This window comes from Bombina bombina, chromosome 4, assembly GCF_027579735.1.
Source record: "Bombina bombina isolate aBomBom1 chromosome 4, aBomBom1.pri, whole genome shotgun sequence".
Classification (NCBI taxonomy): domain Eukaryota; kingdom Metazoa; phylum Chordata; class Amphibia; order Anura; family Bombinatoridae; genus Bombina; species Bombina bombina.
In genome coordinates, this window is record NC_069502.1 from 677,913,767 (window position 1) to 678,202,124 (window position 288,358).

The window sequence follows — 288,358 nt, forward strand, 5'->3', positions numbered from 1 at the left end:
AACTCAGTGCTCACTTTGTGCCCAAAAGAAATGTGATTCATGAGAGAGCTTGTTTTCACAAACGTGTTCAGCGTGTGGGAGAATCTGTGGAGTCATTTGTGCGCAGCCTGTATGAACTAGCTGAATTCTGTGAGTTTGGTCTTGCTAAAGAGGCAGAGACAGAATAGTCATAGGAATTGCAAATGCTGAAGTCTCACTGAAGCTACAGTTGGAGGCTGATTTAACATTGAATGGGGCTATTAGAATGGCCCCCCAGAGTGAACTGGTGAAAAAGCAAATTGCTGATGTGAGGTCTTAGAGTATTGTGGATGAAGTGCAACAGTTCAGGAGAGCTGCTAGTGAAAGGCACAGTGTGAGCGGTAAACCAAGGGCAACAGATAGGCACAGAAGCAGATGGGCGCAGCATGCTCGCTGCACACGGTGTAACCGTACCCATGATCAGAGTGTCGTATGCCCTGCTAAAGACAAAAGATGTAGAAAATGTAACCGAATGGGCAATTTTGAAGTGGCGTGTAAAACTGATAACATTAAGGAGATGCAGGTGGTTAGTGACCAGGAGGGTCAAGAAGTGTCCTTTGTAGGGTCTGTTGTTGAACGGTCAGGTTCAGATGAAGATTGACGGTTACTCTTACTGTAATGGGAGCCAAAGTTGCCTTTAAGATTGACACAAAAGCAGAAATCACTGTTATGTCCCTTGCAGCATTCATAAAACTGCCTCAACAGCCTCAGCTGGCGAAAGTTACAACAAAAGTTCATAGTCCTGGTGGCCGCATCGATTGTGCGGGGAAATTTCTTGCCAGCTGTGAGTACAAGTTGCGAGAACAAGTAGAGGAAATTCACCATGTGGGTACATGTGATTAGAGGTCAGTGTGTTAACAACCTATTGAGCAGAAAAGCAGCCTGTGGTTTGGGCCTGGTCGCCAGAGTGAATGAGATTTCAGAAGACATGTTTGGTGAATTGGGCCTACTGAATTGCAACCCAGTCTGAATATCACTTAAAGATGACGCAGTCCCATACAGCATTACCACTCCTCGTAGAATTCCCGCTCATGCCTCAAGTGGAGAATGAACTTCTGCGTATGAAGAATATGGGAGTTATTGAAGAGGTTTTTAAAGCAACTGACTGGTGTGCCCCCATTGTGCCTGTTGCGAAGAAAAACAGGAAGGTATGCATCTTCGTAGACTTGAAAAGGCTGAATGAGGCGGTAAAGAGAGAGAGATTTGTGCTTCCGACATTTGAAAACATAGCTCCGAAATTGGCTGGGGCGAAGTTCTTCTCTACACTGGATGTTTCCAGCAGCTTCTGGCAGATACCTCTAGATCCAAAGTGCTGCAAACTGATTACCTTCATTACACCGGTAGGTCGGTTTTGCTTCTGCAGACTCCCCTTTGGGATATCCTCTGCTCCTGAAATCTTTCAAAGAGAGATGAGTTCTCTCCTAAGGGACCACAAGGGCACGGCAGTCGTCATGGATGACATTTTTGTGTATGGGTCTACATTGGATGAACATGATCAGCGATTGAGCTGTGTGCTGCAGACCATTAGAGAGTCCGGGCTGAGAAATGCCATTTAAGAAAGGCTGAGTTATGTTACTTTGGGCATATTATCAATGGGGATGGCATCAAGCCGGACTCTGATAAAATCCTTGCTATTGAACAGATGAAAAGTCCTTCTGATGTACATGAGCTGAGACAAATATTGGGCCTTGTGAATTATGTGGGCAGGTTCCTTCCAGATTTATCCACAATACTACACCCTATCACAGAGTGGCTAAAGAAAGATGTTGCCTGGGTCTGGGGACCTTCACAGGAAGAATCTTTTGTGCAGGTCAAGTCCCTGCTGGAGTCTTCCCCAGTGTTGGGATTCTACGACCCTTCCAAAAAGACTGTGGTTAGTGCTGATGCAAGCAGTTATGAATTAGGGGCCACCCTCCTGCAGTTGAATGAGAACAAACTACAGCCCATTGCCTACTGTTCCCATACACTGATGGCTGCTGAGTCAAAATACGCCCAAATTGAGAAAGAGTGCCTGGCTGCAGTTTGGGCCTGTGAGTGCTTCCAGCGTTACCTAGTGGGTTTAGAGAAATTTAGTCTGGAGACTAACCATAAACCACTAGTCCCTCTAATCAACTCCTATGATATTGACAAAGCACCCCTAAGATGCCAGAGACTTCTGATGAGGCTGCACAGGTTCAACAATCAGGCAGTGCATGTGCCGGGAAAACAACTGGTAGTTGCAGATACACTTTCCAGGCTCCCGCTGGCTGTTGCTGAAGAATCATCAATGGAATCAGATGTGAAAGTGTTTGTAGATTCAATTCTGGCATCCAAATCCATTTCGTCAGGGAAGCTAGAGCAAATAAGAAAGGAGACATATTTAGATACTGACCTTCAAGAAGTTATTAAGTACATAAAAGAAGGTTGGCCCGAGATCCGGACAGCCTGGATTTCTTTAAGTTCTTACCAGTCAGAAAGGTCGCAGATCACAGAGCTGGATGGGTTGGTGCTGTTCCAGGACCGCATTGTTATTCCTGTTAGCATGCAGCAGGAGATGTTAAGCAGGATTCATGATGGCCACTTGTGCATTACAAAGTGCAGAGAAAGGGCAGCTATGGCAGTATGGTGGCCTAGGATCAGTTCTGACATCGCAAGCCATGTGTCAAAATGTGCCTTTTGCCAGGAACGCTGGCCTACTCAGAGAAGGGAGCCCTTGATTTCTACTCCGCTGCCTGCAGGCCCGTGGCAGAATATAGCTGCTGATTTGTGCTAACTGCATGGGAAAAAGTACCTAGTCATGATTGACTACTATTCTAGGTATTTGGAGATTGCACCCTTGAATTAGATCACAAGTCAAGCCGTTATCACTCATATCAAGAGCTTGTTCGCCTGGTGGGGCATACCAATGGAGTTAGTGAGTGATAATGGAATGCAGTTTGCTTCCACAGAGTTCAGTTCTTTCAGCAGTGAATATGATTTCATCCATTCTATGTTGAGTCCACATTACCCGCAGGCCAATGGAATGGCTGAAAGGGCAGTTCAAACAACAAAGTTCATTTTGAAGCATTCTGAGCTGTACCTAAGCCCTCTTGGTCTATAGGGCGACTCCCATTCAAGCCACAGGTTTTAGCCCAGCACAGCTGATGCTAGGACATCAGATTTGCACCACTTTACCCTCTGTGGGTGTCTTCCAGCCAACTAGTTCTGTTCCTCAGGACAAGGTCATTATGAGGGATGAAGAGGCTAAAAGGGGCTATTGTTTCTTCTACGACAGGAAACACTCTGTGAGGCCCTTGCAGGAGCTGAATGTGGGGCAAAGTGTCATAATTAAACTGGATGATGAGAAGAAATGGAAGACGCCTGCTACGGTAATTGGACACTCTCCAGAACCAAGGTCTTATGTAGTCCTTACTGATGGAGGGACAGTCACACGTCGAAATCAAAAACATCTTCAGCCAGTACCTGAGAGTTTAGGACTGGATGCCTCAGTACCACTGCCGGTGGGATCCCCTGTTTTAAGAGGGGTGCCTTCTCCTCAGCAAGATCACAGCTGGGATATTTCTTTGCTTCCAGCAGACTCTCAATCACCTTCTTCTGTATCAGAGGACAGTTCATGTAAAATGACATAAAGTGGAAGAGTGGTGAAACTTCCAGCCCGATATCGGGATTAGCACTATTTAGAGCAGTGACTGGAAGTATGGGCAGAATAATCCCATGGTCACTGTGGACTTGGGTAGTCTACCCCAATGTTCAAGTCAGGATTGTTTTTCATGTTGTTTATATATATATATATATATTCTCTTTAACTTGTTATTTGTTGTATACTAAAAAAAACTATTTCTGTATGCTTCTTGTATACCTTGTTATTTGATGTATTCAAAAAGAAAAATGTATGCTTTGTCCTTTGAAAAGGGTGAAGATGTGATGAGAGTGGGAAGTGACGTCACCGGATGGTGGCATGGTTTAGGGCCGTTATTGTCTATGTCGCAGTTACCAAGTTAGATGTGTTGTACATGCTGTATACTTCTATGCTCTGGAATAAAATAGCATTGTACCTTCTATGCTGTGTCCTGGCTGCATCCCATGACAGTTATCATTATTGATTACTCTGGATTCAAACTTCAATTTATATATTGCCCATAACCAGTTGCTCCCCAGCCAATTTAGCCAGACTCGATTTTGACCTACATCATTCTTTAAATTGACCTTTTCTGAGATTTTGATTCTGTGGATGTCACTCTAGATGCTGTTTTAGATAAGATGGAAAGGATATCTTTTAGGACAGACTGAGTTGCAGAAAATACTGTGTAATTGAGGCATTTACCATCCAACTGGCTTAACAGTGTGGATTGTTGATGCCCTAATGGTTTTATCCATGTTCTAGCTGTCAGAGAGCTGCATGGCAAGAGATTGGTCAGATATAAAATGTTATGTTCAATGTTTTGAGTTTGAAGGTATCATGCCTACTTTTGGTATTAAGGTGTAAGAATGCAGTCTTCTGGTAAAAACACTCTTTCTTCTATAGGCAACAAGTTATCTAAATAATGGAGAACAATGATGCCCTTCTTCTGAAAATAAGTAATTAGCAGCACTAATACCATGTCAAATGTTCTTGCCATATGTAGATATTTTATATTCCTACTGTAAACTTCACGTATTAAACATAATTGTTCACCACCACAACATAAACATATGTGTCCTAGAGAGATTTATATAAATGAGATATCCATTTAGAGAGCTCAGTTTAATGACAACAAATATTCCAGAAGCTGAATATAGAAGTATTGTCTAATCTTTTACAGTTGGAAGTTCTTAATCACATTTGACCTCAAGAGCTGGTCTATGTAACATAGTTCTTAATATGTACTTTTTTTTGGATCTGCTGGGAGTGGTAAATCTTCATAGCATAACATTTAAGTTGACCTCTTTAATTGGTATCTCAAATGCTCCCTCTTGTAAAAAGCCTTCCTTAGATTTTGCTCTATAATCTTTTACATAACATCACTAAAAAAACAGACATCCAGATTACGAGTTTTGCATTATGAGTGGCTCGCTAATAATTTGCAAGTTATTTCCACCGCTCACCTTTAATAGTGCTGCAAATATAATCCTATCAGCCAATCGGAATTCGAGGGACGCCATCTTGGATGACGTCATTTAAAGGAACCGTCATTCGTCGAGTAGTCGTCGTGCTGGAAGGATGCTCCTTGCCGAATGCCTTCAAGATGGAGTCGCTCCTCATCGGACGGAAGAAGATAGAAGATGCCGCTTGGATGAAGCCTTCTGCCGGTCCGGATGTCCTCTTCTGCCCGGATAGGATGAAGCCTTCTGCCGGTCTGGATGTCCTCTTCTGTCCCATCGGATGAAGACTTCTGCCCGGATCGGATGACCACTTGTGCCCGGCTGGGTGAAGATGGCTCAAGGTAGGGTGATCTTCAATGGGGTAGTGTTAGGTTTTTTTTAAGAGAGGATTGGGTGGGTTTTAGAGTAGGGGTGTGTGGGTGGTGGGTTGTAATGTTGGGGGGTATTGTAATTTTTTTTTACAGGTAAAAGAGCTGATTACTTTGGGGAAGTGCCCCGCAAAAGGCCCTTTTAAGGGCTATTTGTAATTTAGTATAGGGTAGGGCATTTTATTATTTTGGGGGGCTTTTTTATTTTATTAGGGGGCTTAGATTAGGTGCAATTAGTTTAAACTTCTTGTAAAAAAAAATTCTGTAATTTAGTGGGGTTTTTTTTGTACTTTAGTTTATTTTAGTTAATTGTATTTAATTTTAGCTAATTGTAGTTAATTTATTTAATTAATTGAATGATAGTGTAGTGTTAGGTGTAATTGTAACTTAGGTTAGGTTTTATTTTACAGGTATATTTGTAATTATTTTAACTAGATAGCTATTAAATAGTTATTACCTATTTAATAGCTATTGTACCTAGTTAAAATAAATACAAAGTTGCCTGTAAAATAAAAATAAATCCTAAAATAGCTACAATGTAATTATTAATTCAATTGTAGCTATCTTAGGGTTTATTTTATAAGTAAGTATTTAGTTTTAAATAGGAATACTTTAGTTAATAATAGTAATATTATTTAGATTTATTTAAATAATAATTAAGTTAGGGGGGTTTTAGGGTTAGACTTAGGTTTAGGGGTTAATAACTTTATTATAGTGGCGGCGACGTTGGCGGCGGCAGATTAGGGGTTAATAGATTTAATAGGCTTTGTGGGCTATGGCGGTTTAGGGGTTAATAATAGAATAGGTTTATTGCGGTGTGGGTTATGGCGGTTTAGGGGTTAATACACTTTATTAGTTATTGCGGTGGGGGATTGCGGTTGACAGGTAGATAGACATTGCGCATGCGTTAGGTTTTAGTTTTTTTTTTGCAGGCATTTTAGGGAGTTACGATGCTCCCATACTCAGCACAAGGCCTGCTACGGCTGCTTTTTATGGTGAGGTGAAAATGGAGTAAGATTTCTCCATTTTAGCCACGTAAGGCCTTGCGCTGGATATTGGATACCGACTTACGACGTGGTCCCATGTTAGCCTATGGGAGTAAAATTTGCGAGCGACGGGTGAAATATACGCCCGTAACTTGTATGCTACGCCGTATATGTAATACAGAAAACGTGCAAAAACCGGCGTCGCCGGCTTTTGCGGGCGATGCTGCATATCGGATCGGGCCCCAGATATAAATAATGCAATTTAATACAGTTTTAGACCTTGTTTTGTATTAATGTATACATTTGCAAGTTATATTTTTAAATATTTTACAACATTTAACTGATAAATATATATTTTCATAACTTTATAGAGAAGTGACTTATGAAAGGTTAAATGTTTTTCTGTGTTTTAAGGATCTACGATCTGCTGTGCTGAAAATCTGCAAATTTGTGGAGATAGAACTTGATGAGGAAGCAGTGAATATTGTAGTGGAAAAAGCAACATTCAGAAACATGAAACGTGACCCACTTGCTAATTATACATTTCTAGCAGATGATCTCTTAGACCACACCAAAGGCGATTTTGTTCGCAAAGGTACGTTTATTAATTCACATGTGATTTTAATTTTACAAGCCACATCATTGCAGGCGAATTTGACAACATTTAAAAGAGAAACATGTAATTGTAGAGGGGGGCCTACATTGTAAATTAATTGTCAAAATAGTAATCACATCAGTCATTGCTTAAGAAAGCCAGGTAGCCATTATTTGTTTATTGCTATGGCTGCAAAGGTTAAACACATAGTGAAAATGCCATTTGTTTGAACATTTTTCTTTCTCAGATAGAGCATGAGATTTTAAACAACTTTCCAATTTACTTCTATTATCAATTTTTCTTTGTTCCCTTGGTATCTTTTGACGAAAAGCAGGGATGCAAGCTTAGGAACACTATATGGCAGCAGTTTTGCAAGAATGTTATCCATTTGCAAGACCACTAGATGGCAGCACTATTTCCTGTCAGGTAGTGAACCAGATGCCTACCTAGGTATCTGTTCAACACAGAATATCATGGGAACTAAGCAAATTTGATAATACAAGTAAATTGGAAACCTTTTTTTTAATTTATGCTCTGTCTGAACCACAAAAGAACTCATGTGAGAGTACTACTGTGAGTATATTGCAAGCATGTGTGTATAACAAGTTTAAAGTAAAGCTTTTCCACTCAAACTTACCAGAGCTAAAAGTAGACTATAAACCTCATAGTAAAGTTACCAGAAACTGACCAGTTACACCTTATTCAAATTCAAATAACTAATACAATGACCATTAGACATGAATATCCCTTACAATACAAGTGTATACATCAATACCATTTTACAGTATGGAAGGACAATAGCAATTTGCATGAGTGAAATGCAAAACAATAGCACAACTTGTAAATGAATTAGTCATAGATTTGAGCTGGGGCATTATAGCATTACAGTACATGTATCTATGACGAGTAATTTCTATGTGTTATGCTGTAAAAATCTTCATTATACCTTTTTTACCGGAAAAAATTGAATAGTTTTTTATGTTTTTGGTTTAGAAACAAGATTAATAGTACCAGATATTATTATCTCACACAAAACAATAGCACCGGCTTATCCTGGTCATGTGGTCATGAACCTGCATTTATGTAATCTCACTCTACGAAGCAGGATAACATAATCACGGTTGGTACAGTAAGATGGCACAAACACAGTTGGTACAGTAAGATTGCACAATCACGGTTGGTACAGTAAGATGGCACAAACACAGTTGGTACAGTAAGATTGCACAAACATGGTTGGTACAGTAAGAGTGCACAAACACGGTTGGTACAGTGAGATTGCATAAACACAGTTGGTACAGTGAGATTGCACAAACATGGTTGGTACAGTAAGAGTGCACAAACATGGTTGGAACAGTGAGATTGCATAAACACAGTTGGTACAGTGAGATTGCACAAACATGGTTGGTACAGTAAGAGTGCACAAACACGGTTGGAACAGTAAGATTGCATAAACACAGTTGGTACAGTGAGATTGCACAAACATGGTTGGTACAGTAAGAGTGCACAAACACGGTTGGTACAGTAAAATTGTATAAACACGGTTGGTACAATAAAATTGTATAAACATGGTTGGTATAATAAGATTGTATAAACACGGTTGGTATAGTAAGATTGTATAAACACGGTTGGTATAGAAAGATTGCACAAACACTGTTGGTACAGTAAGATTACATAAACATAATTAGTACAGTGAGATTGCACAAACACGGTTGGTACAGTGAGATTGTATAAACACAGTTGGTACAGTGAGAGTGCACAGACATGGTTAGTACAGTGAGAGTGCACAAACATGGTTGGTACAGTGAGATTGCATAAACATGGTTGGTACAGTGAGATTGCACAAACATGGTTGGTACAGTGAGATTGCACAAACACGGTTGGTACAGTGAGATTGCACAAACACGGTTGGTACAGTGAGATTACATAAACACAGTTAGTACAGTGAGATTGCACAACCATGGTTGGTACAGTAAGATTGCATAAACATGGTTGGTACAGTAAGATTGCACAAACATAGTTGGTACAATAAGATTGTATAAACACGGTTGGTACAGTAAGATTGCACAAACACGGTTGGTACAGTAAGATTGCACAAACATAGTTGGTACAGTAAGATGGCACAAACACAGTTGGTACAGTAAGATTGCACAAACACGGTTGGTACAGTAAGATTGCACAAGCATTGTTGGTACAGTAAGATTGTATAAACACAGTTGGTACAGTAAGATTGCACAAACACGTTTGGTACAGTAAGATTGCACAAACACGGTTGGTACAGTAAGATTGCACAAACATAGTTGGTACAGTAAGATTGTATAAACACTGTTGGTACAGTAAGATTGCACAAACACGGTGTGTACAGTCAGATTGCATAAACACGGTTGGTACAGTGAGATTGCACAAACATGGTTGGTACAGTAAGATTGCACAAACATGGTTGGTACAGTGAGATTGCATAAACACGGTTGGTACAGTGAGATTGCACAAACATGGTTGGTACAGTGAGATTGCATAAACACGGTTGGTACAGTGAGATTGCACAAACACGGTTGGTACAGTGAGATTGCATAAACACGGTTGGAACAGTAAGATTGCACAAACACGGTTGGTACAGTGAGATTGCATAAACACGGTTGGTACAGTGAGATTGCACAAACACGGTTGGTACAGTAAGATTGCATAAACACAATTAGTACAGTGAGATTGCACAAACACGGTTGGTACAGTGAGATTGTATAAACACGGTTGGTACAGTGAGATTGCACAAACACGGTTGGTACAGTAAGATTGCATAAACACAATTAGTACAGTAAGATTGCACAAACACGGTTGGTACAGTGAGATTGCACAAACATGGTTTGTACAGTAAGATTACACAAACACGGTTGGTACAGTGAGATTGCACAAACAGAGTTGGTGCAGTAAGATTGCACAAACATGGTTGGTACAGTAAGATTACACAAACAGAGTTGGTGCAGTAAGATTGCACAAACACAGTTGGTACAGTAAGATTGCACAAATACTGTTGGTACAGTGAGATTGCACAAACATGGTTGGTGCAGTAAGATTGCACAAACATGGTTGGTGTAGTAAGATTGCACAAACACGGTTGGTACAGTAAGATTGCACAAACACGGTTGGTACAGTAAGATTGCACAAACACGGTTGGTACAGTAAGATTGCATAAACACGGTTGGTACAGTGAGATTGCACAAACATGGTTGGTACAGTAAGATTGCACAAACATGGTTGGTACAGTGAGATTGCATAAACACGGTTGGCACAGTGAGATTGCACAAACATGGTTGGTACAGTGAGATTGCATAAACACGGTTGGTACAGTGAGATTGCACAAACACGGTTGGTACAGTGAGATTGCATAAACACGGTTGGTACAGTGAGATTGCATAAACACGGTTGGTACAGTGAGATTGCACAAACACGGTTGGTACAGTAAGATTGCATAAACACAATTAGTACAGTGAGATTGCACAAACACGGTTGGTACAGTGAGATTGTATAAACACGGTTGGTACAGTGAGATTGCACTAACACGGTTGGTACAGTAAGATTGCATAAACACAATTAGTACAGTGAGATTGCACAAACACGGTTGGTACAGAGAGATTGTATAAACACAGTTGGTACAGTGAGAGTGCACAGACATTGTTGGTACAGTGAAAGTGCACAAACATGGTTGGTACAGTGAGATTGCACAAACATGGTTGATACAGTGAGATTGCACAAACACGGTTGGTACAGTGAGATTGCACAAACACGGTTGGTACAGTGAGATTGCACAAACACGGTTGGTACAGTGAGATTGCATAAACACAGTTGGTACAGTAAGATTGCATAAACACAGTTGGTACAGTGAGATTCCACAAACATGGTTGGTACAGTAAGATTGCACAAACATAGTTGGTACAATAAGATTGTATAAACACGGTTGGTAGAGTAAGATTGCACAAACACGGTTGGTACATTAAGATTGCACAAGCATAGTTGGTACAGTAAGATTGTATAAACACGGTTGGTATAGTAAGATTGCACAAACACGGTTGGTACAGTGAGATTGCATAAACACGGTTGGTACAGTGAGATTGCACAAACATGGTTGGTACAGTAAGATTGCACAAACATGGTTGGTACAGTGAGATTGCATAAACACGGTTGGCACAGTGAGATTGCACAAACATGGTTGGTACAGTGAGATTGCATAAACACGGTTGGTACAGTGAGATTGCACAAACACGGTTGGTACAGTGAGATTGCATAAACACGGTTGGTACAGTAAGATTGCACAAGCACGGTTGGTACAGTGAGATTGCATAAACACGGTTGGTACAGTGAGATTGCACAAACACGGTTGGTACAGTAAGATTGCATAAACACAATTAGTACAGTGAGATTGCACAAACACGGTTGGTACAGTGAGATTGTATAAACACGGTTGGTACAGTGAGATTGCACTAACACGGTTGGTACAGTAAGATTGCATAAACACAATTAGTACAGTGAGATTGCACAAACACGGTTGGTACAGAGAGATTGTATAAACACAGTTGGTACAGTGAGAGTGCACAGACATTGTTGGTACAGTGAAAGTGCACAAACATGGTTGGTACAGTGAGATTGCACAAACATGGTTGATACAGTGAGATTGCACAAACACGGTTGGTACAGTGAGATTGCACAAACACGGTTGGTACAGTGAGATTGCACAAACACGGTTGGTACAGTGAGATTGCATAAACACAGTTGGTACAGTAAGATTGCATAAACACAGTTGGTACAGTGAGATTCCACAAACATGGTTGGTACAGTAAGATTGCACAAACATAGTTGGTACAATAAGATTGTATAAACACGGTTGGTAGAGTAAGATTGCACAAACACGGTTGGTACATTAAGATTGCACAAGCATAGTTGGTACAGTAAGATTGTATAAACACGGTTGGTATAGTAAGATTGCACAAACACGGTTGGTACAGTGAGATTGCATAAACACGGTTGGTACAGTGAGATTGCACAAACATGGTTGGTACAGTAAGATTGCACAAACATGGTTGGTACAGTAAGATTGCACAAACACGGTTGGTACAGTGAGATTGCACAAACATGGTTGGTACAGTGAGATTGCATAAACATGGTTGGTACAGTAAGATTGCACAAACACGGTTGGTACAGGGAGATTGCATAAACACGGTTGGTACAGTGAGATTGCACAAACATGGTTGGTACAGAAAGATTGCACAAACACGGTTGGTACAGTGAGATTGCACAAACATGGTTGATACAATAAGATTTCACAAACATAGTTTTCACTGTAAGATTGTAAAAACACGGTTGGTACAGTATTATTGCACAAACACGGTTGGTACAGTAAGATTGCACAAACATATGGCTAGATTACGAGTTTTGTCGGTAATGGTGTATTACGGGTTTTTACAAACCCGGCGTTACCCGGAGAAAAGTGAGCGGGGAGCAAAATTTTGCTCCACATCTCACCTCAATACCAGTGCTGCTTACGTTAGCGATGAGCTGGTAAAACTCGCTCGTGCATGATTTCCCCATAGGAATCAATGGGGGAGAGCCGGCTGAAAAAAACCTAACACCTGCAAAAAAGCAGCATTAAGCTCCTAACGCAGCCCCATTGATTCCTATGGGGAAATACATTTATGTCTACACCTAACACCCTAACATGAACCCCGAGTCTAAACACCCCTAATCTTACACTTATTAACCCCTAATTTGACGTGTCCAACATCGCCGACACCTGCATTATATTATTAACCCCTAATCTGCCACTCCGGACACCGCCGCCACCTACATTATACTTATGAACCCCTAATCTGCTGCCCCCAACATCACCGACACCTACATTATATTTATTAACCCCTAATCTGCCGCCCCCAACGTCGCCGCCACTTTATTAAAGTTATTAACCCCTAAACCTAGGTCTAACCCTAACCCCTCCTAACTTAAATATAATTTAAATAAATCTAAATAAAATATCTACAATTAACTAAATTATTCCTATTTAAAACTAAATACCTATAAAATAAACCCTAAGCTAGCTACAATATAACTAATAGTTACATTGTATCTAGCTTAGGATTTATTTTTATTTTACAGGCAACTTTGTATTTATTTTAACTAGGTAGAATAGTTATTAAATAGTTATTAACTATTTAATAGCTACCTAGTTAAAAATAAAGACAAATTTACCTGTAAAATAAAACCTAACCTAAGTTAGAAATACACCTAACACTACACTATAATTAACTACAATTAAATACAATTAAATAAAATGATCTAAAGTACGGAAAAAAACAAACACTAAATTACAGAAAATAATAAAATAATTACAAGCTTTTTAAACTAATTACACCTAATCTAATCCCAGTAATAAAATAAAAAAGCCCCCCAAAATAATAAAAAGCCCTACCCTATACTAAATTACAAAGAGAACTTAAAAGGGCCTTTTGCGGGGCATTGCCCGAAAGTAATCGGCTCTTTTACCTGTAAAAAAAAAGTACAATACCCCCCCAACATTAAAACCCACCACCCACACACCCAGCCCTACTCTAAAACCCACCCAATCCCCCCTTAATAAAACCTAACACTAACCCCTTGAAGATCACCCTACCTTGAGAAGTCTGACTCTTCACCCAACCGGGCCGATGTCCTCAACGAAGCCAGGCGAAGTGGTCCTCCAGACGGGCAGAAGTCTTCATCCAATCCGGGAAGAAGAGGTCCTCCAGACGGGCAGAAGTCTTCATCCAGACAGCATCTTCTATCTTCATCCATCCGGCACGGAGCGGGTCCATCTTCAAGACATCTGACGCAGAGCATCCTCTTCTTTCGACGTCTTCTTACTAAATGATGGTTCCTTTAAGTGACATCATCCAAGATGGCGTCCCTTCAATTCCAATTGGCTGATATAATTCTATCAGCCAATTGGAATTAAGGTAGAAAAAATCTTATTGGCTGATGCTATTGGCAAACAGCCAATAGAATGTAAGCTCAATCCTATTGGCTGATTGCATCAGCCAATAGGATTTTTTAGATAATTTTATTTAATTGTATTTTTTTTTGTTTTGAGTTTTAAAATTTTTATTAAGGGAAAAGCAAAATACAAAAAGAAAAGATAACAATATTACAAAAGTAAACAATTTAGCAAAGAAGCAACACAGATTACAATATTTTCCATGTGTTACAGGATGGTGATATAAACAGAACAAAACATTTTTTTTTTCCCAATGATCAGAAAGGCATCCCTCTGTTTATGGTAAGTAGTTAACTGTCGACCACTAAGGCTATTTGCCTTTTAGTTCCCCATGTTATGGCACATTATCTTATTTAATTAGAACCTAGCCACCAAATACACAGGATCTCAAAGGTTGTCAATACGTAACTTATCATTCTGTCTAGCTTAAAGTATGTTCATTGTGCTTTATACCATTGCAATATTCTTCCCATATGAAATTTATGTTTAAAAAATCATCCAGCCTTCTTGTTATAGCATAGTGAGATTTTTCCATAGCCAAAGTATGAGTGACTAAAGAGTGCCATTCTGAGATGGAGGGAATTTCTGATGTTTTCCATTTCCTAGGAATCAGTCTCCTCGCACAATTAAGCATATAAATTAGAAGTCTTTGTCTTAGCTTACATTTAATTTTAGGAATATTGTTGAATAGAAATATGGTGGGGTCAAAGGGAATTACAATGTTAATGACTTGTTCTATCGTTAACTGTATGTCTTTCCAAAAGAGGCTAATGTCTGGACACGTCCACCATATGTGTTTGTAGTCTCCTACTCCTCCGTATGCCCTCCAACATTTATTATCTCTAAGATTATACATCGCTGCTAGTTTAGTTGGAGTGTAGTACCATCTGTACAATAGTTTCAAATTTGATTCTAGTTGTGCAATCGATGAGGTATGTGTGCTCAAATTGTTAAAAATTTTTGCCCAATGGTCTGTGGTTAAAGTGATTTGGAAATCGTCTGCCCATTTGGTAGTATAAGAAGGAGTATTTCTGGAATGGTAATCCATTAATAGTTTATATATCAAAGAGAGTGAGCCTTTGGAATATGAGTCCGCTTTGCATAGAGATTCAAAGGGGGTAAGAGGTCTATGGAAATGTGTATGTCTGATATGAGTAGTAAGGTAATGATTTATTTGAAAGTATCTGAACCATGGATTAAAAAACTTCCAAATTTTTCTTGCAAGTCATCTTTAGGTTTAAGGGATTTATTATCCATGGCTAAGCAGCATGGCACAGCATCTAGCAGGGATATATCCCGTACATAGCGGGTGGAAGACGGTATTAGTGTTTCTGGGTTATAATTCAATGGCGTTAGTGGGGACGGAATAACATAATTTATGTAAGAACTTACCTGATAAATTCATTTCTTTCATATTAGCAAGAGTCCATGAGCTAGTGACGTATGGGATATACATTCCTACCAGGAGGGGCAAAGTTTCCCAAACCTTAAAATGCCTATAAATACACCCCTCACCACACCCACAATTCAGTTTAACGAATAGCCAAGAAGTGGGGTGATAAGGAAAAAAGTGCGAAAGCATATAAAATAAGGAATTGGAATAATTGTGCTTTATATAAAAAAATCAAAACCACCACAAAAAAGGGCGGGCCTCATGGACTCTTGCTAATATGAAAGAAATGAATTTATCAGGTAAGTTCTTACATAAATTATGTTTTCTTTCATGTAATTAGCAAGAGTCCATGAGCTAGTGACGTATGGGATAATGATTACCCAAGATGTGGATCTTTCCACACAAGAGTCACTAGAGAGGGAGGGATAAAATAAAGACAGCCAATTCCTGCTGAAAATAATCCACACCCAGAATAAAATTTTAATGAAAAAACATAAGCAGAAGATTCAAACTGAAACCACTACCTGAAGTACGTTTCTACCAAAAACTGCTTCAGAAGAAGAAAACACATCAAATGGTAGAATTTAGTAAAAGTATGCAAAGAGGACCAAGTTGCTGTTTTGCAAATCTGATCAACCGAAGCTTCATTCTTAAACGCCCAGGAAGTAGAAACTGACCTAGTAGAATGAGCTGTAATCCTTTGAGGCGGAGTGTTACCCGACTCAACATAGGCATGATGAATTAAAGATTTCAACCAAGATGCCAAAGAAATGGCAGAAGCTTTCTGGTCTTTTCTAGAACCGGAAAAGATGACAAATAGACTAGAAGTCTTTCGGAAAGACTTAGTAGCTTCAACATAATATTACAAAGCTCTAACAGCATCCAAAGAATGCAATGATTTCTCCTTAGAATTCATAGGATTAGGACATAATGAAGGAACCACAATTTCTCTACTAATGTTGTTAGAATTCACAACCTTAGGTAAAAAATTCAAAAGAAGTTCGCAGCACCGCCTTATCCTGATGCAAAATCAGAAAAGGAGACTCACAAAAAAGAGTAGAACCATTATCAGTATCAGAATGATGATGTTCATTTAAAAATTCATCTGAAAAAAGAGAAGTTTTAAAAGACTTTTATGTAAACTAGAAGGAGAAATAACAGACATAGCCTTCTTAATGGATTTAAAAAATAAAATCTCTTATGTTTATCAGGAACACTCTGAAAATTAGATGTTGGCGGAACAGCAACAGGTAATGTAACAGTACTAAAGGAAATTTTATCTGCATTAATAAGTTTGTCATGACATGCAATACAAACAACAGCTGGAGAAACAGATACCAAAAATTAAAGCAGATACACTTAGCTTGGTAGCTCCAGCACTAGACAGCGATTTTCCTGTAGTATCTTCTGACTCAGATGCAACGTGAGACATCTTGCAATATGTAAGAGAAAAAACAACATATAAAGCAAAATTGATCAAATTCCTTAAATGACAGTTTCAGGAATGGGAAAAAATGCCAAAGAACAAGCTTCTAGCAACCAGAAGCAATGAAAAAATAAGACTTAAATAATGTGGAGACAAAAGCGACGCCCTTATTTTTTAGCGCCAAATAAGACGCCCACATTATTTGGCGCCTAAATGCTTTTGGCGCCAAAAATGACGCCACATCCGGAATGCCGACATCTTTGGCGCAAAATAACGTCAAAAAATGACGCAACTTCCGGCGACACGTATGACGCCGGAAACGGAAAATAATTTTTGCGCCAAAAAAGTCCGCGCCAAGAATGACGCAATAAAATGAAGCATTTTCAGCCCCCGCGAGCCTAACAGCCCACAGGGAAAAAAGAGTCAAATTTTTGAAGGTAAGAAAAAATGATTAATTCAAATGCATTATCCCAAATATGAAACTGACTGTCTGAAAAATAAGGAAAGTTGAACATTCTGAGTCAAGGCAAATAAATGTTTGAATACATATATTTAGAACTTTATAAACAAAGTGCCCAACCATAGCTTAGAGTGTCACAGAAAATAAGATTTACTTACCCCAGGACACTCATCTACATGTTTGTAGAAAGCCAAACCAGTACTGAAACGAGAATCAGCAGAGGTAATGGTATATATAAGAGTATATCGTCGATCTGAAAAGGGAGGTAAGAGATGAATCTCTACGACCGATAACAGAGAACCTATGAAATAGACCCCTTAGAAGGAGATCACTGCATTCAAATAGGCAATACTCTCCTCACATCCCTCTGACATTCACTGCACGCTGAGAGGAAAACCGGGCTCCAACTTGCTGCGGAGCGCATATCAACGTAGAATCTAGCACAAACTTACTTCACCACCTCCATCGGAGGCAAAGTTTGTAAAACCGAATTGTGGGTGTGGTGAGGGGTGTATTTATAGGCATTTTAAGGTTTGGGAAACTTTGCCCCTCCTGGTAGGAATGTATATCCCATACGTCACTAGCTCATGGACTCTTGCTAATTACATGAAAGAAATTAGAAATCGTTGGACAACTATCAAGACATTCGTCCAAAATTTTAATTCATTTCAGAGGTGGAATCATGTAGTGATCTGTGGAAGTGTGGTATCCAGCAGCTTACTCCTAGTTGTGTATTTTGTGCTAAGTCATGATCGAGCCTTACCCATTCTTTATGAATGCCATGTTTGCACCAATCTATGATCCTGGTAAGAGTGCTCGCTAAAAAGTAATAATAGAGATTTGGCATTCCCATCCCTCCCTTCAGTTTAGATCTGTATATGGTTGCTTTGGCAAGCCTAGGGCGTTTGTTGTTCCACAGATAATTATTTAATACGGTTTGAATTTTATTAAAGAATGAGTTAGGTAGCTTAATGGGAATGGTTTGAAATATATATAAAATTTTTGGTAAAATAGACATTTTTATGGCATGTAGTTTGCCCATCCATAATAACGTTTTATTGTGCCAGGATTATAGGTCCTGCTGAATATTTTTTTAACAAGGGGAGGTAATTGGCATTATACATTTGCTGGGGGTCTTTTGTAACTTGAATACCCAGATATCTTAAGGAGCTTTTCTGGAGTTTATAATGATATATTGATTGTATATTTCTAAGTGGGGCGTCTGGGATCTCTATTCCCATAAAGTCTGACTTTGAAGCATTGATCTTAAAATTAGACAGCTTACCATAAGTTTGGAGTTCAGAGTGTAGCTCAGGTAGTGAGGTGGATGGGTTGGTTATGGTCAGAAAAACGTCATCCGCATATAGTGAAACTTTGTAATTTCTCTCAAGTATTGTTAAACCGGTTATTTTTTGGTTATTTCTGATTTTAGCTGCCAAAGCTTCCATAGCTAGGGCAAAGAGTAAGGGGGGTAGTGGGCATCCTTGCCTAGTGCCATTGTATATAGAAAAAGTCTGGGATAAAGAGTTATTTAGTCTAATTTATGCATTAGGGGCGCTATATAGGGACATTATTTTAAGTATAAAAGTGTCTGGGAAACCAAATTTAATCAAGAAAGCTCCAGCTTAAATGATCAAAAGCTTTCTCCGCGTCCATAGACGCGAAGATTGTTGGGGTTTTTGTCTTAACAGCATAGTCTATCAGAGTTTGAATCTTTATGGTATTGTCCCTAGCTTCTCTATAGGGGGTAAAGTCGACCTGATTGTAGTGTACTAGTTGGGGGAGTAGCTTATTCAGATGGCTCGCTAATATTTTCGCGTAGATTTTTGTATCAACATTTAATAATGAAATAGGGCGAAAGTGAGCTGGCGTATCTGGCGTTTTCCCCGGCTTAGGTAGCACAGTAATGTATGCTGTTAGCATCGAGGAAGGAAAATGTGTAGTGGGGGATATACTGTTGAATAGATTGTGTAAGGTAGTGTCAGGGATTCATCTCTTTTCATGCTGTACCTTTAAGAAAGTGAACTCACTAGCCCTATTTAAGGCACCTCCCAACAGAACTCATTGCTTGGTAATTTGTTGCTCAGTGACAAGCTGCTTCTGAAGAAACCTAGCCGTTTATACAACATTGTATTTAATACATTACTCTCTAAACTCACCTTGAGTTTCTACTTGCTTGAATCTACCTGCTTATGCTCTTGTGTGGTTAGAGCCTTTCACCGTTTATTTCAGTCAGTGATCTCTCTGTCTCTCCTGTATTGAAGTTACTCCCTGCAGCGTGTGACGTCACGCCCGACATTCTCCCACCGCGGCTGAGTCTCCGGCTCTCTCTGGTACCGCTGGGACTGTTTGCTGTCTGGTAACAGTATTACTCTGCTCATTGCCACCTCCTGTAATACTGGTCTGTATATTTTTCATTATACGAACTGCATGTACTACTACAACTTAATTTATCTACAAGCTTGCCATATTAACTGTGTAACTAACGCTCACACTTGCTGGGGAATTATATCTGCTTTTGCTGACAAATAGGTTTAGTATGCCTCAAACTATTTACTCTGCTTACTGACTTGAATACTAATAACTTTGACAAAGATACATATTGCTACAATTTGTTCATAACGGACTTCCTAAGCATACTCTAGTAATTATCAAACTTACCTTTAATTCTGCTTGCAAATGACTGTTTGTATAAATTCAATTACACCTGCTTCATAAGATCAACACAGCTACTTATGTATACATTGGACAAGTTTGGATATAACTAAATATTCATTCTCAAAATCTGGATTATACTATATTCTCAGCTTGGTTAGTTATATTCATATAACTAAGTGCTGTGTGATTGCTGGTGTGTTTGTTAAAGCCTTTTGTATATATTTTATGTTTGACTGCTTGTGTGTCTGAATCAAGGCAGCTGCAGTATTTAACTCTTTCACTACTATTGAGTTTCTATTCTCTATCAATACTCTCCTTACTGCTGCCAGCAGTCTTTGTTGCGTGAAGGTTCCGTATTCACTCAGCTACCCTGCTGTAGTGACCCTCAGATCAATGAGCATATCAGGGTTCCCTTAAGTTCAATCTGTGGGAATCCGAGGTAAGGTGTGAGACTGAGTGGTCCTACATTGGCAGTAAGCTGTTTTAGTAGTGTTATTTAAAAAAACTTAGCAAATCCTAACAGGTAGGGATAAGTAGCGGAGCAAATACTTGATAATATTTGGCAGATAAGCCATCTGGGCCTGGGCTTTTGTCTGGGGACAGATCTTTTATCGCTGCCAAAATTTCGTTTGTAGTTATTGAGGCTTCAAGTGCCTCCTTTTGCTCAGGAGAAATGGAAGGGAGATCACATGAGTCTAAATAGCTTTGTGTTGCATTTTTAGAAGCTGAGTCTATTGGTGAGGTTTTATCATGTATGTTGTATAATTTGGAGTAGTAGTCATAAAACTGATCAATAATCTCTGGAGTTGTGCAAACTCTGTGTGGTTTTGAGATTGTAAATAAACGATTTTAATCTGGCTCTTTTAAGGGTTCTAGCCAGCATCTTCCCTGCTTTATTGCTTTCATGATAATATTTTTGTCTAAACTTCATAGACATTTTCTGGTGTTCAAGCACTAGGAATGTTTCTTTTTTTTTTTTAAATATTTATTTTAGTCCAGCACAGTGTACAATCAAATAACACAAACCTTTTATGCCTCACAGGGCAAGGTAAAGCATGATACAAAGCATATGCGTAACATAATAACATAACCTATGTACTTTTCTAACAATTGGTTAATCATCTCAGTGAGGGCAATATTTGTGCACCGAGCTGGGTTTTTTCTGTTTTCATTACATCAAAAGGACAAACAGGAACACTCACATCTCAATTGTTCCTTAACAGAATTGAAAGTAGGTTATTGAACAATCATTTACTCCTATCCCTTTTCTTCTATATCTAAGGTATGTTGGACGTTCTAACTTATAATAACCACTGAGCTTATGACGGGGTCTACAAACGACATCTAGCTCTATTAGGATAGATAAAAGTAAAAAGTTCTAAACCTGAATGTATGGCCAATTCCAGTTTATATGAATCCTGAGATCGGCTTATAAGGAAGAGGACAACCAAAAAAAAGAAGAAAAAAAAGAAAAAAAGAAGAGAGAGAGAAAAAAAAAAAAAAAAAGGGGGAGGGAAAAGTGGAAGGTATAGAAGGGGGAGGGGAAAAGCTCCCTCTGGAAGAGAGTAACGCCCTTCTCTCTCGCTAGTTGGTTATTTCTGATAGCCATGACCTTGGGAATATTCCAGTGTCAATCTGTTGTATAAACCACTCAGATTTCCTAAAAGCGGCTATTAATTGTAATTGGGAGTCTATAGGTAGCGCCAGAATCAGAGGATTCCATTTGGCAAAAAATCGATATAGTTGTTTATTGCTAAGACTTTTCATGTTATATTGTTCCATTATTATTTGATGCTGTACTTTACTCAAGAATTCCGAGAATCTTAAACTTCCCTTGCTTTTCCAATTCGAAAATATTACATTTCTAGCTGTCAATATTACTGTATTTAAGAATCTATAATTGATTGTTGGTGAATCAGAATTAAAGAGGAAAAGTATCTCCTTTTGTGTAATCTGTATCTGGATATCTAAGAGTTTGTTGCACCAAAAATTCACTTTGTTCCAAAATTGAACTACCTTAGGGCAATTGCAGATACAGTGTATTAAGTCTGCCATTGCCTGTCTACATTTATAGCATTCTCCTCGTTCTGTAGAGCCAGACCACTTTGATATTCTAGCAGGTGACAAGTATGCCATATTCATCAGCTTGAGATGCGATTCTTGCCAGTTAACTGTAACTGTGGCCTTGGATATTAACCTCAGTCTAGTCGTGACCCACTCCCTTTCCACCCGAGGAAATGCTTTCTTCCATTTCACTGTTATTCTATCAATATATTGATCCCCTTGTGCGCTAATCAGCGTTTTGTATAAGTGGGTGGTTCTACTACTCCCTTCCTGATATAACTTTATTATTCTCCCTAATTCTCCAGCCTCCAGGTCTGGTCCTGTTTCCATTCTCAAATTCCCTATCCAGTGATTTATCTGTAGATAAGCAAAAAAGGATGAGTTTGTTAAATTGTATTTGGTTTTCAGCTCCTCGAAGGACCTTATTACCAACTTATTATCTAGACATAATTGACCAAGTGACTTCAGACCTTTTAGGGCCCATTCTAGAAATACAGATGGCTTCAGACCTGGTAAGAAGGTGGGGTTACCCATTATAGGAAGGAATTGTGATTTGCAAAAATTGCTCTGAAGTACTTTGCTAATCTTCTGCCAAGCGATCACAACGTCTTTCAAAATAAAGAATTGAGAAATGTTAGATGGGAGTTTTGGCGCTGGAATGTGAAGTATCGCTTTTAAGTCAAAAGGAGCTATTAGGCATGACTCCAAGTCGTACCAAGTAACTTGTTCTCTTTGGGTAATCCAATCAAGTGCAAACTTACCCACAGATACATAGTTATATAGTCTAATATTTGGGCACGCCAGGCCCCCGTGCTCTTTAGGAAGAGTTAATGTCGAGAAAGCTATGCGTGGTTTCTTCCCGCGCCAGATAAAGTTGTTAAAAATCCTCTGAATTTGAGCGATATCTTTATTGTATAGTAAGAGTGGAAAATTCTGTAAAAAATAAAAAAGCTTGGGAAACATAATAGTTTTGATAAGCATGATTCTGGCCGAAATACTTAATAATAGATTGGACCAATTTTGTAGTTTATCTTGTATGTCAATAATACATTTAGAAATATTCATTTCATACCATGACCTAGGGTTATTGCTCAGGAATACTCCTAGGTAACGTATACATGTAGTTTCCTGAAAGGGGTGAATCACTTCTATACTTGGTTTGTATATCCATAAAAGTTCTGATTTTTCATTATTAATCCTGTAGCCAGAAAAGGATCCAAACAAACTAAATATCTGGAGAACTTGAGGTATAGCCTGCGCAGTATTACTAAGAAACAGGAGCAGATCGTCTGCAAAGAGCGAGAGTACGATTTTTTGGGTACCTATTCTAATTCCTTTTACTTCCTGTCGCAAATATATTGCCAGGGGCTCTAAGGATAGATTAAATAATAGAGGGGATAACGGGCAACCCTGCCGTGTCCCTCTCCCCAATGGAAATCTGTTCGATGTTTCTCCATTGATAATAATTGCTGACAACGGGTTACTATAGAGCCTCTGTATAAACTTGTGGAAACAGCCCGACAGACCAAAACCTTCCAGTGACCTGAAGAGGTGGTCCCATCCGATTGAGTCGAATGCCTTTTCGGCATCGACTGTTAAGATTGCTAGATCAGGTCTAGTATGGGATTTCTGAAATGTTTTATTTGCAAAAAAGTCTAATACCAATTGTGCTTTCCGAATATTTTTGACAGGATTACGACCTCGCATAAACCCCATTTGATCAGGATGTATTATATAATCTAGACAACTTTTAAGCCTATTCGCGATAATAGCTGTCAGCAGTTTGTAATCCTGATTAAGGAGTGAGATAGGTCTGTAGGATGCTGGTGCTTCAGGGTCTTTTCCTTTTTTCAGGATCAGAACCACGTGTGAAGCAGAAAATAAGGAAGACTGAACTTTATTATTAATAAAATACTCATTAAATAGAGACTGGAGAAGAGGGAGAATTTGCTCGCGTAGGAGTTTATAGTATTCGGCCGGAAGATCGTCCGGACCAGGCGCTTTGCCTGATTTTAAGTTATTTATCGCATCTGAAATCTCTTGGATCGTAATAGGTTCATTAAGTATTTGTATATCCTGAGATGAAGCCTGTGGTAACTTAATCTGTCCCCCAAAATAATCTTTATTGACTACATCTATTGATGTGGAGGAGTATACTTTTTGGAAGTAGTCTAGGAAGGCTTCTCTTATCTCTGAGCTCTTGATCAGTCTTTTACCTTGGTATTTAATAGCTGGAATATAGTTTTTTTGTTGTCTGGCCTTTACCATTCTAGCTAGTGTTTTAGCCGATATACCTTGGCTACCTGCAAAAAAAGCTTTTTGCTTCAAGTCATCTACAGTCATTAATTGTTTAAAGAAGAGGTCTCGTTCCAATTTAGCCTTTTTGTATTTGTTCCAATTTCCTGCAGAAGGGTTCCGAATATATTGAGCGTATTTATTCCTAAGCGTGTTAGCTAGCTGTTCCTCTCGCTGTTTTCTTTTGGCCTTCTCCCTGATCAAGTATGCTTTTATTTCGCCCCTCATAACAGCCTTTGCCGTTTCCCAAAGAATTTCAGGCTTACTCAAATAGTTCTTATTGAAATCAAAGAACTCTTTCCACCTCTGTTGCAGCCACGTAGAAAATTTAATATTATGAGAAAGATATTGAGGGAAGAACAAGCGCGCGTTACTAGCCCGAAGTGATATTCTATTCTGGATTTCTAGTGAGATTATTGCGTGGTCAGATAATTTGATTTCTTTAATGTCCGATTTAATATCTGACCGCAACATTTGACTAGAGATTAGAAAGAAATCTATTCTCGAGAAGGATCTAAAGGATTTAGATTCGCATGTATATTCCCTCTGATCTGGGTGTTGGATTCGCCAAATATCCTTTAGGGACAGCTTCTGGCAGAGTTTAGCAAGTAGCTTTGCTTCCCTGACCTTTTTGTCAGTGGATTTACTATTAAATCTATCTAAAGTGTGTGAGAATGTCATATTATAATCACCAACCATAACTATATTCTCCCCAATAAAATTATGTAGCTTATTACCTAAAAGTTCCCAAAATCCTCTCTCTGTTTTGTTGGGTCCGTATAAGTTGCAGAATACATATGGGTTTTGATTAATCTGAATTTTAACGATTTGATATCTTCCTTCTAGGTCATTTTCTGCTGAGACTACCTGGTACTCTAGCTGTTTATTTAACAAGATGGCCAGACCTCTTTTCTTTTGGGTATAAGGTGTAAATAACACCTCACCAACCCATTTGCTTTTAAGTTTCAATGCTTCTACCGGGGGGAGATGGGTCTCTTGAATAAAAGCTATATCGGGTTTATAAACCCCGAGGTGTTTTATCATTAATTTCCGTTTGATTGGTGAGGAGATTCCCCCAATATTCCAAGATAACAACTTTAATTTATGCATCTTTATTACTTAGCTGGTAATGAAGTGAGGGGAAGGGGAAGATACGGGAAAAAAGGGAGAGGGGGAAAGAGAAGGAGAGAAAAAAAAAAAAAAAAAAGAAAAACCTCCTGGCTGCGGCGGAGTAACCTTTCCTCCAACCGCAGAACCCCGCCATAACAAAAACCTTATAACTTTATAGGATCCCACTGTCTGAACAAAAAGCTTGGATTTCCTCTGGTTTGGTAAACGCGAGTGTGGCACCATCCTTCTCCAGCAAGATCTTGGCTGGGTACACAAGCCTCGCCTTAATATTGGCTTTAATAAGTCTGGAGCAGTATGGTGCCATCACCTTCCGTTTAGCTTGTGTTTCCATTGAAAAGTCTTGAAACAAGAGAAGCCTTGTTTGGCCTAACATGATTCCATTGTTTTTACGATAAAGCCTGAGCAAATGAAACTTATCCTGAAAGTTTAAAAACTTTATAATTACAGGTCTGGGTTTTAGGGACCCATCTAGTTGTTTACGTAGTGCTCCTATTCTATGGGCCCTTTCCACTGGGATTACCAAATTCTCTATACAGCTACCAACTAACTGTGGGAGTGTCGAGGAGGCAAATTTCAAGAGGTCTGAAAATTCTACAGTTTCAGGTAGCCCAATAACTCTTAGGTTATTGCGGCGTGATCTATCTTCTAGATCTTCTAATCTTGCCTGTAGTATGTGCAAGGTTTTTTCTTGCGCGGTAGTAGTCTGTTCTATCGTGTGTATTTTGTCTTCAGCATCTGAAACTCTGGTTTCTAATTCTAGAAGTCTAGGTGCAATCTGTTTAACCTCTGTTGATAGATTGGAAATTTCTTGTTTCAGCCCTTCAAACTGCGGTGTAAAGAGTAGAGATATTTGGTGTAGGAGTGCTGCTGTGTCAATGTTACTTATGTTGGAGTCATTATGGACCTCCTGTTCCGTGGATTTAGCCTTTTTGTCTTTCTGCCTAGGTGGCATCGCTGGAGAATTGGGTTTAGATTGTGACATATATTTGTCCATGAGAAAGTAGGGCAGAAAAATCTCTGTCCCAATAGTGAGGTGCACGTGATTGGTGGCAAAGAAAAAACAAAGAGAAGAAAAAAAAAAAAAAAAAAAGGACTAGATACTAACGCCCTGATGGGCCAAAAAAAAGTGAGAGGTAGTGGGTGTGTAAAGTGAGGGATTAGTAGTGAAAAAAAATAAACCAGTCAGAAATAAGCCGACTGGACAGTGGTCTGTTAGTGTGAGTGAGAGTTTAAGGGGGTGTTGTACACAATATCACCTAAGAGTTATTATATCTATATTCTAGGCTAATAAACTCAACAAGCAATTGCTTTGCACAGCTGGTTAAATTGAGAGGTGTAAGAATTTGTTGTTCCTAGAATTGTACCCCTAGACAGGTATTGCTTTAAGATATAACCAATTACCCAGATTAATTCACAAATTCAGAAACTGCGTACTCTTGCACACAATAGATCCAGGAGTCTAATAACCAGCTTTCTATAACATAGGTAATCCTGGAAAAGAGCCTTAAGATACAGCCAATAGCTACCCTGCCCCTTTTCCTCCCTGCTCCTAGCTAAGGAGGTTACGCAAACTATACACCTTCGGTTGAGAGAGCAATCAAACAGGTAAACAACAAAACTTGAAAGGAAATACAAGCCAATATACTTCTATGCAATACATAAAAAAAAAAAAAAAAAACGAATAAAAAAAAAAAAAAAAAAAAAAAAGAATTTTTTCCCAACACAGAAGTTTACCCTATTGTAATCAGACCCTCACAATGACTATTCCCTGGTTTGATAGAGGTTGCAGATACGGGAGATATTTTTGAATTTTTAAGAATAGGAAAAAGAGTGAGAAGGAGCGAGCAAATGACACAGGCCAACCAGAAGAAGCAAGAGAGAAAGAAATAAAGAGAAGGAGAAAAGACAATTGAAACCATTAAAGTTAGGGTGCCCCAATCACATTTGTAGTTTCATTGCTATAGTGTTAGATAAAAGAAAAAGATAGCGAAAAAAGAGGAAGAAAGAAAAATGCAAAAGGAGAGAAAGAGAAAAGAAAAAAAACAAAAAATAAGGGAACAAGAGACACAGATTAAATAATCAGCCAAGTCCCCCCGTGTCCCTTAGGACCAAAAACTGTCCCAGTCAATTGTAGGGTTTCCTTTGTATATCAGAGTCTGTGTTCCTTATATAGATTAGAGTCCAGCAGGAGCCACAGATATATAACGATTCTTTAATAGTGGCTTTCACATTCTCTTTATCTCTTGTGAACCTCCAAAACCAAAATGCCCGACTGTCACTTCCAGGTATGAGATAATCTTTACAGCTAAATTTTTCTGGCTGGTGCCTTGGCGCTACTGTAGAAACAGAGTGGGCTGTGCAGGGCTTATGATAGGGCCGCCTGACTGAAAAAGGATCCTTCTTGTCCTGAACGGGCTAATTGCCCACTTGCAGTATGTCCAGAGGCCCTATAGCTTCCGCCAGTCTTTTAAGGGGTGCTTTGCACACTGTATAGCCCAGAAAACAGCAAGAGGCTTTTTAAATGTAATTATACACAGTGGTGAAGTGGTGAAGAGAACTTGTAGCCCAGCAGGTCTCAGTTCTATCTTTGTAGTTAGGATCTCAATGAGCAAGTCAGAAAGCTCTTTAGTGCGTTAGGATACAGACCAGTCTGAAGCGTTATTGTGTTAGTAGTAAGGCCACATGCAGAGCTTGTTAAATGCAGGCAAGCAGCGTGTTAAATGCGATTGCTAACACAGTCCCCACACTTCCATTAACCCTCTTGCAGCCTGTCAGCCCACTTATGTCAGCAGAAAATAGCGCTTAAGCACATATAGTAGTAATAATAAAGTTACTCACATATCTGCAGGAGTATCTTGCCTATACCTCAGGATTGAAGCGAGGGCCGAACCTGATAGTTGTGGGGATTGGCGCTGTTTGCCGTTTCTCCTCTTGTGCTACCGCCTTCATCAGCCACTCCAGCTTTCTGGCCGCCGGGAGACAGCGTCTGGCCTCCTCCCCTCTCTTCCGTTGTTATGTGGCTCTATGTCAGGAGGACCCGGCTACATTCCGTAAGCAGCTGCCTTTGTGCTCCTGTGTGTATTGAAGCTGCTACTTCTTCCTCTGGTTTACCACCCGTTCGTAAGCAAAGCAGCTGGGTCCGCAGGTCGCCTTGGCTTTCCGTGGGGCCGGTAACAGAGAGTTGCCAGTATTACCCTCTTGCAGCTTACCGCGTCTACCACTTTAGCGCCTGCTTGGAAAAACAGTGAGAATTTTGGTCACCTTCGCTGAGCCCTAGCCGACAGGGCCGGCGGCGTCTGTATAGGACTTCCTAGCGCTGTCTAGGCCTTCCAGGCCCCTAGTCGAATAGGGCCAAGGAAGCTGTGCGCTGTGGGATGTGTGGAAGTTAGCTCTTTCCCTGCTAGCTCCGCCCCCCACCGGAAGTCCACCATCTCCTAAAATGCAGTCACTAGGAATGTTTCTAATTGGTCTCTAATATTATTAATTTCTTTTAGGATGGTAGTGTTTTTAGGGTCTTTCTTATGTAAGAAGTCTAGTTTTGCTAAGTCCGAGGTCAGATTAGAGTAGTGTTGCATAGACGTTTTCTGAAGCTGAGCTTTATATTTTATAAATTCCCCTTGAAGGGTACATTTATGAGCTTCCCAGACAAGGAAGGGATCATCCACCGAGTTGTTATTAAACTGAAAGTATTCTTCTATTGCTTTAGATATATGTTCCATAAAAGGTTGGTGCGTTACTAGTGTGTTATCAAGTCTCCATTGGTAAGGTTCTGTAGGGGTGTTTGGCCATGCTACTTGTACTGAGACTGCAGTGCTGAATGATCAGACCATAATGTAGGTATGATGGTGGAATTAATTACTAGGGATAGCCCTGCTTGATTGGTTAACACATAATCTTTTCTGCTGTAGGATTGTGATGGGTGTGAGTAAAAAGTGTAATCCTTTGTGGTAGGATGAGCAAATCTCCATATGTCATACAAATTACAATCTCTCATTGTCTTCCATAGATATGACAGGGTGCGTTTTGAGGTCCTAAGTGCTGGTTCGAGAGGGAAATTGAAATCTCCTCCAACAAAATACTGGACCTTTAGAGATATCCAATAGTTTCCGAAACATGGATTTGAAGAAAGGCAAATGTTGAATGTTAGGGGCATAAATATTGATCAAAGTAATTGGTTTACCATACAGTAAGCCCGCAATTCCCAAAAATCTGCCTTCTCCATCTTTAGCTGTTTGTAAGACTGTAAAAGGGAGATGTTTACGGAGTAGGATACTAACTCCGCAATGCTTAGATGGCGCTGTATTATGAAAATGTTGGGTATAGTGTACTGAAATATCTGTGATTTTTTGAAATGTGTTTCTTGCAGAAACAAGATATCTGCTTTTTTCTTATATAGGTCTGACAGTGCTTTTGACCTTTTGCAAGGTGAGAGAAAACCTTTAACATTTTGGGTGAAAATCGTAATAGGAAATATTTTTTTTTTTAGTAGCCATTACATCAATTTATAGAAAGTATCAATTTTGGGTACAATGTCAAAGGATTTGCATTTATATCATACATATATATTAGGCCCAAATACCATAATGCATCATTAAACATTTGTAGTAACCTGTGTTTAGTAACATAACAAAAATAACTGTAATAAAAACTAAATTTTAAATTTCCTGACTTATATAGCCAGGGGTCTCCATGTAAGAACAATATGTGAACCATTAGTGCAGGTAAATGTGTCAACCTTTACACCAATGTACGTACAAGATATATCAACAAAGAAGAGGGGAAAATAAGTGTAAGCCTGTCTATTATACTATCATGGCTTTGGTTAAAGAGAACATTGAATATATAAACTGTTAACAATATATGAATATATAAACAATTGAACAACAATTGAACAATCATAACATAACATAACTAAAATGTTCATAAAGGTCCATAATTCCAATATAGAAAGTTATTCTGTCCGTAAAGTTAACACAATGTCCTAACGGACAACACTTTATTTCTCTTTAATGTACATTTACCAAAATCATACTCACATGTCAGAGGCGTAAGGTAGCTTTTATTGCCGACAAGCAAATGTACTAGTGTCTATGAAAAATGGTAATGTCCTTCCAACAACGGACAACAGTCCTAGAGGCTATAAAACCTAGAGGAAATGGAAAGTGAAAAGGCCCTAATTGTATATCTAGTTATAGGCCAGCCTCCAAATTTCGTGCTGATGAGGGGCGTTTTTGCGGTTTAGCCGGTGTGAGTGACCAAGTATTCCAGTTGCGCTGTGAAGCGGTTGAAGTAGGCCTTGTGGAGGGGGGATTGCTCACATCTGGCGGGTCTAGATTCAAGATTTTGCAGAACCTCGCTGCTTCTGTGATATTGTCCTCTTCTTTCTTCGTGAATAACCACTAGATGCGTAGGGAATCCCCATCTATATGGTATGTGTTTGTTACGTAGCAGTTGTGTTAAAGGTGAAAATTCCTTGCGCTTTTGTAGTGTTCTTTGTGATAGATCTGCATAAAAGTGTATCACTGTTCCCCAAAATCTTATTGGCTGATTGTTCCGAGAAAGATTGAGGAGCTCTTCTTTATCTCTATAATTCTTAAACTTAATAATGATATCCCTGGGGGGGGGGGGGGGGCTGAATCGGGAGGTCTAGCTCTAAGGGCTCTATGTGCCCTATCCCAAGGAATCTCCTCTTTTGAAGTGTTCCCTCTGAGATGATTAAATAAGGCAGGTAGATATGTAGGTAAATCCTTAGAGAGAACTGATTCGGGTACCCCCCTAATCCTTAGGTTCTTCCTCCTGCTCCTATTCTCTAGATCTTCAATTTTGAAATGGAATGTCTCGATGGTGGAGGTGAACACATCTGCTTGGGATTGCAATCCTTTAATATCTTCTCTAATGGCGTCATTGCCCTCCTCCAGGGCCTCTACTCTAAATCCAATTGCATTGATGTCTTGTTTTAAGTCCGCTATTTCTTCGCGAACACAAGCTTGCACAATATCCGCCATATCCTGCTTGGATGGTAAAGTAGACAGGATTGTTGAGGGTATTTGTATCATATTTGGTGAATTTGAGACCGTATGTGTAATTTGAGATTGCGGCGATGCCATTTCCGTTGAAGGTGTTTGGGATGTCCACTAGTACCCTCAGCCGGGTTAAAATATGAGGCCACTGAAGAGTTTTTGCTTGTTAGTGGTTTGGGTACTCTGTCAGTTCTAGCATTTCTCTTGGAGGCCATTTGCAACAAGATAGTATTTGTTGGAATGCTTCTCTTTATCTGAGTCACTGTAAATACTGCAGTGGGGTGCTAATGTTTTAATTTCTTTTTTTTTAGCTGGGATTGGACCCAATTTATACCAGTCTATACCACCCGGTGTGTATGAACCTCACACTTTGTAGTTAATTTGTAGGCAGATCCTTAGTTGGTAGGAAAATTGCAAATAAAAAAAAATATATATTTTTTTCGGCTGCTAAGGGCCTGTTGTTCTATCTGCAATGTCTCTTTAAGGAGCGTGTGAGAGAGATAAATAACTTTTGAGGCCTAAGTGGTTGTCAGTATATGCCACGAGTAGAGCCCGCACTGTGTGTAGTTACTTCTCTTTCACTGTAATAATAAATTCGCCCCTTGTGTACTATTTCTTAGTACTGTTATTTGGAAGATCGGTATCACATTAAATATGATCAGTGTCCTGCTCACGTTACCTCTGATCTGGTGCCGGAGTGTTCCCCTTACATCTGGTTACACGGCCTGTTAATCGCCCTCTCACAAGCCGCTGTATGTTCCGATAGTGGATAAAGTTTCCTGCTCACGGAGCAGTCAGGGCTATGTCAGGGATGTGAAGGAGTTATTTATTGCTCCATCATTATGGCCGTGCTCCTCCTCAATCTAATTTGGCTGATTGGTGGCGAATAACAGGCTCAAAAGTTCCGGGTTCCCGGTATCTCTAGTCTGGAACGATGGGTCTTTCTTCCGATGCGTGGATCTTTGATAAAAGCCCAAGTTTGATGGCACTAATGCCTCTATTTTATATAGGCTTACACGGAGCTCAGAGTTTATGCGGCCATCTTAACCGCTACCGGCTCCGCCCCTTCCTTTATTTAATTGTATTTAATTGTAGTTAATTTAGGGATTTAATTTAATTGTGGTGTAATTGTAACTTAGGTTAGGTTTTATTTTACAGGTAAATTTGTCTTTATTTTAACTAGGTAGCTATTAAATAGTTAATAACTATTTAATAACTATTCTACCTAGTTAAAATAAATACAAAGTTGCCTGTAAAATAAAAATAAACCCTAAGATAGCTACAATGTAATTATTAGTTATATTGTAGCTATCTTAGGGTTTATTTTATAGGTAAGTATTTAGTTTTAAATAGGAATAATTTAGTTAATTGTAGTTAATTTATTTAGATTTATTTAAATTATTTTTAAGTTGGGGGGTTAGGGTTAGATTTAGATTTAGGGGTTAATAACTTTAATATAGTGGCGGCGACGTTGGGGGAGGCAGATTAGGGGTTAATAAATGTAGGTAGGTGTCAGCGATGTTAGGGATGGCAGATTAGGGGTTAATAAAATGTAACTACTGTTTGCGAGGTGGGAATGCGGCGGTTTAGGGTTTAATATATTTATTATAGTGGCGGCGATGTCCGGTTCGGCAGATTAGGGGTTAATATTTTATTTTAGTGTTTGTGATGTGGAGGGGCCTCGGTTTAGGGGTTAATAGGTAGTTTATGGGTGTTAGTGTACTTTTTAGCACTTTAGTTAAGAGTTTTATGCTACAGCGTTAGACCATAAAACTCTTAACTACTGACTTTAAAATGCGGTACCAGTCTTGACAGGTGAGGGTCTACCGCTTACTTTTTGGAAGACTCGTAATACCGGCTATGCAAGTCCCATTGAAAAAAGAGGATACGCAATTAATGCAAGTGGATTTGTGGTATTTTCGAGTCTGGCTGAAAAAGTGAGTGGTGAGCCTGTCATTTCAAGACTCGTAATACCAGCGGGCGTTAAAAAGCTGCGTTGGGACCTCTCAACACTGCTTTTTAAGGCTAACGCAAGACTCATAATCTAGGCCAGTGGTTGCCAACCGCGGTCCTCAAGGACCCCCAACAGTCCTGGTTTTCATTATAGCTAAACCAGTGCACAGGTGAAGTAATCAGCTGATCTGTAACCAACCTGCTCTCATCCATCAGCTGATTATTTCACCTGTGCACTGGTTCAGCTATAATGAAAACCAGGACTGTTGGGGGTCATTGAAGACCGCAGTTGGCAACCACTGATCTAGGCGATAGTTGGTACAGTAAGATTGTATAAACACGGTTGGTACAGTAAGATTGCACAAACACGGTTGGTACAGTGAGATTGCACAAACATGGTTTGTACAGTAAGATTGCACAAACACGGTTGGTACAGTGAGATTGCACAAACAGAGTTGGTGCAGTAAGATTGCACAAACATGGTTGGTACAGTAAGATTGCACAAACAGAGTTGGTGCAGTAAGATTGCACAAACACAGTTGGTACAGTAAGATTGCACAAATACTGTTGGTACAGTGAGATTGCACAAACACGGTTGGTGCAGTAAGATTGCACAAACACGGTTGGTGCAGTAAGATTGCACAAACACGGTTGGTACAGTAAGATTGCACAAACACGGTTGGTACAGTAAGATTGCACAAACACGGTTGGTACAGTAAGATTGCACAAACACGGTTGGTACAGTAAGATTGCACAAACAGAGTTGGTACAGTAAGATTGCACAAACACGGTTGGTACAGTGAGATTGCACAAACATGGTTTGTACAGTAAGATTGCTCAAACACGGTTGGTACAGTGAGATTGCACAGAGTTGGTGCTGTAAGATTGCACAAACATGGTTGGTACAGTAAGATTGCACAAACAGAGTTGGTGCAGTAAGATTGCACAAACACGGTTGGTACAGTAAGATTGCACAAATACTCTTGGTACAGTGAGATTGCACAAACACGGTTGGTGCAGTAAGATTGCACAAACACGGTTGGTACAGTAAGATTGCACAAACACGGTTGGTACAGTAAGATTGCACAAACACGGTTGGTACAGTAAGATTGCACAAACAGAGTTGGTACAGTAAGATTGCACAAACAGAGTTGGTGCAGTAAGATTGCACAAACACGGTTGGTACAGTGAGATTGCACAAACATGGTTTGTACAGTAAGATTGCTCAAACACTGTTGGTACAGTGAGATTGCACAGAGTTGGTGCTGTAAGATTGCACAAACATGGTTGGTGCAGTAAGATTGCACAAACACGGTTGGTACAGTAAGATTGCACAAATACTCTTGGTACAGTGAGATTGCACAAACATGGTTGGTGCAGTAAGATTGCACAAACACGGTTGGTACAGTAAGATTGCACAAACACGGTTGGTACAGTAAGATTGCACAAACACGGTTGGTACAGTAAGATTGCACAAACAGAGTTGGTACAGTAAGATTGCACAAACAGAGTTGGTGCAGTAAGATTGCACAAACACGGTTGGTACAGTGAGATTGCACAAACATGGTTTGTACAGTAAGATTGCTCAAACACGGTTGGTACAGTGAGATTGCACAGAGTTGGTGCTGTAAGATTGCACAAACATGGTTGGTACAGTAAGATTGCACAAACAGAGTTGGTGCAGTAAGATTGCACAAACACGGTTGGTACAGTAAGATTGCACAAATACTCTTGGTACAGTGAGATTGCACAAACACGGTTGGTACAGTAATATTGCACAAACACGGTTGGTGCAGTAAGATTGCACAAACACGGTTGGTGCAATAAGATTGCACAAACAGAGTTGGTACAGTAAGATTGCACAAATACTGTTGGTACAGTGAGATTGCACAAATACGGTTGGTACAGTAAGATTGCACAAACATGGTTTGTACAGTGAGATTGCACAAAAACGGTTGGTACTGGTTTTGAAGCTCATTAGTTTCAATGATAGACATTGTGCCTTTGTACAAAACATGTTTTACATTATGAGAAATTTTTTTTAAATGCGCTATCGTGACCTGGAAAAGCTGTGGCCATTTTGTTTGTGAGATATTAAAGGGACAGTAAAGTCAAAAGTAAACTTTTATGATTCAGACAAAGCATACAATTTAAATCAATTTTTTTTATTTACTTCTATTATCAGATATGTATTGTTCTCTTGGTTTCTTTTGTTGAACAGTGCACCTAGGTAGGCTTATAGGAACTTAGGAGCATGCAAGTGTCTTTAGCTCTCTATAGCAGCAGTGTTTGCAACTATATATGCCATTGCTTTAAACATTGTTGCAAACACTGCTGCCAGATGGCTAAAGATACATGCACACTCCTGAGCTCACAAAACATTTCACTTTAAGAAAGGATACTAAGAGAACTAAACCAAATTGGTGCACAAAGTAAAATGGAAAGTTTCTTAAAATCTAACTCATGATTTTTTAATTTTGACTTTACTACCCCTTTCATATCTTGTACTGATAATCTTCTTTCTAAACCAAAAACACACCAAAATAAAAAACACTTATTTTTTATTAACAATCGATTAACTTAGAATTTTTTTTAATGAACATTATTACAGTATAATGCTTATAAAGTACACATTATACACACATGTACTGTATACCCATAATACCCCAGTTCAAGTGGATAAAATAAAATGTTTGTTTTTAAAAAACTACCATTGATTTCACAGCCTATACATATACATAAGTTATTGTCACCATATCACGGCAAAAAATACTGTTCCTTCAAATAGGTATAATGAATCTAGACCATGTTATCTGACGGAGTGTATTACAATGTTTTAATTTATTTTGTCATTTAAAATATCTGCTTTGCGATAGGCGGAGCGAGCTCTGTATCTGAGTGGTCGCAACTCAGAATAGCTCCGGTTCTATCCAGATAATTTACACATTAATGAACGCTCACTACAGTTATATTTGCTTATGAGCCTTGGAGTATGACCCAGGGAGACTATACAAGTACCCTAAAACCAGATTACAGCAGATCTACATAAGACATTACCGCGATTAATGTAGCTACAATCATCAGGGAACGGCCATCTTGCTAACCACGTGGAGCTCTGGTTATACCCTGCAGTGCAATATGGAAGAATTCAACACTGCCATACTAACGGCCCTGGAAGCTTTTGACAACTTGATGTCTCTTAGATTTGCGGATCTGAGGCCAGTACTTAGGGACTGCTCTACACTGTCAGCACCCCTGTCAGAATTGAGGATAGCACCAAAGTCTCCAAAGACCCACTTCCCAAGCTCGCCACAGTTTGAGTCAGATTGTATGGGGACCCTAGAGGAGCTGGGCAATCAGCCTGATCTGATGGTGTTGGAGCCAGCAACGGAAACCTCTCCAGAAATGCCAGATACAGCCGGAGCGACCCTATCCCAGAATGTTATGGAGGGGGATGTGACCTACCTCCCTGGTGAAGTTGAGGACTTAAACTTTCTGCCTGATGCGACAAAGCCTCACCTGCAGGGTCATGAGAGATCAGAGTAAATCATGCGGCTCGCAACCATGCCCGGCTATGCAGCCGGGGTCTCACCGAACACTGCAGTTCACCAGCCAGTCTCACCAGGTCTAGGGAAAAGGGTTCCAGGTGACCTGCATAGCGGAAGGGGACAGACAGTAGGCCGGAGTCTATCTGCAGCAACTACGCCGCAGCAATATCACCTATTCGGGAGACCCACTACACTGCAGGCCTGCATAACAAGGGTCCTTCCAGCGATGCTCACTCTCAAGACTGGTGTGGGGTAATAGATTGATATAAAACTCGATACTTTAACCACTTGGTTCCTAGAACAATATACCGGACTGTCTTTTTGGGATAATCATTTTGAGACACTTTAACAAGCATAACTCTACCAGAGGAATGTCTCTAGTTCATAGTTACTGTCTTATGTTTATTATATATTCTGTTAGCCCTGTAGTCTCCTTTCACCCAGTTACTACATTTTTTCATATGTTCCACCTAAGATGTTAGATCTTACATGTTTATTTATATAACATCCATGCATCCTCCGATGTATATATTTATTGCATACCTTTAACTCTGCTGGGGATTTCTATAGAAAATGGTTAGTTAGAACAGCGTGGAGCAGCAAAGTCTATTAGAAGTCTTTTTAAATATGAAAGATATGGAACACTGTTATTATTACACTGCTATATCTTGTTTTTTTTTCTCTTTTATAATCTGGCTGTAACATCTGCTGCAACTGTTCCCCTTTATAATAATGTTTAATAGGGGGTCCTTTAGGTTAGCATTAACAAGTTCATACGTTGTATCTTGTGAAACCTAATTTTATCCTCTATATATATGTAAAGGGAAACATACTCTGTCCCATACATTTAACAAACTTTCCCATCTTATATTTATTTTGATTACCTCTAATTTAGGGCCGCTAGTTCCTAGAATGGGTCTCCCCTCATCATACCGCCCCATACATCTCCATTAACGAATCTAGCTAGAATTATTTCTACTTACACATAACTAGCTTTCATTAAGGAGCCATTTTTGGGTGAATTAGTACTAAGCATGCATGTTTGTGGCGGTACCTGATATCAGATCTTTACGTCAAACAAATTTCCTCATGTTTTGCATATTATTTTTAGCCTCAGTCTAATGTCTCTTATCACTAGAGTATGCTCATTCTTGTTTTATAATCCCCTTTTGCTGAGTTAAAAAGCTTAGCTAGAACTGCTTACATCCACCCCTATGCATAGCCACATTTGCTTAGCTAAACTACCCCTTTGACAGCACACTGATAACGTATTTTAGTGTACATATCAGGGTGCCAAAAATTTTCTGCCCCAGCTTCATGGGCCTATAACTCCTATTAAGTCACTACTGCCCTATACGATTGTTTGGGGTCATATATAATAGTATTAAAGGTGACTAATTACATTGAATTAACTAAATCTATAGATATGTATAGGTATTATGCTTACACTTATGTACTTGTATTAGGCGATACATCTTCTTCATTTCACTACACTAGTTACTGCCTTGATTGAGTGTTTGTCTGGATAATGTAGTATGTGGCCCTAGCCTAATCAATAAATAGTTTTTATTCATGACCGCGGACACCTAATAATAAAAATGTCTACCCCTCTACTTGCATTATATACCCTCCATCGTGGATACTCTACCCTCTGCTGTAGATAGCTCCGCCCCTCATTTTCTTTTTTCCCCCTTTAATACGAGCGGCTCTGGCCCGCTGCTTTCCCTCCTCCTCTGTTACCTAAACTAACCCCCCCACATCTTAATATAATTTTAACAGAAACGTATAGAATACTCTTATTTTAGATGTTGGGATCATATACGAGTTAATATAATAAAAAATAAAGTTTCATGTACTATAGCCCATAACCTCTCTCTCACATCTTCAGGACATGAAATGCAATTTTATTCACATATGTTTACCCTACATTGTTGCTCTCCTCTTCACTCAAGCACACTAAACTTAGATATTTTGTTGTTTTATATCCCTAGAGGGCAACCTTTATCTCTCTCTAGTCCAAAACCTTTTTCCCAGCACAGACTTGGGGCGCGATCCGATATAGATCGCAGTTTGCGGCGCAAGCGAGGGAACCGGCGTCGCCCGCAGTTTCAGCTCGCAACTCGAGCTATCCCATATAGGTCGCCGTCAGATGCTAACGTGCCGTAAGTCTGACAAACCAGCGATGTCCAGAAATCTGCGTAAGTACAAATTTCTGGCGTCGCCAGTGACTTGCGCCACGTTAGAAACTGCCGGCGCCTATAAAACCTGACTAAAGTCTAAAACACCTGCACTGTCTAACACGCCTCCCTAACATAGCCCGCACTGTCTAACACGCCTCCCTAACATAGCCCGCACTGTCTAACACGCCTCCCTAACATAGCCTGCACTGTCTAACACGCCTCCCTAACATAGCCCGCACTGTCTAACACGCCTCCCTAACATAGCCCGCACTGTCTAACACGCCTCCCTAACATAGCCCGCACTGTCTAACACGCCTCCCTAACATAGCCCGCACTGTCTAACACGCCTCCCTAACATAGCCCGCACTGTCTAACACGCCTCCCTAACATAGCCCGCACTGTCTAACACGCCTCCCTAACATAGCCCGCACTGTCTAACACGCCTCCCTAACATAGCCCGCACTGTCTAACACGCCTCCCTAACATAGCCCGCACTGTCTAACACGCCTCCCTAACATAGCCCGCACTGTCTAACACGCCTCCCTAACATAGCCCGCACTGTCTAACCCTCTATCCGCTATCCCCCCTCACTATCCTAACAATAAAAAAGCTATTAACCCCTAAACCGCCGCTCCCGTACCCCGCCGCCAGCTATATTATATCTATAACCCCCTAAAGTGAGCCCCTAACACCGCCGCCATCTATATTAAAATTATTAACCCCTAATGTAAGCCCCTTACACCGCCGCCATCTCTATTAAAATGATTAACCCCTAATTGAATCTACCTACCCCGCCGCCAGCTATATTATCTATATTATATATTATCTATATTATGTATTGGCTGATCGGAACAGCCAATAGAATGCGAGCTCAATCTGATTGGCTGATTGGATCAGCCAATCGGATTGAACTTGAATCTGATTGGCTGATTTAATCAGCCAATCAGATTTTTCTAACTTAATTCCGATTGGCTGATAGAATCCTATCAGCCAATCGGAATTCGGCGGACGCCATCTTGGATGACGTCATTTAAAGGTACCTCATTCCAAGTACAGCAGTCGGCCAGGATGGATGCTCCGCGGCGGCGGAGCGAAGAAAGAAGATTGAAGATGCCGCCGGAAGAATGAAGACTTTGCTGCCGCTTGGAGGAAGACGTCGCCGGAGGAAGAATTCTTCTTTGCCGCTTGGAGGAAGACGTCGCCGGAGGAAGAATTCTTCTTTGCCGCTTGGAGGAAGACATCGCCCGGATCGGATCAGGAGTTCGGCCCGGTGTGGTGAAGACAAGGTAGGGAGATCTTCAGGAGGGTAGTGTTAGGCTTTTTTAAGGGGGGTTTGGGTGGTTTTAGAATAGGGGTATGTGGGTGGTGGGTTGTAATGGGGGGGGGGGATTGTATTTGTTGTATGCAAAAGAGCTGAAATCTTTGGGGCATGCCCCACAAAAGGCCCTTTTAAGGGCTGGTAAGGTAAAGAGCTTTGAAATTTGTTTAATTTAGAATAGGGCAGGGAATTTTTTTTATTTTGGGGGTTTATTATTTTATTAGGGGGCTTAGAATAGGTGTAATTAGCTTAAATATCTTGTAATCTTTTTTTTATTTTTTGTAATTTAGTGTTTGTTTTTTTTTGTAATTTAGTTTAGTTAATTTAATTGTATTTTTAGATAGATGTTTGTAGTTTATTAAATTTATTGATAGTGTAGGTGTATTTGTAACTTAGGTTAGGATTTATTTTACAGGTAATTGGGTAATTATTTTAACTAGGTAGATATTAAATAGTTAATAACTATTTAATATCTATTATACCTAGTTAAAATAATTAACAATTTACCTGTAAAATAAATATTAACCCTAACATAGCTACAATGTAATTATTAATTATATTGTAGCTATCTTAGGGTTTGTTTTATAGGTAAGTATTTAGATTTAAATAGGAATATTTTAGTTTATAAATGAATTAGATTAATTTAATATAAATTTAGTTAGGGTTAGATAGAGTTAATATAAATACTATAGTAACTATATTAACTATATTAACCCTAATATAATTAGGGTTAATATAGTTAATATATATAATGTAATACCTATATTAACTATAATATACTTAGGGTTAATATAGATAATATAGCTGGCGGCGGGGTAGGTAGATTCAATTAGGGGTTAATCATTTTAATAGAGATGGCGGCGGTGTAAGGGGCTTACATTAGGGGTTAATAATATTAATATAGCTGGCGGCGGTATAGGGGGATTAGATTAGGGGTTAATAATTTTTATATAGGTGGCGGCGGTGTAAGGGGTCAGATTAGGGGATAGATAAGGTAGATGGCGGCGGTTTTAGGGGCTCACAGTAGGGGGTTAGTTTATGTAGATGGCGGCGGGGTCCGGGAGCGGCGGTTTAGGGGTTAATAACTTTATTAGGGATTTCGGGGGGGGGATCGCGGTTGACAGGTAGATAGACATTGCGCATGCGTTAGGTGTTAGGTTTATTTTAGAAGTTCGCGGTTGACAGGGAGATAGACATTGCGCATGCGTTAGGTGTTAGGTTTATTTTCTAGTTAGTTTAGGGAGTTACGGGGCTCCAATAGTCAGCGTAAGGCTTCTTACGGCTGCTTTTTGTGGCGAGGTGAAAATGGAGTAAGTTTTCTCCATTTTCGCCACGTAAGTCCTTACGCTGCATATTGGATACCAAACTGCGCTGGTTTGGTATACCTGCCTATGGCCCAAAAAACTACGGGCGACGGCAGAAATATACGCGCGTAACTTCTAGGTTACGCCGTATATAGGATACCAAATCAGCGTAAATATTGGCGTCGCCGGCTTTTGCGGGCGACGATTTATATCGGATCGACCCCTTGAGAAGCAATGATGTATTCTTTGTCCTGCCTTATAGAATGACCTTCATGTTACAACAATGTATATAATGCTCTACTATATTTATCGCAGATGGGCGAACTATGTATAATACTTTCCTTGGAAACTTCAATAAAAAAACTGTTTTTAAAAAATAAAATAAAAAAAAAATAGCTGCTTTGCATTTTGTATCCACATCTATACTGTAAATTTCAGTATTTAAGTACTGATTATAGAAAAGATGTGTAAACAAGAAAGTTTAAAAGTAATTAAGTTCCCAGTGGGGGACAGAAAAGATAGAAGAATTTTTTGGTAAATATAATGATAGGCTAATGTTATTCATTGTCCCTGCAAACGTACCCAATTTCAATAGTCTGTGGTTTAAATTAAAAGATAAAGCTATTTCATAAACAAAATCTACCTAAATGAGCAATTTCCAATATATATTAAACACTGCAGCTGGTATGGGGCTAGATTAGGAGTGGAGCGGAATTTATCTCTAGAGCGCTAATTGCGCTAGAATTAAGATTTTTGCACTAGTTGGGTTGCGTACCTATTAGGAGTTAAAAATAAATTGTTTTCACTGTAGCTGTAACCCGCTTAGTGCAAAAATATCATGTGTGGGTTCACAAATTCCCCCTTAGAAGTTAATGGAGAGAAAAAACTCTCGCGCAAACACAAACGCATATTCATATTTGCGCTAGACCGACATGAAAATATGGATATTTCATTTTCGAATGTTTTTTACATAACTGAATATGTTCTATTTATTCATATACATATTTCTACATATATCTGATGGTATTTTGGTACAATATATATTTATACCTATATATATATATATATATATATATATACACACACACATATAAATACATAAATACATATGTACACATATATATACATATACAGTATATATACATCTTTATACATGTATATATTAAATATGTATCTCTTTGTTAAAGTCCTTTGCCGAAATTACTTTTATAACACCCGAGATTTCCTATCTTTGAGCCCTTATAACTTTTTTCTGCAATATTTTTTTCAAATAATTTTATTAGCACGTTTATTATGAGGGTAACTGTACTTTGTAATGTATGTTTGATGTGTTTTGTACAACTTTTTAATTTTGCGAAACAGCTCTGAGATTGTGGTAATGATTCTAGCGTAAATCACAATTTTGAGTTTAACTGAGTTTAATTTGTCTCTCTGTTGTAAAATACATTGTGTGTCATTTAATCTGTGACCTTTTTTCCTATCTAGGCATTGTAGGTGACTGGAAAAATACCCTGACAGTAGCACAAAATGAAATGTTTGATAAGCTTTATAAGGAGAAAATGAAAGATTTTCCAATCTCCTTTGTTTGGGATTTGGAACAACACTGATGTTCTTCACGCAAACTAAGCAATGCAAACCTGGAATGTGCATTTGAAGACCCTGCTGTGAATGTTAGCAGTTAAGAATGATTTGGAGAAACATTATATCTGAGAGTTCTTTTAAATTTCAAAAAGAGTTAAAAAAAATTACATTACTTTTTCCTATTATGACTATTTTGAGAATGGCAAAAATATATATTTTATTTAGATTACTTTAAAAATTACATATATAATGCATTTAACTGAATTTGTATAAATATAATTATACTAGGTAGGACAATAAAGAGCCAATACAAAGAAAAAAACGTTCCTCATCTTCAGCTGTCAACAGTATATGGGTGGGCATCTGCATCACACAAGAACTTCAGTTCTAATGAAAGCAATATTGGTTAAGGCTGTATAGTTTTCATCTTTCTAACAGGATATTCTGTTTACCTGTCCATCAGCCATCAAGGGTGGGGTCTAATTGTCTAACTCCCAAAAACAGGTTGAAAACATCTTTCCCACCACTGCACTTACTCATAGTACACCATATTTCTCTAACGGTTGGACTCGTGTAGCACTCATAGACTGCCCCTACACAGCCCATCTTATGGTGAAATCCCCTCAAAACCAATGGGCCCTGCAAAATTACTTCTCTGAGCACTCAAGGACCAAATCCACTCCCAAATTTTGGTTTTCCTACTTTATTTTATTTTTTGTCCAGCATTTATCTTTATTACCTTCCGTGCCATGGTAACATAAACACAACATATGGCTAGACCTTGTTTGTACTTCCTTTTCAAAGCAAATATTTAATTACACCTGATTAATAGAAACATAGAATTTGAAGGTAGATAAAAACCAAAAGGCCCATTAAGTCTACCGATTTTATATGTTACTGTCTTCGTAGTATAGCCGTATTCATGTCCCTAGAATTTTTTAATTCTTTTACAGTCCCTGTGGTTACCACCTCTTATGGAAGTTTATTCCATGAATCCACTACCCTTTCGGAAAAAAATAGCTTCCTCTCATTTTTACCCAAATCTTCTACCCTCTAACTTAAGTTTGTGACCCCTTGTTTTGGTATTTATTTTTTTTTGGGAAAAAGTTTTCAGCTTCCACTTTATAAATATTTGAAGGTTTCTATCATGTCACCTCTTTCCCTTCTCTCCTCTAAACTATACATAATTAGATCAAAGAGTCTTTCTTTGTATGTTTTATATTTTAGACCTTGTACCATTTTAGCAGCCCTTCTTTTGACAGTTATTAGTTTATTTATATCTTTCTGGAGATGTGGTCTCCAGAACTCTACACAATATTCCAGATGAGGCCTTCCTAGTGATCTGTAAATTGGCATAAGAACCCTGCTATTTCTGCTATGAATACCTTTTCCAATGCAACCAAGTATTTGACTGGCCTTACTGGCTGCACTGCTACATTGTCTACCAAATTTGAAATCATCTAAAATAATAATTCCCAAGTTCAGTTCCTCTTTAGTCACAGTAAGTAATATACCATTGAAACTCTAATTGGCCTTTGGGTTTTTGGATCCTATATGCATAATTTTGATTTTGGTAATATTACATTTTAGATCATATTTATTTGCCCTGTCCTCAAGTTTTTTTTTATTATTATCACTGCTTATTTGATCCACTCCCCCACTCCCCCTGGAACATCAACACTGTTTTTTGTATCAACAGAAAACAAGCAGACCCTTCCCTGGAGCCCACGTCCAATATCACTAATGAACAAAACAGGCCCAAGAACTGACCGTTGGGGAACACCACTAGTAACTAACCCCTCATTTAAATATATACCATCATAAATAACAATACATTTAAATAATCACTTATAACAAGATTTAAACACTAATGCATAAAAATAAAGTAAAAAAAAAAAGGTAATATACAAGCACTGTGAATAAGGATATAGTCCTTGGGGTGTAAATATTAATTCCAAATCTTCAGGAATTTTGCCATACTCACATACTAGAGAGCTAATGACTGAGCTCTCAGTTAAAAACGCCCAAATCAATCCCACTCCTCCACTGGCAAAACAATGGAGATTGCAGGATCCAAGAATGTAATTTATTAAAACATTAAAACCATGTTCTGGACAACATCTTACACACAAGAAACGCTGAAGACAAGCAACATTACATGTATGATCTACAGCTAGTGAGTTCCATGAGGATTCAGCATTCACAGCTGATCTTGGATCAAAATAGTTCAGTTACTTAACAAAGACCCTCCACTGGTGCTGTGCAGTGTCTAAACCAGTGCTTTCCAAACTGTGTGTCGGGACACACTAGTGTGTCGGCAGCAGTGTGTAGGTGTGTCCCTGCTTCAGCACAAATTTTTTTAAATTTTAATTTTTTTTAATGTTTTTTTTTTGGTTTCTGACTTTCCGCCTGCCTGCTACGCATATCACATGGTTGACACGTGATTGATACCTAGGGGGTCACAGATCATCTTAACCTATTGGCGCAGCTCAGTGGGAACTGAAACTATTCCCATTGGTGGCTTTGGGGGCACATTGGCACCTGACTGCACGTGTAGTCTCCTCAATTGGCTGGTGGCTGCATGTGTAGTCAGTGAGTGGCACAGCAGTGTGTTTGCAGCGTGGGCAGTACTCAATCGGACTCACCGAGCTCTGAGGACGGCAGCTTAAACGCTGAGCTGAAGTCAGTGGGGTTTTTTTTGCAGTAGTGCATTGCTGTTCCTGCTCTTGATATATGGATAGGAAGGGGAAGCTTAAAAATGCGAGTGTCTAATATCCCACCAAATATTCAGAAACTGTGTTCATCCCATCAACCTCATACATCCCATTAAAATAGTAAGTAACTATTGGTGTTATTAAACTTTTTTTTAATTCTTGCACATACTTACTGTTACTTGTAAATACATTTCGTTATTATATCATTTACTGTATGTGTCCGTATCTCTTAAAACAAGTTAGTTTAACCTCCTGTTTGCTAGTACAACTTAATCACTGTGTCGCGAAATGATGTAGATCTAAAAAGTGTGTCACCGACATAAAAAGTTTGGAAAGCTCTGGTCTAAACAATAGGTAGCTTCAATGTATGTTTCCCCCAAAAGGGCTTTTTCAAGGAGTGATTTGCCTAACATCGCGGTTGCGGACCTGAATACGTTCTCCATATTTATATAAAAAGCTGCCAAAAAGCCACGCACCAAGTACAGGGCGATGACCAGCGGACTGTTGTTAACTAAACAGTCATCGATCTTGCTGCTCTTCGTTTTTTCCCAGCTTTATTTGTATACTGTCACTAAGCACCGCCACTATACTAAACTGTTTAACCCCTATCCCGCCACTCACGGACCCCGCCGCAACTAAGTAAAGTTATTAACCCCTATCCTGCCGCTCCCGGAGCCCACCGCAACTCTAATAAAGTTATTAACCCCTAAACCGCCGCTCCCGGACCCCATTGCAACTCTAATAAAGTTATTAACCCCTAAACTGCCGCTCCCAGACCCCACCGCAACTCCAATAAAGTTATTAACCCCTATCCCGCTGCTCCCGGACCCCGCCACAACAAACTAAAGGTATTAACCCCTAAACCCCTGGCCTCCCACATCACTAACTAAACCTATTAACCCCTAAACCGCCAGCCCCCCACATCGCCATAAACTAAATTAAACTATTAAACTCTAAACCTAACAACCCGCTAACTTTATATTAAATATTAACTCATCCCTATCTTATAATACATTTAAACTTATTATTATCATTATTATCAGGTATTTGTAGAGCGCCAACAGATTCCGCAGCGCTGTAAACATAGTCGGTGTACAGGATAGCTTTTGTAGGGGTCAAGTGGGTAGAGGGCCCTGCCGAGAGTTTCACTGTTGTAATCGGCTCTTATGAAGCGATCTGTAAACAGCTGGGCCCATAGGCTTACATTCTAAGGGGTTCAAGGGGAAAGCAATGGAGTTAGGAAAGGTTATTGTTGGTTGTATGCATCCCTGAATAGTAGAGTTTTTAGGGAGTGCGTGAAGCTGTTAATACTAGGGGAGAGTCTTATGGAGCGAGGCAGGGAATTACACAAGTTGGGGGCCAGTCTGGAGAAGTCCTGTAAACAGGAATGTGAGGAAGTAACAAGAGAGGAGGAGAGGAGGAGATCCTGAGCTGATCGAAGGGGACGGGAGGGAGAGTATCTAGAGACAAGTTCTGAGATGTAGGGGGGAGTAGTGCAGTTGAGAGCTTTATATGTCAGGGTGAGGATTTTATGTTTCATCCTAGAGGCAAGAGGAAGCCAGTGAAGGGATTGGCAGAGAGGTGCAGCAGATGAAGAGCGACGAGTAAGGAAGATGAGCCTGGCAGAGGCATTCATAATGGATTGTAAAGGAGCTATGCGGCAGCTAGGTAGACCAGAGAGGACGGAGTTGCAGTAGTCAAGGCGGGAAAGGATGAGAGAGTGGATTAAAATCTTGGTTGTATCTTGTGTAAGGAAATGTCTAATTTTAGCGATGTGTTTAAGGTGGAAGCGGCAGACTTTAGCCAAGGACTGAATGTGAGGAGTGAAGGAAAGATCTGAGTCAAGTGTGACCCCAAGACATCGGGCGTGTGGGGTAGGGGTAATCATGGAATTATCAACAGTTATAGAAATTTTGGGGGTGGAGACATTGGAAGAAGGGGGAAAGATAAGAAGTTCAGTTTTAGAGAGATTTTAGCTTAAGGTAGTGAGAGGAAATCCAAGATGAGATGTGAGAAAGACAGTTAGTGACACGGGTTAGTAAGGAAGGAGGTAGATCTGTTGCAGAGAGGTAGATTTGGGTGTCATCGGCATACAAATGGTATTGAAACCCATGGGACTTTATTAAGGAACCTAGTGACGACGTGTAGATTAAAAAGAGAAGGGGACCAAGGACAGAGCCTTGAGGTACCCCAACAGAAAGTGGTAACGGGGCAGAGGATGCTCCAGAGAAGGCTACACTAAATGTATGGTTAGTCAGATAGGAAGAGAACCACGAGAGCTGTGTCACAGATGCCAAAGGATTGGAGGGTTTGGAGCAGAAGAGGGTGGTCAACAGTGTCAAAGGCTGCAGACAGGTCAAGGAGGATAAGCAGAGAGAAGTGGCCTTTGGATTTTGCTGTAAGTAGGTCATTGGTAACCTTGACAATTGCTGTCTCTGTAGAGTGATGGGAATGAAATCCAAATCTAAACTTACCTTTAGAATTAAATTAAACTATATTAAACTATTAATTAGCCTACCCTAACTATTATACTAAAATTACATTAAACTATGTTAAACTAATAATTAATCTACCCTAACTGTTATACTAACATTACATTAAACTATATTAAACTAATAATTAACCTACCCTAACTGTTAAACTAAAATTACATTAAACTATATTAAACTAATAATTAATCTACCCTAACTATTATACTAAAATTACATTAAACTACGAATTAAATTAACTATATTATATATTTAAACACCTAACCCTACTCAAATGATTTAAATCTACAATAAAAAAATTACAAAGTTACAAAAAAATAACAACTAAGTTACAAAAAATAACAAACACTAAGTTACAGAAAAAAAAATAAACACTAAGTTACACAAAATAAAAAAGAAATTATCAAATATTTAAACTAATTACACCTAATCTAACAGCCCTATGAAAATAAAAAAAGTCCCCCCAAAATAAAAAAAAAAAACCTAAATTACAATAAACTACAAATAGCCCTTAAAAGGGCCTTTTGCGGGGCATTGCCCCAAATAAATCAGCTCTTTTACCTGTAAATAAAAAATACAAATACCCCCCAACAGTAAAACCCACTACCCATGCAACCAACCCCCCCAAATAACAACCTAACTAAAAAAAACTAAGCTCCCCATTTGGTTGGGCATTGCCCTTAAAAGGGCATTTAGCTCAATTGCTGCCCAAACCCTAATCTAAAACTAAAACCCACCCAATAAACCCTTAAAAAAAAAACTAACACTAACCCCTGAATTGATCTGGCATTGCAAAGGATTGCTCTGATAGGACAGTCTTTGGATTCTGAGTTTTTGCTCTGTACTTTGGAGACAGCATGTCTTCTAATGAGGATCACACAAAGAGATTTTCTTGATTTGATAGTGTGGTTTTTGTGGCTTTTAGGTTGGATCACTTCAATTGGGCTTGCGGGTGGACAGGGTGCTGGGACAGCTGTGATAGTGTCAGGATATAGAACTTTAAATTTTGATTTTCCTCCACGACAGCCCCTGTCGGTCCCTTTGAAAATGCTGAGTGATTTTAGGGTAGCCACTAGTGAGGGACTGAGTGCCGCAACTGCTTATTGGGGTCTTAGGGAGGGCAGATGTGAGGGCGTATAGGTTGTCATTCCCTCTGCAGTTAAGGGGTTAAAATAGCTTCTAGTATTTGTAGGGATGTTAGCAGTGGGGGCTGGTTTCATTGCCCTGCTCTATAGGATTCAGGCAAGATCTCAAAAATCTCAGATTTTGCACTTCAGGCTGCATTGTAGATTATAGATAAGAAAGTAAGCAGGGGTTTTAAAACCAATGTTTTTTAGTAAAATAGATTTAATTGATTAGCTGTTCTTGTGTTTAGAAATTAAATCTAAGCATGGCTAAATGGATGATAAAATCCAAACCCTAATTTGTGCTTGGGTTGAGTCTGTTTTTTTTTTTGTTTTTTTTTTTTTAGTTTAAGTGTACCTTGTTTGTGGTGTTTAACTGAATGTATCTCTTTCTGGTTATAAGATGGTCCGGTGGGAGTATATTTCCATCCGTTGAGTATCTCACTTTAGTAATGCGATTGTTCAATTTTGATGAGTCTAGTCATGCGTTATGTGGAGTCGATATTGGTCCTTGAAATAATTGTGATGAATTTTGAATGTAAGGAGGTTAAAATTAATATAAATCCTGGAGAGGTCAGGAGCCTGAGGGAAGTGTGGCAGCCAGCAGCGGTGCCTCCCCTTCTATTCTATTTATTTGTATTATGTTTATTTAACTTATTTTTATAGCGGGGGTGGCGGTAGTGAGGGCAGAGAGCAGGAAATGAAGCCCGCACAGAGCAAATGGTTACAGCCTGCACACGGGCTTCTGTAGAGAGGGGTGGGCGGTAGTTAGCAGACGTGTAAGATACACATAAAAAGCTGATTGCATACACAATGTTTTTAGGATGACGGTGCAGAACCATGGGCTCTTTTGTGTTGATACTTAGCGGATCCTCCAGTGCTCAGAGTCTCAGAGAGTTAATGTAAATCTCACAAAAAGTTTTGTGCTTACCCAGGCTGTGTCTGTGCAGCGGGTAATTTGTGAGCACTTCTACCAGCCAATTAGCACAAGAGAGCTTGTTTGGTAGTTGTTAATCCATTATTTTCTGGGCTGCAACAGATTGAAGGAAAATGGAACAGGTGTGAAGAGCCCAAAATCAGCAAACGCCTGAATATTGCACCATGATATGCGCAACAAAAACTGAAACACACACTTCATAAATCCAAATAAATGCCTGTGGTGCTCAGTAAGAGTTTGCCATTGCTATACATATTGTTATAACTCCTTCTATCACTTCACACTATATAGCCACTCTCTATAACACAACTGACTACTGATGAATCTGGAAATCAATCTGTATCATCAATGTGACCATTCTGATTTCAAGCCGCCTCACTGTTAAGCAAGTTAGTTGTGACCCCCGGCTCAGACAAAAACTTGTGCACTGGATCAAGATAGGGGCAGCATTTCTGTTTAATGTAAAATGAGTTTATCTTTATGTTTATCTAGCTCCTCAAAATTCACAGTGTTCTTAACTAAGTCTCCTGCAGTTTGCAGGAGATGTTTGCTATTAATAACTTTGACAGGTCTGCCCGGATACTTTATGCAGGCTGAATAAGACGGCAGTGACAGTGGTTACGTTAGATTAATGATCTCATGCACCTCCTCTAAGTTTAACTGAAAGGAGACACGAGATTGTTAATCAGTTATCTGAGTCTGACCCAACTTATGAACTCTGTTTTTTGTTTTATTGACTTGTTGACCACTTCATGTGCCGTTACTAGTTCCACCATCCATAAAAGCTAATATAATAATATTGTATTTATTGTCTTAGTGATATTTACACATGTGTAAAACCTATCTAACACACAACCCCATAGTCAATAAATATATTTATTAATGGAAGCAATAATTTATAGTCACAATGCAAATCACACTGAAAGGAACAGTGAGACAAGAGAATAAAATGCTTCTATATTTAGTGAGTTTATTTGTGTGAGCGTATATATGTGTATGTACAGTATGTGTGGGTATATGATTTTGTTAAAGGGCCATAATACCCAAATGATTAAACACTTGAAAGTGATGCAGCATAGCTGTAAAAAGCTGACTAGAAAATATCTCCTGAACATCTCTATGTAAAAAAGAAAGATATTTTACATCAAAAGTTCCTCAGTAGCCACCTCCCATTGTAAAGGATTTCTAAGCAGCATTTTAGTGTGTCTGTCCTGGGACATCTGAAGGGATGAGCATCGTGCACTCTCATCTTATTTCACCAATCAGGTAAAGGAAGTTTACAATGAAATCTCATGAGAGTCAAGTCAAATCTCATGAGATCACAGTAAAAGTTCATGACCTCAGCACTGCTGATGCTGATTGGCTGCTGTTTATTTCTTCATTTTTTTAAATTTTTTTACCTGCAGCTGGGAGCAGTTGAGTATAACTTTTTACACAGAACTTACTCTGCTGAGCTGAGGAGATTGTGAGGTAAAATATCTTCCTTTTTTACATAGAGATGCTCAGGTGATATTTTCCTGTCAGCTTTTTACAGTTATACTGCATCAGTTTCAAGTGATTTAGCATATGAGTATTATGTCCCTTTAATGTATGTGTGTGTTTTTATATGTGTGTCTGTATGTGTAAGTTTATATCTGTAAGTGTGTAACTATGTGTGTGTATATATATATATCTGTATGTGTGTATATATGTGCATGTCTGTGTTTAAATAGTAAGGGCAAAAAAGCAGGTCTCAGGCAAAGAAGCTTTGCAAAACAAAATAGCACATTTATTGTTGTCAGCACATGGAAAGGTTACATTAATAATAAAAACAAGCTACATGTAGACAGGGAATGGTCAGACGCGTTTCGGCTTACGCCTTCATCCGTGACCTCTGTCTGTGTCTGTGTTTATATATGTGTGTGGTGTGTATATATATCTATATTTGTGTGTATGTATATATACAGCTTATATATATATCTGTATATGTATGTATATATCTGTATGTGTGTGTATGTGTACATATATATATATATATATATATATATGCCAAAGTGAAAAACAGCACTCACTGGATTTTGCATAAAATGTATATCTTTATTCAAAACAAGTTAAAAGATGGCATAACGTTTTGAGGTCCTTACAAACCCTTTGTCAAATGCCCCAACATGGCCCACCTCAGTGAACCTAAAAACATATGCCTACACAAGCCCCTCACTGTATTTAAATACACCTGAATCGACACGAACTCCACACATGCTATCCCGTGGCAATCACTAAGTGCAAGTGGGAAGGACGGTCATCATGGTGATCATATATACAAACATTGTATAGAAGCATGAGTGTGATGCCTGCATACTGCAAACACAGCGGCCACACCCCTACTGACGTTACCACCCTCTCACTAAGCATCAAAAGTCATGCCGCTCCAGGTGCCAGAACTCAGCATCGGGTAGGTCGCTATGGAAATACTGTATACAGTCCGCCCATAGCAACATGTATTTTTAACATATAGCAAAAGTGCACATGTAACAATTATTTTGTGAATCATCCAAAATGAGCCATAGCTTAACACACATCAATAGTCTATAAATTATGTACAATCTATCTTTAAAAATAATAGCAAATTCATTGTTATCATAAAGATATATCTAGTGTCAAAACTCCTGGAAAGTGTGGATAATTATATAAAGAAAAAAGTGGGTGTAGTAAGGGCACTATTTTGCTAAAGATACCAAAAGAAGGGTTATAAGTGGTATTAATACAGTATATATAAAAATTAATAGAGGCTTTATAGTAAAGACATAAAATAATTTAATAAAATTAAAAATGTGTTTCACATAAAAATACCATCAAATATCAAAATTACATTTAGTAGAGACGTCTGTAATTCAAACTCACAGACTTCAGTTGTTCAAATGTTCAAAATATACTTATTTAATTATTTTAGAGGAGACAGAGAATATAGATACTTTGTATCTAGTTACAAACTGAAAAAATGTTTCTAGTTTGTGTAACAGATGTTTTCTGTGTTCTCTAAATAATGGGTTAATTTTCTCCCGTGAAATACATATTAAAGATCATACAGCGCAATAATTTTCTTATTACTGAGTATAAAAGATTAAAAGAATGTTCATGATAGAGCTCGTTTATTTCTATATCTATCAGAGTCCGTTATTTTGATAGTATAGATTGAGCAAGTAGTGAGGCAGTACAATATTGGTTAAGAGTAAAAAAGCCTGTTAAGGATTATACCTTTAAACTTATTCAACAATGACTGCAGGGTATCCAATGCGTCCTGCGTCTACATCAAACATGTGTCACAGTTGGCTCTTTCTTAACAGTTATCGTACATTAGTTTTGTAGATCTAAGACAGCAGGGTATCCAATGCATCTTGCAGCGTGTCTCGACTGGCAGATTTCTCATGTTGTCGGCGTCTTACATCACACCCGGTACTTTGGGGGCTCGACTCACGCCTGCCAATCAGTTCTTTTAGAGATCGTCTTAATTTTGTTTATTTTCTTGCAGACTTATATTTGCATAAATATCATAGAAAATATAAAATATGGTTTAGGGAAAAGATTCCTTGTAGTGTAGATTTTTTACCTGCCCTTAGTGCTGGTGCACGCAGGTTTTTGCAGTTGTAGTTGGTATATAGTGGTATATAGTCAACCCGGGTTGTTAAAGAATTTTAGGTTTAGTCAACAAGGTGCACAGTCCCACAATTCAATGCGTTTCGCTCTCTCCTAGAGTTTTATCAAGAATCATTCTTTGTAGGTTGTAGCCATGTACTCTTCTGATAACAAGCCTTTGGATCTGCTTTACTAAAAAATCTCTCAGATTTTTAGCTTGTCGATACACTATCCTTGGTGCCCTCATGTTGCGAAATGGTAAGGATGAATCAGTTTCAACCAGTTCCCAGTTCTTGTGTACTGAATGAGTTAGTCTCTGATGTGATGGTCCATAGGTGGTAACAAAATTGATAGAAGTCTGTTGTATACCCAATTCCCTTTCATCATTAGGTGGTCGATTGCTGGGCATTTTCAACAAACCCTCCTTTATGTCAGATACCAACCGGGTGTCATAGCCCCTTGCTAAGAGTTTGTTAGCCATTTCTTCAAGCTAGATCATCATGGTAGAATACTCACTATTATTGTGTATCACGCGAGTGAGTTGAGAGGTGACTATACCTTTTTTCTGATGATAAGGATGGACATTGGTGGTTAACAGCAGTGAATTGCGGTCTGGGACCTTACTATATAGTTAAGTACCAAATCTGCATAGATCACCCTCCATTATCTTAAAGATATTCAGGTCTAAAAAAATGTATATTCATATAATCGTGTTCCAGCTTAAAGCGTATAGGGCTCATAAAACCATTTAAGTCTCTAACCCATTCAATGAGTTCAATTGTAGAACCTCTCCAAATCAAAAATACATCATCTATATATCTAGTATTAAACATGATGTGTCTGTTAGTCAAAGGTTTCATGATAAACTGCTCGTACCATGCCATATAAAGATTTGCACAGCTAGGGGCCATATTTGAGCCCATAGCCGTGCCGGAAACTTGCAGATAATAATCTTTTTCAAATTTAAAATAGTTCATTTCTAGTCACAGTTGGAGCAGCTCACACAAAAAATAAATTGGAGGACCTAGATATGTATCACTGTTAGATAACATGAGCCTGACAGCCTCCACACCCCTCTCATGAGGAATGGAGGTGTAAAGACTGTCTACATCCATGGTTACAAGTATATCCTCATTACATAAACCAGAGAATTCATTCAAGATGTGTATTAGACTAGAGGAGTCCTTTAAGTAGGAAGGGGTAGCCTTAACTATCGGTTGTAGGTAATGATCAATATATTTGGCCGTGTTAGATAAAAGAGAGTCCCTGGCAGAAACAATCGGCCACCCCGGTGGTTTTACCATACTCTTATGTATTTTAGGTAATAGGTATAGAACAGTAATCCAAGGTGTATCACACGTTAGGAAAGTTAATTCATTGTCACTCAAGATACCCACTTCATGGCCTCTTAGTAAATATAGGTCAACTTGTTTTTTAAAAACAGTAGTGGGATTCTTTTTAAGTTTATTGTATATATTCAAATTTGAAAGTTGTCTAAAAGCCTCCTCACGGTAATCCACATAATCCTAAACGACAATAGCATCGCCCTTGTCCGCTGGGCGGACAATGATGGTGTTGTCTTTTGTAAGGTTAGTGAGGGCTAGGCTTTCAGATTAAGTCAGATTAGAATATGTCATAGTATCTTGTGCAGCATTATAATCATTGCACAACATACGAGTAAATTGTTTAAAAGAAGCGTTTGTTGTGTTTGGTTCAAATGTAGAGGCTTTTTTAAAAGGTGTTGTTAACTCACCAGTGGCATCTTTAAAATGATCCCTCAGATTTAAATAATGTTGTAATTTGTGTATATCCACAATTGTATTAAAAGTGTCCTCTTTTGGTGTAGGCACAAATGTTAACTCCTTATTAATTAAGGACATTTCATCAGTACTAAGGTTTCTACTACTAAGGTTATAGACTATGTTCACTTCTTCTTGGTGAATTTTTTGCATTTTGTGTCTACCTCTTCTGTTATGTGGGCATCTACGCCTCTTATATTTGGGGGTATAGGCGGAGGTTTCGCTGTGGATCTAGTGTTAACCCAGAAAAAGACTGGGACTGAGAGGAACCTTGATTTTTTAGAGGTGGTATCATTATTGGGATCAGATGTATCAGGTTCAGAGGAATCACCTCCACTGCTATCTACAACACTTAGCTCTCACATATTTTTTCTTCCTAAAAGATTCATCATCCTTACCATGGAGCCACATATATACCTATATTTCCCTATAATCATTTTCCACTGTAGTGAGTTTCTTATTTTTAAAACTAATCAAATCATTTCTATATTTAACAACCAAGTTGTCTAGTTTAGAAATCCAATCTTGAGCAGTGTCATTAACCAGAACATGCATACTCTTGTCTTTTACGCTATCGATCTCCTGTTTGATTTTCTTTTCCAAACTATTAACCTCCTGTATAACCAATAGCATTAAATCATATGAACATTTGTTCAAAATAGAACACCATGTCCTGCAAATATCAATATTTTCCCTGCCTAGTGTGTGTATGTTTTTCACCCTTAATCCCCTAGGGATATATCTATTGCGATGGTGGCCAGATAGATATACTGCGTGTAGGTGGAAATCTATTTCTCTCTTGCATAGGTTTAACAACTTATGGTAAATATTTATGGGGTTGTCACCCCTCAACTCACTCAGATCATCCGTGACACGTATAGTCTCTGTATCCTCATCTGTGAATACAAATGGATCTGTATTGAAGTCTTCATCCTTTTAAAGATTGTCCATAGGGGTATATTTTCCCGAGGTTTCATCTGTATATTCAAGGCAAACCATATGAATGTATGACAAAATGAATGACAAGCAATAAAATGTCTGTTAAATCCAGATAAAATCAATGCAGGCAGAAAAGTTTCACAGATTCACTGTGTCAAATTTATTTTCCAAACTTTATCACAATTTTAATTCAAATAAAGTGGAGTGCTATATCCTAAACATAATAGAAATCAGCGTCCATGGAGGATAAGCACAGACCTTCAATATCCACAACTGCCAGGGTGCACATTCAAATGTAGTAGCATGCCAAAGTGAAAAACGGCACTCACTGGACATTGCATAAAAAGTATATCTTTATTCAAAATAGGTTAAAAGATGGCATAACATTTTGAGGTCCTTACAACCCCTTTTGTCAAATGCCCCAGCATGGCCCACCTTAGTGAACCTAAAAACATATGCCTACACAAGCCCCTCACCGTGTTTAAATACACCTGAATCAACGCAAACTCCACACACACCATCCCGTGGGAATGACGTCATTACGCCATGCCAATCACTAAGTGCATGTGGGGAGTACGGTCATCATGGTGATCATATATACAAACATTGTATAGAAGTATGAGTGTGATGCCTGCATACTGCAAACACAGCTGCCACACCCTCACTGACGTTACCACCCTCTCACTAAGCATCACAGGTCATGACGCTCCAGGGGCCAGAACTCAGCATCGGGTAGGTCGCTATGGAAATACTGTATACAGTCCACCCATAGCAACATGTATTTTTAACACATAACAAAAGTGCACATGTAACAATTATTTTGCGAATCATCCAAAATGAGCCATAGCTTAACACACATCAATAGTCTATAAATTATGTACAATCTATCTTTAAAAATAATAGCAAATTCATTGTTATCATAAATATATATCGTAGTGTCAAAACTCCTGGAAAGTGTGGATAATCATATAATTATGGATATACATAGTTTAATTTACTCTCTGTGAAAATATTTTCCCTGCCTAGTGTGGGTATGTTATTTACCCTTAATCCCCTAGGGATATATATATTGCGATGGTAGCCAGATAGATATACTGAGTGTAGGTGTAAATCTATTTCTCTCTTGCATAGGTTTATCAACTTATGGTAAATATTTATGGGGTTGTCACCCCTCAACTCACTCAGATCATCTGTGACACGTATAGTCTCTGTATCCTCACCTGTGAATACAAATGGATCTGTATTGAAGTCTTCATCCTTATAAAGATTGTCCATAGGGGGTATATTTTCCAGAGGTTTCATCTGTATATTCAAGGCAAACCATATGAATGTATGACAAAATGAATGACAAGCAATAAAATGTCTGTTAAATCCAGATAAAATCAATGCAGGCAGAAAAGTTTCACAGATTCACTGTGTCAAAAAAAAATTCCAACTTTATCACAATTTTAATTCAAATAAAGTGGAGTGCTATATCCTAAACATAATAGAAATCAGCGTCCATGGAGGATAAGCACAGACCTTCAATATCCACAACTGCCAGGGTGCACATTCAAATGTAGTAGCATGCCAAAGTGAAAATCGGCACTCACTGGACATTGCATTAAAAAGTATATCTTTATTCAAAATAGGTTAAAAGATGGCATAACGTTTTGAGGTCCTTGCTACCCCTTTTGTCAAATGCCCCAAAATGGCCCAACTTAGTGAACCTACAAACATATGCCTACACAAGCCCCTCACCGTGTTTAAATACACTTGAATCGACGCAAACTCCACACACACCATCCAGTGGGAATGACGTCATTAAGCCATGCCAATCACTAAGTGCATGTGGGGAGGACGGTCATCATGGTGATCATATATACAAACATTGTATAGAAGCATGAGTGTGATGCCTGCATACTGCAAACACAGCGGCCACACCCCCACTGACATTACCACCCTCTCACTAAGCATCACAGGTCATTATGCTCCAGGGGCCGGAACTCAGCATCGTGTAGGTCGCTATGGAAATACTGTATACAGTCCGTTCATAGCAACATGTATTTTTAACATATAGCAAAAGTGCACATGTAACAATTATTTTGCGAATCATCAAAAATGAGCCATAGCTTAACACACATCAATAGTCTATAAATTATGTACAATCTATCTTTAAAAATAATAGCAAATTCATTGTTATCATAAATATATATCGTAGTGTCAAAACTCCTGGAAAGTGTGGATAAACATATAATTATGGATATACATAGTTTAATATACTCTCTGTGAAAATAGACCTCATTCAAATAACACAACTATGATATGTTATATACAATTTAAGTAAATTCTATTAGATAAACCTATTCAAAACATATAGTGTGACAAATCTATACACAACCTATCCAGCTTCTTTCGATTAGAGTTGAGGAATGGTAGAAACCAGTAAAATTCTACTAGATCGAGCAATCATGTAAAGTCCCGCTGGTGCATCTTTAATGGGATTGGCTCATCAACCATAAAAAGGACTGAAGTCCATGAACGTATTCAATCCTTTGGGTATCACTATGTCTAGATCATGGATCCATCTTCTTTCTCGGCGTAGTAGTATGATTACCCCTGTTACCACCACGTACTGGAGGTAGCACATGATCAATAATCATAGTGCGCAGGCTCGATATGCTATGCTTTTTATACACCTTGCGAATGGCAGAATGATGATTAGCCATTATTTCTCTGAAGGTGGTGACCGTCATCCCAACATATACCAAAGAGCATGGGCATATAATGATATATTTTATATGGTCACTAGTGCAAGTCATCCTTAAATCCCAGACCAATATCAGTCCACAAAACCCAATCTTTTTAATGCATAGCTGCCAGCCTCTCAAAAGAGAGAGGATTCTGAATACTGCTAATATACAGACCCCCAGGAGATGGGAAGAGATTTCTCTGTTGTAGGGTGCTGAAAAGATGCAGCCCTCAACATACTGTTACATGTTATGCAGCTGCCGCATGGAAAACATCTTTTCTTTGTAGGTTGTAGCCATGTACTCTTCTGGTAACAAGCCGTTGGATCTGCTTTACTAACAAATCTCTCAGATTTTTAGCTCGTCGATACACTATCCTCGGTGCCCTCATGTTGCGAAATGGTAAGGATGAATCAGTTTAAACCAGTTCCCAGTTCTTGCGTACTGAATGAGTCAGTCTCTGATGTGATGGTCCATAGGTGGTAAAATTTATAGAAGTCTGTTGTATACCCAATTCCCTTTCATCATTCGGTGGTCGATTCCTGGGCATTTTCAACAAACCCTCCTTTATGTCGGATACCAACCGGGTGTCATAGCCCCTTGCTATGAGTTTGTTAGCCATTTCTTCAAGCTAGATCATCATGGTAGAATACTCACTATTATTGGGTATCATGCTAGTGAGTTGAGAGGTGACTATACATTTTTTCTGATGATAAGGATGGAAACTGGTGGTTAACAGCAGTGAATTACGGTCTGTGACCTTACTATATAGTGAAGTACCAAATCTGCATAGATCACACTCCATTATCTTAGAGATATTCAGGTCTAAAAAAAATGTATATTCATATTATCGTGTTCCAGCTTAAAGCGTATGGGGCTCATAAAACCATTTAAGCCTCTAACCCATTCTATGAGTTCAATTGTAGAACCTCCCCAAACCAAAAATACATCATCTATATATCTAGTATAATACATGATGTGTCTGTTAGTCAAAGGTTTCATGATGAACTGCTCGTACCATGCCATATAAAGATTTGCACAGCTAGGGGCCATATTTGAGCCCATAGCCGTGCCGGAAATTTGCAGATAATAATCTTTTTCAAATTTAAAATTTTTCTTTTCTAGGCACAGTTGGAGCAGCTCACACAAAAATTCAATTGGAGGACCTAGATATGTATCACTGTTAGATAACATGAGCCTGACAGCCTCCACACCCCCCTCATGAGGAATGGAGGTGTAAAGACTGTCTACATCCATGGTTACAAGTATATCCTCATTACATAAACCAGAGAATTCATTCAAGATGTGTATTAGACTAGAGGAGTCCTTTAAGTAGGAAGGGGTAGCCTTAACTACTGGTTGTAGGTAATGATCAATATATTTGGCCGTTTTAGATAAAAGAGAGTCCCTGGCAGAAACAATCGGCCACCCCGGTGGTTTTACCATACTCTTATGTATTTTAGGTAATAGGTATAGAACAGGAATCCTAGGTGTATCACACGTTAGGAAAGTTAATTCATTGTCACTCAAGATACCTGTTTTTTAAAAACAGTAGTGGGATTCTTTTTAAGTTTATTGTATATATTCAAATTTGAAAGTTGTCTAAAAGCCTCCTCACGGTAATCCACATAATCCTAAACGACAATAGCACCGTCCCTTGTCCGCTTGGCGGACAATGATGGTGTTGTCTTTTGTAAGGTTAGTGAGGGCTAGGCTTTCAGATTTAGTCAGATTAGAATATGTCATAGTATCTTGTGCAGCATTATAATCATTGCACAACATACAAGTAAATTGTTTAAAAGAAGCGTTTGTTGTGTTTGGTTCAAATGTAGAGGCTTTTTTAAAAGGTGTTGTTAACTCACTAGTGACATCTTTAAAATGATGTTATTAGGAAGAAGGACAGAGAAAGTGAAGCATATTGGGCACACTTTGTTAGGGGTCAAAACCAATGCTGTGAGTAGTGTGGTGTGTCGTGTATTGATTTAAAACTTAACTTTTACTTCAAATTTATTTTGTAAAAAAAGGAGTGGAGTTATCCACCAGTGAGAATAAAATGACAAACAAAATAAAAGATGTGTCCGAGTGATACTCGGTACACAGGAGCTCCTCTCAGGTGTGATACAGTGATCAGTCTGTATCACAGAGTCCGGTGTATAGCTGGACAATAATTATCAATGTCCTCACCTATATGATTAAACTTGTATTTAGAGTACCATTATCATCAGTGGTATTAATAAATATATTACTCCATTCTTGGTTAGTTGATTTTCTATACGATTAATAGAGTGTTATGTCTGTTGGTTCATTTGTATGTGGATATATGCCATACAATATAATATAGATATATGTTCAGGATGTTGGAGGTAAAGAAGGATATATTTATCTTTATACTGTTCCACTTAGAGTTCCCCAATAGCCCAAATTTACCATTAATTATGTTGTAGGGTGTTCCCTTAAATTAAAGAAATAAGTGTAGGACTGAGGGAATATGTGACTCTAGTAATGTTAGGTTTGCATTAGGTCTGAATTTATGAAGGAATATAAGCAACGGTAATCCTGCCTGTTGTATTCCACTATCATAAGACTATCCGTAGTTTAAATCATTCAAGCAATATTATGCTAACATTCGCTTTTTCAGACATACACTGATAATATTGTAATGGAATAGTTTCCAGATTAAGTGGTACCACGAGAGTTTTAACTATAATAATAGCCTAAGTCTGAGCATATCGCTCCAACAAAGTAAGGCTGAAAACAGCCTAAGTAAGAAATTTTCTAGGCTAAAATTATTTAGTTTTTAACAATAGTTTAAGTTTCTAAGTTTTTTAAGTTTTGAAGGTGTAGGATAAGGTGCCTAAAAGAGGCCAACAATTAAAGCTATAAACAACCGGACTTGTGAGAGAGGAGCAGTGCAAACGCCTGACGCGCGTTTCGCAACTGCTTTTTCAGAGGCGTCCGGTCCGACCGCCACACACGGCTTATAAAGGATCATCAGCCAATCACATGGCCGATTCCATTTTTCCAAGTTCTGTCAACCTATCAGCAGTCATCTTACACTTTTCAGTGTAAGAATGACTAGAGGGCGTCATAATCAGCTGTGGCCTATTGGGTACGGAGGTGTGTCTGCTCAGTAGCCAGTAGATTTCCTGTGTAGTGTTTACATTTTCGTGTCGTTCCTTTCTATCTTGTATTTTTGACGATCATATTCGGTTACTTTTGATCTTATATATTGTGCAAAACTGTATCTAAATTAAATCACAAAGGATTCCATATATGATTCTGTGTTAATATTTGTGCTTTGTTTTGCACTATAGTCAAATAAATGATCATTGTGTGCTTGTTTCCGCAGATGGTATTATGCGGTTGTGCTTATTCTAGTTGCGGTTTACATTTTAGTTCTGATAAGAATTTGCAGCTGGTTATTTAATATTTGCGAACAGGGTGTATCTGCTCACTTAGGCCAATGGATTCATTGTGTGCTGTTTCAACTACTATGTTGATCATTTATATCTTGTATATTCAGTATTTGACATGGTTATGTTTATCACACATATACTGCATAAGGCTTCTGTATTACGTAACCAGTAATTCCTATGTATGAATGTTTTTACTTTGTTTCCCATTATCTGAGGTTTATTATTTTATCACAATCATTGTTTAGCACTTTTGAAAGGAATTTTCATGGGTTTAGGTCTAGTATTATTAAACCACTTGATTTATTATTTGAAAATTATATAAACAGATAATTGGAGAAACATAGGGTGATTACTCATAGTGCTAATGCCATTGATATCCCTTAGATACTTCTGACTGAAGTGTAGATTATTTTGGATTAAGTTTTTTATTACACATATATAGTGGTGGACTTCAATTACGTTTTCTAAATACTTATATATGTTGCATAGGACTGGAATACATGACTTTTTAAGTTCTTGTCTAATGAGAAAACCTCTAGTTCATGGTATTTTTAATTCTTGGTGGGACACCCAATGAATACTGGGTATCGGTAAATTATTCCATTGGTCAGTTATTCTCTTATGTGTTGGGAGAGTGAAAAAGAATGTAATCAATAGGATTTATCTCTTGTCAGTTCAGAAAGGCACTATATTGTATCATTTCGTTTAGTCCGTTAGGTGCTATACTCTGTAACCAGAAAATCCATTTTGATTCTGCCTTTAAAAGGGTATTTTCCATATTACCTCCTCTAATACCCAGGTTGAGTTTTTGTAGGACCCAACATTTCAAATCTGGTTTACTATTATGGCAGTCTAGAAAGTGTTTTGCAACTGATGTCAGTTTTTTTCCTTTCTCCAGATCTTTTTTGGCGTTTTTTATATTTCCCAGGTGTTCACCTAGTCTTCTCCTGAGTTCCCTAGTGGACATTCCCACATATTTTTTGTTGCAGCTGCATTCCAAGCAGTATATTATGTTGCATGTCTTGCAATTGAATAGACCATTAATTCTTTTCACCCCTTCTGGGAAAATAGATATTTCTTTGATATTCTTCATATAGATACAGAATTTGCAGGTACCACATGGATATGTGCCATTTAGACCATCTTTTCTGACATTAGGTCTTCTTGAAAAGTGACTCTTCATGACTTTATCTCTGATTGTTGGAGCCCTTTTCCAGCTAATTGCAACTTTGTTTCCCACATTTTTGGCTAGGTCTCTATCAGTATGTAGTATATGAACATGTTTGTTCAGAATGCTAGTTATTTCTTTGTGTGCTATGTTGTATGTGCCCACAAAACGGATTCTAGTATCCTTAGTCTGTTTTTGTTTTGGGAAGAGCAGATCATTTCTGTTCATATGAAGTGCTTTGTGGTATGCCTTTTTGAGAATTCTGTTGGGATATCCTCTACTTTTTAGTCTGATTTTTAATTCCTTTGATTCTTTTTTAAAATTATCAATCTCTGAGCAATTTCTGCGTATTCTTAAGAATTCGCCATATGGAATGGCTTTTTTAGTGGAGGGGTGATGTGCGCTGTCGAAAGATAGTATAGAATTTGTAGCTGTTTTCTTTCTATGTATGCTGGATTGTACCTGTCCAAACATGTCCTTTGATATTGTTAGGTCAAGGAAGGTTACTGTTGAGTTACTGATTTCATAGGTTAGTTTCAGATTGAGATCATTGCAGTTAAGTTCCTGTATGAACTGTTTAAATCTCAATTCGTCCCCTTTCCATAGAATGAAGATATCATCTATGTACCTGAGCCATAACAGTATGTTGTCCATATATTGTTCGAAGAGACCGAGGTGGTGAAGACCACAGACCTACAAATTATAAATCTATCTAATAAAGTACTATCCCAAGAACATATCGATGTCCTGAAAAAAGGCCTTTCCTTTTCCCCAACAAACAATATAGACTACTTTGAAATCATAAAAGATATACATCTTTTCACTAGAAAAATGGCATTAAACAAAATATTTGCCAAACATGAAGACACTGATTGTGACACACAAGCAATTATGGATTTGATATCCCTGTTGGAAGATAATGAAAATGAAGACACTAACAGCAATGATTGGAGAAAGGAACTGGTAAAAAAACCGACTTATATGCCTCAAATCTGTCAGTTCTCTGAAATCGACACCTATCAAAAAGTAGTGATCAGAGATATCCTGAAACTTCGAGAGGGCAAATCAAGTAATATAAGTGAGAGGGAATCACGAGCTTTAAAAGAAATCCAGAAGTGGGAGGATGTGGTAATTAAATCCTCTGACAAGGGAGGAAATATTGTGATCTGGCCTACTGAACTATACCTAATAGAAGCAAAAAAACAACTAGGAGACAAAAACTGTTACAAACCACTCTGGGGAAACCCTACTCAAGAATTCCTAACCAATTACAATACTCTTATTGAAACAGCAAAAAAGGATGAACTGATAGATACAAGAGAATACAAATTTCTAAGTGTTAACAATCCTAAAGTAGCTACACTTTATCTGTTACCAAAAGTGCACAAAAACCAAAAAATACCACCTGGCAGACCAATTGTGTCAGGCATTGGAAGTCTATGCGAACAGGCATCACGATATATTGATCTAAGACTAAGAGATATAGTTCTTTCCCTCCCCTCATATATCAGGGACACTATGGACGTCTTAAACAAAATTGAGGGTATGACCCTAGACTCAAACACCTGGCTGGCAACATGCGATGTCGAGTCCCTATACACATCAATAGAACACAAGTGGGGATGTCATGCCGTGGGTTATTTCCTAGATATGGAACCAAGTGCAAATACACTTAAAAACGAATTCATACTGAAGCTTCTAAAATTCGTCCTGAGCCATAATTACTTTGTGTTCAATGACAAATTCTTTCTCCAGGTATGTGGCACCGCCATGGACACAGCATGTGCCCCTACATATGCAAATATCTATCTTGGATGGTGGGAACGTGAACACGTATTTGGGGAGAGAATGGAACAATATATGGACAACATACTGTTATGGCTCAGGTACATAGATGATATCTTCATTCTATGGAAAGGGGACGAATTGAGATTTAAACAGTTCATACAGGAACTTAACTGCAATGATCTCAATCTGAAACTAACCTATGAAATCAGTAACTCAACAGTAACCTTCCTTGACCTAACAATATCAAAGGACATGTTTGGACAGGTACAATCCAGCATACATAGAAAGAAAACAGCTACAAATTCTATACTATCTTTCGACAGCGCACATCACCCCTCCACTAAAAAAGCCATTCCATATGGCGAATTCTTAAGAATACGCAGAAATTGCTCAGAGATTGATAATTTTAAAAAAGAATCAAAGGAATTAAAAATCAGACTAAAAAGTAGAGGATATCCCAACAGCATTCTCAAAAAGGCATACCACAAAGCACTTCATATGAACAGAAATGATCTGCTCTTCCCAAAACAAAAACAGACTAAGGATACTATCCGTTTTGTGGGCACATACAACATAGCACACAAAGAAATAACTAGCATTCTGAACAAACATGTTCATATACTACATACTGATAGAGACCTAGCCAAAAATGTGGGAAACAAAGTTGCAATTAGCTGGAAAAGGGCTCCAACAATCAGAGATAAAGTCATGAAGAGTCACTTTTCAAGAAGACCTAATGTCAGAAAAGATGGTCTAAATGGCACATATCCATGTGGTACCTGCAAATTCTGTATCTATATGAAGAATATCAAAGAAATATCTATTTTCCCAGAAGGGGTGAAAAGAATTAATGGTCTATTCAATTGCAAGACGTGCAACATAATATACTGCTTGGAATGCAGCTGCAACAAAAAATATGTGGGAATGTCCACTAGGGAACTCAGGAGAAGACTAGGTGAACACCTGGGAAATATAAAAAACGCCAAAAAAGATCTGGAGAAAGGAAAAAAACTGACATCAGTTGCAAAACACTTTCTAGACTGCCATAATAGTAAACCAGATTTGAAATGTTGGGTCCTACAAAAACTCAACCTGGGTATTAGAGGAGGTAATATGGAAAATACCCTTTAAAAGGCAGAATCAAAATGGATTTTCTGGTTACAGAGTATAGCACCTAACGGACTAAACGAAATGATACAATATAGTGCCTTTCTGAACTGACAAGAGATAAATCCTATTGATTACATTCTTTTTCACTCTCCCAACACATAAGAGAATAACTGACCAATGGAATAATTTACCGATACCCAGTATTCATTGGGTGTCCCACCAAGAATTAAAAATACCATGAACTAGAGGTTTTCTCATTAGACAAGAACTTAAAAAGTCATGTATTCCAGTCCTATGCAACATATATAAGTATTTAGAAAACGTAATTGAAGTCCACCACTATATATGTGTAATAAAAAACTTAATCCAAAATAATCTACACTTCAGTCAGAAGTATCTAAGGGATATCAATGGCATTAGCACTATGAGTAATCACCCTATGTTTCTCCAATTATCTGTTTATATAATTTTCAAATAATAAATCAAGTGGTTTAATAATACTAGACCTAAACCCATGAAAATTCCTTTCAAAAGTGCTAAACAATGATTGTGATAAAATAATAAACCTCAGATAATGGGAAACAAAGTAAAAACATTCATACATAGGAATTACTGGTTACGTAATACAGAAGCCTTATGCAGTATATGTGTGATAAACATAACCATGTCAAATACTGAATATACAAGATATAAATGATCAACATAGTAGTTGAAACAGCACACAATGAATCCATTGGCCTAAGTGAGCAGATACACCCTGTTCGCAAATATTAAATAACCAGCTGCAAATTCTTATCAGAACTAAAATGTAAACCGCAACTAGAATAAGCACAACCGCATAATACCATCTGCGGAAACAAGCACACAATGATCATTTATTTGACTATAGTGCAAAACAAAGCACAAATATTAACACAGAATCATATATGGAATCCTTTGTGATTTAATTTAGATACAGTTTTGCACAATATATAAGATCAAAAGTAACCGAATATGATCGTCAAAAATACAAGATAGAAAGGAACGACACGAAAATGTAAACACTACACAGGAAATCTACTGGCTACTGAGCAGACACACCTCCGTACCCAATAGGCCACAGCTGATTATGACGCCCTCTAGTCATTCTTACACTGAAAAGTGTAAGATGACTGCTGATAGGTTGACAGAACTTGGAAAAATGGAATCGGCCATGTGATTGGCTGATGATCCTTTATAAGCCGTGTGTGGCGGTCGGACCGGACGCCTCTGAAAAAGCAGTTGCGAAACGCGCGTCAGGCGTTTGCACTGCTCCTCTCTCACAAGTCCGGTTGTTTATAGCTTTAATTGTTGGCCTCTTTTAGGCACCTTATCCTACACCTTCAAAACTTAAAAAACTTAGAAACTTAAACTATTGTTAAAAACTAAATAATTTTAGCCTAGAAATTTCTTACTTAGGCTGTTTTCAGCCTTACTTTGTTGGAGCGATATGCTCAGACTTAGGCTATTATTATAGTTAAAACTCTCGTGGTACCACTTAATCTGGAAACTATTCCATTACAATATTATCAGTGTATGTCTGAAAAAGCGAATGTTAGCATAATATTGCTTGAATGATTTAAACTACGGATAGTCTTATGATAGTGGAATACAACAGGCAGGATTACCGTTGCTTATATTCCTTCATAAATTCAGACCTAATGCAAACCTAACATTACTAGAGTCACATATTCCCTCAGTCCTACACTTATTTCTTTAATTTAAGGGAACACCCTACAACATAATTAATGGTAAATTTGGGCTATTGGGGAACTCTAAGTGGAACAGTATAAAGATAAATATATCCTTCTTTACCTCCAACATCCTGAACATATATCTATATTATATTGTATGGCATATATCCACATACAAATGAACCAACAGACATAACACTCTATTAATCGTATAGAAAATCAACTAACCAAGAATGGAGTAATATATTTATTAATACCACTGATGATAATGGTACTCTAAATACAAGTTTAATCATATAGGTGAGGACATTGATAATTATTGTCCAGCTATACACCGGACTCTGTGATACAGACTGATCACTGTATCACACCTGAGAGGAGCTCCTGTGTACCGAGTATCACTCGGACACATCTTTTATTTTGTTTGTCATTTTATTCTCACTGGTGGATAACTCCACTCCTTTTTTTACAAAATAAATTTGAAGTAAAAGTTAAGTTTTAAATCAATACACGACACACCACACTACTCACAGCATTGGTTTTGACCCCTAACAAAGTGTGCCCAATATGCTTCACTTTCTCTGTCCTTCTTCCTAATAACATTTTGCACTATTTGGCATAAGGCACTACCTATTGTTAACACCCAGGTTTGTATCAATAGGTTATTTAGGGTCAATCCCATTTTCCCCCCCTCTCTCCCTAGAGGCCATAGGGAATCAACTAATAATCTTTAAAATGATCCCTCAGTTTTAATTGACGTTGTAATTTGTGTATATCCACAATTGTATTCAAAGTATCCTCTTTTGGTGTAGGCACAAATGTTAACCCCTTATTAATTAAGGGCATTTCATCAGTACTAAGGTGTCTACTACTAAGGTTATAGACTATGTTCACTTCCTCTTGGTGATTTTTTTGCATTTTGTGTCTACCTCTTCTTTTATGTGGGCATCTACGCCTCTTATGTTTGGGGGTATAGGCGGAGGTTTTGCTGTGGATCTGGTGGTTAACCAAGAAAAAGACTGGGACTTAGATGAACCTTGATTTTTAGAGGCGGTGTCATTATTGGGATCAGATGTATCAGGTTCAAAGGAATCACCTCCACTGCTATCTACAAAACTTAATTGATTTTTGGCTCTCACATATTTTTTCTTCCTAAAAGATTCATCATCCTTACCATGGAGCCACATATATACCTGTCTTTCCCTATAATCATTTTTCCACTGTAGTGAGTTTCTTATTTTTAAAACTAATCAAATCATTTCTATATTTAACAACCAAGTTGTCTAGTTTAGAATTCCAATCTTGAGCAGTGTCATTAACCAGAACATGCATACTCTTGTCTTTTACGCTATCGATCTCCTGTTTGATTTTCTTTTCCAAACTATTAACTTCCTGTATAACCAATAGCATTAAATCATATGAACATTTGTTCAAAATAGAACACCATGTCCTGCAAATATCAATATTTTCTCTGCCTAGTTTGGGTATGTTTTCTACCCTTAATCCCCTAGGGATATATCTATTGCGATGGTAGCGAGATAGATATACTGTGTGCAGATGGAAATCTATTTCTCTCTTGCGTTGGTTTAACAACTTATGGTAAATATTTATGGGGTTGTCACCCCTCAACTCAGATCATCAATGACACGTATAGTCTCTGTATCCTCATCTGTGAATACAAATGGATCTGTATTGAAGTCTTCATCCTTTTAAAGATTGTCCATAGGGGATATATTTTCCAGAGGTTTCATCTGTATATTCAAGGCAAACCATATGAATATATGATAAAATGAATGACAAGCAATAAAATGTCCGTTAAATCCGGATAAAAGCAATTCTGGCAGAAAAGTTTCATAGATTCACTGTGTCAATTTTTTTTTCCAAACTTTAGCACAATTTTAATTCAAATAAAGTGAAGTGCTATATCCTAAACATAATAGAAATCAGCGTCCATGGAGGATAAGCACAGACCTTCAATATCCACAACTGCCAGAGTGCACATTCAAATGTAGTAGCATGCCAAAGTGAAAAACGGCACTCACTGGAAATTGCATAAAAAGTATATCTTTATTCAAAATAGGTTAAAAGATGGCATAACGTTTTAAGGTCCTTACAACCCCTTTTGTCAAATGCCCCAACATGGCCCACCTTAGTGAACCTAAAAACATATGCCTACACAAGCCCCTCACCGTGTTTAAATACACCTGACTCAACGCAAACCCACACACACCATCCCGTGTGAATGACATCATCACGCCACGCCAATCACTAAGTGCATGTGGGGAGGACGGTCGTCATGGTGATCATATATACAAACATTGTATAGAAGCATGAATGTGATGCCTGCATACTGCAATCACAGCGGCCACACCCCCACTGACGTTACCACCCTCCCACTAAGCATCACAGGTCATGACGCTCCAGGGGCCGGAACTCAGTATCAGGTAGGTCACTATGGAAATACTGTATACAGTCCGCCCATAGCAACATGTATTTTCAACATATAGCAAAAGTGCACCAATAACAATTATTTTGCAAATCATCTAAATACTTTTATGCAAAGTCCAGTGAGTGCCGTTTTTTACTTTGGCATGCTACTACATTGGAATGTGCACCCTGGCAGTTGTGGATATTAAAGGTCTGTGCTTATCCTCCATGGACGCTGATTTCAATTATGTTTAGGATATACTAAACTTTTTTTGGATTAAAATTGTGATAAAGTTTGGAAAAAATGTTTGACACAGTGACTCTGTGAAACCTTTCTGCCTGCATTGCTTTTATGCTTTATATATATATATATATATATATATATATATATATTGCTTTTATGCTTTTATATATATATATATATATATATATATATATGTGTGTGTGTGTGTATATACATATATATATTTATATATATATATATATATATATATATACACACACAGTATATGTGTATATATATATATATATATGTGTGTGTATGTGTATATATATATATATATATATATATATATATATAAAGGTAACAAAGGCAGAGTGCAGCAGACGAAATTGATTAAAAGTCCAAACTTTAATACAAATAGGTTAAAAGTCCACAACATCCATGGGAACAGTGAGTGAGACACAGTCACTTGTGCAAAACGGCTGACATGTTTCGACCCTCAGGTCGTAATCATATATATATGTGTGTGTGTATACCTGTGCAACTGTGAGGTTCCAGTCTGCTTCCTTGCACTTTTTGGTGCTATTCATTTGTGAGTATTAGTCTTACATATTTTGCTTGTCCCTTGGTATTGTGTTATTAGGCCATTGGGCATCTCTGTGTTTCTTTTTTCAGACATTCTTAATATACAAGTATTCCTAATATCAGCATATTTCTCACAACATAATAAGCTGCTATAATAAACTATAATAAACCATTCTTGACAAAATGGATGCCTAAAGACAAAATGGCATCAGTAATGCTAAATATATTCTAACATACAACCCTTTTATTCTACCAGAATAATATACTATGAGAATTGAATAACTATATAAAAGGCATATGGCCAGATGACGAGTTTGCATTATGAGGGGTGCACTACTAACTTGCACTTATTGTCACCGCTCACTTTCCTACAGTGCTGGTATTACAGGTTTTCTGAAACCTGGGGTTAAAAGACAAGCAGTGAGCGTAGAGCAAAATTGAGCTCCATACCGCACTCCAATACCAGCGCTGCTTAAGTCAGCGGTGAGCTGGTTGTACGTGCTAGTGAACGATTTCCCCATAGACATCAATGGGGAGAGCCGGCTGAGAAAAAGTTAACACCTGCAATAAAGCAGCGTAAAGCTCCGAAACGCAGCCCCATTGATTCCTATGGGGAAACACATTTTATGTTTACACCTAACCCTGAGTCTAAACACCCCCTAATCTTACACTTATTAAACCCTAATCTGTCACCCCCGACATCGCCGGCACATACATTATATTTAATAACCCCTAATATTTCGCCCCTGATGTCACCGCCACTATAATAAACATATTAACCCCTAAACCGCCACAGTCCTGCCTCGCAAACACTAGTTAAATATTATTAACCCCTAATCTGCTGCCCCAACATCGCCGCCACCTACCTACATTTATTAACCCCTAATCTGCCGCACCCAACGTCACTGCCACTATACTAAAGTTATTAACCCCTAACCCTAAGTCTAACCCTAACCCCCCTAACTTAAATATAATTAAAATAAATCTAAATAAAACTTACTATTAATAACTAACACCCCTAGATTACGAGTCTTGGGTTAGGGTTAAAAAGCAGCATTAAGAGGTCCTAATGCTGCTATTTTCCTAACGCTGGTATTACGAGTCTTGAAATGACAGGCTCACCGCACACTTTTTTGGCCAGACTCGTTAATACCGTAAATACCGCAAATTGCGTATCTTATATTTTCAATGGGACTTGAATAACGCCGGTATTACAAGTCTGCAAAAAAGTGAGCGGTACAGCCTCTCCTGTCAAGACTGGTACCGCATTTAAAAGTCAGTAGTTAAGAGTTTTATGGGCTAATGCCGTAACATAAAACTCTTAACTAAAGTGCTAAAAAGTACACTAACACCCATAAACTACCTATTAACCCCTAAACCGAGGCCTCCCCCCCCCCACATCATAAACACTAAAAAATATTTTTAACCCCTAATCTGCCAAACCGGACATCGCCGCCACTATAAAATATATATTAAAGGACCAGTAAACACAGCAGATTTGCATAATCAAAAAATGCAAGATAACAAGACAATACAATAGCATTTACTCTGATTTTCAAATGAGTAGTAGATTCTTTTCTAACACATTTCTAAGTTATGTATATTTCCACTCCCCCTGTACCATGTGATAGCAATCAGCCAATCACAAATGCATATACGTATAGTCTGAGTTCTTGCACATGCTCAGTAGCAGGGCCGCCACTATAAATTTTGGGGCCCCTGACTTAACCATTGATCAGGCCCCCCCCCCCCCTTTTGACATGTGCAATTTTTTGACCAAGGGACTAAAACGTATATATGCACTTTATTCTTAAGTGTCTATTTAAACTTGGAAATGTTGTAAAGGTAGTAACATACAAACACACAGACACACTCATACACTGAAACACACACACTCACACATAAGGATTCACATATAGGCACTCTAGCAGACACGCAAAGAAACACACTCAGACACAGACACCCAGACAGACACTCAGCCCTTGTTTACATTAACCTGACAAGTAATGAGGTAAACTACAGTTTTGTAAAAAAAAGGAGATTTAGAAAACAAAATATGGAGTTCTTATTATCTTTTTGTAAAGGAAGATGCCAACAGCATGCAGTGGCTGAAAGGAAGGGCCCTGAACTGCCTAAACAATAATTTAAAGGTTATATGGTGGATTAGGTGACTTCCAGAAAGGTCTCATTAGTCTCAAAGTCTGTAGAAAGATGTGAATAATCAGTAGTAAGGTCAAAATGTCCTAAAAAGGAACAGACAATGGACACACACACAGACAAACTCAAACTTACACATACACCCAAGGAAACACCGACAGAGACAGCCTCAGAAAACACACAAAGACACACACACAAAGACATACACACACCCTCACAAAGACACCAACAGAAAACACACACCATCACAGAGACATCCACTAAAAACACAGACATACATACATACACACACACACACACCCTCACAGAGACATCCACAGAAAGCACAGACATACACACACACCCTCACAGAGGCATCCAAGGAAAAAGTTCAAAGACATACACACCCACCCTCACAGAGAGACCCACGGAAAAAAAAAACACACACACACACACTCAGAGACATAAACCAAAGCACAAAGACATAAACACAGACACCCACAGAAACACTCACAGGAGGAAACATTTATGCACCTTGCATCCCCTAAATCAACAGTGTGTGACATGCATGATATATATATATATATATATATATATAAATAAATAAAAATACATATCTGCCAAAAGGGCACCTACCATTTGTGTATTGAGGAGGAAACATTTCTGCATGGTTTTAAATATAGAATTTCTACAGCATTGTCAAATAATCATAAATAGACTGCTGCTAAAAAAAATGTGTTTTTATGGACCCCTGGCCCCACCATACAACTACTACCACAATGAATTTACAATCCGAAATTGCACAAAGAAATAAAAAACATTTTGCTAAGTCCTACCTCCTCTGCAAATGAAAGTTATCTGCCGTCTGACTCAGGCACACACTGTACAAACAAAGTGCCAAGTCTGTCTCACACTGTGCATAGTGGTTTAGTGCACACTCAGAAATCCTCTCAAATGCTAATACTTTACTCCTTGTAATAACATTTCCCATGCTCAATTAGCACTCTGCTGTAGTACCCATTGGTGGCTGCCAAAATTTTTTTTTTTAGTTCTTGCCTCATGGGGCCCCCCTGGCCCATTGGGCCCCATGACAGGAGTCACCCCTGTCACCCCCTGATGGCGGCCCTGCTCAGTAGGAGCTGGTGACTCAAAAAAAGTGTAAATATAAAAGACTGTGCACATTTTTTTTAATGGAAGTAAATTGGAAAGTTGTTTAAAATTACATGCTGTATCTGAATCATGAAAATTTAACAAAACTTGAGTGTCCCTTTAACCACTAAACCGCCGCCCTCTCACATCGCAAACACTAGTTTAATTTTATTAACCCCTAATCTGCCGTCCCTAACATCTCCGACACCTACCTACATTTATTAACCCCTAATCTGCCGCCCCCAACGTCGCCGCAAATATATTAAATGTATTAAGCCCTAAATCTAAGTCTAACCCTAACCCTAACACCCCCCTAACTTAAATATAATTTAAATAAATCTAAATAAAATTACTATCATTCACTAAATTATTCCTATTTAAAACTAAATACTTACCTATAAAATAAACCCTAAGCTAGCTACAATATAACTAATAGTTACATTGTAGCTAGCTTAGGATTTATTTTTATTTTACAGGCAACTTTGTATTTATTTTAACTAGGTACAATAGTTATTAAATAGTTATTAACTATTTAATAGCTACCTAGCTAAAATAAATACACATTTACCTGTAAAATAAATCCTAACCTAAGTTACAATTACACCTAACACTACAATATAATTAAATTAATTACCTAAACTAACTAAAATTAAAAATCAGATCAGTATGGGAGAGTAGATAATATTGCTGAATATATTATGCCGGTGCCACCCTTAAGAAATATGTAAGAGAATCTATATAGAGAGACTGACATTCAGAACATACATTGGTGTTCTGAAAAAGCAAGGGTACAATATAGGCACACAGACAAATAAATAGAAAAAAATCCAATTCATTTATTAATATTCCCCCATCACGTTAGTGGAACATTGTTAGAGCTAAGCCACACCATATAAAGTGAATAAATTATATACAACAAACACCAAAATATATATGGTAAAATGCAAAGGGGTAGGACAAAACCTGCCTATGCATACGTATGCTGTAAAAACCAGATTGGGTAATATAGTGCAATATAACACAGGAAAGTACCTATAACAAACTTATGCTCTACGAAATAAACTATACATACTAAAGTACCAAAGTAGTTATTAAGCATGCATAGGACAAAAAAAGCATAAATATGGATCAAGTCCAAGATGTGTTCGTTATGTAAAAAGCGTGGTACAATAGGCAAACATTTCTTATTGCAGACTGGATCATCAAAAGTGATGTGAGAACAGATATGCACTTATCTTTGGCGTGTTATTCCTGAACACTTCTAACAAGCGTGTGACGTCACTGGAGGAGGGACGGTAAAACCGTCATTGATCTACAATAGGTTGAAAAGATGGGAGTGCCTCCACAGATCTCCGCGGTGTGTCCGCTCAACCACCAATGAAAGATCCAGGCTTCCACTTGTTGTGCAGGCGATATCAAATAGCGGTGAAAGAACCAGGCTTCCACACTATTAGCACACAATTCTAGTTACCAGGATCTACCTCAGCATGTTGTCTCATCCACACAGTGCTTGTCACAAATAAATCACAGTTCTCACTGACATGAGCGATCCAGACCACCCTTGTTCCAAACTAGGATTTCACACAGTAAATGAGCACTCTCTTGTCAGCGCTCCAAAAATAGCAATACGTACTGAAAGTGTCCAAACATGTGAAGTTATAGTCACTTTTCCACCATTGCTTTACCACATGTATCTTAATGAAAACAGGAGCTTTGTCGACTTTACTCCTGAAGTTTAAAACACAGCACAGCCAACGACCGTTTCACCCCCACAGCAAGTGTGTGTCCCAGGGGTTCATCAGGGCAACTAAAATTAAATACAATTGAAAAAAATTATCTAAAGTATGAAGAAACCCCCCCACTAAATTACAGAAAATAATAAAATAATTACAATTAAAACCCACAACCCACACACCCAATCCTACTCTAAAATCCACCCAATACCCCCTTAATAAAACCTAACACTAACCCCTTGAAGATCACCCTACCTTTAGAAGTCTTCACCCAGCCGGGCCGAAGCCCTCAACGAAGTCAGGTGAAGTGGTCCTCCAGACAGGCAGAAGTCTTCATCGAAGCCGGCCAGAAGAAGTCCTCCAGACGGGCAGTAGTCTTCATCGACGCCGGCCAGAAGAAGTCCTCCAGAATGGCAGAAGTCTTCATCCAGGTGGCATCTTCTATCTTCATCCATCCGTCGCAGTGTGGGTCCATCTTCAAGACATCCGACGCGGAGCATCCTCTTCAAGCGAAGTTCAACTGAAGAATGAAGGTTCCTTTAAATGACATCATCCAAGATGGCGTCCCTTGAATTCCGATTGGCTGATAGAATTCTATCAGCCAATCGGAATTAAGGTAGGAAAAATCCTATTGACTGATGCAATCAGCCAATAGGATTGAAGTTTAATCCTACTGGCTGATTGGATCCTGATTTGCGGGAAATCTTTTCAAGGGTTCTCGGTTATCAGTCGTAGGGATTCATCTCCTACCTCCCTTTTCAGATCGACGATATACTCTTATATACCATTACCTATGCTGATAGTTTTTAGTACTGGTTTGGCTATCTGCTAGACTACCAAGCAATATATACCTTTGCAAATATAATAAAAGCCTGGCAGAAAAACCTGACAACATTGGGATACTCTTATCAGATATCTAAATACCTACCAATTATAGGCACTGTGGATTTTAGTCCAGGAATAGAAAGTGAGGTATTCAGTAGATGGAGAAATAAGGGTTTGATACACCTAGTCCAGATAAACAAAGAGGGGTCATGTGCAACATATTCATTTCAGGAATTAACTCATGCATATAACCTCTCATCTAGGGACTTCTATGCATATTTACAAATACAGAACTATTTCAATCAAATAACATCCCTGACTGACCTTGACTGGAATAAAGCAGAAGTAGATTCAGGGATTAAACTTTATAAAGCTGGCAAACGCTCTATCTCATACTGGTATAAAGCCTTATTAACCAAAATGGGATTAAAACATATAAACAAACTTAAAGACAACTTAACTCAATATTTACCAACAATACAAACAATACAAATTCAAAATAGTATAGAATTGTCTGAAAAAGCCACCTCATTTATCAGTTGGAGAGAAACGCAAGTAAAAGTAATCAATAATTTCTATTTGACCCCATTTAGAAAAAGCAAATGGGCAAAAGGAAAAAATCTGGATATTTACTGCAAATGTAATAAGGAGAAAGCTGACTTGCTACATTGCTTATGGGCTTGTCCAAAAATCAAACAATTCTGGAATAAAATACATTTTTGGTTAAATAAATTTTTAAGTGTAAACTTTAAAATTACACCACTTCATGTCTTTCTCTTAAGTAATGATAAGATAGAAACTGGACAATTGTGTCTGATAAATATAGCAATACTCGCGGCACGTACATTAATTTTTAAGAAATGGAGGTCCCCTGATGCCCCTGGAATGGCTGAATTCTCTAATTCGGTGAAACAACAAATGTGTGTCGAATTACAAGATTTGAAACCAACTTCAGAAAAACAATTTAGATACTTTTTTGCAGAATGGAAAACCGTTATTTCATCCTGGCCATGTTCTATACAATCTCAATTCATAACTCCACTAGTTAATACACTACCCTTTATGACTTTAATAGTAGAAGGAGCTCTGCCTAATTTTTGGCTCCATGCGCAGACCTGACTGAGGGAGGTTGGGGAACACAAGATAACTAGTTTCACCACAGTAAAGGCTGATATATACGCAGAGACTAGGTGCTTCCTTGATTCGAACTAAGTACAACTCTGGATATAAGATTTGATTGTGAAGGGAACGACAATATCTAGCTGCACAAGATTAAAAGAATTACAATAAGCTAGGAAAAGCGGGCTAGATAGGATAAGCTAATTAGCAAAGACAAAAGTCAATGCTCTCTGAAAATTTCAAAGATTAAAATTGATCATTCTTGATAATAATAACCTCTGAGCAACTTATCATGGCCTTCACCTGCTTGCTGAAAACTAATACAAAAGAAGTAGTACTATAAGCATAGTGTGACAGAGAATTTGTGACTAACTATTGTTTTGAACTGACCTACCCCGATGTATTGATATAATAATATATATAATATATAACATAATACTATGAAGAGAATAGTTAATGGTTTTCGTTACAGAAAATTTATATTGGGTGTTAAGGAACCTGGGATGGGCTAGACAGAAAAGGATAGAGCAAAGATTTAAATCAAAATTGTATGGTTTAAAATATAGGGGAAATCCTCCTCATTATTTATGTTCCTTGTCTTTCTTTTTTGTTTATATACAACAAACACCAAAATATATATGGTAAAATGCAAAGGGGTAGGACAAAACCTGCCTATGCATACGTATGCTGTAAAAACCAGATTGGGTAATATAGTGCAATATAACACAGGAAAGTACCTATAACAAACTTATGCTCTACGAAATAAACTATACATACTAAAGTACCAAAGTAGTTATTAAGCATGCATAGGACAAAAAAAGCATAAATATGGATCAAGTCCAAGATGTGTTCGTTATGTAAAAAGCGTGGTACAATAGGCAAACATTTCTTATTGCAGACTGGATCATCAAAAGTGATGTGAGAACAGATATGCACTTATCTTTGGCGTGTTATTCCTGAACACTTCTAACAAGCGTGTGACGTCACTGGAGGAGGGACGGTAAAACCGTCATTGATCTACAATAGGTTGAAAAGATGGGAGTGCCTCCACAGATCTCCGCGGTGTGTCCGCTCAACCACCAATGAAAGATCCAGGCTTCCACTTGTTGTGCAGGCGATATCAAATAGCGGTGAAAGAACCAGGCTTCCACACTATTAGCACACAATTCTAGTTACCAGGATCTACCTCAGCATGTTGTCTCATCCACACAGTGCTTGTCACAAATAAATCACAGTTCTCACTGACATGAGCGATCCAGACCACCCTTGTTCCAAACTAGGATTTCACACAGTAAATGAGCACTCTCTTGTCAGCGCTCCAAAAATAGCAATACGTACTGAAAGTGTCCAAACATGTGAAGTTATAGTCACTTTTCCACCATTGCTTTACCACATGTATCTTAATGAAAACAGGAGCTTTGTCGACTTTACTCCTGAAGTTTAAAACACAGCACAGCCAACGACCGTTTCACCCCCACAGCAAGTGTGTGTCCCAGGGGTTCATCAGGGCAACTAAAATTAAATACAATTGAAAAAAATTATCTAAAGTATGAAGAAACCCCCCCACTAAATTACAGAAAATAATAAAATAATTACAATTAAAACCCACAACCCACACACCCAATCCTACTCTAAAATCCACCCAATACCCCCTTAATAAAACCTAACACTAACCCCTTGAAGATCACCCTACCTTTAGAAGTCTTCACCCAGCCGGGCCGAAGCCCTCAACGAAGTCAGGTGAAGTGGTCCTCCAGACAGGCAGAAGTCTTCATCGAAGCCGGCCAGAAGAAGTCCTCCAGACGGGCAGTAGTCTTCATCGACGCCGGCCAGAAGAAGTCCTCCAGAATGGCAGAAGTCTTCATCCAGGTGGCATCTTCTATCTTCATCCATCCGTCGCAGTGTGGGTCCATCTTCAAGACATCCGACGCGGAGCATCCTCTTCAAGCGAAGTTCAACTGAAGAATGAAGGTTCCTTTAAATGACATCATCCAAGATGGCGTCCCTTGAATTCCGATTGGCTGATAGAATTCTATCAGCCAATCGGAATTAAGGTAGGAAAAATCCTATTGACTGATGCAATCAGCCAATAGGATTGAAGTTTAATCCTACTGGCTGATTGGATCCTGATTTGCGGGAAATCTTTTCAAGGGTTCTCGGTTATCAGTCGTAGGGATTCATCTCCTACCTCCCTTTTCAGATCGACGATATACTCTTATATACCATTACCTATGCTGATAGTTTTTAGTACTGGTTTGGCTATCTGCTAGACTACCAAGCAATATATACCTTTGCAAATATAATAAAAGCCTGGCAGAAAAACCTGACAACATTGGGATACTCTTATCAGATATCTAAATACCTACCAATTATAGGCACTGTGGATTTTAGTCCAGGAATAGAAAGTGAGGTATTCAGTAGATGGAGAAATAAGGGTTTGATACACCTAGTCCAGATAAACAAAGAGGGGTCATGTGCAACATATTCATTTCAGGAATTAACTCATGCATATAACCTCTCATCTAGGGACTTCTATGCATATTTACAAATACAGAACTATTTCAATCAAATAACATCCCTGACTGACCTTGACTGGAATAAAGCAGAAGTAGATTCAGGGATTAAACTTTATAAAGCTGGCAAACGCTCTATCTCATACTGGTATAAAGCCTTATTAACCAAAATGGGATTAAAACATATAAACAAACTTAAAGACAACTTAACTCAATATTTACCAACAATACAAACAATACAAATTCAAAATAGTATAGAATTGTCTGAAAAAGCCACCTCATTTATCAGTTGGAGAGAAACGCAAGTAAAAGTAATCAATAATTTCTATTTGACCCCATTTAGAAAAAGCAAATGGGCAAAAGGAAAAAATCTGGATATTTACTGCAAATGTAATAAGGAGAAAGCTGACTTGCTACATTGCTTATGGGCTTGTCCAAAAATCAAACAATTCTGGAATAAAATACATTTTTGGTTAAATAAATTTTTAAGTGTAAACTTTAAAATTACACCACTTCATGTCTTTCTCTTAAGTAATGATAAGATAGAAACTGGACAATTGTGTCTGATAAATATAGCAATACTCGCGGCACGTACATTAATTTTTAAGAAATGGAGGTCCCCTGATGCCCCTGGAATGGCTGAATTCTCTAATTCGGTGAAACAACAAATGTGTGTCGAATTACAAGATTTGAAACCAACTTCAGAAAAACAATTTAGATACTTTTTTGCAGAATGGAAAACCGTTATTTCATCCTGGCCATGTTCTATACAATCTCAATTCATAACTCCACTAGTTAATACACTACCCTTTATGACTTTAATAGTAGAAGGAGCTCTGCCTAATTTTTGGCTCCATGCGCAGACCTGACTGAGGGAGGTTGGGGAACACAAGATAACTAGTTTCACCACAGTAAAGGCTGATATATACGCAGAGACTAGGTGCTTCCTTGATTCGAACTAAGTACAACTCTGGATATAAGATTTGATTGTGAAGGGAACGACAATATCTAGCTGCACAAGATTAAAAGAATTACAATAAGCTAGGAAAAGCGGGCTAGATAGGATAAGCTAATTAGCAAAGACAAAAGTCAATGCTCTCTGAAAATTTCAAAGATTAAAATTGATCATTCTTGATAATAATAACCTCTGAGCAACTTATCATGGCCTTCACCTGCTTGCTGAAAACTAATACAAAAGAAGTAGTACTATAAGCATAGTGTGACAGAGAATTTGTGACTAACTATTGTTTTGAACTGACCTACCCCGATGTATTGATATAATAATATATATAATATATAACATAATACTATGAAGAGAATAGTTAATGGTTTTCGTTACAGAAAATTTATATTGGGTGTTAAGGAACCTGGGATGGGCTAGACAGAAAAGGATAGAGCAAAGATTTAAATCAAAATTGTATGGTTTAAAATATAGGGGAAATCCTCCTCATTATTTATGTTCCTTGTCTTTCTTTTTTGTTTTTGTTGATTGTCTGATTGGCTCGAGTTTTTCTTTTCATTTTTTGCTCTTTCTTGTTTATATTTATGCTGTCATTTATCTTTTGAAAATCAATAAAAAAAAAGATATTAAAAAAAATAAAAAATAGAGCTGATTACTTTGGGGCAATGCCCCGCAAAAGGCCCTTTTAAAGGCTATTTGTAATTTAGTATAGGGTAGGGAATTTTATTATTTTGGAGGGCTTTTTTATTTTATTAGGGGGATTAGATTAGGTGTAATTAGTTTTAAAAAATTATAATTATTTTATTATTTTCTGTAATTTAGTGTTTTGTTTTTTTCGTACTTTAGATAATTTTTTTCAATTGTATTTAATTGTAGTTAGTTTAGGTAATTAATTTAATTATAGTCTAGTGTTAGGTGTAATTGTAACTTAGGTTAGGATTTATTTTACAGGTAAATTTGTATTTATTTTAGCTAGATAGCTATTAAATAGTTAATAACTATTTAATAACTATTGTACATAGTTAAAATAAATACAAAGTTGCCTGTAAAATAAAAATAAATCCTAAGCTATCTACAATGTAACTATTAGTTATATTGTAGCTAGCTTAGGGTTTATTTTATAGGTAAAGTATTTAGTTTTAAATAGGAATAATTTAGTTAATGATAGTAATATTTATTTATATTTATTTAAATTATATTTAAGTTATGGGGGGTTATGGTTAGACTTAGATTTAGGGGATAATAATTTTTTTTTTTTCATTAATTTTTTTTTTTTTTTTTTCAAAACCAGCTTTATTAACAAAAATGAAATCAGGGGTATACAGGAAATTTCGTTACATATCTTTTTTCTCTTGTTCCATACACGGGTAACACAGTATGAGACAGCAAAATATAGGACAAAAACACGATAAAAGTTATCTTGAACTTCCCATATGTGAGATTTACAGCATGAACAAGTCTCTAGGAGTATGCACCCAAATGATAAAGAAGCCCAGAGGGAAAGAGTGAAAAAGTCCACATTCAGCAAACACTCCCTCAGGTTCATAAAGCATGGCAGTTATCATTTTTTCTTTTGTTATTATATATTATAAACCTAAACATGAAAGAAACTCACACTCGTAAGAATGTGAGGAAATAAGTACAGGAGAAAGAAAGAGAAAGAAGAGAGAGAAAGGAGAAGGGAGACGTTTCATCACTAGAGGGGGGGGGGAGAAAAAAAAAAAAAAAAAAAAGGGGGGGGAGGAGGGTCATGATGTCCTCGCCCGGGTCAAGATGTCCCCGCCTAAATTTCGTGGGGAGGATTATAAAACAATCAGTAAGACCTCAAAATGGAGAGTCTTTCCATGCAGCCAGCATCGCCTCATGTAACTCCAATTTGTTGGTTTTAAAATAATGCAGCCTTTCTAGTTTCAATAAGTCGTCCACTGAGGTAGACCATTCACTGAGAGAAGGGATCTGTTTAGTTTTCCACTTTCGAGGAATTAGTCGCTTGGCGCCTGTGATCATGATCAGGAGGAGGGCCCTAGCATAATCATTCTTAGTCTTAGGGAGACGTAGTAGCAACAGTGTTTCAGAGGTGTCAGGGATAGTGATTTGCAACTTACAAGACATATTCTCTACCACTGTCGACCAGAAATTCCTCAGCAGAGGGCAAGACCACCAGATGTGAATAAGAGAGCCATGTTCTCCACATCCTCTCCAACAGAGAGGGCTCGCTGACGGAAAATATCTGTGCAGCCTGGCCGGGGTATGGTACCATCTGGTTAATAACTTAAGGTGTATTTCCTGGACCGTTGCCGAGACTGAGGAACGTTTCGCCAGAGCGAATGATCTCAGCCATTCCTGCTCGTCAATAGTGTTAAGCAGGTCTTTACTCCAGGCCAATGTGTAGGAGGGGAGTTGAGTGTCTGGAGGTGTTAGTAGAAGTTTGTATACTTTGGATATCAAACGTCTAGGGGATGTGGTGCCTGTACAGAGCTGCTCAAATGGTGTGAGGTCTCTGCTAAATCTGTCTCTATGTTTGTGGTGTACTAGAAAGTGTGAGAGCTGATGGTAGCGTAGCCATGAGGAGAAGAGAGCCCCATATTGTGTTGACATATCGAGTTGTGTGCGGAGTTTGCCTGCATGCATCGCAAAATGAAGGATCCCGTCACGAAGGCTGTAGTGTGTACTCATTGGGGAGTAAGCCGAGGAGATGTGGGTGGTGGTAGCTAGTAGTCTATCCCATTCCTGCAGGGTCGCCAGAGTCAAGTGATATCTCTGTATTAAAGTAGGGCGTTTAGATGGGGAGATCCATGCTAGGACCCCAATATTATGTAACTTAAATATATTTCCGTCTAACCTGACCCATTGTTTTTGTGTGTCATTTCGCGACCATTCAATTAACCTCTGCAGTAGGACAGCCCGTCTGTACAGAGTTAGATCAGGAAATCCCAATCCACCCCTTTCCCTAGGGAGGTATAATGTTTTTCTGGGCACCCTAGGCTTCACCCCCGTCCAAATAAACTGTTCTATGGAGCGTTGCAGCTGAGGTAGGTAATCTTTGGGTAAGGCGATAGGGACAGTTTGTAAAATATATAATATACGGGGTAAAATATTCATTTTGATTAAGACTATCTTCCCCAGCCAAGACAACATTTTATTCTTCCAGGAAGACAGATCATTGGTAATTTCCCTGCGCAAAGTCAGGTAGTTATTCTTATATAGGTCAGAGGAGGATGCAGATAAATATATACCTAGATATTTTAATCTAGAGGTGGCTATGGGTATGTGGTAGATTTGGGCCATATCTTGAATATGTTCTGGGGGGGAGTTTATGTTCAGTAGTTCTGACTTAGATAAATTTAAGTGGAAATTGGAGAGTGCCCCATATCGTTTTAGCTCAGCTAGCAACTCTGGGACTGAAGTAGCAGCATTAGTCAGAGTGTAAAGAATGTCATCAGCGTAAAGTGCCTGCTTTAATTCCATGTCACCCACTCGTATCCCGCTGATCATTGGATTTTCTCTGATTTTTTGTGCCAACGCATCAATAGAAAGGGCAAAAAGAAGCGGAGACAAGGGACAGCCTTGCCTCGTGCCATTTGATATGTAGAAGGTATCGGATAGTGTGTTGTTTACCCTGACTCTAGCATTCGGCGTTGAGTATAAAGCAAAGGTCATGTTGATGTAGGAGACTCCGAAGTTCATTGCTTTCATGACCCGACGAAGAGAAAGCCAATCTACCCGATCGAAGGCCTTCTCCGCGTCGGTGGAGAAGAGGACCAAAGGTTTTCCTTCGACCTGGGCGTGAGTAATCAGCTGAATTACTTTATTGGTGTTGTCCCGTGCCTCCCTGCCAGGGACAAAACCCACCTGGTCTGAAGCAATTAGAGAGGGGAGGAATCTGTTAAGTCTCTTTGCGAGTATCTTGGCATAGGCCTTTATGTCCGCATTTAACAATGAGATTGGGCGGAAGTTGGCTGGGGAAGTAGGAGGCTTACCCTGTTTAGGAATAACAGAGATGTGTGCTTCCAGAGACGTACGAGCAAGTGTTGGATTGGTGATTAGGCCATTAAATAAGTGAAGCATGGAGGGGCCTATCGTTTAAAAGAAGGTCCGGTAGTACTTGGGGGTCAGCCCATCAGGGCCAGGGCATTTTCCCCCTGGGAGGTCAGCTAGGGCCTGGGCCAGCTCTTCTAATGTGATAGGGGCATCAAGGGATTCCCTGCTGTCAGCATCAAGCTGTGGGAGGTCTATAGAGGAGAGGTAGTCATCTATCATATTCTGTCTTTCTATTTCGCCAAGTCCCTTCGCTTTATCCTCACGGGTCGATGATATGTTATAGAGGCTCGTGTAATAGTTGTGGAAAGAGTCCGCTATTTGTTTAGTTCCTCTCAGTATAGTACCGTCTTCTCTTTGCAAAAAATGAATATGGGATCTAAGTTGTTGCCTGCGTATATTTCTAGCCAAGAGTTTACCAGGTTTATTGCCCCCTTCATAATATTGTTGTTTCATAGAAAACATTTTGTGCCTTAGAGCCTCAAGTAGGTGTTGGTTAAGATGAGACTTAGCTTCAGATAAAGACCTACTGGCGGTCGTATCCGATGGATCCCTTTTGTGTAGTTTTTCTAGCTCTGCTACTGTCTCCAAAAGCTGTTTATGTTGTAACCTTTGCTGCTTTATCAGACGGGCTTTATGTTTAAGAAACTCGCCTTGAATCACGCATTTATGAGCCTCCCAGAAACTAGTGACCGACGTATGCGCAGGGTCATTGTGTATCAAATAGTCAGACAGCGATTTTTGGATCTCAGTTTTAATGTCCTGTCTTTCTAATAAGTGGTCATCTAATCTCCAGATGTAGGACGTGGGGGGGAGATCAGGCCATTGGATATTACAAACTACCGGAGCATGGTCTGACCACGTAATGGAGCCTATTGTGCTACTAGTGACCATGTCTAGTCCTGCAGAGTCACAAAAGAAGTAATCTATACGAGAGTATTTATTGTGTGGGGGAGAATAATATGTGTAGTCTCTACCTGAGGGGTGAAGTGTTCTCCAAATATCATGTAATTGAAGATTTGCAATTGTCAGTTTTACTGACTTAATTATTTTACTAGGGACACTAGCTGACCCGTTAGATGTATCAATGCTCGCGTCTAAGGGTATGTTTAGGTCTCCTGACAAGAACACCGGGCCCTTTGCGTGATCCAGGATTAGCTTGGAAACTTTGGTCATGAAACAATGCTGGTCAGCGTTTGGGCAGTAGAAAGTGGCTAACGTAATAGGATGGCCGTATAACGTGGCAGAGATCAGTAAAAACCTGCCCTCCAGATCTCTTTCAACATGTATAATTTGTAATGGTACAGAATGGTGAATCAGTATCCCGACTCCACATTTCTTGGAGGGGCCAGAAGCAAATAGCGCCACAGGGTATTGCCTATTGTGCCACTTTGGTTCTCTTCCTCTACGGAAGTGGGTCTCTTGAAAAAAAAGGACATGGCTATGGATCTTATCCAGCTCCCGAAATGCGATCGACCTCTTGCCCGGGTCGTTCAGACCCTTCGCATTGATAGTAGTAAAAGTGAGGCCATGTGAGCCAAATTTACTCACCGGGCGGACCATCTCAGGGGAGAGGAAAAAAAAAAAAAAAAAAAGGGGGGGGGGAAGGGGAGGGAGGACTGGTAAATAAAGAGGGTGTAACTACTAAGGAAGGAGGAGAGATTAGGATTAGGGTAGGATCTAGGGTTTATAAAGAGAGCGCTTAGTGCGCGCTTGAAAGGATGAGATAGCGAGGTCTCAGAGAAAGACCAGGAGAGTTATTGTAAAGTAATAGAGTGTTTAAAAGATTATATAGCGTGAGAAGCAAAGACAAAGAAAATAAGCAAATTAGGGGAAATAATCCCCAGAACAATACGTTTTAGAGAACATTGATAAGTAGTCAGAGGGTGACCGAAAAGATCAGCCCCCCGAGTGTATGAGAGTCATGGCAGGGGAGGGAGGGAGGGGGGGGAAGGGAGGGTGAAGAGGGTGGGGGCGGAAGGGAGGGGAGGGGGGAGGAGGAGAGGGAAAGAGAAAAAAAAGGGGGGGGAGAAGAAGGGGAGAAGGAGATGCAGGAGTAGTAGCAAGTGCATTACAAGGCGTATAAAAATGCCTCAGTATCAGCATAAGAAACTGTATCAACAAAAATACATGAGGTAACCTTTCGGAAGCTGTGGATGGTTAGTGGGTAAACTTCATGGGGGGGGAGGGAGGGAGGGGGGGAAGGGGAAAAAAGGGAAGAAAGGGGAGAGGGAGAAAAGGAGAAGAGGGGAGGTGGAGGGGGAGAAGGGGGGGAAGGGGGAGAGAAGAAGGAGGTGAGGGGGAGGGGGAGGGAGGGAAGGGGGAAAGGGGGGGGGGCAATATACATATGCAAAACAGGACACTGTGGTAAACCTTAGCGTTTGCAGCAGCATAAGAGACTCAAGAACTGGAGTGAAAGAAGATGCAAACCTATAATTTTTAAAATAACATATTCCGTAACATTAATAATACATGAAATAACCTTTCAAAACCCAGGGGCGCATGTCAAGGAAGATTTATGAATAAGGGAAAAAAAAAAAAAAAGGGGGGAAGGGGGAAAAGTAAGAGGGGAGGGGAAGGGAGGTGTATGTTTGGTGATGCATATTAGCAGACCTCAACTTTTGCATTTATACATAAGGCATTTTAAGGTAAATGAAAGAGGGTACATACATATTATATTTAGGAAAGTGTTGACAGTAACCTCAATTAACCAGTAGATAAAACCTTACGGTGATCAAGGGGATGTGATGATTACGTTTGGCAGGGGAGGGGGGGGGGAGGGAGGAGGAAAGGATAAGGGAGGGGAGGCAGGAAGGAGAGTGGGGGGGGTTAGGGGAAGGGACTAGTTGCTCAGTATAGCCTTTAGGTAGTCATTGGTGTAGAGTTTAAACTACAGGAGGTGAGAGTGCTCAATCTTATTGTATGTAGTGGAAACACAAGTTTTTTCACCAAGGAACCAATAGGTAATCCTACAGTTAGATGAGGAGCACTAACGGTAATCTATACGGGAGGGGAAGGGGGGGGGATAAGCAGAACATGACCCGTTTGAATAACAAATCATGATATAGCTTGGTGTGATAAGAGGTGCATGACAGGTGGTTTTTATGGGGGTGGGGGGGTGGAGGGGGGGGAGGGGAGAGGGAGGGAGAGGGATGTGAGAATTAGAAGAGCCTTCACTAGTGGCCCCAGTCTTGCAACAAGCTATCACAGTTTGACATTTGTGTAAAGGAAATTATGGTGGATAAGCATTGCACAAGACAGTATAACAATTAAGGAACTGTGTCAAAGTAGTAGAATCATAAACAAATTAGATGCATGAGAACATCAACATCATTATCAATAACAAACGGTAACATCAACAATTCAACAAATAACCTTACAGTACCCAGCAGACAGGGAATAAGCAGGTAGTTCTTACAGGGTCAAGGAACACCTCTGTTCAGTGTAGCTGTCAAAAAAAAAAAAAGTAGAAGAAAAAAGAAGAAATAAGGGAACAATGTCCTTTCAAGGGGTGAGCAGTTCGGTTCTTGAGTTGGCAGGCTGTTGTGAGTCAACTTCTTCGATAGAGAGAGTTGTGAAGAATGCTTGGGCATCCGATCCAGGCCGGAAGATGGCTGTCTTGTTATGCCAGGTGGCAATTAAGGACACAGGGAAACCCCATCGATATGGGATCTTGTAGGCTCTTAATTTTTCTGTGACATGTGACAGTTCCCTTCTCTTCAACAAGGTAGTTGGAGAGAGGTCTGAGAAGATCTGTAGTGTCTCACCAGCATGTTGTATTGGTTGTTTGATGCGTGCACACCTGAGGATTTCCTCCTTATCTTTAAAGTTTAAAAAGCGGGCAATAATATCTCTAGGAGGCGCCTTAGGAGGTGGCTATGCCCTCAGCGCTCTATGTGCTCGTTCCAGCGCTATCTCAGGTGCGGATGGGGCATCTTTAAGAGTACGGAATAAGCTCTGTAGGTAGCCTTCTATCGCCGGGGGTGGATGGTTTCAGAGACCCCCCTAATTCTTAAATTATTGCGACGACCCCTATTGTCCAGGTCTTCTATTTTGTCAGACATTAGTTGGATAGTTTCTGACTGCTGTTGCATTTCTGATTGCAGTTGTTGAATAGAAGTAGAGGTTTCAATGTGGTGTGCCTCAGTCTGTGTGACTCTAGTGTCTAAGGAGTTTATATCTCTTTTCAGTTCCTGAAAAAGACTTCTCATTTCCTTGACGGCGTTTTTAATATCCTCCTTAGATGATAGGAGCTGCAAATCTTCCTTAGTAATAGGCTGCATAGCAGGCGGCTCTGTGTTTAGCAGAATAGGTGGAGAAGCATTCTGACTATCATCCATGTTACCAAGTGACTCAGAACTGGAGTGATCTATATGTTTGAGGTATCCACTAAGAGTGCATACAGGGGTATCCTTATCAGGTTTAGATTGCCTTTTACAAGGCATAGCATTTCTGCTGTTATGGTTATCAATGTGTTAAGGTAGAAGAAAGTTGCAGCAGCTTGTTAAGTGTTCCCCCACAATGAATTGGGCCAAAGCCTTAGTAAGAAACGTTCCTTATCAGATGTCACTCTTTATTAAGGGCTAAACTTTAATCAGGGTGTTACTTATAGCAAAGTTCCTTGATAAAACCCCCAGGCAATGTGTGTGTTGAAAGTTTTTTTTCTTTTTTTTTCTTTTTTTTAGGGGGTAAAGCGGTCTGGCAGCTGGAGTCTGTGATCCAAATTGCCCGTGGTGTGTGACTACAGCGTGGCGTAGAGGAAATATGGCTGCGTTATTTCCAGCCTATATATCAAAGGCAGCGGGGTCAGAGTATTTATTATCCTGTCAGAGGGTGCTGTAACCCGTAAGTTTCACTAAGCCCCCTGCTGATGTTAGCCTCCCCTGTTAGGGCTTGACTGCGGCTGTCTTATGGGGATCGGTATTTGCGGTGACAAGGCGTGTGACGCGATATTATCAATGGCGGAGTCAGCCGTCCAGGCCGTTAACCATACCTTCTCAGATGCGGTCCTCGGATGTCCCCTGCACACCCAGAGACGGTGGTGTGATCGAGGTGCTCAGCTATTCTTGAGACGGTGTCCGGGTACTCACTCCCAGTATGCAGGGCTTCAGGCCTCCACAGAGGTAACGATTGTGTGCGTCGTCACTCGCTCACCGGCTGTAATTAAGCCAGATCTGTCAGAATTGCACGATGTAGGTTGGTGGGCAGATGTGCCGATAGTTCTCACAGAAAAATAAGGAAAATGGGGATAGGGGATGCCATTAGGATATAACGTATTGTCTAGGGATTTAGGAGCCTACTTAAAAGTCAGCCATCCGCCTGCGTGGCTTAGCTCCGCCCCCTTTAAATTAATTTTTATTCAGTTTTAGAATGAACGATAGCACTTGGGGACACGCAGGACCCCTGTTCAAACATACACAAACAAAAGGATCATACACGCAGGTCCGGCTGCAATAGCTGTCAAAACATTGATACATCATAAGTAAATTGCAGGGATTTGTGGTGAAAATAATTGACCAAGATTGATCCCTGGTGTGGGCTCCGAGTATGGGGGGTGGGGGAGGTGGTGATTATAAATCAAATTTAATGCTCCAAAGAGCAAGTCAGGATAAGTTGTTGTAGTATGTATTAATGGGCTTGTCCATATAGATTGAGGAACAGGTTCAGTCAACATCTTGAAATGTAGGTAACAAAGAATTCCAGAGACAAGTGAGATGCACATTGTACTTAGTACACATTGTACTTAGCACCCACTGTACCTAGGACTCATTGTGCCTAGCACACACTGAACATAGCACTCATTGCTCCTAGCCCTCATTGCACCTAGCACTCATTGCATCCAGCACTCATTGTACCCAGCACTCACTGTACCCAGCACTCATTGTACCCAGCACTCATTGTACCCGGCACGCACCGTACCCAGCACACATTATACCTAGCACACGCTGTACTTAACACTCATTGAACCCAGCACTCATTGTACCCAGCACACACAGTGCCCAGCACGCATTATATCTAACACACACTGTACTTAATACTCATTGCACCTACCCCTCACTGTACCGAGCACACACTGTGCCTAGCACACACTGCACCTAGCATACACTGTGCCCAGCACACATTATACCTAGCACGCCCTGAACCTAGCACTCATTGTACCTAGCATACACTGTACCTAGCACTCATTGTACCTAGCACACACTGTACCTAGCAAGCATTATACCTAACACATTGTACCTAGCACACATTGTACCTAGCGCACATTGTACCTAGCGCACATTGTACCTAGCACACATTGTACCTAGCACACATTGTACCAAGCACCATTGTACCTAGCATGCATTGTACCTAGCACACGCTGTACCTAGTACACGCTGTACCTAGCACACACTGAATCCAACACACGCTGTGCCTAGTACACATTATACCTAGTACACATTGTACCTGGCACACATGATACCTAACACCCACTGTACCTAGCTCACGCTGTACCTAGCACACGCCATATCCAGCACCCACCTTGCCTAACACACGCAGTACCTAGCACACATTGAACCTAGCACACATGATGCCTAGCACACACTGCACCTAGCACTCATTGTACCTAGCACACACTGTACCCAGCACACACTGTACCTAACACTCATTATACCTAGCACACATTGTACCTAGCACACATTGCACCTAGCACATATTGCACCTAGCACACATTGTACCTAGCACTCACTATATCCAGCACACGCTGTGCCTAGCACACATTATACCTAGCACACATTTTACCTAGCACAAATGATACCTAGCATCCACTGTACCTAGCTCAACCTGTACTTAGCACACGCCGTACCAAGCACCCACCTTGCCTAGCACACGCAGTACCTAGCACACATTGAACCTAGCACACATTGTACCTAGCACACATGATGCCTAGCACACACTGTACCCAGCACACACTGCACCTAGCACTCATTGTACCTAGCACACACTGTACCCAGCACACACTGTACCTAGCGCTCATTATACCCAGCACACATTGTACCTAGCACACATTGCACCTAGCACATATTGTACCTAGCACACACTGTATCCAGCACACACTGTGCCTAGCACACATTATACCTAGCACACATTGTACCCCGCACGTATGATACCTAGCACCCACTGTACCTAGCTCAACTTGTACCTAGCACACGCTGTACCCAGCACCTACCTTGCCTAGCACACGCAGTACCTAGCACACATTGAACCTAGCACACATGATGCCTAGCACACACTGTACCCAGCACACACTGCACCTAGCACTCATTGTACCTAGCACACACTGTACCCAGCACACACTGTACCTAGCACTCATTGTACCTAGCACACACTGTACCCAGCACACACTGTACCCAGCACACACTGTACCTAGCATTCATTATACCCAGCACACATTGCACCTAGCACACATTGTATCTAGCACACATTGTATCCAGCACACGCTGTGCCTAGCACACATTATACCTAGCACACATTGTACCTAGCACATATAATACCTAGCAACCCCTGTACCTAGCTCAACTTGTACCCAGCACACGCAGTACCTAGCACACGCAGTAAGTACCTAGCACACACAGCACCTAGCACAAACAGTACCCAGAATACACAGTACCTAGCACAACCCGTACCTAGCACACACAGTAACTAGTGCTCTCATGTCAGAAGTGTTCTAGGGTTGCCCTATACAGGTACATTCTGTTGGTATAGACGTGTGATATGTTAAGCACTTGGGATCTCTATAAATCATGTAAATGATAGAAACCTTGGGGAAAAATGGATAAAACATTGTCCAGATGAGCTGAATATAAACCAACACATGCTAAATACATATTTAGGAGTCCCTTTACAAATGTTAATAAACATATAGTAGAAGGGAGAAAAGAAAGGTACTCAGTATATGTTTGAAGGACACTATATAACCTGATAACCCCTTAGGCTTAATTTAACTACGGTACATTTTTTAAAAAAAACTTAGTAAAGTAAATAAAATCTATTCACATGTGCAACGAGAGATAAACAAAATGATTGAAAATTTTAACTTTGCATAACAAAATGATATTACTGAGCCAGTTTGTCTCCATGCCTGAAGAGCGTTTGTCATTAAAAGTAATAGTTATCTTTTGTCAACCCCAGGCTTTAGAGTTCATTATGGACGGAGTCTTACTGTAAGTGCGCAAGTTTCCTTTTAAAGTATGACCTATTAAAAGCATGTGAAGCTTCTGCGAGATGTCTTTCATAATGTATGGTAGGGAACTTTTGTAGAAGAGCATTAGAGGGTTTTGATGTTCAGCCACATAGTTCTATGCTGTGGTGTTGGGTCGTTCCGAAAGTATGTTTCCCTTATGATGAGATGTGCGCCAGTTCTGATCTTTCACCATGATGCGGTCTGGCCTCTATATACTGTTGTGTTGCCGCATGGGATATGTCCCAAATGTTGAAACGGTTATGGTAGTCTGTGTCTGCTATCGTCTGCGGCTCCTGCCGCGTGGCAGGCAATCAGCATAGTTGTCCCTAGCCTGCTGCAGAGTAAGGATCAGCTGAGTCGGCGGGTACATAATCCTCCGGTGTATCTCTCCACCGGTTTTGGGCCGCTTCACCCACTACAGAGCTTAATGGCGGATCAGTCATCTGGGTCTTATTCGGTCCCATGGTTGGTTGCTTCCCTTTGATATTTAAATGAAATGCAGTAGTGATTCCCCTAGGGCTTGCGCACAACAGTTGTGTCATAGTTTGGGCAGATTTTTCTCATACTTTGTTGCGTGTCTTTACCTAGGCGATAGTGCACTGCGACAAGCAGGAGTTATGGGCTATAGTTCTTTGCAGGTGGCGCATTGCCTTCCAGGAAGCCAGTCCCTTATCCAGATGCTCCGCTGTTAGAGCCGACTTTGTTTCATAAGTAATATGCGCTGCGTAGGCAAAATGGGTGATCCATATGTCATAGGGTTGCGGCTCCCAATGATCACCTGTAGATATTTAGCCTTAGTCCTCTGTCTGTGGATGTGGCTGCGTGTATGCCGTGTTTAGATCCTTAGCCTCTCCAGTGCAGTTCCCCTCCAGCGGGGCCTACTGTATTTAAGATCACAAAAGCCTCAATGTTTCCTGAGGCCGGATAGTGGTCGGCAAACACACCTGTTGTGGACATATGCTTGAGTGGCCTCTAATCATAGCCAGAATGGTCCTAAGTGCATTGGGCACATAGTTGGGCAACTATTTACAAAGTGATGAGCCGCACCAAAGTACTTCAATTAAAATGACTTTATTGTTGATCACCAAAACTTCACCAGGGAAGTAACAACAAAGCAAGGAATGATACCCCGTGGTCTAAGGGTCAATAAGTTCCCCACATTTCAGGTGGAGGATGAGGAGTTCATAAGAGTCTGGAATGGGGTCTTATCGGACTGTTCATTAAAATTGATGGGAATGTTGATTGAGTTCAAATCCAAAATGTTAGTCACTGTATCTAGAGAGATTGATGTTTTGCAGATAGAACTAAATATACGTAGCAAAGAGTTAAAGTTTCAGAAATATGACACAATTTTACAGGCTACTATAGCAGAGTCCAAAGCACTGATTATGGCCATTAAACATGACAAGTACCTAAGGGATCTTAGTGATTATGAGAATAATAAAATTTATATTTGGAACCGTAAGCAAAGAACTAATTATAGAAAGGATAACGATCAAAAAAGATTTCCAAAAAACAAGAAGTCAGGTAAAAGATCAAACAAATTAGCACACAAGTCCAAAAAGGTAACCTTTAATGAAAGTGAGGCAGAGTCCTCGGGAGATTGCTCTACATCTGGAGAGGAAGAGAATATAGTACAGGAGAGGGCGTCTCATACAAACACAAACACAGAGAACTCTTTAACTCAATCAGCAACTACATCTACAGAAATTAGGGCTTCTCGGTATCAGGCATTAGAACAAGAGACAGACAGTGGGTTCCAAAGAGAACAAGATAGATCAGACATAGCGCAGGTTTTTTCCAAAGTCCCACAAGGGTTCGAAGGGGGGGGAAGCGATACAAAAGGGAAAGGGATTCTAAAAGAAGGTCCTTTACAGCAGCGACAACCCCCCAGGAGGGGTAGATCAAGAACGAAATACTGTTAGATTCGGTGATCAATCTTTCATCGCGTCCACTCAGTTGTATTGAAACAAAAGTTTTAAATTATGGCCTAAGTTTCGTGCCAGCTGATACTTTCAATCTGTTTCAAACACTGGTGGACGTAAATAAACTGATCAGGAATCTAACAGTTAAAAAGTATTTTGCACAAAAGAATATGGGTGATAATGATGATTTAAATATTGCTACAATTAATGTGACAAATAAATCTGGTAATATTGAAGCTTTTACGTTTCAGGAAGTGTGTGATTTAGAGGCATTAGAGAATTTAATTCTAGAAAACTCCAGTATGGAGCTATCCTCAGACAGAAATATGGTACAAAGTGGCCCAAGTCTTTCTTGTGTCTCTAAATTTTATCCCATACAAGTGAGAGGGAACATCTTGGAACAATTTCAAAAAAGAATAGAGAAAGATCTGACTGAACTAGCCTATGTGGTTAGAACGACCGCATATCAGAATTTAACCAGAGAAGAGGCAGCAGCTCTTAAAGAACTTAAGGGGGACAAGAATCGGGTCATAAGATCAGCAGATAAGGGTGGGTCGGTAGTTGTCATGGACAGGAGCTTCTTCATTCAGGAAGCAACACGACAGCTATCGGACCCATCACAGTATTTACAATTACTAAGTGACCCCACATTAAGGTTCAGTCGAGAACTATCACATCTAATTGATGATGGTAAGGAAGCAGGCTTTCTCGATGAAAAAACATGTAATTTCTTAATGGTTGACTCCCCTGTTATGCCGATCTTCAATTTCCTGCCAAAAGTTCACAAATCACTAACAGAAGTAAAGGGCCGTCCAATCATTAGCGGCATTGGCTCTCTCATTGAGCCAATGTCCCAGTGGTTGGACTCCATTTTGCAGCCAATGGTGTCAAATTTATTTAGTTATCTGAGAGACACCAAGCAACTTTTAATTGAACTTGAATCTATATCTTGGCAGGAGAATTTTAGTTGGTTATCTATAGATGTAACAGCATTGTACTCATCCATTCCTCATAAAAAAGGTCTGGAAGCGATATCATTCTGTTTAAAACGAATGACTACTTTTGATTCAAACTTTTGTCAGTACATTTTACGAGTAACCGAGTTTCTATTGACCCACAATTTTTTTCTGTTTGAGGGGGTCCACTACCTCCAGAGATGTGGGACAGCTATGGGGGCCAAGTTTGCCCCCTCCTATGCCAACCTCTTCATGGGGTGGTGGGAGCTGTCCCACATCTATGGATGTGGTGGGCCTTGGACAAATAGGATAAAATATTATAAGAGATATATAGATGACCTTTTGGTCATCTGGGAGGGCAATGAGAAAGAAGCCAGAGATTTCCTTATGTACCTAAATGACAACACTGTAGGAATCAAATTCACTTTTGAATACAATGCGAGCCAACTAAATTATCTGGACGTGACCCTTATGAGTAAGGGCAATAAGATATACACCAAGGTGTATAGGAAACCCATTTCTGGGAACACATTGCTCCATGCAAGAAGCAATCATCCCAGAAGGGTTTTCAGATCAGTCACAAAAGGGCAGTTTATACGTCTTAGACGAAACTGCACTACACAAGAGGAGTATGAAAAACAAGCTTCAGACCTGGAAAACCGCTTATGCCAGAGAGGATATAATAGAAAAGAGGTGTCCTTAATTAAGATGGACATAGCGAAGAAAGATAGGTCAGAGTTCCTAAAAACAGAAAAAACAACTAAACAAAAAACCTCAAAGGGTGTCACTTTCATCACAGGGTATAGTAACCAATACCATCGGATCTGCAACATCATACGGAAACATTTCCGTATGTTGTCAGCGGATGATGATCTTAAAGATATAGTCTCACAAGGGTGTAGATATGCCTTTAAAAGAGGGAAAACGTTAGGAAACATTCTGGCCCCGACACAGTTACATTCCATGAGACCAGACCATTCATCGTGGTTAAGATTTAAAGGAGTATACAAATGTAGCTACACGTCATGCATAGCATGCAGTTATCTCCAAAATGGAGAAGGCTTTTCGAGTACAGTAACAGGGGAGAGATTTAATCACTATTCCTGTCTTAACTGTAGAGCCACTTATGTGGTATATTTACTCACTTGTGTAGAATGTGGAGTCCAATACACAGGACTCACTTCTAGAGAGACACGAGATAGAATCCGTGAACATGTGAATAATATTAAGGCAGGTAAACTGACCACTCCGTTGATACAGCATTTCAATCTGAAACATAACAAAAAAGCTGACACTTTAAGGTGGACCATCATTGAAAAAGTCACTTGTAAAACTAGGGGTGGGGACAAGGACAAGCTCTTGTCCAAAAGGGAAGCGTTCTGGATACACAGGCTAAGAACCAGAATACCATTAGGTTTAAATTCAGAGTTTGATATCATCAATTTCTGGGAATAGTTCTTGGTCAGTGTACTCAGGATGACCCAAGTGAAATGGATAAGATTTATCTGCATATTTATATATTATATATTAAATATATGCTTATTCAATGCCAATCAGCGTTTAAACATAGAGCAATAGTAACACCTCAAACTATTCCCACTTCCTACTACAGCAATTTTAAGGTAGTCATATACACAAGTAAGTAGTAAAGATTATTATATAACAGAATGTTATAAAAATAATGACTCAATAAATTTTGTTGAGAAATTTGATTCTAGAAATATAGGAATCATATTCTAGCATTAGAAAAGCTTTTTCTGTTATGAAACGAATTAAAAATTTAGAATAATCAGAGTATACTAATGTATTATAATGTTTTGATTTTTAGTTTATCGAAGCCTGCAATGATGTGATGTTTTGTACAAATTTTGTAACAAGTTAACAGTATGTAACAATTGTTTCTATTTAGAACCGATGTATATGAAACTGGAATAAATAGGTGTGTTTAGGATAACGCCCAGGATAAATGTTTTTATCCAATCACAATTGTGCACTAGGTATTTAAAGGTAGTTAAGATTAAGAGCTTTATGCTACGACTACGGCCCTATCGGCTGAAACGCGTCAGCAATAGCTCTTTGGGTGTTATCCACACACACCACCAAGCCCCCTACTTTGTTGTTACTTCCCTGGTGAAGTTTTGGTGATCAACAATAAAGTCATTTTAATTGAAGTACTTTGGTGCGGCTCATCACTTTGTAAATAGCTACTTGAGAAACGGAGCAAGCACATTGACACTTCCATATCCGCAAGGTAATCAAGCCAACACCTGTGGTTGATCCAACGGCGAGAGGATCCAGAAGCCGCGAACAAACAGAATCGGTGACGTCACACGCCAAGTCACCGTAGTTTCCCGCAAACGGAGTAACGGCCCAGGAGGAGAGCAGTGTCGAAACCGGAGGCATATGAAGGGACACTGATTGAGCAAACCTACGGCCTAAAGTTTTTCGGATTATGAATGCACGCTCTCTGTGGACGGGCGAGTCTCCTTTACAGTTGCGGTACCTGGCAGAGATCCTCGAGTGGGTGAGTCTTTAACCAATACCACCTGTTCCGGCTAATATCTGAAGGAACAGAAGTTAATTTAACGTTTATTTAACATAAAGACTGTACAGTTGATCAGGTGCTCACATGAATATTGACTTTTTACATAGTTGGGCAAATCAAATTAGTATAGCCTGAAATAAAAGGTTTATAGCAGGGTCTATCGCAGGAGCTCTGCACAAACACGTCTGCCCTGTTCAGCTGCTGACTCTGCCCCCACTAGGGGTTAATAACTTTAGTATAGTGACGTTGGGGACGGCAGATTACGGGTTAATAAGTGTAGGTAGGTTGCGGCGACATTGGGGGTGGCAGATTAGGGGTTAATAAATATAATGTAGGGTTCGGCGATGTTGGGGGCAGCAGATTAGAGGTTCATAAGTATAATGTAGGTGGCGGCGGTGTCCGGAGCGGCAGATTAGAGGTTAATAATATAATGTAGGTGTCGGCGATGTTGGGGGCGGCAGATTAGGGGTTAATAAGTGTAAGATTAGGGGTGTTCAGACTTGGGGTTAATGTTAGGGTGTTAGGTGTAGACATAAAAAGTATTTCCCCATAGGAATCAATGGGGCTGCGTTAAGAACGTTACGCTGCTTTTTTTGCAGGTGTTAGTTTTGTTTTTCTGCCGGCTCTCCCCCATTGATTCCTATGGGGAAATCGTGCACGAGCACATTTTACCAGCTTACCGCTAACGTAAGCAGCGCTGGTATTGAGATGAGATGTGGAGCTAAATTTTGCTCTACGCTCACTTTTTTGCGGCTAATACCAGCGTTACTGTAGGTGAGAGGTAAGGAAAAACTGCTCTTTAGCAATGCACAGCCTTAGCCGTAATCTAGGCGTTGATAATTCCTATTTAAAACTAAATACTTACCTGTAAAATAAACCCTAAGAAAGCTATAATATAACTAATAGTTACATTGTAGCTAGCTTAGAGTTTATTTTTATTTTACAGGCAAGTTTGTATTTATTTTAACTAGGTACAATAGCTATTAAATAGTTATTAACTATTTACTAACTACCTAGCTAAAATAAATACAAATTTACCTGTAAAATAAAACCTAACCTGTCTTACACTAACACCTAACCTAAGCCTACAATTAAATAAATTCCCTAAATTAAATACAATTTACTAAATTCAATACAACTAGCTAAATTACAAAAAAAAACAAATTACAAGATCTTTAAACTAATTACACCTAATCTAATAGCCCTATCAAAATAAAAAAGCCCCCCCAAAATAAAAAAAACCCTAGCCTAAACTAAACTACCAATAGCCCTTAAAAGGGCCTTTTGCTGGGCATTGCCCCAAAGAAATCAGCTCTTTTACCTGTCAAAAAAATACAAACAACCCCCCAACAGTAAAACCCCCACCCACACAACCAACCTCCCAAATAAAAGCCCGGTGGGCTGGCAGAGGCTGGGCTGGGGCAGCTGCAGAAGTTTGTGTGGAGAGCAGGAAGCACTGCAGCAAAGTTGTGATTAACTTGTGAGGGAGCGCGCCATAGTCAGGAGGGAGCCGGCCTGCAGAGCTCAAGTGGGTTAGTAGCAGCGTGTTAGGGATTGGTGGGGAGTCGAGATCGGCTGCTGTGTTGCCTGCATTTCATTTATGCAGCAGAAGTTTTATATGTGCGGTGATCCACCTTAAGAGTCCACCTTAAGAGAAAGCAGGAGGCAGTGACAAGGGAAGGGAGGGGTTTAGAGTGAATGCTGATTCCACTTCCGTGTTCATGAGAGAGCAATTCAGGTCAGATCTGCTGCTGGGGATAGGAATGTACTTTGTGAAAAAATCATTCAAGTCACTCTGCTCACTTGCAATACTCAGCTCCGGAGCTGCACAGACCCAAGAGAAGCAGCAAAGCAGTGAGTTTATTTTCTGCACAAATAATATGCTGCTTAATTTGGCTGCACTTGCATCTATGTTTGCTTAAATATGAAATCCCACATTCCTTTACTCAAGGATTAACCTCTTGACTGCTAGAGATACAAGAATATATAATATACATTAAAATGTTTTTAAAAATAAACATCTATGAAACTTGTTATTGCATATTTTTAATGTTTGAAGAAGCTAATAATTTTTTTAATTAAATCCATGACACCAGTAATCAGTTTGTCAAGGCATTTAGGGTAAAAATGTAATATGAGCTTTAGTTACAGTCCTATCCCTTAAATAGACATTCTGATGTTATAATTGCATGCCCTAATTGCCAGACATCAACCAGTACACTTACTGGCAGCTGGTTCAATGTGACAGAGAGGGGCTCTATTCTAATAGTTTCTAAGGATCAGTCTTCATTAGCCACTCAGGTACCAACCTGTGTAGGGTGATGTAGGTCAAGTGTGGGTATATGGGCACGTGTATACTTGCTCACAATTCTGAAAGGGATTGGTGTCCTTATATGTATTGCAGATCATGATTATGCACTGTGACTGTAAAGTAGCCTAGCCATCCAGTTTCTATCACAGCAAATCCCATATCAGAGTTGCAGCTAGTGGCTTCACATTGTGCTGCTGTCCTACTGCCAATGCTTTGCTGTCTTTGATAAAACCAGGGGGCATAGTTAGCTGGGCAGGAGGGGGTGTGGCTGGGCCGGTCTATACAAATTTCCAGGGCTGTTCTGGTTTCCCAGTACGGCCCTGCTATTCTACCTAGTTAAAATAAATACAAAGTTGCCTGTAAAATAAAAATAAACCCTAAGCTAGCGACAATGTAACTATTAGTTATATTGTAGCTAGCTTATGGTTTATTTTACAAGTAAGTATTTAGTTTTAAATAGGAATTATTTAGTTATTAATAGTAAGTTTTATTTAGATTTATTTTAATTATATTTAAGTTAGGGGGGTTAGGGTTAGACTTAGGGTTAGGGGTTAATAACTTAGAATAGTGGCGGCGACATTGGGGGTGGCAGATTAGGGGTTAATAAATGTAGGTAGGTGGCGGCAATGTTAGGGGCAGCAGATTAGGGGTTAAAAATATTTTACTAGTGTTTGCGAGGCGGGAGTGCGGCGGTATAGGGGTTAATATGTTTATTCTAGTGGCGGCGATGTCCGGAGCAGCAGATTAGGGGTTAATCATTTTATTGTTTGTGATGCGGGAGGGCTTCAGTTTAGGGGTTAATAGGTAGTTTATGGGTGTTAGTGTACTTTTTAGCACTTTAGTTATGAGTTTTATGCTACGGCTTTGTAGTATAAAACTCATAACTACTGACTTTAGAATGCGTTACGAATCTTGCGGGATAGGCTGTACTGCTCACTTTTTGGTCTAAAAAAAAAAGCTTGTAATACTGGTGCAATGGAAGTCCCATTGAAAAAAGACTATATGCAAATTGCGTTAGTTGATTTGCGGTAAGGCAAAAAAAGTGTGTGGGACAGCTGTACCTACAAGACTTGTAATAGCAGCGGTAGTAAAAAAGCAGTGTTATGAGGCTTAACGCTGCTTTTCTACTCATAACGCAAGACTCGTAATCCAACCGATAGAAAATTAGTAAATCTATTAACAACAATATAAACCTAATACTTCGGTATAACATGAATCTATGTGATAATACTGTAGAGAAATGTATTCACATTTCATGCTATAATATATAGACAACATTTAAAACTGAATAGGCCAATAGGGCACAATTTGTCACTGCACATAGGTGCGGTCTCTCCAATGCTCTCTGTCTACCTCCCAGCATCCCCAGACTACCGGTCTATCTGCACAAAGACCCAACCAGCCCCCTATCTACCCCCAAACAAAGCTGCATCTTTATTTCTCAACCTGCATAGCTAGCATTCCCAAATAGCATTGACAGTTTCCTGCTCTGTACACACTCCACAGTAAAGCATGACATGGGAACAGCACAAGTATCTCTGGGTGGCCTCTGATCACTTTAAGAACAGTCTTTGTCTTCTTAGAGCTCCACCTTCCTCAGACACTCTGCTTCAATACCAAAGTCCATTTGCAGTAGGGGTGCTTTGCAAGTGTCCATTTGCAGGTACATGCTGAAAGTACGATGATATGTTCATGGGGTAGACAAGGAAAGCAGGTGGATCCTCATAGCAAGCAGACACTCGTGTCAGAAGTAGTCTAAGAAGGAAACAAAACAGCACAAGATGAGCACCTACCCCAATACAATCACAATTATGTCCAACAAAACTTCTTTCACCTTTTTGTAAGCATCACCATTCCTTTAATAGCTTAACTTATCCTATGTCATTTAAAACCAGGAAAACATTGTGGATATATAATACAAACTAAATACATTGATTATACTTTTACAAAGAATAACTCACAGCTTTTCTATACAATTTAAATGATACCTTAAACATGAATACTAAGCAATTAAAGACTGCTAGACTTCATCAAGAGGCTGTATGGCTATGCTAAGTTTACTTGCATTCAATCTTCAATCTTTTGGCGAGTGCACTATGGAATATTATCTGTACAGATTTACCTAAATATAAAAACTCAAAAATAATTTAGTTAGTGTTTTACTTACTGGATACAGCTTCATGATCTCATCCTGCAAATACAAATATTCGGCTAGATTATGAATTTTGTCGGTAATGGTGTGCGGTGCTAACGAGCAGTTTCTGCTCACCGCTTACCTACAGACAACGCTGGTAATACTTTTTTTTTAAACCCGGCGTTAGCCGCAGAAAAGTGAGCGAAGAGCAAAATTTTGCTCCACATCTCACCTCAATACCAGGGCTGCTTACGGTAGTGGTGAGCTGGCAAAACGTGCTTGTGCACGATTTCCCCATAGGAATCAATGGGGGAGAGCCGGCTGAAAAAAAACCTAACACCTGCAAAAAAGCAGCGTTCGGCTCTTAACGCAGCCCCATTGATTCCTATGGGGAAAGAAAATTTACGTTTACACCTAACACCCTAACATGAACCCCGAGTCTAAACACCCCTAATCTTACACTTATTAACGCCTAATCTGCCGCCCCGACATCGGTGACACCTGCATTATATTATTAACCCCTAATCTGCCGCACCGGACACCGCCGCCACCTACATTATATTTATTAACCTCTAATCTGCCGCCCCCAATGTCGCCGCAACCTAACTACACTTATTAACCCCTAGTCTGCCGCCCACAACGTCGCCGCCACTATAATAAAGTTATTAACCCCTAAACCGCCATACTCCTGCATCGCAAACACTAGTTAAATTTTATTAACCCCTAATCTGCCGTCCCTAACATCGCCGCCACCTACCTACATTTATTAACCTCTAATCTGCCGCCACCAATGTCGCCGCCACTATATTAAATGTATTAACCCCTAAATCTAACCCTAACCCCCTCCTAATTTAAATATAATTTAAATAAATCTAAATAAAATTACTACAATTAACTAAATAATTCCTATTTAAAACTAAATACCTATAAAATAAACCCTAAGCTAGCTACAATATAACTAATAGTTACATTGTATCTATCTTAGGTTTTATTTTTATTTTACAGGCAAATTTGTATTTATTTTAACTAGGTACAATAGTTATTAAATAGTTATTAACTATTTAATAGCTACCTAGCTAAAATAAATACAAAAGTACCTGTAAAATAAAACCTAACCTAAGTTACAATTACACCTAACACTACACTATAATTAAATTAATTCCCTACATTAAATTAAATTAATTACAATTAAATAAACTAAAGTACAAAAAACAAACAAACACTAAATTACAGAAAATATTAAAATAATTACAAGTTTTTTAAACTAATAAAACCTAATCTAATCCCCCTAACAAAATAAAAAAGCCCCCCAAAATAATAAAAAGCCCTACCCTACACTAAATTACAAATAGCCCTTAAAAGTGCCTTTTGCAGGGCATTGCCCCAACGTAATCAGCTCTTTTACCTGTAAAACAAAAAACAATACCCCCCCAACATTAAAACCCACCACCCACACAACCAACCCTACTCTAAAACCCACCTAATCCCCCCTTAATAAAACCTAACACTAACCCCCTGAAGATCACCCTACCTTGAGACGTCTTCACCCAACCAGGCTGAAGTGGTCCTTCAGACGGGCAGAAGTCTTCATCCAAGCCGGGAAGAAGTGGTCCTCCAGACGGGCAGAAGTCTTCATCCAGATGGCATCTTCAATCTTCATCCATCCGGAGCGGAGCGGGTCCATCTTCAAGACATCCGACGCAGAGCATCCTCTTCTGTCTTCATCCGACAACTAAATGACGGTACCTTTAAGTGACATCATCCAAGATGGCGTCCCTTCAATTCTGATTGGCTGATAGAATTAAGGTAGAAAAAATCCTATTGGCTGATCCATAGGGATGGCAGATTATGGGTTAATAAAATTTAACTAGTGTTTGCGATGCGGGAGTACGGCGGTTTAGGGGTTAATACATTTATTATAGTGGCGGCGATCTCCGGTTCGGCAGATTAGGAGTTAAACATTTTCTTATAGTGTTTGCAATGTGGGGGGGGCCTCGGTTTAGGGGTTAATGTGTAGTTTATGGGTGTTAGTGTACGTTTTAGCACTTTAGTTAAGAGTTTTATGTTACGACGTTAGCCCATAAAACTCTTAACTACTGAATTTTTTATTTTTTTTTATAATTTTTTTATAGAGGTTTTGCGATACAAACATCAGACAATGAATGCCTTATAAGGTCAGAAACAAACATATCAATATATAAGAAACAGTAACATTTGTAAGACAATGGATAAATATAACCATATACAGTAATAGCAAGGCTTCTCAAACCTCTATTTTATAATATTTTTAGCTTAATGGGCAGACTAATTGGCAGGTCACTTGTGGACCATTTTAGATGCGTTAATTGAATCGTATATGATAGTCAAAAGAATAGCCACTTTTGGGCTTTATAGTATTTGGAGGGAAACAGCGGGTAAGCACCGCTTGGAGTATGGAGGGAGGGGAGGCGGAGGTTTCTGATATGATACTAGGCTATGTTGCATACTTAAGTAACATAATACGTTGAGCTCTAAGGAGTGATATTGGCGCTTCAAATGAAAAGACACCTAGACCACAATGATTAAGCCTTTGGGAGCATAGGTGGGGGGTAGGGAGTCATATTGAAGTGGTCAGTGAGCTAGATAGTTATTATGATGAACATCCATGGGTCATGTAGTACTATGAAGTAATATAGTTTGCACTATGGACCCCCTACATATAAAACTGGAACTCAGTAGACCATAGTATCATAGTAGTTTATCCCCCGATCCTAGACTATTATTGTATCTTATAGCTTATATTTTGGGAACCCTATTCATCCAAGACAATATATTAATTAGAGAGGAAATGAATGCTATGTCTTATAATGCTAGGCCCTTGAAAAGGTATAGTGTTGGCTATCAAGTTGTAGGTATACCCTGGGAGCTACTAGAAACCCCACAATTGGGGAGTACAGTAGAGGCTGTATGACATACTAGATGTAGTATAGCATTAAATAGCAGGAAATATGGGTACTAAATACATGAATAGAATATACCTTGGTTTACTATGTGGGAATACATTAATGAGGCGTACAGAGGGTACATATCATAACCGTACGTAACAATTTGGCCATTAAAAAGAGTTTTTTCACCCTTATCCCTATGTATTTGTGCTGTATCTTTCTGTATTTTGTTTGTTCTGTTATTATTTCACACCTACCCCTACCCAGCTAACCAGCCCGCCCTCCTTCCTGCTGTATTTAATGGTGATCAGTCACTGCACCACTAAAGTAAGTTTTCTCTCCTTTATCCCTATGTATTTGTGCTGTATCTTTCTGTATTTTGTTTGCTCTGTTATTATTTCACACCTACCCCCTACCCAGCTAACCAGCCCGCCAACCTTCCTGCTGTATTTAATGGTGATCGCTGCACCACTAAAGTAACTTTTCTCTCCCTTATCCCTATGTATTGTGCTGTATCTTTCTGTATTTTGTTTGCTCTGTTATTATTTCACACCTACCCCCTACCCAGCTAACCAGCCCGCCCACCTTCCTGCTGTATTTAATGGTGATCGCTGCACTACTAAAGTAAGTTTTCTCTCCCTTATCCCTATGTATTTGGGCTGTATCTTTCTGTATTTTGTTTGCTCTGTTATTATTTCACACCTACCCAGCTAGCCCGCCCACCTTCCTGCTGTATTTAATGGTGATCGCTGCACCACTAAAGTAAGTTTTCTCTCCTTTATACCTATGTATTTGTGCTGTATCTTTCTGTATTTTGTTTGCTCTGTTATTATTTCACATCTACCCCCTACCCAGCTAACCAGCCCGCCCACCTTCCTGCTGTATTTAATGGTGATCGCTGCACCACTAAAGTAACTTTTCTCTCCCTTATCCCTATGTATTTGTGCTGTATCTTTCTGTATTTTGTTTGCTCTGTTATTATTTCACACCTACCCCCTACCCAGCTAACCAGCCCGCCCACCTTCCTGCTGTATTTAATGGTGATCGCTGCACCACTAAAGTAAGTTTTCTCTCCCTTATCCCTATGTATTTGGGCTGTATCTTTCTGTATTTTGTTTGCTCTGTTATTATTTCACACCTACCCAGCTAGCCCGCCCACCTTCCTGCTGTATTTAATGGTGATCGCTGCACCACTAAAGTAAGTTTTCTCTCCTTTATACCTATGTATTTGTGCTGTATCTTTCTGTATTTTGTTTGCTCTGTTATTATTTCACATCTACCCCCTACCCAGCTAACCAGCCCGCCCACCTTCCCGCTGTATTTAATGGTGATCGCTGTGCAAGCCCGTCTGCGCCCGTCCATGCCCCGACTGCACCCAACGCCACGAACCTTGGCTCCAGAAACTGCCGCCACTACAATGCCAGCACCCTCCATGCATTCAACACTGGTAGATTGTCCGTCTGCCACCACGCATCCCTGACCAACGCCTTCAGACCTTTCACCTGCCGCAACTGCTCCTTCCCCTCCCTCCGGACCACAACCAAACCAACTAACCCACCCAAAAACAACCGCAATTACCTCAACTGCATCCTCCTCAACACCCGCTCCATCCACAAGCACGCCCTTGAAATCTGGAACCTGATAGACTCCACCTCACCTGACGTCGCCTTCCTCACTGAGACCTGGCTAAACCCTGCATTAGGGCCAGACATCGCCACTGCAATACCCGATGGCTATAAGATCTGCCACAAAGACCGCAGCAACCGACCAGGAGGAGGCATTGCCATTATCCACAAACACACCATCCAAGTCACAACCAGCTCCGACGACCACTCACCAGGCCTAGAACACCTACTCTTCAAGATCCAGGTCAACAACAACACCACACTCCGTGGCACCCTCATCTACAGACCTCCTGGACCTCATCCCGCCTTCTGCGACTCCATCACTGACCACATCGCACCCCATGCCCTCACCTCAACGGACTACATCCTCCTCTGTGACCTCAACTTCCATCTTGACAACCCCAACGATCACAACACCTTCACCCTCCTGGAAAACCTCGGAACTATTGGATTAAAGCAACTCGTAAACTACGCATCCCACACAGCCGGCCATACCCTCGACCCGATCTTCTCCTCAGGCAACCACATCTCAGTCTATCACATCACTGAACTCCTCTGGACTGACCACCACTGCATACACTTCTCCTTCAACAAACCCACCACCCACCTCCAACAGTACCACCCACCCTGCAGAAACTGGAACAACATCAACCAAGACCAACTACACCACACCCTAAACAAATCCTCCCCACCTACCTCTACAGATGCCAACCTCCTCCGCCTGCAAACCTCCAGCACTGGATTACAGACTGTTCCAACACCCCTCGCCCCCCTCAAAAAACCATCTGGCCGCCAAACCACCAACAAAGCTAGCTGGTTCACCCCGGCCCTCCAGGACTCCAAACGCCACTGCAGACGACTGGAAAGAACCTGGAGATCCAGCAAGACCCTTCTGGATAAAGCTGCCTTTAAGGAAGCAATCACCACCCACCACCACCTCATAAAAACCGCCAAAAAAAAACAGCCCATCCAAGACAGAAATCAACTCTATGCACAAAACAGCAAGGAGTTGTTCTCAGTCATCAAGGAATTCTCTAAATCCAACAGCGACACCACCAACATTTCACCCTCCCAGGACCTCTGCAATACCCTCGCTGCACACTTCCACCATAAGATCCTCGACATCTATGACAGTTTCACGCCTCATAACTCAACCTCCACCACCCACTCCCCTACACCAGACACCCCTCCCAAATTCGCCACCCCTCACCACACAAGGATTATTTGGAGCCCCGTCACCACAGATGACACCCTCAGAATCATGAAATCCATCCACTCAGGTGCTCACAGGCAGGACCCAGAAAGTCAGACTCCCGCCTTTCTCCTCCAAACCCACACCAGTCAACTGCGGTGTACCGCAAGGCTCTTCGCTGAGCCCCACCCTCTTCAACATCTACATGGCCCCTCTTGCCGCCATCGTCTGCCGCCATGACCTCAACATCGTCTCCTATGCCGACGACACCCAGTTAATCATCTCACTCACCCGAGATCCCACCACCGCCAATAAGAACGTCCACGAAGGCCTGACAGCAGTCACCGCCTGGATGAAGGACAACCGGCTCAAACTGAACACAGACAAAACCGAAGTCCTCCTCCTCTGACCCAATAAATCCGCATTGGGGACAACTCCTGGTGGCCCCACAGCCCTCGGTCACCCTCCAACTCCAACCGACCCATGCACGAAAATCTAGGCTTCTTCCTGGACTCCTCACTCTCCATGGATCGACAAATCAATGCCATCACCTAAAACATGCTTCCACATTCTCTCACCTGCTACGAAAAATCTTCAAGTGGATCCCTACCGAAACCAAGAAAAACAGTCACCCCACGCCCTCGTCCAGCAGCCAGTTAGACTACGGCAACGCACTCTATACCGGCCTCCACCATCAAACTCCAAAAGAGACTCCAAACGTATCCAGAATGCCCTCAGCCAGACTCATCCTTGACATCCCCCTCCAATGCCACATCACCAAACACCTAAGGAACCTTCACTGGCTCCCCATCAATAAGAGAATCACCTTAAAAACTCCTTACCCCACGAGTTCAAGGCCCCTACACAAAATCGGACCTGAAAACCTCAACCACCGTGTAAATTTCTACACCCCCGGCCAGACAACTCCAATCGGCCCAACCAAGCACTCGCAGTCATTCCCCGCATCAGCAAATCCACAGCGGTTGGAAGATCATTCTCCCACATGGCGGGGCAAAGACATGGAACACCCCCTCCCGCTTCACTGCAGACAATCCACCTCCCTTTACAAAGTTCAGAAAGGACCTCAAAACCCTGGCTCTTCGACTGAATGCCCATCTCCTCCTCACTCCCCCCCCTTTTCTCCTATCCCCTATCCCCTTTCCCTTAGCCGCCTTAAGACCCTCACCGGGTGATTAGTTTGCGCTCTATAAGTAGCCAATAGACAGCATAGATATGCTGATTATTAGAAAAACCTATATATATTTCGTATGGGGTATAGTTAGTGAAAAGCCTAAATCCTATATAGGGTTAATATGGTAATATCTTACAAACAATATATTCACCAATGGATGAATACACTGGGCCGGAAACAGGCAATATTTCAGGTGAGTACTATAATGTTAAAGTAAACGTGTCTTAATTAAAACAGTGATCACCTCTAGGAGATGGGGACAAGATAACACGCTGAACAAAGTGAAGTATCAGGTCAGCTCAAACTTATAAAGTTACTAATAATAGTTGCCTATGTAGCAAACTATAATATTAGCAAATAACAGTGTTAGTATATGAAAATAATGTAGATATATGAACGATATCAATAACACATATTCATTCTATTAAATTAATAAATTTCCTTCAAGATATCAGAGGGATATGGGAGGATAGAGTTAAAGCGATCAAAGGAGTGAGATCAAGAGTTCACCTTAGAATAAATGTGTTACCTACTTAACATGGATTGCTTCGTACCAAACTTTGAGCAGAGAGGATCTAGAGTACAGATTTTACTGTAGAATAAACACGAAGATTAAAGGGACATGACAGAAATGGGTACCCCTGGGCCTCTGGCATTAGTAAACTCAATTAAACATATAAGAAAGAGTATACACTTAGTGATCTGCAGGGCTAGTTCTACATATTATACTCATAAGTATGTGAAATAGGAAGGGGATCTATAGGGTTACATAAACAACAAATGATATATGACTACATATCAGAGTGCGTACAAGTTAGGTGAGTTGCTGAGTGTGTATGCTATGCTGAGAGGTAAGTATATTCTTCAATATCTCATAGTATATTAAGCACCATACCATAAGTACAATAGAATATATCCAACAGAGGAGATCTTATAACCTTGTATACCTGCAATTATGAATTTTGTCTTGGCCATAATGTCATCTCTAGATAATTTGCTGCTTGTAAAGTTATCAAAGAGGGAACTATATTACCTAAATTAGTATGAGGACAGTGATAAACTAAAAAGAATGGAGCATACTGTAGGGAGATAAAAGATAACTGGCATGATCCAGCAGATTAGACTTGATATAAGTAAATACTATTATAGCCCCATAAAAACGTGTTCCCTAATTTAATCATAAAAATTCAACTTATAATTTATAAAGCAATAATTTGGAGCTGTTAGTAATGTTCCAAAATTATATGTCAGGACTAGCTAGCTAATGGGCATAGAAGTGCCCTAAAAACCATGAGAGGGGTGTGTATGTCTATAATGTCTAAGCTATCCCATCTAAATATCTTAGTAAAAAAAATTGAGAATTATAGCATACAGGCAAACAATTAAAGACATGAGTATGGAGCTAGACAATAATATGGATAAAAGAAGAAAAGTATAAAGCAAGTAGGCATATGTTTCATGTGTGGCTCTTGCTATACACAGCGAATGACCTATTTGTATAAATTATAAGATGAAAAGCTGTCTAGCTTTGAAGATATTGAGTGGCCTATGGAGTATGAAAAAGCAAATTCCATTTTAAATAATAGAAAACTGTATCAGTGACTGGGGGAAACCAGCTACCCGCTTGAGAAAAAAAAAAAATGTCCCAGTGTCCTAGCCCATACCCTGCTTTCTCAAACAGGGAGCATGGATATGACATATTATTAATTGAAATTTTATGGTCCTAGAAGACTGTGGAATATTACTGGGTTTGTCCAGAAGCAGATAAAAAGTAAAAAAGAAAAAGAAATAAAAATTACAGCAGTGTTCTTGAGAGCTATGACTACAGAGTATAGTTATGGCAAATGATATAGTACTAGCAAACTGTATCACAAAAAGATTGTGTGAACACATATATAGAGTCATAGCTATGTTCATAAGGAGTTTGACTCTATGTATGGTAAAGCTGTGTCATGTCAGGGAGCTGTTATAAAACGTGAGGAGTGGGGACTGATGGACCTATTGGTAAGAGTAAGTCAGTCCCAATATGTCCTCGCATTAGCACAAACCTGCAACAATATAGAGCTACTTTCATGCGTGAGAGAAAAACCATTCATAAATGTCAGTAGCTGGTATTTTTGGGGTTGGCTGAAGGGGTTAAAACATGTGAATAGAGATGAGGGTTGAGGTATACATTGAACAAGTGCGCATAAAGATAACATTCCATACTAATTCTTAGTGCAGCTAATATAAGCCAAACTCTTTTTAACACATAGGAACAACAAGAAACCAACAAAAAAGAAAAGATTTGTTAAGTTTGGATGAGACATCCTGCCTTAGTGTAGTTAAAGTATCTTTAAAAGTCAGCCCACTCCAACACGCAGTCGACACCGCTTCAGCTTGTTGTGAGCCAGCATGTGAGAAACGAAGTCCAGAGTGTGCTGGGGTAAGGACCGCTTAGGTAAGTGGGTTACTTCATAGACCAAAAGTCCTGTAAGCTGAAGACATGTATGCCCCAATCTCCAACCGGAGGACTCTGCCGCATCTCCGCGGTCAGATGCCGGAGGCCATTGATCAAATGTCTGTTCCTCCTGAGAATACAACATAGGAGGTGTTGGCAGTCGAATAAGCTGAGCACGTGGGGCTAGGACCTGTAACCCGGGGCCTGGTAGGTCGACAGTCACAAGTAGATGCCTCTAAGCGCTCCCAGTGTAGAAGGGTGATGAGCTGGTTATGCTGCGTACGGTGTCATCTATGTTGTTAATTCTTAGGTCACAGTCTGGAGCATCGTCATACCCCTCATTCTGTGGTGGCAACTGGCAAGCACTGCTGGACTGGATATATATTCCCTGTTAGATCCGTGAGATTGAAGTTCTTATTAGTAGGGTATCCAGTGCAGTTTGTTGCTGGTATGTCTCTGATAATGGCGGTGAGATCATCAAACATTCTGTCTTCTGTCTGCCTTACTTGCAAGATCCGTTAGGATGGTATAAAAATCTGTACACTCCATATTGAGTTAGCAGTATGATGAGCTTGTTGTGCCCTACTATCTGAGGGAGAGATAGTAAGGTTAGTAGTTAGAGGCCGGCGCCGCTCCTTATGGCGATTGAATTCTGTTCTCCACCCAACGCTGGTACGAAATTTTACTTATAGCTAATAGTACCTGTGGTTATTAGGGATCAAACATAAGCATTGGAGATCTGCAGTTTGTTGGGATTCAGACAGAATTCAATTGAAAGTTTGTAGTGGATCCAGAGCTTCTAAGAAGTGCGACTTGTCATGGCGCCGGCAAGACACGCTCCCCGAAAAGCCTTGTTTTTATGTGCTTAGGGAATGCCACTCGATATAAAAATGACACTAGTGAGGCCAATGACAGTGTCACTTGTAGTGCTTATAATAATAGTATCAGAAGTGTGGCTGCTATGTCAAAATGTCCAGCAGTGTCTGACCCGTTTGGGTTGTGATAGCAAGTCCCCTTTGTAGTATGCAATGAGATGTGTTGTCGTAGGCAGCTTTTAAAAGTTCTGGATACTTCAACTGTATATAATATTATTGCCACGTGGGTGTTTACTTACAAAGAGTGCTATATGTAATCAGTTTTTTCATCTTAGATCCAGTGATGGAGATTATTTTTTATTATGCTGCCTTAATTGATATATTATCCCATATAGTTAGTAGCGGTTTACGGAGGGTTGCAATATAACATCTCTGTCCCCCCATGCTCTGAATAAGCTGTCTGCTTGTCAAAATGGCGACCGTCACAAATGGGGAAGATTTTTAGACTGATGCGGCTTGAGAGGTTGCGTGGCTTACAGCGGGTTAATTACCTTAATGTGCGCTGCTATTCTCTGCTGTCTGCTCGAGAAATCTTGCTGCATGCAGCTCAGTGAAGGTCCGCTGTTCCTCTGCCTGTACCACCCGGTTTAGTAGGCCATGATGCATTGTGCTACAATGGTCCTCACTTCAGCTCCTATCTGTCGCCGAAAGGGATCCTTGCTTCTTCCTTAGCAATGCTGCCTAATTTCTTGCTTACATTTTTGCTTTTTATAGCATAATGAGCTGTTTCCTGGGCCGATGTTACGGAGCTCACTTAAAGTGCGGCCATCTCCTGTGAGTGCCGGCTCCGCCCCCTTAACTACTGACTTTTAAATATGGTACCAGTCTTGACAGGAGAGGCTGTACCGCTCACTTTTAGGAAGACTCGTAATACCAGCATTAGGAAAATCCCATTAAAAATATAGGATACGCAATTGACATAAGTGGATTTGCGGTATTTTAGAATCGCGACAAAAAAGTGAGCGGTGAGCCTGTACCTGCAAGACTCATAATCCCAGCGGTAGGAAAAAAGCAGCATTGGGACCTCTCAGCGCTGCTTTTTAACCCTAACGCAAGACTCATAATCTAGCCGATTGTGTAAATAACAAAAAAAAAACATTTTAGGTTCATTTTCTTACTTAAAACAATCACCCAAATCACATAAAGATAATCATCAATACTCATCAATACTCCTCCCTTTGTTCGTGTAAAACACCCCATGTGTCCTGCAAACACAATATGACAGCAAACTAAAAAGACAATCCATGCACTCCTAAAAGAAGTAGTATACTATTCTTAAAATCAGGCAAAATCAAATACACCTCAATATTCAATATTCCATTCATACATCACCCATCCACACACATTCACTAAAAATAAAAAAATAAAAACATAACATTCTCTGGAAAACACTTAAAATCCACTGTCCATTACACAAAACAAAACATTAACAGCCGGCACAAACTTTTAACAACCACAATCAACCTGAAATTCAACACATATACTTATATTCACTGAAACACAGCACAGAAAAATACTACATTCTAGCAAAACACTACAAATAATTAAAATCCTATAACAACCTTTTATGCCCTGGTTTTGCAAATTCTACCATGCACAATACTATGAGATCACGCTAATAATGCAATCACTTCAGGAGATCAATAAACTCTAGTTGCATATTTACAAATAAAATCCCTAACCATAAATTGGCACAGCCACTGTTCTATATAGCCACCTGCTTGCATGCACTGTGCAAACCCACTGTTAAATAAATCATGTTTGGAACAAATAATTTGTGAAAAGCTCTAGAATCCAGTCTATGAGGCCTATTTATCAAGCCGTCAACCGCAAATACGCTGGAATTCCGCAGCGTAATTGTGGCGAGTCTGATTCGCCCTATTTATCAAAGCCTACAGACCGTCAAAAATTGAAATTTGTGACGTAACATACGATCTGCCAGTCTCAGTCCGACACAGATCGATGCTTACGTCATTACAGATGTTCCAAATACAAATTTGGCACTATCTGACACCTTTTGCAAGTTATCAAACTTCTAACAGGTACGCTCGCCACTATTCCGGCCCAGCATACCTGCTTTTCAATCCACCACCGTGGAGGCCACTGATGGCATAGGAATCAATGGGAGTCTGAAAGCAGTGAAAGCTTATGTTCGATGCTGCCAGATATCCCATTGATTTCTATGCTAGAATAAAAGTAACATTTACACCTTAACATAAGCCTCGAGTCTAAACACCCCTAATCTGCCGACCCGACATCGCAACAACCTACATAATGTTAACCCCTATCCCGCCTCTCCCCTACATCGCCGCAACTAAATAAAGTTATTAACCCCTATCCCGCCGCTCCCGGAGCCCACCGCAACTAAATAAATGTATTAACCCCTAAACCCCTGGCCTCCCACATCACTACCACTTACTAAACCTATTAACCCCTAAACCGCGAGCCCCCCACATCGCCATAAACTAAATTAACCTATTAACCCCTAAACCTAACAACCCGCTAACTTTATATTAAAATTACCTCATCCCTATCTTACAATAAATTTAAACTTACCTTTAGAATTAAATTAAACTATATTAAACTACTAATTAACCTACCCTAACTATTATACTAAAATTACATTAAATTACATCAAACTATATTAAACTATTCATTAACATACCCTATTATACTAAAATGACATTAAACTAACAATTAAATTAACTATATTACATATTTAAAAACCTAACCCTATTTAAATCTACACAAGTTACACAAAATAAAAAATAAATTATCAAATATTTAAACTAATTACACCTAATCTAATAGCCCTATGAAAATTAAAAAGCCCCCCCAAAATAAAAAAAACCCTAGCCTACAATAAACTACCAATGGCCCTTAAAAGTCCTTTTGCAGGGCATTGGCCCAAAGAAATCAACTCTTTTACCTGTAAAAGAAAAAACAAATACCCCCCCAACAGTAAAACCAACCACCCACACAACCAAACCCCCCAAATAAAAACCTATCTAAAAAAGGGTTAGGTTTTTAAATATGTAATATAGTTAATTTAATTGTTAGTTTAATGTAATTTTAGTATAATAGGGTAAGTTAATGAATAGTTTAATATAGTTTGATGTAATTTAATGTAATTTTAGTATAATAGCTAGGGTAGGTTAATTAGTAGTTTAATATAGTTTAATTTAATTCTAAAGGTAAGTTTAAATTTATTATAAGATAAGAATGAGGTAATTTTAATGTAAAGTTAGCGGGTTGTTAGGTTTAGGGGTTAATATGTTAATTTATAAAGAGAGAAGAACAGATGCACCACCATGGCCTAGTACCACCAAAGCATATGTGTGTAGATGCAGGTAGATGTATATACTCACAAACATAAAGCACCCAGCGCTGCTAGTAGGGCAGACTGGAACTTCTCAGTGGTCCAGGTCACTGATGACCCTCAGCAGAAATCCAATCAGAGTTCCTTGGAAAGGCCAGTGGTCAGATGTCTAAGTGGACAAGAGAGGCAAACCAACATGGCCCAATAACATTTGGACAGGGGAAGAATGTAACCATAAGATTATACTTACAGGATACAGTGCACCTCCAGGTGCAATAACAGCGTGCTGGGACCTCACAGCCGTCCAGTAGACTGTTAACAAATAAGCAATCCACAGCAGAAAAAGGTACAGTAATCCAAGCAAATTTTTATATAGTAATACACCACATCAGCAAGTGTATAGAGTTAAAAAATTAAAAATACTTTGTTACAAAGTGACGCGTTTCTCAGCCTCCTGTGGGCTGTTTCATCAGGCTATAATACACAATAAATATACACTTGCTATATAACAAAACAAATTCAAAATGTTTTCTGATAGGGCAAACAATTAAGACACACCTATGTGTAATCACAGCTAATTAGTTGTTATAATAACAACAATGAACATAGAACAAAACAGGTGAAATTCAACATACAGATGATTATCAAGTGCTTCGTTGGCATGGCAGCCACACATAAACACAGGCTTTTACAATTTTTGTCTTATAAACAAATAACAATTTGTACAAATCACAATATAAACAAGCAACTTTCATCAAATGTAATTACAATTGTAACCATAAAAATTACACAATATATCAGAGCGTGTTACACCTATGTTGTGTTATTAGTAATATGCATATATTTGCATCAATATGTATTACTAAAAATTATGCAGAGTCAGTGACATTCCCTAGTTGGGATAAACTCTATGATACCTAGTGTGCTATCTGCTAACCGTAAGCTGTGTGTTTGATTCAAACTCTCTCTCCCTCCTCGCAGCTCATATGGATGCCATTGTATTCAAATCCAGATCTTTTTCCTTTCAGGCTACGATTCTTTGTAACAAGACCTTATTATTGGGCAATCTAATACCACATATTTGTGGGGCTAGAACTGCATCTAGTTATTAGAGATCATATTAGACGATCTAGATATTTAGACCTTATTTGTCAGAAACGCCAATTGAAGTGTAAGACTAACTCCACTGTGTTTGCAGACGTCATGAATAACACACAAGACTTCCTCCAATGCTACTTCATGCATTGGGGGGAGTGTGTCAGCGCTCCAATCCGTAGAGACCAGCCCTCCTCCAATGATACATAATACATTAGAGGGAGTGTGTCTAAGAGCCAATCGATAGTAGATTGTCTGTGCTCCAATCAGTAATGTTAGTTGTCGAGGGAAGTGGGCGGGATCAGGGTGTGTATTCACTTGATAATGCTTGACCATAGGGCTATGTTACGGTTGCCTCCAGGCTGACTGGAAGGCTGACTGGAAGTTGGACCGTAGAAAAGGATGCTCCTAGCGCTCACCAAAGGATCATCAGCACCGCAGACACCATAACTACTGCGTAGCCACCATAAGTAATGCAGACTCTACGAACCACCGCTGCTGGGCTGGTATCTCGCCGTCTGCTCTGCGCCCTGGACCTACGACCAGGCTCCAGTAGGTGAACCTCTTCCTTCTGTAGAGCGAAGCAGGATCAGGAAAAAGAGCTCTTACAAGAGCTCAGTAGCTAAGGGAGTATGAAGAGCATAGCAATCCCTGTAGTGATTATAGCTGTCCCCTACAAACATGAGTCAAGGCTGCAAGTTAGAGGGTCAGAAGAGTTCTGAGGTGCTGGAACACCCAGCCTGGTTTTTATTGAGGTTACATGCACACAGGACACTCCCAGGGGGGAAGCATAAAATCCCCCATCACACATTTGGTACATTTAGATAGAGAGACAACGCCCTTTGACAGGCCACAATAGAATTACATTACTTCAGCAGATAACAAGTTACACACAAGAAAACAATGCAGCCCATTTTATCAGCTAGCAGTCTGACTCCGGAGGTGATTAGACAATGGGAATGTTTATCACTAAACTTAATTAGAGCTGATGCCAGCAAACTTGTATTTAGAAAATAGCTTCTTAAAGCTGAACAAAGTTAACTCTTTCAGTTCTGACCGAAGGGTCTGTCACATAGCACTAAACGGTACACAAGGAAAACTAATGCTTCTGTAACAGTGCTCCCTTTCTGTGGAACACTCTGGCAGACACGGTCTGACCCCTTTTCGGGGCAGACTAAGGCTGTCCAGACCGCTGGTTATGCGGGGCTGAGGTCGGTTTGTCTGTGTGGTACTTGGTTCAGTAAGCCCTATTTGCTGAACCAAGTGGGAGAAAGCCAGGGACAAGTTATTTTACAGGTCTGGGGAAATAGTCTTAAAGGGGCATTGTTCACCAAAGTCACAATATGTCCCCAGACGGTTCTTAAAGGGCCATACACACCCAATAAAAGTTAATACGTTTTCAGGGGCCATAGTCATGAGGAAGGAGGCTGGCAAATAGGCTTCTCCACAATCCAGGGAAGCAGGGCAATTTTCCATTTAAAGGGCCAGTTACAAATAGCAGTTTGTAACAGGCTAATTTATAGCGTTAATATAATCACCTATATAAGAATATCTATTGAGATAGTGAATATATACGATATGTTGAAGACATCTATCAGACTATGTGCAAATTATTCATCTCCCTCATATCGAAAGATAAACAGTTCATAAGTGTATATTATATCTCATGCTAGAGCCACTATATAAGATTAAAAAGGAGGGGAAACTAGATGTAAGGATCAGTTATAATAAAGCAAATAAGTGTACGAGTGTTTAGTGATCATACTGACGAAATGTTAGAGGATGTATGATATAAGGATCAGTTATAATAATGCAAATGGGTGAATAAGTGTTTAGTGATCAAACTGACAAAATGTTGCAGGATCTGTGTGTAGTTACTGGTCTTGGAAACCTATAAGTGATGTTGGCATATTTGCCAAAGTTAAACTAGTGGAAAATCATGTGTGTGTGTGTCACTTATCTTATTGGGAATTATGGGAGATATGTGTAGTGATAATTAAAAGTTTATAACTTTGGTGAATTGTGGTTTGTGAAATGACAGTCATATTAGATATCTATAACAAAATAGTGAAAAATAAATAAAAAAAATGAAATAAGAATGAGATGAATGTATTTACCCCATGTGTATACCTCAATGAACAAGGTGTAAATATATATATTTTCCTATTATTTAACCCTACACGAGCCAATCTTTCAATATTAGGGTAATGTGACACCCAAATATGGAGAACAATAATAACAACTCCTAAGAATATTTCAAAATAAATTGAATAGTTGCATTGTTCAAAAAGAGTTCTAGCTATGATATTATTAAGCTTCAAATATGATGTGGTTTTCTCTGATCGAATCTTATATACAGATATCTCCTTTTGAAGCAAATAACCAGCTAGTGAGTGGTATTAAAAAAATATTCCTTATTGTTCATATATCTATACAGTAAGTCATTTGGACAAATATAGTTGGACAATATATTGCCCCAAAGTATCACCTATAATTCGGATTCCATATAGAATGGTACAGTTAATATTCATGTATCCATAGCATAGATCATTCTAAGAAAAAAAAATAAAAAAAAATATGACAATATATTGTCTTGAAATCAGAGCCTATCATCTATATCTATAGAGTAGGTCATTTGAACAAATATTGTTAGACAATATATTGTCCCAAAGGATCACCTGTTATTAGGATTCCGTATAGAATGATACAGTTGGTATTTATGTATCAACAGCATAAGTTATTTCAAGAGAAAACATATATATATATATATATATATATATATATATAAATATATATATATATATATATATATATATATATATATATATATAAAATATGACTTGAAATCAGATCCTATCATCTAAATGCTCTCTGAAATAATCAAAAAGCTGCCATATCAAGATTTTCATTAAGCCCTTCAGGTTGAAGTGTTTGCAAGTTTTTGATCCAGTATGTCTCCCTTTTTCTTAGAGTCATAAATGCATCAGAACAAGATCTAGAAATCACTTCTATGGGTATAATTTTCATGGGGTTTTTCTGTTTTCTATGGTGAATCAAACAGTGTCTAGACACACTGTGGGATTTGGAGTTCTTTTTAATATTGTATGAATGTTCTCCCCATCTTTTTTTGATCTTACGACAGGTACGTCCCACATATTGTACCCCACATTTGCAACTTAAAAGGTATATAACGAAAGATGCCTCACCTGTAGTATGTGATGTAAAAGTAGAGGCCCTGTGAAATATGAAACTACACATCCCACAGCGTTTCCTACAACACTTGGATAGTCTGTTGTTGAGATTACCCATACCCATTGGGTTAGTCCAAGGACTGTTACTGATGGAATATTTGTCCCTTACAACCTTGCTAGGAGCTAGAGCAGTTTTTTAAAGTAGGTGCTCTTCTGAACACCACTTTAGGTTTCATACCTATTATTTTCTTAAGAGTAGGGTCATTGGTCAGTACAGGCCAATGTTTGTTGAGGATTTTGCAAATAGCATGATGGTTAGAATTGTATTTTGTAATGAATAATGGTGGATTAGATTCAACATTTGTAATGGTTACTCTCAAAATGGAGAAAGCTATTACAGTCAACAGTTTTAAAGAAAGTTTTGGAGGAAACCTTCCCATCTGAGGTCCTCCCCAAGATAAGATCTAAGAATTAAATTTGATCTCGTTTGATGTTATGGGTAAAGGATATCCCGAACATATTGTTATTTAAGTGATCTATAAAACCACGAATGTCATCTTCAGACCCTTTGAAGATAAATAGAAGGTCATCAATGTAACGGCCATAGAACACCAGGTTCACTGCATACTGGGTATCATAAATATATGATTGTTAAAAACTTCCCATAAATAAATTTGCAAAACTAGGAGTGAACCTGGTGCCCATGGACGTTCCCTTAATTTGAAGGTTATATCTGCTTTGATAAAGAAAATAATTGTGTTTGAGAATAAAGTTTATCAATTGGATAATGAAATCTACTTGTTGAACAGGCATATAAATGTCTTGTTCCAAATAGGACCGCACTGCTCTTATTCCTATTTCATGTTGTATGTTGGAATAAAGTGCTCCTACATCGCAGGTTACCCACCAGCAATGTTCGTCTAGGCTACAATCTTTCCCAAAGACAAAAAAGGCCCTTCGGAAATGAAGAACTAGAGAGGCTTAAGAAAGGTATTTTCAATCTCTCATCACATACTCTTACTGATGGTGAGATCAGAGTTCTGGGTAGAGGACTATCTTTTAGCCCCTCCAATCATTTTAATGTTTATGAGATTTTTGTTGATGTGAACAGTTATGTCAGGAAATTATCTTTACAGAAATATTTTGCCGACAAGCAAATAAGAAATGAAAATCTTAGACCCATCACTACTGATCTGATGGATTCTCACCTGAATGAGGGTTACATTACTTATGAACCCCATACGCTCATGGAAGATCTATTCAATGAATATATCCACACAAATCTTAGGCCCAAATATACCTTTGTTCCTCCCAAAAGCAATGGGAATCATATTGACATCTTTGCAAACCTGGTGCTGAAAGATATAGACAAACTAGCCAAGAAACAGAAAAAGCTAAGGTTCAAAAATAATCTCAACCACAATGAGTGGAAAGCTTTAGCTAGTCTTATGAATAGATCTGACCTGGTGATTAGACAGGCGGACAAAGGGGGTGGGATAGTCTTGCAAAATATGCAAGACTACCTTTTGGAGGCAAATCAAATATTAAACGATAAAGAATACTATGAAATTTTATGTGGTGATCCCACTTCTAGGTTTTACGATCAGTTACAAAATATTCTACAGAAGCGTTTAGATATGGGTATTATGAATAAACATCAAAGAGACTATTGTCTCCCTAAATACCCTTGTACCGCATTTTATTATCATTTGCCTAAAGTCTATAAGGATCCCCTGAAACCCCAAGGTAGACCCATCATTGCAGGCATAGGGAGCCTTACAGACTCCCTATCAGCCTATATTGATCCCTTTCTGCAAAAATGTGTGATCACTCTTCCATCATATATAAGCGACTCAACCGATTTAATATTAAAACTAGGGTCTGAAGAAGGGTCTGAAGATGACATTTGTGGTTTTATAGACCACTTAAATAACAATATGTTCAGGATATCCTTTACCCATAACATTAAACGAGATGAAATTGAATTCTTAGATCTTATCTTGGGGAGGACCTCAGATGGGAAGGTTTCCTCCAAAACTTTCTTTAAAACTGTTGACTGTAATAGCTTTCTCCATTTTGAGAGTAACCATTACAAATGTTGGAAGATGAATGTCCCTTATGGACAATTTAGAAGAATTAGAAGGAACTGTTACAGAATAGAGAACTATGATATACAAGTTCAAGTAATTGGGGCCAGATTCCTTGAGAAAGGTTACCCACAAGATGTAATTGATCGTGAAATCAATAGAGTTAGAAATGAGGATAGGTCTAGCTATTTCAATAAGAAACAGAGACATCAAGAAGCATTTAAAGAATCTAATCCACCATTATTCATTACAAAATAAAATTCTAACCATCATGTTATTTGCAAAATCCTCAACAAACATTGGCCTGTACTGACCAATGACCCTACTCTTAAGAAAATAATAGGTATGAAACCTAAAGTGGTGTTCAGAAGAGCACCTACTTTAAAAACTGCTCTAGCTCCTAGCAAGGTTGTAAGGGACAAATATTCCATCAGTAACAGTCCTTGGACTAAACCAATGGGTATGGGTAATCTCAACAACAGACTATCCAAGTGTTGTAGGAAACGCTGTGGGATGTGTAGTTTCATATTTCACAGGGCCTCTACTTTTACATCACATACTACAGGTGAGACTTTCAGCATCAAAGGATTTATGACATGTGAGACATCTTTCGTCATATACCTTTTAAGTTGCAAATGTGGGGTACAATATGTGGGACGTACCTGTCGTAAGATCAAAAAAAGATGGGGAGAACATTCATACAATATTAAAAAGAACTCCAAATCGCACAGTGTGTCTAGAAAACCCCATGAAAATTACACCCATAGAAGTAATTTCTAGATCTTGTTCTGATGCATTTATGACTCTAAGAAAAAGGGAGACATACTGGATGAAAAAATTGCAAACAATTCAATCTGAAGGGCTTAATGAAAATCTTGATATGGCGGCTTTCTGATTATTTCAGAGAGCATTTAGATGATAGGATATGATTTCAAGTCATATTATATATATATATATATATATATATGTGTGTTTTCTCTAGAAATAACTTATGCTATTGATACATGAATACCAACTGTATCATTCTATACGGAATCCTAATAACAGGTGATCCTTTGGGACAATATGTTGTCTAACTATATTTGTTCACATGACCTACTCTATAGCTATAGATGATAGGCTCTGATTTCAAGACAATATACTGTCATATTTTTTTTATTTTTTTTCCTTAGAATGATCTATGCTATGGATACATGAATATTAACTGTGCCATTCTATATGGAATCCGAATAATAGGTGATACTTTGGGGCAATATATTGTCCTACTATATTTGTCCAAATGACTTACTTTATAGATATATGAACAATAAGGATTTTTTTTTTTATTACCACTCACTAGCTGGTTATTTGCTTCAAAAGGAGATATCTGTATATAAGATTCGATCAGAGAAAACCACATCATATTTGAAGCTTAATAATATCATAGCTAGAACTCTTTTTGAACAATGCAACTATTCAATTTATTTTGAAATATTCTTAGGAGTTGTTATTATTGTTCTCCATATTTGGGTGTCACATTACCTAATATTGAAAGATTGGCTCATGTAGGGTTAAATAATAGGAACATCAAGATGAGACACACACACGCACACACACACACACATATATATATATATACACACACATATATATATGTATATATATTTACACCTTGTTCATTGAGATATACACATGGGGTAAATACATTCATCTCATTCTTATTTCATTTAATTTAATTATTTTATTTATTTTTTCCACTATTTTGTTATACATATCTAATATGACTGTCATTTCACAAACCACAATTCACCACCACTTAATAGTTATAAACTTTAATTATCACTACACATATCTCCCATAATTCCCAATAAGATAAGTGACACACACACACACATGATTTTCCACTAGTTTAACTTTGGCAAATATGCTAACATCACTTATAGGTTTCCAAGACCAGTAACTACACACAGATCCTGCAACATTTTGTCAGTTTGATCACTAAACACTTATTCACCCATTTGCATTATTATAACTGATCCTTATATCATACATCCTCTAACATTTCGTCAGTATGATCACTAAACACTCGTACACTTATTTGCTTTATTATAACTGATCCTTACATCTAGTTTCCCCTCCTTTTTAATCTTATATAGTGGCTCTAGCATGAGATATAATATACACTTATGAACGGTTTATCTTTCGATATGAGGGAGATGAATAATTTGCATATAGTCTGATAGATGTCTTCAACATATCATATATATTCACTATCTCAATAGATATTCTTATATAGGTGATTCTATTACCGCTATAAATTAGCCCTATGGTCAAGCATTATCAAGTGAATACACACCCAGATCCCGCCCACTTCCCTTGACAACTAACATTACTGATAGGCGCACAGACAATCTCTACTATCGATTGGCTCTTAGACACACTCCCTCTAATGTACTATGTATCATTGGTGGAGGGCTGGTCTCTATGGATTGGAGCGCTGACACACTCCCCCCAATGCACAAATTAGCATTGGAGGAAGTCTTGTGTGTTATTCATGACGTCTGCAAACACAGTGGAGTTAGTTTTACACTTCAATTGGTGTTTCTGACAAATAAGGTCTAAATATCTAGATCATCTAATATGATCTCTAATCACTAGATGCAGTTCTAGCCCCCCAAATATGTGGTATTAGATTGCCCAATAATAAGGTCTTGTTACAAAGAATCGTAGCCTGAAAGGAAAAAGATCTGGATTTGAATACAATGGCATCCATATGAGCTGCGAGGAGGGGGAGAGAGATTTAATCAAACACACAGCTTACGGTTAGCAGATAGCACACTAGGTATCAGAGTTTATCCCAACTAGGGAATTCCACTGGCTCTACATAATTGTTAGTAATACATATTGAGGCAAATATATGCATATCAATAATAACACAACATAGGTGTAACACGCTCTGGCATATTGTGTAATTTTTATGGTTACAATTGCAATTACATTTGATGAAAGTTGCTTGTTTATATTGTGATTTGTACAAATTGTTATTTGTTTATAAGACAAAAATTGTAAAAGCCTGTGTTTATGTGTGGCTGCCATGCCAACGAAGCACTTGATAATCATCTGTATGTTGGATTTCACCTGTTTTGTTCTATGTTCATTGTTGTTACTATAACAACTAATTAACTGTGATTACACATAGGTGTGAGTCTTAATTGGTTGCCCTATCAGAAAACATTTTGAATTTGTTTTTTTGTTATATAGCAAGTGTATATTTATTGTGTATTATAGCCTGATGAAACAGCCCACAGGAGGCTGAGAAACACGTCGCTTTGTAATAAAGTATTTTTAATTTTTTAACTCTATACACTTGCTGTTGTGGTGTATTACTATATAAACAATTTGCTTGGGATACTGCACCTTTTTCTGCTGGTTGCTGTGGATTGCCTATTTGTTAACAGTCTACTGGGCAGCTGTGAGGTCCCAGCACGCTGTTATTGCAACTGGAGGTGCACTGTATCCTGTAAGTATATTCTTATGGTTACATTCTTCCCCTGTCCAAACGTTATTGGGCCATTTTGGTTTGCCTCTCTTGTCCACTTAGACATCTGACCACTGGCCTTTCCAAGGAACTCTGATTGGATTTCTGCTGAGGGTCATCAGTGAGCTGGACCACTGCGAAGTTCCAGTCTGCCCCACTAGCAGCGCTGGGTGCTTTATGTTTGTGAGTATATACATCTACCATGCATCTACACACATATGCTTTGGTGGTATTAGGCCATGGTGGCGCCTCTGTTCTTCTCTCTTTACAGATTCTGATTACCAGGATGGCCGTCCTTTGACAGAGTGCTGCCTCTTCTTTGGTAATTTTTAGTTTTATTGGTTTTTATGGACTTTTTCTATATACTTGTACTTTTTTATTTCGATTCTGTGTTGCATTTTTCAACGCATGTATTGTTTAATTATTTTTTTGTATATTAATTGTTTTATTTAGTTTTATTTTTGATTTTGTTCATATTAGGAGGCGCCCCCTAAAGGGTGTGGTGAGCGTGTGTGTACACCACCCTTTATATTTTTTAATATGTTAATTTAGTTTATGGTGATGTGGGGGTCTGGCTGTTTAGGGGTTAATAGGTTTAGTAAGTGGTAGTGATGTGGGAGGCCAGGGGTTTAGGGGAAAATACATTTATTTAGTTGCGGGCTCCAGGAGCAGCGGGATAGGAGTTAATATGTTTAATTAGGTGCGGTGGGCTCCGGGAGCGGCGGGATAGGGATTAAACATTTTAGTATAGTGGCAGTGTTTAGTGACAGGTTATAAATAAAGTTGGTAAAAAGCCAAATACCAGCGAGATCAATGACTGTTAGTCAACAACAGTCCGCTGCTCATCGCCCCGTACTTAGTGCGTGGCTTTTTGACAGCTTTTTTAATAAATAAGGAGAGCATATTCAGGGCCGCGGCCGTGATGTTAGGCAATGTTAGGTGAGCATATTGGTGCCGTCGAATGCAGCACAGTTGACGGCTTGATAAATAGGCCTCTATACTTTTACATAACCAAGATTTTAATAAATACACAATTATTTGATTTAATTGTTGTATATAATTTGATATTCAACATTTTGCAGCTCTCTGACTAAATTTAACAATTGTATACAAAAAAATGAGCTTTCTAAAAAGAATAATAATAATAATTTACACTAATAGATTAAAAGGACAGTTTACCCAAAAATTGTTCCCAATGATCAATCTCACCTGATGGATTGCCTTTAATTGTTTACAAATAGCGCCTTCACCCCTATTTTGGCATTTCAAATAAATGATTCAGCCTGTGGTATACCCACTTAAAAAAAAATGTATATACTGGAGTCTCATCTATTGAATAGCCTAACACAGTCAGAAGAAGAAATAACTCTCTCCGTAGGGTACAGGATAGTTAAGTAATAAAATTACATTTTCCATTGCTCTGTCTAAGCACTGAATTCCGGTTTTCCAGACAAATATCAGATAAGGACAATGAGATATGCTATTACCCGAAACCCCCAACACATTGTAATAGGCTGCAGTTTAAAAGCACAAAAGCAACCACTTCATCTATAAAATAAACCTGAAAATACAACTTCTCCTACCCACTACACTACACAGCTGGAACAACAAATCATTGAAAACACATCAACATAATAACAATTTTACAGTGTACTGTCCCTTTAAGGACTGACCATGTATAACATGTATATTACATATATAACCTATCCATGATTAGGAAACTTGTATTATTTACCATTAAAATTCTACTTCTTTACTGTATCATAACCTGCATATTTAAATAAGAGCCATTACAGCATAAATAATATTACACAGCAATATGTAACCAATTTATATTAAAACTTCTACTGAATTACTCTACTTGCAACAGAAACAGACCCAAATACTTTAAATATAATTAAAAACATACAGCGTATAGTCTTTTCTTTTCTCCATTTTAACTCCTTGCATGAATCTTACATAATTAATAAGAAACATAAATATGACTTTAAAATTAAGTTACAACAATAACACTTTAAAATACTTTAAAAGAGCCATCACAGCATAAATAATATTACACAGCAATATGTAACCAATTTATATTAAAACTTCTACTGAATTACTCTACTTGCAACAGAAACAGACCCAAATACTTTAGATACAATTAAAAACATACAGCGTATAGTCTTTTCTTTTCTCCATTTTAACTCCTTGCATGAATCTTACATAATTAATAAGAAACATAAATATGACTTTAAAATTAAGTTACAACAATAACACTTTAAAATACTTCATTACAGCGTCAGATTTTTTAACTAAGACTCTATCCTGAATAAATACCATTTAGAAAGAAAAAATGCAACAAGATCAGAGTCTTTCACAGCGATACACATACAAGCGTATATCAACCTGCATACCATAAATTAACTCCCAACATTAAGTTTTTTAAACATAGAAAACTTTTTTCTTAAGACACTGAAAACATAATTTATTAACGTTTTCTCTCTTTCAAGAAAATATACATTTCAAACATACCAAAGACATTTAGAAATACAATAAGATTAACTTTCCACCAAATTTAAAATGTATCTGAAAGTGTCCGAATTTGGAAGGAATGGACATTTTCCCAGCAGATTGAGACATAAACAAATTATTTTTAGACAGGATAATAAATCCTCAGATATTTAGTGGGGAGTAAACCTTTTACACATAACACGGGACACAGTTAAACATCAGACAGAAACACTTCTTGCACATAAAATAAACAGAACCTCAGTTTCGTTACTGCAACACATACAACAAAAAGATTTTTCACATACCAAGCTATTTTTGTAAAATACATCCTGTCATGTCACATTACAGCATTATGTACAGGGATTCAAGAACTTTTTTCATGAGCACAGTATGCAACAAGCAGCTACAACACTTATCACTAAGCCCTTTGAACAGAAAACACATTCACAAAACAATAATAGCAATGAAATAAGCAATTAGACATATAGTTTGTGACCCTTTTAAGATATGTAATAGCTCCCATAGGGTGCTTCACAGGGTCAGGTAATTTCAGTGCCCAATCCATCAAATGCTCTGAGTCAGGGGCTCTAATCATGGTTTGCTCACCTATAGTTACAAACGGAGCTTCTGTAACAGTTTTTTTTCTCTCTCTGCATTCGGCCCCCCCTTTCTGTGCAATAACATTCCTGAACAAGGGAGCAAGTTTTCTGGCTGAATCTACAGAGCTGTGATCACTGACAGCTTGGAGTCTACCATCCCCCTCCCTTTTCCGAGTGCATATTTTCCTGCCTGCAATGCTTTTGCCTTGAACAGAAACTGTTAACCACTTCATAGACATTAAAGATGCAATAACATTTTCCTCTTCTCTGTGCATTATTATCAATATTTTGCTGTGAGCAGAACACATTTTAACAACGCAATAATAGCAGCCATAAAATAATATCAGCAATTACTTAAGCACAGAACAGCACAAATGAAAAAGCCTTAAAGCACAAGCAATTAAGCAATAAGCGTCAACAAGTACCCATACCAGTTCCAGTGATATTTAAACTAAACTATATGCATATATAAGGAAATTTTAACCCAGGTGAGAATTTAGCTCACTCTAAAACAGCACTTACAACTTTGCGCTAGGACTCAAACCTCTGCAAATGTACACTTTTGCGCTTCACCATGCACTTCACTAGCAGGACTCAAACCTGTCTAGAGGAGTTAATACCGTGCAAGACTAGACTCAAACTTGCGCCGCTGTAAATTGTGCTAGGACTCAAACCCATGCAACCCTGTGCTTCCACCACAGGGAACCCCTTATACAAGGATTTTAACCCTTTATATATATCACTAACACCATCCAAACTTTAGGTTCAGATTCACAGAGGGAAAAGCAGAGTAAAAAAACACTTATCTACTTACCCAGTGCAAATTCCACGCTCTGAAACCAGAATTGTTAGGTGTTATTTTCAGTGTCAGTTAGAGCTTAGCTTTATTCTAAACCTTCACCTGGAACTGAATGAGTTACCTGACAAGATATCTCGGCAACAGAAAACAGACACGCAGCAAGCAAGTTCTAATCACTGTTCTGTTTATTATAAGGTGCACAATACTTTTATAGGCAGTGGTTACAGCATATAGGCTTAAACAAGAATGTATTCATAGCTACATCATCTTACACAGTATTGCTTAGAAACAAAAGAAGCTTATTAAAATATAATTGAGTTAAAAGAAGTATTTTTTCATAAGCGGGGAGTGTTAGATATAAGTATATCTGGGCGCATTGCCCAGCACAAAGCAAGGCCGTTGGATATCTTATAGAGATAACGGGGCATCCAGGCACATCACCAGGGACATTCACAAGGCCATTCTTGATATACAAGTAGTCCTAACATCAGCATATTTCTCACAACATAATAAGCTGTTATAATAAACCATTCTTGACAAAATGGATGCCTAAAGACAAAATTGCGTCAGTAATGCTAAATATATTCTAACACATAGTAACATAGTAAAATAGTAGATAAGGGTGAAAAAAAGACCGAAGTCCATCGAGTAAAATCGAAATAAATCTAATATATTTACAAATAGCTACAGTTGAGCTAAAATTAATCCCATTAAAAGGTGACCCATTTAACACAAGAAATCATATCCATGAATTCTGTTTCTAGCCAGAAATGTATCCAAACCATTTTAAATGTGTCTAAGGTATTGGCATTCACTACCTCCTTTGGTAATGACTTCCGCAATTTTATTGCTCTTACAGTGAAAAAATGTTTCTGTTGTAGGAGATTAAATCTCCTTTCCTCCAGCCTTAAATTGTGCCTTCTTGTCACAAACAGTTTTCTTGGAATCAACAGAGCTTCTGCCATCTCTGTATATGGGCCTTGAATATATTTATATGAAGTAATCCTGTCACCTATTAAGTGCCTTTTTTCTAGAGAAAACAGATCTAGTTTGGCTAGCATCTCCTCATAGCTTAAATTCTCCATTCCCCTTACTAGCTTTGTGGCCCTTCTTGTAACTTTGTGATCTAGTTGATTCCAAAGTATCCTCCATTGCTTCCTCTCTTGTATATACTGAAGAAAAGAATTTGGTTAGTACCTCAGCCTTCTCCCTGTCACTGATAATCATGCTACACTTCACGCATTTTAATGTACCTATATTGTCCTTCTTAGATTTTTTTGCTATTTATGTTCTTAAAGGGACAGTCAAGTCCAAAAAACTTTCATTTAAATAGGGCATGTCATTTAAAACAACTTTCCAATTTACTTTTATCACCAATGTTGCTTTGTTCTCTTGGTATTCTTAGTTGAAAGCTAAACCTAGGAGGTTCATATGCTAATTTCTTAGACCTTGAAGGCCACCTCTAATCTGAAAGCATTTTGACAGTTTTTAACCACTAGATGGCGTTAGTTCATGTGTTTCATATAGATAACATTGAGCTCACGCACGTGAAGCTCCTAGGAGTGAGCACTGATTGGCTAAAATGCAAGTCTGTCAAAAGAACTGAAATAAGGGGGCAGTTTGCAGAGGCATAGATACAAGGTAATTACAGAGGTAAAATGTGTATTATTATAGCTGTGTTGGTTATGCAAAACTTTGGAATAGGTAATAAAGGGATTATATACCTTTTATCTAACATCTAGGTGGGACCAATGGAGGATACTTTGGAACCAACTAGAAAATGCTAGCCCATACCATTAACTTGGTTATGTGTAGAGGGTATTACAGAAGTAAAATTTGTATTATTATAACTGTGTTGGTTATGCAAAACTGGGGAATGGGTAGTAAAAGGATTATCTACCTTTTTAAACAACAAAAATTCTGATGTTTAATGTCCCTTTAAAGAACCTTTTAGGTTTTACCTTTGCAATTAATCTTTCATTTTAATTTTTGGCTTATTTGATTGCTTTTTTGCATGCTTTGTTACATTCCTTATAAATATGGTATGTTGAGTCAGTACTATTTTGTTTGAATAATTTAAATGCCCTACGTTTTTCCTAATCTCTCGTAACACAATTTATTTAACCACATTGGCTTGGATTTATTTATTTTTCTTTTATAACCATATGGTATGTGTTGATATGTATATTTAAAACAACGATTTAAATGTTATCCATTTATCCTCTGTATTTTTATTACAGAATACTTTGTCCCAATTTATGTTATTTAATGATTTCCTTCAATCATTGAATTTTGCTTTCTTAAAATTAAGTCTTAGTTAAACCTTTAAGATACTGCTTTTGAAAAGTGATTTCAAATGTGACCATTTTATGATCACTGTTACCCAAATGTTCTTTGACTTCTATGTTTGATATTATTTCTGTATTGCTTGATAGCACTAAATCCAATATAGCTTTATACCTTTCAGTTGTGACAATAAGTTATCCCTGAGAACATTTAAAAATATATCTCCCTTTGCTGAATTACTAGTTAAATTGGCCCAGTTTATATCAGGGTAGTTAAAATTACCCATATTCACAGCACTGCACAGCAGCCTTTCCTATTTGCATTAGTAGTTGAGTTTCCTCCATATTACTAATGTTGTAGCATGTCCCTTGTAATATTTGTTTAGTGTTTTTCCCCCACTCCTCATTTCAACCCACAGGGTCTCTACATTGTCACCTGTATCATCATAAACATCTTCCTTTATTATAGGTTTAAGGTTATGTTTAATATACATGCAGATTCCTGCACCCCTTTTATTACTCCTGCCCCTCCTAAATAAAGTATAACCCTCTAAGTTAACTGCCCAGTCATGTGAATCATCCCACCAAGTTTCAGTTATCATTTAGGTGCAATCCATCCTTACTGTACAAACTGTACGCAAGTGAAAAGTCAGCCCAATGCTCTAGAAAGTCAAACCCCTAATTGTTACACCATGTTTTTAATCATGAATTAACTGACCTTAGCTCCTTCTGCCTTTCTGAGTTAGCACATGGCACTGGTAATATCTCAGAAAATATTACCTCGGAGGTCCTTGCTTTAAGATTGCTACCAAACTCACTAAAGTCATTTTTTAAGACACTCCATCTCCCGCTGATTCCTTCATAATACAAATATGCACCATGACTGCAGGATCAGACCCACATCCCTATAGCAATCTATCAATATGCTCCTCAATATGCCTAACACAAGCCCCTGGGAGTGGGAAAACTGTTCTATTTAAGGGGTCTAGATGACAAATTACCCTTTCAACCTTCCTAATAATAGAGTCTCCTAACACCAACATCTACCTCAGACCCCGACTTGTATGCCCCTCTTCCATGACTGAAGGACTGTTAATTATAGTGTGCTCCGCTACCATGTCTGTAGGACCACTCACTATAGTATGCTCCTCTTCCATGATTAAAGGACTGTTCACTATACTAGGCAAAATAGCCCTCTCTGACACTGCCACCCCTGAACTGATATCCGTCACATCTTCACTCATTCTGGCAAATCTGTTGGGGTGTACCAGCTCAGAACTCTGGTATAGTATCTCACAAGGAGATAAAAAGGCGCGCTGTTATAAACATATAAGACAAGCAACAAAAATTGAAATATGAGCCCAAACATATGATGTTCCCACAAAATAGTTACTCCGTCTTTGTCGAGTGTATCTTCGTTAACTTCTTCCTCGCAACTAATCAACATATAGTTTTTAGCCCTACTATGTTTTATATTTTATTACATAATGGCCGTTAGTTTACATCATTTCTGCACAATTTACATACAAGTTTACATTCAGCATCATCATCTAGAATTAAAGTTCACAAAGTGCTGATATACATCTTTTGCATTGCCTGTTGCAGATATCCCTTTAATATGCAACACAGCATTTAGGCCTATCATTTATTATGCAACGGCCTTTATTTTATATTAATTTTGTGCAATTTTTTTAAAACAACTTACATCCATCATAATTATTTCAAATTGAAGTCTTCAAATTGTGGTTATATATCTTTCGTGTGTTTTCTTTTTAATATGCAATGTTGGTAAATCTAAGCCTTTTTCTGGCTGAAGTTTACAGCTGTTCCAATTTCAAATAATCATGACCATCCAATGCTGTTTAAACTCACACTAATTGTAACACCTGTCAAGCCCTTTTTCTCGGCTTTTCAGTTGAATCTTGTAATGTATTTCATTGGTTTGAAACTTTTGTGACAACTTCCTTTTTAATCATACAAATGTGTATAAAATGTCAAAATTTGTAACATATCTTATTCGCTTTGGTATCTGAAGAAACGACCCTTGGTGGTTGAGAAACGCGTTATAATAAAGCCTTTTTAAAATTCTTTTAAACCTTGGAAGTTGTGCATCTCTTTCGAAACAAAACCCAATTGAACAATATATCGAAGTTGCTGAATCAAGAAACGCTCACAGCACAATTCCCTATCCCAAGGAAAAGCCCCGGGAAGGATCTTATCCGACAGTGTACTAGCCACTGATTAAAGTGCTAGCAGGCGAGATAGTACTGGTCACAGCACAGTACCACAGTCATTGGTAAGCGCATTACCTCTCTGCTTGTTGTATTATCCCTTTTGAAACAATATTACGCTATGTGGCGCCCTCTCCATCTCTTTCTCTAAACAGCTCAGAACTCGTCTGCCTCTTCCACTTACCTTTACTTTGCGTCTAACTGTGACCCAGCTAAATTCTGGAGTCTCCCCATCTGAATCCTCCCCATTTCCACTGTTAGAACCATTAACAACCAGCTCAGGCATATCCATTGCCCTTTCAAATGTCTGAATTTAATGCATTGTTGCAATTCATTCCTCCAGAACTCCAATACGAGCTTCTAAAGAGGCAATATGTTCACACTTGCCACAGACATATAATTCCTTAAGTGGCTGCTCCAGTGATGCAAACATATAGCAAGCTGTACACTGAATGAGATTCTCACACATCATTACTAAAAGGTTTAACTTAAAAATATTAAATAATTATATTTCCCCCTTGGTTACGCCAAACTCTTGTTTTAGATGGCAAGACTCTAACTGGTGTGGCATCAAGTTTTTTGATGTTCCAAAAGTCTAACACAGGATAACTACCATGCTAGGGAGTTGAGAAAGTCAGCTTAGGAATAAGAGGGGGGATCTCGAAACTGCCCTACTTAGAGCTGAGAGAATATGGATTTACTTATTAAACTCTGTCCAACCTTCAGGAATAAATAAGCAAAATAACTATTTTGTTTACCTATAAAAGTTCATTTTTTCTGTGGCAAATATGATTAGTACATTTTAACGTTAATACCATATCAGTTACCAATTAGACCATATCCTTACACTTTAGGATTTTGATTAGATATTGGACATTTATGAGGCTTTTATCAGACACTAGTATCTTTGAACACTAGAATTGACCAATATGAACGTTTTTAGTAAATACTTCAAACACAGTACACCTGGACTTTGCATTTAATGCCTTTGGGGCTAGATTACAAGTTGAGTGCAATTTTAACGTGCATCCATAAAGTGGCAAATTTGCCCATTTAGGGGTGCACGTTAAATAGCCAGCCATTACAAGTGGCTGGTTAATGCTACAGCAAGCTCTCAGTAGCACTTTGTGCTCAAATTCATTAACCAGAGATTAGATCTCTGGTTAATGAAAAAATGTCCCCCAATTTCCTCCTAAATAAAGTGTACAGTTAATTTCTCTCTCTCTCTCTCTCTCTCTCTCTCTATATATATATATATATATATATATATATATATATATATATATATATATATATATATATATATATATATATATATAAACATTTTTTTCTCATTATTAAAATAACTGCACAAAGCAGTTATAGGTTTTTAAAGTGAGGGGATGTGGGGATGTTGGTTGTTAGAAAAAACAGCACTGAAAAGGGACTGATTTAACTGTAAATATATATATGTATATGCTTATATACTGTACAAATATATATGTGTTAATATGTGTATAAACACATAAATATATATGTATATATTTATATACTTATATATATTTTAACTTTGCTGCCCAATGCTGCGCAACTTACCCCCTGCACTGTGCTAGGCTCGTGGGATATTTCCTTATTAGACCAATCCTGGCCAGTAGTCTTCTTATCCCAGCGTCAAGTGGCAAGATAAGGAAATATCCCAGAACAAAAAATATAAAGAAGTAAATGAGGATGCAATTCAATACTCACAGTAGTGACGAGGGGAGCAGGGAAATGGTCTCAGACAGAGCAGGGTCAAACACTAGAGAATAAGACCAATGCTTCAGGGTACCAAAGGGGTTAAGCAGAGAGTGGTCATAGGAAGGCAGAGATCAATACCAGGCAGACAGTCCAATCCTTCATGGTACCAAAGGGGTTAAACAGGAGAGTAGTAGAAACAAACAGAGTCCAGCAGCGAGAAGTCAGTCCAATGCAACACAGCAGTTCAGGGGTTAGCCAGGAGAGAGGTCAGTGGCAAGCAGAGGTTCAGTATCAGGCAGGCAGTTCAAGTACACAGCAGTTCAGGGGTTAACCAGGAGAGTAGTCGGTAAACAATGCATAGGTTCAGTATCAGGCAGGCAGTTCAAGTACATAGCAGTTCAGGGGTTAACAAGGAGAGTAGACAGTATACAATGCAGAGGTCCAGTAACATGTAGGCAGATCAAGTAATACAGCAGTTCAAATAAGCACCCAGGAAAAAACACAGAGTTAACCTATACTTGGGCAATACAATAAAGCAATGAGGGTACTTACATAGGTGCAGATTCGTGCCAAGGAAGACTCACATGTGATCCAACCGGCATCTGAAGGGACAAGGCGTGCGACAATGACGTCATTGCCGCACGACCACAGCAACCGCCATGTCCATTGCAACTGAGCGGCGAAGAGGAGCAGTGGCATGATACAGTCCCCTTCTCAAGAGTTACCTCTGCGAACCAAAAGCTGGCTTGGAAAGATGAGCAGCATGTAACTTGGAGACCAAGGAAAGAGAATGCACATTACGAACCGAGACCCAGGAACGATCCGACACAGAGTAACCCTTTCAGTGCACCAGGTACTGAAGCTGTCTTTGTTTATACCTGGAGTCTAGGATCTTAGTGATTTCATACTCTGGTTCACCATGAATGGGAAGTGGAGAGGAGGAGGAGATCTGAGCTGAGTATATCTATTCAGGATGTAGGGCTTGAGGAGTGAGACATGAAAGACTGGGTGGATGTGCAAGGTTCTGGGCAAGTTCAGCTTGTAAGCAACAGGAGATAGTCTTTTGAGGACTCTGTAAGGACCGATATATTGAGGCTCTAATTTGTGACAGGGTTGATGTAAGCGCACATGTCGAGTAGAGACCCAGACATGATCACCTATAGAAAATGCTCTAAGTGCAAGTACCCATTTAAAAATTATTTGCTCTGCCACGGCTGATCACATACTTGAGCTTACTGAGTACTTTATTGCAAGCATAAACTCTTTGTGTGTCTTATGAATTAAGAACTATTGGAGCTGTCTTTTGTCTGAGATGGCTGGTTCATAAACTAGTTTGGGAAATTTTCACCCCGAACATCCCTAATTTATCTGAGGTGCTCTGTCGGGCATCCTGCTTCAAGTCTGGAGACATGGGTATACATTATTATATCCCTTCTTCTAGGGGCCCGTCTTGCTTTTCTTTGAATCTACAATAAAACCCTAGGTGACTTAAAACTATTGGATTTTGGACCTACAAACCCTATTGCTGTGCTCTGTGATTTTAAAGCCCTATTAATGAACTTAGGGGGCAAGGAGTATAAATTAGATTTTTGTATAATAGAGGCCTCTTTAATAGCAACTTTGAAGTATATGGGTACTCTCTTTGGTTTATGACCTCAATAATTGTTGTTTGGATACTTAGGATTAGTCTGGGCAGTCCTCCTGTTCTACTATAGTTACTACGAGAAGCTTTATATTGGGACCTAATGCTGGGTTTAAGGTTTTAGAGCTTGTATAAGAAATTGTTATTGTTTCTCAACAGTTTACTAAAGCTAAGAACTATTTATATCTTTAAAAATCTACCTTCAGCTATAGTGTATAGAAAGATTTCTTAGAGTCTGATTGCTCTTATTTTTTGTCCTTAAATATGGAGATTGATGCATACACTGCAGTCTAGAGTAGAAGAGCTGGAAGATAGATCCCACCGTAATAACCTTAGGGTTATCGGGATCCCAGAGACTGTGGATTTTCATGATCTTCTAAACTTTGCATCTACCACACTCCCTCAACTGGTAGGCAGTCATATAGAGAATCTGGTAATCCCTATAGAGAGAGATCACAAAGAAGGCCTAGCTCGCAATAAGCCAGACGGTTCAATTAACCCAAGACCTGTAGTAATTCAATTTTTGAACTTTCAAGATAAGTTTCATATACTGAGGTTATACTGTAAGAACAATTGTATCATGATAGGACAAGAGAAGGTTCTGCTATTTCAGGATTTTCCTGCAGAAACCCAAGCTAAACAGAGAGAAATGGTGCCATATTGCTCCAGGCTAATTAAAGCTAATCTTAATGCTAGATTACTCTACCCGGAAAAAATTATCCTGGATAAAGATGGCAACGTTCACTAAAGTAGAAGAAGTACAGACTTTCTGCTGAAACAATGGGGTGAAATAATTACGTAGATCTGAGGAGTGTAAAGTGTGTGATGTTTATCTTTTTGCTGATGTCAGGTTCTGATACATATATGGGTGTTCCCCCCTTTTTTCACTCTCCCCCCCTGCTCTCCTACCCCTTTCTCCCCACAACTCTCTCTCTCTACCCCTTGCCCAATAGGTGATGGATATGTGGAAGTTATTGTCCTGGAATATAGGTGGGATTTCCTCTCCAATTAAAAGGAAACTAATGATAAAACACCTAGGTGTTTACAAACCAGATATAGCTTTTATACAGGAGACGCACCTCTCTCCTGTAGAAGCTATCAAACTTAAAATTAAATGGCTAGGTGAAGTAGTCTATACGTCATATAGCAAAAGAAAGAGAGGTTTGGCCATACTTCTTAATAAACGGATTATCATATACTATCGGTAGATAATGACCCAGAAAGGAGATACCAAATTTTTGAAATACAAATTAATAAAACTCACTATGTTTTTTGTAATGTCTACGGCCCAAATAATATAGAAAGAGAATTTTGGGAGACACTAAGTTTAAAATTATTTTAGTTTGTGGGGAAAAACATAGTAGTGGTGGGAGACTACAACATGACCTTCTCACATATACTAGATAGATCTAATAGTATGCCCACCGATAAGAAACATAGAGAATCTAAGATATTGCAGAAGTTTTGCCAGAAGTTGGTATTTAAAGATAGCTGGCCTGTGAAGCCAAGTCATATAGATCTTTTTCAAGAATAGCCTTTTTTTAATTTCGAGTAAAATGATGGGGTCGGAGATTTAAGCAGATATAAAAGAAATTGTGATATCTGACCATGCGATCATCTCTCTTGAGATAAGGGGTAGAGACTAGGTACAGAATAATAATGTGCGTTTTTTCCCCCGCAATATCTTATTCAAAACATAAAATTTAGGACATGGCTTCAAGGAAGATAGCGGGAATTTGCAGAGTTAAATAAGGAATATCTAGGTAAACCCAAAATATTTTGGGAAACCGCAAAAGCTGTTTTCAGATTCGAAATTAAAGCCTATCTAGTTAGAAATAAGGCCAGACAAAAACTGAGGGAGGAACAATTATCTAACGCCGTTAAAAACAGCTACAGGCGCTATATTCATAATCCATCGACTCCTCTTTGGAATAAATATAAAGATGCAAGATTAGAACTTGACTTATTCCTCAAACAAATGATGCCTTTAGAGGATCAGAAGCAAAAAGCACTTTTTGTAGGCATTCTGGGTATCTCAGACAAACTTTTGGCTAGGATTACGAAAATTAGACAACAGAAAAATTACATAACAGCAATTAATTATCATAATAAAAGACTTACCAAGGTCAGAGATAAGACAAGCCTTCCGTAACTTTTTCCAGGAAGTGTATTCTCCTAGCCCGATAGATATTGACAATAAAAAGAAGTTTTGACAAAAGGTTAAACTCCCACAGATCTTAAGTCAAGACCTATTAAAACTCAATGAACCCATTTCGATAACAGAAATATCAGAGGCTATAATAAAGTTAAGGTTAGGTTAATCCCCAGGGCCTGATGAACTCCCAGCTGAATTTTATAAATTGCTGCATGAGCAAGTTCTTTCCCCTCTCTGTGCTTTATTCAAGGAATACTTCATTGGCAATAAGACACACTCTCCCTTGTTTTCAGCCTCAAATATAGTTTTAATTTTGAAGAAAGGAAAAGATCCTAAATTACCCGCATCGTATAGGCCTAGTTCCCTCCTAAATCAAAATGATAAAATGATGACAGCTATTATTTCCAACAGAATAAAGTCATGCTTAAATTGTATTATACACCCAGATCAGGCGGGTTTTATGACAGGTTGGAACCCGGTTAGAAACATACGCAAAGTTCAACTCGTTTTAGATTATTACCTTTATAAAATACCACCTTAAACCAGATCTAGCAATTCTCATGGTCGATGCCGAGAAAGCATTTGATTCGATTGTCTGGGATCACTTATTTACCTCCCTGGAAGGATTTGGGATGATAAGACCCTTTCAACAATTTGTACGTATGCTTTATCAGAACCCACTATCCTCAATTATAGTGAATGTAGACATTTCAGATAGATTCCCTCTGAAGAGAGGTACGCGGCAGGGCTGTCCATTATCTCCACTACTATTTAATCTCTCCCTAGAACCTTTTGCAATTTACCTGAGACAGGAGCTGAAGGGGATTAGATTGTGTGGACAAAAAGTTGTCTTATCCTTATTCGCAGACAACCTTTTATTATTCCTGAGCAATACATCACAATCTATACCACAAGTTTTTCAGATGTTCAGGTTGTTTAGCTCTTTCTCGGGATATAAGATTAATAACGCAAAATCTGAGTTATTATGGATATATAAACCACCTCGAATGGTACCCCATCCGTTCCATGAAATCAACCATATCAATTACTTGGCATAACCTAAAGTAATGAACCGGAACAATGGTACGAGTTAAACTTACCAAAATGTATTGCTGACCTTCAGGATAAGTTGCAGACCTGGGTTAACCATCCCTTGAGTATTTCAGCTCGAATAATGTTTATCAAGGCTATTCTCTTTCCTAAACTTTTATATTTTCTTCAGAATTTCCCATTACTGTTTATATTTCCCTACTCCATAGGATCTTTAATAATTTCATATGGCGAGGTAAGAAGCCGCGTATAGCATTATTTACTTTAACACTTCTGAAAGTCTGTGGGGGCCTAGCTTGTCCAAATATTAAATTTTATAATTATGCTGCCTTGTGTAAATTTGCACTTGACTGGATCACTGAGAAAGAACATGTGACCTTGTACGAACTGGAATCAAATCTAATAGCTCCCTTCACGTTAAAAGCTATCGTACATTGTCCTGTTGCCTTTTGGTATAATACAGCTCTCTACCTTCAAAGATATAGTGGGTGCTTGGCAGAAGATGTGTCTGGAAATTAAGAATAACTTTCTTAAGTCCGAGTTTTTCTACCTATACTTGGTAATCCAAATTTTCCGCCAGGACTGAACACGTCTGTCTTCTCGATATGGGCCCATAAAGGTCTCTATTCTATAGGACAGGTTTGTGAAGAGAGGAAGCTGGTAATGAGAGTCTTTGATGATCTAAGAGACAAATATAAGACAAATATAAATTGCCAAAAACATTCTTCTATGCTTATCTGCAAGTAAGACACTGGGTAGGGAACTTGAGGGTTGTCATGTACTGCCTCTTTAAGGATGGATTGGCTAATTTAATTATTCCCCCTTTAAATAATAGGAGGATCCTTCTTATTTGACATCAGCTTTTCTTCTACAGGAAGTTATTTGGATATTCTTCTACTAACATATTCCTCTTATTTTTATTTCAGAGGAGAATTTTTCAAAGTTAATTCGTAATTTTGCCTTTCTTTCTGTGCTGGACTCTTGTTTGTGTGTCATCCAATCAAGCAAGTGCAGTCTGACACACCTCCTTTTGCTGCAGCATACAGGTTTGATTTCCAGTGTTAAAGCACCTCAGCTGCTGTGTGTGGATTTTCTCTGTATACAGACACCTTCTCCTTGCTGCTGACAAGCAATCTAGGATCAACTTATTTCCAGTGTTCTGATGTTACTACTTGTACTCCAGGTAAAATGTTGCTACCATTTATTTGTGCACTTACTTTGTTGTTCACTAGATGCTAAACAAACATTATTTGTCACTTAAAAAGAACTGCCTTTTTCATAACTGTTAATTATCTTAGAGTACTTATCCTATCTAACGTCCAGTGTTGTTTTTGACTCATTGCATTACTGGCTCATACATTTATGGTTATAACCTAAATTTTCTTCTGTCATTTAATTTTCCTGGCATATGCTAAAACAGAGGCCTGGATTTGGAGTTTTGCGGCCAAAGGGGTGCGTTAGCTACGCATGCTTTTTTTCTCCCGCACCTTTTAAATACCACTGGTATTTAGAGTTCACAGAATGGCTGCGTTAGGCTCCAAAAAGGGAGCGTATAGCATATTTACCGCCACTGCAACTCTCAATACCAGCGGTGCTTACGGACGCGGCCAGCTTCAAAAACGTGCTCGTGCACGATTCCCCCATAGAAAACAATGGGGCATTTTGAGCTGAAAAAAAAACTAACACCTGCAAAAAAGCAGCGTTCAGCTCCTAACGCAGCCCCATTGTTTCCTATGGGGAAACACTTCCTACGTCTGCACCTAACACCCTAACATGTACCCCGAGTCTAAACACCCCTAACCTTACACTTATTAACCCCTAATCTGCCGACCCCGCTATCGCTGACCCCTACATATTTTTTTTAACCCCTAATCTGCCGCTCCGTACACCGCCGCAACCTACGTTATCCCTATTAACCCCTAATATGCTGCCCCTAACACCGCCGACCCCTATATTATATTTATTAACCCCTAATCTGCCCCCCACAACGTCGCCTCCACCTACCTACAATTATTTACCCCTAATCTGCCGACCACACAGCGCCGCCACCTACGTTATCCTTATGTACCCCTAATCTGCTGCCCCTAACACCGCCGACCCCTATATTATATTTATTAAACCCTAATCTTTCCCCCACAACGTCGCCGCCAGCTACCTACAATAATTAACCCCTAATCTGCCGACCGCACCTCACCGCTACTATAATAAATGTATTAACCCCTAATCCGCCTCACTCCCGCCTCAATAACCCTATAAGAAATATTATTAACCCCTAATCTGCCCTCCCTAACATCGCAGACACCTAACTTCAATTATTAAGCCCTAATCTGCCGACCGGATCTCACCGCTACTATAATAAATGTATTAACCCCTAAAGCTAAGTCTAACCCTAACACTACCACCCCCCTAAATTAAATATAATTTAAATCTAACGAAATAAATTAACTATTGTTAAATAAATTATTCCTATTTAAAACTAAATACTTACCTGTAAAATAAACCCTAATATAGCTACAATATAACGAATAATTATATTGTAGCTATTTTAGGATTAATATTTATTTTACAGGCAACTTTGTATTTATTTTAACCAGGTACAATAGCTATTAAATAGTTATTTACTATTTAATAGCTACCTAGTTAAAATAATTACAAAATTACCTGTAAAATAAATCCTAACCTAAGTTACAATTAAACCTAAGACTACACTATCAATAAATTACTTAAATAAAATACCAACAATTATCTACAATTAAACCTAACACTACACTATCAATAAATTAATTAAATACAATACCTACAAATAAATACAATTAAATAAACTAACTAAAGTACAAAAAATAAAAAAGAACTAAGTTACAAAAAAATAAAAAAATATTTACAAACATTAGAAAAATATTGCAACAATTTTAAACTAATTACACCTACTCTAAGCCCCCTAATAAAATAACAAAGCCCCCCAAAATAAAAAAAAAATGCCCTACCCTATTCTAAATTAAAAAAGTTCAAAGCTCTTTTACCTTACCAGCCCTGAAAAGGGCCATTTGCGGGGCATGCCCCAAAGAATTCAGCTCTTTTGCCTGTAAAAAAAACACATACAATACCCCCCCCCAACATTACAACCCACCACCCACATACCCCTAATCTAACCCAAACCCCCCCTTAAATAAACCTAACACTAAGCCCCTGAAGATCTTCCTACCTTATCTTCACCACGCCGGGTTCACCGATCCGTCCACCGAAGTCTTGATCCAAGCCTCCGAAGTCTTGATCCAAGCCCAAGCGGGGGCTGAAGAGTGACGTCCATCCTCCGGCTGAAGTCTTGATCCAAGCGGCAAATGAAGAAGTCCATCTTCGGGCAGAAATCTTCATCCTATCCGGGCAGAAGAGGACATCCGAACCGGCAAACATCTTCATCCAGGCGGCATCTTCTATGTTCTTCAATCCGATGACGAGCGGCTGATCTTGAAGACCTCCGGCGCGGATCCATCCTCTTCGTTCGACGTCCAACTGAAGAATGAAGGTTCCTTTAAGAGACGTCATCCAAGATGGCGTCCCTCGAATTCCGATTGGCTGATAGGATTCTATCAGCCAATCGGAATTAAGGTAGGAAAATTCTGATTGGCTGATGGAATCAGCCAATCAGATTCAAGTTCAATCCGATTGGCTGATTGGATCAGCCAATCAGATTGAGCTCGCATTCTATTGGCTGTTCCGATCAGCCAATAGAATGCAAGCTCAATCTGATTGGCTGATCCAATCAGCCAATCGGATTGAACTTGAATCTGATTGGCTGATTCCATCAGCCAATCAGAATTTTCCTACCTTAATTCCGATTGGCTGATAGAATCCTATCAGCCAATCGGAATTCGAGGGACGCCATCTTGGATGACGTCCCTTAAAGGAACCTTCATTCTTCAGTTGGACGTCGAACGAAGAGGATGGATCCGCGCCGGAGGTCTTCAAGATCAGCGCTCGTCATCGGATTGAAGAACATAGAAGATGCCGCCTGGATGAAGATGTTTGCCGGTCCGGATGTCCTCTTCTGCCCGGATAGGATGAAGATTTCTGCCCGAAGATGGACTTCTTCATTTGCCGCTTGGATCAAGACTTCAGCCGGAGGATGGACGTCACTCTTCAGCCCCCGCTTGGGCTTGGATCAAGACTTCGGAGGCTTGGATCAAGACTTCGGTGGACGGATCGGTGAACCCGGCGTGGTGAAGATAAGGTAGGAAGATCTTCAGGGGCTTAGTGTTAGGTTTATTTAAGGGGGGTTTGGGTTAGATTAGGGGTATGTGGGTGGTGGGTTGTAATGTTGGGGGGGGTATTGTATGTGTTTTTTTTACAGGCAAAAGAGCTGAATTCTTTGGGGCATGCCCCGCAAATGGCCCTTTTCAGGGCTGGTAAGGTAAAAGAGCTTTGAACTTTTTTAATTTAGAATAGGGTAGGGCATTTTTTTATTTTGGGGGGCTTTGTTATTTTATTAGGGGGCTTAGAGTAGGTGTAATTAGTTTAAAATTGTTGTAATATTTTTCTAATGTTTGTAAATATTTTTTTATTTTTTGTACTTTAGTTAGTTTATTTAATTGTATTTATTTTTAGGTATTGTATTTAATTAATTTATTGATAGTGTAGTGTTAGGTTTAATTGTAGATAATTGTAGGTATTTTATTTAAGTAATTTATTGATAGTGTAGTGTTAGGTTTAATTGTAACTTAGGTTAGGATTTATTTTACAGGTAGTTTTGTAATTATTTTAACTAGGTAGCTATTAAATAGTAAATAACTATTTAATAGCTATTGTACCTGGTTAAAATAAATACAAAGTTGCCTGTAAAATAAATATAAATCCTAAAATAGCTACAATATAATTATTCGTTATATTGTAGCTATATTAGGCTTTATTTTACAGGTAAGTATTTAGTTTTAAATAGGAATAATTTATTTAATAATAGTTAATTTATTTCGTTAGATTTAAATTATATTTAACTTAGGGGGGTGTTAGTGTTAGGTTTAAACTTAGCTTTAGGGGTTAATACATTTATTATAGTAGCGGTGAGGTCCGGTCGGCAGATTAGGGGTTAATAATTGAAGGTAGGTGTCGGCGATGTTAGGGAGGGCAGATTAGGGGTTAATAATATTTCTTATAGGGTTATTGAGGCGGGAGTGAGGCGGATTAGGGGTTAATACATTTATTATAGTAGCGGTGAGGTGCGGTCGGCAGATTAGGGGTTAATTATTGTAGCTAGCTGTCGGCGACATTGTGAGGGGCAGATTAGGGGTTAATAAATATAATATAGGGGTCGGCGGTGTTAGGGGCAGCAGATTAGGGGTACATAAGGATAACGTAGGTGGCGGCGCTGTGCGGTCGGCAGATTAGGGGTTAAAAAAATGTAATCAAGTGGCGACGATGTGGGGGGGCCTCGGTTTAGGGGTACATAGGTAGTTTATGGGTGTCAGTGTACTGTAGAGCACAGTAGTTAAGAGTTTTATGAACCGGCGTTAGCCCAAAAAGCTCTTAACTCCTGTTTTTTTTCTGCGGCTGGAGTCTTGTCGTTAGATTTCTAACGCTCACTTCAGCCAAGACTCTAAATACCGGCGTTAGAAAGATCCTATTGAAAAGATAGGATACGCAAATGGCGTAGGGGGATCTGCGGTATGGAAAAGTCGCGGCTGGAAAGTGAGCATTAGACCCTTATCTGACTGACTCCAGGTTGGTTTTGACGGCTAACGCCAAACTCCAAATCTAGGCGAGAGTACTAAACAGATAAGTTTATGCTACCCATTTTTTTTTTCCTCCCTCCCCTCCCACTAACCCCCCCCCCTCCCCCTTCTTTTTTGTCTTTTTTTTTTTTGCACCCCGGTGGTAAGATTTTGTTTTCACATGCCCCTGGACATAGAGGGGCTGTAATATTGTTCTAAACCATCCGATGGAAGCTAGTGGTAAAGATAACTAGCTAATTGATGTATTTTTAGCATTTGTTTTCTGATGTTTTATTTTCTGAAAGTTAATACCTGAGTAGTTAATTTAAAATTAAATATGGAAGTAAGAGAAGAAAAAGGAATAATAATGTACGAATAATGTACGTATGGGATTCCTAATTCTATTGAATTTACCTTCTACTTTTTCTTGGTGAACTGTTTTGATGTTTTCTTTGTATTATTGTCATGTCTGATATTAAGGATGTATAATTATCTGTTAATTTCTTCAATAAACACATACATTATAAATATAAAAAATATTTTTTACAGAGCACTTCATATAAAAACATCACATAAAAGTCAAGGATGATGGTGAAGAAAAAAAAAGGAGAGTAGACAGTATACAATGCAGAGGTTCAGTAACATGTAGGCAGATCAAGTAATAGAGCAATTCAAATAAGCACCCAGGAAAACACAGAGTCAATCTATACTTGGGCAATATAATAAAGAAATGAGGGTACTTACATAGGCGCAGATTCACGCCAAGGAGGACTCACAGGTGATCTGACCAGCATCTGAAGGGACAAGGCATGCAGCGACGACGTCATCGCTGCGTGCCCACAGCAACTGCCACATCCAAGGTAACGGCCATGGCAACGGAGCGGGGAAGAGGAGCAGTGGCGTGACACCTGTGTATCGGCATCAGAACAAGGCTCCCATTGAAGCCTATAGAAGTGTGCTATCGTGAGCGCAAAGCTTCCAAGCAATGTGAAAGCAAGGTCGCATTCGCATTGCACTGAACTTGTAATACCAGTCCACATTTGCGTGCGTCAGTACTACTGAGTGGAATGTAAATTTTGTGTTTACGAATGTGCAATTTTGTGTTCCTCTCGTAATCTAGGTCTTTGTTGATAGAAAATAATTGAATTTACCACATTTTTATACGTACAATTAATATCTTATGCAAATGAAAAGGCTTAAAACTAATTGATAATTATTATAATTTTTATTATAATTTATTTGCAGAGCAGCAACAGATACTGCAGCATTATGATAATTAAATGGTGTAGATAAAATGAAAGCAGTTATTTAATGCACCTTTATCTCTATTGACATTACCAAATCAAACAAACTTTTTTTTTTATGCGATGACAATTCAAAGGTCACTCCACACCCAAAGTTCACAATCTTAAACCAATTACATTTGTTATATATTTTTGTTCTCTATAAGAAAAGCTTTTACTTGAAACTTGATGGTTAGTATATGGATATCATCTAACATTTTTGGTAATTGTATTATAAAGCTAAACACGGTTGTGCAGTTGTATTTATTATAAATATTTGCTAACTATATTTGATTTTTATTACATTTATAGGTGTGTTACAAAAATGTCCCTAGAAGACCTTGAGAAGTTTGTTGAATCATTTTTATTCAAGCATCAAGGAGTTTACTTCCAAAGGGATTTAGCTACACCTGAATCTATAGATGCTGTGGGGCACTTTGAAATCAGAGAAAGTGATGTATTCCTGGTCACTTATCCAAAATCTGGTAACATAATCATTATTTTGTAGCAAACTATTAAGTCTCTAATAGTTACTAATCGCCTTTTGCATAAAAAAGTTGTTTATTCAAAAGTTAAATTAGGTCATCTCACTTTACCTGTTACTTTGCTGGTGTTTTTATTAAACCTTAAAAACATGGATGTTCAAGTTATTGAGTTCAACTTTTAACCCCATTTTCTGTCTCCAAAACTATCAACTAACTTAACTGATCATACTGTAGTTTAAAAAAAATATGTTTTTATTAATATAATTATATGTGATACAAAAATAATCATTTGGAATTGTATAATAAATTAGAGGATCTTATAAAGTCTATATTTGCAGGAACAATTTGGACACAACAGATTCTGAGTCTAATTTTGAATGAAGGTCATCGAAGTGGAACAGAAGCCATTAATAACATGAACAGGGCACCTTGGATTGAATCTAATGTGTACAACATTGATTATGACAAACGTCCCTCTCCTCGTCTGTTTACTTCACACTTACCTCATTATTTAATGCCAAGAGGTATGAGAAACCGGAAAGGCAAAGTAAGTTTAAATAAAATGAACTGAATGTTCCTTATAATCTGAGCTATCTTGTAAACATTATTGTTTGATACTTTACAGATATGGACATGGGTGTATTTTTTCTACTCATCTAATGTTTAATGTCATTAAAAATTTGCAGTTTAATCTTTTTATTAAGAAATAAAGCTGTGAGGCATATGTTAGTGACCTGGATTTCCTGCATTCTGATTGGTTAAATATAAGAATAATATTATGCAGGTGTTTTTGAAACTGGTGCAGAAAAATATTATAAGAAGCCAAAGGGAAAGGAGAACAACATAAAAAAATGAGTTACTGTTGCTGATGATTGCCTGTGCATTTGCTGTCAGATTTGTATTGTCTCCTAAATAGATCAGTTCATAATGTCTGTAATTAACACTTTTATTATCATTTAGTTTCAAAATATATTTAACATTTGTATAACTTCTAAACTCTTTATTTGATCAAAGAGCAGACAGATGTTATTTATTTATTTTTGTGAATATAAACTGTGATTTGTTCATTATTTTAATATTTTAATGAAAACTAGCATATTGAAATGTGAAATGAGCATAAATGAGATTTGCAGCAAAAACAAAAAGGAAAGAAGAATGTTCATGTGTACCATGCTGAGATAGGTTAAGAAATATTGTGCGGAAAACTTATGCAAAAAGTTTTTTTCCAATGGATTGGAACATGGTATTTCAAAGATAAAAATCTGATAATTTATCAGTACAAATTGATTTCCTATAAATCTTTTTTTCCAAAGGATTGAGATTGCTCTGTTCAAAAAAGCTTAATGAAAAGACTTAAATATACACCAGGCTGCTAGGATTTAAATGACCTTGTGCCCTGGAGCCTGCTGGATTGTTCAAAACTATTCAAATGTTTTGCTTCGTATTTGGTGACAAAATATGTTTAGAATGATAGTATTAATCAGATATCTATAATACTTTAAATAATCTACATTGTACATGACAATGCATATTTTGTCAAGGAAATGAGGTTAATGCTGGAGGGCCGGCAAAACCTTGACGGCCTATCCGGGCTCCTGGAACTCAGTTCTGGACCGGAATTTAGCTCTGGTCTGTCACTTCTTAAAATGTGTGTCAATCGAGCAGGGTGCAGGGCATCAAGTCGCCATTTAAGTATGTTCTAGGCAATTTGGTAAAGCACCTATGGATAGCACTTGTTTGGGGGTGCTACCCTCTGGGAGGAATGGGGGGACTAGCTTTGAAGTGTTTTGCAGGCTCTCCAGCAGTCGGTTGCTGACATGTTAGTACATCTCTGTGACACATTATTTAAACATAAATTATTGGCTGGGAGTTCCAGGGGAGTGTAGTTTAGACATTATGTCAGTGTAGGCCGTATTAGGGACTTAGCTGGGCAATCCAGGGATGTGTAGTTTAGGCATGACGTAGGTGTAGGCAGTAAGGTGGAGATAGCAGGGCGGTGTAGGGGGATTGTAGATTAGCTGTGCTGTAGGTATAGGCGGTCAGTGGGAGGTAGCAAGGCGGAGCAGGGGGGGAGTAGGTTAGGCGCGACATAGATATAGGCATTCAGGGGAGTTAGCTGGGTGTGCTTGTAGCCTGCACTTTGCATCAGACACATCAAAGAAAGATCGACATGTTCAAAGCAGGGCTTGCTAGAGGTAGTAGCCTGTACTTTGCTTCAGACACATAGGCACAAGATTGATGTGTTCAAAGTGGTGAAGTGCAGGCTGGGAAAAGGGTAGTGGCCATGATTGTCTCGCCAGCTATCAGCTCTGATATCGCCTGAACTAGTTAGTGTTCTGTAATTAAACATAGGTCCTCACAGCAATATTTGGAGTGTGCCTACACGGAAACTAATTTTAGTTTCAGTGAGCGCTCTTTCTGCACTATGTAGGCACATTTCAAATAGGCCCCCACTGCAGGAAAATGCTGCAAGCGTCAATGTTAGCAATTTGTGTGATGACGTCACACTCCCATTTACTTCTATGGGAGAGACATCGCCGCTCACTGGCATTGCTAGAACACACCCCTTTTCTTTGAATATTTCAACAGACCATCAGACTGAGAGGCCGAGGAAGCAATCAAAGCAGTTTTCTGACTGTCTGTTGATGCTTTAGATATCGGGCCTAGGTAGGGAGCTGTGCTGATTTGTTGTAAAAGAGGGGGGATTACTTGGCTACTACTGTAGATAATTTATTGTTTGCATCTTTGCATTATTTAGTCTGACAGTAATCTTCACATTTTTGCACTCCATATCATCTGCAGCTTACTAATTTTAGCATGAATTTTAAATATACACCCCTTCCTACACACAGTGCAGAAATATGAGAATTGCTGTCAGTCTAAATAATACAAATATTTATTTGCCCCAAAGGCTCACCCAGTCCGGTGCTGAGCCTAATCACTCAGTAAGATCAGATGCACTGAGTGTTTGCAGTGTCTCCCCTCCTGTTTATAGTAATTTGACACAGCCTAGCTTTCCCCCTGCACCTCTTCCCTCAGAGTGTCATTAGGAGCCCAGGATAAGTTAGGAAGCATTGCTGCTGGCTATTAGGGCATTGGATCTAAAGTAGTTAATATATAAGAGATGGACAGTTAAAAATACTTGATTAGGACATGGTTTATGTTACGTTATAATGTTACTGCAACAGTGCAAGAAAGCTTTTATCATAATGGTCTTTTGGAAGAATGAATTACTTCCAATTGTAAAAGTTTTGTAAATATATGTGCACATGTATTATTTGTTTAAATTAGACACTTTAATACATTTTGACTAGTGATAGACTGTTTTCTGTTTACTGATACACATTCTCAAGTAAAATAATTATTCTTTAACCTTTTTAAAAGTCTGTTTTTGCATATTGCTTTACTTTATGTGACATCTCCTCCTATGACGTCTCTTACTGTGATGTCACTGAACTTGAAAAATTACTGCAAATGATGAAATTCAAAGTTGGCAGAATTGTGCTTTCTATGGTTGGGAGATGTCTGTATTTGCAATACCGTTCTGTCTAGAAAGCTTTACCTCTAATTTAAATGGTTTTGTATTGGCTAGACAGCCATATAAAATGCCACCTCTTATGCCCAACACACACATATATATATATATATATATATATATATATATATATATATATATATATATACAAATTGAAAATTGCAGCACTCTCACGAACCTTCGAGAATATTAATACCAGGGGGCATCAGGAATAATATAAATGAATGAAAAGAATGCACTTTTTGGATTTATAAATTCACCAAACTTTACTACGTGACGTTTCGAGGTTTTCACCCCTTTCTTAGACTGAGGAATGGGTGAAAACCTCGAAGCGTCACGTAGTAAAGTTTGGTGAATTTATAAATCCATAGAGTGCATTTTTTTCACTCCATTTATGTGTATATATATATATATATATATATAGTATTATTTCAATTAAACAATCCTACTGGAATATTGTTATTATTATTGAATGGGTTCACATAATATTTGTCTGCCTAATTTAGATACTGTGTTGTAACAATAACCATATGCCTAGAATGTGTTCCAGAGACTAGTGGTATTGTCAGTATTATGTGGTAGGTGTAAGAGCTTGATGCTGTAATCTGTATAATAAGATATGGATATATCTAAATGATACTATTACTATTAAATGGGTGTGTTTTGATTGCAGAACTGAGTGGGTGGAGCAGTTGAACTGTAGGCTGTCAATACTCCACTTTGCTCTGCTGGACCTGGATTTTTTTTTAAATGTTTGCAACTATGATATAGTGAAAGGCTAAGATGAAAACGTTACTATTCATAACATAATATTACATGCAATTTTGAACATATAAAAAAAGACAGCTTCATGAAGCAAAAACACATTTATTTTGTTACACTTTCAATATGTGCTATTTAATAGTTATTTGTCTTGAAGCTAACATGTTTTTTTTGGTTTGCTTGGATGGAAAAAAAAAAAAGTGTAATGATTTGTTTGCCGTTCTTGGTTTTGCAATATGTTGCTTTTGGCAGATATTGTTTTGAAGAGCAAAATGCTACTATAAAACATTTTCAATACACTGGCATTTGTGGCATGGGGCAAATGTGTCATAGTAACTTTATTAGTTTTTATTACACATGCATAGAAAGAGACAAGTTATAAGTAAACTTTAATAACTGCAATCTGGGAACTGCTTCATTGTGAAATATGTGTATATATAACTATTGAGGTGCGACTCTGTGTAGACAGACTGATAGATGGTAGCTAGATAGATAGATTTTGCCCATTACGTCTCTCTGAGCTTACATGCTTGTTGATTGGTAGGTACTCTCTGTTCACATCAATCAAGCTAGTGCATAGATAGTACCTACAAATAAGCTTATGTGTAAGCTCAGAGATCAGCACTTAGCACATGCAATAGGTGCCAGTCTCAGGGGTCTATTTATGTAGGCGCGGACAGACATGATCCGCTATAGCAAATCATGTCTGCCGCACATCGATAAATGACGACAGCATACACTGTCTGCCTTTATCATTGCACCAACAGTTCTGTTGAACTGCTGGTGCAATAATACCTCCCAATTGGCCGCTAGAAGGGGGTGTCAATCAACCCGATCGTATTCAATCGGGCTGATTGCTGTCCGTCACCTCAGAGGTGGCGGACGAGTTAAGGAGCAGCGGTCTTAGGACCGCTGCTTCTTAACTTCCAGTTCAGTCGGAACTGAAGCGGAGAGGGTCAGAAGCAGCATCCACTGCTTCATAAATAGTGTTAAGGCTAAAGAAACCTCCATAGTAGAAATTACTATACTGAATTATGCTTAGGCTTATGTAGTTAAAATTCAGTAGCAAACCATGTATGCATATTTATTTAAACAGATACCACTTCCTACATTATTATTTTTTAAACAACACTATAAATATTTCTATAGCAGCACAAGTCCATGTGTCTTTAAAAGGACATTATTGAAAATGCCCAGTAAGGAAATATTGCTCCTTATATCTAAGCACAAATACTCACTTAAGTCACTCTTGATTTTACGAGCCACCATTTTTTTTCTTTAACCACTTAAGGACTGGGCATTTCCGACTACATCACTACATTTAAACAGAACTAGAGTCTTTTTTTTTTATTTACCAAAAACCATATATTTGTTTTTAGTAGACAACCCAAAGTATTGATCTAGGCCCATTTTAGTATATTTTATGTCACCATTTCACTGCCAAATGCAATCAAATAAAAATAATAGTTAACTTTCTTCTGTTATGTGTGATCAGTCCACGGGTCATCATTACTTCTGGGATATAACTCCTCCCCAACAGGAAATGCAAGAGGATTCACCCAGCAGAGCTGCATATAGCTCCTCCCCTCTACGTCAGTCCCAGTCATTCTCTTGCACCCAACGACTAGATAGGATGTGTGAGAGGACTATGGTGATTATACTTAGTTTTTATGACTTCAATCAAAAGTTTGTTATTTTACAATAGCACCGGAGCGTGTTATTACTTCTCTGGCAGAGTTTGAGGAAGAATCTGCCAGAGTTTTTTACTATGATTTTAACCGGAGTTGTTAAGATCATATTGCTGTTCTCGGCCATCTGAGGGAGGTAAAGGCTTCAGATCAGGGGACAGCGGGCAGATGAATCTGCATTGAGGTATGTAGCAGTTTTTATTTTCTGAATGGAATTGATGAGAAAATCCTGCCATACCGTTAAAATGACATGTATGTATACACTTCAGTATTCTGGGGATGGTATTTCACCGGAACTACTCTGTTAAAGGTCACTAATCCTTTTAATAACTATTTATCATGTTAAACGTTTTTGCTGGAATGTAGAATCGTTTACATTGCTGAGGTACTGTGTGAATAAATATTTGGGCATTATTTTCCACTTGGCAGCCTTTTTTGCTTTTATTTGTGACAGTTTCGTTTTTCTTCACTGCTGTGTGGGAGAGGGAGGGGCCGTTTTTGGCGCTCTTTGCTACGCATCAAAAAATTCCAGTCAGTTACTTTTATATTTCCTGCATGATCCGGTTCATCTCTGACAGATCTCAGGGGTCTTCAAACTTCTTTGAAGGGAGGTAAATTCTCTCAGCAGAGCTGTGAGAATTCTTATAGTGACTGTGAATAAAAACGTTGCTTTGTATTTTTTATGTCAAATTTAATTAGGTTATTTTACTAATGGGAACAAACCTTTGCTAAAAGTTGTGTTGTTTTAAAGTTTGATGCTATAACTGTTTTTCAGTTCATTATTTCAACTGTCATTTAATCGTTTAGTACCTCTTTGAGGCACAGTACGTTTTTGCTAAAAAAGATTATAACCAAGTTGTAAGTTTTTTTGCTAGTGTGTTAAACATGTCTGACTCAGAGGAAGATATCTGTGTCATTTGTTCCAATGCCAAGGTGGAGCCCAATAGAAATTTATGTACTAACTGTATTGATGCTACTTTAAATAAAAGTCAATCTGTACAATGTGAACAAATTTCACCAAACAGCGAGGGGAGAGTTATGCCGACTAACTCGCCTCACGCGGCAGTACCTGCATCTCCCGCCCGGGAGGTGCGTGATATTATGGCGCCTAGTACATCTGGGCGGCCATTACAGATAACATTACAAGATATGGCTACTGTTATGACTGAAGTTTTGTCTAAATTACCAGAACTAAGAGGCAAGCGTGATCACTCTGGGGTGAGAACAGAGTGCGCTGACAATACTAGGGCCATGTCTGATACTGCGTCACAGCTCGCAGAGCATGAGGACGGAGAGCTTCATTCTGTGGGTGACGGTTCTGATCCAAACAGATTGGATTCAGATATTTCAAATTTTAAATTTAAATTGGAAAACCTCCGTGTATTACTAGGGGAGGTCTTAGCAGCTCTTAATGATTGTAACACCGTTGCAATACCAGAGAAACTGTGTAGGTTGGATAAATACTTTGCGGGGTACCGGCGAGTACTGACGTTTTTCCTATACCTAAGAGACTAACTGAAATTGTTACTAAGGAGTGGGATAGACCCGGTGTGCCGTTCTCACCCCCTCCAATATTTAGAAAGATGTTTCCAATAGACGCCACCACTCGGGACTTATGGCAAACGGTCCCTAAGGTGGAGGGAGCAGTTTCTACTTTAGCTAAGCGTACCACTATCCCGGTGGAGGATAGCTGTGCTTTTTCAGATCCAATGGATAAAAAATTAGAGGGTTACCTTAAGAAAATGTTTGTTCAACAAGGTTTTATATTGCAACCCCTTGCATGTATCGCGCCGATTACGGCTGCGGCAGCATTTTGGATTGAGTCTCTGGAAGAGAACCTTAGTTCATCTACGCTAGACGACATTACGGACAGGCTTAGAGTCCTTAAACTAGCTAATTCTTTCATTTCGGAGGCCGTAGTACATTTAACCAAACTTACGGCTAAGAACTCAGGATTCGCCATACAGGCACGTAGGGCGCTGTGGCTAAAATCCTGGTCAGCCGATGTTACTTCTAAGTCCAAATTACTTAATATACCTTTCAAGGGGCAGTCTTTATTTGGGCCCGGTTTGAAAGAAATTATCGCTGACATTACAGGAGGTAAGGGCCACGCCCTACCTCAAGACAAAACCAAAGCTAAGGCTAGACAGTCTAATTTTCGTCCCTTTCGGAATTTCAAAACAGGAGCAGCATCAACCTCCACTACACCAAAACAGGAGGGAGCTGTTGCTCGTTACAGGCAAGGCTGGAAGCCTAACCAGTCCTGGAACAAGAGCAAGCAGGCCAGGAAACCTGCTGCTGCCCCAAAGACAGCATGAATCGAGAGCCCCCGATCCGGGACCGGATCTAGTGGGGGGCAGACTTTCTCTCTTCGCCCAGGCCTGGGCAAGAGATGTTCAGGATCCCTGGGCACTAGAGATCATATCTCAGGGATACCTTCTAGACTTCAAATTATCTCCCCCAAGAGGGAGATTTCATCTGTCAAGGTTGTCAACAAACCAGATAAAGAAAGAGGCGTTTCTACGCTGTGTACAAGATCTGTTATTAATGGGAGTGATCCATCCGGTTCCGCGGTCGGAACAAGGACAAGGGTTCTACTCAAACCTGTTTGTGGTTCCCAAAAAAGAGGGAACTTTCAGGCCAATCTTAGATTTAAAGATTCTAAACAAATTCCTAAGAGTTCCATCCTTCAAAATGGAAACTATTCGGACAATCTTACCCATGATCCAAAAGGGTCAGTACATGACCACAGTGGATTTAAAAGATGCTTACCTTCACATACCGATCCACAAAGATCATCACCGGTATCTAAGGTTTGCCTTCTTAGACAGGCACTACCAGTTTGTAGCTCTTCCATTCGGATTGGCTACGGCTCCAAGAATCTTCACAAAGGTTCTGGGTGCCCTTCTGGCGGTACTAAGACCGCGAGGGATTTCGGTAGCTCCGTACCTAGACGACATTCTAATACAAGCTTCAAGCTTTCAGACTGCAAAGTCTCATACAGAGTTAGTTCTGGCATTTCTAAGGTCGCATGGATGGAAAGTGAACGAAAAGAAGAGTTCTCTTTTTCCTCTCACAAGAGTTCCATTCTTGGGGACTCTTATAGATTCTGTAGAAATGAAGATTTACCTGACAGAAGACAGGTTAACAAAGCTTCAAAATGCATGCCGTGTCCTTCATTCCATTCAACACCCGTCAGTAGCTCAATGCATGGAGGTGATCGGCTTAATGGTAGCGGCAATGGACATAGTACCTTTTGCACGCCTACACCTCAGACCGCTGCAATTGTGCATGCTAAGTCAGTGGAATGGGGATTACTCAGATTTGTCCCCTACTCTGAATCTGAATCAAGAGACCAGAAATTCTCTTCTATGGTGGCTTTATCGGCCACACCTGTCCAGGGGGATGCCATTCAGCAGGCCAGACTGGACAATTGTAACAACAGACGCCAGCCTACTAGGTTGGGGCGCTGTCTGGAATTCTCTGAAGGCTCAGGGACTATGGAATCAGGAGGAGAGTCTCCTTCCAATAAACATTCTGGAATTGAGAGCAGTTCTCAATGCCCTTCTGGCTTGGCCCCAATTAACAACTCGGGGGTTCATCAGGTTTCAGTCGGACAACATCACGACTGTAGCTTACATCAACCATCAGGGAGGGACAAGAAGCTCCCTAGCAATGATGGAAGTATCAAAGATAATTCGCTGGGCAGAGTCTCACTCTTGCCACCTGTCAGCAATCCACATCCCGGGAGTGGAGAACTGGGAGGCGGATTTCTTGAGTCGCCAGACTTTTCATCCGGGGGAGTGGGAACTTCATCCGGAGGTCTTTGCCCAAATACTTCGACGTTGGGGCAAACCAGAGATAGATCTCATGGCGTCTCGCCAGAACGCCAAACTTCCTCACTACGGGTCCAGATCCAGGGATCCGGGAGCGGTTCTGATAGATGCTTTGACAGCACCTTGGAACTTCGGGATGGCTTATGTGTTTCCACCCTTCCCGCTGCTTCCTCGATTGATTGCCAAAATCAAACAGGAGAGAGCATCAGTGATTCTAATAGCGCCTGCATGGCCACGCAGGACTTGGTATGCAGATCTAGTGGACATGTCATCCTGTCCGCCTTGGTCTCTACCTCTAAGACAGGACCTTCTGATACAGGGTCCATTCAAACATCAAAATCTAAATTCTCTGAAGCTGACTGCTTGGAAATTGAACGCTTGATTTTATCAAAACGTGGTTTTTCTGAGTCGGTTATTGATACCCTGATACAGGCTAGGAAGCCTGTTACCAGAAGGATTTACCATAAAATATGGCGTAAATACCTATACTGGTGCGAATCCAAAGGTTACTCCTGGAGTAAGGTTAGGATCGCTAGGATATTGTCTTTTCTACAAGAAGGTTTAGAAAAGGGTTTATCAGCTAGTTCATTAAAGGGACAGATTTCAGCTCTGTCCATCTTGTTACACAGGCGTCTGTCAGAAAATCCAGACGTCCAGGCTTTTTGTCAGGCTTTAGCTAGGATCAAGCCTGTGTTTAAAGCTGTTGCTCCGCCATGGAGTTTAAACTTAGTTCTTAACGTTTTACAAGGTGTTCCGTTTGAACCCCTTCATTCCATTGATATAAAATTGTTATCTTGGAAAGTTCTGTTTTTAATGGCTATTTCCTCGGCTCGAAGAGTCTCTGAGTTATCAGCCTTACATTGTGATTCTCCTTATCTGATTTTTCACTCAGACAAGGTAGTTCTGCGTACTAAACCTGGGTTCTTACCTAAGGTAGTCACTAACAGGAATATCAATCAAGAGATTGTTGTCCCATCCTTGTGTCCAAATCCTTCTTCAAAGAAGGAACGTCTTCTACACAATCTGGATGTAGTTCGTGCCCTCAAGTTCTACTTGCAGGCAACTAAAGATTTTCGCCAAACTTCTTCCCTGTTTGTCGTTTATTCTGGACAGAGGAGAGGTCAAAAAGCTTCTGCTACCTCTCTCTCTTTTTGGCTTCGTAGCATAATACGTTTAGCCTATGAGACTGCTGGACAGCAGCCTCCTGAAAGAATTACAGCCCACTCCACTAGAGCTGTGGCTTCCACTTGGGCCTTTAAGAATGAGGCCTCTGTTGAACAGATTTGCAAGGCTGCAACTTGGTCTTCGCTTCATACTTTTTCCAAATTTTACAAATTTGACACTTTTGCTTCTTCGGAGGCTATTTTTGGGAGAAAGGTTCTTCAGGCAGTGGTTCCTTCTGTATAATGAGCCTGCCTATCCCTCCCGTCATCCGTGTACTTTTGCTTTGGTATTGGTATCCCAGAAGTAATGATGACCCGTGGACTGATCACACATAACAGAAGAAAACATAATTTATGCTTACCAGATAAATTCCTTTCTTCTGTTGTGTGATCAGTCCACGGCCCGCCCTGTTTTAAGGCAGGTAAATATTTTTTAAATTATACTCCAGTCACCACTTCACCCTTGGTTACTCCTTTCTCGTTGATTCTTGGTCGAATGACTGGGACTGACGTAGAGGGGAGGAGCTATATGCAGCTCTGCTGGGTGAATCCTCTTGCATTTCCTGTTGGGGAGGAGTTATATCCCAGAAGTAATGATGACCCGTGGACTGATCACACAACAGAAGAAAGGAATTTATCAGGTAAGCATAAATTATGTTTTTTCACAAACTTTAGGTTTTTCACTGAAATTATTTACAAACAGTTTGTGCAGTCATGACACAGATGTTTGTAAAAGCTTATCTGGGATCCCCTTTGTTCAGAAATAGCAAACATATATGGCTTTTTGGTAATTAAAAGGCCACTAATTGCAGCTGCGCACCACACTTTTATTATTCCCAGCAGTGAAGGGGTTAATCAGGTAGCTTGTAAGGTTAATTTTAGCTTTAGTGTAGACATTACCCTCCCATCTGACACTTCCCATCCCCTGATCCCTCTCAAACAGCTATCTTCCCTCCCCAACTCCGAAATGGTCACCCCCATCTTAAAAGGACAGTCAACACCAGAATTTTTGTTGTTTAAAAAGAAAGATAATCCCTTTATTGCCCATTCCCAAGTTTTGCATAACCAACACTGTTCTAGAAATACACTTTTTACCTCTGTGATTACCTTGTATCTTTTTTTTTTTCATATTATTTTTTATTAGTCACCACAAGACAATACATTATTTCTTACATACAGAGACCTGCAAAGCATACAGACATAAAGTCAACAGAAACAGATCAGGAACATACATTTGCTTAGCAATAATCTGCTATGTCTTGCGGGATATTTTAAAGTAACATAAAACACAGCGCAACAAAGAAAAAAAGAAAAAGAAAAATAAAAACAACAAAAAAAATAAAAATAAAATATAAAAATAATAATAATTTTCCTTCCTCATTCCCACACCCCCTCCCCCCGCTGACCCCGAACCAACTCTCAACCCTGACCCCTCTAGTCCAATAAGTTATGGACCAGAGTTTATCCATGAAGCCGGAAATTTGCCCAACAATGTTAATTCTGCAAAACTAGTAGTCGATCGTACTGGGGAAAGAATCTGCCTTTGTACCGGAATGGAGTAGGACATAATAATTGGCAACCACCCCTGAAGAAAATCATCGATTTTCTTCTCGGTGGCATCTTGTAAATGATATGATTCAAAGATAACTTGTCCTTGAATTTCTTTAAGGACCCTCGAAAGGCTCGGCGCTGTGTTCGCCTTCCAATTTATAAGAATGAGATGGCGAACCGCCAAGATGATCGTATTCAAAATATGAATCAAACGAGAATAACTACTATCAGGAAAAGTAAACAATAAAACCACATCCTGTAATGCTAAAGAGACATTTATGTCATAGAGAGCATTAAACCAAAAAACTATTTTGAGCCATAACTGATTGATTTTGGGACAGAACCAGAACATGTGGAATAAGTCCGCATTTTGATTAGAGCACCGAAGACAATTACTTAGACTGGTGGAAAAAATTTTTTTCACTTTGAGCGGGTGCATATAGAAATTATTCAAGAGCTTCACGTGCGAATCCTTCCAGCTCATAGATACCCTACATTTATTTAACATATTAAAACTCTGAATAACCCTCTCGTTATTACACTCAGGGATAACTGGATATAGCCAATTACTAATCTTATCCAGGTACTTTTCACTTTGTTTTGAGAGCATAATATCATACATTAGGGAAATGGATGAAATTCCGGAGTTGAATTTTTTAATTCGAATTCTGATATCAGACCACTCTGCCATCGTTCCGAGCAACTAATTCTGATCGTGCACATAGTGACGGATCTGAAAATAGGCAAACAAATCTGATCTGGGAAGGTCATAAGATTGAAATAAGAATTCAGCTGTGTGCATCGAGCTGTCAACACCCAACAGTTGCTTAACTAAAAATAAACCATTATTTTCCCAGGATTTAAATACTTTTTGATGAATACCAGGTATAAAATTAGGGTTTCCTTGAATAGGGAGAAAATCCGAAAAAGAGGGTTCTATTCCCAAGTAGCCACAAAACGTATGCCATGTTATGACAATATTTTTAAATGACATCATTCTGCAAATATTAGGAGGAAGTTGTCTGGGATTGCAATGTAAAATAGCTTTTAGTGAGAAAGGACGTATGTAAAATGCTTCTTCTTGATAATCCGCTATTAGATTGGTTTCAGCGACCCAGTCTAGGGCAAATTTTACCAAGGCCGCTATGTTATACAACTTGACATCTGGCAATGCCAGACCTCCGTAGTTGACTTTCTGCATGAGCTTAGCCAGTGCAATCCTGGGTTTTTTATCTCTCCAGATAAATTTAGAAAAATAGCCGTATAGCTTTTTTATATCTGAATTAGATATGAAAATAGGTAAGTTTTGTAACACGTAGAGAAGGCGAGGAAAGATGATAATTTTTATTAAATTTACCTTCGCAGAAATTGACAGCGGGAAAGACGCCCAGAGCTGAAGATCTACTTTGATTTTTTCAAACAGAGAGGCATAATTTGCAGCGTACCATAACTTGGGGTTTCTATGTAGCTCTAACCCCAGGTATTTAATTGTATTCACGACTTTAAATGTTTCCTGCACAAGGCGGACTGTTACCCACATACATAAGTTCCCTTTTCTCTAGATTCACCATGTAACCAGAGAAAGAACTGAACTCAGCGAGAAGTTGTAAGATCACTGCGATGGATTGATGTACATTATCTACAAATAATAAAATGTCATCTGCATATAGCAGGGTCTTTAAACGGAAGGACCCAAGTGAGATACCCGTCAAAACCTCTCGGAGTCTGACCGCTAATGGTTCTACTGCCGCATTAAACAGAAGAGGGGATAATGGGCATCCCTGTCTAGTGCCACATTGTAAAATTATCTCTGGAGAGCAAATTCCGTTAACTAATAGATAAGAGGTGGGGTTGGAATAGATTTTATGGATATATTGAATAAAATTACCAACAAACCCGAAATTTTCCAGAGATCGAAATAAATGTTCCCAGACAATGGAATCGAAGGCCTTAACTGCATCTAAGGTCAAGACAGCTGAGTCTGAAATTACAGAATTATTGGACTCTGACTCCAGATTCCACATATAGTCCAAAAATGCAGTGACCTTACGAATGTTCCTGGTTGAGTTTCTTGATGACATAAAACCAGTCTGGGCCTGGTGAAGACCCATGGAAACTCTTATACTTTAAGTTCAATCTTGCCTCTTCCTCCTGAGACTTTTGTCTCAAAAATACCTCTTTCCCTTCTGGCCTCAAGATATACTGACCAATTTGTTGGAGAGGGATCCAGATGAACATTCCTATAGGCTACCCTAACTTTATTAGAAAATAGACTCCTCTGTTCCTTGATCTTTTTAGATGGAGTGCTCATATACGCAATAATTTCTCCCCGTACCACAGCTTTGGCTGCTTCCCAGAAAATCTCAACCTTATGTCTGTACTCCAAATTGAATAGGGCATACTCATGCCATATATTTTTAATCCAGGATGTAAATCTTGGATTAGCATATAAAAAACGGGGGAAACAAAAAATGGGACCAGGTGAGTTACTCGCGTGTGCTCTAACAAACAACAGAGAGATGATAGCGTGATCAGATATCATAAATTCACCAATTCCGGCTTTAGATTGACACACAGCTAATGATTCTGAAATTAGAAAAAGGTCGATCCTAGAAAAGGTCCTATGAGCCTTAGATTCGCACGTAAAAGCTCTAGCTAAAGAATTCTGGATTCGCCAAATATCAATTAGGCCAAATTTACTACAAAATCTTTTAAAGTACTTGGCATTTTTCTTGTATTCTGCCAGATTCTTTTTTTAAAAACGATCTAATTCTGGACAGATAGTCATGTTAAAATCCCCGCATAAGATTAAATTTTCCCTTTGATATGGGAATATTTTGTTTTGGATCTGGTCCCAAAATGTAATTGAAAATTTGTTAGGGGCGTAAATATTACAGAAAATATATTTTACGCTATTAATCATAACTTGAAGTACAATATAATGGGCAGTGGGATCTATCTCAACATTAATAATTCTATAATCTAAGTCCTTATGAAATAACACAGCCACTCCACGTTTTTTTGAAGGGCTGGAAGAAGAGATTACTTCACCAACCCAGTTTATTTTAAGCTTGGCGGCTTCAATTCCATCTAAATGGGTTTCCTGTAAAAAAAACAAATCTGGCTTTTCTTTGGCCAAAGTCTTAATAATTAATTTACGCTTCCCCGGAGAGGAGATCCCTCCCACATTCCAAGATAATATTTTAAACCCAACTTCCATTATCTGGTCTCCTTACCAGTAACTGACATAATCCTGCGCTGGGCAGGGAACATCGGTGGGGGGGAGGTAGAGAGAGAGAAGAGAGGAGGAGGAAAAAAAAGAAAGAAAAACAAAACAAAACACAGACACATACCAAAAAACTGAATACCAAGTAAATCACTACTTGTGCTTTTTCAGTAAACATAATCAGAAACTCCACATGTCTCATAAGAGAATAAAATACGGATACTGGACATATCAAACAAACTAAAGCTATTTTACAAACCAAACCTAAAATCCAGGGCGACCTGCTGCCCATTATCCTACTCTTATTCCTGAATTTCTTTAAGATTCTAAAGTCTTCATAAATTCTTTAATCTCAGCAACTTCATTGAAAGTAAATTTAACTCCCTTATTTTCCACTATAATTTTGGCTGGATAAAATAGACTGGCTTTAATGCCTCTACTGATCAGCTGTGAACAATAAGGGGCCATAAGTCTTCTCCGGGCGGAGGTCTCCGCCGAGAAATCTTGGAACAGCAAAATCTTGCTGTTCCCGAATACTAAAGTGCCCGCCTTCTTAGCTAACTTCAATATCTCAAGCTTGTCCTGAAACTTGAGTAGCTTGAAAATACACATCCTAAGTTTAACCGGGCCAGCAGTTGAATCTCTTCTAGGACCTATTCTGTGAGCCCTCTCGATTGCTAAGGGAAGAGAATGGGCTGTTATGCCGATGGCCTGAGGGAGAGTAATAGAGGTGAATTTAATTAGGTCGTCAAACTCCGGGGATTCAGGAAGGCCTATGACCCTAATGTTGTTACGCCTGGAGCGATCTTCAAGATCCTCCAGGCGTAACTGCATGCTGTTTAATTTAGCCTTGGGCTTGAATAATGCCCTCTTGGGCTATCGCCCTGTCTTCTACTGAGGAGATTCTGTTTTCCGCTTCCCCAATTCTGATTGAAAACTGCTTGACCTCAGCTGAAAGGGAGGCTATCTCAGTAGAGATAACTCCCAGTTCTTTCTTTATTCCCTCGAATTGGGGGGGAAAAATGGCTGTGAGTTGGCTGATCAAAACCTGGGTGTCTATAACAGCTGATGCATTCTCTGACGAGGAATCAATACTGGTGTCACCCAACTTAGTATTCCTTTTATCCCTAGATTTCACAGGCATTTTAGGGGAATTATTTTTGGCGTGCGTTACAAACTTTTCCATTAAGGAAAGAAAAAATAAACAAAAACTCCAGATTCTTTGAGAGGGAAGGGAATCAAAAAACACTCAAAATACAAACCCCCTGTGAACAGATAAAACAAAAACAGTGGTATCTACGTGGTTCAATCTGATGTCTTGAATCAGCTTATACAAGAAATAGAATGAGTTGTGAATTAGAGGGAAAAATATAGTGTATTAATTATACACTCTGTGAACGTGAAGTGCTGTGGGCCTAGGCCCAGAGGAAATGCCTGGAAACTACTAAAGAAAAAAATAAACAAATAAGTTAGATTCTATACCTTGAACATCTGGTTATATCCCAGCATTCTATAGCCAATGGTGGACAAAAAATATTGGTCAGAATATACCTTGCAAAGTAACAATAAATGCAATATCTAACTTGCAAGAGCCCCTTAGATCTAACATAGGTGGCTTATTATATGAACATTCAGATTTGTACAATAAAGGTTCAAAACCACCGTGAATTTTCAGCCAAAAAAGCCTTGCACTTAGGGCAACAATTGCCTAGCCTTTAGGGGGGCTAATGTTCCTGGTTGTAGGATGAGGTAACTGGGGAGTAACTTGATAATGTCCCCTTCTTACACTGCAGCACCAAGTGCAACAGTTACATCAGGGCAACAGCCTGCTAGGAGAGATGAAAAGTTGTACCCAAAGTATACCGTCCTCCTACAGAGCTTCAAAGGCACAAACAGGATTTCACTACAAGCAGGGTTACAGGGTAATACTTCGATATTACTTCGACCCCTTATGTTCATACAGTCTCTCCAACAGACAACACTGTGCTTAGTTTGGACAGTCTTTGTATCTCAAACAGAATAAAGCAAACTGAGAAAATAGCACACAAATACTTGCGGAGCAGAGGAGGCACTTCTGGGCCGGAGGTTCTTTCAGCTGGAGTGCACTTGTCTTATCCAGCTCACCCAGGATATCTTATGCTGCCTCTTCCGTCCACCTGCGGGACACACAATACGGCCAGTTGTATCTGGGGCTAAAGTGCTGCTAGCATGCAAGAGCGTGGCGTCCGGATTCCTCCGCTCTCACACCTGACAGCACGCCTGCCCTCCAATCGGTGCGCTCCACACACGCTCTCAGCAGCGCTTCAGGAAGAGCGGTCACTCAGCGCCGCCACCACTGCTACCTCAGTAGTACCACTCCGCCATATCCGAGCCTCCTCCCTGGCTGCACCACAGCTCCAATTCAAAGGGAAGACAATGGGCCAAACAGGTCAAATCCGTGCTCATAGAGGTAAGTAGGATTTTATTTTCTCGTGGATTTATTTCTCACCACTGCAACAGCTTAGATGCGGTATCCCCGCGGCACAAACGGCCAAATCGTTTTCCCTTCCAGCAGGCGATATCCTTGCCACGCTGTGCGCCCCGGACATCAAAGGTAACATGGGGCAAAGAGTAAAGGCATGAATAGCAACCATCGGCCAGCACGCCGACCTGGAGCACCTTGTGTCAGAGCTCCGCCTTCTCACCGGAAACCTCCCTTTCTACTGATTACCTTGTATCTAAGCCTCTGCAGACTGCCCCCTTATTTCAGTTCTTTTGACAGACATGCATTTTAGCCAATCAGTGCTGGCTCCAAGGTAACTTCACGTGCATGAGCTCAATGTTATCTATATAAAACACATGAACTAATGCCCTCTAGTGGTCAAAATGCATTCAGATTAGAGGCAGTTTTCAAGATCTAAGAAATTAGCATATGAACCTCCTAAAATTAGCTTTCAACTAAGAATACAAAGAGAACAAAGCAAAATTGGTGATAAAAGTAAAGTGGAAAGTTGTTTAAAATTACATTCCCTATTTAAATCATGAAAGTATTTTCTGGACTTGGCTGTCCCTTTAAAGGGACACTAAACCAAAAATATTTTCTTTCATGATTCAAGTAGAGAATACAATTTTAAACAACATTCAAATTTACTTCTATTATCTAGTTTGCTTCATTATTTAGCTATCCTTTGTTGAAGAAATAGCAATGCACATGGGTGAGCCAATCATATGAAGCATCTATTTACAGCAACCAATCAGCAGCTACTGAGCATATCTAGATATGCTTTTCAGCACAGTATATCAAGAGAATGAAGCAAATTAGATAATAGAAGTAAATTGGAAAGTTGTTTAAAATTGCATGCTCTTTTTAAATCATAAAAGAAAAAATTTGGCTTTCATGTCCCTTTAAGTACTGGCTACAGTCTGCCAGTATGCAGTTTTACACTTTTTTTAAAAAAAAATTAGGCTGCAAAGCAACAAAATGTGATCATTTTCAAGGGGGGTGATTCTTTTCAATACTCACTGTATATCTGTATATATCTATACCTATATATAATTTTATATATATATATATATATATATATATATATATATATATATATATATATATATATATATATATATATATATATATATATATATATATATATATATATATATATATATAGGTATAAATATATATTTGTTTAAAAAACATCAGATATACAGTATGTATGAATAAATAGAACATATTACGTTAAGTTAAGAACATTGGAATATGAAATATGTATAGTTTCATGTCGGGTTAGCAACAATGCTATAGTGTTTGTGTTAGAGAGTGGGTTTTTTTTTCCACGTTTTTGCCTCCATTGATTTCTATTGGGGAATGCAAAAACATGATATTCGATTTTTGACTTTAAGTGCAATATGGGTTACCGCTAGCACAAAATACGTTTTTTGAAACTTGTAATATGAACGCAACCCGACTAGCGCAAAAAACCTTAACTCTAGCAGAGTTTTTGTGATCGCAAAAAAGAAATATACTGTGCCACTTGTAATATAGCCCTTAATTTCCCCATGTGTACAAGACAGGACTTTTTTCAGAGGCTTAATTGGTTTTCTTTGTGACTCCTGAAATGATTCTGTTAAAATAGGAAATCAATGACTGAGAAAGTGACTAATTTGCGTGCTTTTTCTATTGTACCCTATTACTGTTCACTTAAGCATGCATAGTCTAATCTTAGTCAAAATAAAAGTATAGAGTAGGGCTTATTATAGTAAGGGAACTAGTCATCAAAAATATAAAGCAAATTGTAGGCCATACACTGAAGGCATTATAATTTTATTTAAATGAAATACTGCAGACTCGGAGTAACATTTACATTTTTACCTACAGGTTATCTACGTATCAAGAAATCCAAAAGATGTTATGGTTTCATATTATCATTTTCAAAAAATGGTGGCGAATGTTGGCAAGGCAGAAGACTTTGAAACTTACTTCAAATTGTTTATTTCAGGATTAGGTAAGGTGAAGCTGTGGAGATCAGTTCTTATTTTACTTGAGTAATACAAAGCCTGGATCATTTTCTTTAAAATCATAATTACATAGTAAAACTTACTGTATGTGAATATAGATTAATATAGATAAAGGGAAATACAACGTGAGTGGATGAATTTAGTAAGCTATTTAAAATGTGTTACCTGTGAAGGTAACGTACAAACATCTATCTGACTTCATCATGTTTCTATGTCTTATGAATTATTATATCTACACTGAAGGATGTATGTGCACAAATAACACTGTGGGCGAGATTATATATGCGGCGCAGGCTTCAGCGCAACTACTGAAACCTGTGTCACCCGTAAATTCACCTCACACAGCGTGAAATCACATAAAACGTGCCAGCAGTTCATAAACTGCCATAAGTTGGATAAATTGGCGATGTCCAGAAATGTGCGTAAATACACATTTCTGGAGTCGCCAGTGACTTGCGGCAGTTTAGAAACTGCTGGCGCATAATAAAAACACAAATAAATCCTACATCGCCCATAAAAGTCTAACCCGCCTCCCAAATTAAACTTGACACGTAAAAACCCCTATACCCACCATCACCCCACATTGCAAATACTAATAAATGTTTTAACCTCTAAACCACAATATACCTTAATAAACTAATAACCCCTAATCTACCATCCCCCCACATGGCAACTAATAAAAGGGATTAACCCCTAAACCGCCATCCCCACAACGCAATATACCTTAATAAACTATTAACCCCTAATCCGCCATTCAACCACATCGCAATCTACCTAATAAATGTATTAACCCCTAAACCACCATTCCCCCACAACACAATATACCTAATTACACTATTAACCCCTAATCAGCCATTCCCCCAGAACGCATTAAACCTAATTAACCTATTAACCTATTAACCCCTAAATCCTACATTGCCCGTAAAAGTCTAACCCGCCTCCCAAAATAAACTTGACACATAAAAACCCCTATACCCGCCATCACCCCACATTGCAAATACTTTAATAAACTATTAACCCCTAATCTGCCATCCCCCTACATCTCAACTAATAATAAAAGTGATCAACCCCTAAACCGCCATCCCCACAATGCAATATACCTTAATAAACTATTAACCCCTAATCCGCCATTCAACCACATCGCAATCTACCTAATAAATGTATTAACCCCTAAACCACCATCCCCCCACAACGCAATATACCTAATTACCATATTAACCCCTAATCCGCCATTGCCCCACAACAAATAAAAAAGCCCCCCAAATAAAAACACCCCCTAATCTAAACTAAACTACCAATAGCCCTTAAAAAGGCCTTTTGTAGGACATTGCCCTAAGTTAAACAGCTCTTTTACATAAAAAAATACTAAGTCCCCACTAACAGTAACCACCCACCAACCCCCCCAAAATAAAAAAAACTAACACTAAAAAAACCTAAGCTACCCATTGCTCCTAAAGGGGCATTTGTATGGGCATTGCCCTTCAAAGGGCAATCAGCTCTTTTGCAGCCCATAAAAATAAAAAAATCCCTAATCTAAAAAAAAAGCCACCCCAAAAAATAAAAAAAGCCTAAATCTAATCCCCAAATAGTCACTCACCATTCCTTAAGTCTGGCGGAGAAGGTCTTCTTCCAGGCGCTGAAGGTCTTTTTCCAGGTGGTAACATCTTCTTCCAGCGCAGGGACCTCTTCTATCTTCATCCAGGGCGAAGGCAGCGTGGAGCAAGAACGCCAGCCGCGAAGCCATCCGCAATGGAGGATCCTCTCTATGCGGTAACCGCCGCACACTGAAGATTGAATGCAAGGTGCCCGTTATATATTTGGGGTACCTTGCATTCCTATTGGCTGAAATTTTCAAATCAGCTAATAGGATGAGAGCTACTGAAATCCTATTTGCTGATTTGACCAACCAATAGGATTTCAGTAGCTTTCATCCTATTGGCTGATTTGAAAATTTAAGCCAATAGGAATTATTTTGTTTTTCAGTAGTCAAAATAATTCCTATTGGTTTTTCAGTAGCCAAATTTCACCTTCCACCTGCCTTATTTGGAGGAACCAATCCAGAATTTTTTTTGGAATAGGCAAGGCTTGCAATTGTTATTTTGTAATAAAAAAAAGCCTAGATTACGAGTTTGGCGTTAGCCTTAAAAAGCAGCGTTGAGAGGTCCCAACGCTGCTTTTTTAACGCCCGCTGGTATTACTAGTCTGGCAGGAAAGGTTCTACCGCTCACTTTTCTTCCGCGACTCGAGGCTACTGCAAATCCCCTTACGTCAATTGCGTATCCTATCTTTTTAATGGGATTTGCCTAACGCTGGTATTACGAGTCTTGGAAGAAGTGAGCGGTAGACCCTCTACTGTCCAGACTCCTACCGCATTTAAAAGTCAGTAGTTAAGAGTTTTATGGGCTAACGACGGAACATAAATTTCTTAACTAAAGTGCTACAAAGTACACTAACACCCATAAACTACCTATTAACCCCTAAACCGAGGCCCCCCCACATAGCAAACACTAAAAATGTTTAACCCCTAATCTGCCGACCGGACATCGCCGCCACCAACATTATACCTATGAACCCCTAATCTGCTGCCCCTAACATTGCCGACACCTACATTATATTTATTAACCCCTAATCTGCCGCCCCCAACGTCACCTCCACCTACCTACAATTATTAACCCCTAATCTGCCGACCGGACATCGCCGCCACTTTAATAAATGTATTAACCCCTAAACCGCTGCCCTAATATCGCCGACACCTACTTACATTTATTAACCCCTAATCTGCCACCCCCAACGTCGCTGCTACTATATTAAAGGTATTAACCACTAAACCTAAGTCTAAACCTAACCCTAACCCCCCCAACTTAAATATAATTTAAATTAAATGAAATAAATTTAACAAAATTAAAAAAATCTTCATATTTAAAACTAAATACTTACAGATAAAATAAACCCTAATCTAGCTACAATATAACTAATAGTTACATTGTAGCTATTTTAGGATTTATATTTATTTCACAGGCAAGTTTGTATTTATTTTAACTAGGTACAATAGTTATTAAATAGTTATTAACTATTTAATAACTACCTAGCTAAAATAAGTACAAAATTACCTGTAAAATAAACCCTAACCTAAGTTACAATTACACCTAACACTACACTATCATTAAACTAATTACCTAAACTACCTACAATTAAATTCAATAAACTAAATGACGAAAAAAAAAACCACTAAATTACAGAAAGAAAAAAAATTACAAGAAGTTTAAACTAATTATACCTAATCTAAGCCCCCTAATAAAATAAAAAAGCCCCCCAAAATAATAAAATGCCCTACCCTATACTAAATTACAAATAGCCCTTAAAAGGGTCTTTTGCGGGGCATTACCCCAAAGTAATCAGCTCTCTAACCTGTAAAAAAAAAAACAATACCCCCCAACATTACAACCCACCACCCACACACCCCTACTCTAAAACCCACCCAACCCCCCCTTAAAAAAACCTAACTCTACCCCATTGAAGATCACCTTACTGGGAGACGTCTTCACCCACCCGGGCCGAAGTCATCCAAGAAGCCGGGCACAAGTGGCCCTCCATCCGGCAGAAGTCTTCATCCGATCGGGGCAGAAGAGGTCCTCAATCCGGCAAAAGTCTTCATCCAAGCGCCATCTTCTATCTTCATCCTTCCGGCGCAGAGCAGCTCCATCTTGAAGACATCCAGCGCGGAGCATCCTTCTTGGCTGACGGACTAACGACGAGTGAAGGTTCCTTTATATGACGTCATCCAAGATGGCGTCCCTTGAATTCCGATTGGCTGATAGGATTCTATCAGCCAATCGGAATTAAGGTAGGAAAAATCCGATTGGCTGATGCAATCAGCCAATCGGATTGACCTCGCATTCTATTGGCTGTTCCAATCAGCCAATAGAATGATTGGATCAGCCAATCGGATTTTTCCTACCTTAATTCCGATTGGCCAATCGGAATTCAAGGGACGCCATCTTGGATTACGTCATTTAAAGGAACCTTCATTCATCGTTAGTCCGTCGGCCAGGAAGGATGCTCAGCGCTAGATGTCTTCAAGATGGAGCCGCTCCACGCCGGAAGGATGAAGATAGAAGATGCCGCTAGGATGAAGACGTTTGCCGGATGGAGGACCTCTTCTGCCCCAATCGGATGAAGACTTCTGCCGGATGGAGGACCACTTGTGCCCGGCTTCTTGGATGATTTCGGCCTGGCTGGTTGAAGATGTCTCCCGGTAAGGTGATCTTCAATGGGGTAGTGTTAGGTTTTTTTAAGGGGGGATTGGGTGGGTTTTAGAGTAGGGGTGTGTGGGTGGTGGGTTGTAATGTTGGGGGGGGTATTGTATTTTTTTTACAGGTAAAAGAGCTGATTACTTTGCGGCAATGCCCCGCAAAAGGCCCTTTTAAGGGCTATTTGTAATTTAGTATAGGGTAGGGCATTTTATTATTTTGGGGGTCTTTTTTATTTTTTTTAGGGGGCTTAGATTAGGTATAATTAGTTTAAACTTCTTGTAATTTTTTTTTCTGTAATTTAGTGGGGTTTTTTCTCTTGTTAAGTGTATCCAGTCCACAGATCATCCATTACTTGTGGGATATTCTCCTTCCCAACAGGAAGTTGCAAGAGGATCACCCACAGCAGAGCTGCTATATAGCTCCTCCCCTCACTGCCATATCCAGTCATTCTCTTGCAACTCTCAACTAAGATGGAGGTCGTAAGAGGACTGTGGTGTTTTATACTTAGTTTATTTCTTCAATCAAAAGTTTGTTATTTTTAAATGGTACCGGAGTGTACTGTTTATCTCAGGCAGTATTTAGAAGAAGAATCTGCCTGCATTTTCTATGATCTTAGCAGAAGTAACTAAGATCCTTTGCTGTTCTCACATATTCTGAGGAGTGAGGTAACTTCAGAGGGGGAATAGCGTGCAGGTTTTCCTGTAATAAGGTATGTGCAGTTAAAATATTTTTCTAGGAATGGAATTTGCTAGAAAATGCTGCTGATACCGAAGTAATGTAAGTAAAGCCTTAAATGCAGTGATAGCGACTGGTATCAGGCTTATTAATAGAGATACATACTCTTATAAAAGTGTATTTTAAAACGTTTGCTGGCATGTTTAATCGTTTTTTATATATGTTTGGTGATAAAACTTATTGGGGCCTAGTTTTTTCCACATGGCTGGCTTGAATTTTGCCTATAAACAGTTCCCTGAGGCTTCCCACTGTTGTAATATGAGTGGGAGGGGCCTATTTTGGCGTTTTTTTGCACAGCAAAAATTACAGACACAGACATCCAGCTTCTTCCTGCATGATCCAGGACTTCTCTGAAGGGCTCAAAAGGCTTCAAAAGTCGTATTGAGGGAGGTAAAAAGCCACAGTAGAGCTGTGGCAGTTATTGTGACTGTTTAAAAAACGTTTTTGTCATTTGTTATTCCGTTTTTGGTATTAAGGGGTTAATCATCCATTTGCAAGTGGGTGCAATGCTCTGCTAACTTATTACATACACTGTAAAAATTTTGTTAGTGTAATTGCATTTTTTCACTGTTATTTAAAAATTTGGGAAAATTTGTGTTTCTTAAAGGCGCAGTAACGTTTTTTATATTGCTTGTAAACTTGTTTTAAAGTGTTTTCCAAGCTTGCTAGTCTCATTGCTAGTCTGTTTAAACATGTCTGACACAGAGGAACCTACTTGTTCATTATGTTTGAAAGCCATGGTGGAGCCCCATAGGAGAATGTGTACTAAATGTATTGATTTCACCTTAAACAGTAAAGATCAGTCTTTATCTATAAAAGAATTATCACCAGAGGGTTCTGTCGAGGGGGAAGTTATGCCGACTAACTCTCCCCACGTGTCAGACCCTTCGCCTCCCACTCAGGGGACGGACGCTAATATGGCGCCAATTACATCAGGGACGCCCATAGCGATTACCTTGCAGGACATGGCTGCAATCATGAATAATACCCTGTCAGAGGTATTATCTAGATTGCCTGAATTAAGAGGCAAGCGCGATAGCTCTGGGGTTAGGAGAGATACAGAGCGCGCAAATGCTGTTAGAGCCATGTCTGATACTGCGTCACAGTATGCAGAACATGAGGACGGAGAGCTTCAGTCTGTGGGTGACATCTCTGACTCGGGAAAACCTGATTCAGAGATTTCTAATTTTAAATTTAAGCTTGAGAACCTCCGTGTATTGCTTGGGGAGGTATTAGCTGCTCTGAATGACTGTAACACAGTTGCAATTCCAGAGAAATTGTGTAGGCTGGATAGATACTATGCGGTGCCGGTGTGTACTGACGTTTTTCCTATACCTAAAAGGCTTACAGAAATTATTAGCAAGGAGTGGGATAGACCCGGTGTGCCCTTTTCCCCACCTCCTATACAGGGAGTGCAGAATTATTAGGCAAATGAGTATTTTGACCACATCATCCTCTTTATGCATGTTGTCTTACTCCAAGCTAAATAGGCTCGAAAGCCTACTACCAATTAAGCATATTAGGTGATGTGCATCTCTGTAATGAGAAGGGGTGTGGTCTAATGACATCAACACCCTATATCAGGTGTGCATAATTATTAGGCAACTTCCTTTCCTTTGGCAAAATGGGTCAAAAGAAGGACTTGACAGGGTCAGAAAAGTCAAAAATAGTGAGATATCTTGCAGAGGGATGCAGCACTCTTAAAATTGCAAAGCTTCTGAAGCCTGATCATCGAACAATCAAGCGTTTCATTCAAAATAGTCAACAGGGTCGCAAGAAGCGTGTGGAAAAACCAAGGTGCAAAATAACTGCCCATGAACTGAGAAAAGTCAAGCGTGCAGCTGCCAAAATGCCACTTGCCACCAGTTTGGCCATATTTCAGAGCTGCAACATCACTGGAGTGCCCAAAAGCACAAGGTGTGCAATACTCAGAGACATGGCCAAGGTAAGAAAGGCTGAAAGACGACCACCACTGAACAAGACACACAAGCTGAAACGTCAAGACTGGGCCAAGAAATATCTCTAAGGTTTTATGGACTGATGAAATGAGAGTGAGTCTTGATGGGCCAGATGGATGGGCCCGTGGCTGTATTGGTAAAGGGCAGAGAGCTCCAGTCCGACTCAGATGCCAGCAAGGTGGAGGTGGAGTACTGGTTTGGGCTGGTATCATCAAAGATGAGCTTGTGGGGCCTTTTCGGGTTGAGGATGGAGTCAAGCTCAACTCCCAGTCCTACTGCCAGTTTCTGGAAGACACCTTCTTCAAGCAGTGGTACAGGAAGAAGTCTGCATCCTTCAAGAAAAACATGATTTTCATGCAGGACAATGCTCCATCACACGCGTCCAAGTACTCCACAGCGTGGCTGGCAAGAAAGGGTATAAAAGAAGAAAATCTAATGACATGGCCTCCCTGTTCACCTGATCTGAACCCCATTGAGAACCTGTGGTCCATCATCAAATGTGAGATTTACAAGGAGGGAAAACAGTACACCTCTCTGAACAGTGTCTGGGAGGCTGTGGTTGCTGCTGCACGCAATGTTGATGGTGAACAGATCAAAACACTGACAGAATCCATGGATGGCAGGCTTTTGAGTGTCCTTGCAAAGAAAGGTGGCTATATTGGTCACTGATTTGTTTTTGTTTTGTTTTTGAATGTCAGAAATGTATATTTGTGAATGTTGAGATGTTATATTGGTTTCACTGGTAAAAATAAATAATTGAAATGGGTATATATTTGTTTTTTGTTAAGTTGCCTAATAATTATGCACAGTAATAGTCACCTGCACACACAGATATCCCCCTAAAATAGCTATAACTAAAAACAAACTAAAAACTACTTCCAAAACTATTCAGCTTTGATATTAATTAGTTTTTTGGGTTCATTGAGAACATGGTTGTTGTTCAATAATAAAATTAATCCTCAAAAATACAACTTGCCTAATAATTCTGCACTCCCTGTATTTAGAAAAATGTTTCCAATAGATGCCACTACACGGGACTTATGGCAGACGGTCCCTAAGGTGGAGGGATCAGTTTCTACTTTAGCAAAGCGTACCACTATCCCGGTTGAGGACAGTTGTGCTTTTTCAGATCCAATGGATAAAAAATTGGAGGGTTACCTTAAGAAAATGTTTATTCAACAAGGTTTTATTTTACAGCCCCTTACATGCATTGTGCCTGTCACTGCTGCGGCGGCATTCTGGTTTGAGGCCCTGGAAGAGGCCATCCAGACAGCTCCATTGAATGAAATTATTGACAAGCTTAGAACGCTTAAGCTAGCTAACTCATTTGTTTCTGATGCCATTGTTCATTTGACTAAACTAACGGCTAAGAATTCCGGATTCGCCATCCAGGCGCGTAGGGCGCAATGGCTTAAATCCTGGTCAGCTGACGTGACTTCAAAGTCTAAATTACTCAACATTCCTTTCAAGGGGCAGACCTTATTCGGGCCTGGCTTGAAGGAAATTATTGCTGACATTACTGGAGGCAAGGGTCATACCCTTCCTCAGGACAGGGCCAAATCAAAGGCCAAACAGTCTAATTTTCGTTCCTTTCGAAATTTCAAGGCAGGAGCAGCATCAACTTCCTCCGCTTCAAAACAAGAGGGAACTGTTGCTCATTCCAGACAGGCCTGGAATCCTAACCAGTCCTGGAACAAGGGCAAGCAGGCCAGAAAGCCTGCTGCTGCCCCCAAGACAGCATGAAGGAATGGTCCCCTATCTGGAAATGGATCTAGTGGGGGGCAGACTTTCTCTCTTCACCCAGGCATGGGCAAGAGATGTTCAGGATCCCTGGGCGTTGGAGATCATATCTCAGGGATATCTTCTGGACTTCAAAGCTTCTCCTCCACAAGGGAGATTTCATCTTTCAAGGTTATCAGCAAACCAGATAAAGAAAGAGGCATTCCTAAGCTGTGTGCATGACCTCCTAGTAATGGGAGTGATCCATCCAGTTCCGCGGACGGAACAAGGACAGGGATTTTATTCAAATCTGTTTGTGGTTCCCAAGAAAGAGGGAACCTTCAGACCAATCTTGGATCTAAAGATCTTAAACAAATTCCTCAGAGTTCCATCATTCAAAATGGAAACTATTCGGACCATCCTACCTATGATCCAAGAGGGTCAGTACATGACCACAGTGGACTTAAAGGATGCCTACCTTCACATACCGATTCACAAAGATCATCATCGGTTCCTTAGGTTTGCCTTTCTAGACAGGCATTACCAATTTGTAGCTCTTCCCTTCGGGTTGGCCACTGCCCCGAGAATTTTTACAAAGGTTCTGGGCTCACTTCTGGCAGTTCTAAGACCGCGAGGCATAGCGGTGGCTCCATATCCAGACGACATCCTGATACAGGCGTCAAGCTTTCAAATTGCCAAGTCTCATACAGAGATAGTTCTGGCATTTCTGAGGTCGCATGGGTGGATAGTGAACGTGGAAAAGAGTTCTCTATCACCACTCACAAGAGTCTCCTTCCTAGGGACTCTTATAGATTCTGTAGAGATGAAAATTTACCTGACGGGGTCCAGGTTATCAAAACTTCTAAATGCTTGCCGTGTCCTTAATTCCATTCCACGCCCGTCAGTGGCTCAGTGCATGGAAGTAATCAGCTTAATGGTAGCGGCAATGGACATAGTGCCATTTGCGCGCCTGCATCTCAGACCGCTGCAATTATGCATGCTAAGTCAGTGGAATGGGGATTACTCAGATTTGTCCCCTCTACTAAATCTGGATCAAGAGACCAGAGATTCTCTTCTCTGGTGGCTTTCTCGGGTCCATCTGTCCAAGGGTATGACCTTTCGCAGGCCAGATTGGACGATTGTAACAACAGATGCCAGCCTTCTAGGTTGGGGCGCAGTCTGGAACTCCCTGAAGGCTCAGGGATCGTGGACTCAGGAGGAGAAACTACTCCCAATAAATATTCTGGAGTTAAGAGCAATATTCAATGCTCTTCTAGCTTGGCCTCAGTTAGCAACACTGAGGTTCATCAGATTTCAGTCGGACAACATCACGTCTGTGGCTTACATCAACCATCAAGGGGGAACCAGGAGTTCCCTAGCGATGTTAGAAGCCTCAAATATAATTCGCTGGGCAGAGTCTCACTCTTGCCACCTGTCAGCGATCCACATCCCAGGCGTAGAGAACTGGGAGGCAGATTTTCTAAGTCGTCAGACTTTTCATCCGGGGGAGTGGGAACTCCATCCGGAGGTGTTTGCTCAACTGGTCCATCGTTGGGGCAAACCAGAACTGGATCTCATGGCGTCTCGCCAGAACGCCAAGCTTCCTTGTTACGGATCATGGTCCAGGGACCCGGGAGCAACGCTGATAGATGCTCTAGCAGCTCCTTGGTTCTTCAACCTGGCCTATGTGTTTCCACCGTTTCCTCTGCTCCCTCGACTGATTGCCAAAATCAAACAGGAGAGAGCATCAGTGATTCTGATAGTGCCTGCGTGGCCACGCAGGACCTGGTATGTAGACCTAGTGGACATGTCATCTCTTCCACCATGGACTCTGCCTCTGAGTCAGGACCTTCTAATACAAGGTCCTTTCAATCATCCAAATCTAATTTCTCTGAGACTGACTGCATGGAGATTGAACGCTTGATTCTATCAAGGCGTGGCTTCTCCGAGTCAGTCATTGATACCTTAATACAGGCTCAGAAGCCTGTCACCAGGAAAATCTATCATAAGATATAGCGTAAATATCTTTATTGGTGTGAATCCAAGAGTTACTCATGGAGTAAGGTTAGGATTCCTAGGATATTGTCCTTTCTCCAAGAGGGTTTGGACAAAGGCTTATCAGCTAGTTCTTTAAAAGGACAGATCTCTGCTCTGTCTATTCTTTTGCACAAGCGTCTGGCAGAAGTTCCAGACGTCCAGGCATTTTGTCAGGCTTTGGTTAGGATTAAGCCTGTGTTTAAAACTGTTGCTCCCCCGTGAAGCTTAAACTTGGTTCTTAAAGTTCTTCAGGGAGTTCCGTTTGAACCCCTTCATTCCATTGATATTAAACTTTTATCTTGGAAAGTTCTGTTTTTGATGGCTATTTCCTTGGCTCGAAGAGTCTTTGAGTTATCTGCCTTACATTGTGATTCTCCTTATCTGATTTTTCAGACAAGGTAGTTCTGCGTACCAAACCTGGGTTTTTACCTAAGGTGGTTTCTAACAGGAATTTCAATCAAGAGATTGTTGTTCCATTATTGTGTCCTAATCCTTCTTCAAAGAAGGAACGTCTTTTGCATAATCTGGACGTAGTCCGTGCCTTGAAGTTTTACTTACAGGCTACTAAAGATTTTCATCAAACATCTGCCCTGTTTGTCGTTTACTCTGGACAGAGGAGAGGTCAAAAAGCTTCGGCAACCTCTCTCTCCTTTTGGCTTCGGAGCATAATACGCTTAGCCTATGAGACTGCTGGACAGCAGCCCCCTGAAAGGATTACAGCTCATTCTACTAGAGCTGTGGCTTCCACCTGGGCCTTTAAAAATGAGGCCTCTGTTGAACAGATTTGCAAGGCTGCGACTTGGTCTTCGCTTCACACCTTTTCAAAATTTTACAAATTTGACACTTTTGCTTCTTCGGAGGCTGTTTTTGGGAGAAAGGTTCTACAGGCAGTGGTTCCTTCCATTTAAGTTCCTGCCTTGTCCCTCCCATCATCTGTGTACTTTAGCTTTGGTATTGGTATCCCACAAGTAATGGATGATCCGTGGACTGGATACACTTAACAAGAGAAAACATAATTTATGCTTACCTGATAAATTTATTTCTCTTGTAGTGTATCCAGTCCACGGCCCGCCTTGTCCTTTTAAGGCAGGTCTAAATTTTAATTAAACTACAGTCACCACTGCACCCTATGGTTTCTCCTTTCTCGTCTTGTTTCGGTCGAATGACTGGATATGGCAGTGAGGGGAGGAGCTATATAGCAGCTCTGCTGTGGGTGATCCTCTTGCAACTTCCTGTTGGGAAGGAGAATATCCCACAAGTAATGGATGATCCGTGGACTGGATACGCTACAAGAGAAATACATTTATCAGGTAAGCATAAATTATGTTTTTTCGTAATTTAGTTTATTTCATTTAATTGTATTTAATTGTAGGTAGTTTAGGTAATTAGTTTAATGATAGTGTAGTGTTAGGTATCATTGTAACTTACGTTAGGATTTATTTTACAGGTAATTTTGTACTTATTTTAGCAAGGTAGTTATTAAATAGTTAATAACTATTTAACAACTATTGTACCTAGTTAAAATAAATACAAACTTGCCTGTAAAATAAAAATAAACCCTAAGCTAGCTACAATGTAACTATTAGTTGTATTGTAGCTATCTTATGGTTTATTTTATAGGTAAGTATTTAGTTTTAAATAGGAATAATTTATTTCATTGTAGTTATTTTATTTAGATTTATTTAAATTATATTTAAATTAGGGGGGTGTTAGGGTTAGGGTTAGACTTAGGTTTAGGGGTTAATAACTTTATTATAGTGGCGGCGACGTTGGCGGCGGCAGATTGGGGGTTAATTAATTTAATATAGTTGCGGCGACGTTGGGGGGCAGATTAGGGGTTAGTAACTATAATGTAGGTGTCGGCGATGTTGGGGGCAGCAGATTAGGGGTTCATTAGTATAATGTAGGTGGCGGCGGTGTCCGGAGCGGCAGATTAGGGGTTAATAGTATAATGCAGGTGGCGACGATGTTGGGGCGGCAGATTAGGGGTTAATAAGTGTAAGATTAGGGGTGTTTAGACTCTGGGTTCATGTTAGGGTGTTAGATGCAGGCATATTTTTTATTTTCCCATAGGAAACAATGGGGCTGCGTTAGGAGCTGAACGCTGCTTTTTTGCAGGTTTTTTTTTCAGCCAGCTCAGCCCCATTTTTTCCTATGGGGAAATTGTGCACGAGCACGTTTTGCCAGCTTACCGCTACCGTAAGCAACGCTGGTATTGAGGTGAGATGTGGAGCTAAATTTTGCTCTACGCTCACCTTTTTGCGGCTAACGCCAGGTTTAAAAAAACCTGTAATACCAGCGTTGGCTTAAGGTAGCATTAGAAAAAAAAGGAGCGTTAGAGCCGCAAGCCTTACCGACAAAAACTCGTAATCTAGCCGAAAGTGTTTAGCAGTTCCTTATCTGATTTCCTCTACTCAGGACTATTAGGAACAGTCAAGGAGCAGGATTGTGAAGTCTTCCATTTGTACTTCAAATTCTAAAAACTATTCATTTGAGAGTCAAATGTCAAGAAACAAAGGCAAATAATAAAAGTTTATAGCAAAGCTGTTTTAATAGATATAACTTTTATATTACAAGCTCAAAGTGTTTCGTGTCCCTTTAACATTGTATATGTTGACTTTTCACAAGATTTGTTTTATAAATCTTTACATTTCCAAGCAAGTTAATTTCATATTGGAATAAACAAATTTGTATCCTATTTTTTATCCATATTTTTTCATTCATGAATCAGATAGAAAATGCAATTTTAAATAACTTTCCAATTTATTTCTATTATCTAATTAGTTTATTTTTGTATGTTTTTTTTTTCCAAAGTATACCTAGGTATGCTCAGAAGCTGCTGATTGGTGGCTGCACAAATATCCATCAAGTCATTGGCTTTCAGCTATCTCCCAGTAATGCATCACCACTCCTTCAATAATGGATACTAAGAGAATATAAACAACAGTCTAAATATACAACTACAGCATACTATAGTGTATCGGTTGATATAAACAACAGTAGAAATATACAACTACAGCATACTATAGTGTATCAGTCGATATAAACAACAGTAGAAATATACAACTACAGCATACATCGTACTCTATATAATCTAGTATCTTAACTCGCAATATCATCCTCTTCTGTATAAGGTATTAAAGTAATATGGTCCATTTGACTCGTGTATACCTCATGAACCGCAGTGGAATGCAGTTTAAGAAAACACAATTCTAACCATTACTTAGCCAAGTCTATTGTTTAATGCAATCCAATCCTGTCATTATTATAAGTGATTTTGCAGTGTCTGAGTTAATATTCATCCATACAGTTAGCCAGCCAATTGTATACAATGCACCTCAGTTACGCCCCCATACGATGACGAGCATGGAGGGGTGTGTGAGGGAAGTGGTGACGATTGGTTAAAGCACTGACTACGACTGCATATAAATCACCTGTTACGCTAGCTTTGACTTGTTAATTTTACACTAACACACAACAGCCTACATTGAGAAAGGCCGTCATACGGCTGAAACGCGCATTTATAATTCTACTGTTTATATCGACCGTCACTGTCACTCCTGTCACCTGAAGCCGACGCTTCCTGTTATCGGCCAGGAAACAGGGGAGTGACAAACGGCTTTTTAGGGGAATAGGTTTGCTATGTGGAGTACAGAGTTTTTTCTCTATATTTTTAATAATTTACAATAAAATTTAGTTTTATGTTTTCAGACACACTGCTTTGGTAGTGCTAACAGACCATTTTTCTTCCTCCATTCTTGTATATATTAATTAGTTATAATCAAGGGGCAGCACCAGTTCCTAAAATTAGGTTCTTTCCCCTACCATGTTAAACTCATACCTTATGTAGTGCCAGTAACTTTCCCAATCCTTTCCTGCAATGAAGTATTGTAATGTTTAAAATTATTAATTAAAAATTAACACAAAATAAAATGAAAAAGTTAATTGCACACATCATAAACTGATATGATTAGTTATGTGCAAAACTTGTATTCAAAGACACAAATAATATGACTCCATCAGACATGAAATCAGCTCTCAACATACTTCCATTCTCTCACTCCCTCAAACGCTTGCCATCAACCACAACCCACATAGCCATAAATTTAGCTCTTTCTCCCCTGTTACTGAGGAAGAAGTTTCTGTACTTATACTGCACTCTCACCTCACTACCTGCCCACTTGACCCTATCCCCTCACAGCTACTCCTCTCCCTCTCGTCTACCCTTACCCCTATACTCACACACATTTTCAACCTCTCCCTCAGCACCGCAGGTCCAGCAAGCGATGCTGATAAGGCTGTTTCTGGTGGTGATGGACAACTCTTCCTCTTCACGCTCATCTACGGCCTGATCCAGCACTCTTCGCAGGGCACGCTCCAGGAAGAAAACAAATGGTATGATGTCGCTGATGGTGCCTTCGTGCGACTGACAAGGTTTGTCACCTCAAAAGGATGCATGAGCCTACAGGCATTGCCCATGAGCATCCAGTAATTTGGCAAAAAAATCCCCAGCTCCCCAGAGGCTGTCCTAGCACCCCGGTCATACAAATACTCATTAACAGCTTTTTCTTGTTGGAGCAGGCGGTTGAACATTAGGAGTGTTGAATTCCACCGTATCGGGCTGTCGCAAATCAAGCGCCTCACTGGCAGGTTGTTTCGACGCTGGATATCGGAAAAGTGCGCCATGGCCATGTAGGAACGCCTGAAATGGCCACACACCTTCCTGGCCTGCTTCAGGACGTCCTGTAAGCCTGGGTATTTATGCACAAAGCATTGTACAATCAGATTACACACATGTGCCATGCACGGCACATGTGTCAACTTGCCCAATTTCAATGCCGCCACCAAATTACTTCCATTGTCAGAAGCAACCTTGCCAATCTCCAGTTGGTGTGGAGTCAGCCACTGATCCACCAGTGCGTTCAGGGCGGTCAGGAGTGCTGGTGCGGTGTGACTCTCCGCTTTCAGGCAAGTCAACCCCAAGACGGCGTGACACTGCCGTATCCGGGATGTTGAATAGTACCTGGGGAGCTGGGGGGGGGGGTGCCGTTGATGTGGAGCAAGACGCAGAAGAGGAAGAGGTTATGGAAGAGGATGGAGTAGGAGGAGTAGTGGAGGTAGCAGCAGGCCTGCCTGCAAGTCATGGCGGTGTCACCAACTCCTCTGCAGAGCCCGGCATTCCATGCTTGTCAGACGTCAGCAGGTTTACCCAATGCGCAGTGTAGGTGATATACCTGCCCTGACCATGCTTTGCAGACCAGCTATCAGTGGTCATATGGACCCTTGCCCCAACGCTGTCTGCCAGACATGCCATTACTTCCTTTCGCACAATAGAGTACAGGTTTGGGATTGCCTTTTGTGAAAATAAATTTCTGCCAGGTACCTTCCACTGCGGTGTCCCAATAGATAAAAATTTTTTGAAAGCATCAGACTCCACCAGCTTGTATGGTAAAAGCTGGCGGGCTAAGAGTTCAGACAAGCCAGCTGTTAGACGCTGGGCAAGGGGGTGACTTTGAGAAATTGGCTTCTTACGCTCAAACATGTCCTTGACAGACACCTGACTGTGGGCAGATGACCAGGAACTGCTACGTAAGAGACTCAGTGGAGGATGGTTGAGAGGGGGCAAGGAGGACAGCAGTGGTTGACGTGGCTGAAGATGCTGGAGGAGGAGGGCGGCTTTGAGTTTGTGTGCTGCTTCTACTCATATGTTCTTCCCATCGGCGTTTGTGATGTGAGACCATGTGCCTTCACAAAGCAGTTGTACCTAGGTGGGTGTTGGACCCACGACTCAGTTTCTTTTGGCACAGGTTGCAAATGGCATCACTGTTGTCAGAGGCAGACACACACAAAAAATGCCACACTGCTGAGCTCTGCGATGACGGCCTTCTGGTGGTGGCAACAGGTGCCGATGCATGCTGTCTGACTGTGCCACTAGCTCCTTGAGACGACCTCCCCCTGCTTCCAACTCGTCTCCTCCTCCTCTCTGTCTCCCCATCTGAACTTTGTCCCCCTTTTTTTCTCTTCTAGCAGGCACCCACGTGACATCCACCGACACATCATCATCAACCACTTCACTTGTATCTGACACATCAACAGAGGAAGCAGCAGCGGGTACAACATCATCATCATCATCATCACACCGTACCTCCATGTCTGTAATGCTGCCTGACTGAGACATATCACTGTTATCTACATCCTCTGTCAATGATGGTTGCGCATCACTCATTTCTTCCAACTGATGTGTCAATAACTCCTCTGACAGATCAAGTGAAGCCGCTGTGGTGCTAGTGTTGGTGGTGGTGACAGGCGGGCGAGGGCACTGGTCACTTGAGAGGTGCCCAAAGCACAGCTGGACGTGGATGGTGCATCCAGGTTAGGAGGACTAGGAGCGGAAGCTGTAGAAGATTGGGTGTCCTGTGTTAGCCATTCAACTAGGTCCTCCTCAGAACTTTTCGCGTCCCCCCTGGCACCTGGCGTCTGAACAATGTGCATATTTGTAGGGTCTAAAGGAATCACAGCACCACGACCACTACGGCACCTGCGGGGTGGCCTGCCTCTGCCTGTCATTTTTTTTTAAATGTACACTTACAATACTATTAAACAAATTATGAGTGGTGGCATTGGGCAAGTGGGCACAGTATACGCTGTGAGTCTGACAACAACAAAAAGACTGATGTTTCAAAGTAAAAAATGTTTATTTTTTAAATATGAAAAGTACTGTGACAACAAATATGATTGGCGGCACTAGTTGGCAAGTGGGCCTGGCTGGCACACACGCTGGGAGGAAGGCAACTGCAATTAGATTACACTAGCTGACTAATGCTTCACAGTCCAAATTTTTTTTTTTTTTAAATTGACAATACTGTTAGAACAAATATGATTGGTGGCACTAGTTGGAAACGGCAAGTGGGCCTGGCACACACACTGGCAGGCAGGCAAATGCAATTCAATGGCACTAGCAGACTGATGATTCACAGTTAAAAAAGTTTTTAGTTTAAAGATTTTCAAACCTGTTAGAACTAATATGATTGCTAGCACTAGTTGGCTTGGCAAATGGGCCTGGCACACACGCTGGGAGGAAGGCAACTGCAATTAGATTACACTAGATGACTGATGTTTCACAGTCAAGAAATTTTTTATTTTAAAAATTTACAATACTGTTAGAACAAATATGATTGGTGTAACTAGTTGGCAAGTGGGTCTGGCACACACGCTGGCAGGCAGGCAACTGCAATTCAATGGCACTAGCAGACTGATGATTCACAGTCAAAAACGTTTTGATTTAAAATATTTTCAATACTGTTACAACAAATATGATTGGCAGCACTAGTTGGCTAGTGGGCCTGGCACACACGCTGGCAGGCAGGAAACTGCTATTCAATTGCACTAGCAGACTGATGATTCACAATCTAAGATTTTTTTATTTAAAAATTTTAAAATACTGTTAGAACAAATATGATTGGTGTAACTAATTGGCAAGCGGACCTGGCACACACGCTGGCAGGCAACTGCAATTCAATGGCACTAGCAGACTGATGATTCACAGTCAAAAAAGTTTTGATTTAAAAAAAATTCAATACTGTTACAACAAATATGATTGGTGGCACTAGTTGGCTAGTGGGCCTGGCACACACGCTGGCAGGCAGGAAACTGCAATTCAATTGCACTAGCAGACTGATGATTCACAATCTAAGAATTTTTTAGTTTAAATATTTACTATACTGTTAGAACAAATATGATTGGTGTAACTAGTTGGCAAGTGGGCCTGGCACACACGCTGGCAGGCAGGCAACTGCAATTCAATGGCACTAGTAGCAGAATGATGATTCACTGTCAAAAAAGTTTTGATTTAAAATATTTTCTATACTGTTACAACAAATATGATTGGTGGCACTAGTTGGCTAGTGGGCCTGGCACACACGCTGGCAGGCAGGAAACTGCAATTCAATTGCACTAGCAGACTGATGATTCACAATCTAAGAATTTTTTATTTTAAATATTTACAATACTGTTAGAACAAATATGATTGGTGTAACTAGCTGGCAAGTGGGCCTGGCACACACGCTGGCAGGCAGGCAACTGCAATTCAATGGCACTAGCAGACTGATGATTCACAGTAAAAAAATTATTTATTTTAAATATTTACAATACTTTTATAACAAATATGATTGGTGGCAATAGTTGGCAGCAAGTGGGCCTGGCACACACGCTGGAAGGCAGGCAACTGCAATTAGATTACACTAGCAGACTGATCTTTCACAGTCAAAATTTTTTTTTTTAATATTTACACTACTGTTATAACAAATATGATTGGTGGCATTAGTTGGCAAGTGGGCCTGGCACACACGCTGGCAGGCAGGCAACTGCAATTCAATTGCACTAGCAGGCTGATGATTCACAGTCAAAAAAGTTTTTATTTTAAATATTTACACTACTGTTATAACAAATATGATTCGTGGCACTAGTTGGAAAGTGGGCCGGGCACACACGCTGGCAGACAGGCAACTGCAATTAAATAACAATAGCAGACTGATGTAACAGTTTGTTTTTAAAAAAGTGACACTAATGTTACAACAGATAGGAGTGATGGCACTCAGGATAGAACTAGGCACAGTATGTGCTGGCAGCCTGACACACAGGCTGACACTAGTGGTGGCAGGGTGGCCTGTAAACTAAAATTAAATAACACTAGAAGACTGATGTAAAAGGTTTTTTTTACAAAATTTAAAATAATGTTACACCAGATTGGAGTGGTGGTCTGGCACTGAGGATGGAAGTAGGCACAGTATATGCTGGCAGCCTGACACACAGGCTGGCACTAATGGCAGCCAGGCTTGCCTGGCAACTAAAATTATATAACAATAGCAGACTGACGTAATTTTTTTTTTTTAATTTACTCTAATGTTACACCAGATATAAGTGGTGGAAAAAAGAGCTATTTATCACACTATATGATGTGGGCCAGAAACACACAGGCCTGATGGAAAATGAAATTAGATTACACTAGCAAAATGATTTACAATTTTTTTTTTTTTATTTAAAATAATGTTAAGCAGATATGAGTTGTGGCTGCTAGGTAGGGCAGCAATTAACCACAGTATGCTGGGTAAGCCAGAAACACACAGGCCTGATAGAAAATGAAATTAGATTACACTAGCACAATGATTTCAAAGATTTTTTTTTAAATTTAAAATAATGTTAAGCAGATATGAGTGGTGGCTGGCTGCTGCTAGGATAGCAATTAACCACAGTATGCTGTGTAAGCCAGAAACACACAGGCCTGATAGAAAATGAAATTAGATTACACTAGCAAAATGATTTACAAGTTTTTTTTTTAAAATTTAAAATAATGTTAAGCAGATATAAGTCGTGGCTGCTAGGTAGGGCAGCAATTAACCACATTATGCTGTGTAAGCCAGAAACACACAGGCCTGATAGAAAATGAAATTAGATTACACTAGCAAAATGATTTAAAAGTTTTTTTTTTAAATGTAAAATAATGTTAAGCAGATATGAGTGGTGGCTGCTAGGTAGGGCAGCAATTAACCCCAGTATGCTGTGTAAGTCAGAAACACACAGGCCTGATAGAAAATAAAATTAGATTACACTAGCAAAATGATTTCAAAGTTTTTTTAAAAATTTAAAATAATGTTAAGCAGGTATGAGTGGTGGCTGCTAGGTAGGGCAGCAATTAACCACAGTATGCTGTGTAAACCAGAAACACACAGGCCTGATAGAGAATGAAATTAGATTACACTAGCAAAATGATTTCAAAGTTTTGTTGGTTAAATTTACACTAATGTATTGTTAAGCAGATATCAGTGGTGGCACTAATCACAGTATATGCTGTGAGCCTCACACACAGGCTGAAAGCCAGGCAAATGCAAATAAAAATACAAAAAAAAAAAAAAAAAAGACTGAAGTTATTGCCCTAAAAAGGGCTTTTTGGGGTGCTGTCCTTACAGCAGAGATTATATGAGTCCTTCTGGACTGTAGTGGACACTAAATACACTAGCCTAGCTATCTATTTCCCTATTATGTCAGCAGCAGCAACACTAAAGCTCCTCTCACTAAGAAAGCAAGATCGTAATGAGTCTAAAATGGCTGCTGCCAAGGAGCTGGGAGGGTCTGTGAGGGAGTGTCTGCTGCTGATTGGCTCAAATGTGTCAGAAGGCTGTGACATACAGGGTCAAAGTTTCCTCAATGATGACACAAAGGGGGGCGGATCGAACATCGCATATGTTCGCCCGCAGCGGCGAACGCGAACAAGCTATGTTCGCAGTGAACTGTTCTCCGTCGAACAGTTCGCGACATCCCTAATTGTCGGTTTGGGATTATTTGACGAAATGTTGTTGGACCAGAGCAATGAATATTACAGACACTGATGTTTACACAAACGCTATTTTCTGTAACACCTGGTCCTCAAGCAAATAATCTACACTTGCCAACTGTTATTCATGAATGTGCATAGGCTTTAAGTGCTTTCTTCAGAGACTTTGCTTATAACACAGCAGCAAAATATGTGGAAGTTGAAATAACTCCTGGCCACCTACACCACTCCACTTACCTCTGTTTTTGATGAATGTTATACATTATCAAGAGCACTAGATGGCAGAACTATTTCCTGACATGTAGTGTTCCAGACACGTGCATGCTACCTATCTATATATCTCTTCAACAAAGAATAACAAGTGAACAAAGCAAATTTAATCATATAAGTAAATTGGAAACTTGAAAAATTTGGGGTTTCATGTACCTTTATATTATTTTAAACTTTTCTTTGGCATTGCAGTGCTTAATTGCTTATATATGTATCTGTAAGATGTTTTAAATTTCATTAAGGAGCATTACCTTCAAATCACCTGCATATCCTGATAAGAAGACAAATGCAGTACAGGTAAAAAAAAAAAAAACTTTGTCCAAACTGCTTGGGAAAAGAATAGGTTTGGATTTCAGAAGAGTTGGATTTTGTAAATTTGTATATTGAATCTTTAAAATGGGACAGTGTGGAGAGGGGGTGGGTCCAAGTGTATTCAACAATATCGTATGTGATTTAGGCAATATTTAGATGTCATTATACAGCTTATACATGTAACCTAATGGTAGTTTTATAGAATTTTGAATACAAAGAGGCCTAGTTATCAACGTGTCTACTTACCTGCCATTGCCGGCCCCAATACGCCTGCCTAAGCTCGCCTACCATCGCCGCTGCAGACCTGAATACGCTCGCCAAAGTTATCAATAAAGCTGTCCAAAAGCCGCGCACCAAGTACGGGGCGATGAGTAGTGGACAGTGATAGTTATCACTCATCTGATCTCGCTGCTCTTCGGCTTTTTCCCAGCTTTATTGATAAGCTGTCACTAAGCACCCACACTAAACTACACTGTTCTACCCCCTATACCGGCGCCCCCGGAGCCCCTCGCAACTAAATAAAGTTATTAACCCCTAAACCGCCACTCCTAGACCCCGCCGCAACTATAAAAAAATGTATTAACCCCTAAACCGCCGCTCCCGGAGCCCACCGCCACCTACATTATACCTAGTAACCCCTATCCTGCCCCCCCTATACCGCCACCTCTAATAAATTTATTAACCCCTATCCTGCCGATCCCGGACCCCGCCGCAACTAAATAAATTGTTTAACCCCTAATCCGCCACTCCCGGACCCCGCCACAACCTATATTAAACTTATTAACCCCTAATCTGCCCCCCCTACACCGTCGCCACCTATATTAAATTTATTAACCCCTAATATGCCCCCATACACCCTCGCCACCTATAATAAATTTATTAACTGCTATCCTGCCCCCCCTACACCGCCGCCACTATAATAAAATTATTAACCCCTAAACCTAAGTCTAACCCTAACCCTAACACCCCCCTAACTTAAATATTAATTAAATACATCTAAATATTATAACTCTTATTAACTAAATTAATCCTATTTAAAATGAAATACTTACCTTTAAAATAAACCCTAATATAGCTACAATATAAATAATAATTATATTGTAGCTATCTTAGGATTTATTTTTATTTTACAGGCAAATTTCAATTTATTTTAACTAGGTACAATAGCTATTAAATAGTTATTAACTATTTAATAGCTACATAGTTAAAATAAAGAGAAATTTACCTGTAAAATAAAAACTAACCTAAGTTACAATTACACCTATCACTACACTATCATTAAATAAATTATTCCTATTTAAAACTAAATACTTACCTGTAAAATAAACCCTAAGATAGCTACAATGTAATTAATAATTACATTGTAGCTATTTTAGGATTTATATTTATTTTACAGGTAACTTTGTATTTATTTTAGCTAGTTAGAATAGTTATTAAATAGTTATTAACTATTTAATAACTACCTAGCTAAAAGAAATACAGAAATTACCTGTAAAATAAATCCTAACCTAAGTTACAATTAAACCTAACACTACACTATCATTAAATTAATTATCTACAAATAACTACAATTAAATACAATTAAATAAACTAACTAAACAACCCCCCCAACATTAAAACCCACCACCCACATACCCCTACTCTAACCCAAACCCCCCTTAAATAAACCTAACACTACCCCCTGAAGATCATCCTACCTTTAGCCGTCTTCAGCCAGCCGACCACCGATGGAACAGAAGAGGACATCCGCAGTGGCCGAAGTCATCATCCAAGGAGCGCTGAAGAAGTCTTCCATCCGATTGAAGTCATCATCCAAGGGGCACTGAAGAGGTCTACCATCCGATTGAAGTCTTCATCCAGGCGGCTTCTTCAATCTTCATCCATCCGGAGCGGAGCGGAGCCATCTTCAGACGAGCCGACGCGGAGCCATCTTCTTCCACTGATGACTTCCCGACGAATGACGGTTCCTTTAAGTGATGTCATCCAAGATGTCGTCCCTCGAACTCCGATTGGCTGATAGGAATTAAGGTAGGAAAAATCTGAAGATGGCTCCGCGTCGGCTCGTCTGAAGATGGCTCCGCTCCGGATGGATGAAGATTGAAGACGCCGCCTGGATGATGACTTCAATCGGATGGAAGACTTCTTCAGCGCCCCTTGGATGATGCCTTCAATCAGATGGAAGACTTCTTCAGCGCCCCTTGGATGATGACTTCAATCGGATGGAAGACTTCTTCAGCGCCCCTTGGATGATGACTTCGGCCGCTGCGGATGTCCTCTTCTGTTCCATCGGTGGTCGGCTGGCTGAAGACGGCTAAAGGTAGGATGATCTTCAGGGGGTAGTGTTAGGTTTATTTAAGGGGGGTTTGGGTTAGAGTAGGGGTATGTGGGTGGTGGGTTTTAATGTTGGGGGGGTTGTATTTTTATTTTACAGGCAAAAGAGCTTATTTCTTTGGGGTATGCCCCACAAAAGGCCCTTTTAAGGGCTGGTAAGTTAATAGAGCTGTTAACTTTTTAATGTAGAATAGGTTAGGGCATTTTTTATTTTGGGGTTTTTTTTTATTTGATTAGGGGACTTAGATTAGGTGTAAGTAGCTTAAAATTGTTGTAATATTTTTGAAATGTTTGTAACTTATTTTTTTTTTTTTTTGTAACTTATTTTTTTTTTTTTTAACTTTAGTTTGTTTATTTAATTGTATTTAATTGTAGTTATTTGTAGGTAATTTATTTAATTAATTTAATGATAGTGTAGTGTTAGATTTAATTGTAACTTAGGTTAGGATTTATTTTACAGGTAATTTTATATTTCTTTTAGCTAGGTAGTTATTAAATAGTTAATAACTATTTAATAACTATTCTAACTAGCTAAAATAAATACAAAGTTACCTGTAAAATAAATATAAATCCTAAAATAGCTACAATGTAATTATTAATTACATTGTAGCTATCTTAGGGTTTATTTTACAGGTAAGTATTTAGTTTTAAATAGGAATAATTTATTTAATGATAGTGTAGTGATAGGTGTAATTGTAACTTAGGTTAGTTTTAATTTATAGGTACATTTCTCTTTATTTTAACTAGGTAGCTATTAAATAGTTAATAACTATTTAATAGCTATTGTAACTAGTTAAAATAAATTGAAATTTACCTGTAAAATAAAAATAAATCCTAAGATAGCTACAATATAATTATTATTTATATTGTAGCTATTTTAGGGTTTATTTTACAGGTAAGTATTTAGTTTTAAATAGGAATAATTTAGTTAATAAGAGTTATAATATTTAGATGTATTTAATTAATATTTAAGTTAGGGGGGTGTTAGGGTTAGACTTAGGTTTAGGGGTTAATAAATCTATTATAGGTGGCGGCGGTGTAGGGGGGGCAGGATAGGGGTTAATAGGTATTATGTAGGTGGCGGCGGGGTCCGGGATTGGCAGTTTAGTGGTTAACATATTTATTGTAGTTGCGGCGGGGTCCGGGAGCGACGGTTTAGGGGTTAACATATTTATTATAGTTGCGGCGGGGTCCGGGAGCGGCGGTTTAGGGGGGAATAACTTTATTTAGTTGTGGCAGTGTAGGGGGCGGCAGATTAGGGGTTAATATGTATAATGTAGGTTGCGGCGGGGTCCGGGAGCGGCGGTTTAGGGGGTAATAAATGTATTTAGTTGCGGCTGTGTAGGGGGTACAGATTAGGGGTGTTTAGACTCGGGGTACATGTTAGGGTGTTGGGTGCAGACATCTCCCATAGGAATCAATGGGATGTCGGGCAGCAGCGAACATGAACTTTCGCTATGGTAAGACTCCCATTGATTCCTATGGGATCTGCCACCTCCAGGGCGGCGGATTGAAAACCAGATACGCTGGGCCGGAAAAGTGCCGAGCGTACCTGCTAGTTTTTTGATAACTAGCAAAAGTAGTCCGATTGTGCCGAACTTGTGTTCGGAACATCTGGAGTGACGTAAGAATCGATCTGTGTCGGACTGAGTCTGGCGGATCGAAGCTTACGTCACAAAATTCTACTTTTGCCAGGCAGCAGGGCTTGATAACTAAGGCGAATTAGCCTCGCCACAAATACGCTGCGGAATTCCAGCGTATTTGAGGTTGACGGCTTGATAACTAGAGGCCATAGTCTCCTCATAAAGATAGTACAGTACTTTAATCAGAAAGGTAATATTGTTTTTTTTTTTTATAAATATAGACTATTTGTATTTGTAAAAAAAATATTAATTAAAAAGTTTGGATTTTGGAATTCTGGATTTGGGGATTTGTACCTGTATTACGATACAGAAGTGAATGAAATACAAAATATATAATGAAAAGTGGATTCAGTTTGCAGCTTTGCATAGCAGTGAATTTACAGTATTATTGGTACTGCTTGCTATGTAAATATGGTCTCATAGTGTTGGTGAGTGGGTTTTGCCATTTTCAGCATATTTAATAAACCCTTTATTTCTGCAGTTTTTGATAACTTAGCTCACAATTGATTTTTTTGTGAAATAGAAAAAAATATACAAATTTAACCTGTACTATCATTGTTGCATTTTAATTTGTATTAATGTCTGAGAGTTTTTAGCAGTTCCAGGTGCATCTGTGGTTTTTATACAGGTGTCACTTAACGTGCATAATACGTTCTGGGAAATAGGACGTTATGTGATTTGGATGTTGTGTGAACACCATAGTATAGTATATATGTACACAGCAAAGGTTGGTAAGGTAATACTGTACAGTATATGGGTTAAGTAGAAAATAATGTAAAAATTCTGTATACTGTACATAGCCTAATATGTAATCTGTACTTCCCACAATTACATTATGTACACAATAATACACTGTACAGCTGTATGTACAATAAATAATTTTCTTAATTTATTTCGAATAACTAAACTAACCACAAAAAACAATGATAATATTTAGTAATATATTTTTTATTTTATTTGTTTAGTAGAAAGCTTTAAAATGGCACCGTCACTATAAATAACACAATTTCATGCATAAGCGTAAAGGTTCTATTTCTTTTTATTTCAATTTTGTATCTAACGTTATTATTTACAGTTGCTATAGGTTCTTGGTTTGACCATATAAAAGGCTGGTACTCCAACAGTGAAGATTATAATATTCTATTTTTGAAGTATGAAGACATGAAAATGGTAAGCAAATTAATATATACACAACATGCACATACTTGTACATAAATCTCTCACCTTAAAATGTATGCAGGATAAAAGTAATACAAATGGCCCAATTATCTAAAGGTCTCTGGGCTTGTGAGATGCTCTAAGAATGCTGACATTACTAAAAAGCCCCCGGGGGCATTCTGTAAAGATAGTTTTTACCTTGAGAATAGCGTGTTTATAAAGGGGTGTTCTCTGCATGTGAAGGAGATACATAAATTACAATAGGGCTTATTTAAATAAAAAGAGGTAGTTAAAAATTCTATTGTTAAATCTCATTAAAAATGACAAAATTGTTCTGTATAATTCCTATGTAAAAAAACTATTTACAGACACAGTAGAAATGCTAGTTAAACTACACTGTAGATTCAAATGCACTGTGAAATTCATACTTCTAAATACAAAATTCATATTGTTTTCATTATTTTAAAATGAGTTTTGCCAGCTCTGCTAGTGAGCTGAAGAAAAGTGTTCTATGGGTATAACTGAAAGTTCTCCACTAGGTCTGGTGTGTTCTCTAACAATTTTCCCACTGCAGCTCTCACTGTTTTAGCTCAACAATGGAAAAGTGTGAAGATTGTGTCACAATATCTAAAACATAGTGGCCTGGATTACAAGTGGAGCGTTAAATTGTGCTTTCACAACAGCAATATTTGCTCCCCACTCAGTAATACCCGCACACACAAATGTGCACTGGAATTACAAGTCAGGCTCAATGTGAATGCGCATTGCCTGGAAGCCTTGTTCTCACGAGAGCGTGCTTCCATAGGGTCCAATGGGAGCCTCGTTCTCATGCCGTGACCTAGTACCTATCGCAGCACAGGGGTAATTCGTGCAGCGTTGGGCAGCATGATGAAAATATATATGTATATTAATTATATACATATATATTCTCACATTCCCCAACTTTAAACCCCTTATAACTGATAACTGCTTTGTGCAGTTTGTTTGTTTTTATTAAAAAGGTGCTCATATTTTTTATTTCAATAAAGGAACTGTCCACTTTATTTAGATGACAATTGGGGGACAATTAGGACAATTGGGGGACAATTTTTAAATTAACCAGAGGTCTGACCTCTGGTTAATTATGTTAAGTGCAATGTGCTCCCGCAAGCTTGCAGGAGCATTAACCAGCGACTTATATAATTATATATAGTGTGTGTGTGTATATATATAATTGTATTATTTTTTTTATAGATTAAAAAATAACTAATAATAAGTACCAAAAAGATAGCTTTCAGAGTTAGAAACCATGAGAGGCTTAAAAAGGCTCAAATGGTGCTTTCAATAAGTATTAAACACCCCAGGTAAATTCTAGTGAGATTTAACAGGTCTCTCTGAAGGACAGACATGAGCCAATGTCTGAAAACAGCTGAAATAATTGAGACTTAAAGCTTCAAAATGTTGAAACTAAGGCCTTATAGATAATAGCTAACTCCAAAAGATTGATTCATAGTAATATCTGTTGTACAAGGATTGTGTTGAATGTATTGAATGATTACATTTAAAAAATAAAAGATCCCAAATTACATAATAAGCTGAAGAGGTAGATTTTGTTTTTCATGACAATTGGAGCAGGAATATCTAGATGCTGCAATCGTGTACAGAAACCAAGTCACCAACATTTTTTGAGGATTGGGATGAAAATTTGGGCCTTTCTTGAAAGTGCCAGAATTATACACAGTGATACTACTGATAATTGTGACTAAAAGAGTATAAATAACAGTGTTGGTATTGTCTAATAAAGCAATTTCTTTGTTCATTAAAGAAACAAAAACACTCAATAGTGTAGCATAGTATAAAATATGTTTACAATGAATGTATGGCCGAAATACTATTCATAGTGAGTGCTTTAGTAGCTCTAAGGTCAGTGCACGCCTGGCTTTAATCTGCCAGGCAACCAATTAACTCTAAGAGGCCTATTTATTAAAGCGTCAACTTTGTTGCATTCGACGGCACCAATACGCTCGCCTAACATCACGTCCGCGGACCTGAATACGCTCTCCATATTTATAAAAAAAGCTGCGCACCAAGTACGGCGCGATGAGCAGCGGACTGTTGTTAACTAGCAGTCATCGATCTTGCTGCTATTCGGCTTTTTACCAACTTTATTTATACCCTGTTACTAAACACCACCAATATTCTAAAATGTTTAACCCATATCCCTCCGCTCCCGGAGCCCACCGCAACTTTAAAAAAACTTTTAACCTCTATCATGCCGCTGCCAGAGCCCACCGCAACTAAATAAATGTATTAACCCCTAAACCCCTGGCCTCCCACATCACTACCATTTACTAAACCTATTAACCCCTAAACTGCCAGCCCCCCACATAGCCATAAACTAAATTAAGCTATTAACCCCTAAACCTAACAACTTTACATTAAAAATTACCTCATCCCTATCTTATAATAAATTAAAACTTACCTTTAGAATTAAAATAAACTATATTAAACTTTTAATTAACCTACCCTAACTATTATACTTAAATTATATTTAACTATATTAAACTATTAATTAACATACCCTAACTATTATACTAAAAGTACATTAAACTACCAATAAAATTAACATATTACATATTTAAAAACCTAACCCTACTCAAATTTTTTAAATCTACTATTAAAAATGACTAAATTACAAAAAATAAAAACTGTTACAAAAAATAAAAAAATAAAAAACACTAAGTTACAAAAACAAACAAACCACAGTATCAAAAATAAAAAACAATTACACCTAATCTAATAGCCCCCCAAAATAAAAAAACCCTAGGCTACAATAAACTACCAATGGCCCTTAAAAGGGCCTTTTGCGGGGCATTGCCCCCAAGAAATCAGCTCTTTTACCTGTAAAAAATATAAACACCCCCCCCAACAGTAAAACCCACCACGCACACAACCAACCCCCCAAATAAAAACCCTATCTAAAAAACCTAAGCTCCCAATTGCCCTGAAAAGGGCATTTGTATGGGCATTTAGCTCTTTTACAGCCCAGACCCTACTCTAAAAATAAAACCCACCCAATATACCCTTAAATAAACCTAACACTAACCTCCGACCATCTACTTACAGTTTTCGAAGACCAGACATTCATCCTCATCCAAGCGGGCAGAAGTCTTCATCTAGACGGCATCTTTTATATCTTCATCCTTCCGCGCGGAGCGGCTCCATCTTCAAGACATCCGGCGCGGAGCATCCTCTTCTTACGATGGTCAACGAAGAATGAAGTTTCCCTTTGAGGTACGTCATCCAAGATGGCGTCCCTTACATTCCGATTGGCTGATAGAATTCTATTGGATTAGCCAATAGGATGAAAGCTCAATTCTATTGGCTGATTGCAACAGCCAATAGGATTTTCCCCCTTAAATTCCTATTGGCTGATAGAATTCTAAGGGACGCCATCTTGGATGACGTACCTTAAAGGGAAACATCATTGTTCGTTGACCATCGTAAGAAGAGGATGCTCCGTGCCGGATGGATGGATGAAGATAGAAGATGCCGTCTGGATGAAGACTTCTGCCCGCTTGGATGAAGACTTCTGCCCGCTTGGATGAAGACTTCTGCCTGCTTGGATGAAGACTTCTGCCTGCTTGGATGAGGACTTCTGCCACTTGGATGAGGATGGATGTCCGGTCTTCGAAAACTGTAAGTGGATCGTCGGGGGTTAGTGTTAGGTTTATTGGGTGGGTTTTATTTTTAGAGTAGGGTCTGGGCAGTAAAAGAGCCCTTTTAAGGGCAATGCCCTTTTCAGGGCAATGGGGATCTTAAGTTTTTTAGATACGGTTTTTATTTGGGGGGGTTGGTTGTGTGGGTGGTGGGTTTTACTGTTGGGGGGGTGTTTGTATTTTTTTTTTTACAGGTAAAAAAGCTGATTTCTGGGGGGCAATGCCCCACAAAAGGCCCTTTTTAAGGGCCATTGGTAGTTTGTTGTAGGCTAGGGTTTTTTTTATTTGGGGGGGCTTTTTATTTTGATAGAGCTATTAGATTAGGTGTAATTGTTTTTTATTTTTGATATTGTGGGGGGTTTTTTGTAACAATGTTTTTTATTTTTTTGTAACTTGGTTTTTATTTTTTTATAATTTTTAATTGTAGATTTAATTAATTTGAGTAGGGTTAGGTTTTTAAATATGTAATATAGTTAATTTTATTGGTAGTTTAATGTAATTTTAGTATAATAGTTAGGGTAGGTTAATTAATAGTTTAATATAGTTTAATGTAATTGTAGTATAATAGTTAGGGTAGGTTAATTAACAGTTTAATATAGTTTATTTGAATTCTAAAGGTAAGTTTTAATTTATTATAGGATAGGGATGATGTAATTTTAATGTAAAGTTAGCGGGTTGTTAGGTTTAGGGGTTAATAGCTTAATTTAGTTTATGGCGATGTGGGAGGCCAGGAGTTTAGGGGTTAATAATTTTATTACAGTTGTGGCAAGATTCAGGAGCGGCGGGATAGGGGTTAATAACTTTATTTAGTTGCGGTGGGCTCCAGGAGCGGCGGGATAGGGGTTAATACGTTTTATTTAGCTTGCGGCGATTTCAGGGGAGGCAGATTAGGGGTGTTTAGACTCAGAGTATATGTTAGGGTGTTAGGTGTAAACGTTACTTGTTTTCTACAATATAAATCAATGGGATATCTGGCAGCATCGAACATAAGCTTTCTCTGCTTTCAGACTCCCATTGATTCCTATGGAATCCGCGGCCTCCAGGGAGGTGGATTGAAAACCAGGTACGCCGGACCGGAATAGCCGCGAGTGTACCTGTTAGAAATTTGTTAACTTGCAAAAGTTGTCAGATAGTGCCGAATTTGTATTCGAAACATCTGACGTAAGCATCGATCTGTGTCGGATTGAGACTGGCGGATCATATGTTACGTCACAAATTTCAACTTTTGCCGGTCTGTAGGCTTTGATAACTAGGTCGAATCAAGCTCGCCACAATTACACTGCGGAATTCCGACGTATTTGCGGTTGACGGCTTGATAACTAGGCCTCTAAATGTAATCTCCTTCAAAGTAGATTGATTAAAAACTTTAAAATATATAAAAACACCACAATATTACATGCAATAGTAATTCTCTTAGGGTCACAGGAGTTTCCCAAGGTAAAGGAGCCAAAATGACTGTCCCAATGTGTGTATGGTAGTCGACTGCTTAACAGTGTACAGCCTCACCGTTCATCCCGCTCAGTCTTTCTATGGTCTCAGGAAGAGTCTCTTCTCCCGATAAACATTCTGGAACTGAGAGCGATATTCAATGCTCTCAGAGCTTGGCCTCAACTAGCAAAGGCCAAATTCATAAGGTTTCAGTCAGACAACATGACGACCGTTGCATATATCAATCATCAGGGGGGAACAAGGAGTTCCCTGGTGATGAAAGAAGTGACCAAGATAATTCAATGGGCGGAGGATCACTCCTGCCACTTGTCTGCGATCCACATCCCAGGAGTGGAAAATTGGGAAGCGGATTTTCTGAGTCGTCAGACATTCCATCCGGGGGAGTGGGAACTCCATCCGGAAATCTTTGCCCAAATAACTCAATTATGGGGCATTCCAGACATGGATCTGATGGCGTCTCGTCAGAACTTCAAGGTTCCTTGCTACGGGTCCAGATCCAGGGATCCCAAGGCGACTCTAGTAGATGCACTAGTAGCACCTGGGACCTTCAACCTAGCTTATGTATTCCCACCGTTTCCTCTCATCCCCAGGCTGGTAGCCAGGATCAATCAGAAGAGGGCCTCGGTGATCTTGATAGCTCCTGCGTGGCCACGCAGGACTTGGTATGCAGACCTGGTGAATATGTCATCGGCTCCACCATGGAAGCTACCTTTGAGACAGGACCTTCTTGTTCAGGGTCCATTCGAACATCCAAATCTGGTTTCCCTCCAACTGACGGCTTGGAGATTGAACGCTTGATTTATCAAAGCGTGGGTTTTCAGATTCTGTAATAGATACTCTGATTCAGGATAGAAAGCCTGTAACTAGAAAAATTTACCATAAAATATGGAAAAAATATATCTGTTGGTGTGAATCTAAAGGATTCCCATGGAACAAGATAAGAATTCCTAAGATTCTATCCTTTCTACAAGAAGGTTTGGAGAAAGGATTATCTGCAAGTTCTCTAAAGGGACAGATCTCTGCTTTATCTGTTTTACTTCACAAAAGACTGGCAGCCGTGCCAGATGTTCAAGCATTTGTTCAGGCTCTGGTTAGGATCAAGCCTGTTTACAGACCTTTGACTCCTCCCTGGAGTCTAAATCTAGTTCTTTCAGTTCTTCAAGGGATTCCGTTTGAACCCTTACATTCCGTAGATATTAAGTTACTATCTTGGAAAGTTTTGTTTTTGGTTGCAATTTCTTCTGCTAGAAGAGTTTCAGAGTTATCTGCTCTGCAGTGTTCTCCGCCCTATCTGGTGTTCCATGCAGATAAGGTGGTTTTGCGTACTAAGCCTGGTTTTCTTCCGAAAGTTGTTTCCAACAAAAATATTAACCAGGAGATAGTTGTACCTTCTTTGTGTCCGAATCCAGTTTCAAAGAAGGAACGTTTGTTACACAATTTGGACGTAGTCCGTGCTCTAAAATTCTATTTAGAGGCTACTAAAGATTTCAGACACACATCTTCCTTGTTTGTTGTTTATTCTGGTAAAAGGAGAGGTCAAAAAGCGACTTCTACCTCTCTTTCCTTTTGGCTTAAAAGCATTATCCGATTGGCTTATGAGACTGCCGGACGGCAGCCTCCTGAAAGAATCACAGCTCACTCCACTAGGGCTGTGGCTTCCACATGGGCCTTCAAGAACGAGGCTTCTGTTGACCAGATATGTAAGGCAGCGACTTGGTCTTCACTGCACACTTTTGCCAAATTTTACAAATTTGATACTTTTGCTTCTTCGGAGGCTATTTTTGGGAGAAAGGTTTTGCAAGCTGTGGTGCCTTCCATTTAGGTGACCTGATTTGCTCCCTCCCTTCATCCGTGTCCTAAAGCTTTGGTATTGGTTCCCACAAGTAAGGATGACGCCGTGGACCGGACACACCAATGTTGGAGAAAACAGAATTTATGCTTACCTGATAAATTACTTTCTCCAACGGTGTGTCCGGTCCACGGCCCGCCCTGGTTTTTTAATCAGGTCTGATGAATTATTTTCTCTAACTACAGTCACCACGGTATCATATGGTTTCTCCTATATATATTTCCTCCTGTCCGTCGGTCGAATGACTGGGGTGGGCGGAGCCTAGGAGGGATCATGTGACCAGCTTTGCTGGGACTCTTTGCCATTTCCTGTTGGGGAAGAGATAAAGGTCTGTAAACAGGCTTGATCCTAACCAGAGCCTGAACAAATGCTTGAACATCTGGCACAGCTGCCAGTCTTTTGTGAAGTAAAACAGATAAAGCAGAGATCTGTCCCTTCAGAGAACTTGCAGATAATCCTTTCTCCAAACCTTCTTGTAGAAAGGATAGAATCTTAGGAATTTTTATCTTGTTCCATGGGAATCCTTTAGATTCACACCAACAGATATATTTTTTCCATATTTTATGGTAAATTTTTCTAGTTACAGGCTTTCTAGCCTGAATCAGAGTATCTATTACAGAATTGGCTCCACCCCTTTATGTGACATGCATGTGTGGCCGATGAAAATTTTTTTGATAATTGTCTCAGTAAAGGATACCATGGCCATGGCAATTAACTTCACATGTTCTCTACGGATGATGCATATAATCCGGGACACATATCCATTTGAATATCTGTGATAGAAAACTTAACTTTCACTCACGTCAACAGGTGGGATGGAATAAAGCTAAAGAACTGACATGCTTGACAATTGTTGGAAGTTATTTAAATCTACATCTGGATATCCTCATTGTGGTGTTATCATGCATAAAATGTGAATTTGCTATTCCATCTGATAAACTCGGACCATGTTTAGATAATCTGCCTCTTAGTCCAGATCTGCAGGAATATTATCCAATGTTAGATTTCCCATAAATTCTTAGTAGCTTCTATTCCTTCAATACTGCATGACTATTGACTTTGGCATTGTTGTAGAAAACCTTGAAAATTCAGCAGTGCCAGAATCTTAATTACTCTGAATATTTCAGGACATTATTGATTCATATGGATTCAAACTTCCATTTATATATTGCCCATAAACAGTTGCCCCCCCCCCCCCCCTACAAGTTTGGCAGAATTGGTTTCTTCCATATAGGTGGCGAGAGTCCACGACCTGTTACGTATGGGATATACATTTCTAACAGGAGGCAAAGTTTCCCAAAACTCAAAAACCTATAAAACTCCTCCCACCTCACTCATACTTTAGTTTTTACTTTGCCTTCATTGGAGGTGGTTGAAGCATAACAAATGTGCTTTATTTCTTCAGTGAAAGGTGCTTCAGAGCATATTGAAGTCCAGTTCCCCTCAGAGTACAGTGCTTGTCAGAGGGATGTGATTGGAGTACTGCCCTATGATACAATGTTTTCGCCACATGGGAAATCCTTTATAGGTAGACTGACCATATTGCCGCTTTAAGAAGGAACACATATGAAAAATACATATGTCAGGGTTCTTATACAAAATATTTCTTTAAACAGCCCTGAAAACAGCCCTGACATATGTATTTTTCATATGTGTGCCTTTTTAAAGCGGCAATATGGTCAGCCTGTTTATAGGCTCTCTGTAAATTCGGTCGCAAGGACTTGACTTCTGCCTCCCTTTACAGACATTATACTCCTATTCCATTACCTCTGCTGATATGTTTCAGTACTGGTTTGACTGTCTTGGACGAGTGCCTATTGGTAAATACGTTTTGTATTTTTTTAATAGACACACAGCTATGTTTACAGCACTTTTAAAATGTGTAAAAGTTTAAATATATACAGTATGTATATGTGTATGTATGACCCTGGGACAGATACTTACTACTCCTCTTGCATTTTATTAAACCCGGGGCATAATTAGTCATCGTTTGCGCCCAAACTTTTTACATGCGCATGCGGGTGCACGTTGGATTCACACGCCTATTTTTCACACAAGGAGATCAAGAAATAATGTTGTGCGCCATTATTCACGCTCTTAGATTTTACAATTTTAATGTGTGTCACTGTTGGCGCATCAGTGCGTCATACTATGCACACAGGGCAACAGATCAAAAGATGCGCACACTAGTGCACCTTTTTTGCCTTATTGAAAATTGTGCGCCCTGACGGTTACTGCTTTCCTAGGCTACATGGCTTAGTGCTTTAACGTCCATACAAAGCTATATAAAGGAGCATATATTTTTTTCCTTTCCCTCAAAAAGCTTGCCTTAAGAAAGTAATAAAAGTAATTATTGCATCTAATTTTTTTTCATGAAAACTTTTGCTATAATGGAGCAACACGAATCTGTCCCTAAATTTATCATAGGAACTACTATGAACATCTTTCTACCAAAGCTAAGTGTACTTGTAAAATAACTGAAGTAGCTTCTTCAGCTCATTTATGTGACTCATGCTTAGATTTTTTATTGCATACTGATCAATCTAATGATGTTTCTATGTGTACTAATGCACTGTTTCCTCTTTTTTCTGGTCCTAAGAAAGGCCAGAAAGCCTTTGCTATTTCTTTCTCCTCTTGGTTTAAACTTTTGCTTCACAAAGCTTACGTGGAGGCGGGTCAGCCTCCGTCACAGATAATTACAGATTATTCTACTAGATTGGTTGCCACATCTTGGGCTTTTAAGAATAAGTCTTCAGTTGAATTTGCAAAACGGCCACATGGGGGACAATGTATCAAGGGCCGAATGGCCCCTGTTTTCGCGCGAGCCTTCAGGCTTGCAGGAAACAGCAGTTAAGAAGCAGCAGTCTTAAGACCGATGCTCCTTAATTTGTACGCTGTCTCTGTGGCTGTGGACATCAATCTGCCCGATCGTATACGATCGGGTTTATTGACACCCCCTGTTAGCGGTGAATCTGCAGGGGGCGGCATTGCACAAGCAGATGAACAGAACTGCTTGTGCAATGTTAAATGCCGACAGCGTATGCTGTTGGCATTCAGCGATGTCTGTCGGACATAAACCGCTTAACGGATCATGTCGGACAGACACTTGGTAAATTGGGCACCTTGGTCTTCTCTGCATACCTTTACTAAATTTTACCATTTTGATGTTTTTGCTTCGTCAGAAGCAGCCTTTGGTAGAAAGGTCCTTCAGGCAGTTGTCTCAGTTTGATAATTGTGCCTATATAATTAGTTAGTCATAAAATACATTTTTGGTTCATGGATTTAATTTCTCAGAGAAAAAAGCTCTTTATTTTAATCCCTCCATTTATTGTTACTCATGGACTTCCATATTTTGGCCTCTATGTATCAAGCCATCTACTTACCTGCATTCGCCGGTCTAATACGCTCGCCTACCATCGCCGCCGCGGACCTGAATACGTTAGCCAAAGTTATCAAGAAAGCTGTCAAGAAGCCGCGCACCAAGTACGGTGCGATGAGCAGCGGACTGTTGTTAACTGACAGTTATCGATCTTGCTGCTCATCGGCTTCTTCGCAGCTTTCTTGCTAGCCTGTCACTAAGCACCCACACTAAACTATACTGTTTTACCCCCTAAACCTCCGCTCCCGGAGCCCCCCGCACCTAAATAAAGTTATTACCCCCTAAACCGCCGCTCCTGGACCCCGCCACAACTATAATAAATATATTAACCCCTAAACCGCCGCTCCCGGACCCCGCCGCACACCTACATTATACCTATTAACCCCTAATCTGCCCCCCTACACCACCGCCACCTACTTTATACTTATTAACCCCTAAACCGCCGCTCCCAGACCCCGCCGCAACTAAATAAATATATTAACCCCTAAACTGTCGCTCCCGGACCCCGCCACCACCTACATTATACCTATTAACCCCTAATCTGCCGCCCACTATACCGCCGCCACCTACATAAAGTTATTAACCCCTATCCTGCCGATCCTGGACCCCGCAGCAAATAAATTAATTGTTGAACCCCTAAACCGCCGCACCCAGACCCCGCTACCACCTACGTTACATTTATTAACCCCTATCCTGCCCCCCCTACACCGCCGCCACCTACAGTACATTGATTAACCCCTAATCTACACCCCCGCCAATATATTAAATGAATTAACCCCAAAGTCTAACCCTAACCCTAACACCCCCCTAACTTAAATATTATTTAAATTAATCTAAAAAAATATTCCTATAATTAAAAAAATATTCCTATAATTAAAAAAAAAATCCTATTTAAAACTAAATACTTACCTATAAAATAAACACTAAGGCCTAGATTTAGAGTTTGGCGGTAGCCGTGAAAACCAGCGTTAGAGGCTCTTAACGCTGGTTTTAGGCTACCGCCGGTATTTGGAGTCAGTCAGGAAAGGGTCTAACGCTCACTTTTCAGCCGCGACTTTTCCATACCGCAGATCCCCTTACGTCAATTGCGTATCCTATCTTTTCAATGGGATCTTTCTAACTCCGGTATTTAGAGTCGTGTCTGAAGTGAGCGTTAGAATTCTAACGACAAAACTCCAGCCGCAGAAAAAAGTCAGTAGTTAGAGCTTTCTGGGCTAACGCCGGTTCATAAAGCTCTTAACTACTGTGCTCTAAAGTACACTAACACCCATAAACTACCTATGTACCCCTAAACCGAGGTCCCCCCACATCGCCGCCACTCAATTAAATTTTTTTAACCCCTAATCTGCCGACCACCACCTACGTTATACTTATGTACCCCTAATCTGCTGCCCCTAACACCGCCGACCCCTATATTATATTTATTAACCCCTAACCTGCCCCCCACAACGTTGCCGCCAGCTACCTACAATTAACCCCTAATCTGCCGACCGCCACCTACGTTATACTTATGTACCCCTAATCTGCTGCCCCTAACACCGCCGACCCCTATATTATATTTATTAACCCCTAATTTGCCCCCCTCAACGTCGCCTCCACCTGCCTACACTTATTAACCCCTAATCTGCCGAGCGGACCGCACCACTACTATAATAAAGTTATTAACCTCTAATCCGCCTCACTCCCGCCTCAATAACCCTATAATAAATAGTATTAACCCCTAATCTGCCCTCCCTAACATCGCCGACACCTAACTTCAATTATTAACCCCTAATCTGCCGACCAAATCTCGCCGCTACTGTAATAAATGGATTAACCCCTAAAGCTAAGTCTAACCCTAACACTCCCCTAAGTTAAATATAATTTAAATCTAACGAAATAAATTAACTCTTATTAAATAAAATATTCCTATTTAAAGCTAAATAGTTACCTGTAAAATAAACCCTAATATAGCTACAATATAAATTATAATTATATTATAGCTATTTTAGGATTTATATTTATTTTACAGGCAACTTTGTATTTATTTTAACCAGGTACAATAGCTATTAAATAGTTAAGAACTATTTAATAGCTAAAATAGTTAAAATAATTACAAAATTACCTGTAAAATAAATCCTAACCTAAGTTACAATTAAACCTAACACTAGACTATCAATAAATTAATTAAATACAATACCTACAATTATTTACAATTAAACCTAACACTACACTATCAATAAATGAATTAAATACAATATCTACAAATAAATACAATTAAATAAACTAACTAAAGTACAAAAAATAAAAAAGAACTAAGTTACAAAAAATAAAAAAATATTTACAAACATTAGAAAAATATTACAACAATTTTAAACTAATTACACCTACTCTAAGCCCCCTAATAAAATAACAAAGCCCCCCAAAATAAAAAAATGCCCTACCCTATTCTAAATTACAAAAGTTCAAAGCTCTTTTACCTTACCAGCCCTGAACAGGGCCCTTTGCGGGGCATGCCCCAAAGAATTCAGCTCTTTTGCCTGTAAAAAAACACATACAATACCCCCCCAACATTACAACCCACCACCCACATACCCCTAATCTAACCCAAACCCCCCTTAAATAAACCTAACACTAAGCCCCTGAAGATTTTTTACAGGCAAAAGAGCTGAATTTCTTGGGGCATGCCCCGCAAAGGGCCCTGTTCAGGGCTGGTAAGGTAAAAGAGCTTTGAACTTTTGTAATTTAGAATAGGGTAGGGCATTTTTTTTATTTTGGGGGGCTTTGTTATTTTATTAGGGGGCTTAGAGTAGGTGTAATTAGTTTAAAATTGTTGTAATATTTTTCTAATGTTTGTAAATATTTTTTTATTTTTTGTAACTTAGTTCTTTTTTATTTTTTGTACTTTAGTTAGTTTATTAAATTGTATTTATTTGTAGATATTGTATTTAATTCATTTATTGATAGTAGTGTTAGGTTTAATTGTAGATAATTGTAGGTATTGTATTTAATTAATTTATTGATAGTCTAGTGTTAGGTTTAATTGTAACTTAGGTTAGGATTTATTTTACAGGTAATTTTGTAATTATTTTAACTATTTTAGCTATTAAATAGTTCTTAACTATTTAATAGCTATTGTACCTGGTTAAAATAAATACAAAGTTACCTGTAAAATAAATATAAATACTAAAATAGCTATAATATAATTATAATTTATATTGTAGCTATATTAGGATTTATTTTACAGGTAAGTATTTAGCTTTAAATAGGAATAATTTATTTAATAAGAGTTAATTAATTTCGTTAGATTTAAATTATATTTAATTTAGGGGGGGTGTTAGTGTTAGGGTTAGACTTAGCTTTAGGGGTTAATACATTTATTAGAATAGCGGTGAGCTCCAGTCGGCAGATTAGGGTTTAATGTTTGAAGTTAGGTGTCGGCGATGTTAGGGAGGGCAGATTAGGGGTTAATACTATTTATTATAGGGTTAGTGAGGCGGATTAGGGGTTAATAACTTTATTATAATAGCGGTGCGGTCCGCTCAGCAGATTAGGGGTTAATAAGTGTAGGCAGGTGGAGGCGACGTTGTGGGGGGCAGATTAGGGGTTTATAAATATAATATAGGGGTCGGCGATGTTAGGGCAGCAGATTAGGGGTACATAGGGATAATGTAAGTAGCGGCGGTTTATGGAGCGGCAGATTAGGGGTTAATAATAATATGCAGGGGTCAGCGATAGCGGGGGCGGCAGATTAGGGGTTAATAAGTGTAAGGTTAGGGGTTCTTAGACTCGGGGTACATGTTAGAGTGTTAGGTGCAGACGTAGGAAATGTTTCCCCATAGCAAACAATGGGGCTGCGTTAGGAGCTGAACGCGGCTTTTTTGCAGGTGTTAGGTTTTTTTTCAGCTCAAACAGCCCCATTGTTTTCTATGGGGGAATCGTGCACGAGCACGTTTTTGAAGCTGGCCGCGTCCGTAAGCAACTCTGGTATCGAGAGTTGCAGTGGCGTTAAATATGCCTGTACGCTCCCTTTTTGGAGCCTAACGCAGCCATTCTGTGAACTTTCAATACCAGAGGTATTTAAAAGGTGCGGCCAGAAAAAAGCCAGCGTTAGCTACGCGGGTCGTTACCGACAAAACTCTAAATCTAGCCGTAAGATAGCTACAATATAACTAATAGTTACATTATAGCTATTTTAGGGTTTATTTTTATTTTACAGGCAACTTTGTATTTATTTTAACTAGGTACAATAGTTATTAAATAGTTATTAACTATTTAATAGCTACCTAGCTAAAATAAAGACAAATTTACCTGTCAAATAGGGGCGGCGGGGTCTGGGAGCGGAGGTTTAGGGGTTAATAAGTATAAAGTAGGTGGCGGCGGTGTAGGGGGGGCAGATTAGGGGTGTTTAGACTCGAGGTACATGTTAGGGTGTTAGGTGCAGAAACTTCCCATAGAAATCAATGGGATATCGGGCAGCAGCGAACATGAGCTCTCAATGCTGTCAGACTCCCATTGATTCCTATGGATCCACCGCCTCCAGGGCGGCGGATTGAAAACCAGGTACGCTGGCCCGGAATAGTGGCAAGCGTACCTGGTAGGTATTTGATAAATACCAAAAGTAGTCAGATTGTGCCGAACTTGCGTTCGGAACATCTGTAGTGACGTAAGCATCGACGATCTGTGTCGGACTGAGTCCGGTGGATCGTATGTTACGTCACTGAATTCTACTTTTGCCGGGCTGTAGGGCTTGAAAACTACGGTGAATCAGCCTCGCCACATATATGCTGCGGAATTCCAGCGTATTTGCGGTTAACGGCTTGATAACTAGAGGCCATTGGGTATAATATTCCATACATAACAGGTCATGGACTCTCGCCACCTAAATGAAAGAAAACGTAATTTATATCTCACCTGATAAATTAATTTCTTTCATGGTGATGAGAGTCCATGAGCCCCACCCATTTGGGGTTGAATTATTTATTTAAGCACATTTATTTTTCCTGCTCCTCATTTTGGCTTGTATTCCTTCTAAACACCTCACCACTTGGCTATACATCAAACTAAGGTATGAGTGAGGTGGGAGGGTTTTTATAGGCTTTTGAGGTTTGGGAAACTTTGTCTCCTCCTAGTAGGAATGTATATCCCATATGTAACCGGTCATGGACTCTCGCTTCTATGAAAGAAATGTAATTTATCAGGTGAGATATAAATTGTTTTTGACCTACATAAGTCTGTAAATTGAAGACCTTTTCTGAATTTTGACTCTGTGGATGTCACTCTAGGTGCTGTTTAAGTAGAGATGGAAAAAATATCTTTTAGGACAGAGTTGCAGAAAATACTGGTGTAATTGAGGCATTTGCCATCCTGCTGGCTTAGCAGTGTGGAATTTTGATGCCTCTTCCCTAATGTTTTCATCGATGTTCTGGCTGTCAGAGAGGTGCATGGTAAGAGTTTGGTCAGATATAAAATGTTTTCTTCAATGTTTTGAGTTGGAAGGTACCATGCCTACTTTTGGTATTAAATCAATCATGCAAATGGTCAACAGCACTATAGTATAAAAGTTTAAAACAAGAAAAAACGAAAAAGTGATGTTTCGGGGTTCCCCCCTTAATCATACATGTTGTGCAGTCATTTCAAATAACTTTTAAAAGCATTTTGACTGCAGATATTCCACTTCTAGATATCTACTGCCATCTATTGTATTATGGAGGTAACTGCAGCTTTACATACATACATACGCCTAGATTTAAGTTCTGTGTTAGCCGTCAAAGGCTGCGTTAAGGGGTCCTAAAGCTGCTTTTTACCGCCCGCTGGTATTTAGAGTCAGTCAGGAAAGGGTCTAACTCTCACTTTCCAGCCGCGACTTTTCCATACCGCAGATCCCCTTACGCCAATTGCGTATCCTATCTTTTCAATGGGATCTTCCTAACGGTATTTAGAGTCTTGGCTGAAGTATTTAGGGGGGTGTTAGGGTTAGGGTTAGACTTAGCTTTAGGGGTTAATACATTTATTAGAGTAGCGGCGAGGTCCGGTCGGCAGATTAGGGGTTAATACTTGAAGTTAGGTGTCGCCAATGTTAGGGAGGGCAGATTAGGGGTTAATACTATTTATTATAGGGTTTGCGAGGCGGGAGTGCAGCGGTTTAGGGGTTAATACATTTATTATAGTGGCGGCGAGGTCCGGTCGGAAGATTAGGGGTTAATAAGTGTAGGTAAAGTAGCGGCAACGTTGGGGGGGGCAGATTAGGGGTTAATCAATATAATATAGGGGTCGGCAATGTTAGGGGCAGAAGATTAGGGGTACATAGGTATAATGTAGGTTGCGGCGGTGTCCGGAACGGCAGATTAGGGGTTAATAATAAAATGCAGGGGTCAGCGATAGCAGGGGCAGCAGATTAGGGGTTAATAAGTGTAAGGTTAGGGGTGTTTAGACTCGGGGTACATGTTAGGGTGTTAAGTGCAGACTTAGAAAGTGTTTCCCCATAGGAAACAATGGGGCTGCATTAGGAGCTGAACGCTGCTTTTTTGCAGGTGTTAGGTTTTTTTTCAGCCCAAACTGCCCCATTGTTTCCTATGGGGATATCGTGCACGAGCACGTTTTTCCAGCTAGCCGCTACCGTAAGCAACACTGGTATTGAGAGTTGAAGTGGTGGTAAATATGCCTGTACGCTCCCTTTTTGGAGCCTAACGCAGCCCTTCAGAGAACTCTCAATACCAGCGTTATTTAAAAGGTGCGGGGGAAAAAAACACGCGTAGCTAACGCACTCCTTTGGCCGCAAAACTCTAAATCTAGCCGATAATGTCTCAAAGCCCTGCCGTATATACATTCAATTACTCTGTTTTTTTTACTTTTATTGCCAACTGTTAATTTTTTTTCAAAATTATTTAAACATAATTAAAAACAATATAGTAAGCATATACGAAAAGGAAGCATATACAAAAAGGAATTAGCTCTACGCTATTGAGATACATTCTAGATAATAGAGGCTTATAATAAGAAAATCATACCACATTATAAAATACAGTTAGATCGTAATCTTTATTAAGGCCTTTAGGTCTAAGTGTTTCCAATCTATGTATCCATTGCACTTCTCTCTGTTTCAAGAGCTTTTCCCTATCCATTCCATTTCTTTGTGGCCCTACGTGGTCTATGACGTGCCACCTTAAATAACTGATTTGATGTCCCTTATCAAAAAGTGTGCTGATAGTGGGGCCTCCAGATTGCCACTTCTAATATTTGACCTATGCTGGCTCAATCTATCCCTTATTGTCTGTTGGTTTCACCTAAATAGATTAGAGAACAAGGGCATTCGATCAAATAGATAACGAATTTAGATTCACATGTAAAGAAATTATTGATGGTGTACTTTTTTCCATTGTGTGGATGGTAAAAGGAATCATCTTTGATAATGGAGCTACAGCTCATGCAACTGAGGCACAGGTAACTGCCTGTCACTTTTTTACCTATAAGTGTCCTGGTTTTCGCTTAGATCCTATATCGGTACTAACTAGATGATCCCTTCTGTGCGCTGAGAGTGGAGGTACTTTAAATTCAGGGATGTCTACATGACAGTCTCGTAGAATATTACAATATTTGTTCACTATCCCCTGAAATTTCTGACTAAGTGGGCTTAATTGTGTAACAAACACCTTACATTTAATATCCTCCTTTTTCTTTTGTGTCACACCCCCTGTTGCAATTTCTGTTATTATTTGTTCTAACAGACTCCTAGGATGTCCCCTTGAGTCTAAGGTCAGTTCTACTCCCCTCACTCACTATTATTTTTACCCTTAGTAACTGGCTTTTAGGAAGGGAATTTGAGTTTCTTAGGGTGAAAGCTATCGTAGTGTAACACGGTATTTCTGCCAGTTCCCTTAGTGTGGAGATCAAATGTAAGAGTGTGTCCGTTTTTGTGTATTATTGTGTCCAAAAATGATATGGATTCCTCTATGAAGCGCCACCACACTGCGCCCATTTCTTTAAAGATCTTATCTTCATAGATGACCCACTCCTTAAATTCATTAATGAATAAATTGGCATATGATGGAGCGACATTGGACCCCATAGCTGTACCTTTTATTTGAACATACCAGGTGTCCTGAAATAGAAAATAATTTCAGTATTGTACCAGTCTCAAAAGGTTCTTTTTAAATATGATGCCTATTCCTGTTTCATGTTTTATCGCTGTATACAGACTCTTTATGTCCATGGTATACAGGATGAATTTTTCAGAATTCAAATCTAGGTTTCTTGCTTTATTAAGGAAATCCCTTGTATCATTCATATAAGAGGACATCTTAGTAACCTCTGGCTGAAGTACCTTATCCAAAAATTTAAAAATATTTGTGTACACTGAATCCACACTGGAGACTATAGGCCTACCAGGTGGAATATTGTATGAGACTGTCATGTAGACATCACTGAATTTAAAGTACCTCCACTCTCAGCGCACAGATTGGATCATCTAGTTAGTACCGATATAGGATCTAAGCAAACACCAGAACAGACACATATAGGTAAAAAAGTGACAGGCCAGCGACGTACCCTGTACGTTGTTAGGGGTTTAAAGCGGCTGGAAGCGATCCTGATCACTTCCATGAACTGTAGCTCTATTATCAAAGGTGATTCATTTTACCATCCACACAATGGAAAAAAGTACACCATCAATAATTTCTTTACATGTGAATCTAAATTCGTTATCTATGTTCTCTAATCTATTTAGGTGAAACCACCAGAAAAATAAGGGATAGATTGAGCCAGCATAGGTCAAATATTAGATGTGGCAATCTGGAGGCCCCACTATTAGCACACTATTTGGATAAGGGACATCAAATCAGTCAGTAAAGGTGGCAAGTCATAGACCACGTAGGGCCACAAAGAAGTGGAATGGAAAGGGAAAAGCTATTGAAACAGAGAGAAGTGCAATGGATACATAGATTGGAAACACTTAGACCTAAAGGCCTTAATAAAGATTGCGATCTAACTGTATTTTATAATGTGGTATGAGTTTCTTATTATAAGCCTCTATTATCTACAGCAGCGGTTCCCAACCTTTTTTCTCTCCCATACCCCTTGATTAGGCTTTTCATTTATGAGTACCCCTCTCTTCATTACCCCCACCCATCCCTCAAAATAAAGGAAGCACTTTTTTATAGGGGAGGTAAGCTATACCTGAATGGCATACGACTGTATGTGTATCAACAGGATTAAAGCTCAAATCTCATTCTCAGGAGGAGCCCTTCTGTGTGGCTGGTGCCCCTGGCAGATGCCTGGTTGCCTCTAAACATGGCCCTGGGGGGGAGTCAAAGTGTAATGATCATAAAAATAAATATTTAAATTTGTGAGATCAGATCGATATTAACCACCCAGCCACTATGGACGTTTTTAATTGAAGTGAAGCAATCTGAATCAAGCAAGCACTAGCAGCAGTACTTTACGTACCGGCACTGACTATAACTTATTTGGGGATGTAGACCCACCTTGCCTGTGTGACTCGCAACCTCCACGGCTCTACCACACATGCCCACGCAGCTATGCTGCTGCAATGCCGCTTCTAACTGCACACTCAGTCAAAATGTTGTGCACTGGGGTGGGTTGAGCAGGAGGCTAAGCTGTCTGGTGACACAGGGTGATCATTAATATGTGGACCGAAGTCATCAACACTAGGTCCACATATTTCAGGTGCAGGGGCTCCCATCTGCCTATATGCCAGGCCAGGACTTCACTTGTCACTTTCCAGCTGAGCGCTCCTTCCTTCCACATTTCCATGATGGTCATTAGTTGATGACCCATAAAGAGTGCCCCCCGACCCTCCCCCTGCATCTTCCTCCATTACCAACAATATTTTTGCTTACCCCCAATCGGTCCGCCAGGGGTACACGTACCACAGGTTGGGAACCGCTGATCTAGAGTGTATCCTAATAGTGTAGAGCTAATTCCTTTTTGTATATTGTATAATAAAAGTAACAAATACAGAGAGTAATTGAATATATATACTGCAGGGCTTTGAGATATAATGTATGTATAGCTGCAGTTACCTCCATAATCCAATAGATGGCAGTAGATATCTAGAAGTGCAATATCTGGCACCAAAATGCCTTTAAAAGTTATTTGAAATGACTGCACAATATGTATGATTAAGGAGGGGAACCCCAAAACGTCACTTTTTCATTTTATCTTGTTTCCAAAAAGTGAACTTTTGTACTATAGTGCTGTGGACCGTTTGCATGATTGATTATCTATTGGGGATTAAGGCAGCTACCCCAGGTCTTCACGAGCACTGAAACTGATTCTACTCTGTGCTGTATCATTTGGAGTGTAAACTTTTGGTATTAAGGTGTAGGAAGGCAGTCTTCTGATAAAAACACTCTTCTATAGACCGAACGTTATCTAAATAATGGAGAAAAAAGATGATGCCCTTCTGCTGAAAATAAGTAATTAGCAACACTAATACTATGGTAAATGTTCTTGCCATAAGGCAGTGTCACATAGACATTCTATATTCCTACTTTAAACCTTTAGCAGTGGCGTATTTACTGTAGGTTTTGTGCTGCCCTAGGTATTAAAAATTCTGCTGCCCCCCTATCCCCCCTTGTCATCATGATCACAACATTTGTTACCTTCCAATCCAGCTGTGTTCTGTCTGTGTACTGAGGTGATGTTTTAGTCTTACAGTTCGGTGGTGTATAGTATCATGTGACTCACGTTACCATGGAGAGATACACATGACCCAGAGAGAGAAAAAATAATCCCTCCAAGGAGCTCCCAAAGTATCCAATAACAGATGCACTCCAGACTCATACTAGAGTCTAATCTACTGGTGCACTGTGCCCGGGTACGATCTTCAGTTTTACCTTTAAAGTGGGGACCGGACTCACAGTGCGGAGGGATATTATCAGCCAGGTCCTGCGCCACTGGTTAATTGTGATAAGAGTAAAGTGCTCCCGTGAGCTACATTACAAGTGGCTGGTTAGTTAACGTGCAATTATAAATGGGAAAATGTGTCCCCTTACGGGTGCACATTAAATAGCGCTCCCCTTGCAGTGTAGCCCATAACTGTTGAATATACAGTATCTCACAAAAGTGAATACACCCCTCACATTTTTGTAAATATTTTATTATAACTTTTCATGTGACAACACTGAAGAAATGACACTTTGCTACAATGTAAAGTAGTGAGTGTACAGTCTGTATAAAAGTGTAAATTTGCTGTCCCCTCAAAATAACTCAACACACAGCCATTAATGTCTAAACTGTTGGCAACAAAAGTGAGTACACCCCTAAGGGGAAATGTCCAAATTGGGCGCAAAGTGTCAATATGTTGTGTGGCCACCATTATTTTCCAGCACTAAACAGGAAAAATTAATGAGAAGCACAGAGCGGTTGCTGGTTATTGAATTTAATGGATAGGAAATCCAAAACAGAATACAAACGCAGTGTTGGAGGGTGAATACCCTCGGGTAAAATACAGAGACACAAAAATCTTGAGAGCTAGCAGATACTATGGCTGACACGATTCAGCGTAAGCCTTACTCATAGCCACATTAAAAAACATTTCATCTTACTGTGTTTAAAAACTCTAACTCACACTGTGATTGGTCGCCGGGCATTCACACCCCCTTATCGATGTGACCAATCTAGTGTAAAGACAGCACACGCCCACTTGAACTCCGTAAACAATAGCCTTATCCTGTAACCACTGTAACTAAATAAACAGAATGTCAAAATTACAAGACCTGACACAATATCATTTCGGTGAAGATTATCACATAGAGGCACAGTATTAACGGTACTAAAGAGCTTCAGTATACATATGAGAAAATCACTCCTAATGAACCAGTTACCTCCGGATTCAAAGCATAATAGTTAAAGTCATGGTACTATTAGACATTAAGTTACAAGATACCTTTTATAAGGGAAGGTTAGTGAGCTAAAATAAAAAGATTGGAAAGTGAAAAGATAGAAAAGGGACCAAGGGATATGTACATATATAGATGGATAAATGATCAGCTCCTGGTTAAACAAACAGATAACTAAATCTGGAGCCTAAGCACAGAGTGTGTCAAAATAGAAGACCAACGATTAGTGTCGGGGAATGAATACAGAGTAACAACCACCACACCATAAGTTCCACTAATCCAATTGGTTGGCAACAACTCATGCTAAAGAGTGAATCGCTATGTTGATCCATTAAAGCGTTTCCTTATGTCAGCAAGTTTGGCTGGGATCATACATACAAGGGAGATCAAAATGGTCAGGACAGCTAATATGTTGTGGTGGAGTGGAATAGTTGCTTCAAATGTTACAAGAAGTGTCATTTACCATGTTACCTAGGACCACCACTCCCCACACATTATGGATCCTCAGGCCTATTTTCAAGCATAAATCCAATACTACAGAAAAATAAGCTTTACACTGACCAAAAATTGATCACCTCAAATTCAGAATTGAGGCCTTCTGGAGTTCTAGTTCTCAACTTGAAAATCCAGAATGCCTCTCTCTCCTCCAATTTATGTGTTCTATCCCCCTTTCTTGGGGAGTACCTTGTCAATAATAGTCCATGTAAAGGACCATAAACTCTTATGGTGTACATCAGTAAAATGTCTAACTAGAGGTGTTGATAATGTACCTATTCTGATGTCAGACATGTGTTCCTTAATACGTGTTCTAGCTTCCCTAGTCGTAAGCCCTACGTACTGAAGGGAACACTCCTTGCAAGTAATGACGTATATGATATAAGTTTGTCTGCAGTTCAAGCAGTATTTGATCCTAAAGATCTCTCCTGTTACAGACGACCTGAAGGAGTCTCCTACGGTCACCTTCTCACATGCCACACAGGTGTGAAAATGGCATCTAAACATGCCTACACATCTGAGCCATAAAGAAGTAATGGGACTTTCAGACCTAATCCTGGTTGGAGCTACAATATTTCCAATTGTTCTGTTCTTTTTTATAGGCAAACCTAACTCCTTGGTCAACCGCATCAATCAAACCATCATTTGCTGCCAGGAGTTTAAAATGTTTGTCTACAATTTGGCAAATTTCACCATACTGTCTTGAGTATTTGGTGATAAAGGTGACCTTAGTGTTAGAATTCTCGGTTCAATTTAGTCCTTTCTGGTTGATCTTATTCTGGCTTAGTAACTTTTCTCTGTGGATTCTTTCAACAGCTTTTCTAGCTGAGACAATAGTTTGGGGACTGTAGCCTATTTCTTTGAGTCTCAGTGCCAAATCATCCACCTGCTTTTCATACACAGACAAAACAGTACAGTTTATTTTTAAGCAGATGAATTGGCTCTTGGCCACACCCCCAAATACTCTTCGTGGATGGCAGCTAGATGCGTGGAGGAGTGAATTCCCTGCAATTGGCTTGCGGTAAACCTCCGTCCTTACCACTTGACCTAATACATCTTCAAGTGTGATGTCTAGAAAGTTTACTCTTGATGTTTGCACCTCTGAGGTGAAGCCAATACGCATAGTGTTGTTATCCAGATTCTCAATGAAATCAGTCAGGTGTATATCTGACCCTTCCCAGATAAAGAGCAGGTCGTCAATGAAACCTCCATACCAAACAATTTCCTCTCTGTGGGGATTCCTCTCCCCAAAGACGTGGGACATTGTCCACCAACCCATGAACAGGTTGGCATAGGAGGGGGCAAATTTGGCCCCCATCGCTGTCCCACGCCTCTGGAGAAAGTAACTCCCCCCAAATTCGAAATAATTATGTGTAAGGAGGAATCTGGTGACTTCCACCACATAATCCACAAAGTCAAAGTCCCCACCATAGTGTCTATCCATAAAAAAACGTATAGCTTCCAGGCCTTTGGCATGCGGTATAGAGGTATATAGGGATTTCACATCCACAGTAAGCCACCTGTAGTTCGATCTCCAAATGATACCACTAAGCAGATTTATCACATGCTTGGTATCCGCCAAATGGCTCCACAGTGTGCTCACTATGGGCTGCAAAATATTGTCCAGCCACTCGGACAAGTGCTCCAATACGGAGCCAATACCGCTTACAATTGGCCTCCCCTGTACATTTTCTACCGATTTATGGAGTTTGGGTAGATAATTAAAAGTAGCAATAGTGGGATTAGATACAAGTAGATAGTTCTTTGTATCCGGATCAATAAAACCAGATTCCACCCCATCATCTACAAGGGAGGCCAATTGTTTTTGGTAGGCTCGCGTAGGATCCCCAGGCAACCTGGTGTAGTCCTCAGAAATACACAGCTGTCTCTCAGCCTCTGCTATGAACTCACTTCTGTTTAGTAGGACAATGGTCCCACCCTTGTCCGCGGCCCTGATGACAATATCATTATTCTTACTCAACCTATTTAGCACCCTCTTCTGTTTATTGGTGATGTTGCTGTTTTTGCCCCTAACAGACTTGTAGTAAAGTCGAGTGAGATCCTCCTTCACCCTTTTTTTTAATTTCTCGAGAAGGTTCCCTCTACAGTGTATAGGGTAAAAGGTAGACTTTTCCCGGAGAGAGGGAGTCCTGACACACTTGTGCTTATCCTTTTCCCCACCTTCTTCCAGAGATTCCAAAACTCCAATATCACATATCTCCTGAAAGCTAAGGGTATAAATGGGAAAATGTGTCCCCTTACGGATGCACGTTAAATAGCACTCCCCTTGCAGTCTAGCCCATAACTGTTGAATATACAGTATCTCACAAAAGTGAGTACACCCCTCACATTTTTGTAAATATTTTATTATATCTTTTCCTGTGACAACACTGAAGAAATTACACTTTGCTACAATGTAAAGTAGTGAGTGTACAGTCTGTATAACAGTGTAAATTTGCTGTCCCCTCAAAATAACTCAACACACAGCCATTAATGTCTAAACCGTTGGCAACAAAAGTGAGTAAACCACTAAGTGGAAATGTCCAAATTGGGCCCAAAGTGTCAATTTTTTGTGTGGCCACCATTATTTTCCAGCACTGCCTTAATCCTCTTGGGCATGAAGTTCACCAGAGCTTCACAGGTTGCCACTGGAGTCCTCTTCCACTCCTCCATGACAACATCACGGAGATGGTGGATGTTAGAGACCTTGCGCTCCCCCACCTTCCATTTGAGGATGCCCCACAGATGCTCAATAGGGTTTAGGTCTGGAGACATGCTTGGTCAGTACATCACCTTTACCCTCAGCTTCTTTAGCAAGGCAGTGGTTGTCTTGGAGGTGTGTTTTGGGTCTTATCATGTTGGAATACTGCCCTGCAGCTCAGTGCCCGAAGGGAGGGGATAATGTGCTGCTTAAGTATGTCACAGTACATGTTGGCATTCATGGTTCCCTCAATGAACTGTAGCTCCCCAGTGCCGGCAGCACTCATGCAGGCCCAGACCATGACACTCCCACCACCATGCTTGACTCTAGGCAAGACACACTTGTCTTTGTACTCCTCACCTGGTTGCCGCCACACATGCTTGACACCATTTGAAGCAAATAAGTTTATCTTGGTCTCATTGGACCACAGGTCATGGTTCCAGTAATCCATGCCCTTAGTCTGCTTGTCTTCAGCAAACTGTTTACAGGCTTCTTGTGCATCATCCTTAGAAAAGGCTTCCTTCTGAGACGACAGCCATGCAGACCAATTTGATGCAGTGTGCAGCGTGAGGTCTGAGCACTGACTGGCTGACCCCCCACCCCTTCAACCTCTGCGGCAATGCTGGCAGCACTCATATGTCTATTTCCCAAAGACAACCTCTGGATATGATGCTGAGCACGTGCACTTAACTTCTTTGATCGACCATGGCGAGGCCTGTTCTGAGTGGAACCTGTCCTGTGAAACCGCTGTATGTCATTTCTTCAGTGTTCTCAAAGGAAAAGATATAATAAAATATTTACAAAAATGTGAGGGGTGTACTCACTTTTGTGAGATACTATATATATATATATATATATATATATATATATATATATATACCTTTTTATAGAGAACTTACTTATGCAAGGTTAAATGTTTTTCTGTGTTTTAAGGATCTACGATCTGCTGTGCTGAAAATCTGCAAATTTGTGGAGATAGAACTTGATGAGGAAGCAGTGAATACTGTAGTGGAAAAAGCAACATTCAAAAACATGAAACGTGACCCACTTGCCAATTATACATTTGTAACAGATGATCTCTTAGACCACACCAAAGGCGATTTTCTTCGCAAAGGTACGTTCATTAATTCACATGTGATTTTTATTTTACAAGCCACATTATTGCAGGGGAATTTTAAAACATTTAAAAGACAAACATGTAATTGTAGAACTACATTGTAAAGTCATTGTCAAAATAGTAATCACATCAGTCTTTGCTAAAGAAAGCTAGGTAGCCATTATTTATTTATTGTACAGGCAGTCCGCGGGCAACAGACATCTGATTTAAGTACAACTTATACTTACCAACAGAGAAAATAGAGTATTATCGCCAACCCTTCTTTCCAGGATAACCCAAAATACTCAAAATCCAATTGTTACAAGGACAGAAAGTGCTGTGGAATTTTCTGAACAGGGGCACAGATCGCAAAACAAACTATTCCCTATGCTATCGAAAACTAAAAAAATGTTTGGATAGAGTTTTGCCTAAAAAAAGTGCCTGTTCCAACTTACATACAAATTCAGCTCAAGAACAAACCTACAGAACGTATCTTGTTCGTAACCTGGGGACTGCCTGCAATGGCTTTAGAGGTTAAACACGTTGTAAAAATGTAATTTGTTTGAAAAATAAAATGATGTAATGAAATACACCATGTTATCTTTACGCTAGAATGTCTCCTTTATAATTTAAAAAAAAAAAAAAAAATGTTGCCTCCTTTGACATTAAATGGATATTTTTCTTTCATGATTCAAATAGAACATGCAACGTTAACCCCTTAATGACCAGCACCGTACCCTGTACGACGCTGGTCGTTAAGTCCATAAGGACAAGACGCTGCTGTCTGGGGCCTCTCTCTGCCCGATCTTGCTAAAAGTGAGGCAGTGCAGAAATAGACTTGCAGAGGTACTGATGCAGAGAGGGTTGGGGTACCTTGCATTCCTATTGGCTGATATGAACAGCCAATAGGATTTAAGTTGCTCTCATCCTATTGGCTAATTTGAATTTTTCAGCCAATAGGAATGCAAGGTACCCCAATATAAAACGGGTACCTTGCATTCAATCTTCAGTGTGCGGCGGACGATCGCATGAAGAGGACCCTCAACGCTGGATGTCTGCATGGCCGTCGTACCAGCTCTGCGCCACCGGGATGAAGAAAGAATATGGCCCCACGCTGGGTGAAGATGGATCCGCTTGGAAGACCTTCACCGCCAGACTTCAGGAGTGATGAGTACCTTTGTCGGGGTTAGTGTTAGGTTTTTTTGGTGGTTTTTTTTTTTAGATTAGGGCTTTTTTTATTTTTTAATGGGCACTAAAGAGATGATTGCCCTTCTAAGGGCAATTGATATTATTGGTTATTTGTAGAGCACCAACAGATTTCGCAGCGCTATACAAATGCCCCATTAAGGGCAATGGGTAGCTTAGGTTTTTTTTTAGAGTTAGGTCTTTTTTATTTTGGGGGGTGGGTGGGATGTTTTACTGTTAGGGGGTAATTGGTTTATTTTAAAGTAAAAGAGCTGTTAAACTTTAGGGCAATGCCCTACAAAAGGCCCCTTTAAGGGATATTGGTAGTTTATTTTTAGATTAGGGGGTGTTTTTGTTTTTATAGGGGTATTAGATTAGGTTTAATTTTTTTATTTTGGATCATTTCGTTTATTATTTTTTGGAATCTTAGATTTTTTTATTTTTCATGATTTTAGATTTTGTTATTTTTTGTAATGTTAGGTTTTTTGTTTTTTTAGTAGTGTTAGGATTTTTTTATTTTGTAATTTAGGTTTTTTATTTTTGGTATATATTATTTTTTGAAATAGTTTAAGCTTAGGTTTTTTTTATTTCACAGGTAAGTTTTTATTTATTTGAAGGTAGTTATATTGTAAGTTTAATTTAAAGTTAGTGAGTGTTAGGTTTAGGGTTTATAGTTTAATTTAGTTTGTCACAATGTGGTTGTTTGGCGGTTTAGGAGTTAATAGGTTTATTTAGTGTTGGCGGTGTAGGTGGGCAGCGGATTAGGGGTTAATTGGTTTATTATAGTATTTGCGATGCAGGGGGATGGCAGTTTAGGGGTTAATGTTTTTTTTTTAGTGTTGTCAATGTGGGTGGGCGGTGGATTACAAGTTAGTATTTGCGATGCTGGGGTATGGCGGTTTTTGGGTTAATAGGTAATTTACGGGTGTTGGTGTACTTTGTAACATTTTTGTTATGAGTTTTGTGAAACATTTTTGTTTCACAAAATCCATAACTACTGGCCTTTGATAGCGGAATGGATCGTGGCGTTATACGCTATAACGCTAGTGGAATAGCCGGACCACACAACCTGTAATACGGGTGAGCTGAATATTCCACATTCAAAAGCCATTTTTTGAGTGCGGAATGGATCGTTGTCGTATAGTCTAAAACGCTAGCGGTATAGCCATACTGCTGCGACTTGTTATATGGGTGAGCTGAATAATCTGCTCGCAAAGGCCAGTTTTTCAGTGGTATAGCCGTACCGCACAACTTGTAGTCTAGGTGATAGTGTCTAAAAACCCTATTAACAAATCATTATATATGGCTGCAATGACCATGACATTTATTTTTCTTATCTTGGGAGCCGAAAAATATGGAAATAAAGATAATATTATAGCGACAAGAGAATATATATAAATACACAAACTGCTCTAAAATTTAGATTTTAGATGAGCACACACATTTTATATATAAGAATATTTTAAAGTAAAAGAACATTAGACTCTAAGGGGCCGATTTATGATGCTGCGAATGCTACAGCGGATCATGTCCACCCGAACATGATAAATGTGTTCCTATATGTAAGAAAATTTCAGAAAATAAAACAACTTTGAAATATACATTCATTATTTATCTTCCTTGCTTTTGGTGTAAAATACCTTTAAAAAACTTGCTTGTTTCGCCCGTCTAGACTGGCTGGAGCGCCTCCACCATACTCAGTGGCTGCATAAACGCATCAGTTCAGTAAATGTTATAACTAAGTTTAAAGGGACATTAAACCCAATTTTTTTCTTTATTTATTCAGATAGAGAATACCATTTTAAACAATGTCATGAGATGCAGGACATATGCAGGACACAGCAATGATAGTACAACTCTATTTTATTACAGAGCATAGCAATACACATCCAGACAGGTTGATTGTACTAAACTAACTGCGACACAGACACCGGACCTAAGCCCCGCCCACCAGCTAGTGACATCACATCCTGCTATCATCACATCTTCCCCTTTTTCAAAGGCAAAGCATACATTCACATATATTAAACAACAAGGTACACCAACAGGGTATACACAACATTTTGTTTTAGAACATTATAAAAAACAGATAGATTAGAAAACATGAACAAACAAATTACATCCTGACTTGGACATCGGGGTAGACTACCCTAGTCCACAGTGACCATGGGATTATTCTGCCCATACTTCCGGTCACTGTTCTAGCTAAAGTCAGTCCCTGTATCGGGCCGGAAGCCTCACCACTCTTCCGCTTGATGTAACTTTGCATGAATTGTCCTCTGATACAGAAGATGGTGAACAAGAGTCTGCTGGAGGCAAAGATATATCCCCGCTATGATCTTGCTGAGGGGAAGGCACCTCTCTTAGAACAGGAGATCCCACCGGCGGTGGTACTGAGGTATCCGGTTCCAGACTCTCAGGTACAGACTGAAGATGTCTTCGGTTACGGCGTGTAACCGTCCCTCCCTCTGTAAGGACTGTGTAAGACCTTGGTTCTGGAGAGCGGCCCACTACCGTAGCAGGCGTCTTCCATTTCTTCTCATCATCCAGTTTAATTCTGACACTTTGGCCCGCTTTCAGTTCCTGTAAAGGCCTGACAGAATGTCTCCTGTCGTAGAAGAAACGATAACCCTTTTTGGCCTCTTCATCCCTCCTAAGGACTTCGTCCCGAGGAACAGGGCCAGGCGGCTTGAAGACACCCACTGAGGGTAAAGTGGTGCGAATCTGGCGTCCTAGCATCAGCTGTGCCGGGCTAAACCCGGTGGCTTGAATGGGCGTCGCCCTGTATGACAAGAGGGCTAGGTACGGTTCAGATTGCTTTAGGATGAATTTTGTTGTTTGAACTGCCCTTTCAGCCATTCCGTTGGCCTGCGGATAATGTGGACTTGACGTGGAATGTACAAAATCATATTCTCTGCTGAAGGCACTGAACTCTGTAGAAGCGAACTGCATGCCATTATCACTCACCAGCTCCATTGGAATGCCCCAGCGGGCGAACAAGCTCTTCAGGCGAATGATAACGGCCTGACTTGTGATATCATTCAGGGGTGCTATTTCCAAATACCTGGAATAGTAGTCGATAACAACAAGAAACTTTTTCCCGTGCAGTTCGCACAAATCAGCAGCTATTTTCTGCCACGGCCCCGCAGGCAGCGGAGTAGACATTAAGGGCTCCCTTCTCTGAGTAGGCCGGCGTTCCCGGCAAAAGGCACATTTAGACACGTGATTTGCAATGTCGGAGCTGATCCCAGGCCACCACACAGCTGTAGCTGCTCTTTCTCTGCACTTTGTAATGCCTAAGTGGCCATCATGAATCCTGTTTAACATCTCCTTCCTCATGCTGACAGGAATTACAATACGGTCTTGGAACAGCACCAACCCCTCCAGCTCCGTGAGCTGCGACCTCTCTGGCTGGTAAGCATTTAAAGACATCCAGGCTGCCCGGCTCTCGGGCCAGCCATCTCTTATGTACCTTATAACTTCTTGCAGATCTGTGTCCAAATATGTCTCTTTCTTTATCTCTTCCAGTTTCCTTGAAGAAATGGACTTAGAGGCCAGGACTGAATCAACATACACTTTTACATCCGATTCTGTAGAGGATTCTTCAGCAGCAGCCAGCGGGAGCCTGGACAGTGTATCTGCCACAACCAGCTGCTTCCCCGGCACATGCACTGCCTGAACATTGAACCTGAGCAGTCTCATTAAAAGTCTCTGGCATCTCAAGGGTGTTTTGTCGATGTCATAAGAATTGATAAGAGGGACTAGCGGTTTGTGGTCAGTTTCCAGACTAAATTTCTCCAAACCCACTAGATAACGCTGAAAGCGCTCACAGGCCCAAACTGCAGCCAGGCACTCTTTCTCAATTTGAGCATATTTTGACTCCGCAGCCGTCAGTGTGCGGGAACAGTAGGCGATGGGCTGTAGTTTGTTGTCATTCAGCTGCAGGAGTGCAGCCCCCAACCCATAACTGCTTGCATCAGCACTAACCACAGTCTTTTTTGAAGGGTCGTAGAACCCCAGCACTGGGGCAGACCCCAGCAGGGACTTAGCATGCAGGAACGCTTTTTCTTGTGAGGGTCCCCAGACCCAGGCAACATCTTTCTTAAGCAACTCTGTGATAGGGTGCAAAACTGTAGATAAATCTGGAAGAAACTTGCCCACGTAATTTACTAGGCCCAATATCTGTCTCAGCTCATGTACATCAGAAGGGCTTTTCATCTGTTCGATAGCCCGAATTTTCTCGGGGTCCGGCTTGATGCCATCCCCGTTGATGATATGCCCAAAGTAGCATAATTCAGTTTTCCTAAAATGACATTTTTCTTTATTCAGCTTCAGCCCAGACTCTTTGATAGCCTGCAGCACACAACTCAAACGCTGATCATGCTCCTCCACTGTAGACCCATACACTAGAATGTCGTCCATGACGACTGCTGTGCCCACGTGGCCACTCAGGAGAGAACTCATTTCCCTCTGAAAGATCTCAGGAGCGGAGGATATCCCAAAGGGAAGTCTGCAGAAACAGAACCGACCTACCGGAGTGATAAAGGTAGTCAGTTTGCGGCACTTTGGATCCAGGGGGATCTGCCAAAAGCCGCTAGAAGCGTCTAATGTGGAAAAGAACTTCGCCCCAGCCAACTTCGGGGCTATATCTTCCAGTGTCGGCAGCACAAATCTCTCCCTCTTCACTGCCTCATTCAACCTTTTCAGGTCCACACAGATGCGCACCTTTCCGTTTTTCTTTGCAACTGGAACAATGGGGGCACACCAATCAGTTGCTTCAACAACCTCTTCAATAACCCCCATAGACTTCATGCGCATGAGCTCTTTCTCCACTTGAGGCATGAGCGGGAACGGAATTCTACGAGGAGTAGAAATACTGTACGGGACTGCGTCACTTTTAAGTGCTATACGGACAGGTTTGCAGCTCAGTAGGCCCAACTCGCCAAACATATCTTCAGAGATCTCATTCACTCTGGCCACGAGGCCCAAGTCACAGGCTGCTTTTCTGCTCAATAAACTGTTAACACACTGACCTCGGATCACATGCACCCACATGGTGAACTTCCTTTGTTTGTACTCACAGCTGGCAAGAAATTTCCCCACACAATCAATGCGGCCACCAGGACTATGAACATTTGTAGTAACCTTCGCCAGCTGGGGCTGTCGAGGCAGTCTCATAAATTCAGCAAAAGACATTACAGTGATATCTGCTCCTGTGTCAATCTTAAAATCAACATTGGCTCCCATTACAGTAAAGGTAACTTTCCAATCTTCCTCTGAGCTTGTCCGTTCCACAACAGACCCCACAAAAGACACTTCCTGACCCTCCTGGTCACTGTCCACCTGCATCTCCTTAATGTATTCAGTTTTACACACCACTTCAAAATGGCCTATTCTGTTACATTTTCTGCATCTTTTATCTCTGGCCGGGCATATAGCACTCTGATCATGAGCCCGGTAGCACCGTGTGCATCGGCCATGTTGCGCCCATCCACTTCTAGGCCTTTCCAGTACTTTAGATCTACCGCTCACACTGTGCCTTTCACTAGCAATTTTCCTAGACTGTTGTACTTCATCCACAATACTCTCAGACCTCAGATCAGCACTTTGCTTTTTCACCAGTTCACTCTGGCGGGCCATCCTAATAGCCCCGTCTAATGTTAAATCAGGCTCTAACTGCAGCTTCAGGGAGACTTCAGCATCTGCAATTCCAATAACTATTCTGTCTCTGATTTGCTCTTCTTTAGCAACACCAAACTCACAGAATTCAGCTAATTCATACAGGCTGCGCAAAAATGACTCCACAGATTCTCCCACACGCTGATTACGTTTGTGAAAACAAGCTCTCTCATGAATCACATTTCTTTTGGGCACAAAGTGGGCACTGAGTTTATCCATAACTATATCAAAGTTAACTTCTTCCCCTTCTTGGAAAGTAAAAGCATTGAACACTGGCTCTACATCTTTCCCCATAGAGTATAAAAGAGAATTAACTTGTACTTCACCACTCTCCTTGTTCAGTTTGGATGCAATCCTGAAGCGCTGAAACCGCTGACGCCATGTGGGCCAAGCTGCAGGCTGAGAAAAGTCAAAAGGCTCAGGTGGGGTAAACTTTGACATCGTCATCATCAGAAACAGAAGCGTAGTCCAGAACTTCTGACACCATGTCATGAGATGCAGGACATATGCAGGACACAGCAATGATAGTACAACTCTATTTTATTACAGAGCATAGCAATACACATCCAGACAGGTTGATTGTACTAAACTAACTGCGACACAGACACCGGACCTAAGCCCCGCCCACCAGCTAGTGACATCACATCCTGCTATCATCACAAACAACTTTCTAATTTACTTCTAATATCTAATTTGCTTCATTCTCTTGATATTCTTTCCTGAAAAGCATATCTAGATATGCTCAGTAGCTTCTGATTGGTGGCTGCACATAGATGCCTCATGTGATTGGCTCACCAATGTGCATTGCTATTTCTTTAACAAAGGATATCTAAAGATTGCAGCAAATTAGATAATAGAAGTAAATTGGAATGCTGCTTAAAATTGTATTCTCAGTCTGAATCATGAAAGAAAAATGTAGGGTTTAGTGGCCCTTTAATTTGTCTCTCTGTTGTAAAATACATTGTGTGTCATTTAATCTGTGACCTTTTTTCCCATCTAGGCATTGTAGGTGACTGGAAAAATACCCTGACAGTAGCACAAAATGAAACGTTTGATAAGCTTTATAAGGAGAAAATGAAGGATTTTCCAATCTCCTTTGTTTGGGATTTAGAACAACATTGATGTTCTTCAAGCAAACTAAAACAATGCAAACCTGGAATGTGCATTTGAAGACCCTGCTATGAACATTAGATGTTAAGAATGATTTGGAGAAAAATTATATCTGAGAGTTTTTAAATTTCAAAAAGAATAAAAATAATTTACATGACTTCTTTCATATTATGACTATTTTGATTACTTTATAGATTATGTATATAATGCATTTGACTGAATTTGTATACATATAATTCTACCAGGGAGGACAAGAAAGAGCCAATACAAAGAAAAAACTCTACCCAGCTGTCGACAGTGGGTGGGCATGTGCATCACACAAGAACTTCAGTTCTAGTGAAAGCAATATTGGATAAGGCTCTTCAATTTGCATTTTTCTAACAGGATATTCTGTTTACCTGTCCATCAGCCATCAGGAGGTGGGGTTCTAAATGCCTAACTCCCAGAAACAGGTCAAAAACATCTTTCCCACCACTGTATTAAAGGGAAACTGAACCCAAATTTCTTCTTTTGTGATTCAGATAGAGCATGCAATTTTAAGCAACTTTCTAATTTACTCCTATTATCATTTTTCTTCGTTCTCTTGCTATCTTTATTTGAAAAAGAAGGCTTTTTTCTCGGTTCGGTACTCTGGACAGCACTTTTTGATTGGTGGATGAATGTATCCACCAATCAGCAATGACAACCCAGGTTGTTCACCAAAAATGGGCCGGCATCTAAACTTACATTCTTGCATTTCAAATAAAGATACCAAGATAATAAAGGAAATTTGATAATAGGAGGAAATTAGAAAGTTGCTTAAAATTTCATGCTCTATCTGAATCACAAAAGAAAAAATTTGGGTTCAGTGTCCCTTTAACTCATATCACACCATATTTATCTAACCATTGGATCCTTGTAGCACTCATAGGATGTCTCTACACAGCCCATCTCATAGGGAAATCCCCTCAAAACCCATGGGCCCTGCAAAATTACTTCTCTGAGCACCTAAGGACCAAATCCACCCAAAGAACCTAACGCCTAGATTTATAGTTTTGCGTTAGCCGTCAAAACCAGCGTTAGGGGCTACTAACGCTGGTTTTGGGCTACCGCTGGTATTAAGAGTCATGTAGGTAAGGGTCTAACGCTCACTTTCCAGCCGCGACTTTTCAATACCGCAGATCCCCCTACGCCATTTGCGTATCCTATCTTTTCAATGGGATCTTTCTAACGCCGGTATTTAGAGTCTTGGCTGAAGTGAGCGTTAGAGCTCTAAAGACAAAACTCTAGCTGCAGAGAAAAGTCAGGAGTTAAGAGCTTTTTGGGCTAACGCCGGTTCATAAAGCTCTTAACTACTGTGCTCTAAAGTACACTAACACCCATAAACTACCTATGTACCCCTAAACTGAGGCCCCCCCACATCGCTGCCACTCTAATAAAAAATTTTAACCCCTAATCTGCCAACCGCACACCACCGCAACCTACGTTATCCCTATGTACCCCTCATCTGCTGCCCCTAACACCGCCGACCCCTACATAATATTTATTAACCCCTAATCTGCCCCCCCAACGTCGCCACTACCTTACCTACAATTATTAACCCCTAATCTTCCGACCGGACCTCGCCGCCACTATAATAAATGTATTAACCCCTAAACCGCCTCACTCCCGCCTCAATAACCCTATAATAAATTATATTAACCCCTAATCTGCCCTCCCTAACATCGCAGACACCTATCTTCAATTATTAACCCCTAATCTGCCGACCGGACCTCGCCGCTACTCTAATAAATGGATTAACCCCTAAAGCTAAGTCTAACCCTAACACTAACACCCCCCTAAGTTAAATATAATTTTTTATCTAACGAAATAAATTAACTCTTATTAAATAAATTAATCCTATTTAAAGCTAAATACTTACCTGTAAAATAAACCCTAATATAGCTACAATATAACGAATAATTATATTGTAGCTATTTTAGGATTAATATTTATTTTACAGGCAACTTTGTATTTATTTTAACTAGGTACAATAGCTATTAAATAGTTAATAACTATTTAATAGCTACCTAGTTAAAATAATTACAAAATTACCTGTAAAATAAATCCTAACCTAAGTTACAATTAAACCTAACACTACACTATCAATAAATTAATTAAATAAAATACCTACAATTATCTACAATTAAACCTAACACTACACTATCAATAAATTAATTAAATAAAATACCTACAAAGAAATACAATTAAATAAACTAACTAAAGTACAAAAAATAAAAAAAGAACTAAGTTACAAAAAATAAAAAAATAATTTACAAACATTATAAAAATATTACAACAATTTTAAGCTAATTACACCTACTCTAAGCCCCCTAATAAAATAACAAAATGCCCTATCCTATTCTAAAATACAAATAGAAAAGCTCTTTTACCTTACCAGCCCTTAAAAGGGCCTTTTGCGGGGCATGCCCCAAAGAAAACAGCTCTTTTGCCTGTAAAAAAACATACAATACCCCCCCCCAACATTACAACCCACCACCCACATACCCCTAATCTAACCCAAACCCCCTTAAATAAACCTAACACTAAGCCCCTGAAGATCATCCTACCTTATCTTCACCACGCCGGGTATCACCGAACAGTCCAGAGGAGGCTCCAAAATCTTCATCCAAGCCCAAGCGCGGGCTGAAGAGGTCCATCATCGGGCTGAAGTCTTGATCGAAGCGGGCGCTGAAGAGGTCCATCATCGGGCTGAAGTCTTGATCCAAGCGGGCGCTGAAGAGGTCCATCATCGGGCTGAAGTCTTGATCCAAGCGGGCGCTGAAGAGGTCCATCATCGGGCTGAAGTCTTGATCCAAGCGGGCGCTGAAGAGATCCATCATCGGGCTGAAGTCTTCTATCGAGCGGCATCTTCAATCTTCTTTCTTCCGGATCCATCTTCATCCCGCCGACGCGGAACATCCATCCTGGCCGACGACTTCCCGACGAATGACGGTTCCTTTAAGGGACGTCATCCAAGATGGCGTCCCTCGAATTCCGATTGGCTGATAGGATTCTATCAGCCAATCGGAATTAAGGTAGGAAAATTCTGATTGGCTGATGGAATCAGCCAATCAGATTCAAGTTCAATCCGATTTGCTGATCCAATCAGCCAATCGGATTGAACTTGAATCTGATTGGCTGATTCCATCAGCCAATCAGAATTTTCCTACCTTAATTCCGATTGGCTGATAGAATCCTATCAGCCAATTGGAATTCGAAGAATCAGCCAATCAGATTCAAGTTCAATCCGATTTGCTGATCCAATCAGCCAATCGGATTGAACTTGAATCTGATTGGCTGATTCCATCAGCCAATCAGAATTTTCCTACCTTAATTCCGATTGGCTGATAGAATCCTATCAGCCAATTGGAATTCGAGGGACGCCATCTTGGATGACGTCCCTTAAAGGAACCGTCATTCGTCGGGAAGTCGTCGGCCAGTATGGATGTTCCTGGTCGGCAGGATGAAGATGGATCCGGAAGAAAGAAGATTGAAGATGCCGCTTGATAGAAGACTTCAGCCCGATGATGGATCTCTTCAGCGCCCGCTTGGATCAAGACTTTAGCCCGATGATGGACCTCTTCAGCGCCTGCTTGGATCAAGACTTCAGCCCGATGATGGACCTCTTCAGCCCCCGCTTGGGCTTGGATGAAGATTTCGGAGCCTCCTCTGGACTGATCGGTGATACCCGGCGTGGTGAAGATAAGGTAGGATGATCTTCAGGGGCTTAGTGTTAGGTTTATTTAAGGGGGGATCAGGGGTATGTGGGTGGTAGGTTGTAATGTTGGGGGGGTATTGTATGTTTTTTTTTACAGGCAAAAGAGCTGTTTTCTTTGGGGCATGCCCCGCAAAAGGCCCTTTTAAGGGCTGGTAAGGTAAAAGAGCTTTTCTATTTGTATTTTAGAATAGGGTAGGGTATTTTTTTATTTTGGGGGGCTTTGTTATTTTATTAGGGGGCTTAGAGCAGGTGTAATTAGCTTAAAATTGTTGTAATATTTTTATAATGTTTGTAAATTATTTTTTTATTTTTTGTACTTTAGTTAGTTTATTTAATTGTATTTATTTGTAGGTATTTTATTTAATTAATTTATTGATAGTGTAGTGTTAGGTTTAATTGTAGATAATTGTAGGTATTTTATTTATTTAATTTATTGATAGTGTAGTGTTAGGTTTAATTGTAACTTAGGTTAGGATTTATTTTACAGGTAATTTTGTAATTATTTTAACTAGGTAGCTATTAAATAGTTAGTAAATATTTAATAGCTTTTGTACCTGGTTAAAATAAATACAAAGTTACCTGTAAAATAAATATTAATCCTAAAATAGCTACAATATAATTATAATTTATATTGTAGCTATATTAGGGTTTATTTTACAGGTAAGTATTTAGCTTTAAATAGGAATAATTTATTTAATAAGATTTATTTTATTTCGTTAGATAAAAATTATATTTAACTTAGGGGGGTGTTAGTGTTAGGGTTAGACTTAGCTTTAGGGGTTAATAAATTTATTAGAGTAGCGGTGAGGTCCGGTCGGCAGATTAGGGGTTAATACTTGAAGTTAGGTGTCAGCGATGTTAGGGAGGGCAGATTAGGGGTTAATACTATTTATTATAGGGTTATTGAGGCGGGAGTGAGGCGGATTAGGGGTTAATAACTTTATTATAGTAGCGGTGAGGTCCGGTCAGCAGATTAGGGGTTAATAATTGTAGGTAGGTGGCGGCGACGTTTGGGGGCGGCAGATTAGGGGTTAATAAATATAATATATGGGTTGGCGGTGTTAGGGGCAGCAGATTAGGGATACATAGGGATAATGTAGGTTGCGGCAGTGTGCGGTCTGCAGATTAGGGGTTAATAATAAAATGCAGGGGTTAGCGATAGTGGGGGCGGCAGATTAGGGGTTAATAAGTGTAAGGTTAGGGGTGTTTAGACTCGGGGTACATGTTAGGGTGTTAGGTGCAGACTTAGGTAGTGTTTCCCTATAGGAAACAATGGGGCTGCGTTAGGAGCTTAACGCTGCTTTTTTGCAGGTGTTAGGTTTTTTTCAGCTCAAACGGCCCCATTGTTTCCTATGGGGGAATCGTGCACGAACACGTTTTTGAAGCTGGCCGCGTCCGTAAGCACCGCTGGTATTGAGAGTTGCAGTGGCGGTAAATTATGCTCTACGCTCCCTTTTTGGAGCCTAATGCAGCCATTCTGTGAACTCTAAATACCAGCGGTATTTAAAAGGTGCGGGGGAAAAAAAGCACGCGTAGCTAACGCACCCCTTCTAACGCAAAACTCTAAATCTAGCCGTAAGTGAGTCCAAATTTTTGTTTTCCTACTTTATTTTTTGCCCAGCATTACTCTTTTTTCTCTTCCATGCCATGGTAATATAAACACTTAATATATGGCTGAACCTTGTTTGGACTTCTTTTTGAAGGAAAATTTTTAATTACTCCTGATTAATAGAAATATAGAACATAGAATTTGATGGTAGATAAGAAACAAAAGGCCTATCAAGTCAACCCATATTACATGTTACTGTCTTCTTAGTATAGCCTTATGCATGTCCCAAGAATTTTGAAATATTTTACAGTCCCTGTATTTCCTACCTCTTTTGGAAGTGTATTCCATGAATCCACCACCCTGTCTGTAAAAAAATTGCTTCCTCGCATTTTTCCTGAATCTGCAACCCTCTAACCTAAGATTGTGACCCCTTGTTTTTGTATTCCTTTTCTTTCATATAGGTGATAAGAGTCCATGATCCATTACTCCTGGGAATTACCATTACTGCCACTAGGAGGAGCCAAAGATTCCCAAACCTCTGATCTGTATATAAACCCTCCCACCTCTATGGTAATCAGTCTTGTCTTTGTCTCTGCTGGAGGTAGGGGAAGAATGAAGATGTGCAATATTGTTTATTATTTTATTTTAGGGTTTCCGGGTTAGGACCCTGGGACTCCCCTCTTCAGTACCACTTAGTCATGAGGGATATATTTGGAGTATTAGGAATTAAGATTATTGTTATTATTTTTATTGAAAAGGATCAAAATATTATTTTCTAGCATTTAGTGCAGGAAACTTCCTTTGCACTTATTTGTCTTATATTCTTACTCCAAGACATGCTTAACCTTCTACTGATAACTTTCTCAGTACTAGGTTAAGTTTTTAAGGTAAGTTCAAGTTTTACCTTTTTAAGTTAGCGGTTGTAAAAAAATATTTTTTTTACATTTGAAGGAACTTGGTCAGCTTAGTGGTGATGAGCTCTTAGGGGACTTTGTTTTTTGTTCTTTTTAATGTGTATATCTTTTTATTTTTGTTCCGTTTCGGCGCTTAGCGTACATGCGTATATGAGTGCGTACACAAGCTCGTACATTCGCACATGTGGTAAACACGCCTGTGTCATTGGTTGATGATGTAGGTGCGCTTCTTAGTTTTTGTGCTTTTTTCCTCTATTCAGGTATCATGGATGCTGTGGTCACTACTTTTAGAAGCGGTTTGGCTACTAGGTGGTTGTTGTGGGTTTCCCACTACTCTAAGCTCTGTATTCAATATTGTTGCATCATGGATCATGCTGATTCTCTGCAAGCTGGGCCTAATCCGGATTTGGAAGCTATTTCAGACAAGCATTTTTCTATCATTTACAATTGTGTTTTATGCAAATCGCTGAGGTTTTCCCTCCTGCTCAATTGTGTAATGCTTATCGTAAAAAGTGTATGCACAGTAACCAACCTATTGCATCTTTGGCTTCTAAAAGGATTGTCTCTCGTTTTGTTTGTTCTTTACAGGAACAATTGGACCCCCCTCCTTATCTGAGGGAGTATATCAAGTCCACTATCACAGATCTGATGGCTGCTTTACCCCCAACATGCAAAAAGAAAGGTCAGTGTCTGGTTGGCCTTCTACTAGTGCTGATATTTCTGAACCTCACTGTGAGTCAGTTATGTCTGAAGGGGGAAGTGTTATATTATGATCAGGGAGTTTGTTAGGCTGTTAATACTAATCCATCTTCCTCCGTGTATTTATTCAAGACTGAGTTAATCCGTTCTTTGCTTAAAGAAGTATTGCTTGCTTTAGAGGTTTCAGATGATACCTCTGCTGGGGAGACTTCAAAGGGTCAGCTAGATTCTTATTTTAAATATCAGGATGAATTATCTGATTTTTTTCCTGTTCAATTAAAAGCCTCTCAGAGAGAGGTTTTTTTCTTTCAAGCGTGCCAAAGAGCACTTTGAAAGCGCAGGCTTTTCTTCAATGTGTTTCAGATCTAGAATCTATAGGGTTTATAGTCCCAGTTCCTCCTTTAGAACAGGGCAAGGGGTTTTACTCAAATCTCTTTATAATTCCCAAGAAGGAGGGAACTTTTTGGCCTGTTTTCTAGCTGGGGCAATTTCCACTGGACCACTGAGGTTCTAATGATTTCCTCTCAAAGTAATTATTTACTCAAAAGTGATTGGTGCTGCAATATTTAAAATTATATATGGTAGTCTAATTAGAAACTCTAAGGGCTAGATTACAAGTGGCGTGGTATTTATTTTTTTATCGATTGTGAAGACTAAAGTCGGGTTGTGTTTGTATTACAAGTTTTAAAAAAAAACGTTTTTTGTGCTAACGTTAACCCGAATAGTGCGAAAAACTTAAGGCCTAGATTTGGAGTTCGGCGGTAAAAGGGCTGTTAACGCTCCGCGGGCTTTTTTCTGGCCGCACCATAAAATTAACTCTGGTATCGAGAGTTCAAACAAATGCTGCGTTAGGCTCCAAAAAAGGAGCGTAGAGCATTTTTACCGCAAATGCAACTCTCGATACCAGAGTTGCTTACGGACGCGGCCGGCCTCAAAAACGTGCTCGTGCACGATTCTCCCATAGGAAACAATGGGGCTGTTTGAGCTGAAAAAAAACCTAACACCTGCAAAAAAGCAGCGTTCAGCTCCTAACGCAGCCCCATTGTTTCCTATGGGGAAACACTTCCTACGTCTGCACCTAACACTCTAACATGTACCCCGAGTCTAAACACCCCTAACCTTACACTTATTAACCCCTAATCTGCCGCCCCCGCTATCGCTGACCCCTGCATATTTTTTTTAACCCCTAATCTGCCGCTCCGTAAACCGCCGCAACCTACGTTCTCCCTATGTACCCCTAATCTGCTGCCCTAACATCGCCGACCCCTATATTATATTTATTAACCCCTAATCTGCCCCCCTCAACGTCGCCGACACCTGCCTACACTTATTAACCCCTAATCTGCCGAGCGGACCTGAGCGCTACTATAATAAAGTTATTAACCCCTAACCCGCCTCACTAACCCTATCATAAATAGTATTAACCCCTAATCTGCCCTCCCTAACATCGCCGACACCTACCTTCAATTATTAACCCCTAATCTTCCGAGCGGAGCTCACCGCTATTCTAATAAATTGATTAACCCCTAAAGCTAAGTCTAACCCTAACACTAACACCCCCCTAAGTTAAATATAATTTTTATCTAACGAAATTAATTAACTCTTATTAAATAAATTATTCCTATTTAAAGCTAAATACTTACCTGTAAAATTAATCCTAATATAGCTACAATATAAATTATAATTATATTATAGCTATTTTAGGATTAATATTTATTTTACAGGCAACTTTGTAATTATTTTAACCAGGTACAATAGCTATTAAATAGTTAAGAACTATTTAATAGTTATCTAGTTAAAATAATAACAAATTTACCTGTAAAATAAATCCTAACCTAAGATATAATTAAACCTAACACTACCCTATCAATAAAATAATTAAATAAACTACCTACAATTACCTACAATTAACCTAACACTACACTATCAATAAATTAATTAAACACAATTCCTACAAATAAATACAATTAAATAAACTAGCTAAAGTACAAAAAATAAAAAAGAACTAAGTTACAGAAAATAAAAAAATATTTACAAACATAAGAAAAATATTACAACAATTTTAAACTAATTACACCTACTCTAAGCCCCCTAATAAAATAACAAAGCCCCCCAAAATAAAAAATTCCCTACCCTATTCTAAATTAAAAAAGTTACAAGCTCTTTTACCTTACCAGCCCTGAACAGGGCCCTTTGCGGGGCATGCCCCAAGAAGTTCAGCTCTTTTGCCTGTAAAAAAAAACATACAATACCCCCCCCCCCCAACATTACAACCCACCACCCACATACCCCTAATCTAACCCAAACCCCCCTTAAATAAACCTAACACTAATCCCCTGAAGATCTTCCTACCTTGTCTTCACCATCCAGGTATCACTGATCCGTCCTGGCTCCAAGATCTTCATCCAACACAAGCGGGGGTTGGCGATCCATAATCCGGTGCTGAAGAGGTCCAGAAGAGGCTCCAAAGTCTTCCTCCTATCCGGCAAGAAGAGGACATCCGGACCGGCAAACATCTTCTCCAAGCGGCATCTTCGATCTTCTTCCATCCGGAGCGAAGCGGCAGGATCCTGAAGACCTCCAGCGCGGAACATCCATCCGGACCGACGACTGAACGACGAATGACTGTTCCTTTAAGGGACGTCATCCAAGATGGCGTCCCTCGAATTCCGATTGGCTGATAGGATTCTATCAGCCAATCGGAATTAAGGTAGGAATTTTCTGATTGGCTGATGGAATCAGCCAATCAGAATCAAGTTCAATCCGATTGGCTGATCCAATCAGCCAATCAGATTGAGCTCGCATTCTATTGGCTGTTCCGATCAGCCAATAGAATGCGAGCTCAATCTGATTGGCTGATTGGATCGGCCAATCGGATTGAACTAGATTCTGATTGGCTGATTTCATCAGCCAATCAGAAAATTCCTACCTTAATTCCGATTGGCTGATAGAATCCTATCAGCCAATCGGAATTCGAGGGACGCCATCTTGGATGACGTCCCTTAAAGGAACAGTCATTCGTCGTTCAGTCGTCGGTCCGGATGGATGTTCCGCGCTGGAGGTCTTCAGGATCCTGCCGCTTCGCTCCGGATGGAAGAAGATCGAAGATGCCGCTTGGAGAAGATGTTTGCCGGTCCGGATGTCCTCTTCTTGCCGGATAGGAGGAAGACTTTGGAGCCTCTTCTGGACCTCTTCAGCACCGGATTATGGATCGCCAACCCCTGCTTGGGTTGGATGAAGATCTTGGAGCCAGGACGGATCGGTGATACCTGGATGGTGAAGACAAGGTAGGAAGATCTTCAGGGGATTAGTGTTAGGTTTATTTAAGGGGGGTTTGGGTTAGATTAGGGGTATGTGGGTGGTGGGTTGTAATGTTGGGGGGGGGGTATTGTATGTTTTTTTTTACAGGCAAAAGAGCTGAACTTCTTGGGGCATGCCCCGCAAAGGGCCCTGTTCAGGGCTGGTAAGGTAAAAGAGCTGGTAACTTTTTTAATTTAGAATAGGGTAGGGAATTTTTTATTTTGGGGGGCTTTGTTATTTTATTAGGGGGCTTAGAGTAGGTGTAATTAGTTTAAAATTGTTGTAATATTTTTCTTATGTTTGTAAATATTTTTTTATTTTTTGTAACTTAGTTCTTTTTTATTTTTTGTACTTTAGATAGTTTATTTAATTGTATTTATTTGTAGCAATTGTGTTTAATTAATTTATTGATAGTGTAGTGTTAGGTTAATTGTAGGTAATTGTAGGTAGTTTATTTAATTATTTTATTGATAGGGTAGTGTTAAGTTTAATTATATCTTAGGTTAGGATTTATTTTACAGGTAAATTTGTTATTATTTTAACTAGGTAACTATTAAATAGTTCTTAACTATTTAATAGTTATTGTACCTGGTTAAAATAATTACCAAGTTGCCTGTAAAATAAATATAAATCCTAAAATAGCTATAATATAATTATAATTTATATTGTAGCTATATTAGGATTAATTTTACAGGTAAGTATTTAGCTTTAACCCCTTAATGACCGGACCATTTTTCAATTTTCTTACCCTTAATGACAATGGCTATTTTTACATTTCTGCAGTGTTTGTGTTTAGCTGTAATTTTCCTCTTACTCATTTACTGTACCCATACATATTATATACCGTTTTTCTCGCCATTAAATGGACTTTCTAAGGATACCATTATTTTCATCATATCTTATAATTTCCTATAAAAAAAAATATAAAATATGAGGAAAAAATTGAAAAAAACACACTTTTTCTAACTTTGACCCCCAAAATCTGTTACACATCTACAATCACCAAAAAACACCTATGCTAAATAGTTTCTAAATTTTGTCCTGAGTTTAGAAATACCCAATGTTTACATGTTCTTTACTTTTTTTGCAAGTTATAGGGCCATAAATACAAGTAGCACTTTGCTATTTCCAAACAACTTTTTTTCAAAATTAGCGCTAGTTACATTGGAACCCTGATATCTGTCAGGAATACCTGAATATCCCTTGACATGTATATATTTTTTTTTAGAAGACAACCCAAAGTATTGATCTAGGCCCATTTTGGTATATTTCATGCCACCATTTCACCGCCAAATGTCATCAAATAAAAAAAAAAGTTCACTTTTTCACAAATTTTGTCACAAACTTTAGGTTTCCCACTGAAATTATTTACAAACAGCTTCTGCAATTAAGGCACAAATGGTTGTAAATGCTTCTTTGGGATCCCCTTTGTTCAGAAATAGCAGACTTATATGGCTTTGTGGTTGCTTTTTGGTAAGTAGAAGGCCGCTAAATGCTGCTGCGCACCACACGTAAATTATGCCCAGCAGTTAAGGGGTTAAATTAGGTAGCTTGTAGGGAGCTTGCAGGGTTAATTTTAGCTTTAGGGTAGAGATCAGCCTCCCACCTGACACATCCCACCCCCTGATCCCTCCCAAACAGTTCTCTTCCCTCCCCCACCCCACAATTGTCCCCGCCATCTTAAGTACTGGCAGAAAGTCTGCCAGTACTAAATAAAAGGAGTTTTTATTTTTTTTAATAAAAAAAAATAAAATGTTTTAGCTGTGATGGACTCCTGCCTTAGCCCCAACCTCCATGATCCCCCCCCCCCAGCAATCTAACCCTCTCCCCTACCTAATTGCCGCCATCTTGGGTACTGGCAGCTGTCTGCCAGTACCCAATTTGCCCCCCAAAAAAGTGTTTTTAATTATTATTTTTTATTACTAATTTATTTTTTTCTGTAGTGTAGCAGCCCCCCACAATACCCCAACCCCCTCCCCCTCCCAGATCCTCATATATATATATTTCCCCCCCTCTTCCCACTCATTGGTGTCAGTGTGGGTAGGTGATCGCATGCGCGCCCCCGCACGCTCCCGGCACCCGGCGTGCACATTGCACTAACAGGAGCCGGATGCCGGGTAGCGATGGGCCGCCCACCCGCCTCCCTGTTGCGCTCCCACCCACCAACGAACCGGCCGCATCGCTACCGGTGCAGAGAGGGCCACAGAGTGGCTCTCTCTGCATCGGATGCTTTCTAAGGGTATTGCAGGATGCCTCAATATCGAGGCATCACTGCAATACCCTGAGAGCTGCTGGAAGCGATTGCGATCGCTTCCAGCACTCTCTTAGACAAGTGACGTACCAGGTACGTCCATTGTCACTAACTGCAAGTTTTTGCAGGACGTACCTGGTACGTCACTTGTCATTAAGGGGTTAAATAGGAATAATTTATTTAATAAGAGTTAATTTATTTCGTTAGATGTAAATTATATTTAAGTTAGGGGGGTGTTAGTGTTAGGGTTAGACTTAGCTTTAGGGGTTAATACATTTATTAGAATAGCGGTGAGGTCCGCTCGGCAGATTAGGGGTTAATAATTGAAGGTAGCTGTCGGCGATGTTAGGGAGGGCAGATTAGGGGTTAATACTATTTATGATAGGGTTAGTGAGGCGGGTTAGGGGTTAATAACTTTATTATAGTAGCGCTCAGGTCCGCTCGGCAGATTAGGGGTTAATAAGTGTAGGCAGGTGTCGGCGACGTTGAGGGGGGCAGATTAGGGGTTAATAAATATAATATAGGGGTCGGCGGTGTTAGGGGTAGCAGATTAGGGGTACATAGGGATAACGTAGGTGGCGGCGATTTGCGGTCGGAAGATTAGGGGTTAATTATTTTAAGTAGCTGGCGGCGATGTTGTGGGGGGCAGGTTAGGGGTTAATAAATATAATACAGGGGTCGGCGGGGTTAGGGGCAGCAGATTAGGGGTACATAAGTATAACGTAGGTGGCGGTCGGCAGATTAGGGGTTAAAAATTTTAATCGAGTGGCGGCGATGTGGGGGGAGCTCGGTTTAGGGGTACATAGGTAGTTTATGGGTGTTAGTGTACTTTAGGGTACAGTAGTTAAGAGCTTTATAAACCGGCGTTAGCCAGAAAGCTCTTAACTCCTGCTATTTTCAGGCGGCTGGAATATTGTCGTTAGAGCTCTAACGCTCACTTCAGAAACGACTCTAAATACCGGCGTTAGAAAGATCCCATTGAAAATATAGGCTACGCAAATGGCGTAGGGGGATCTGCGGTATGGAAAAGTCGCGGCTGAAAAGTGAGCGTTAGACCCTTTAATCACTGACTCCAAATACCAGCGGGCGGCCAAAACCAGCGTTAGGAGCCTCTAACGCTGGTTTTGACGGCTACCGCCGAACTCCAAATCTAGGCCTAAGTTTTCACATGTGCGTGCATGTATTCCCCCATAAAAATGAATTTTGAAAAAAAAGGGAAAAAAAACTAACACCCAAGATCACCCAAATACCATTGCATTTTTGCATGCCCCATAGAAGTCAATAGAGAAAAAAAAATGTTGAAAAAAAAAACACCAATCGCACAAAAAACATAGCATATTTGCATTTAGCAAATTTGAAATATTTACAGTAAATACATAGTTAAAATCTTTATTAAATATGAATATTTCATAAATATGTTTTATCATGTTTTCATCTACTTAATGGCAAAAGGTTATAATGTATATATATATATATATATATATATATATATATATATATATATATATATATGTATATATATATATAAATGTGTGTGTTTATATATGTGTACATATATATTAATGTTTTATATATGTGTATATATGACTGTAAATACATATATACACATATAAATACATTAATATATATGTACACATATATACAACACACAGAGAAAGTCCAGCACTCACAAGCTCTCAGCTAAGATTAAAAGCAAAAATGGAAGGGTTAGTTACCGCATCTGCCCAAATGGGACAAGCCCAGGTACCATGTCAAGGTCCCTTCCAAAACCTGGGTCCCTAAACCAGCCAAACAATGCATGCTCTCAATCAAACAAACTGGAAACAAGTGAAGGGTGCACAGGCTTATGTAATCACCCTAGACATATACAAAACATGGAAGGGGACTGCGCTCTCAGACTGGACTGGGTACACATCCCATGACCCTGCAACATGCTCAGCCCTGGGTGCTCAATAGCACTCACAGGAAGCTGTGCTCTCCCCAGAGTCACAGGTAGTTTACCGCAGACAGGTCTGGGTGCAAGGCCCATAGGGAAAATTACAAAACAAATTAATACAACACACAGAGAAAGTCCAGTACTCACTTACAAGCTCTCAGCTAAGATTAAAAGCAAAATGGAAGAGTTAGTTTCAGCATCTGGCCAAATGGGACAAGCCCAGGTACCTCGTTAAGGTCCCTTCCAAAACCTGGGTCCCTAAACCAGCTAAACAATGCATGCTTTCAATCAAACAAACTGAACAAGTGAAGGGTGAGGAAACCCAAAAAAGAGTGGCAGCAAAATATGGAAATCAATATTTATTAGCACAAAAACACAGCAACATTTCGGGAACAACTTCCCTTAGTCATGCATGACTAAGGGAAGTTGTTCCCGAAACGTTGCTGTGTTTTGACTAAGGGAAGTTGTTCCCGAAATGTTGCTGTGTTTTTGTGCTAATAAATATTGATTTCCATATTTTGCTGCCACTCTTTTTGGATTTCCTGACACTTTATTGAGGGTATAAGTGGTGACCCTAGAGTGGCGTGCAGTGGCCTAAGGTGCTAGACTGGACTATCTGTTTCTAACAAGTGAAGGGTGCACAGTCTTATGTAATCACCCTAGACATATACAAAACATGGAAGGGGACTGCACTCTCAGACTAAACACACACACATATATAAATATATAACTATCTTTTTTGTGCAATATTTTTTTTAAATAATGTTTATGAGACAGTGTTAATATGAGTTTAACTTTACTTTGTAACGTATTTTTGAAGTGTTTTGTGCAACTTTTTAGTTTACGAAAACAGTTAACCACTGCTCTGAGATCGTGGTAAGGATTGAAGTGTAAATGGCGATTGCGCTAGCGCAATCAATATTTTGCTTCACTTGTAATATCAGTGCAATGAAAATGGTTCTCAAAAAAATGATTACGCTAATGCAAAACCATTTACGCCTCACTTGTAATCTAGCCCTCAATGTTTAGGGAAATCTAAAACAAAAAGAAGAAGAAAATGAATTTAAAATAAACTTAAAAATCAGTTTAGAAAATTAAATAAATTAAAATATCCTTATTTAAACCAAATGGTATCAACGTATTAAGATTTTATATTCATTGCTTTTTTGTCTGTCCCAACGTGTTCATTAGGTCACTCCCTCGCCAATATGGGACCACTTTTTTAATACCTATATATCTAATAATATATTTCGGCTTGTTATTGTTTACTCTCCAGAAGTGGTCTGATACTGAATATTTATCATATCCTTTCTTAATATTATTAACGTGTTCTCTGAATCTAGTAGCCAGTGTTCTAGTGGTTCTCCCTACATACTGTTAGGCAATTTATTCAAACCAAATGTTGTTAGCAACAACAATAGAAAGTTGTATTATTTTATTCAAAAGGAACATTTGGTCTGAATAAATTGCCTGATTTTGGAAACTACCCACTTGCCAAACAGAGGTGATTCTACTTCTGGGAAAAGATTAAGATCTTTATAACACTCAAACTCACTTTGAAGGACCACGGGACCTGCGCCTCTTCTACGGATACAGATATTTTATATCTTAAGGAATAATTAACTAGTAATGGGCTGGACAAATCAGTACCACACCCCTCTAAAAGACACAACTCCCTCTATGTTGTGTCACTGTAAGTAGAGCTAGGAAAACAAAGATGTATTTATAGGGGGCGCTACAAAAGCTTAACATACCTTAAAGTTTGAATGTAAAACACGGAAATATTATTAATATATAAGAATCGTACATTTATTCATAAACAATAAAACATATAGTACATATAAAATCTTATACTAAAACTGTGACGTCTCCCTTAAGTGACAAAGAATCTAATTCAGTTGTTATATAGTTATATTAAAAATTGTGATGTAGGATATTCAGCATTTGTTAACTAACAAGAAAAAACAGATTACCATTTGATATATGTGCAAAGAAATAGTTAATTCATAAATCAATATTGTATCGTACCATCTTTAGGCAAAATCATTTTTTCAGGATGTTAATGTCCTTTCCACAATAGCTGCTGTTAACTGATTGGCAAACTTATTTGTAAATTTATGTCTGTACTTATCAGTAATTATTTAACAAAGAAACTGACATCCAGTATTCTTAGTATATAATTTTTTAGTACCTTAAACACTAATAATAGCTTCTTGGCGGCTATGTCATGTAAGGGTCAAAGTTAATTTTTAAGTACCTTCCTTTTGTGAAACTGTGTCACAGTATGTTCTCTGATGCCGTCCAAGTCCATTCTGGGACTGTGGATCTACTCATGCTTCCGTTAGCGTTGCTCCTTACATAGAAGTGCGACAGCACTGACTCTTCTGGTAGCGTCTTTCCAGCTGCCAATGATAGTTCATGTGAGCAACTTTGTTGCGTTACGATTATGTAGCTATACTTTAATCAGCAGGGTGAAACAAATGCGATATTCACCATTCCCAACATTATTTTATCAGTCTCTTTGAAAGTATTACTTGCATTTAGTGCTAAATGCACGCAAGGGACATATTGTCACAGTTGGTAGACTGAATCACAAGAATCACAAGAAATAATAATCAGGGTTATAAAATACAATGAAAGTCCAATATCAGCAATAATTTGGTGGGTATCCTGATGGGGTCCACCTCACCATTCAAAAATACTGCCTTTAACCGTCAATGCGTTTCACCCTATTGTGGGCTTTATCAAGATAGGTTTCAGGCAGGAATACAGGTCCTTTTAAAGATCCAGACTCTTCTTTCATTGGTCCATTTTAATTGTACCTTTATAAGGTGGTATTGTTCGATAGAGGTATCTTATGTATCAAGGTAATTTCTACTAAGGTGGTATTTTCTTTTAGGTGATTTCTGAATTTTCACATATAAGTTTCAGGATGAACAATAAAATATAGTAAAAAATATACAATACAAATATATAAAAAAAATACAAATATAAAGAATATATAAAACAACGCATATCAGAACGATGTATATCTAAGGGTGATTATCAACATATACAACTCTATACTTCATATTGTAAAAGGTACTCTATAAATACACATATTTCTGACAAGAATGTAGTTAATGTTTTTCAAATAAGAAAGGAGACAGGCCTAACTCTGAATTCAGGCCCTTTAGATACAGTTGCAAGAAAAAGTATGTGAACCCTTTGGAATGATATGGATTTCTGCACAAATTGGTCATAAAATGTGATCTGATCATCATCTAAGTCACAACAATAGACAATCACAGTCTGCTTAAACTAATAACACACAAAGAATGAAATGTTGCCATGTTTTTATTGAACACACCATGTAAACATTCACAGTGCAGGTGGAAAAAGTATGTGAACCCTTGGATTTAATAACTGGTTGAACCTCCTTTGGCAGCAATAACTTCAACCAAACGTTTACTGTAGTTGCAGATCAGACGTGCACAACGGTCAAGAGTAATTCTTGACCATTCCTCTTTACAGAACTGTTTCAGTTCAGCAATATTCTTGGGATGTCTGGTGTGAATCGCTTTCTTGAGGCCATGCCACAGCATCTCAATTTGGTTGAGGTCAGGACTCTGACTGTGCCACTTCAGAAGGTGTATTTTCTTCTGTTTAAGCCATTCTGTTGTTGATTTACTTCTATGCTTTGGGTCATTGTCCTGTTGCAAAACCCATCTTCTGTTGAGCTTCAGCTGGTAGACAGATGGCCTTAAGTTCTCCTGCAAAATGTCTTGATAAACTTGGGAATTCATTTATCCTTCGATGATAGCAATCCGTATAGGCCCTGACGCAGCAAAGCAGCCCCAAACCATGACGCCCCCACCACCATACTTCACAGTTGGGATGGGGTTTTGATGTTGGTGTGCTGTGCCTCTTTTTCGCCACACATAGTGTTGTGTGTTTCTTCCAAACAACTCAACTTTGGTTTCATCTGTCCACAGAATATTTTGCCAGTACTGCTGTGGAACATCCAGGTGCTCTTGTGCAAACTGTAAACGTGCAGCAATGTTTTGTTTGGACAGCAATGGCTTCCTCTGTGGTATCCTCCCATGAAATCCATTCTTGTTTAGTGTTTTACGTATTGTAGATTCGCTAACAGGGATGTTAGCATTTGCCAGTGACTTTTGTAAGTCTGTAGCTGACACTCTAGGATTCTTCTTCACCTCATTGAGCAGTCTGCGCTGTGCTCTTGCAGTCATCTTTACAGGACGGCCACTTCTAGGGAGAGTAGCAGCAGTGCTGAACTTTCTCCATTTATAGACAATTTGTCTTACCGTGGAATGATGAACAGCAAGGCTTTTGGAGATACTTTTATAACCCTTTCCAGCTTTATGCAAGTCAACAATTCTTAATGGTGGGTCTTCTGAGAGCTCTTTTGTGCGAGGCATCATTCGCATCAGGCAATGCTTCTTGTGAAAAGCAAACCCAGAACTGGTGTGCGTTTTTTATAGGGCAGGGCAGCTGTAACCAACACATCCAATCTCATCTCATTGATTGGACTCCAGTTGGCTGACATCTCACTCCAATTAGCTCTTGGAGATGTCATTAGTCTAGGGGTTCACATACTTTTTCCACCTGCACTGTGAATGTGTACATGGTGTGTTTAATAAAAACATGGCAACATTTCATTCTTTGTGTGTTATTAGTTTAAGCAGACTGTGATTGTCTATTGTTGTGACTTAGATGATGATCAGATCACATTTTATGACCAATTTGTGCAGAAATCCATATCATTCCAAAGGGTTCACATACTTTTTCTTGCAACTGTATAATGTATTATATTTGTATATTAGTTTGGCCTCTTTAATAAGTAATCTTTCTTCTATAAGGTACGACGAGTCCACGGATTCATCCTTTACTTGTGGGATATTATCCTCCTGCTAACTGGAAGTGGCAAAGAGCACCACAGCAGAGCTCCACCTCCCATAGCTCCACCCCCCAGTCATTCTCTTTGCCTACTCTAAGTACTAATAAAGGTAAAGTGAAAGAGGTGATAAAATATTAGTTTTTAATTTCTTCAAGCAAGAGTTTTTTGTTTTAAATGGTACCGGTGTATACTATTTACTCTCAGGCAGCAGATGGATGAAGACTTCTGCCTGGAGGATGATGATCTTAGCATTTGTAACTAAGATCCAGTGCTGTTCCCACAGAGGCTGAGGGGTACAAGAAACTTCAGTGTGAGGAACGTTTTCATGCTATATAGCAGTGAGGTATGTTCAGTCATTTTTTCTGGAGAGACTGTGTATTTCAGAAAGGCTCACAGTATCCCCATGAGGGTAAGGGTAAGCAGTAATCATAAGAGCTATAGAAAGGCATTACTAAGCTTGCATAAGGGGCTAATTACAAAAATGGTTGACACTGAGTTTTGAATGTTTGTGGGCAAACGTTTTATGAACTGGGAGTGCTGTTAACATTTTGTGGGCAATAACGTTTTTTGGGCAACTTTATTGAGGGTACACTTGGCTTATTTTTTGGGTTTCAGAACCCACATGGCTAGTTTAAAACCGCTCTGGTGCGGTTCTTTGAGGCTGTAGAGACATCGAGTGATATGGGCGGGGCCTATTTTCGCGCCTCAGATGCGCAGTTGTTTTCACTCAGCAAGCAGCAAGCTCCAACTCCTGAGGGCCCTTGTGAATGTTTTGGGCCAAATCGAAGCTTTAACCCCATATTTACTATCCCTGAGGGCAGGTAGGCACCACAGCAGGGCTGTGGCAAGGTGCTGGGGGTGTTTTTTCCGGATTTAGGCCTAATTTCAATCCGGTTTGCACATTTAGGGGTTAAATGTTAAATTTCCTTGTGGGGCAAACTTAACTACACATATTGAGTCTGCTTGCAAATATTTGAAATATTTGGTGCATTTTAAAGCAGTTTTGCAGAATGTGTATGCTTTTTTTCTCTTAAAGGTGCAGTACCGTTTTTTAAGATTATTTTATTCCCTAAATAAAGTGTTTTCATGCTTGTTTGTAGTCATTACTAGCCTGTTCAACATGCCTGACATTGAAGAAAGTCATTGTTCAATATGATTAGAAGCCATTGTGGAACCCCCACTTAGAATGTGTCCCTCATGCACTGAAAGGTCAATAAATTGCAAAGAACATATTTTAGCTACTAAAAGTATGTCGCAGGATGATTCTCAGTCAGAAGGGAATCAGGTTATGCTATCTAATTCTCCCCAAGTGTCACAACCATTAACGCCCGCACAAGCGACGCCAAGTACTTCTAGTGCGTCTAATTCTTTCACCCTGCAAGATATGGCCGCAGTTATGAATACTACCCTCACAGAGGTTTTATCTAAGTTGCCTGGGTTGCAGGGGAAGCGCAGTAGGTCTGGTGTGAGAACAAATGCTGAGCCCTCTGACGCTTTATTAGCCATATCCGATGTACCCTCACAATGTTCTGAGTTGGGGGTGAGGGATTTGCTGTCTGAGGGAGAGATTTCTGATTCAGGAAAGATGTTCCCTCAGACAGACTCAGATATGACGGCTAATAAATTTAAACTAGAACACCTCCGCTTATTGCTCAGGGAGGTTTTAGCGACTCTGGATGATTGTGACCCTATTGTAGTTCCAGAGAAATTGTGTAAAATGGACAGATTTCTAGAGGTTCCTACCTACACTGATGTTTTTCCGGTCCCTAAGAGGATTTCGGACATTGTTACTAAGGAGTGGGATAGACCAGGTATTCCGTTCGCTCCCTCTCCTACTTTTAAGAAAATGTTTCCCATATCAGACACCATGTGGGACTCGTGGCAGGGAGCTATTTCTACCCTGGCTAAGCGTACAACTATAACTATTGAGGACAGTTGTGCTTTCAAAGATCCTATGGATAAAAAATTAGAGGGTCTCCTAAAGAAAATATTTGTTCATCAGGGTTTTCTTCTCCAACCTATAGCGTGCATTGTTCCTGTAACTACTGCAGCTGCTTTTTGGTTCGAGGCTCTGGAGGAGGCTCTTCAGGTTGAGACCCCATTAGATGATATTCTGGATAGAATTAGGGCTCTCAAGCTAGCTAATTCTTTAATTACAGATGCAGCTTTTCAAATGGCTAAATTAGCGGCAAAGAATTCAGGTTTTGCCATTTTAGTGCGTAGAGCGTTATGGCTTAAGTCCTGGTCTGCTGATGTGTCATCAAAATCTAAGCTTTTAGCCATCCCTTTCAAGGGTAAGACCCTATTTGGGCCTGAACTGAAAGAGATCATTTCAGACATCACTGGAGGGAAAGGCCATGCCCTTCCTCAGGATAGACAAATAAGATGAGGACCAAACAAAATGATTTTCGTTCCTTTCGAAACTTCAAAGGTGGTCCCTCTACCTCTTCCCCTGCTGCAAAGCAAGAGGGGAATTTTGCTCAATCCAAGTCAGTCTGGAGACCCTAACCAAACTTGGAACAAGGGTAAACAGGCCAAGAAGCCCGCTGCTGCCACCAAGACAGCATGAAGGGGTATCCCCCGATCCGGGACCGGTGCTAGTAGGGGGCAGACTTTCTCTCTTTGCTCAGGCTTGGGCAAGAGACGTTCAGGACTCCTGGGCTTTAGAAATCGTAACCCAGGGGTATCTTCTAGATTTCAAAGATTCTCCTCCAAGGGGGAGATTCCATCTTTCTCAATTGTCTGTAAACCAGACAAAAAGAGAGGCGTTCTTACGCTGTGTAGAAGACCTATATACCATGGGAGTTATCTGCCCAGTTCCGAAAACAGAACAGGGGCAGGGGTTCTACTCCAATCTGTTTGTGGTTCCCATAAAAGAGGGAACCTTCAGACCAATTTTAGATCTCAAGATCCTAAACAAATTCCTCAGAGTCCCATCCTTCAAGATGGAGACCATTCGGACTATTTTACCAATGATCCAGGAGGGTCAATATATGACCGCCGTGGACTTAAAGGATGCGTATCTACACATCCCTATCCACAAAGATCATCACCAGTTCCTCAGGTTAGCCTTTCTGGACAAGCATTACCAGCTCCCAGAATTTTCACAAGAGTTCCATTCCTGGGAACTCTGATAGATTCGGTGGACATGAAAATTTTTCTGACGGAGGTCAGGAAATCAAAGATTTTAACCATCTGCTGAGCTCTACATTCCATTCCTCGGCCGTCAGTGGCTCAGTGTATGGAGGTAATCGGACTAATGGTAGCGGCAATGGACATAGTTCCGTTTGCTCACTTGCATCTCAGACCACTGCAACTATGCATGCTCAAACAATGGAATGGGGATTATGCAGATTTATCTCCTCAGATAAATCTGGATCAAGAGACCTTTGGTGGTTGTCACAGGATCATCTGTCCCAGGGAATGTGTTTCCGCAGGCCAGCATGAGTCATAGTGACAACGGACGCCAGCCTATTGGGCTGGGGTGCAGTCTGGAATTCCCTGAAAGCACAGGGTTTGTGGACTCAGGAGGAGGCTCTCCTACCGATAAATATTCTAGAACTGAGAGCGATATTCAACACGCTTCTGGCGTGGCCTCAGCTAGCTTCGGACAGATTCATAAGATTCCAGTCGGACAATATCACGACTGTAACATATATCAATCATCAGGGGGGAACAAAGAGTTCTCTAGCGATGATAGAGGTTACCAAAATAATTCGATGGGCAGAGACTCATTCTTGCCATCTATCAGCAATATATATTCCAGGAGTGGAGAACTGGGAAGCGGATTTTCTAAGTCGTCAGACTTTTCATCTGGGGGAGTGGGAACTCCATTCGGAGGTGTTTGCACAATTGATTCAGCAATGGGGCACACCAGAATTGGATCTGATGGCATCTCGTCAGAACGCCCAACTTCCTTGTTACGGGTCCAGGTCAAGGGATCCTCAGGCAGTACTGATTGATGCTCTAGCAGTACCCTGGTCGTTCAACCTGGCTTATGTGTTTCCACCATTTCCTCTCCTTCCTCGTTTGATTGCCAGAATCAAACAGGAGAGAGCTTTGGTGATTTTGATAGCACCTGTGTGGCCACGCAGGACTTGGTATGCAGACCTGGTGGACATGTCATCTCTTCCACCATGGACTCTGCCACTGAGACAGGACCTTCTGATTCAAGGTCCGTTCCAGCATCCAAATCTAGTTTCTCTGCGGCTGACTGCTTGGAGATTAAACGCTTGATTTTATCCAAGCGGGTTTTCTCTGAGTCGGTCATAGATACCTTGATTCAGGCTCGAAAGCCTGTCACTAGGAAAATTTATCATGAGATATGGCGTAAATATCTTTATTGGTGCGAATCCAAAGGCTACTCATGGAGTAAGATCAGGATTCCTAGGATTTTGCCCTTTCTCCAAGAAGGATTGGAGAAGGGGCTATCAGCTAGTTCCTTAAAGGGACAGATATCTGCCTTATCAATTCTACTGCACAAGCGTCTATGCATTCCATAGATATTAAGCTTCTATCTTGGAAAGTTCTGTTTTTAGTTGCTATCTCTTCGGCTCGAAGAGTTTCTGAATTATCTGCATTGCAATGCGACTCGCCTTATCTTGTTTTCCATGCTGATAAGGTGGTTTTGCGTACCAAACCTGGATTCCTTCCTAAGGTTGTTACTAATAGGAATATCAATCAGGAAATTGTTGTTCCTTCTCTGTGCCCTAATCCTTCCTCTAAGAAGGAGCGTCTGTTGCACAACTTGGACGTGGTTCGTGCTTTGAAGTTTTACTTGCAAGCAACCAATGATTTCCGTCAAACATCTTCTTTGTTTGTTGTCTATTCTGGAAAACGTAGAGGTCAAAAAGCTACGGCTACCTCTCTTTCTTTTTGGCTGAAAAGCATAATTCTTTGGCATACGAGACTGCTGGACAGCAGCCTCCTGAAAGGATTACAGCTCACTCTACTAGAGTGGTGGCTTCCACATGGGCTTTTAAAAATGATGCTTCTGTTGAACAGATTTGTAAGGCTCCGACTTGGTCCTCGCTTCATACCTTTTCCAAATTTTACAAATTTGATACTTTTGCTTCTTTGAAGGCTATTTTTGGGAGAAAAGTTCTTCAAGCAGGGTGCCTTCTGTTTAACCATCTGTCTTGTCCCTCCCGTTCATCCGTGTCCTGTAGCTTTGGTATTGTATCCCACAAGTAAAGGATGAATCCGTGGACTCGTCGTACCTTATAGAAGAAAAGTAAATTTATGCTTACCTGATAAATTAATTTCTTCTATGGTGCGACGACTCCACGGCCCGCCCTGTCATTTTAAGACAGATTATATTTTTTAATTTTAAACTTCAGTCACCTCTGCCCCTTGTAGTTTCTCCTTTTTCTTCCTGTACCTTCGGTCGAATGACTGGGGGGTGGAGCTAAGGCAGGTGCTATATAGACAGCTCTGCTGTGGTGCTCTTTGCCACTTCCTGTTAGCAGGAGGATAATATCCCACAAGTAAAGGATGAATCCGTGGACTCGTCGTACCATAGAATAAATTAATTTATCAGGTAAGCATGAATTTACTTTTTCTCTATATTGCCAACTCTCCAATTTGCTGGTACTTTTAGTATGCACCTAATATTTTAGGTCATTAATTCTTCCGTTGTGCACGTCCTTGAAATTTTTGTACAGATGTGTGGTGTCCACTTCATTATCTATATTGCATAGGTGTTCCATAATTCTGTCTCTCAGATATCTTTTAGTTTCACCAAGATAGAATAAATTGCAACTGCATTGTAATAAATAGATTATATTTTTTGTGTGTACACCTAATGAGATCTTTAATTATATACTCTTCATATAGTAGGGATCATTGGGTAAATTTTATTACCCAATAGATCAGTATCTGTCAGTCTTTTAGTACTTATTTTATGTTTCAACTCACTTGGAGCTATGATTGATTTAAGATTCTTTGCCCTTCTAAATACAAAGTTTGGTTTTGGTAGTAATGTATCACCTATTATGGGATCTGCCTTAAGGGGACAAAATACTCATATGCTAAATCACTTGAAACTGATACAGTATAACTGTAAAAAGCTGACAGGAAAATATAACCTGAACATCTCTATGTAAGAAAGGAAGATATTTTACCTCACAATTTCCTCAGCTGCAGGTAAAAAAATAAAAAATGAAGAAATGAACTGCAGTCAATCAGCATCAACAGTGCTGAGGTCATGAACTATTTTACTGTGATCTCATGAAATTTCACTAAACTCTCATGAGATTTCATAGTAAACTTCCTTAAACTGAATAGGGAAATAAAAAAATGTGCACAAAGCTTATCTCCTTGCCTGTCCCGGGACAGACATACTGATTGGCTGCTTAAAGTCTTTTGCAATGGGGTTTGAATACTTGGGACATTTTGAGGTAAATATATTTATTTTTTATATAGAGATGTTCAGGTGATATTTTCTAGTCAGATTTTTATAGCTATGCTGCATCACTTTCAAATGTTTCAACGTTTGGGTATCATGACCCTTTAAGCAGATGCCAGTGTTTATTATCTTTTTGATTATTCATTGATCTGCATTTTAATTAGAAATAAATTTAATTTTTAAGTCAGTAGGGGTCTCTGTTTTATCTTCTAACTTATGTTTGTATTTCAAGAGTGTTTTTCTGTCAATGTTTTTGGCTTTAATTACTGTTTGTATTGTTTACATTCTCTGCTTTATATCCTCTTACATTGAAATTTTCTATCAAAGAAGTAGCCTGACTTTCAAAATCTTCTAGTCGTGAACAATTTTTACGGATTCTCATACATTGTCCCATAGGTATATTTTCTTTCCACCGGTTTAAGTAGCAGCTCTCTGCGTGGATATTGTTATTTTAATCCACTGTCTTAAAATGTGTTTTTGTCTCTATTTTATTTTCCAACACCATAATCTCTAAATCTAAAAAAAATACACATTTACTAAAACTGTGGTTAAAAACCAAACCTTTGGAGTTATTATTCATATTCTCAAAAAGTTTTACTAGTTCCAACTCTGGTCCACTCCCATCTATATACCTTTTATATAGTACGAGGTTTCCACCATCTCTTCCCAATCTCCCATGAATAGATTGGCATAGCTAGGTACAAACCTTGTACCCATAGCGGTCCCTTCTATTTGAAAAAAATATTTCCCCTCAAATGAAAAATAGTTGTTTTCCAAAATAAAGCAAATGATTTTCAGAATAAATTCTCTTTGCTTCTTTTTCATTTCCTTATCCTTTTTAAAGTAATTTTCAACCACTTCTACTCCCATTTTATGGTTTATTATTGTATAAAGTGACGTTACATCACAGGTTGCTAATATCATGTCACTTTCCCATTTTAATTAATCTAGAAGATTTAGCATCTGAGTCGAGTCTCTCAAATAGGAGTCCAAATTTCCTACATGTTTCTGAAGAAACTTGTCGACATATTGTGACAAATTGGCAGACAGGAAGCTGATCCCCGATAATTATAGGCCTCCCTGGGGGGTTTATCAGATCCTTATGGATCTTAGGTAAAAATATTAAAAGATGGGAATTCTAAGGAATTTTGGTGTTAGAAAATTAAATTATTTCTTATTTAGAATTCCCATCTTTTTCCCATCTAATAGCATTTTATTTAATTTATTTAGAAATTTGTTGGTCGGATTCAGCTCTAACTTTTTATATGTCTTTGGATCATTTAATAGTCTGGATGCTTCTATCAAATATTTTTCTGTGTCCATGAGAACTATCCCCCCTCCATTGTCCACTGGTTTAATGGTTACTCCCTTGTTTTTTTGTAACTCATTTATCACACTCCTTTCTTTTCTACTTAGATTGTATTTTACATATTTCGAGGGGTTGCTCTTTTTTATGTCTTTTAAGACTAATTTTTCGAAAGTTTATAAGTTGCTATCTTTAGCAAAGGTTGTATTGAACCTCGATTTTGGTTTAAAGTTCGTGTGTTGGAATACTTTTTCTTGAGGAGTATCAGTTTTAGGGGGTGCTGTTATCTGTCTTTCTAATGACTGTTTTAAAAAGAAGCGTTTAAATATCAGAATTCTCACAAATTTTTTCACATGGATATGGTTTTGGAATTTACTCATCCTTGCCGTAGGTGCAAATGAGAGCTCTAAAGATAATATTCTTTCTTCCTCATCTTTTAGTTTAACCTTGCTCAGATTAAATATTCCTTGTTTTAAATTCTTTACCTACACCTTTTTGGTTTGTTTTCTGACTCCCTTTCCCCTCTTTCCTCTAAAGCTCTTTTTCTTGTTTGCATTGGTTTCTTTTCTTGTTCTCGTCTTAGTAGGTCCCTGGATGTGCCCTCCTGTAGAGAGCTGTTCTCTAAAAAAAACCTTTTCCTCTTGTGTAAGACTCTCATTATTCTCATAATTGCTTAGAGGTTCAAATCTATTCCTTACTGATGTATTTCTATTTCCTCTGTTCGGTCTATCATAATTCCATCTATTACTCTGCCTATTATCAGGATAAAACTCTCTTTCATTAAATTGTCTCCAGTTGTGTTGGTAGCTCCAATTTACTGTATGATATCTTGAACCCTGATAGGTCCTATTTGGTTGTTCAGAGTTATGGTATGTGTTGTGGGAATTATGTTATGGATTATAGTAATTCCTACTATTACCTTGATTTTGTATTCTGCCATAGTTATCATAATTCACCTGATTTATCTTTTTGTTTTTTACTTCAACCCAAGAGTCCTGTCTTACTCGTTGTATATTTTTATGTGTTGGAGTATTATTGTTTACTTGTAGAGTGTCTTCTATTACTATTTCTTCAGTGTCTGTAATATCCCTTTCCATTTTCTTCCATTTGGAACATAATAGATCCTTTTTTTTGTTAAACGTCCAACCTCTCTATCATGACTTTTTGGGGTATATTTAACATAGTGCGTGCATACATGATACGATGTAGCGTATCATGTCTGCTGCACATCGATAAATGCCGACAGCATACGCTGTCGCATTTATCATTGCACAAGCAGTTCACCAGAACTGCTTGTGCAATACCGACCCCTGCAGATTCGCGGCCAATCGGCCGATAGCAGGAGGTGTCAATCAACCCGATCGTATTCGATCGGGTTGATTTCTGTCCACTGTCTCAGAGCAGGCGGACAAGTTATGGAGCAGTGGTCTTTAGACTGCTGCTTCATAACTTCTGTTTTCCGGCGAGCCGGCATCAAGCTCCATACGGAGCTTGATAAATCAGCCCCCTTGTCTTTCCCTATATTCTGTTTCTGTTTTCCTCTCTTTTAGTCTCTTTTCTGGAGCGTTTTAGGATATTGATTAAATCATTAGAGGCTTTAGTCAGTACATCATCTCATTCCTTTTGCAAGTGACTACTAAGAGCAAAGGTACATGATTTCTTAAACTGTAATCCCCTTGGTATAATACCCTTTGTGGTATATCTATTTAGGAATACATGCTCCATTTTTTGTTTTAATTCTTTAACTAAAGATTGTTCTAGATCTTTCATTAAGTCATTTAAATTATCAGGTTTAGCCTTTTCACCATTAGCAGGACATACATCATCTTTTAGTTCCTTAATAATTTTGTCTCTGAAGTCAAAAATATCCTTCATCTTAGGGTTTTTTTTTTTTTTTGCGGCAGTTACTAAGAAGAGGAAATAGTGTTAACAAAAGGAATAATTAACTAGTAATACGCTGGACAAATTGGTACCACACCCCTCTAAAAGACACAACTCCCTCTATATTGTGTCACTGTAAGTAGAGCTAAGAAAACAAAGATATATTTAGAGGGCATTACAAAAGCTTAAGATACCTTAAAGTTTGAATGCAAAACACGGACATATTATAAATAAATAAGAATCATAGATTTATTTATAAACAATAAAACATATAGTACATATAAAATCTTATCTTTAAACTGGAAGGTCTCCCTTAAGTGACAAAGAATCTAATTCAGTTTATATATAGTTATATTAAAAATTGTGATGAAGGATATTTAGCATTTGTTGTTATCCAGTTTGGGGCTTTCTGAAACAGATCCTTTTTTTGATTCTGAGAGTTTGCCAGGAGGTCGAAGGACTCTTTTGGCAAACTGTACTTTTGTTCTGGATTCCCAAAGAGGTTTTTTGGAGCTGTACCTTTGGGGAACCTGGTCTAGGCTTTTTGGGCGTCCCTGCAATTTTGAGAGAGGGTTGAGTTTCCAAGTTTGGCCCCATATTACTCCCTTACCCATGTCTTCTAATTTGCTACTGTGTGTTTAAACCTGTAGTATTTTAGCAAGGATATTTGGTAAGTGGGCCTCTCAGCCATTTGTGAAACTAAATAATTTACACCTAACAATGGTGAAGAAGTGTAACGGCCAAGAAAGGGGTTTGCAGTTTGTTTTTATGTTTGCTGTTGCATGTCCCTGTCCACCAACAGTGAAGTGGGATGTTTTGTTATTATCCACTGAGCAAACAATGCTTGAATATCAGTTATGCTGAAATGTACATTTCTCCAACATTGGTGTGTCCGGTCCACGGCATCATCCTTACTTGTGGGATATCTCTTCCCCAACAGGAAATGGCAAAGAGTCCCAGCAAAGCTGGCCATATAGTCCCTCCTAGGCTCCGCCCACCCCAGTCATTCTCTTTGCCGTTGCACAGGCAACATCTCCACGGAGATGGTTAAGAGTTTTTTGGTGTTTAAATGTAGTTTTTATTCTTCTATCAAGTGTTTGTTATTTTAAAATAGTGCTGGTATGTACTATTTACTCTGAAACAGAAAAGGATGAAGATTTCTGTTTGTGAGAGGAAGATGATTTTAGCAGACAGTAACTAAAATCGATTGCTGTTTCCACATAGGACTGTTGAGATGAAGTAACTTCAGTTGGAGGAAGCAGTTAGCAGACTTTTCTGCTTAAGGTATGACTAGCCATATTTCTAACAAGACGATGTAATGCTGGAAGGCTGTCATTTCCCCTCATGGGGACCGGTAAGCCATTTTCTTAGTCAAACAAACAGAATAAAGGGCTTATGATGAGCTAAAAAACTGGTAGACATATTTATGGGCTAAATCGATTGCTTTATTTGGGCATTTTATTCATATTTATGCTGACAATTTGCATTTATAAACTTGGGGAACGTTTATTAAACGGCAGGCACTATGTTAGACACCTTTTCCAGTCAGGGGCCTTCCTAGTTGTAGACTGAGCCTCATTTTCGCGCTATTACTGCGCAGTTGTTTTTTGAGAGCAGGACATGCAGATGCATGTGTGAGGATCTAAAAATTGCTGAAAAAGCTTCTAGAAGGCGTCAATTGGTATCGTATTCCCCTCTGGGCTTGGTTGGGTCTCAGCAAAGACTATAGCTGGGACTGTATAGGGGTTAAATTTATAAACGGCTCTGGTTCCGTTATTTTAAGGGTTAAAGCTCTGAAATTTGGTGTGCAATACTATTAATGCTTAAAGACACTGTGGTGAAATTTTGGTAATTTTTGAACAATTCCTTCATACTTTTTCACATATTCAGTAATAAAGTGTTTTCTGTTTAAAATTTAAAGAGACAGTAACGGTTTTGTTTTAAAACGTTTTTTGTGCTTTGTTGACAAGTTTAAGCCTGTTTAACATGTCATTACCTTCAGATAAGCTATGTTCTATATGTATGAAAGCCAATGTGTCTCCCCATTTAAATTTATGTGATAATTGTGCCATATCGTCCAAACAAAGTAAGGACAGTACTGCCACAGATAATGAAATTGCCCAAGATGATTCCTCAGATGAGGGGAGTAAACATGATACTACATCATCTCCTACTGTGTCTACACCAGTTTTGCCCACGCAGGAGGCCCCTAGTACATCTAGTGCGCCAATACTTATTACCATGCAACAATTAACGTTTGTAATGGATAACTCCATAGCAAATATTTTATCCAAAATGCCTACTTATCAGAGAAAGCGCAATTGCTCTGTTTTAAACACTGAAGAGCAGGAGGGCGCTGATGATAATTGTTCTGTCATACCCTCACACCAATCTGAAGGGGCCATGAGGGAGGTTTTGTCAGATGGAGAAATTTCAGATTCAGGAAGAATTTCTCAACAAGCTGAACCTGATGTTGTGACATTTAAATTTAAATTAGAACATCTCCGCGCACTGCTTAAGGAGGTGTTATCTACTCTGGATGATTGTGACAACTTGGTCATTCCAGAGAAATTATGCAAGATGGACAAGTTCCTAGAGGTTCCGGTGCACCCCGACGCTTTTCCTATACCCAAGCGGGTGGCGGACATAGTAAATAAGGAGTGGGAAAAGCCCGGCATACCTTTTGTCCCCCCCCCCCTATATTTAAGAAATTATTTCCTATGGTCGAAAGGACCATAGGAAAGGACTTATGGCAGACAGTCCCTAAGGTCGAGGGGGCAGTTTCTACTCTAAACAAACGCACTACTATTCCTATCGAAGATAGTTGTGCTTTCAAAGATCCTATGGATAAAAAATTGGAAGGTTTGCTTAAAAAGATTTTTGTACAGCAAGGTTAACTTCTACAACCCATTTCGTGCATTGTTCCTGTCACTACAGCAGCGTGGTTCTGGTTCGAGGAACTAGAAAAGTCGCTCAGTAGAGAGACTCCATATGAGGAGGTTATGGACAGAGTTCACGCACTTAAATTGGCTAACTCTTTTATTTTAGATGCCGCTTTGCAATTAGCTAGATTAGCGGCGAAAAATTCAGGGTTTGCTATCGTGGCGCGCAGAGCGCTTTGGCTAAAGTCTTGGTCAGCGGATGTGTCATCCAAGACAAAATTGCTTAACATCCCTTTCAAAGGTAAAACTCTATTTGGACCAGAATTGAAAGAGATTATTTCAGACATCACTGGGGGAAAGGGCCACGCCCTTCCACAGGATAGGTCTTTCAAGGCTAAAAATAAGTCTAATTTTCGTTCCTTTCGCAATTTCAGGAACGGACCGGCCTCTAATTCTGCATCCTCTAAGCAAGAGGGTAATGCCTCACAACCCAAACCAGCCTGGAAACCGATGCAAGGCTGGAACAAGGGTAAGCAGGCCAAGAAGCCTGCCGCTGCTAACAAAACAGCATGAAGGAGTAGCCCCTGATCCGGGACCGGATCTAGTGGGGGGCAGACTCTCTCTCTTTGCTCAGGCTTGGGCAAGAGATGTTCAGGATCCCTGGGTGCTAGAAATAGTTTCTCAAGGTTATCTCCTGGAATTCAAGGAACTACCCCCAAGGGGAAGGTTCCACGTCTCTCACTTATCCTCAAACCAAATAAAGAGACAGGCATTCTTACATTGTGTAGAAGACCTGTTAAAGATGGGAGTGATACACCCAGTTCCAATAAAGGAACAAGGAATGGGATTTTATTCCAATCTGTTCGTAGTTCCCAAAAAAGAGGGAACTTTCAGACCAATTTTGGATTTGAAGATCCTAAACAAATTTCTCAGGGTACCATCGTTCAAGATGGAAACCATTCGAACGATTCTACCCACTATCCAGGAAAGTCAATTTATGACTACCGTGGATCTAAAGGATGCGTACCTACATATTCCTATCCACAAAGAACATCATCAGTTCCTAAGGTTCGCTTTTCTGGACAAGCATTACCAGTTTGTGGCCCTCCCATTCGGGTTAGCCACTGCTCCAAGGATTTTCACAAAGGTGCTAGGGTCCCTTCTAGCGGTTCTAAGACCGAGGGGCATTGCAGTAGTACCTTACTTGGACGTTCTGGCCTTTCTCAGATCACACGGATGGAAGGTGAACATAGAAAAAAGTTCTCTGTCTCCGTCGACAAGAGTTCCCTTCTTGGGAACAATAATAGATTCCTTAGTAATGAGGATTTTTCTGACAGAGGTCAGAAAATCAAAACTTCTAAGCTCTTGTCAAGCTCTTCATTCTGTTCCTCGTCCTTCCATAGCGCAGTGCATGGAAGTAGTAGGGTTGATGGTTGCAGCAATGGACATAGTTCCTTTTGCACGAATTCATCTAAGACCATTACAACTGTGCATGCTCAAACAGTGGAATGGGGATTATACAGACTTGTCTCCAATGATTCAAGTAGATCAGAAGACCAGAGATTCACTCCGTTGGTGGCTGACCCTGGACCATCTGTCCCAGGGAATGAGCTTCCGCAGACCAGAGTGGGTCATTGTCACGACCGACGCCAGTCTAGTGGGCTGGAGCGCGGTCTGGGAATCCCTGAAAGCTCAGGGTCTATGGTCTCGGGAAGAGTCTCTTCTCCCGATAAACATTCTGGAACTGAGAGCGATATTCAATGCTCTCAGGGCTTGGCCTCAACTAGCAAAGGCCAGATTCATAAGGTTCCAATCAGACAACATGACGACCGTTGCGTATATCAATCATCAGGGGGGAACAAGGAGTTCCCTGGCGATGAAAGAAGTGACCAAAATAATTCAATGGGCGGAGGATCACTCCTGCCACCTGTCTGTGATCCACATCCCAGGTGTGGAAAACTGGGTGGCGGATTTTCTGAGTCGTCAGACATTCCATCCGGGGGAGTGGGAACTCCACCCGGAGATCTTTGCCCAAATAACCCAATTATGGGGTATTCCAGACATGGATCTGATGGCGTCTCGTCAGAACTTCAAGGTTCCTTGCTACGGGTCCAGATCCATGGATCCCAAGGCGACTCTAGTAGATGCACTAGTAGCACCTTGGACCTTCAACCTAGCTTATGTATTTCCACCGTTTCCTCTCATTCCCAGGCTGGTAGCCAGGATCAATCAGGAGAGGGCCTCGGTGATCTTGATAGCTCCTGCGTGGCCACGCAGGACTTGGTATGCAGACCTGGTGAATATGTCATCGGTTCCACCATGGAAGCTACCTTTGAGACAGGACCTTCTTGTTCAGGGTCCATTCGAACATCCAAATCTGGTCTCCCTCCAGCTGACGGCTTGGAGATTGAACGCTTGATTCTATCGAAGCGTGGGTTTTCAGATTCTGTGATAGATACTCTGGTTCAGGCCAGAAAACCGGTAACTAGAAAGATTTACCATAAAATATGGAAAAGATATATCTGTTGGTGTGAATCCAAAGGATTCCCATGGAATAAGATAAAAATTCCTAAGATTCTCTCCTTTCTACAAGAAGGTTTGGAGAAAGGATTATCTGCAAGTTCTCTAAAGGGACAGATCTCTGCTTTATCTGTCTTACTACACAAAAGACTGGCAGCTGTGCCAGATGTTCAAGCATTTGTTCAGGCTCTGGTTAGGATCAAGCCTGTTTACAGACCTTCGACTCCTCCCTGGAGTCTAAATCTAGTTCTTTCAGTTCTTCAAGGGGTTCCGTTTGAACCTTTACATTCCATAGATATCAAGTTACTATCTTGGAAAGTTTTGTTTTTGGTTGCAATTTCTTCTGCTAGAAGAGTTTCAGAGTTATCTGCTCTGCAGTGTTCTCCGCCCTATCTGGTGTTCCATGCAGATAAGGTGGTTTTGCTTACTAAGCCTGGTTTTCTTCCTAAGGTTGTTTCTAACAAAAATATTAACCAGGAGATAGTTGTACCTTCTTTATGTCCGAATCCAGTTTCAAAGAAGGAACGTTTGTTACACAATTTGGACGTAGTCCGTGCTCTAAAATTCTATTTAGAGGCTACAAAAGATTTCAGACAAACTTCTTCCTTGTTTGTTGTTTATTCTGGTAAAAGGAGAGGTCAAAAAGCGACTTCTACCTCTCTTTTCTTTTGGCTTAAAAGCATCATCCGATTGGCTTATGAGACTGCCGGACGGCAGCCTCCTGAAAGAATCACAGCTCACTCCACTAGGGCTGTGGCTTCCACATGGGCCTTCAAGAACGAGGCTTCTGTTGACCAGATATGTAAGGCAGCGACTTGGTCTTCACTGCACACTTTTGCCAAATTTTACAAATTTGATACTTTTGCTTCTTCGGAGGCTATTTTTGGGAGAAAGGTTTTGCAAGCTGTGGTGCCTTCCGTTTAGGTAACCTGATTTGCTCCCTCCCTTCATCCGTGTCCTAAAGCTTTGGTATTGGTTCCCACAAGTAAGGATGACGCCATGGACCGGACACACCAATGTTGGAGAAAACAGAATTTATGCTTACCTGATAAATTACTTTCTCCAACGGTGTGTCCGGTCCACGGCCCGCCCTGGTTTTTTAATCAGGTCTGATGAATTATTTTCTCTAACTACAGTCACCACGGTACCATATGGTTTCTCCTATATATATTTCCTCCTGTCCGTCGGTCGAATGACTGGGGTGGGCGGAGCCTAGGAGGGACTATATGGCCAGCTTTGCTGGGACTCTTTGCCATTTCCTGTTGGGGAAGAGATATCCCACAAGTAAGGATGACGCCTTGGACCGGACACACCGTTGGAGAAAGTAATTTATCAGGTAAGCATAAATTCTGTTATTCTTATTTTCTTTATATTGTCACATTTAAACAATGCACTTGTATAATCCTTGAATAGGACTCTTAAAGGGACAGTCTACAATAGATTTGTTATTGTTTTAAAATATAGATAATCCCTTTATTACCCATTCCCCAGTTTTGCATAACCAACACAGTTATAGTAATATACTTTTTACCTCTGTGATTACCTTGTATCTAGGAACCTTCTTCCAGCCCCCTGATCACATGACTGTGACTGTTTATTATCTATTGTCTTGCATTTAGCATTGTGTTGTGCTAAATCTTAAATAACTCCCTGTGCCTGAACACAGTGTTATCTATATGGCCCACGTGTACTTTCAGTCTCTTTGTGTTGAAAAGGAATTTAAAAAGCATGCGATTAGAAGCAGCCTTCAAGGGCTTAGAAATTAGCATATGAGTCTGCCTAGGTTTAGTTTCAACTAAGAATACCAAGAGAAAAAAGCAAATTTGATGATAAAAGTAAATTGGAAAGTTGATTAAAATTACAAGTCCTTTCTAAATAATGAACGTTTAATTTTGACTAGACTGTCCCTTTAAAGGCAGTTGAGGCTCATCCATTGTGATAATAGGGGCAGCGCCCCACAAGTTCTGGGGAAAGGAAAAATAAAATACCATAATAGCATAAAATACCATTGTAGTGGCACTGGCACAATTAGCAATAGTTGTTTTGTTTGTTTTTTAGGTTGATTTTTTTTTTTTAAATTAATAAAAAAACAACTTGCATTTGCAAAGATCTCTCAAGCAGGTCATTTTGGTAATCTGCCCTGTTTTTGAGAACTTTGCACATGCTTCGCCTGTGCCTTTAAGGCATAGGGACGTCTAGGCACAGACGGTCATCTAAGCTCCCATTAGATGCCTAAAAGGAGCATGTGGGAGGGGGGAGGTCTTGACAAGAAGATATGTTCACAGACAGAGCTGGAATGCTTAGAAAGCATGGAGAAGAGTCCACACAGCAAGGATCCATGCAGAGTAACTGGAGAGTTATGAGAAGGTCAGTGTTTGGGGGTGTGACAGTAGTACACTAACAAACAAGTAAACTAAATTTACTATGCCCATTATCTTTTCTCCTTCCTGTTACTGGGTCAGCCAGAGATACAGGGGAAAGGGGTTACATGCTGCTCTGATCCCTCCCTTCCCTGTAATAAAACAGTTACTGTGATGCTGCAGAAGCGCACATTAAAATCCATCCAAGCCACATCTGCAGTTTTATTACAGGGCAGGGAGGAACCATAGCAGCATTGAACACCGTGGTAAAGTTTGATTGATGCTCGATATTTAACAAATTTTCGAACATTCAAAACTCAATAGCACCTCAATGATAAGAGCTAGAAACCTCGGGTTAGTCTAGTTATGAAAGAAAAAATGTGTACAACACTGCACAGGTCTTGTTTTCTCGACTCTGACCAAAAATATAGAATGGCACGAGATATTGCTCTCAAGGTTGTGGACAATATTGTGCACAGCCAGTGGATGCTGCAAGGGACCGTCAACAAAGTGCATCACTACATTTTGGGCACAGTTTATAAATTCAAAAGCTCCCTGATCACATGACCTAGAACTTCTAATCAATGTAGTATGTTTTAGAGAGGTGGCCACATATTGCACAGCATTTAGTTTAGCAAAAAACTGATGCACATTTTATTAATAAGCTGATATAGGTGCTAAAAAGGCTTTGAAATTCAATAGCTTCATGGTAACATGACTTAGGTTGGTCAAATAACAATCTGATTCTTTAGAGGGATGGGTCACACATTGCACAACTTTTAGTTTAGCAGAAAACTGATGCACATTGTATTAATAAGCTGATATAGGTGCTAAAAAGGCTTTGAAATGAAATAGCTTTATGGTCACATGACCTAGGTTGGTCAAATCAGTACAGTATGCTTCAGATGGATGGGCCACACATTGCACAGACTTTAGTTTTGGGGAAAAAAATGATGCACATTGTATTACCAAGCTTATATAGGTGCTAAAAAGGCTTTGAAATTCAATAGCTTCATGGTCACATTACCTAGGTTGGTCAAATAACAATTTGATCCTTTAGAGGGAAAGGCCACACATTGCACCATTTTTAGTTTAGCAAAATACTGATGCCCATTTTATTAATAAGCTGATATAGATGCTAAAAAGGCTTTGAAATTCAATAGCTTCAAAGTCACATGACCTAGATAGTTCTAATCAAAATTGTATCTTTCAGGTGGATGGGACACACATTGCACAGCCTTTAAAATTACAAAAAAAATACACATTTTATTAACCCCTCAAGAACCAGACCATTTTTTTAATTTCTTACCCTTAAGGACCAGGGCTATTTTTACATTTCTGTGGAGTTTGTGTTTAGCTGTAATTTTCCTCTTACTCATTTACTGTACCCACACCTATTATATACCGTTTTTCTCGCCATTAAATGGACTTTCTAAAGATACCATTATTTTCATCATATCTTATAATTTACTTTAAAAAAATTATAAAATATGAGGAAAAAATTGAAAACAACACACTAAGGGCAATAAGTACAAGTAGCACTTTGATATTTCCAATCCATTTTTAAAAAAAAAAAAAATAGCAATAGTAACATTGTAACACTGATCTGTCAGGAATCCCTGAATAACCCTTGACATGTATATATTTTTTTTTAGTAGACAACCCAAAGTATTGATCTAGGCCCATTTTGGTATATTTCATGCCACCATTTTAACCCCAAATGCGATCAAATAATAAAAAATCCTAACTTTTTCACAAACTTTAGGTTTCTATCTGAAATTATTTACAAACAGCTTGTGCAATTATGGCACAAAATGGTTGTAAATGCTTCTCTGTGATCTCCTTTGTTCAGAAATAGCAGACTTATATGGCTTTGGCATTGATTTCTGGTAATTAGAAGGCCGCTAATTTCTGCTGCGCACCACACTTGTATTAAGCTCAGCAGTGAAGGGGTTAATTAGGTAGCTTGTAGGGTTAATTTTAGTTTTAGTGTAGAGATCAGCCTCCCACCTGACACATTCCACCCCTGATCCCTCTCTGACGCCTCTCAAACAGCTCCCTTCCCTTCCCCACCCCACAATTGTCACCGCCATCTTAAGTGCTGGCAGAAAGTCTGCCAGTATAAAAATAAAGGTGTTTCTTTCCCTATATACAGTATTTCCCTCTCCCTCCTTCAGCTGAACAATTGAATTTGATGAGCGTGCACGCGCGCTCCCGAGCCCTGCCCCCCACTTCCTTGCACGCTCATGGACAGGATCCAGAACTCGCACTAGGGATGGTCCGACCCACCTGCCTCCCTGCTATGGCTCCCACCTGCCAATGATCAGCACCACCGCTGTTCGATGCAGAGAGGGCCACAGAGTAGCCCTCTCTGCATTGGTAACTCTGCAAATCTTTTTCTGCAGTGCCCCACTTTTTTTTAGCGAGATTGCGGCAGAGAGAAGCCCAGGACTGCAGCAACATACTTAAGGGCATAATGACCAGTGTCGTACAGGGTACGGCACTGGTCATTAAGTGTTTAATAAGCTGATATACTGTAGGTACTAAAAAGGCTTTGAGAATCAATAGCTTCAAAGTCACATAAACTAAGTTGGTCTAAAAACACATTCGGTCCTTTAGAGGGATGGGCCACACATTGCACAAACTTTAGTTTTGCAAAACACTGATGCACATTTTATTACCAAGCTGATATAGGTGCTAAAAAGGCTTTGATATTCAATAGCTTCATGGTCACATGACTTAGGTTGGTCAAATAACAATTTGATTCTTTAGAGGGATGGGCCACACATTGCACAATTTTTAGTTTAGCAAAAAACTGATGCACATTTAATTAATAAGCTGATATAGGTGCAAAAAAGGCTTTTAAATTCAATAGCTTCAAGGTCACATGACCTAGGTTGGTCAAATCAGTACAGTATCCTTCCGATGGATGGGCCACACATTGCACAGACTTTAGTTTTGAAAAAAAAACTGATGCCCATTTTATTAATAAGCTGATATAGGTGCTAAAAAGGCTTTGAAATTCAATAGCTTCAAAGTTATATGACCTAGATAGTTCTAATCATAATTGTATCTTTCAGATGGATGGGACACACATTGCACAGCCTTTAGAATTACAAACAACTGATGCACATTTTATTAATAAGCTGATATAGGTGCTAAAAAGGCTTTGAAATTCAATAGCTTCATGGTCATATGACCTAGGTTGGTCAAATAACAATTTGATCCTTTAGAGGGATGGGCCACACATTGCACACTTTTTAGTTTAGCAAAACACTGATGCACATTTTATTACCAAGCAAAAAAGGCTTTGAAATTCAATAGCTTCATGGTCACATGACCTAGATAGTTCAAATTAAAATTGTATCTTTCAGATGGATGGGACACACATTGCACAGCCTTTAGTTTTGAAAAAAACTGATGCACATTTTATTAATAAGCTGTTATAAGTGCTAAAAAGGCTTTGAAATTCAATTGCTTCAAGGTCACATGACCTAGGTTGGTCAAATAACAATTTTGTCCTTTAGATGTATTGTCGACACATTGCACAGCATTTAGTTTACAAAGAATTGATGCACATTTTATTACCAAGCTGATATAGGCGCTATGAAAACTTTGAAATTCAATAGCTTCATGGTCACATGACCTAGGTTGGTCAAATCAGTACAGTATCCTTCAGATGGATGGGACACACATTGCACAGACTTTAGAGTTGCAAGAAGCTGATACACATTTTATTAATAAGCAGATATAGATGCTAAAAAGGCTTTGAAATTCAATAGCTTCAAAGTCACATGACCTAGGTTAGTCAAATAACAATTTGGTCCTTTAGAGGGATGGGCCACACATTGCACATCCTTTAGTTTTGCAAAAAAACTGAGGCACATTTTATTACCAAGCTGATATAGGTGCTAAAAAGGCTTTGAAATTCAATAGCTTCATGGTCACATGACCTAGATAGTTCAAATCAAAATTGTATCTTTCAGATGGATGGGACACACATTGCACAGCCTTTAGTTTTGCAAAAAACTGATGCACATTTTATTAATAATCTGATATAGGTGCTAAAAAGGCTTAGAAATTCAATAGCTTCAAGGTCACATGACCTAGGTTGGTCAAATGACAATTTTGTCCTTTAGAGGGATTGTCCACACATTGGACAATTTATTACCAAGCTTGGCGCAAAACCTGCGCCACCCGTGATTTCACCTCGCACATCGGGGTATTACATATATGGCGCCGGCATTTCCTAAGTGGCGTAAGTCGGATAAACTAGCGATGTCCAGAAATAAGCGTAAATACAAATTTCTGGAGTCGCTAGTGACTTACGGCACTTTAGAAACTGCCGGCGCCTAAGAAAAGTAAAGAAAATAACAAATCTCCCGATAAAAGTCTAACACGCCTCCCAAAAATGAGCCCGACACGTAAAACCCCTATATCCGCAATCCCCCCCTCTCATTACTAATATTAAATGTATTAACCCCTAGACCGACAACCCCCCACAATGCAATATGCCTATTTAAACTATTAACCCCTATATCCGCCATCAAACCCACACCGCAAGTAATAACTAAATTATTAACCCCTAAACCGCCAGAGCCCACTACGCAATTAACCTATTCAAGTATTAACCCCTAAACCGCCATAGCCCACATAGTATATCCGCCATCAAACCCACACCGCAAGTAATAACTAAATTATTAACCCCTAAACCGCCAGAGCCCACTACGCAATTAACCTATTCAAGTATTAACCCCTAAACCGCCATAGCCCACATAGCCTATTAAATGTATTAACCCCTAATCTGCCATCGCCAATGTCGCCGCCACTATAATAAAGTTATTAACCCCTAAACCTAAGCCCTAACCCTAACACCCCCCCTAACTTAAATATTATTTAAATAAATCTAAATAATACTACTATTATTAACTAAATTATTCCTATTTAAAACTAATGGGAGTCTGAAAGCAGCGAAAGCTTATGTTCGCTGCTGCCCGATATCCCATTGATTCCTATGGGAAATGTCTACACCTAACACCCTAACATGTACCCCGAGTCTAAACACCCCTACATTATACTTATTAACCCCCTAAACCGCGCCACCTACATTATACTTATTAACCCCTAAACCGCGGCTCCCGGAGCCCACCGCCACTCTAATAAACTTATTAACCCCTAAACCGCCGCTCCCGGACCCCGCCGCCACCTACATTATGTTTATTAATCCCTAATCTGCCCCCCCCCTACATCGTCGCCACCTACATTATATTTATTAACCCCTAATCTGCCCCCCTACACTGCCTCCACTATATCAATTTTATTAACCCCTAAACCTAAGTCTAACCCTAACCCTAACACCCCCCTAACTTAAATATTATTTAAATTAATCTAAATAAATTTATTATTAACTAAATTATTCCTATTTAAAACTAAATACTTACCTATAAAATAAACCCTAAGATAGCTACAATATAATTAATAATTACATTGTAGCTGTTTTAGGATTTATTTTTATTTTACAGGCAAGTTTGTATTTATTTTAACTAGGTTCAATAGCTATTAAATAGTTAATAACTATTTAATAGCTACCTAGTTAAAATAACTACACATTTACCAGTAAAATAAATCCTAAGCTAAGTTACAATTACACCTAACACTACACTATCATTAAATAAATTAATTAACTACAATTACCTAAAATTAAATACAATTAAATAAAATAAACTATAGTACAAAAAACAAACACTAAATTACATAAAATAAAAAATTACAAGAAGTTTAAACTAATTACACCTTATCTAAGACCCCTAATAAAATAAAAAAAGCCCCCCAAAATAATAAAATTCCCTACCCTATACTAAATTACAAATAGCCCTTAAAAGGGCTTTTTGCGGGGCATTGCCCTAAAGTAATCAGCTCTTTTACCTGTAAAAAAAGAAATACAACCCCCCAACATTAAAACCCACCACCCACACACCCAACCTTACTCTAAAACCCACCCAATCCCCCCTTAAAAAAACCTAACACTAACCCCTTGAAGACCACCCTACCTTGAGCCGTCTTCACCCAGCCGGGCAGAAGTCTTCATCCAATCCAGGCAGAAGAGGTCCTCCAGCCAGGCAGAAGTCTTCATCCGATCCGGGCAGAAGAGGTCCTCCAGCCGGGCAGAAGTCTTCATCCAAGCGCATCTTCTATCTTCTTCCATCTGACGAGGAGCGGATCCATCTTGAAGACATCCTACGCGGAGCATCCTTCTTGGCCGACGACTCACCGACGAATGAAGGTTCCTTTAAATGACGTCATCGAAGATGGCGTCCCTTCAATTCCGATTGGCTGATAGAATTCTATCAGCCAATCGGAATTAAGGTAGGAAAAATCCTATTGGCTGATGCAATCAGCCAATAGGATTGAGCTCTCATTCTATTGGCTGATTGGAACAGCCAATAGAATGCGAGGTAAATCCTATTGTCTGATTGGATCAGCCAATCGGATTGAACTTCAATCCGTTTGGCTGATTGCATCAGCCAATAGGATTTTTCCTACCTTAATTTCGATTGGCTGATAGAATTCTATCAGCCAATCGGAATTGAAGGGACGCCATCTTGGATGACGTCATTTAAAGGAACCTTCATTCGTCGGTTAGTCGTCGGCCAGGAAGGATGCTCCACGTCGGATGTCTTCAAGATGGAGCCGCTCCTCGTCGGATGGAAGAAGATAGAATATGCCGCTTGGATGAAGACTTCTGCCCGGCTGGAGGACCTCTTCTGCCCGGATCAGATGAAGACTTCTGCCCGGCTGGGTGAAGACGGCTCAAGGTAGGGTGATCTTCAAGGGGTTAGTGTTAGGTTTTTTTAAGGGGGGTTTGGGTGGGTTTTAGAGTAGGGTTGGGTGTGTGGGTGGTGGGTTTTAATGTTGGGGGGCGTTGTATTTCTTTTTTTACAGGTAAAAGAGCTGATTACTTTGGGGAAATGCCCCGCAAAAGGCCCTTTTAAGGGCTATTTGTAATTTAGTATAGGGTAGGGAATTTTATTATTTTGGGGGGCTTTTTTATTTTATTAGGGGGCTTAGATTAGGTGTAATTAGTTTAAAATTCTTGTAATTTTTTTTATTTTCTGTAACTTAGTGTTTGTTTGTTTTTGTACTTTAGTTTATTTAATTGTATTTAATTGTAGGTAATTGTAGTTAATTAATTTATTTAATTGTGGTGTTAGGTGTAATTGTAACTTAGGTTAGGATTTATTTTACAGGTACTTTTGTATTTATTTTAGCTAGGTAGTTATTAAATAGTTAATAACTATTTAATAACAATTGTACCTAGTTAAAATAAATACAAAGTTGCCTATAAAATAAAAATAAATCCTAAAATAGCTACAATGTAATTATTAATTATATTGTAGCTATCTTAGGGTTTATTTTATATGTAAGTATTTAGTTTTAAATAGGAATAATTTAGTTAATAATAGTACATTTATTTAGATTAATTTAAATAATATTTAAGTTAGGGGGTGTTAGGGTTAGGGTTAGACTTAGGTTTAGGGGTTAATAAAATTGATATAGTGGAGGCGGTGTAGGGGGGGCAGATTAGGGGTTAATAAATATAATGTAGGTGGCGGCGATGTAGGGGGGGCAGATTAGGGGTTAATAAACATAATGTAGGTGGCGGCGGGGTCCGGGAGCGGCGGTTTAGGGGTTAATAAGTTTACTAGAGTGGCGGTGGGCTCCGGGAGCCGCGGTTTAGGGGTTAATAAGTATAATGTAGGTGGCGGCGGTGTAGGGGGGGAGATTAGGGGTGTTTAGACTCGGGGTACATGTTAGGGTGTTAGGTGTAGACATTTCCCATAGGAATCAATGGGATATTGGGCAGCAGCGAACATAAGCTTTCGCTGCTTTCAGACTCCCATTGATTCCTATGGCATCCGCCGCCTCCAGGGCGGCGGATTGAAAACCAGGTACGCTGGGCCAGAAAAGTGCAGAGCGTACCTGGTAGGATCTTGATAACTTCCAAAAGTACTCAGATTGTGCCGAACTTGCGAACATCTGGAGTGACGTAACCATCGATCTGTGTCGGACTGAGTACGGCGGATCGTATGTTACGTCACTGAATTCTACTTTTGCCGGTCTCTAGCCTTTGATAACTAAGGCGAATCAGGCTCGCCACAAATACGCTGTGGAATTCCAGCGTATTTGTGGTTGACAGCTTGATAAATAGAGGCCCAGGGATAGCTTGTCTCCACGTTGTATAGTAGAAATATCCAAAGTTGTCCAAACATGCAGTCACAGATCACCTTTGATATGAATGAGGTGCACCTCCTGCAGTGTGATTAGTAGAATAAGTTGCGGCCAATAGAATGCAAGCTCAATCTGATTGGCTGATTGGATCAGCCAATCGGATTGAACTTGAATCTGATTGGCTGATTCCATCAGCCAATCAGAATTTTCCTACCTTAATTCCGATTGGCTGATAGAATCCTATCAGCCAATCGGAATTCGAGGGACGCCATCTTGGATGACGTCCCTTAAAGGAACCTTCATTCTTCAGTTGGACATCGAATGAAGAGGATGGATCCGCGCCGGAGGTCTTCAAGATCAGCCGCTCGTCATCGGATGGAAGAAGATGCGGCTTGGATGAAGATGTTTGCCGGTCCGGATCTACTCTTCTGCCCGGATAGGATGAAGATTTCTTCCCGAAGATGGACTTCTTCATTTGCCGCTTGGATCAAGACTTCAGCCGGAGGTTGGACGTCACTCTTCAGCCCCCGCTTGGGCTTGGATGAAGACATCGGAGGCTCTTCTGGACCGATCGGTGAACCCGGTGTGGTGAAGACAAGGTAGGGAGATCTTCAGGGGCTTAGTGTTAGGTTTATTTAAGGGGGGTTTGGGTTAGATTAGGGGTATGTGGGTGGTGGGTTGTAATGTTGGGGGGGGTATTGTATGTTTTTTTTTTTACAGGCAAAAGAGCTGAATTCTTTGGGGCATGCCCCGCAAATGGCCCTTTTAAGGGCTGGTAAGGTAAAAGAGCTTTCTATTTTAATTTTAGAATAGGGTAGGGCATTTTTTTTATTTTGGGGGGCTTTGTTATTTTATTAGGGGGCTTAGAGTAGGTGTAATTAGTTTAAAATTGTTGTAATATTTTTCTAATGTTTGTAAATATTTTTTTATTTTTTGTAACTTAGTTCTTTTTTATTTTTAGTTTATTTAATTGTATTTATTTGTAGGTATTGTATTTAATTAATTTATTGATAGTGTAGTGTTAGGTTTAATTGTAACTTAGGTTAGGATTTATTTTACAGGTAATTTTGTAATTATTTTAACTATTTTAGCTATTAAATAGTTATTAACTATTTAATAGCTATTGTACCTGGTTAAAATAAATACAAAGTTGCCTGTAAAATAAATATTAATCCTAAAATAGCTACAATGTAATTATTATTTATATTGTAGCTATATTAGGGTTTATTTTACAGGTAAGTATTTAGCTTTAAATAGGAATAATTTATTTAATAAGAGTTAATTTTTTTCGTTAGATTTAAATTATATTTAACTTAGGGGGGTGTTAGTGTTAGGGTTAGACTTAGCTTTAGGGGTTAATCCATTTATTAGAGTAGCAGTGAGGTCCGGTCGGCAGATTAGGGGTTAATAATTGAAGTTAGGTGTCGGCGATGTTAGGGAGGGAAGATTAGGGGTTAATACTATTTATTATAGGGTTTTTGAGGCGGGAGTGAGGCGGATTAGGGGTTAATAACTTTATTATAGTAGCGGTGAGGTCCGGTCGGCAGATTAGGGGTTAATTATTGTAGGTAGCTGGCGGCGACGTTGTGGGAGGCAGATTTGGGGTTAATAAATATAATATAGGGGTCGGCGATGTTAGGGGCAGCAGATTAGGGGTACATAAGTATAACGTAGGTGGCGGCGGTGTGCGGTCGGCAGATTAGGGGTTAAAACATTTTTATTAGAGTGGCGGCGATGTGGGGGGGCTTTGGTTTAGGGGTACATAGGTAGTTTATGGGTGTTAGTGTACTTTAGAGCACAGTAGTTAAGAGCTTTATGAACCGGCGTTAGCCCAAAAAGCTCTTAACTCCTGTTTTTTTTCTGTGGCTGGAGTCTTGTCGTTAGATTTCTAACGCTCACTGCAGCCAAGACTCTAAATACCGGCGTTAGAAAGATCCCATTGAAAAGATAGGATACGCAAATGGCGTAGGGGGATCTGCGGTATGGAAAAGTCGCGGCTGCAAAGTGAGCGTTAGACCCTTTAATGACTGACTCCAAATCGGGCGGTAAAAACCAGTGTTAGGAGCCTCTAACGCTGGTTTTGACGGCTACCGCAAAACTCCAAATCTAGGCGTATCATTTTTAATATAGCAAGTGTGTGTATGTGTGAGCATGTATGTGAGTGTATGTGCATATATTTGTGTGTTTACTTGTGTATATGTGTGTGTTTGTTTTGTATGTGTGTGTATGCGTGTTTGTTTGTGTATATATGTATGTGTATATTTGCGCTTGTGTAAGCATAAAAAGTCCTACAATACAAAGACAAAGCAACACTTATTTGTCTTAAAAACTATATACAGTTTTATTTATTTTTACTTGTAAGATCCCCGATCCCTCCAAGTATTTCTACCCAAAGTATCCCCATAGTCTCCAAGTATCCTCTCTCAAGTATTCCCACTTCCTCCAATCATTCCCAAATCAGCCAAGTATTCCCATTCCCTATAAATATTCCCAAATCATCCAAGCCCTCCAAGCATTCCCACTCCCTCCAAGTATTCCCAAATTATCCAAGCCCTCCAAGTATTCCCACTCCCTCCAATTATTCCCAAATCATTTAAGTGCTCCAAGTATTCCCACTTCCTCCAAGAATTCCCAAATCATCCAAGTCTTCCAAGTATTCCCACTTCCTCCAAGTATTCCCAAATCATCCAAATCCTCCAAGTATTTTCAAATCCGAAGACTGCATCAGATCTAGATGGTGAAAAAAAAAAATATAAAATAAGTTTACATTGATAATTATGAAATTAATTCTCTATTGTAGTAATTAAAGGGACACTAAACCCAAAAATGTTCTTTCATGATTCAGATAGAGAATACAATTTAAAATAACATTCCAATCTACTTCTATTATCTAATTTGCTTCATTCTTTAGTATCCTTTGTTGAAGAAATAGCCATGCACATGGGTAAGCCAATTACACGAGGCATCTATGTGCAGCCACCAATCAGCAGCTACTAAGAGTATCTAGATATGATTTTAAGCAAAGGATATCAAGTGAATGAAGCAAATTAGATAATAGAAGTAAATTAGAAAGTTGATTAAAATAACATGCTTTTTCTAAATCATGAAATAAATAATTTGGGTTTCATGTCCCTTTAAATAACTTACGGCTAGATTTGGAGTTTGGCGGTAAAAGGGCTGTTAACGCTCCGCGGGCTTTTTTCTGGCCGCACCATAAATTTAACTCTGGTATCGAGAGTTAAAACAAATGCTGCGTTAGGCTCCAAAAAAGGAGCGTAGGGCATTTTTACCGCAAATGCAACTCTCGATACCAGAGTTGCTTACGGACGCGGCCAGCCTCAAAAACGTGCTCGTGCACGATTCTCCCATAGGAAACAATGGGACTGTTTGAGCTGAAAAAAAACCTAACACCTGCAAAAAAGCAGCGTTCAGCTCCTAACGCAGCCCCATTGTTTCCTATGGGGAAACACTTCCTACATCTGCACCTAACACTCTAACATGTACCCCCGAGTCTAAACACCCCTAACCTTACACTTATTAACCCCTAATCTTCCGCCCCCGCTATCGCTGACCCCTGCATTACAGTTTTAACCCCTAATCTTCCGCTCCGTAAACCGCCGCAACCTACGTTATCCCTATGTACCCCTAATCTGCTGCCCTAACATCGCCGACCCCTATGTTATATTTATTAACCCCTAATCTGCCCCCCACAACGTCGCCGACACCTGCCTACACTTATTAACCCCTAATCTGCCGAGCGGACCGCACCGCTACTATAATAAAGTTATTAACCCCTAATCCGCCTCACTAACCCTATCATAAATAGTATTAACCCCTAATCTGCCCTCCCTAACATCGCCGACACCTAACTTCAAACATTAACCCCTAATCTGCCGCCCGGAGCTCACCGCTATTCTAATAAATGTATTAACCCCTAAAGCTAAGTCTAACCCTAACACTAACACCCCCCTAACTTAAATATAATTTACATATAACGAAATAAATTAACTCTTATTAAATAAATGATTCCTATTTAAAGCTAAATACTTACCTGTAAAATAAATCCTAATATAGCTACACTATAAATTATAATTATATTATAGCTATTTTAGGATTTATATTTATTTTACAGGCAACTTGGTATTTATTTTAACAAGGTACAATAGCTATTAAATAGTTAAGAACTATTTAATAGCTACCTAGTTAAAATAATAACAAAATTACCTGTAAAATAAATCCTAACCTAAGATATAATTAAACCTAACACTACCCTATCAATAAAATAATTAAATAAACTACCTACAATTACCTACAATTAACCTAACACTACACTATCAATAAATTAAATAAACACAATTGCTACAAATAAATACAATTAAATAAACTAGCTAAAGTACAAAAAATAAAAAAGAACTAAGTTACAGAAAATAAAAAAATATTTACAAACATAAGAAAAATATTACAACAATTTTAAACTAATTACACCTACTCTAAGCCCCCTAATAAAATAACAAAGCCCCCCAAAATAATAAATTCCCTACCCTATTCTAAATTTAAAAAGTTACAAGCTCTTTTACCTTACCAGCCCTGAACAGGGCCCTTTGCGGGGCATGCCCCAAGAAGTTCAGCTCTTTTGCCTGTAAAAGAAAACATACAATACCCCCCCCCAACATTACAACCCACCACCCACATACCCCTAATCTAACCCAAACCACCCTTAAATAAACCTAACACTAAGCCCCTGATGATCTTCCTACCTTGTCTTCACCATGCCAGGTTCACCGATCCGTCCTGGCTCCAAGATCTTCATCCAACCCAAGCGGGGGCTAGACATCCACTGAAGAAGTCCAGAAGAGGGTCCAAAGTCTTCCTCCTATCCGGCAAGAAGAGGACATCCGGACCGGCAAACATCTTCTCCAAGCGGCATCTTCGATCTTCTTCCATCCGGTGCGGAGCGGGTCCATCTTGAAGCAGGCGACGCGGATCCATCCTCTTCTTCCGATGTCTCCCGACGAATGACGGTTCCTTTAAGGGACGTCATCCAAGATGGCGTCCCTCGAATTCCGATTGGCTGATAGGATTCTATCAGCCAATCGGAATTAAGGTAGGAATTTTCTGATTGGCTGATGGAATCAGCCAATCAGAATCAAGTTCAATCCGATTGGCTGATCCAATCAGCCAATCAGATTGAGCTCGCATTCTATTGGCTGTTCCGATCAGCCAATAGAATGCGAGCTCAATCTGATTGGCTGATTGGATCGGCCAATCAGATTGAACTAGATTCTGATTGGCTGATTCCATCAGCCAATCAGAAAATTCCTACCTTAATTCCGATTGGCTGATAGAATCCTATCAGCCAATCGGAATTCGAGGGACGCCATCTTGGATGACGTCCCTTAAAGGAACCGTCATTCGTCGGGAGACATCGGAAGAAGAGGATGGATCCGCGTCGCCTGCTTCAAGATGGACCCGCTCCGCACCGGATGGAAGAAGATCGAAGATGCCGCTTGGAGAAGATGTTTGCCGGTCCGGATGTCCTCTTCTTGCCAGATAGGAGGAAGACTTTGGACCCTCTTCTGGACTTCTTCAGTGGATGTCTAGCCCCCGCTTGGGTTGGGTGAAGATCTTGGAGCCAGGACGGATCGGTGAACCTGGCATGGTGAAGACAAGGTAGGAAGATCATCAGGGGCTTAGTGTTAGGTTTATTTAAGGGTGGTTTGGGTTAGATTAGGGGTATGTGGGTGGTGGGTTGTAATGTTGGGGGGGGGGGTATTGTATGTTTTCTTTTACAGGCAAAAGAGCTGAACTTCTTGGGGCATGCCCCGCAAAGGGCCCTGTTCAGGGCTGGTAAGGTAAAAGAGCTTGTAACTTTTTAAATTTAGAATAGGGTAGGGAATTTATTATTTTGGGGGGCTTTGTTATTTTATTAGGGGGCTTAGAGTAGGTGTAATTAGTTTAAAATTGTTGTAATATTTTTCTTATGTTTGTAAATATTTTTTTATTTTCTGTAACTTAGTTCTTTTTTATTTTTTGTACTTTAGCTAGTTTATTTAATTGTATTTATTTGTAGCAATTGTGTTTATTTAATTTATTGATAGTGTAGTGTTAGGTTAATTGTAGGTAATTGTAGGTAGTTTATTTAATTATTTTATTGATAGGGTAGTGTTAGGTTTAATTATATCTTAGGTTAGGATTTATTTTACAGGTAATTTTGTTATTATTTTAACTAGGTAGCTATTAAATAGTTCTTAACTATTTAATAGCTATTGTACCTGGTTAAAATAAATACCAAGTTGCCTGTAAAATAAATATAAATCCTAAAATAGCTATAATATAATTATAATTTATAGTGTAGCTATATTAGGATTTATTTTACAGGTAAGTATTTAGCTTTAAATAGGAATCATTTATTTAATAAGAGTTAATTTATTTCGTTATATGTAAATTATATTTAAGTTAGGGGGGTGTTAGTGTTAGGGTTAGACTTAGCTTTAGGGGTTAATACATTTATTAGAATAGCGGTGAGCTCCGGTCGGCAGATTAGGGGTTAATAATTGAAGTTAGGTGTCGGCGATGTTAGGGAGGGCAGATTAGGGGTTAATACTATTTATGATAGGGTTAGTGAGGCGGGTTAGGGGTTAATAACTTTATTATAGTAGCGGTGCGGTCTGCTCGGCAGATTAGGGGTTAATAAGTGTAGGCAGGTGTCGGCGACGTTGAGGGGGGCAGATTAGGGGATAATAAATATAATATAGGGGTCGGCGGTGTTAGGGGTAGCAGATTAGGGGTACATAGGGATAACGTAGGTGGCGGCGCTTTGCGGTCGGAAGATTAGGGGTTAATTATTTTAAGTAGCTGGCGGCGATGTTGTGGGGGGCAGATTAGGGGTTAATAAATGTAATATAGGGGTCGGCGGGGTTAGGGGCAGCAGATTAGGGGTACATAAGTATAACGTAGGTGGCGGTCGGAAGATTAGGGGTTAAAATTTTTAATCGAGTTGCGGCGATGTGGGGGGACCTCGGTTTAGGGGTACATAGGTAGTTTATGGGTGTTAGTGTACTTTAGGGTACAGTAGTTAAGAGCTTTATAAACCGGCGTTAGCCAGAAAGCTCTTAACTCCTGCTATTTTCAGGCGGCTGGAATCTTGTCGTTAGAGCTCTAACGCTCACTGCAGAAACGACTCTAAATACCAGCGTTAGAAAGATCCCATTGAAAAGATAGGCTACGCAAATGGCGTAGGGGGATCTGCGGTATGGAAAAGTCGCGGCTGAAAAGTGAGCGTTAGACCCTTTAATCACTGACTCCAAATACCAGCGGGCGGCCAAAACCAGCGTTAGGAGCCTCTAACGCTGGTTTTGACGGCTACCGCCGAACTCTAAATCTAGGCCTTAATTTGTCATTAAATAATTTGATTTATCCCAAGGTTGGACACTGCTTAGTTAGATAAAGGAAATAGAAATATTGGTTTACAAAAGAAGCAAAACTGGTCCTTTATCTGTCATGTTTAATGTGTATTTGTTATGGATTCACATTATAAAGTAAATATATGTATGTATGTATTGGGTAATCGGCTAATCACCCGTAAGGGTCTCAAGGCGCTGCTCATTTTATAGACCTCGGAATGATGAAAGGCTGAGTGGACCTCGCCGGAGGTCAAACCTGCACCCTTGGGTTGCTACAGAGATCAGCCACAGTGCCTTAGCATGCTGAGCTATCTGTACTACAAAAGAAACTGTATCACAGTGATAGGCTCCTAAACAAATGAACAATAATATATATCAACCAATAAAAAGTAACACAATATATACAAACCACATCAAAACACCATAATTTTCAGGTGAATGCAAATCCTTTTTAATTTAGAGTGGATTGATAATGATCATTTCACTATTTCCACATAGCTTTTTCAAAGAGAATCTTCTTAAAGAAGTTGTGTGGATATAGTGAAACGATCGTCAGAGTTAATGGAGGAACATTGACTGATCATAAGGAAGGGCAAAATTGTGGTACAGCATTAGCCTAAAAGACACAGGGCTAGATTACAACTGGATCGCTGTTTGCGGGCATGCGATAGATAACCAGCCATTTCAAGTGGCTGGTTATTGCTACTGCAAGCTTGCGGTAGCAATAAGCGATCAAAAAATTAACTGGTGGTCAGACCTCTGTTTAATTTTCTAAATGTCCCCCAATTGCCCCCAAATTTCAGTGTTGTATTCTTTATTAAAAAAATAAAAATGGTAGAATATTTATTTTTTTAATAAAGTAACTGCACAAAGCAGTTATAACAGGGTAAAGTTGGTGGGTGTGGGGTGTTGGGAGAAAAAGTGCCTTTACATTGCAGTTTATGGGAACTGTGTGTTCCCTGTAAATATATATGTATATGCTTATATACATATATATTTATGTGTTAATATGTGTATATACATATATTAACACATAAATATATATGTATATAAGCATATAAGGCAAATAAGGAAAAGGCAATCCGGGGTCAGTTAAAATCCAAAATTTATTGTAATCCACATGCGGATAAAAAAACCCATGGGGGTCAGAAAAAGTAGCGACACTCAGCACTTGTTGCTTCCAGCTGACATGTTTCGGAGTAATACCGTAATCATAGCTGATGGAATGCACAAGTGCTGCTTCTATTTAAAAGCATAAGAACATCCTGATTGGTTAATAAAATAAACAAACCTATGTGCGAGTGTGCAAACTAATTGTTAATTCATACATTAACCATTTGTATACCTGGTACTACAAATCATTTGATACTAATGAAAAGAAATTAGATATTAGATTAAAGCATAAAGCTAAAACCTATTCTAAGAATAAACCTGCAATTCCTAGGCATATATTAACCAAAGTTGTGTCATTATAAATGACTAAATCACAAAATGAAAGCAGGAGTCTCTAATTCAACATATCTGTTTCCTTTCATTAAAGGATAAGTTTTCCCCTTTGTGAAGAGCTTACAAAGCCACTTGAGAGATACTAAAGACCTTTTAAATCTCCTAGAAGATTTCACGTGGGATGTAGGGGCACACAGTTGGCTGACTGTGGATGTAGTGGCCCTCTACTCCTCTATCCCGCATGAAAAAGGTATGAATGCTATCAGATATTTTTTGGAGAATTTTTCCTCCCTAGACACGTCCTTCATTGAATATATATTGAGGGTCACACATTTCATGCTTACACACAACTATTTTCGCTTTGAGGAAAAGTTTTATCTCCAAAGATGTGGGACAGCCATGGGGGCCAAATTTGCGCCCTCATATGCCAACCTTTTTATGGGTTGGTGGGAGCTGTCCCACATCTTTGGAGAATTAAATCCCTATAGGGATCAGATAGCCTTTTTCAGGCGGTATATCGATGATCTCCTTTTTGTGTGGTGTGGAACGCCCTCAGACCTAACTGACTTTGTAAATGGGCTTAATGATAATGATGTAGGTCTCAAATTCACATTTGAACAACATTAAACAGAGATAAATTTTTTAGATCTCACCCTTACAGCAGACAGGTCAGGCAAAATTCACAGTAGTACATTTAGAAAACCAATCACAAGAAATACCCTGCTTCATGCTAGGAGTTGTCACCCCAAGCATGTACCATTAGCAGTAGCTAAAGGGGAAATGATCAGGTTAAAACGCAACTGTACAGAAGAGTCACTATTTCAAGAGCAAAGAAAAGATCTTGAAAAGAGACTCGGAGAGAGGGGATACCCCAAATATGTCATTAAGCAGGCACATGCACAAGTTGACAAAATGGACAGGAAGAGCCTTCTCAAAGGACCTAAAACTCTTAATAAGGCACAGGCCTTAAGGACAGAAGATAAGGTTACCTTTGTTACAGACTATAGTACTGAATATAAAGATATTTGTAGTATAGTCAACAAACATTTTAAAATGTTAACAGCAGATGATAAACTTGTGAGTACAGTTGAGAAGGGCTTACGCTGTTCCTTTAGAAGGAGCAAGACTTTAGGGAATATCCTTTCCCCTTCTGAGTTACCTCCTTGCTCTGATAAACCACAAGGATCATGGTTGAGACACAGGGGGATGTACAGATGCGGCAAATCCAGGTGTAAACCATGTGACTCTATTATCGTTTCGGATGAGTTTCATTCAACTGTCACAGGAGAAGTGTTTAAAATTAATGCCTGCCTCAATTGTACATCCTCCTATGTCATCTACTTACTCACATGCATTGAATGTTATTTACAATACGTAGGGCTCACCAGCACTGACGTAAATACCAGAATTCGCAATCACCTTTCCACCATCAAAATTGGTGAAGCCAGCACCCCACTAGTCAAACATTTCAAATTTGTGCACAATAAAAGTAGTGCCAACTCAGGTGGCAGGCCATAGAAGAGTCACTACTCCCTTGCGAGGAGGTGACAGAGCCCAGATCTTAGGAAAAAGAGAGATGTTCTGGATTTTTAAGTTACAGACCCGTGTCCCCAAGGGTCTAAATTCAGAATACGATCTGATCAATTATTGGCAATAGTAGTTAGCAGAGTGTCTCACAAGGGCTGTGAACCCCTTACAATGTAATACACATTATTTGCCTAGTTACTAGTTAGCTTGTGTTGCTCCTCTTACAATAATGTAGCACATGTTTATATGTGCACTATGTCTTACATTTGGTTAAATCAGTTAGCTTTACACACTAATTTTTACTTTATCCCATGATGGTAGATTGTAATTATATGTGTCGCAATCTGCTTATATACCAATATGAATATGTATAGAATTATGAATTATACTGTAAGAAGCTTTGGATTAGTGTGGATACCACTACAGCATATTCTGCATTTGAACACCATTTACACTAAGCACAATTTTATTATAACAATGTAGAGTGCCATATTCAATAAGCCTTTGTTCTCACTTATCTTTTAATGAAAGGAAACAGATATGTTGAATTAGAGACTCCTGCTTTCATTTTGTGATTTAGTCATTTATAATGACACAACTTTGGTTAATATATGCCTAGGAATTGCAGGTTTATTCTTAGATTAAGTTTTAGCTTTATGCTTTAATCTAATATCCAATTTCTTTTCATTAGTATCAAATGATTTGTAGTACCAGGTATACAAATGGTTAATGTATGAATTAACAATTAGTTTGCACACTCGCACATAGGTTTGTTTATTTTATTAACCAATCGGGATGTTCTTATGCTTTTAAATAGAAGCAGCACTTGTGCATTCCATCAGCTATGATTATGGTATTACACCGAAACATGTCAGCTGGAAGCAACAAGTGCTGAGTGTCGCTACTTTTTCTGACCCCCATGGGTTTTTTATACGCATGTGGATTACAATAAATTTTGGATTTTAACTGACCCCGGATTGCCTTTTCCTTATTTGCCTTTAATATAGCCAGTTTCTGGGGTC

The 288,358-nt window shown here is 39.4% G+C and overlaps 2 protein-coding genes across 5 annotated transcripts in view; both read left to right on the forward strand.

The window, feature by feature from the left end:
• Positions 1 to 43,664, forward strand: part of LOC128656710 (amine sulfotransferase) — an 86,085-nt gene extending 42,421 nt beyond the window's left edge. For both annotated transcript variants that reach the window (XM_053710813.1, XM_053710812.1), the window contains exons 6-7: positions 6,848 to 7,028; positions 43,276 to 43,664. In XM_053710813.1, coding sequence (XP_053566788.1) covers positions 6,848 to 7,028; positions 43,276 to 43,397 — 303 coding nt within the window. In that variant the 3' untranslated portion in view covers positions 43,398 to 43,664. The remainder of the gene's footprint in view (positions 1 to 6,847; positions 7,029 to 43,275) is intronic.
• Positions 43,665 to 101,986: 58,322 nt separating this feature from the next.
• On the forward strand, positions 101,987 to 232,245 carry LOC128656711 (amine sulfotransferase). Of its 3 annotated transcripts, none has more exons than XM_053710815.1 (8): positions 101,987 to 102,118; positions 144,176 to 144,319; positions 150,434 to 150,606; positions 150,945 to 151,153; positions 170,722 to 170,848; positions 197,525 to 197,619; positions 223,952 to 224,132; positions 231,979 to 232,245. In XM_053710815.1, the coding sequence occupies exons 3-8, from the start codon at positions 150,447 to 150,449 to the stop codon at positions 232,098 to 232,100; spliced, it is 894 nt and encodes a 297-aa protein (XP_053566790.1). In that variant the 5' UTR covers positions 101,987 to 102,118; positions 144,176 to 144,319; positions 150,434 to 150,446; the 3' UTR covers positions 232,101 to 232,245. The 3 variants fall into 3 exon arrangements, with proteins under 3 accessions (XP_053566790.1, XP_053566789.1, XP_053566791.1); XM_053710814.1 differs by having other exon boundaries at positions 101,990 to 102,118; positions 144,063 to 144,319; XM_053710816.1 differs by lacking the exon at positions 144,176 to 144,319 and having other exon boundaries at positions 101,998 to 102,118.
• Positions 232,246 to 288,358: the final 56,113 nt, after the last annotated feature.

What these genes read in the sequence shown, in the direction of transcription:
- LOC128656711 (XM_053710815.1), top strand. Translation starts at nt 150,447, where the DNA reads ATGTCCCTAGAAGACCTTGAGAAGTTTGTTGAATCATTTTTATTCAAG. An exon ending in GGTCACTTATCCAAAATCTG is followed by an intron (nt 150,607 to 150,944) that starts GTAACATAATCA and finishes CTATATTTGCAG; the next exon opens with GAACAATTTGGACACAACAG. An exon ending in TGAGAAACCGGAAAGGCAAA is followed by an intron (nt 151,154 to 170,721) that starts GTAAGTTTAAAT and finishes TTTTACCTACAG; the next exon opens with GTTATCTACGTATCAAGAAA.